General features: G+C 40.1%; 2 protein-coding genes, 2 non-coding genes and 1 pseudogene across 31 annotated transcripts; 3 read left to right on the forward strand and 2 right to left on the reverse strand.

Moving 5' to 3' along the window:
• The first annotated feature begins 8,132 nt into the window (after nt 1-8,132).
• PKD2 (polycystin 2, transient receptor potential cation channel) lies at nt 8,133-66,897 on the forward strand. Of its 2 annotated transcripts, none has more exons than XM_086406369.1 (15): nt 8,133-8,832; nt 17,829-17,942; nt 37,561-37,694; nt 39,357-39,607; nt 43,727-43,951; nt 46,900-47,128; nt 49,484-49,651; nt 52,147-52,328; nt 53,470-53,590; nt 56,723-56,821; nt 59,265-59,386; nt 59,640-59,757; nt 61,083-61,246; nt 64,206-64,353; nt 64,699-66,897. In XM_086406369.1, the coding sequence occupies exons 1-15, from the start codon at nt 8,232-8,234 to the stop codon at nt 64,933-64,935; spliced, it is 2,913 nt and encodes a 970-aa protein (XP_086262495.1). In that variant the 5' UTR covers nt 8,133-8,231; the 3' UTR covers nt 64,936-66,897. The 2 variants fall into 2 exon arrangements, with proteins under 2 accessions (XP_086262495.1, XP_086262496.1); XM_086406370.1 differs by having other exon boundaries at nt 61,086-61,246.
• A 10,322-nt stretch (nt 66,898-77,219) lies between these two features.
• On the reverse strand, nt 77,220-214,993 carry ABCG2 (ATP binding cassette subfamily G member 2 (JR blood group)). 27 transcript variants are annotated; one of them, XM_086406380.1, is made up of 18 exons: nt 214,794-214,993; nt 213,387-213,498; nt 195,209-195,366; nt 122,774-122,992; nt 114,577-114,636; nt 113,593-113,707; nt 112,628-112,780; nt 109,846-110,003; nt 102,140-102,291; nt 100,007-100,111; nt 98,628-98,878; nt 92,915-92,997; nt 87,992-88,081; nt 86,400-86,524; nt 85,023-85,177; nt 80,787-80,876; nt 79,873-79,955; nt 77,220-77,431 (listed from the first exon to the last, which is right to left on the reverse strand). In XM_086406380.1, the coding sequence occupies exons 4-18, from the start codon at nt 122,980-122,982 to the stop codon at nt 77,284-77,286; spliced, it is 1,977 nt and encodes a 658-aa protein (XP_086262506.1). In that variant the 5' UTR covers nt 122,983-122,992; nt 195,209-195,366; nt 213,387-213,498; nt 214,794-214,993; the 3' UTR covers nt 77,220-77,283. The 27 variants fall into 27 exon arrangements, with proteins under 27 accessions (XP_086262506.1, XP_086262511.1, XP_086262501.1 ...); XM_086406385.1 differs by lacking the exons at nt 195,209-195,366; nt 214,794-214,993 and adding exons at nt 121,703-121,759; nt 214,115-214,377; XM_086406375.1 differs by lacking the exon at nt 214,794-214,993 and adding an exon at nt 214,115-214,377.
• TRNAS-GGA (transfer RNA serine (anticodon GGA)) lies at nt 145,564-145,635 on the forward strand. The gene has a single exon. It is a non-coding gene; the product is annotated as a tRNA-Ser (tRNA).
• On the reverse strand, nt 153,930-154,932 carry LOC147370941 (U2 small nuclear ribonucleoprotein A' pseudogene; annotated as a pseudogene).
• On the forward strand, nt 188,479-188,585 carry LOC147370942 (U6 spliceosomal RNA). The gene has a single exon (XR_015166312.1). It is a non-coding gene; the product is annotated as a U6 spliceosomal RNA (small nuclear RNA).
• Nucleotides 214,994-216,238: the final 1,245 nt, after the last annotated feature.

The raw sequence follows: 216,238 nt of genomic DNA on the forward strand, positions 1-216,238 counted from the left end.
CTAATGCTCTGAGATAAACTGATGAGCAGCAGCCCTTTATGGATTAGACCAACGTAGGGCCTGAGAGTGTCATTCAGTAAAATTAAAATATTAAAATTTACAACTTCAAAAGATCTTATATAGCCAGTGAAGGAGAATGTGAGGGTAGCTATCATAACCAAACCAGGAGGGAATTAGTAAAGGTTAAACACCTGAGTCAAAGGAACAGGACAGATCACCTAGAAATAAACTCATGCATATGTAGCCCATTTTCAGTAATGGTGCAAAGGTGATTTAATAGAGAAAGGATAGTCTTTTTGCTAACAGTGCTGGAACAATTGCATATCCATATGCAAAAAACAGAAACAAACCCACCCTCCATACCTCACATCATATACAAAAATTATCTCAAAATGGATCATATGCCAAAATGTAAACCGTGAAATTATAAAACTTCTAGAAGAAATATAGGAGAAAATGTTCATGGCCTTAAGTGAAGCAAAGATTTTTAAAATATAATATCAAAGTTTCACAATCCACAGAAAAAAGTTATAAATTGGACTCTAACAAAATTATGAAGTGATGCTACTAAAAATACTATAAGAATTAAAGATATTTTTAAAAGGCCCTTTGGAAATTACAGCAAAGATTTCAAAGATATTAAAAAAGAAAAGTAGGGTTCAGCATCCTTTCAAATCTCTAACCTCTTAACCCTTGCAGAGTGGCCTAGCCTACTAGCCATCCTGTATGCCCTACTTACCGATTTAGCTCAGACTATCAATTGTTCATATAGCATCTTACCCATATCATTACCACAACCCTTACCAGTCTGTATGATCTACTTCTATTCAAATCTATTAACTAGAACCATTTCAAGTGCAAGGGACAGAAACTCTAACCAAAAAATAATCAAAAAAGAAAGTACTGGTTATTAAAGCCCAGGAATAGATCTAATTTCAGTGAGGCTTTCACGGGCTCAAAAGATGTCATGAGAACCTGGTAATTCTCCACCTCCTAGGACCCACCCAACACACAATCAATCAGAATCCCTAGGAGCTAGACTCCAGACCCTTAAATAGCAACCAGAATAAAAACATCAACAACAACAGCAAAAGCCTTTTACATAGCACTCATTGAATAATTGCTTTACCTGTGTATAGCTTGTCCTTGCAAGCTAATTACAAGTGTTGTAGGCAAGGACAATTTCTTTTGCACTCTAATGACATATAAAATTATACTAGATGGATATAAAGCATATATTCTGGCAAGTCTGATAAATCTGGGAAAGCTGTAAACATCATCCGTGTTGGCATCGAAAGGCTCTGGAAAAAAATCTGACATCCTTTTGGAAACCGAACTAGTGAAAACAGAGCTATATTCAAAATTTTTGAACAACTACACCCAAATTGTAATAGTGAAGAAGTTTAAAATGGTAAAGAGAAAAGCTTCACATGATATTCCAAAGAGCTCTATTATTGATCCTATATTATTGAAAATTCTTTTGACTGTGGATAAAGACATATATATATATATATATATGCATCTGACAAAACTGAAATATAGTAAATTATAAAAATGTATTTTACAAAGTTCTTGAATAGCATGGCCACCCAAACATTATCACCAGTTCAATTTTGGTAATCTTCCAGTCTTTACATTATATATTTTTATGTATATATATTGTTGGCTTCTGTTTTTCCCCTGGCATAAACATTTTGGCTGCCAACTTGTCTAGACTTACATCCTTACAACTCCAAATCTAGTGGGAAGAAAAGCTTTTCTTTTCCAAGAGCTCGAAAAAAAATTATGATGTCCTGATTTCCATTGGACAGAACCATCTCCCATGCCTGTTCTTAAATATCATTCACAGGTGTCAAGCGGACGATATACTCTGGTTGGCCAAGCCTGAGACCCACATCCACCACTTAGGAGCTTAGTGATGGTGTCAGCCACATCTGAGGAGCTCATGGACTCAGAATGGGAGAGAGGGTGCCTCCCCAGGAAAATCTGATTACTGCTATAATAAGAAAGGGAACTGGCTGCTAGGCTGCTAAACTACAAATGAGCCAGGGTCTCTGCTCCCCAGGGATTACATTCCTAATTGGAAAAACTACTGTGTTAACAGATAGTTTGAATATAAGGTGGTAAATGTTGTAATAAAGGTTTGCAAGATAGAGACACAAGTAAATTCAAACAGCAAGGCCAAGATTGTGGCTAAAGAAGTTTCCAAAAGGAGATGATGCCTGACTAGATTCTTAAGTCTTTACCAGGTTAGAAGAGGGCTTGGGAGTGATGTAAAGATGTTTGTTTTTAGGGGGAGGGAGGTGGGAGGGAGGTTCAAGAGGGAGGGGACTTATGTATGCCTATGGCTGATTCATGATGATGTATGGCAGAAACCATTACAATTTTGTAATTATCCTCCAATTAAAAATAAAATAAAAAAATTTTAAATGTTTGTTTTGTCTTTTTATTGAGGTATTATTGGTTTACAATATTATATTATTGTCAGGTATAAGTGGCATCCTTGACTGAGAAGACTTGATCCCCTTGAAGGCAGGAATCATACCTTATCTTTGCCTCCCCAGAATTCCACATGGAGCCTGATGACTAATCTGTGTTTGATGCATTTATTAACATTCCCTCATTACGTCTTCAACAAAAACTCTGCAGTAATCTGTAAGGTTGATATTTAATCTCATTATTCAAAGTCAGAAACAGGGAGAGATTAGATCATCAAAATCACAGTGCCAACCAACAGTGGTGCCATGGTAACCCCCCCCAGAGGCAGGGACACATCCAAACCAAACTACAGACATGAAGAAGAGTACCACAAATCCAAGCCTTGCGTTAACAGAGCAGTAAAGTGAGAAATTAAATAAAGCAAACATTTTAGTATGCTTGGCAGTTCTTATAAAGCCCCAAACACCAAATTTTCTCCTAATGATTTCAGATGTCAAGTGATAAAAACTTATTTTAAAATGTTCTTGAATAAATAAGGACTGAAGAAAAAAATTGAGAGGGAAATATGTTTGTTTGGGTGAGTTGCTAAGCAACCCCACACATGCCAGAGACTCCTTTTGGATTTCCTTCTGAAGGTGGAATCTGTGGGACCAACCGTACTTTGGCTTGGGTCTGTTTCATTGGTTCACACTGGAAAATTAAAACAAAACAGGAAACAAACAAGCAATTCTAATAGTTCTGAAGTCAGAGGTGTGGAGAATACTAAGTATTAATTAAGCTGGACTATTTTGAAAGTTGCCTTTCAGATGGCTTCTGAGTGTCCTCGGTGGCACTAACACTAATAGGTGAGGTTTTATAAGTGTGTCCCCAGAAGAATCAACCACACAGATGAAATAAAACCAAGTTGCATTCAGGCTACATTATCTATTCCACACAGCGTTTTAGGTCCTATAGATGCCTGAAATTTGTAATATGGCAATAGAACGTAGCAACCAGAAGAAGAAAAATATGAGTTGTGCATCTCATTTAATTTAATAAGGGATAACTTCTTAGAAAAACAGAGTTTTACAATGGGTACTAAAGGAAGAAATTCTGTGAGAAAAGAAATTTACAACCTCAAGGCCTGCTTGAGCAAAAGCTAGGGAGCTCTGAAGGGGCAAAACATGGCAAGGTAAAAGCAGAAAGAAAATACTGGTAAGCCGGAAAGAATAAATAAATATTTGAGCAGGAAATGTATTTGACAGCTGGGGAAAGGTTTATAAAGACTAAGATAGAAATTAGTACTGAAATTCCTGGAATGTAAGATTTAAAGATGCTATGGATCAAATACTATCCAAGTTACACTACACAAATATTGCTGTACATTTTAAATAATCACATTTTTTTCAATGATTTGTGTTTCAAATTTCAAGTAAACACACACCTAAGTTTGAATTACGTATGTGTGGACACATTTTCAATCAATCTGCATTCTTTAGAGGACGGGGATATCATCTTAGAATATTTCAGATTATGTTTTAAATAACTGACACTGTAAAAGGGGGTGTATGTTATTATTATTAATTACAGAATAAAGTCTGTACTCCTTATCATGCGTCTAAGGCTTCCCGTGATTCAGTTTGCCTACCTGCCCCTCCCACGCCAGCCTGAGTGTTTCTCCTCTCATTTCTCCCATGTTGAAAATCTTCACTACTGACCTGATACTAAATTATATCCTCTTGTCTATTGTTATTTAGACTCAGTGTGTGTATCTCTCCAATGAGATTATAGCTCCGTGAAGGATCTGCCCAGATGGTATTTTGTTTTGTATATTCTAACTAAAATAATAATGTTATTTACTATGTATAGTTAACTCACAGAATTTGAACCCACAAATATTCTCCTCCTTATGTCTCTGGACTCTAGGCCTGCTAGCTGAAAATATTAATAGGAAGAGCAAACAAAAAATGAATAGGCAGAAACTTACTGTCTTCTAAACCTTGAATTCTGGAAAACCAAAATATCCTTGGGGGTCAAATATCACAAAACTGAAACCAGCATTTTGAGCTGGGAATATGATAGCTTCATGTGGGCATAAGCTATTCCAAGGGCCCTTGGAGCCCAGAGGAGAAATGGTGTTCTGCAAAATTTAAAAAGAGATCTACATGAGGAATTAGGGAGTCAGCAGTCTAGCTATGTGGCTAAAATGATTGTATTTGACTAGATTCATTCATTCCTCCAACCAATCTGCAGGGAATACAAGCTCTGTAAGGGTGGGACTTTTCACTGGTGTCATCGCTTGACTCTCTCCTGGTGTTGTGCCTGGCACCTATCAGATGCTCACTTAGTATTTGTTATGGAACCCTCTGTCCTGGTCATGGAGTGGCCATCGTCAAGAAGTTCACTGACTGGTTAGGACAAAGATTTCCCAACATGCAATTATCACAGATGAAAACATTTATCATGAACAAGCTATAAGAGTGCATAATGCTTACGCTTGAGCATTTACCCTGTGCCAGGCGGTGTTCCACATGCCCTTACATGTATAAATTCACCTAATCTTCGCAACAACCCTATGAGGTGAATACTATTATTATTTCCATATTCACAGACACAATAAGGTTAAGCCACATGCCCAAGGTCACAGCTAGGATGCAGCAGAGCAGGAACTGAAGCAGGGTTCATAATTAGCACACTGTAGGCACAAAGAATTAGTCAGACTTAAGGACCACTGATGTTTCTTCTAGACCTGGATTGCAGATGATGGTACCACTGGTGATAACAAACCATTAGAAATACCAGGGAAATGTTTCATGAAACCCTATCCATTTGGAACATATTGGGACTTCTCAAATGTAGGGTGCTACAGAATTCTTCAAGAAGATACAGAATTTTAGGCCTGAAATTCTGGAGCTTCTGAATCAATAAGGTTACAGTGGGGACGTAGAATCTGTATTTTTAACAAAGCATCACACCAATGTTAATAATCATATTTTAAAAAATACTATACTAGACCTATTTGGACATGATTTAGCAGTTCAACAACAAGACCTATTCTACAGTAGAACCCTTTGGTTGAGATTCTGCCCTCTTTTTTCAGGCCTGGCTCTCCTCTGGCGAGATGTCTGTTGGGATTTCTTTGACTACTTGACCTGATAATGCTCCGCTGGGGGCACTGACATCTTTAGAAGCTCCTCAGATGACAGGCATCACAACCCTTACCCAAGACAATTATTTCTGGTTTATTTATCTATCCTCTCTTGATGTAGCTCAGATGGTAAAGAATCTGCCTGCAATGCAGGAGACCTGGGTTCAATGCCTAGGTCAGGAAAGATCCCCTGGAAAAGGTAATGGCTACCCACTCCAGTATTCTTGCCTGAATAATTCCATGGACAGAGGATCCTGGTGGGCTACAGTCCATGGGGGTCACAAAGAGTCAGACATAATTAAGTGACTAACACACTTTTCTTGAGGGCAGGGGCTGTGTTATACTCTGCTCTACATGCTAGCTCCTAATTCAGCAAGAAATGTTTTCTAAAGGAATTGATGGGTGGCATGAGCCAGGCCAGTGATTCACATCCACCAGCCCTACCCTTGAGAACATCATAGTTAAGTGAAGGATATAGATACCTGCAGATAAACTGCAGGAATAGATGATGAAATGGCTGTGATTACCTAAATACAAGTAGCATTTGATGAGGGCACAGGGAACCAGCAAAATGTGCTGCATAGGTGGCTGTATGGGGTGGGAAACCATGCTAGACGAGTAGACTGGGAGCTTTAACGGGCTGAATTGTGTCCCCCTCAGAAATTCCTATGTTGAAGTCAAACACCCTCCCCTCCCCTACCAGAGCACCTCAGAATGTGACTGTATTGGAAATTGGGTCTTTTTGAAAGGTAATTAAGTAAAAAATGAGAGCATTAGAATGGGCCCTCATCCAGGAATTTGACTGGTGTCCTCATCAGTTCAGTTCAGTTCAGTTGCTCAGTCTATCCGACTTTTTGCGACCCCATGAATCGCAGCATGCCAGGCCTCCCTGTCCATCATCAACTCCCGGAGTTCACTCAGACTCATGTCCATCAAGTCAGTGATGTCATCCAACCATCTCATCCTCTGTCATCCTCTTCTCCTCCTGCCCCCAATCCCTCCCAGCATCAGAGTCTTTTCCAATGAGTCAGCTCTTCGCATGAGGTGGCCAAAGTACTGGAGTTTCAGCTTCAGCATCATTCCCTCCAAAGAAATCCCAGGGCTGATCTCCTTCAGAATGGACTGGTTGGATCTCCTTGCAGTCCAGGTAAGAAGAGGAAATTAGGACACAGATGCACACAGAGGTAAGGGCATGTGAAGACGCAGGGAGAAGATAGCCACCTACAAGCCAAGGAGAGAGGCCTCAGAAGAAACCAACCTTGTCAACACCCTGATCTGAGACTTCCAGCCTCTAGAACTGTGAGAAAATAAATGCTGTTTGAGACACCCAGTCTGTGGTACTTTGTTATGACAACCCTAGCAAAAAATATAGGAGCAGATTGTGAAAATTTACTAAGTCAAACTACAGAAATTAAATGCTATCCTTTAAGCTGTCAGAAGCCTCCATAGAGGTCTAAGCATCAATGTGACAGGAATAGGTTTGGTTCCAGAACATAATTTGGAAACAGTGGATATCAGGAAGTGGAGAAGGAAGGTGGAGTTGGCAGATCCATTGTTCCAATGAAGACTAAAACAAGCTCTAAGGGCCCTGGACAAAAATCATTGACAGTAGGAATGAGTATCAGAGGTCCTATCCGAGAGATATTTGTGGGGCAGAAGTAAGACAGTTTGGGGAAAATGAAGTGTAGGACAAGAGTAGGTAGATGAGGATAACATGAAGTGTAGTTTGGGGAGTTGAGGGATGCCTCAGATCTCAACCGGGGATACAGAAGGTGAAGCAGGCTTAGAGAAGAGGTGAAAAGATAATAAATAATAAATGTCGTTTGGGATGAATGAAGTTTGAGACAACTGCAGAGTGTCGAGCTGGATGTGTAGGATTCCACTAGTCACGGGTGGTGGGGTGGTGGGAAGGGATCTGCGGACCTCACGCGGAGCACCAGCCATTCAGAAGCCCCAGGACCATATCCTTGGGGTCCCCACAAAGTGTGGAGAGAGAAGCCAACCAAAGAGACCATCCAAAAAGCAGCATAATCGGGGCGAGGAGGGCCGCCCTCCAAAGGCCAAGGAAGTCAGCGCTAGGAGTTTGTCAGTATTGATAGTTTTCAGATGAAGGAAAGATTTTGCCCCTGGTGCAGACATCAGTTCAGGCTGGATCTCGTTTTTTCTCACTATCCCATAAAGTGGTTTACCTCTCTCCCCGCACTTTGGTCAATCGAGGTAGAAGTGACTGGCCGGTAACGGGGACCCAAGCATTATCTCAAGTCACGCAGGCAGTGACAGCTCCTGAAACCCTTTCCCTGCGGGCAGGCAAGGGGGCGGGTCAGCGACTCGCACCCCGCCCGCGCCCTTCCACCGGAATGGAATGTGGGCGCCCGCGCCCGGGCTCTGGCTGCACTTGGAACTCCGGCCCGGACGCCGCTCCCAGAGCGCGCCGCCTGCGGGGGCGGCTTCCTCGCGCCTCCCCCTGCAGCGCGCCGCGGCCGCTGGGCGAGGCGAGGCTAGCGGGAGGCGGGCCGAGGGGGCGGGAGAGGGACGCGGGACAGCGGGGAGGTCGGGGGCGGGGAGCAGGAGGCGGCGGGCCCAAGGAAGAAAGGAACATGGCTCCTGCGGCAGGCGGCGCCGAGGACGGCGCGCGGCGAGGGCGCCCCGGGCACCAGTGACCGTGATGGTGAACTCGAGCCGCGTGCAGCCGCAGCAGCCCGGGGACGCAAGGCGTTCGCCGGCCCCTCGAGCGCCGGGCCCCGGGCGGCTGATGGCGGGCGGCGCGATTGCCGGCGCCGGCCTCGCTGCCCCGGGCGGCCTCCGCGAGCAGAGGGGCCTGGAGATCGAGATGGAGCGCATCCGGCAGGCGGCCGCGCGGGATCCCCCGGCCGGAGCCTCGGCCTCCCCATCTCCTCCGCTCTCGTCGTGCTCGCGGCAGGCGTGGAGCCGCGACAACCCGGGCTTCGAGGCCGAGGAGGAAGAGGAGGAAGAGGAGGTCGAGGGAGAAGAAGGGGGAATGGTGGTGGAGATGGACGTAGAGTGGCGCCCCGGCAGCAGGAGGTCGGCCTCCTCCTCGGCCGTGAGCTCCGCGGGCGCCCGGGGCCGGGGGCTGGGGGGCTACCACGGTGCGGGCCATCCGAGCGGGAGGCGGCGTCAGCGAGAGGACCAGGGCCCGCCGAGTCCCAGCCCCGCCGGCGGCGGGGACCCGCTGCATCGCCACCTCCCCCTGGACGGGCAGCATCCCCGAGTGGCCTGGGCCGAGAGACTCGTTCGCGGGCTGCGAGGTAAGAGCGCGACCCTCAGCAGCTGATGCACAAACCAGAACTGCGGGTGCTGTCGGAGCCATTCCCGCTGAGGGCAGCTCTCCCGGGCTCCAGCTCGCATCCCCTTTGCGTCCCCGCCTCCCTTGGAAGCGTCTTCCCCACCTCTGCTAATTCTGCTCTATTTCCGGTACCTAGCGCGGAATTCCACGGCGCCCTTGTTGGTGCACATTTATTGGATACCTCCTTCTAAAAGAAGATCTGTCATCTTATGTTTGCCTTTGGAAATAAATGAAAGTCGTATTAGAGTAAAGAGGGTACATCTGAAGATTTTTTATCTTGTAGGGGGAAAAAATATTCTAAGACAGCTAATGGTGGTTGCAACTGCATATTTGCTAATTTCACTAAATAAAAACGAAAATTCTGTGCTAGCACCCATGGCCTTCCACTGGCCTGGATGCCCTGTTGCCCCTTATCCCGTTCTGGAAAGGGTAAGCAACAGTGTCCCGGTTGTGGGAGGAGTGTCATTGGGTAGTCACTGATGTTGTTTTGGTGATATCTGTGGTTGTTTAGGGGAGAGGGAGCTGTTGAGAACACTACGAATAGAATACAATGCTTAGGAAAACAGTTATTTGGCCATTTCTAATTCTAGGCATTTTTTCCCCCTAAACAGTTGCAAAGTAAATGTTAACATTGTTTGAAAAACTTGAAAGTATGTTTTTAAATAACTAAATTAATGTTCTTTGACATTCCAATGAAACAGTGAAGTCATCAGATACCAGCTGTGTGGAAATATGTCAGTTTGGTGCACCCAGCTCTCCAAAAGGCAGGAAAGGAATTTTCAAAACTTGCCAGTGCCTTTTAAGAGGACACAAATTTTCCAGGAGCAGATGGGATCCTGTTTTTGCAAAGTTTTGTCAGAGGCATCCTTGGAAAAGAGTTGCATTTGCTCTTACGATCCGAATGATTTTAATCTCTAGTTTTAAGAGTTTTTCCAGTCTCAGTCTTTTGAAATTCTCCCTTCCCTTCCGTTCCTGTCAGTTTTGAAAATCTTGCACAAAAAACTATCCAGGTATTTTCATAGCAACATGATTAATACCAAGTCAGGCTTGTACCTGAATCCCAGTTCTACCACACATTGACTGAATGACCTCTAGCAAACTGCTTAACCGCTCTGATCTCCAGTTTTTTAATTTTGTTTTAAAAAAGACATAATCATAATACTTAGCTCTTGACATGGGAAAATTAAATGAGATGAGACATAAAATATGTAGCAGGTCTGCCATGTTGTGAGTGCTTCGTAAGTAGAGATTAAGTCATGGATTCTAAAAGTACATTTTGGTGCTCTTACATAGTGATTATGCTAGTTTATTTGATTCAGGGCGTGGTGGGATCCAAAGATCCTTTTTAGTCACCTGTGTGAGAAGATTAGTGAAAAAACTCATTAATACTTTTTTAAGGTTCCAAATTGTATTCAAACAAAATTTATATTATTTTACTTTGTATTAATTGTGGTTTTTAAAATATTCACTGAAATGAGGGGTTTCTTATAAGTTAATAAGTAATGTAAAGTCATGATCCTTTTAACTCAGCTTAAGTATTTAATAACACATTTCATATTGTCTGAAAAAGCTCAATAATGGAATATAACTACGTGAAATATGTGAATGCATATGTAAGTTTATTTCTTTTAAAGAAAAGTTTCAGAAAATTTACAGTGAATAAAGTAATAGTAAAACTTCTGGTCCAACTTTATCAATGGTTGATAAGATCTCTTAATCTTATCAATTAGGAGAGTAGAATCATGAGAATCTTTTTTTATAGAAAATTTTAGAAATAAATTTTATTACTTTGTGAAGAAATATAATTGATATCCTTGTCACTTATTAAATAACCTTTGTTAGATAATTAGTAGTGCCTACTGTGAAAATAGACTGTGCTAGTTGCCACCAAAAAAAAAAAGAACTAAAATAATATATCACCATTTACCTATGGACGGAAACCCAGAAATGTGAAATGAGTAACCATGAATAAATTGTGATATTTTTTTCCCTCATAGGATATTGTTATTGTTGTTTAGTCGCTAAGTCATGTCTGACTCTTGTGATCCCATGGACTAGCCTGCCAGGCTCCTCTGTCCATGGATTTTCCCAGGCAAGAATACTGGAGTGGGTTGTCATTTCCTTCTCCAGGGGATCTTCCCAACCCAGGGATCACACCTGAGTCTCCTGCATTGGCAGGCAGATTCTTTACCACTGAGCTATCAGTGATCGAACCCCCGTCTTGGGATACAATGACAGAAATCTTTAGTGCATTATATAAGTAGTGCCCAGGGTCAGAAGTGGAGAAGGAAATGGCAACCCACTCCAGTGTTCTTGCCTGGAGAATCCCAGGGATGGGGGAGCCTGGTGGGCTGCCGTCTATGGGGTCGCACAGAGTCGGACACGACTGAAGCGACTTAGCAGCGGCAGCAGGGTCAGAAGAGAGAGAGTGACTTGGAATTTCTAAAGATAGGAGCCAAACTTAAGTTTGGCTTTTTCAGGCGCTTCCCTGGAGGTCTCACATCAGACTTCCTAGCCTTTGTTTGTCATTTATAAAATGGAAGAGTTGAACCTAATCTTCAAGTTCCCTTCTAGCTTCAGCATGTTGTTTAATGACACGAATCTGAGTGGGAAAACAAATGATCATTTCTCCTTGGACACTGAATAGATCTATTCTCTTAGCAGGAGTAAGATGGCAAAGAAGAAGTTTGAGGCCTGATTATGGAAAGCATTGTGTCTAACCAAGGAATTAAGAAATTACCTCTAAATACTAAGAAGCAGTTGAAAGTTTTTGAGCAGGAGCAGAACACGCCGAAAGGGAATATGAGTCAGGCCTCGTGCTGTGCAGGAGTGCTTACAGAGGGAGATAGGGAGGCAGGAGGACGAGGTAGGGGGCAGCCAGTGAAGGGGAGGTGATGATCTGGACCAGAGGCAAAAAAAGAAGGCTAAAAGATCGAAAGACTGCTCCAAGCTTAAAAGCATCTCCAACTCAATGATCTTGTTTACTTTTTTCTTAGCAAACACTTTTTAACACAGAGATAAAATTTGAGACTCTATATGAGTTATCAGATTTTCTGAATTTCCAAAGTTGAATGTGTTTTATGGATGTATCAATTTATTAAAGTCACTTTCTGTTTACTGTTTCAGACATACGTCATCACTGTCCATGTCCAGAACTTTTTCATCATCCCAAACAAGTCTGCCCATTAAATACTAACTCCCAGCTCCCCTTTTCTTCCCTGCCCTACAGCCTCTCTGTCTCGATGAATGTTCCTGTTCTGCTGCTGCTGCTGCTAAATCGCTTCAGTCGTGTCCAACTCTGTGCGACCCCATAGACGGCAGCCCACCAGGCTCCCCCGTCCCTGGGATTCTCTAGGCAAGAATTCTGGAGTGGGTTGCCATTTCCTCCTCCAATTTCCTGTTCTAGGTACCTCATATTAGTGGAATCATACAGTTATTGTCCTTTCACATCTGGCTTATTTCGCTTAGTATAATGTTTTTTAACATTTATCAATGTTGTAGCATGTATCTGAACTTCATTTGTTTTGATGACTGAATAGTATCCTCTTGTATGTATACAACACATTTTGTTTATCCATTCATCAGTTGGGAGAAGGCAACAGCACCCCACTCCAGTACTCTTGCCTGGAAAATCCCATGGACGGAGGAGCCTGCAGTCCTGTAGGCTGCAGTCCATGGGGTCACTAAGAGTCGGACACGACTGAGCGACTTCACTTTCACTTTTCACTTTCCTGCATTGGAGAAGGAAATGGCAACCCACTCCAGTGTCTTGCCTGGAGAATCCCAGGGACGGGGGAGCCTGGTGGGCTGCCGTCTATGGGGTCGCACAGAGTCGGACACAACTGAAGCGACTTAGCGGCAGCAGCAGCAACATTCGTCAGTTGATGAACATTTGGGTTGTTTCTACCTTTTGGCTATTATGACTTTCCCGGTATTTTTAATCCAACCCTCACTCCATAATTTCTTCCTTTTCCCCTTTTTATTTGCACTATAATTGTGAACAAATGAGACTTTGTATTTTCATTGTGAGGGGATTTTGTTTGAGGGAGGGCTGTTACTCTGTGAGGTATGATAAGACTCTGCTAGTAACAGAATTTGTGCAGTCAACAAACATTTATGGAGCATCTCCTCTGTGGTAGGTACTAGGGATACAGAGATGAATAATATAAGGTCCCAGTTCCCAAGGAGTTCATAGTAGGGGGACCACAGGTGTAAGTAAATAATTGCAGTGCCAGGTCCCAGATATGGCAGGTACCCAAAGAAGAGAGGACCAGTTAGTTCTATCTGGGGAGGTTAGAAGTAAAACTAGAGTAACATTTTGAAGAATTCAGTGAGGGGAGTTGGGAAGGGAAGAATAGCAGAAGTAAGACCAAGATGGCTGGTACCTCATTGGTATTAATACTTTTTCCTATAGACAGAGACAGTGAGGGCTTCAAGCAGGGGACTGATACAGTCACATGCCAATCTGAAGATGATTCTAGCAAAGATGTAGGGAATGGGGTGAGATGGAGAACAGGTTAGGAAAAGGTGACAAAGGCTGCAGCCAAGGATTGTGAGCTGGGATGGAAGAAAGCTAGATTAAAGAGAGGCAGAACCCATCAGAATTGTGGTCCAGCCCCATGTGAAGGTTATGAAAAGGGCCTATTCTAAAATGAAACCCGTGTTTCTGACTTGGTACCATTAACCCACCTATTTAGCCACAGGGAAAACAGTTTTCTAGATAAAGGAAAAAAGACAGAAATCTCAGTTTGGGGCATGTGAGTGTGAGTTGTCTGTGGAATATGCGTGTAATCTGTGACACATTCCTGTCTTCACCTCAGGAGGAGGCTGCCTAAGAATTGGAGGCTCAAAAGTCAGTATCATTTAAAGTAGCAACTGACTGTTCTATAGAAAATGGACCAATAATAAAAAGTCACTTCCCTTTCTGAAGGTGTCCAAGCAATTCAAATAACTATTAGAAAGGATTGTATTCATCTTTCTACGCAAGATCCACGTGTGTCCAAGCACAAAAAACGGGATTCTTTTATGACATGAATCCAATGAGAATTCAGTCGGGCTATTCACAGTAACTTCAAAGTCTGCATGGATTTGAGTCTTCACACCAACTTAGCATCAGAAGTAGGATGTCTCCCAGATTTGAACCTATTTCTGAAACCATAAATGGGCCTCTTCCAACCACTCTAAATGCTGTACACATATAAAATTTCTTATTCCCAGAGCAACCCCACGGAGAAGTACTCTTATCCCGTTTCCAAATGAGGAAGTGAAGGCTCATGGTTTGAAGTAAGGTCTCATAGCTCCTAAGGGCTGATGCTTCATTTAAACACAGCTCAGACTCCAGACGGAGAAGGCACGGGCAACCCACTCCAGTACTCTTGCCTGGAAAATCCCAGGGACGGAGGAGCCTGATGGGCTGCTGTCTATGGGGTCGCACAGAGTTGGACACGATTGAAGCAACTTAGCAGCAGCAGCAGACTCCAGACCCCCCACCACACCTTGTCATGATCAAGGAGTCCTGAGGAGGTTAATGCATTTCAGATGAGACAGAGTTAATGTGAGGCAAAAGATCCACACTGAATCTTTTTACCATAGAACTGAGAGATATATTAACAAGATGAGATGATACGATCACTGCAATTAGTTTCAAAATAATTGAGGAGGACTTCCTTGGCAGTCCAGTGGTTAAGGCTCAGTGCTTCCAATGAAAGGGGCTTCATCCCTAGTCAGGGAACTAAGAGCCCACATACCCTGTGGCATAACCAAAAAAAAAATACAAAGAAACAACAAAAAAAATTGAGTTGGTGAGGATTTTGAAGAATCAAGGTTGGTGTGGAGTTGATGGTAATTGTTAAAGCTGGGTGAGGGATACTTGAGGGTTCATTATGTCATTCTCGCTGTGATATTTTTTATAAATTGCAAAATAAAAAGGGCTTATAAGCATTTGGGCTTCCCTGATAGCTCAGTTGATAAAGAATATGCCTGCAATGCAGGAGACCCCGGTTCAATTCCTGGGTTAGGAAGATCCTCTGGCGAAGGGACAGGCTACCCTCTCCAGTATTCTTGGGCTTCCCTTATGGCTCAACTCGTAAAGAATCCACGTGTAATGCAGGAGACCTGGGTTTGACTCCTGGGTTGGGAAGATCCCCTGGAAAAGGGAAAGGCTACCCACTCCAGTATTCTGACCTGGAGAATTCCTTGGACTGTACAGTCCATGGGGTCTCAAATAGTCGGATACGACTGAGAGACTTTCACTTAGAAGCATTTGGATAAAAGAGTTGCAAAATGGAATTTTTAAAAAAAATTTTTTGGCTGCACCACACAGCCTTTGGGATCTTAGTTCTCCAACCAGGGATTGAACCCATGACCCTTGCATTGGAAGCCTGCAGGTTTTGTTTTTTTTTTTTTTAAGATTTTTTTTGTAGACCTTTTTTTTTTTTTTTTACATCTTTTATTGAATTTGTTACGATACTGCTTCCGTTTTATGTTTTTTGACTGCAAGGCAGGTGGGATCATAGCTCCCCGACCAGAGATCAAACCCACATCCCCTGCATTAGAAGGCAAAGTCCCAACCACTGGACCACCAGGGAAGCCCCATCAAAGTCAGTTATGTTGGAGACATTTTTGCTGTTTTGGATTATCCATCTCAGGACTCCCCCATATGCATATTAATAAGGAACACTATTTAGGTAATGTGCTCTGACTTTGGGCTCTGGCATTGACTAAGCACCTTCTTACACAGGAAGGAAATTGCATATTGTCCCCTGTCCTCTCAGATCACATCCTCCTAACAGATGGAGACACTTTATCTACAGAACGTGAGTACCTTTAGGTCCTCCCTCCACAGCTGGGACAATGGTGGGAAAAGACAAAAGTTACTTTTGAAGAATGCTGCCATTTTGGACTTGAACTCTACCCTTAACCATTCCTATTGTATCATTCTTGCTAAACATGGGAAACATGTTGGCTATAGGACAGCTATTTTTCCCATTTGTAGTTGCAGCCATTTCTTACCCATTAAGATGTGAGGGGGTCCCTATATCTGAAGACTGACCCTACATATATACACCCAATAGGGAAACTGTATGAAATTTTTATAGCAATACATATTTGAGGAGGTAGGTAGAATAATTTAGAAAAAGTAAATGCATAGAAATACATTTTTATAAAATATAAATAAAAGGGCTTCTTTTTGTTTGAAATGTTTCCTTCAAGGGCTAGAATTAAATTACTATCGACTATTGCAAATTTAGCTTAAAGAAAATTTGATAGGAGTTTGGTTTTTCTATTTATAGGTCAAGCAAAACCATTTGTAAATATTAAGAACTATGACTTTTCCTTAGTGCATAATTGTTTATAAACCATGGGAAAGAGTGAAATCACTGACCAAGTGAAGCAAGGCAGCCGTCTCTCCTGATGGTCAAGGGACTAGCAATTTCCACTTATGTGTATATTTTAGGCCTGGCCTCCAAAAGAAATACACCCAAAGAAATGGTGTGGTCGTGTCCAGGGCTACTGAGCCTAATATTTGGCTGCCTCTGTGTTATTCTGAGTTGTAATTTTCCATGTCATCTAAATTTGTAATAATTCTTTAATATGATAGAGTTTCAGCGAACAAACATTCTCTTGCTGCATTTCTTCTGAGTGAGTAATTCCCTGACAACTACCAGATCTTGGCAGAGCAAACCTGGTCATAAGTTATGCTCCACTTTTGGGGTGGTGAAACCCAGGACGCGTAACACAGTGTCTTTGAAGGCAGATGCTGATTTTTCCAAAAGAAATTTGGGAGAGAAAAAGAAAAGGAAATGAAATACCCCAATTTAGGATTGGAACTAATGTATGATTATAAGACTTAAAAAGTACATAAACACTAGAGATGAAGTCATTTCTTCCGAGTGCAAGACCATATACCATTCCCCCCCATTCTCTGTGGCTTGATTCTGGCGTCAGTGGCCGTGTGAGTTTCCATGAGGAAGGGGTTAAAGTCTGTGGACTCGAGTGTGAGGCAATTTGCCATTAACAGCCGAGTTAATCTAACAAAAAGGATTGAGAGGTTTGTCTTTTTTGGAAAATGCTAAGGCTCTTCCAAGTAACCAGTAATGTGACTTGACCACACTGTTCACTAGCGGGGGTTTGGACGGCCACCATGTCTGTCTGCTGGCTGCGTCCAAAACTGCGGGATCTCTCTCCAGCCAGCTCACCAAGGCTTATGTCATCTTTGCTCAGCTGGCCCAACACTTTTTCCATCTGCTAAAATATGGAGCACGGTTGCTGATTTTACTCTTTCTCCAAAGAGAGAGAGAGAAGGCGGATGAGTTGTTGCTTTTAATTTAAAAATCATATGCTAATTGAAATTTTAAAAATCTGTTTGGCTAAGCATATTTAGTGTAATCACTCAGCGTTGAATTTCTTAAAAGGCAAAAATGGGTACAGAGCAGAGATTTTATACCAGTGTGTTAGAATATTGATAGATGTTTCCACGATGAAGTGATGCTCCAACCAGGACTTCTTTTTATCAGAGGTGACCTAAAAGGTATCATTTACAATGTAGTTACTTAAGAGGATAATTAATTTAGTAGTATGATAATTCCTCCTGCATATAGGCAGAGCTGATATGTATGCACAATTATTTAACCTCCTCTCGTAGGCTGCCCAAATTTCCTCTTCTCTTTCTAATTTTTCACTAAGATATTTTCTAATGAGGTTGGGAGCTTAGACAGTGATCAGATTGTTGCCTTGTGTTTTGCACATCTTGTGGAGGTGAGACAGTGGAGACTGATGTATTCCCAAATTAAAGGTACTTCTACTAAAACCATTTCTCAGTTGTTTTTAGAGCATGCTAAAAAAAAAAGAAAAACAGGAGAGCCTCCCTTAAAGTATACTATTTTTATGTGTTTTTTTCTTTCACCATTCATGAGATTTTTGAAAAATAAAATGACATCTTTTATTATTATTTTAAAGGTCTCTGGGGAACAAGACTCATGGAGGAAAGCAGCACTGACCGAGAGAAATACCTTAAAAGTGTTTTACGGGAACTGGCCACATACCTCCTTTTTCTCATAGTCTTGTGCATCTGTAAGTAGAACATTTCCTTCCAATAGAGGAAAAGTTGAAAAGTTGCATATTTGCCCTGTCAAAATCATGACTAAAAGGACCTATGGATGCACCTAAATAGTTACTTCAGAAATTCTCTTCTCTGTTATTAATTCTAGTTTAGAATTTGGTAAAGTTCTCATCTCTCCTCAGATAAATGTTGATCAAAATTTGGCATTATCTGATCGGCCACTTTATTATCAGCTGTGACCATTTTCACTGTGACATGCACGGAGCAGACACCAAGACGCCCAGACATCAAGGAACCAAGTAAAGGGACTTTTGTGTTAGATGTTTTAGCAATAATTATAATGTCAGTATCACTACATCAGTTAGTGTAAAGTCTGTATAGGAATTAAGTAGAGTATGTAGTTTAACTTTCAGAAAATACATATAGTGTCACTTAATATTGCTTTTATGGCTCTATATATTTAAAAGTCCCCTTTTTCTGGATTTGGATGTGTTGTGTGAATGCCTTCATTCTCATTATTTCTTCAAATCTTCAGTAACTGTGGATTTTCACTCTGTAGGAAACTTACTGCAGACTCATCTCCTTCTTCTTTCAATACATACCCACATCCTCTGAGAACTGGGGAGGGATGCCTTAGCTAAAAAGCATGTCTTTGAAACCATGTGCCTCAAAATCCAGAAAGTCACGGGCAATGGATTACCTCTGAATCAAAGGATGATGATAGAGTGCTGTCCTGTCCCATCTGAAGCCCTTTATGAGAACAGAGAGGAAACAGGTTTATGACCAAAGGCCCTCCTAGTATATTCCTCAGGGAAAGGAGTTTGTTCTTACAGTGTGCACTAAGAAATGCTTAAAAACTGACACCACCCTTGGAAAGTATCCCCTTCTTTGTAAGTGGAGAGAGTTAGGATTTAATCAATGCTTTAATAATGCCATTCTTATTATATTAAAATTGACCACCTTGAATTTAACTGAGTGCTAAAAGCTTCCCTAAAAAATGTTTTTTTTAACTAGATTTATAAAAAGATGTGTAAGTTGAACATAAAAGATTAAGGAAACATTTAAGTTTTGATATTTGTAATTTTAAGAAATTAAATATTGATTTATTTAACATTCCCACACAGGTTTTTATTAATACTAGTAAGCTTTTAATGAGCTTTAACAGAGCATGACTTCTTACACTTTCTGAGACTTTGCCTATCCGCATGGGAACTTAAGGGGGAAAAAAAAGTTAGTTAAGCTAAAAATTGTATATGTATGAGGGGCTTCCCTGGTGGTTCAGTGTTAAAGAATCCCCCTGAAATGCAGGAGACACAGGTTAGATCCCTGGGTCAAGAAGATCCCCTAGAGAAGGAAATGGCTACCCACTCCAGTATTCTCACCTGGGACATCCCATGGACAGAGGAGTCTGGTGGGCTATAGTCCATGGGGTCACAAGAAAGGTGGACACGACTTAGCAACTAAACAACAACATATATGTCTGAACAACATCCATTTTCTTGCTTTTTTCTACCTAATTATCTGAACATTTCTGTTATTTGTTAAGGAAAAAATCTTTCATTACTTCTGAAAACATATGTTGTCTAGGCAGTGCTGAAAATCTACGAATGATCTATTCAGTTCTTTAAAGGTTATAAAGCAAGAGATGGGATATTTTGAACTTTTATGTTCTACGCAGTTAGATCTTAGAATAAATACTAAAGGCAAGTTTGCTTCCACTGTAGAAATGGTGCTTAAATATTAAACTATGTTGTTTTTGTCCAGCCACTCAGTCATGTCCAACTCTTTGCAACCCCATGGATTGCAGCATGCCAGGCTTGTCTGTCCTTCACCATCTCCCAGAGCTTGCTCAAACTCATGTCCATTGAGTCGGTGATGCCATCCAACCATCTTGTCCTCTATTGTCCCTTTCCCCTCCTGCCTTCAATCTTTCCCAGCATCAGGATCTTTTCTAATGTGTTGGTTCTTTGCATAAGGTGGCCAAAGTATTGGAGCTTCAGCTTGAACATCAGTCCTTCCAATGAATATTCAGGACTGATTTCCTTTAGGATTGACTGGTTTGATCTTGCAGTCCAAGGGACTCTCAAGAGTCTTCTCTAATAACACAGTTCAAAAGCATCAATTCTTTGGTACTCCGCTTTCTGTATGGTCCAACTCTCACATCCGTACATCACTACTGGAAAAACCATAGCTTTGGCTAAACAGACCTTTGTGAGCAAAGTAACATCTCTGCTTTTTAATATGCTGTCTAGGTTTGTTATAACTTTTCTTCCAAGGAACAAGTGTCTTTTAATTTCATGGCTGCAGTCACCATCATCAGTAATTTTGGAGCCCAAGAAAATAAAGTCTCTCACTGTTTTCATTGTTTCCCCATTTATTTGCCATGAAGTGATGGGACCAGAAGCCATGATCTTCATTTTTTGAATGTTGAGTTTTAAGCCAGGCTTTTCACTCCTCTTTCACCTTCAAGAGGCTCTTTAGTTCTTCTTCACTTTCTGCCATAAGGGTGGTATCATCTGCATATCTGAGGTTATTGATATTTCTACCAGCAATCTTGATTCCAGTTTGTGCTTCAACCAGCCCAGCATTTCACATGAGGTACTCTGCATATAAGTTAAATAAGCATGGTGACAGTATACAGCCTTGAGGTACTCCTTTCCCAATTTGGAACCAGTCTGTTGTTTCATGTCTGGTCTAACTATTGCTTCTTGACCAGCATACAGGTTTCTCATGAGGCCGGTAAGGTGCTCCGGTATTCCCATCTCTTTCAGAATTTTCCACAGTTTATTGTGATCCACACAGTCAAAGGCTTTGGCATAGTCAATAAAGCAGAATTAGATGTTTTTCTGGAATTGTCTTGTTTTTTCTATGATCCAACAGATATTGGCAGTTTGATCTCTGGTTCCTCTGCCTTTTCAAAATCCAGCTTGAATATCTGGGAATTCTCAGTTCATGTACGTTTGAAGCCTAGCTTGGATAATTTTGAGCATTATTTTACTAGCATGTGAAATGAGTGCAACTGTGAGGTAGTTTGAACATTCTTTGGCATTGCCCTTTTTCGGGATTGAAATGAAAACAGACCTTTTCCAGTCCTGTGGCCACTGCTGAGTTTTCCAAATTTGTTGGCATATTGAGTGCAGCACTTTAGCAGTGTCATCTTTTAGAATTTGAAACAGCTCAGCTGGAATTGCTTCATCTCCACTAGCTTTCGTCATGATGCTTCCTAAGGCCCACTTGACTTTACCTTCCAAGATATCTGGCTCTAGGTAAATGATCACAGTTCATTGTTATCTGGGTAATTAAGATCTTTTTTTGGTATAGCTCTTTTATTTATTCTTGCCACCTCTTCTTAATATCATCTGCTTCTGTTAGGTCCATACTGTTTCTGTCCTTTATTGTGCCCATCTTTGCATGAAATGTTTCCTTGGTATCTCTAATTTTCTTGAAGAGATCTCTAGTCTTTCCCATTCTGTTGTTTTCCTCTGTTTCTTTGCATTGTTCACTGAGGAAGGCTTTTTTATCTCTCCTTGCTGTTCTTTGGAACTCTGCATTCAAATGGATATATCTTTCCTTTTCTCCTTTGCCTTTTGCTTTTCTTCTTTTCTCAGCTGTTTGTAAGGCCTCCTCAGGCAACCATTTCGCTTTTTTGCATTTCTTTTTCTTGGGGATGGTTTTGATCACCGCCTCCTGTACAATGTCATGAACCTCCGTCCATAGTTCTTCAGGCACTCTATCAGATCTAATCCCTTGAATCTATGTGTCACTTCCACTGTATAATTGTAACGGATTTGCGTTATGTCATACCTGAATGGCCTGATGGTTTTCCCTACTCTCTCCAATTTAAGTATGAATTTAAGTAATTTAAGTAGTTCATGTCTGAGCTACAGTCTGCTCCCAGTCTTGTTTTTGCTGACTGTATAGAGCTTCTCCATCTTTGACTGCAAAGAATATAATCAATCTGATTTTGATATTGACAGTTCGGTGATCTCCATGTGTAGAGTCGTCTTTTGTGTTTTTGGAAGAGGATGTTTGCTATGACCAGTATGTTCTCCTGGCAAAACTCTGTTAGCCTTTGCCCTGCTTCATTTTGTACTCCAAGGCCAAACTTGCCTATTACTTTAGGTATCTCTTGACTTCCTACTGTGCATTTCAAATACTAAACTATAGTGGCCTTAAATTTCAACAGGTAGATTAGAATCATTATTATTACTGTTTTTTTCAACATGACACATATTCATACACATCTATTATGCAAAATACAAAAATTTGTATAAGTAAGTCTAAAATTTCAGCGTTCCCCCAAATTGCCTGAACATCAGAATCACTGAGAGAATCTTTTTTATAATTATAGCATGCCTAGATCTGCTAGGTCAAAGCCTTCCAGCTGTGGCTCAGAGAAGTGAGTTTTCAGATACACTGACAAGGTTTGGGAACTAGGCCAGATAAATAAACTAAATAGCTAGCTAGAGTTTTAGGGAACAACCTTGTCGTGTAACTAACTTGTCATTTCTTGTTTATTTTAGAATTTTTATGCTTTTTGTTCTTTTTCATACTCATCACATTTTTTTTGTTTTATCAGCTACCTTTTTTTTACATCAAAGTTTTATTTTCAGAATATTCTAGAATCTCTGGTAAGAGGGAATTTTGGCAGTCATGGATCAAGCCTCCTCTGAATGGTAAAATTCCCTCCTCTGCCTGGCAGCATCTTTCCCAAAAGGTCAGTCATCCTGCCTCTGACTGAGCAAGAGTTCCAGATTAAGGAATTGACTCCTTTGAAATAGTTCATTTCATTTTTCTATGGCTGTGTTGGAAAGTTCTTCCTTATGCTAAGCCAAAGTCCATCCTCATCTAACCTCCACTCTTAGTTCTTCTCTCCAAGCCCAGCTAACACCAAAGACTTTTTCCTTGTCTCTCCTCCAGCCCATCAGAAGTTTGGAGACAGACATTCGATCTCCTCCAAGTCTGCTCTAAGTTAAACCTTTCCAGTTCTGTTAACTATTGATCATGTGATTAGAGACATACTTTTAAACAACCCACGTGATAGAAATTTCCTGCAGTTTATCGTAGTCTTTGAACGTACAGCACGAGCCTCACCATGAAAGAGTGGAGACATGGGGCCATGGGCATTCTCATGCAAATACTACATTGCAGTCTGTGCATCCTGCCATTGCCTGACTCTTCGGATACATCATTCCTTAGTCTCTTCACCACAAACTATAAAGCACTGTGTCCCCTAGCTAGTATTTGAGTATTTTTCCTGGAATGTAGTGAAGGCCTTCCCTTTCAGCCCTGTTCAGTTTCAGCTCATTAGGATCTGTTCATTCCAATCTGTTGAAATTATCTTGGATCTAGATTCATCCATCTCGTGTATCAGTTAGCCCTCTCAGCTTTACAGCATCAACAGAGTTGATATTATCCAAGTCCTTATCCTAGTAAATTAATAAATCAAAAAGATTCGGTCTAAGAACATCAGTCCATTAGTCAAAGCTCTTTGGGTGGAGTTCACTGAATTATATTATCTTCTAGCTCAGACGGCTCATGAAATAAGATAAGAAAGATTTTTTCAAATGCTTACCTGAGTAACTCCACTGTTCTTCTGATCTGTCAGCTAGTCTATCAGCTGTTGACCAAATTAAAAAGCAAGTGAGGATAAGTAGGCATGATTTACTCCAGGCGGAGCCTTACTGGCTCCTAGTGATTGAGTTCTTTCCCTTTTGTTCAAAATCATCTTTTTAATTACCAGTTTTAAAATCTTACCAGCGATATCAATATCAAAAGACTACTAATAATATCCATCTCATTACTCTGTGGGTAAATAAGATAAGTACTTATCCTTGTGCCTTGCATATTAGAAGCCCTTTATATGAGGTAGATAGGATTCAAGAAGGCAGCCTAAATAGTAGGAAATGTGATTCTTTGGCATCACAGAGATCTAGGTTCAAATCCCACCACTTACACGCTAGGTGAACCTGAGCAAGTTATTTAACCTTTCTGAGCCTTCGTTTGCTCATCCGTAGAGTACTTATTTTGAAAGATTCTTATTTTAAAAGTGGCCATTAGGAGTAATACACAAAAAGTTCTAGGATGCTGTCATTTATTATATTAATAATAGTAAATAAGAGCAAAATTTGTCCCAAAGATTGTTGACAATGGCTGACTTCTCTCATCAGTAGGTTCTATAGAACTGTAGTTTCTAATTGATTGAACATTCATTTGGAGCAGTTAAGTGCCCATAAAGAGCTTATTTTCCACCTTGGCAGTGTTGGTTCTAGCCCTTATGGCTTTAAAATCAGTCTGATTAACCAAGAGGATAGGAATACCATGGAAATACCAAGTATTCCCACTTTCCCTGTCATTTAGATTTTATTCTTTCTTGAAACCTAAGACTCCTATGAATTGATCACCAAAGTACTTATATATATGCTGTTGTTCAGTCCCTAAGTTGTGTCTGACTCTTTGTGACCCAATGGATTGCATCCTGCCAGGCTTCCCTGTCTTTCATTATTTCCCAGAGTTTACTCAAGCTTATGTCCACTGAGTCAATAATACAATCTAATCACCTCATCCTCTGCCTCCCCCTTCTCCTTTTGCCTTCAATCTTTCCCAGCATTAGGGTCTTTTCCAATGAGTTGGCTCTTTGCATAAGGTGGCCAAGAATTGGAGCTTCACTTTAGCATCAGTCCTTCCAGTTGTTCAAATCTCCTGTGTTTAAACATAATAATAGAAATCACACGAGAAGTTGAGTCAACATCATAGAAATTAATAATTTCTATACATCAAAGGAACAGACAGAATTAAAAGGCAGAAAACAGTTGTAAAGAATACTTACAATAAATACGACAAAGGATTAACATTTTAACATGTTTACTATCCATCAGTCATTGAGAAAAACACTAAGATTACACTAAATATTTTACAGAATAGAAAATAAAACCTATTTTACAGAGTAGGAAGTATAAACAATTAATGTGGGAAAGTCTTTCATCTTAACTCTCTAGTAGCTAAAGAAGTAATGAAAATGGAGAGAGAAACAACATCATCATCATCCAGTTTGATATGTCCTAGGGCTTCCCAGGTGGTGCTAGTGGCGAAGAAGCTGCCTGCCAATGTAGGAAACATAATAGCCAAGGGTTTGATCCCTTGGTTGGGAAGATCCCCTGGAGGAGGACATGGCAATCCACTCCGGTATTCTTGAAAATTCCCCATGGACAGAGGAGCCTGGCAGGCTATAGTCCATAGCGTCGCAAAGAGTCGGACATAACAAGCCACAGCATGCACACATGCATGTCCTAGGACAGGAAAGGCCCTTTTAAGAAGAAACCTAGGAACCTCCATTCCTTTATCTTTGAAAGAAGGAGACTTTGCCTTATATTCTAAAAAAAGAAATAGTATCAAATCCACACATTGTACACCTTAAACTTACACTATTAGTATTTGTTAATTATATGTCAATTAAAAAGGGAATGAATGTTTTATTTACTTGTAAAAATCTTGTAAGCATGATAGTATACAGATCAGATCAGATCAGTCGCTCAGTTGTGTCCAACTCTTTGCGACCCCATGAATCACAGCACGCCAGGCCTCCCTATCCATTACCAACTCCCGGAGTTCACTCAGACTCACGTCCATTGAGTCAGTGATGCCATCCAGCCATCTCATCCTCTGTCGTCCCCTTCTCCTCCTGCCCCTAATCCCTCCCAGCATCAGAGTCTTTTCCAATGAGTCAACTCTTCGCATGAGGTGGTCAAAGTACTGGAATTTCAGCTTTAGCATCATTCCTTCCAAAGAAATCCCCGGGCTGATCTCCTTCAGAATGGACTGGTTAGATCTCCTTGCAGTCCAAGGGCCTCTCAAGAGTCTTCTCCAACACCACAGTTCAAAAGCATCAATTCTTTGGCGCTCAGCCTTCTTCACAGTCCAACTCTCACATCCATACATGACCACAGGAAAAACCATAGCCTTGACTACCTGGACCTTTGTTGGCAAAGTAATATCTCTGCTTTTCAATATGCTATCTAGGTTGGTCATAACTTTCCTTCCAAGGAGTAAGCGTCTTTTAATTTCATGGCTGCAGTCACCATCTGTAGTAATTTTGGAGCCCAGAAAAATAAAGTCTGACACTGTTTCCACTGTTTCCCCATCTATTTCCCATGAAGTGGTAGGACCGGATGCCATGATCTTCATTTTCTGAATGTTGAGCTTTAAGCCAACTTTTTCACTCTCCATTTTCACTTTCATCAAGAGGCTTTTGAGTTCCTCTTCACTGTCTGCCATAAAGGTGGTGTCATCTGCATATCTGAGGTTATTGAGATTTCTCCCGGCAATCTTGATTCCAGCTTGTGTTTCTTCCAGTCCAGCGTTTCTCATGATGTACTCTGCATATAAGTTAAATAAGCAGGGTGACAATATACAGCCTTGAGGTACTCCTTTTCCTATTTTGAACCAGTTTGTTGTTCCATGTCCAATTCTAACTGTTGCTTCCTGACCTGCATACAAATTTCTCAAGAGGCAGATCTGGTGGTCTGGTAGTCCCATCTCTTTCAGAATTTTCCACAGTTTATTGTGATCCACACAGTCAAAGGCTTTGGCATAGTCAATAAAGCAGAAATAGATGTTTTTCTGGAACTCTCTTGCTTTTTCCATGATCCAGCGGATGTTGGCAATTTGATCTCTGGTTCCTCTGCCTTTTCTAAAACCAGCTTGAACATCAGGAGAGAACCCATGCAGATTAATTGTTGACAACCAGGTCAGTGAAGTGGAAGTCAGTGGGTTAATCATCACACTGGCAGGAGCTAATTCCATTTCTGGTGAGAAGCATTCAGCTCCCCATGGAGGTCCCCATAGCAAACGTGCAGTTTTAAGTTCGCAGGCTCCCGTCTGTGGGAAGTAACTACTGAAGACCCACTGTGGCTGGAAAGCTGTTTGTCCTTTTTGGTAAACTAGACAAAAGCTACAACAGCAAGAAATGTATATCCATATATAAATATTACTTTAAGCATGGCCTTTACATGCATAGCTTTCTGTTTATTTCTTCGTGGTAACTTCTTTGTAAATATTACATATCCTTCTCTCTTGTTTATTTTTTAAAAAGCTATACTACTTAATACATGCATTCATTAAAGCACTTGCATTGATGACCTCTGTCCCTCAGAGATTTCCATCACAACTTGTTACTTACAAGTTCCTTTGAATATTAACCAAAACTGGATTAAAATAGTTGGGAGTTTTACTAACTTTAATTCACTCTTTTTAGTGACTAAATTTCACTAACTTTTTCTACAGCTTCACTCTACCTCCTGAAAGACCCTCACCCAGGTCACCAGGGAGCTCTTAATTGCCAAATTTTATGGGCTGCTTTTAGCCTTTCTCTCACATCTGGTCCCGTGGCATTTGGTACTCTAGAAACTTCCCGCTTTGGCTTCTGTGACTCCGTCTCTTTCTGTATTCCTCCTTGCTCTATTCATTTTCTTAATTTTTTCCTTCCCAGAATGTGTCTAGACAGAGGATTTTCTGTGACTGAGTCTTTGGCTTTCTCTTAAAGGGATCTTTCCACAGCTTCAAGTGGTCCTGTGTGCTGCCGCTCCCAAGTGCCTCTCAACCTTTCGTGTGAACTACAAACCTCATGCCGACTTTCACTGGACCCTCCCCTGCTGTATCTCACAGGCATCTCATCCTTAACATTCCTCAACCTGGACTCATTATCCTGCCCTTCCAAACATGCTTTGCTCACATTCTCTAACTAGATTAAAGTTAATTAGGTTACTTAATATTAATCTAATTGGATTAATAATGCCCAAACATGGGCATCATCCTAGATTCTTTCCCTCACTTTTCTCGTGAGATTGTTCCACATATTTCTTCCTCTATGGTGCTTTTCAAATCTGTCTTTTTTCATACATTGCTGTTATCCTTTTTAACCTTAATCATCTCTTTCCTCACTTATTCATTTATTGATTCAATGGACTGTTCAGTAATTTAATTAAAAACATATTAGCACTAGCTTTAGAGGTGGTAGTAAGTGATAAGAAAGACAATTGGGAAGAGGGTTTCCCTGCAGGGAAGGCCTCTCAGACCTGAAGCAAGAATGGGAGCCAGTCAGTTGAAGAAGGGACAGCAAGAGTGAATAGTATGAGGCAGCATAGGGTTCAGAACATTCTGGAAGCTGAGTGCAATGACTGGAGAGAGTGCCATCAGATGAGGATGGAAAGGTGGTCAAAGGTCAGGCCCTGCAGGTCCAGTGGGCTTTGGTAAGGGGAAACCAGGGTTTTGAGTAGCGGGCTGACAAGATATATTTAAATTTTAAGAAGATGGCCTTGAACATCATTGGACCACAGGCTGGACAGCACCCGATGTCTGGACTTTGAACTCCCAGGTACTGCCTCCAGACTTCCATCTCTGACCCAGATTAAACCAGACCATTCTTCCATCGAACATGCTATAACCACCTCACCTTCCAGATAAAGTCTGAATCTTTATGTAATAGATTTCACTGTATGGTCTTTGCTTACTTTTTCTAACCTTCTATTCCTTTTGAATATCTGGTACTTTCTGCTCAGTTCAGTTCAGTCACTCAGTCGTGTCTAACTCTTTGCGACCCCATGGACTGCAGCACCCATGGCCTCCCTGTTGTCCATCACCAATTCCCAGAGTTCACTCAAACTCATGTCCACTGAGTCAGTGATGACATCCAACCATCTCATCCTCTGTCGTCCCCTTCTCCTCCCGCCCTCAATCTTTCCCAGCATCAGGGAGTCTTTTCCAAAGAGTCAGCTCTTCACATCAGGTGGCCAAAGTATTGGAGTTGCAGCTTCAACATCACTCCTTCCAATGAACACCCAGGACTGATCTCCTTTAGGATGGACTGGTTGGATCTCCTTGCAGTCCAAGGGACTCTCAAGAGTCTTCTCCAGGACCACAGTTCAAAAGCATCAATTCTTCGGTGCTCAGCCTTCTTCACAGTCCAACTCTCACATCCATACATGAATACTGGAAAAACCATGGCCTTGACTAGACGGACTTTTGTTGTCAAGATAATGTCTCTGCTTTTTAATATGCTGTCTAGGTTGATCATAAGTTTTCTTCCAAGGAGTAAGCATCTTTTAATTTCATGGCTGCAATCACCATCTGCAGTGACTTTTGAGCCCAGAAAAATAAAGTCTGTCACTATTTCCACTGTTTCTCCATCTATTTGCCATGAAGTGTTGGGATTGGATGCCATGATCTTTGTTTTCTGAATGTTGAGCTTTAAGCCAACTTTTTCACTCTCCATTTTCACTTTCATCAAGAGGCTCTTTAGTTCCTCTTCACTTTCTGCCATAAGGGTGGTGTCATTGGCATTTCTGAGGTTATTGATATTTTTCCCAGCCATCTTGATTCCAGCTTGTGCTTCATCCAGCCCAGTGTTTCTCATGATGTACTCTGCATATAAGTTAAATAAGCAGGGTGACAATATACAGCCTTGATGTACTCCTTTTCCTATTTTGAACCAGTTTGTTGTTCCATGTCCAGTTCTAACTGTTGCTTCCTGACCTGCTTACAGATATTTGAAGAGGCAGGTCAGGTGGTCTGGTATCCCATCTCTTTCAGAATTTTCCACAGTTTATTGTGATCCACACAGTCAAAGGTTTGGCATAATCAATAAAGCAGAAATAGATGTTTTTCTGGAACTCTCTTGCCTTTTTCATGATCCAGTGGATGTTGACAACTTGATATCTGCTTCATCTGCCTTTTCTAAATCCAGCTTGAATATATGGAAGTTCACAGTTCATGTATTGCTAAAACCTGGCTTGGAGAATTTTCAGCATTACTTTACTAGTGTGTGAGATGAGTGCAACTGTGTGGTAGTTTGAGCATTCTTTGGCATTGCCTTTGTTAGAGATTGGAATGAAAACTGACCTTTTCCAGTCCTGTGGCCACTGCTGAGTTTTCCAAATTTGTTGGCCTATTGAGTGCAGCACTTTTACAGCATCATCTTCCAGGATTTGAAATAGCTCAACTAGAATTCCATCACCTCCACTAGCTTTGTTCTTAGTGATGCTCTATGTGCAGCAATCACGGGTGGAGGTTCATGACATTGTACAGGAGACAGGGATCAAGACCATCCCCATGGAAAAGAAATGCCAAAAAGCAAAATGGCTGTCTGAGAAGGCGTTACAAATAGCTATGAAAAGAAGAGAAGTGAAAAGCAAAGGAGAAAAGGAAAGATATAAGCATCTGAAATGCAGAGCGCCAAAGAATAGCAAGGAGAGATAAGAAAGACTTCCTCAGCGATCAATGCAAAGAAATAGAGGAAAACAACAGAATGGGAGAGACTAGAGATCTCTTCAAGAAAATTAGAGATACCAAGGGAACATTTCATGCAAAGATGTGCTCCATAAAGGACAGAAATGGTATGGACCTAACAGAAGCAGAAGATATTAAGAAGAGTTGGTAAGAATACACAGAATAACTGTACAAAAAAGATCTTTACGACCCAGATAATTATGATGGTGTGATCACTCACCTAGAGCCAGACATCCTGGAATGTGAAGTCAAGTGGGCCTTAGAAAGCATCACTACGAACAAAGCTAGTGGAGGTGATGGAATTCCAGTTGAGCTATTCCAAATCCTGAAAGATGATGCTGTGAAAGTGCCAGCAAATTTGGAAAACTCAGCAGTGGCCATGGAACTGGAAAAGGTCAGTTTTCACTCCAATCCCAAAGAAAGGCAATGCCAAAGAGTGCTCAAACTACCGCACAATTGCACTCATCTCACACACTAGTAAAGTAACGCTCAAAATTCTCCAAGCCAGGCTTCAGCAGTACGTGAACCGTGAACTTCCATATGTTCAAGTTGGTCTTAGAAAAGGCAGAAGAACCAGAGATCAAATTGCCAACATCCGCTGGATTATCGAAAAATAAGAGAGTTCCAGAAAATTCCGGGAGTTGGTGATGGACACGAAGGCCTGGCGTGCTGCGATTCATGGGGTCGCAGAGAGTCGGACACGACTGGGCAACTGAACTGAAACTATGGTGGAGGTAATGAAGATAATGATGAACTCCCTCAAAAGACCCCAGGTATGTACTGTTACAATCTGTGCCCCCAACCCTGCAGCAGGCCACCACTGACCCACGCCTTTGCCGGAGACTCCAGGACAGCCACAGGCAAGTCTCCTGTGGGGTCACTATTCCCTTCTCCTGGGTCCTTGGTACACAAGGTTCTGTTGTGCCTTCCAAGAGTCTATTTCCCAGTCCTGTGTAAGTTCTGGCAGCTCTATACTGGGGTTGATGGCGGCCTCCTCCAAGAGGATTTATGCCATACCAACACCCAGAGCCCCTGTCCCTGTGGCAGACCACTGCCGACCTGTACCTCCACAGGAGACACTCAAACCTAGTTCTGTCTCAGTCTCTGTGGGGCCCGTGGGTCCTGGTGCACACAATGTTTGTTTGAGCCCTTTGAGCGGCTCTGGCGGGAACAGGGTTTGATTCTAAACGTGAATTCGCCCCTCCTACCGTCTTGTTGGGGCTTCTCCTTTGCCCTTGGATATGGGGTATCTCCTCACAGCCACTCCAGTGCCTATGGTCTTACTGGGGTTTTTCTGACCTTGGACATGGGGTATCTCCTCATGGCTGAACCAGCAAAGTGCAGCGCCTGCTCCTGACCTTGGATGTGGGGGCGGGGGGTGGGGGGGCTTCTCTGGTACTTTAACCACATCAAACTACTTTACAAGTCTCAAAAGGGTTTGGACTGTGCTGTCCCCTTCCTGTTGGTCCATTTAGTTCCTCTTTATCCTTCAGGATCAGCTTGAGAGCCAGATCTCTGGAGAAGCCTTTATCAACCCTCCCCGAAGCGTGTGCCCCTCAGGGTGGATCTCAGACTAGTTCACACACCTCTCCCTCAGTGCCAGGAAGCAGCAAGGCAGCGGGAAGGTGCATCTCAGAAATGGCCCATCAGTGTTCCCACTCAATGTGCATGACTTTGCCCATTTTCATTTTCTCTCATGTTCATTAGTACTTCTTTTCCTTCACTGCCTGCTAAGTCGCTTCAGTCGTGTCTGACACTTTGCAACCCCAATGGACTGTAGCCCACTAGGCTCCTTTGTCCATGGGATTCTTCAGGCAAGAATACTGGAGCAAGTTACCATGTCCTACTCTAGGGGATCTTCCCAATGCGGAGATCAAACCCACATTTCTTATGTCAGGCAGATTCTTTACCACTGGTGCCACCTGCAAAAGCCCCTTTCCTTCAGTAATACAGAGCTTTTCTTAATATGACAACTGAAACTGTGCAAGCCTAAACTTTCTTTGATTTCTGTGTAGTACTCTGCATATGTAAGCACTTTTTAGTTTGTAGAGACCCTTCAAATATCTGTTGCTATTTAATTTCCGCCACATCCCTGTGAGGATACGGTACAATCAGAGCCAGCAGAGAAGTCACATTTCCTGTTAATCATGATGGCGTTACTCCCTCTGTGGTAGATGATCTGGAATACTGAGAGTAAGGCACATATACATTACATCTGGTATATTTATATTTGTGTGACCGTTTTTTATTTCCTCTTAGGCTGGCCCAAGAATTATTAAGAGAAAACATTTTAATTTCTACATGGTTGGCTTTTATCTCTATCTTTGTTCATCCTTTAAGAACATATTTCCACATTTATGGTTAAAAACTATTGTTTGGTTGGTTTGGGGAGGTCTCTTTGATGGGGGTTGTTTAGAGGTTTTTGTTTGCTTTGGGTTTTTTGGCTTTAAACAACAAAAATACTCTGGAGGATAGAAGCCTGAAATCAAGGTGCCTGCAGAACCAGGCTCCCTGTGAAACCTTCAGGGAGTTTTCCTTGCCCTTTCCTCACTTATGATGGTTTGCCTGCAGACTCTGGTATTCTTGGTGTGTATCTGTATTATGCTAATTCTCCGTCTTCACAGGCCTTCTCCCTGGGTCCTTCTTTGTTCACATGTCCATCTCCTTATAAGGACACCTGCCTGGTTGATCTTTAATTTCAAGGATTTGCAGGTGTTTTCTTTGTGGCCTAGAATATTCTTAAATGTTCCATGGAGATTCAAAAAAGAACGTGAGTGATCTCCTTTGACGCAGTATTAAGTGTGATATATATATATATATACGTTAGGAATTCTTCAGGCAAGAATACTGGAGTGGGTAGTCATTCCCTTTTCCAGGGGATCTGCCCAACCCAGGGATCAAACCCAGGTCTCCAACATTGCAGGCGGATTCTTTACTGTCTGAGCTCCAGGGAAGCCCATACATTAGGTTATCTATTCTATTAAAACCCCTACTATCCCTTGATCACTTTTATCTTTTTTTCTCTGTCAAAGTTTGAGAGAGATAAATTTAAGTTTCCAACTACTATTGTGGTTTTGGTAATTCCCTTCTATGTATCTTGATATTGTATCTTATGTATATTGATATTGTTATTCAGTGCATAAAAGTTCACTATAGTTAAATTATTGTCGAAAGTATCAATTATCAACATAAAATAATCTTTCACTTTAACTCAATACTCACCTTATAATCTCCGTATCAGATTATTGTACCATTTCACACCTTTTGTATATTTAATATATATTTTCTCACTCCTTAACTTTTTAATTCATTTTGAATGGGTCTGATAAAAATTCTAAAATATATTTAAAATTTTTAATTCATATTTAAGACTTTGTCATCTAGTAAATTTAACCTCTTCACATTTCATGCTTTTGTCCAATATTTCTCCCATCTTGTTTTTTTCTCTCTTTTTATGCTTTCCTGTTACTTTTCATTTTCTTTTCTTGTTGCTGTTGTTACACTGGAAATTTTCTCTTTGCTTTTTATTCCACTGATTTGGAGTTTATACAGTGCAATCCCCTTTATATAGTTTTTAGTATTTGAGCCAATATTGTTTCAACCATATTAAGAATAAAATGGTATTTATAACCTATTTTGAAATGCAGCCATGTTTTAAGAGAGCTTCAGTTAGTTTAAATGCTGATTATTTGGTGATACTGTGACAGTATTTTTTATTCTGGCTTATTTCTTAGAAAATTGAGAGTTAAGGACTAAATGGCAGAAAAGATGCATGCACACGGGGTATATATGTCTTCTTTACCTTGTATTTTTAAATATTTTCTTTCTTTTCTGAGCTTCATTTATGGTTGTTTCATGCTATAACTTTTTTTCTTTACAATTCAGTTCACTTAAAGAGCATATGTTACCTTCCAAGTGGGCTTTCCCTATCAGAGACTGAAAGGAGAAATGATGTAACAGTCTTACATTTCTGTTATATTTAACAGTATGCAAAATGTGTGTTAACATGCATTATTCCAGGTAGACTACACAAAAAGCCCTAGGTGTTACTATTCCTAATTTCTAGATAATAAAACTCAAGCTCAGTAAAGTTTAATACTTGTCCAAGATCCCAAGATACTGAAACCCACAATTAAGAACATAGAGGCTGACTTAAGGGTGAAGCAAATCTGAAAGTCAAACCCAAATCATTCTAACTCCAAATCCTAAATGTCCTTTAGCCACAGCGTAGGTAGACTAGTGGTCATGTATGGATGTGAGAGTTGGACTATAAAGAAAGCTGAGCGCCGAAAAATTGATGCTTTTGAACTGTGGTGTTGGAGAAGACTCTTGAGAGTCCCTTGGACTGCGAGGAGATCCAACCAGTCCATCCTAAAGGAGATTAGTCCTGGGTGTTCATTGGAAGGACTGATGCTAAAGCTGAAACTCCCAATACTTTGGCCACCTCATGGGAAGAGTTGACTCGTTGGAAAAGACCCTGATGCTGGGAGGGATTGGGGGCAGGAGGAGAAGGGGACGACAGCGGATGAGATGGCTGGATGGCATCACCGACTCCATGGATGTGAGTTTGAGTAAACTCTGGGAGTTGGTGATGGACAGGAAGGCCTGGCGTGCTGCGATTCATGGGGTCGCAAAGAGTCGGACACGACTGAGCGACTGAACTGAACTGAATTGAGGTAGACTTGTGAAGCTGACCCCTGGAGTGTGTGGAGTTGTCACTTGAAGATATCCCTTGGACCAGCCCACTGCCTGGCACAAGGGAGGGGCTGAGTTCCTATTTGCCGATTGAATATGTTAGAATCATCATCCCCTTCAATGCTAGGTGGCCTTGTGCCTCTGGATGTCCAGCAGGTGGCGCTGTGTAGCCAAGCGGCTGTATCACTTCCCTTTAGTGAAGCTATTAGAGTCCATACAGGTCCTGAGAATTTCAAAAGCAGTCTATTAAAAATAGAGGCCAGTAAAGGAGATACATTAAAAAATCAATGGCTAAATATATACATATCCATATACGTGTGTATATATATACACATCATATATATATATATGATATTTATAAATAAAAGCATTTAAATAGTTTGTTATAATTCTTTTTCAACAACCAGAAACCCACAGGTAAAAAATTTAAGCATGATCCACATTAACCAACCAATCCAAAGCAAATTGTGATTTCAAGTTAACTGAAAAAAAGTCAGTTTAATAATTGTTTAGTTGACTTTGGGGAGTCTCCACACCTCCTCTCGAGTGTGGTATCTGCTTTGGATCTGAAGGCCTTTGTAGAGTACGTTGTACTTTGTTCACCCCTGTGTGGGGACTGGTAGGCGGCGCGCCCCTTGGGGACACCATGAGCTGCTCTTCTTGAGGACAGAGATCACATGTTGCTCCTTTTCATGTACAACATCTTGTCCCATCAATGGGAGTGGATTAAAAGTCCAAACCTGTAACTGGTCCAATGTGGTTTTAAGAGGTGGCAAGCCATGTAACACTGAAAGAGGAGTATTCTTGTCCTAATTAGTGGGTCATAGGATGACATGGAGGGAGACTAAGGGGAGGGACTGGAAGATGTCCCTACCCTTCTTGATATAGCACACGAGCAATGTGGTTGCCTGTATTCATTGCTCCACTGACTGCTCGAGTTGGACTTGCAGACTCGTTCGTGTTCGGGTCACTATTGTCCACTCCTCTTTTAATTCTCTAGTATACTTGGGTGGGAAAGGGGACTAGGTGAGGGAAAGATTTTACTAAATACCATTTAAACCCCAAATCACTTACTATGAGGTTTTAAAATGCATTTTATGCTGTCCTGAAGATTATTACAGAATCAACTAAGTATTCACCACTTCCTGAGTGTTGAGAACTGTGGTCAAAAGATATATAAAACCTCTGTGATCAAAAGAAAGATAAGAAGTATTTCCTTCTTGAAGTATATAGGCATGCTTAGGTATTATACCTGTAGTCATTAGAGTTCAGCACAAGACACCACTCATTAAAGTGTTGAGATTTTTAATAGATTTGTTGTAGCGGTTTGGTTAGGGAGGAAGAGTCACCATTACTAGACTCTTAAGTGTCAACCATTATACTGGATAAATTTTAGTAATTTTTTTTTTAAGTACCAAAAACTCCCATGAGATAACTCATTATCTCCATCTTATAGAAGAGGAAACTGAGGCTTAGAAAATTTAAGCCTCTTGTACAGGTTACAAGCAACTTGTACAGGTCACAGACCTGATTTGTATAGGTCAGATTCAAATCCTAATCTCCTGTGACCTACTCAGACTATGATCTCCTCTCCTTTCTCCAAGACCACTCAGAATGGGCTGGTAAGATTGACAAGTCTCCACGGCAGAGCTGTAGCTTGAGTTTAGAGTGTGCCATACAAGATCTTGGAGAAGGAAATAGCAACCCACTCCAGTGTTCTTGCCTGGAGAATCCCAGGGACGGAGGAGCCTGGTAGGCTGCAGTCCATGGGGTCGCACGGAGTTGGACACAACTGAAGCGACTTGGCATACAAGATCTGGTGGGTGGGTGGGAGGTAGATGTGTCTGTGTTAGTCAGCATCCCAGAAGGAATGAGTTGGGAGATGCAAGTGGTAATTAAAGTTTAACAGAGGGGCTGTTTACAGAGGTGTGGCAAGGTTACAAGAATCAGCAAGGGGACATGAGGTGCTGGGAAGGATTCCCACCTCCAGGCCTGAAGGGACAGGAGAGGGAATGGTATGGCATGAGGCCAGTCTGACTGGAAAAGAGATGCCCCCAGCAGCTGTGGCCACAGTTAGAGGGTCCTGCCAAACTGCATCCAGGTAGTGAGGGAGAGGGCAGAGGGGGAAACCCAACTCCTGGGCCCCCAGATCTCCTGTCCTGCCTCCTATTGACTGAATGCAGGGGAGCCCAGTGGTGCAGTCTGTAAGGGTCAGCTGTGAGGTGCAGAGAATGAGAATTGATCTGAGAATAAAGTGAGATTGGCCTGCCCATCCTATTGTGGAGAGAGTGAGCAGCAGCCCACAGCAGGTGGATGAGAAGCCCCAGGTGGCCTCTGCTGGGGGCATCAGACTCACTGGTGTGGATAGTGTTGCGGGAGGTGGTGGGAAGTGAAGTTGAAGGGCACATTGGAAGTCCCAAGCATCAAGATCAGAGACGCCTGATCTTAATCTGATATTCAGTAGTAAGCCAATTCTGTTTCACATAAGCCAATGTTAATTTGTTTATTTTATAAGCCAGAGAACTGGGGAGGAGCCCTGGAAGAATGATAGAGGGAAGGAAGGCAGGATGGCTGTCTGCGTGTCTACTGAGATGGTGTGAGCGAGTGTGCCGGGTCCTTTGCACACTTCATTTGGCTTGTTCTGTCTTCCAGTGACCTATGGGATGATGAGCTCCAGTGTGTACTACTACACCCGGATCATGTCACAACTCTTCCTGGACACCCCAGTGTCCAAAATGGAGAAAACTAACTTTAAAACTCTTTCTTCAATGGAAGACTTCTGGAAGGTATTTGCAAATGACCTCTTTATCATTGAAAATTGTTCATTTGGCTTCATAAATTCAATTCAATAGTGTCTACAGATCTTGCTGTGCACTTAACACTGGGTGAGATGCTGTAAGTTATGGTGAGTTGTTAGCACTCCTGTTGAGAACCTTGCATGTACCTTATCTCATACCTTACCTTATTTAACCCCCATTGTAACTGAATAAGGTAAGTACAAAAATCATGTCCCAGATTGTAAATGAAGAAACTGACATGCAGAGTGCTTACATGTGGCTAAGAAGTAAGAAGAATGGACTTCTCTCTGGTGTGACAGAGACTTCCTCATCCTAGGTTGTCATTCATTCAGTCATTCATGATGCAGTAAATATCTGTTGAGTATCTCCTAGGATATAAGGCCCATGAGGGCAGAATTTGATTGTTTTGTCTGTTTTACTTCTGTTTTTGTCTCTTTTGTTGATGGTGGCTTGTACCCCAGAATAGGGATTCATGTGCTTAGTACAAGGCAGGCGTATTCTTTCAAAGATCTCTAATGTAAAATTCAACCCAGCCCCTCCCCAAATTGTCACAAATTCCAACATTAACATTAGAGGATAAGCAATAAGCGATATCATAGGAAAAATATTAAACTGATATCAAAGTTATATCCAGAATCTAAGAATATGGGAAGGGAATTTGGAGAGAAAATGCTTGTTTCCTCCTGGGGAAATACTTTCTAACATTCTTCTTATACTCTGGCGTCACAGCTGTTGATTTAAAGATAGAGGAAGTGGATCACAAGAACCAGAGTACACTAAATAATGCCTAAAAATTCTTGGAATCAAAAACCACATATATAAATCTTCCCCATTTCAATAAAGCAAAGCATTTCATCTCAGTTGACCCTCTGATAAAGATAAGACACTGGGAAATAACTCAGTGTGACAAAAGTGAGTTTGTCATCCCTAGAGGCAAACTAAGATGTCTCACATATACACAGTTCTGTGATGATGCGTGCAAACTCTAAAAACAGAGAGGAGGAAGAAGGGGTGGGGGCTAGAGGGTTCACAATATGACGGAAAACTCCAGACAACGTAAAGATCCACCAGATAGCAGACTGGTAATCAAAGCAATAGTCTTTTATCTCTGCAATGATAATGAACCATGATTACTATGTGGGATGCTATTTTAATAAGGGAAAGTGAAATTGATCATGGTTATAGATTTATGCAAATGACACCACCCCCCCCCACCCCCAGCCTTTAGAACTAGGGTAAAAAAAATCCAAGTTACTATTTATGAAGTGCCCACTTTGTGCCAGGTATAGCAACCACACAAAAGACAGATATTACAGGGACTTCCCTGGTAGTCCAGTGGTTGGGACTCCACTGCAGGGTGTGCAAGTCCGATCCCTGGTTGAGGAACTAAGATCCCACATGCCACGTGATGTGGCCAAAAAATAAAATTAAAAAAAAGATAGATATTACAGACGCTCAAGTCCTCGCAGCTATATATTAAATGGTGGACCATGAGTGGAGCAAGGTCCAGTTCCTCTGACAGCAAAGCCCACCCTTGTCACTCTGCCCTGTTCACAGAGGTGTCAAACTGTGGGTCACACAAGCATTCCAGGAAGAAACAAGGCCGCCTCTGAGCTTGGAGCTTTTCAAAAATGTTGCCTTTGCTTTCAGTTCACAGAAGGCGCCTTGTTGGATGGGCTCTACTGGAAGACGCAGCCCAGCAACAGAACGGAAGCCGACAACCGAAGCTTCATCTACTATGAGAACCTCCTGTTAGGGGTACCACGTATACGGCAACTCAGAGTCAGAAATGGATCCTGTTCCATCCCCCTGGACTTGAGAGATGAGATTAAAGAGTGCTATGATGTGTACTCCGTCAGCAGTGAAGACCGGGCTCCGTTCGGTCCTAGAAATGGAACGGCGTAAGTGTCTGTGGCTTGTGGACCTGGGCCCTGGCTTCTCATGGACGTTCATTCCGTCATTTTCTGACCCCTTCACCAAGGAGAATTTGCCTTTAATGCTTATATTTAAGGCTGCGGCCAAACTTTGGCTTCTCAAGTTTTCTCTACTTTTAACATGCTTCAGCTTCCACATATATATTTTTCAAAAGGCTTAATTATTGACCCCATCCCCACAGGCACAAAGCTACCTGGGCCTTCAGAGGTTTCTTTTAAGATGCCTGGATCCTGTGTTTATAGATCCAGTGCCATGGTTCGCTAGGTTGTTTCTAGGAAGGGAAAAGATCTCTTCCCCAGGAAGCTAAAAATAGGAATTAGCAAAGAAAGCACCTCTCTGATACAACAAAAGACCCCTGCTGGGGGCAGGGAAGAGTGTGAACTTGGAATCTTCCTCCATTGAGTCTGAGATCTCTCTCCTTATTCAGTGTTTTTCAGATGACTTTAAAATAAAATCTTATTTTGGCAAAGGCAAAAAAAAAAAAATTTCTTTTGATACAGAAATTCTTTTTTATTAGCTGTTAGAAATAAATTTGTGTTCCAAGTACAATTATTTTAAGTGTATGATAAGTTTTTGAGGCAGTTTTTCTGTCTGGTTTAAAACCTGTCCTCAAATGTGTGTTTATGTTTTTGAGTACATATCTACATTGTGTTTATTTGCAGGGATTTTTTAGTGTTCTTTGATAACCATACTTAAAACATCTTGTGTATCAAGGGAGGGCAGTCATTATTTCTAGAATTATTATAAAAAGTGAGAAGAGCTCTCAGGCTGTCCCAAGGTGGATCTCTTGGGTCATGGGCCCTGGGTAAGTCACTATGGGTAGAATTTTCTTCTAAGCTTTATTAAACTCTTTTTGGGTTTCTCTAGATCCCTTTGTTGGGAACTAAGATCCCAGAATCCATATTAGTTGACACACTTGAGGGCAAACACCTTTTCTGTAACCAGGTTCCTTGTCATTCATCCAGTGCACACCCTCTTTAATGCCTCGGCCTGTAGGAAACAAACTTACTACACATCAGATTTGGAGTAAAGGGACTGAATCCTCAAAACACAATTTTTCCAGGTTGTGAAAAATGATTTTGTTCTCTAATGCTCCGTTTTCTAGTTCTTGCAAAGTATAAGCATGTGTTTAAACTGTGGCTCCTTATCTCATATTTTTATTTATTTATTTTTTCTTATCTCATATTTTATTTCATGTCTTGATAAGAGAGATGTATGCAGCCTCTACTCCGTGCCAGGTGTTATTTAAAAAGTGAATTCATGCATTATCTCCTCTACTTTTCACAGAACAACTTTGAAATAGGTGTCAGTTCCACTTTATAGACGAAAAGATGGAGGCTCACTTATCCAAAGCATTTCCGCTAGTAAATGGAACCATGCTAGGATTTAACCAGCTTGACTCCAAAGCGTTTCTTCTGTGATACCACATTGCTTCTTCCATATTAATTATGTTACTCTGGTGGTTGCTGTTGCCCTGAGCTTCCTGTCAGAATTCAAGCTTCTTGATGGCAGGAACTCTGTTTTGTTCAACCAGTATATTTCCAAAGCTTTGAACAGTACCAAGAACATCCAAAATGTTCAGTAAATACATGTTGGATACACAATGAATTAGTGATTTTCCATGCAGGGTTGGCTATGAAGGGGTCCTTCCTGTGTGTATTTCTAAACCATCCCTGATCCTGCCAGAATCTGAGTTATTCCCATTTCGCCTTCCCTTCATCACCATACTTCTTGAAAGAAGAGTCTTCACTGCTTCTTCCTTTTCGTTACCATTGATTCACACCTTAACGCTTAAGCCTTTGCTTTTGCCATCTCTCTCAGAAGCTACTGCTGGGCTTGTTCTATTTGCCGATCCACTGATCCATTGCCAGCCTAATCCTCATCAACCCCTCTGCAGGATACAGTCTTGTTGGTTGCTTGTTCTTTTGACTTTGGTGAGTGATAGTGAAATAGAGTTCCTCTTAATTCTACAACTCCCTTCCTCTCTCTTATTTCCAGGTTCTATATTCAGATCTCTATCTTTTCTTTCTTTATACTCTCTCCTTTGGTATTCAGATGGCTCCCATTCTCTTCTCTGTTTGATGATTCACTGTTTCTTCAACAAATATACTGAGTGTTAACATGTGCCAGGCATGTTCCCAGTGAATTCTCCCTTTTCTAGAAATGCCCTTGGTGCTGGCTGGAGTGAAGAAGCAATGTTCTGTCACTGCTAACATTCGAGTGATAGAGGATGAGTCTGCATGCTACCTGTAGCTCCCGTCATTCAAAATGCCCCAAACTGAACTCATCACTTTCTTGTTGGATCTGAACTCCCTCCTGTACACGGCACCACCATCTTTGAATTGCCCAAAAAGAGACTCAAGGCATTTTTCAGAGGTCTCCTCTCACTTGCCCCAACTTCCAAATCAGTGCCAGGTTCTGTTGACAGTCACTGCCATGGCCGTGTCAGTTCTCCCTTTTCCTTCCCATCTCACTGCTCTAGTTCAGGCCTCGTCGCCTCTTGATTCTTGTAGGGACAGCTGACTCAGCTGTGTTGGGGTCCGCGGGACCACCCCCAGGTTCAACAAGTTGCTCGAAGAGCTCCCTAGATTCAGCATATACTCACAGCTACGGTTTATTGCAATGAAAGGGTATATGCAAAAGCAGAGAAAGGGACAGGCACGTGGGGCAGAGTCTGGAGGAAACCAGGTGCAGTTTGCAAAGGTCCTCTCCCAGCGGAGTTGCAGGGACATGCTTCCTTCCTCCAGTAACACACTGACAACTCATAGGAAATGTTGTCTGTTCAAGATGCTCATCAGACACTTGGTGCCTGCCCTGTTTTACTGGGTGCTGGTCACATACGCAGGCTCTGCCTGGCATATCCTCAAATCCCAGACTCCCAGAAGCAAAGCAGACATGCAGTATAAGCCACCTTGTTTGTATAGAAGCCTAGGTACCTCAAGCCACTGTTTCTGGCCAGAGAAAGTGTTTTATCAGTGTAGGGAGCTATTTACCACCTAAATTCCATATAGCAACTGAGGACCAACCTTGCAAGCAGGGCTTTTTAAGAAACGGTGGTCTAAGACCCGCTATGTTGACTCTTTTCTGCCTGTGAATTCTCTGTTCCTCACCACGTCAGGCTTGTCCACAGCCACCAAAGTAACCCTGTTCTATGCCTCCCAGAAACCTTCACTTCGGTGACCCTGTGAGGCCTGCCCCTCACTGCCTGACCACAGTCTATCTTTCAGCCTTCTCTTCTTCATCATATGGGAGCCAAACCAAACTACTGGCAGATACCTTGTACTTCCTTGGCTCTGCAAGGCTCGGGCTTAAAAATACCATCCCCATCTCCCTGTGTAAGTCTGAATCCTGCTTACCTTCCACAGCCTATGTTCAACATGTTTTCTTCCCAAATCCTTCTCTGATTCACATTTCTCTTCATCACTGAAGCTTCAAAGACTAGCTTCCCTCAGATTGGTCCAAGCAATCTCTCTGTGCTTCTTCTTTGGTTCTTATTATTTGCTACCTTGTATCTTCATGGTTTAATTACAGCTTATAAATTTCGGAGAGAAAGGATCTTGGTTCATCGTTCTATCCTCATTAATGCCAAAGGATCATCTGCTTCCCAAGAGCCTCTATAAATGTCTGTGGATTAAATTCCCGATGCTCTGTGGAGTCTCTCTTAGTTCAGTTGCTGCCAGTGGCACTTGATGAATTTGTACCTGTTTTGGCTGGAATTTTTGGGAGGCCTCAAGTCATCTAGTCCCAAAGTTACCCTGGGAAGGCAACCATATCAGCTGAGGACTAATAGAATAGACCTCTGAATACAGACACTTCTGGGGTAGGTTTCTGACTTTACTGTAAAAAGATTTGAGACAGAACTGACCTCACTAAGCCTCAGGGCCCTTATTCCTAGAAGGGGGATAATAGCTGTTTGAGAATTATGTAAGAAAATGCAAAGCACTGTGGAAAGCACATTACCCAGCTTGATGAGACTTGCATTTATTTTTTATCAGTACCTATTCTATCTTATCAGGAACCAGTTGTCTCTGTAATTGCTCCAAGTGTTCCATTGATTTTACCTGTTTGTTTTGTTTTTTAATTAGTTGGATCTACACAAGTGAAAAAGACTTGAATGGGAGTAGCCACTGGGGAATGATTGCAACTTATAGTGGAGCTGGTTATTACCTGGATTTGTCAAGAACGAGAGAGGAAACAGCCGCTCAGGTTGCTAACCTCAAGAAAAATGTCTGGCTGGACCGAGGAACCAGGGCAATTTTTATTGACTTTTCAGTGTACAACGCCAACATTAACCTGTTCTGCGTGATCAGGTGTGTATGAAGAGCACTCATTCCTTCCGGTTCTGTGTATTTGTAAAAACATCCTAGTCTGGATTTTAAGCCAGAAAACCATTGCCTGCAGTTGTCTGCATGAGGATGAAAACCAAAAGCTTATTGGGATGGGGACATTTAGGGGAAAGGAGTTAGGTTCCCTGAATATTGCAAGTTAGGAAGAACCTTAAGTCTGGTCCAAGTTTATCCCAAAGCTGGAACTTTCTCAGATAAAGCACTGTGTTTTGCTAGCGTTTATCCTTTCCCATTATGAAAATGCTCTGTTACCAAGGAGCCCTGGCATCAAAGCTTGTCTCACTTTCCTGAGTTTCTCAGTCTCATACGATGCCCCGCTACCAGAATACAAGCACAGTAGTCAGGGGCTGTGCCTGGGTTGAGCAGGATACCTAGGTATCTGCTCACACTTAAAAAGATTTACCAAAGACACATAAAGTTCCTTCTACCGATTCTGTAATGTCGCCATCGTGACCACTCTGCTAATAGTGAGGAAACTAACAGAAGATCTCACTGGCTTGTTTGGGCCTCTCATTCATCCATTCATTCAACAAACCTTTATTAGACACTTAGTATACGCCAGGCACTGTTCAAATCTTTTGGCATGCATCAGTGAACAGAATAAATTTCCCTGTCCTTGTAGAGCTCACATTCAATCAGGAGGAGATAATAAATGATAAACAATAAACCAAAGAAACAAATAGCACGTTAGAGGGCAGTGTGCTATAAAAAAGCAGAACTCTGGAGATTCAGCATCCACCCACTTTAATCCTCCTTGTGAACATGGTGCAACATCCAAACACTGCCAGCGTGAATTACTTGCACATATGTTTGTGCTGTCCGTGTTGTGTGCTCGATCGCTCAGTCGTGTCCGACTCTTGTGACCCCACCAGGCTCCTCTGTCCTTGGAATTTTCCAGGCAAGAATACTGGAGCAGGTTGCCATTTCCTACTTGAGGGGATCTTCCCAACCCAGGGATTGACCCACATCTCTTGAGTCTCCTGCCTTGGGAGGCAGATTCTTTACCACTGCGCCATCTGGGAAGCCCTGCACATATGTTTACCCACCAAATAATAAGGATAAATTGTTGTAGTAGCTTTATTTTTGAGACTAAACTCAAACTCTACATTATATAGCCAAGTGGATTTTCCCAGTCTTTGTATCTAACAACTTTTATCACGTTAAATCACATTGTGATTTACATCAAATCAAGTAATAGATATTACTAGAAATGAACTAAAATTTGCTACAGTTATTATTGAACATCTAATGATTCTAGTGAGAACAGAAAGAGGATAAACACAAGCAAGCAACTCTGATTGACATTTAAGGAAGTAACATATATATGGAAGGTTTAAATGAATATGTCTCACTTCCTTCCCACACTTCAAGAGTGAATCTTATCAAGGCAGTTGCTTCATTTTTCTGCCTCATTGTTGCCTCAGTATCTGGAGGGGTTGACCATGCAGAACCAGAACGGGCAGAGAGATGACTCAGCACACAGAGGCCACTTCCTGCCCTTGCGAGTTTACACTGAGGCTGTCACAAGGCTCTTCATTTCAGTATTGCTCTCTGGTTTGTGGTTCTCACTCCTACTCTCTAGCACATCAAATAGGAAGGAAATAGGATACTGATACTATGAAGGAAGGAAAATGTTTCACACTGCTTTGACCAATTCTAATTTGCTGTAGTCCCTGCGTGTACTTGAGTGTTGCTCATGCTTGAACCTTAGATACTCAGGTTCTAGAGGTCCTGTCCTGTCCATTCTGTAGTGGGAGAGAGAGTTATGCCTAATAGCTGACTTTAGGTCTTTTAAAAGGTCTTTTTTTTTTTTGATATCTTGGTTATTATAGAACATGCTGAAAGGAACAAAGGAACATGGGTGTGCGGATACCTCAAGTTAAGGATCTAGAGAGTCTATTTCTAGTGTAAAGGGAAATTATACCATTAAGTGAATCATTTAACCTTCTCACTGTGACACCTGCAAAGGTGAATTTGGCAAGAAGCATCTTCATTTCAATTATGATAAAGCACTAAAGACCAGTGCTTTCAGTGTGAGTGTAAAAACATATGTTACTCTTTCGGACAATCAGACATTTACTAAGCACCAATTCACTATAAGGTTCTGGGAAGTTCCAATAGCAGAAAGGTTTTCCTAAGCAAATATTCAATGCTGATTCACCAAATGCATGAATGAGAAACTCGGTCCCTTTCTTTATCTGTATACAAAACAGACATCCTACTTCTCAGCAGGGCCATAGGTGTTTTGAATGATGACACAAACTTCTTATGTTCTTCATGGCCCATTTGAATGACTTACATTTAATAGAAGTCTGAGAAAGGCTTGTTTGATTAATTTCTGCATTTAAAAAACAATTATACAGCATTCTGAGTAGTATGACTACCAGAAAAGTAAATGGGAGACTGAGGAGAAATAATCTCTTTGGGAGGATTTGGGAAGACAAGATTTGTTCTTCTTGTGACATGGAATTCTACAAGGAGGGGGTTAGTGGCTGTGATAAGAACATTTTGTCACTTGTTTGGAGTGACTTGTGGTGGTCATCCCAAACTAGGATGGCTAGGGCTTCCCAGGTGATGCTAGTGATAAAGATCCCACCTGCCTATGCAGGAGATGTAAGAGTTGCAGGTTTGATCCCTGGGTTGGGAAGATCCCTTGGAGTAGGAAATGGCAACCCACACCAGTATTCTTGCCTGGAAAATCCCATGGACAAAGGAGCCTGGCGGGCTACAGTCCATGGGGTTGCAAAGAGACACGATTGAGCGCACACACACAATTGGGGTGACTTGTGGTTGCAGTTTTATTACCTTCTAGTGTAGGAACAGAGTAGATGACTGCATCATACATTCTTCCCTGACTGCATCCATGTGTTGTTTTTGATGTTATTGTTTTAATTGTTCTTATTACAATGCAGGTTACTGATCGAATTCCCAGCAACAGGAGGTGTGATCCCATCTTGGCAATTTCAGCCTGTAAAGCTGATCCGCTATGTTACAACTTTTGATTTCTTCCTGGCAGCCTGTGAGATTATCTTTTGTTTCTTTATCCTTTACTATGTGGTGGAAGAGATATTGGAAATTCGCATTCACAAGCTACACTATTTCAGGAGTTTCTGGAATTGTCTGGATGTTGTGATCATTGTGGTAGGTTGGAGAACAACACCAAATCTCCTCTCTGTTATAGAAGCGTGTTAGAGTCTCTGCTGTCCTGACTTTTGTGGGTCTTTATCTTCCTGAAGGAGAATCTAAAATTCTCCTCTGTGATAACAGCTTCAATGTTCCTAATTGTCTCATTTAGCATGAGTAACCCTTCTGCCTATGACGTGAAGAGGCATTTACAATAGGCTGTCCTTTGGCCACACTAATAATAAGAATAGCTTATTGATTCATATTTGGCTTTGGCATGCCGTATGAGATGTGGGAGAGATTATAATGTTTTGCTTATTCTGTTTTGGTAGTGGTGTAATAGGTACATTTGCAAAATCCTACACATCATAGAATTTTAAATATTTGGATAAAAATAAATACAAACAGAGTTCTAACACTTTCTTGTCACTTGCGTTGACATCATGGAATTTGAGGCTAGTTTTTTGGCTCAGCAGCCACAGAATTTTGCAAATATTTTCTTGGAAACTGGCTTCCCTATGCTATTGTTGTTATTTTTTTTAACTCAGTACTGACAAGACAACAATTCAGACAATGTGCTTTTATAAGTACAGGAAACAGTTACTGGAACCCTACTTCTCCTTTGAAACCTTTTCTGACCCTGTAGAAATAGGGCATGCTTTCTGTGAAGCTTATATCAAAAAAAGAAAATTCTTCTGTAGATAGAGATGAGAATCTCAAAACTCAGAGTCACATAATGACCCAAACTCTCATAAATTCTCTTTCTTCTCTTTTCTCTCTCATTCTCTATTTTGAAGGAAGAGTCTCAAGGAAATTCAGTGTCTTTCTATGATATGATGTTGATGGCCTTCCCTGGTGATTCAGCTAATAAAGAATCCGCCTGCGTTGCAGGAGACCTGGGTTCAATCCCTGGGTTGGGAAGATCCCCTGGAGAAGGGAACGGCTACCCACTCCAGTATTCTGGCCTGGAGAATTCCATGGACTGTATAGTCCATGGGGTCGCAAAGAGTCGGACATGACTAAGAGACTTTCACTTCACTTTACTTCTGTCTTTTTATAAACATTTGCCCTGGGCAGAGCTAAAACAAAGGGTACCTAGTTAGAGTTGGTAAAACTTATTTTTAGATTCAGTCAGTCAGTCTATGCAGAATACACTTATCAGTGTATTCCAAAAAGCTCAAAGGAAATATTCCTACCACCAGTGCAAAAAATACTAGGTGCAAAAAATACTAGGTTAAGACTGGGACTCCTTTACAGAGAAGAAAAGGAAGGTGGTGAGGTGGTCTTTTTCATCTGTGGTTGGCAGCCAGTCAGGTCTTGACTCTGATAATCACCAAGACAGCCATCCCAGCAAGGGCTGATGAAGTGGTCTGTGACCATGAGAAGAGAGAGAGAATGAACAGCAAAGGTCACAGCACTTGCCGCAGCCCAACTGCCATGGATTCAGGATCTACGTGAGGGCCAAACATTTATGGTTGGCCCTTAGCACTTTCCACACATACACGTCCATCCAGAGGTGATGAATGCAAGTAGGGCCCAGTATTCCCCTCAAACCTGGTTTATAGCCCAGAACCAAAGCGGATATGAAGAGTTGTATGGTCGTGAGTTAAAGGGCAGAAACAGGCAAGGGGGCCCTCTGGGCTACATCCTCCCACTGCAAGCCTTCTCAAGCCCTCTGTGCCCATCAGTCCCACCATCTAAGACCAAGCTCCTTCTTTCTTCTCACGAGCACTCCTTCTAATATGTCTCGATTTACCCTTCACCTGTGTTGTGTGATGTCAGCTTCTTCGAAGGTTTTTGTACTATTTGTCTTTGTGTGTTTATTTGCTCTTGAACCAGAGTATAATTTTCTTGAGGACAAAGTTGGTACTTCTTACTTCCATTTGTTCCTCTTGATCCCTACCACAGTGCTGTAGGTGCAGATATCCATGTATTTGTTGAATAAAGGAAAGGATAGATGGCTAGAGAGTGAGGAAATAGCCCCACAAATGAAAACAGAGAGTGAGATGAGGCCTGAGAAAGCAGAAGCGTAAGTGATTTAAAGGAAGGTGGCAGAAAAAAACAGAAGGCGTTCCTGTGTGATTTGTTTTGTAATAAAGTGACATCTCGGGTGTGTGCACATACACGTGTTCTCACTGAAATTCTGTTTCTAACTAAGGAAGCGCAAGTAGTGTATTGTTTCACTTTTTATGGCAGTGCTTACCGCTTTCTCTCTGGGTGTGTGAGTGACTTTTATGAATGCCATTGGGTGAATAGAGTGGTGAGCCCTAGAACTAATACACTGGTGAAGGAAAATAAACTAGTGATTTTAAGGTGAGCTATAGATTTCTAGAACACTGTAATAAAATCTTTATTTAATCTTTTGTTTTCCAGCTATCAGTGGTCGCTATAGGAATTAACATATACAGAACATCAAATGTGGAAGCTCTGCTACAGTTTCTAGAAGATCAAAATACTTTCCCCAACTTCGAGAATCTGGCATACTGGCAAACACAGTTCAACAACATAGCTGCTGTCATAGTGTTTTTTGTCTGGATTAAGGTAATTTATAAATTTCACGTTCAGATTTTTAATATTTTTTCTTCTTTTTGTTAGTGTGAGTCACAGAAAGTGTTGAAGGACCTGAATTTGCTTCTGTGGCCAAATTGAAGTAGCCAAAGCTGCTCCATGTATTATGACTGAAACAAACGAGCAGGACTCTCATGATCCTTTATCTTCACTGTTGAATGAGGCTCCTGGTTTCTTGCACTCTTGCAAGAACTGTATTTGTAGGTTTTGTTTAATAAATGTATTAAGAGCCCTTTTCAGTGTGTCTGCTGGCCTAGGGCACCTGGCTATACAGAGACAGAGACAGGTTCGAATTTTACCTGATGTGGGGTGACCAGGTGAAGGAAAAGGAACTAAGAAAGGGGAAGGATGGGGAAATGGAGGGGAGAGAGACTGCATTGGAAATGTTCTCTGGAAACAATGCCTCCTTTCCAGGTGGAGGTCTTAGGGAAGCTTTACCTAGAATTGAGGTTGGACAGACACCTCCTCCAAGTAGTGCCTTCAGGACTCATTTCCTTCTTCTCCTAAAGCATCACATGCATTTCCTTGTATGTGAAAGCGTGAGTCATGTCATATACAATAAGCCTCAATTCTGGAGATGCAGGAAATTTTAGTTCTTAGACAGCTGCCAGACTGTCACCAGTTAAGTTTTGTGATTGTGCCATCCAGATAGTAACTGCTATTAGTCACAAGTGACTAGATTTTAATTTAAAATTTAAAGTTGTATTGAAGAGCACCTTTATAGAGGGGACTTTGCAACAGTTACTTATTTTTTGGAATGGTATTCATAGCTAGAAGGCCTGAGATTTATCAGGGGGTTTAGACCTTGTTCTGAGTCTCTCATGCCATTTTTTCATTTACATATTTGTTCAAGAGAAACTATCACTAACATACCAAGCCATTATCACAAACTGTAATAATAATCACAATCTCATAGAAATACTGCTGGGAGCTGTATTAAGTAATGTTACAACAACCATCAAAAATGTCTTGTTATGGCCAGAAACAGTTTATAAGAGGTCTTTAAGTAAAATGCTAGATATTTTCTTTCAGTATGTGCCTCAGGCTAAGTGTTTAATTTAGTGCTTCACCTGTGAATATTTCGCTCCCAAGACCATGGGAACCATTAAGTTCTTTAAGGCAGGGATCAGAACTCTCCTTCTGATGGATGTCTCCATGTCCTTCCACCAGGGCTCCTAGCTAGAACTGTGTGGGATTCGTGCCCTCTGGGCTGGAGCTGCCCACTTTGGGCCGCGTCCTCAATGCCTCGTCTACACAAATGCACAACGTGGCTGTGCAGTCAGAGCCTGGTGCAGATGCTTACTCTGTACCCTGGCCAATGCCTGGCACACAGCTGATGCCCATTAAATAACAGTTACTAATATTCAATAAGTATTTTCTGGAGTTTTTTTAACTAGTGTTTTTTTTTAGGTTAACTCTTTTTGTTTTTGTTGGACTATGGTTAATTTACAGTGTGTTAGTTTCAAATGTGTTGCAAAGTGATTCAGTTATATATATATTCAGATTCTTTTCCACTATTCCTAGAGAAGGGAACACTGCCCACTCCAGTACTCTGGCCTGGAGAATTCCATGGACAGAGGAGCCTTGCAGGCTGCAGGCCATGAGGTTACAAAGAGTTAGACACGACTGAGCAACTTCCACTTTTCCTTCATAGGTCATTGCAAAATATTGAGTGTCACTCCCTGTGCCTTACCTAGCTAGTTTTCATTTGTGCGTTTTTTCCCTTTTATTTTAGTCTTTCTAGGGGAAAAATATCAATGATCATTTTAATTATAATTAAACTTGTTTTCTCTGTGTTTTAACCAACGTGTGAAATATAAGTGACATGAGGGCAGGGGCTTTCTTCTGTTCACTGGTATATTCCCAGCTCCAAGAACAATGCCTGGTATATGGTAGTCCCTCAACAAATGGTTGCTGGATTTGAAAAAAAAACCAAAACACATCTTTTTTGTCTCTCTCTTTTTTTGTTGTAAAATATACGTAAAAAGTCTACCATTTTAACTACTTTTAAGTGTATAATTCAGTGGTATTAAGTATCTTCACAGTGTTGTGAACCATCACCACCCTGCATTTCCAGAACTTTCTCATCATGCACGCTGCAACCTTTTTATCCGTTCAACACTAACTCCCCATTTCCCTCTATCCACTCAACACTAATTGTTTCTCGTTTTCTGCAGCTCCTGGGAACCTCTGTTCTCCTTTCTGTCTCTATGAATTTCCCTACTCTAGGTACCTCATATAAGTAGAATCATGTAATATTTGTCTTTTTGTGTGTGGCTTATTTCACTTAGCACAGTGTTTTCAAAGTTCATTCATGTTGTAGCATGCATCAAAATTTCATTCCTTTTTAGGGCCGAATAATGATCCGTTGCATGTATATACCACATTCATCTGTGGTATATTTTGTGGTAATGGGTAATGTGGTATATTACCCATTCATCTGTGTATATTTCCCCTCTCTTTTGCAGCTCTTCAAATTTATCAACTTTAACAGGACCATGAGTCAGCTCTCTACAACCATGTCTCGGTGTGCCAAAGACCTCTTTGGCTTTGCAATTATGTTCTTCATTATTTTCTTAGCATATGCTCAGTTGGCATACCTTGTCTTTGGCACTCAAGTTGATGACTTCAGTACTTTCCAAGAGTGTATGTAAGTATATATGAAATTAAGAAGACAAATTTAATCAGAGAAAACACTGCCTTCTCAAGGTTAAAGAAACCTTCACGGTGGCTGTGTAACTACCAAATATTTAAAAGTAGTGGTTTAAAATGAGAATTAATTCTCTTTTCAAAAACATTAACCCACCAATGCAATTATGATAATAATTTCTGAAATGCTAATGTTTAAAATAGAGCCTAAAAATACCATAGTAAGATATAGAATAACAGTTATCATAAACCAGCTCTGTCCCAAAGAATGAGGTCTTCTCAACACTAAATGCAAATGGTAGCATTTAAGACACAATTTGGCTCTATTTTTATACCTGTCAAATATTGTTGCCATACATTTAAACTTCAGCTTATTTTCTAAGAAAAAAAAAGCTATTTCTAATATTCAAGGAGAAGCACAAACCAATACAGGAATTTTCAGGTTTTGTCCCCAAATTCATAAACATAATATTAGAAATAGGTAAAGTAGCCAGTATCAGACTTCCATGGCCTGTACAAAGAAGTTAGTTAGGAAAGATGATGGTCATGATAATAGAAGTTAATAGGGCTTTGTGTACAAGAATGCCTAAATAATGGCACTGTTTCATGAAAGTTGGGAATGGAAACAATTTTACTGATTAAGACCCAGCATCTGGCAACACACAGCTGTTCTTGACCCTACTTTAAGTGCATTGAGAATATTGGATCTTCAAACACGTACAATTTTGGCTGTCCTTCAAAAATCTTTTTTTCTTAAGAGATTTTAAATTCATATGCAGGGTGACCATTGTGAAGATTTAGAGTTATCATCTTTTACCTAGATTATATATTAAATTCTTATAGTCAATTGCTTTATAAGTCATCTAATAATAATTATTACGTTTTCTTTTTAACCAAATGAAAATAACATATTTTGCATGAAAGCATATTATTTTTATTCTAGAAGGCTTTTAATTGCTCATATAAGTAGCAAGAGTTTTCCCAAGGGGTTGACAATTTTCTGTTATTTGGCAGCTTTCCACATTGATTTTTAAAAAAGGTTCAAAAGTATGAAATTATCTTTTGAGCAATGTTATGTCAAAAGAATGCTGGACACTCTTTGTTTTTGTATTGTGGTGTTGTGTTTTGTTTTGTTTTTATAGCTTCACTCAATTCCGTATCATTTTGGGTGATATCAACTTCGCAGAGATTGAGGAAGCTAATCGAGTTTTGGGACCAATTTATTTCACTACATTTGTGTTCTTTATGTTCTTCATTCTTTTGGTATGTACACTTTTGTTTATAGTGAGGTGATTTAAACTTCATAAATCACCATCATAAATCATCATCTCTTCTTTTCTTTCACACTTTATTCTCTATCAGTTTTTTAAAGACCTGGGAAGTAGAAAAAAGTAAATATTAGAAAACATGTTTTGTTTTATTTCTCATTCATTCACAGTTTTAAGTCTTTACCAAATATCTTTTCCATGATCTTTCATCTATATATATGTACTCAATTAAAAAAAAAGTAAATCAAGTGCAGATTTATAGTTACCTAAAATAGTGCTTTGCCTAAGAAGTAGAATATGCTTACACACTTCTTTTTTTTAACACAAATGTCAGCACTTTCATGATCACTTGCTTGCATGACTTTTCATTTCTCTCCTTCTTCTTTTCTTTTTTAAAAATAGAAAATGACAGAGCAAGCCAGATGCAGGGTACCAGGAGTGACCTTTGAGTGAATTGTTGCTTGTCGAGGTCAAGATAGGTTGTTTTAACTTATTCATGTTTCATATACCTAGAGACTGCATGCAAAGAATATTTCAAATTTTAATTTAAAACTAAATCTCACAATGAATGGGAGTTGTTTTAAATTTTATTTTCAAAAATATTCCTCTTATTCTCTTGGTTTGGTACAAATTCAGGTTTTTAGCATTTTGGCCTTTAATTAAGTGTTTTTGAACGGCATTTTGTTCTTCACCTTAGCATTTAAACATTTATTTGTCCACTCCACTAAGTATTAAGTTAGCTTAACCTGGGCTGTGGGTATTTTTCATTTTAAACACTATCACTTAAGATTTTCCTTATATTAACTATATCTTAAGAAAAAACAATGTTTCCATTTTTTGATTTTGTAAAGATCCTTTGTATAAAGTTCATTAATTCAGTTGAGGAGCTCCAGAGTTGGTCCAGTTATTTACTGGTCAAGTATATGGTGTTTACTGATTGAAAATTAGATGTACTTTAATTGGACTGAAGGAATCAGGAATAGCACTTACATCTTGCTCTCTGTACGTATCATGATTAGTTTTAAACTTAAGCCCCTTAAAAGTTTGTTTCCTGTAATATATCAAAGAAAAAAATAGAAAAGTAAGCCTTTGTCACTCTCTTACATTAGTAATATTTTGAATTCTGAAGCATCTGAATCCCAGAGTCTCTACTAAGAGAACAGAAGTCAGGAATTAAGAGTTCTGCGGCAGACCCTTTAGTTGACTTCAGGCCACTAAGTTTTCTCTGTACATCAGTCTGCCAGAGAGAGACATGATCATGGCAATTGGAAATGCTCAAATGCGGACATATTTGAATGTTGGCTTCTAACAGGCAGTGCCTCCTAAATTGTTCAGTCATTTTATCAGATCAATGCCTGGAACATGAAAAGCTCTTAGTTTTTGTCTTTATACTGAGATATTTATTTGTACTACTTCACAAAAAGGAATTGTTCTCCCTGTACCCTCCAGAGAGAGGGGAGGCTACTGTCAATACCAGTCTTTTTTTTTAATTCCCTGTAAATGGCAAGCCAAGGGCAGGGCTGATCACCATTCTGAGATGACTGCCAAGTGTTAATCTATTGCCCTCACTTAAGAAACCACAGTGGTGTGAGCTGGAGCAAAAGCCCCTCCATCAACAAGGAAAGACCTCCTATTCAAAGTCCGCCCCTCAATCAAGTGACACAGAATGGAAAGGCCATGAACTTCCTCTCCCACACCTTCAAGAACCATTCTAGCCACTTTCCATTTTTTAAAATCTCTTCAGAAGACGCACACTATAATCCATTTCAACTGACATTTGCAGGCATTAGTTATTGATCATTTGGAAAAGAGACATAAAACATTAGATGCCTGTGTGGGAAGAATGAAGGTGGGTTACAGTCCACTGACTGCAGCTGTCTGCCCTTATTATTGAGCATTAAGCCACAAACTTCTGTGTATTTCATATTCTGTTCTCATTTCTGATACAGAATCCTAAATGATATTCCTCCTTATTTCATAGAGATTTAGTAGCTCATTAAAATAATGGAGCTCTGATTTGTTTCTTCATCAGTCATCAATAAATATTTTTGGAGCCACCACATTTCAGGCAATATACTGGGTACTGGGAATGCAAGTAGTAAGGAAAATAGATACCAACCCCTCTCTTCCGACGATTCTGTGGACTTGTATGGAAAACAGACATAATACACCACTGTATAGTCACAAACCATAGTTACATGCTAAAAAGGAAAACCAAAGGAAGAACACGTTAAAGAAGGACCTTATCAGTTAGGTGTGATGCTTTGAGAAAATCCACTGGAAACAGGCATTGGAAATGCAAGTCATTATAGTGGGGGAGAGAAAAGTCAGGAAAATGGACTAACCACTACTGAATGATAATAATAGCTGTAAATAATGGAGCACCTGCCATCTGTTAATTCTGTCCTAAGTCCTTTACATAGATGAGCTTATTAATCCTTACCACAGGTCTGTAGTGGAGATACTACTATTTCTCCCATTCTATAAATGCAAAGACAAATCAATTTTAGAATGAAGAATGGAAAAATGAATATAGTCTTGGCAGCGTCAAGGTAGAAACCCAGGTTTGCTTGCCTTCAAAGTCTGTGTCTTTTCCACTGAGCTTTTCTTGACTTATGTTTTCTGCTAGGCCTACCATCTTTCTATTTGTGGAGGTCTTTTTAACTGCTTAAAATATGTTCTGCAAACCTCAACTATTATAACAGTATTTGAAATAAGCATAGACTCCACTTGTCTGGCTTGACTACTGAAGTTTGAGAACCTATTTAGAGTTCTACACCTCTAATAATTTATGTCAAGTGAAAAATGTACAGAACATAGATAAGCAAAAGTAATAAAATACCCCACCATTCCTAGGTAAATACATTAATATTTTATTGTATTTCATTCTTGTCTCTTTTTGAAAAATATTGCATTTGTAAGTAAGAATATATATTGCATTTTTATTTGCCATAACAAAGGAAAAACCAATTTTCCCAAAGAATTTGGTAGCAAAACTATTAATTGATGACTTCTTGAAACAGATTGTTTTTAAAAAAAGGTCAAATGTGTCAAATTTTAGATTGATGTTTACAAAATATATATAGGTTTCTTCTTTAATCTCTAAATTTCTTTGATTTACAAACAGAATATGTTTTTGGCCATCATCAATGATACTTACTCTGAAGTTAAATCTGATTTGGCCCAGCAGAAAGCTGAGATGGAACTCTCGGATCTTATCAGAAAGGTATGACAAGCCCTAATTCTCAGAATCATTTTATTTTCTACATGAAATAAACGTTGTTTCAGCCAGATTGCCAGATCAACATGATCCACTGACACCATTTAAAATAAAGAGTAGGTGGTTTGTTCCAGGAATAAGTTACATGTTCTCTATGTTGGAAATAGGGATAGATACACTGCTATCTTGGATTTAAATTCTGGGAATCCTTTAATGCCCTAGAATTGAATTCTCAATAATCTCTTGCCTCTTAACAGCTTAGCTGCTGGGTTCATCCTCTTTATTTATTTTGACACCTTCTCTAGTCAGCTCTCACTTTTAGATCCAGAGTTCAGAATAAACGGGAAGAGAAGATTATATAAAGACATTTCCCCTTCTTCTATCTTAATTTTGATTTTTTAAAAAAGAAAAGTTTTAGAGGCAAATATTTTGTTGTTCACACTTTACCCTTGACCTTCCAGGGAAGTTTTTAAATAGTCAAAGGAAGAAGTCCTTGGATCAAGTACACAGCCTAAGGTCCTGAGAACTTTCACCTATGTACCTTCTCAGGAAGTGTTTAATTGTTAAATGGAAGGGCAGGACAGGAAAGCTGGGCAACTTTGTTCTTCTCCATGTGACTTCTTTACTTGATTTGAAGTATAAAACTTTAGCAACAACAAATAACTACATCTGAAGTACACAGCTTGTTGCCAGTCATCATCCTGCTGGATACAGTGGTTCCTTGACCATAATATTTTTCTGTTTGGTTCAAACCACAGGACAATGTTGTCTGTGAATCATGTTGAAACAGAGAACTTCCGCTTTGTAAAACAAAGACCCCTGGACAAGACCTAACATTTGTGTTATCCTGAATTTTACATAACAGTTGATTATATTCCAGCAAATCCCCAGGGTAATTACAAGCAGTCTTTACTTTGCTCTTTGGGTATGATGTGCACAATTTCAGTGATTTCAGTTAAATAACACCAGCCTTTCAGCACAGTTCAAATTTCAGTTATTGCAATATACTGACTGAGAAGTCGCATACAGTACAGACTTCACTTTCAGTTATCACAGTATATTTCAGTTATCATAGCATGTTAACTGTGAATAATAGCAGAAAGGACAAACTTCACTACCAGCTCTGTAAGTCATTACATAAATAACAAATGTGCCTCATCATCAGTGACTCATAATGTCACTTCTTTCAGAGTCAAAGGTTGGTCCCTGAGCATCTGCTAATCAGTTTATGCACAAAGTTTATAGTCATATTGCCTCCTTATCTCCCAGTGATAAACCCATGTGACATTTTATAAATATGCATAATTAAAGGAGAGAATAGGCCAGCAAAGAAGAAAGTACAGCAAAGAAACAAAGAATGATAACACTGGAAGTGAAATTAAAAACATTGGATTTTTAGAAGAAATACATAGCTGGCCATTGCTACGTTGACATTTGTTGACAATTGTTGACATTGCTACCTCTCAAGAGCTTGAGAGCAGCCAGAAGGACTAGTGAAGGCATGTTTATCAACATAAATGAAGAAAGAGATTGTGACAAATAGGATGAAGATGTCTTGATGCTGGCAACTAATTTCACATTAAAGGGACTCTCAGAGATATTTCACGACTTCGGAAGTGCAAGGGATAAGATATTGGAAGCTGATCCAGGTTAAGAAAGGGTTATAACTCATCAAGACGTAGAAAAGATGCTCACTTAATAGTGTATGCTGTATAGTAACAAGAAGAAGGCAATGATTGTTTGGAATACTCTGAATAAGTTTTTTACAAAGAAATAAAACTTCAATGTTTCTATTGTTTAAAATGTCAGTGTACTAACATAATCATTTTACTCTTTTTTAAATTTCCTCATAGATTTGTAGCCTACACCGAGGGAGTTTTTAATGTTTTAACAAAAATTTCAAAGGTCACAAAACAGTTATAATTTTTCCTGTTGATTAGTTAACATTGCTTCACACAGTTGTACTGTCTCGTACAGCCCCGCGCTGTTGTGTATAGCAAGGACTGCGGTGTATAGTGAAAAATCCTCATCTCCTTGTCATTGAAGTGTTTGTACACCCATGAAAGGAAATTATCAACTGTAAGATAATATAGAAAATAATTAATCTATGACTCAGGTTTCTTAGTTTTCTTAAGAAATATTGCACATTCCTACATACTCTGAGGCAGACAGCTGAGGAATGTACTGACTTTCGTCCTGTACACTGAACTTGAATACAAACCAAAAGATCCCTAGTTCTTCTTCATTTACTGAAAGACCTGACTCCTCCCACACGAGCGTCATGGAAAACTCGGGATGCATTTGTCAGTCATCCCACCCGCACCTGTTTTGTGGTCCATTTGTGTGAGATACTGTTCTGGTCACTGAGTTTACAGTAGTTACCACTGTAATTGAAAGGCAGAACAAATGAAAAAGGAGGATAAACTAAAACAGTCTTTCTTTCCGGCAGGGTTACCATAAAGCCTTGATCAAACTAAAACTGAAGAAAAATACTGTGGATGACATTTCAGAGAGTCTGCGGCAAGGGGGAGGCAAGTTAAACTTTGATGAACTTCGGCAAGATCTCAAAGGGTAAGAATCTCAATTTGCCCGTGCTGGGAAAGTCCTTATGTAAAGATAAATCCTTAGTGCTAAGTCTCCTTCTAGCTCGAGTGCTCATAGAGACACGTTTGTTTCAGAGGTGAGTGTCTTTCTGGAATGTATTCTAAGAGGAGGACGGCCCTGACTCAGCAGTTTCTCCTTTCCTCCCACATGTCAGAGTGTCTGTGTTTGGGATGGATCGTGTGCATGGATGAGTTCATCTGTAACCTCTCCCTAATTTCAGGAAAGGCCATACTGATGCAGAGATTGAGGCAATATTCACAAAATATGACCAGGATGGAGACCAGGAACTGACTGAACATGAGCACCAGCAGATGCGAGACGACTTGGAAAAAGAGAGGGTGGGTCTGGTTTAGGAGAACATGATTGGTTCAACACCTGCAATATTTCAAACAGCTTATTAAGTAGTGGGTTATTGGGAGCATATGTGTCTCTCTCTCTTTCCCTCTGTCTTTCCATTGATGTAGTAGTACCCTGCCTACTCCAAAAAGGATATATAACACCATAATATATTGAAATGTATTGTTTGCATAAATGTAGAAAAATAGAGTGAAGCAGAACAAAACTGAGATATAAAGGCAAACCTGAATGAAACTAAAAAACGCACTTCACAAAAAAATATACTTTTTTTATTTTTATTTTTTAATTTATTTTTAATTGGATGATAATTACTTTATAATGTTGGTTTCTGCTGTACAGAAACATGAATCAGCCATAAGCATGCATATACCCTCTCCTTCCTGAACCTCGCTCCTGCTACCCACATCCCACCCGTCTAGGCTGTCACAGAGCACCAGGTTGAGCTCCCTGTCATGCCTAATAAGATTGAGCAGCAGATTTAGCCCTAAGCTTTCTAGTAACCCATTTGAGGAAGACTTTGAGTAGTTATATACTTCACAGTGTCCATGAGAATGGGGAAAAAAGATTTCTCAGAAGAGATAAATTTAGTTGTTCTTAATTTATCATGTATAATGAAATAAAACTAACTACTGCCTTCCATTTGAATATTTACTATGAAACTGTTAAAAATAAGCTTACATGAGCTTTTATAATCAGAAAAAATAATTTAAAGTTTTAACATTAACTTTAAAAATAGTTAAACAAACCCCAGAAAATCCATGCTAATTGAAATACAGAGAATGCAAATGAATGTTACACAAAAGTTAGTTCCTATGAGGAGACAGTATAGAACAGTGGTTTTGAAATGCTGCTCCACAAGACAATGCCCATAAGTGGAAAAACTTCACCAGTCATAGTGAAATATGAGCAAGAAGACAATGAATAATATTTTCACATGGCTGTATTTAGTCAAAATTCTTACTCTGAGATGGTATCCTTCCTTACTTCATAGCTATTACACATGTTCACTTTTATGAAAAGGTGAAAACATATTTCTTCATTTACTTTTTTCTCTGCTTTTCTGTATTTTTACTGTTCTTTCTTGTCCAGACAAGGAGTTAGCAACTTCTTGCTGGTCATTAAAATCTATTTTGAACATTTGCCAATACGTGAAACTGAAAAGTGTGAGGATCACAGTCTGGTGTTAACCTCACAGGAATCCTAGGTGAATGGCACACAACCCTTTCCCATTTGTCCCGGTCCTCCATGAAGCTTCTGTGGGGCCCCGGGGTTCCCACCCGTCACTCAGTGATCCCGTGTTCTTCAGGAGGACCTGGACTTGGATCACAGCTCTTTACCACGACCCATGAGCAGCCGAAGTTTCCCTCGAAGCCTGGATGACTCTGAAGAGGAAGATGATGACGACAGTGGGCATAGCTCCAGAAGGAGGGGCAGCATCTCCAGTGGGGTTTCTTATGAAGAGTTTCAAGTGTAAGTATTGAGGAAATGATAATTCGAGTTGACAAGGGGCTTCCCATGTGGCTTAGCTGGTAAAGAATCTACCTGCAATGTGGGATACCTGGGTTTGATCCCTGGGTTAGGAAGATCCTCTGGAGGAGGGCATGGCTACACACTCCAGTATTCTGGCCTGGAGAATTCCATGGACTATATAGTCTGTGGGGTCACAAAGAGTCAGACACAACTGAGCGACTTTCACTCACTCATTCACTTGAGTTGACAAGAGTCAAAATGACACTAACTAGCTTTTCCCACCTCTCTCATTTTGGTCTTTTCCATAACTAATTGTCAGTTCTTTTTAATAAATATTATTGGTGTTCTTTTCTCCTTATGAAAGTAATTTGTTTATTATAGGAATTTTTTATTTCATTTCTTATTCTTTCCAACTCCAGAATTTCTATTTAGTTCCTTTTAACAATTTCTCTTCTTCCTTGATTGATATTTTCTATTTGATGAGGTGGTGTCATCACACTGCCCTTTATTTTTTATTTTTCTACATGACTTAGTTTAGCTCTTTGGATATATTTATAAGAGCTATGTGGACTGTTTTGTCTACTGAGTCTATCTGGGCCCTCTCAAAGGCAGTTTCTGTTGCCTGCTTTTCTCCCTCCTGTGTTTGGGTCACATTTTCATGTTTCTTTGTGTGTCTCATAATTTTTTTTTGAAAACCGGAGATGTTAAACAATATTAAAAATACTTATAAATTCCCCTTCCCCTCAGAGCTTGTTTTTGTTGTCATTTGTGTATTTGTTTTTTAGTGACGTCTGTTTCCCCCACATTGTGAACCTCCAGTGTCACTTCTCAGAGGTCACAGCCCGGACCACGCACACAGTTATCCTGGGGAGACAGGACTTGCAGGTCTTCCCCTGGGCTCTCTGTTAAGCCTTCTGCCTCTGTTGATACTGCATCTGCCTCTTCAGTTCTCATAATTGTTGGCTGATTGGTCTGTGATTTTCATCAGTGCCTTGGGATACAAATTGCTCCACACTCTGATCCAGTGAAATTCAGGTGCCTTCTCAGGGGGAGTTTTTGAAGCCAGTCTCTGGCTGACTTCTCTCTCCTGGTTCTCTCTGGTAAACTAGCTGGTAAATGGTTTAACTTGATGATCTCATGAAGTGACCAGCCTCCTCTTAACTGCTTATCACCACAATCTCCATTGTTTTCAAGAACACTCTTAGGCTTGAATTTCTGCAAAGTTTGTTCCAAATAAAGCCAGTTCACTTAGGGAAGCTTTGGAGCTCTGTTCTGTGGCCTGACTGTCCTTCCAGGCAAAACCTTGGTGTCACTGTTCCAGAGCTAGTGGGCCATTTCTCTCACAGTGACACCCCTGTTTCATGAGCCTTCGGTGTTCTCAGCTTGCCTTTCCAGGCATGGAAAAATCTACCCTCCAGCTGGAAGTTGAGTGGAAGAAAAAAATCCCGTCTCTTCAGCCATTCTTGTCTGAATTAGAGTCTCTGCAGTGTAGATTTGGAGGTGGAGGTACAAGGATGAGAAATACTGACAGCCTGACCCTTTCTGGGAAATAAGTATAGCCCTCCAGTAGGAGCTGACAGGAGAGGGCTAAGTGTTCTTTGCTGACCCACCCCTGGAGGTGGTAAAGAATCCCCTTGCTGATTCAGGAGATGCAGAAGACACAAGTTCAATCCCTGAGTCAGGAAAATCCCCTGGAGGAGGGCATGGCAACCCACTCCAGTATTCTTGCCTGGAAAATTCCATGGACAGAGGAGCTTGGTGGAGTACAGTCCATGGGGTCATAAAGAGTTGGACACAACTGAGTGAGCACACATATGCCCCTAGAAGATCTCTGTCACACAGAGCTAGGGAGCAGGAGAGAGAGAGCAGATTGTAGTTCAGATATTACTTAAAAAAAAAAAAAAAAAAGCTTCTTATTGTATGCCCTTGAGAAAATTTCCAGAAATTTTTTAAAAATTAATAATTTTCAACAGTTATGGTTGTTTCAATGGGGAGAGGTCCTCCAGGGCCCTCATGTTACCATTCCAAAAGTTTTGTCTCCTTTTTTAAAAGTATTTATATAACATTGTGTTTATTCAAAAAAATGGGATCATAAGTGAGCATAATGTTTTCTAACTGCTTTATTTACATTATAAATAATGTCATTCTATTTCATGATTAGAATGTAAACATCATTCTATTGCATGAAACATTCTGTCACAGTATAATTTCTGGTGTCTTCGAATTTTATTGTGTAAAGAAACAAGAATATATTTAAGCAATTTTCTATTAATTTTTAACAATTTTAATGACCTACTATTACTAAGCAGAACCCCAGAGAATATCCTTGTAGTCAAAAATTACACATATACTTATTTCCTTTAAAACTTCTCAAAGGACAGCCTGGATGGGAAGAGAGTTTCAGGGAGAATAGATACATGTATATGTATGGCTGAATCCCTTTGCTGTTCACCTGAAACTATCACAACATTGTTAATTGCCTATTGTTGTTTAGTCGCTAAGTCGTATTGGACTTTTTTTGTGATCCCATGGACTATAACCCACCAGGCTCCTCCGTCCATGGGATTTCCCAGGCAAGAATACTGAAGTGGGTTGCCATTTCCTTCTCTAGGGGATCTTCCAGACCCAGGGATCGAACCCTTTTCTCCAACATTGGCAGTTCCCCCAATATAAAATAAAAAATTAAAAAAAAAAATGGTATGTCTGAAAGATAGATAGGCATACCTTTTATGGTAGACATACTTCTGATAAAATCTTGACTCGCAAAAGAACTGTGCCAGTTGGCATTCCTACCAGCAATGTATGAAAAATCTCTAAAGTTCTAGACTATTTAGAAAGTGTTTTAGATTATAATATTGTTTAAGGAAAAAATCTTAGCATTTCCATTTGATAAGACAACTGGGCTGAAAAGTCAACAACACAAGATGTTTTTGTCCCTCTCAACTGTGGTTTCCTACAGCCTAGTGAGACGAGTGGACCGAATGGAGCACTCCATCGGCAGCATTGTGTCCAAGATTGATGCTGTGATAGTGAAGCTTGAGATTATGGAGCGGGCCAAACTGAAGAGAAGGGAGGTGCTGGGAAGGCTGCTGGATGGAGTGGCTGAGGTTAGTGGTCATCTGAAACAGAAACACCCTGATTTTATAAAATATCAAGGTCATAGTTTAAGTAACCCTTAATCTAAGAGGATGTTTTTCCCCATACGTGCAAATCAGTGCAGATAAAATGGTAATCCAGAGCTGTTGCTTTCTTAATACTCTTCACACTGATGATACTGCCCTCAAAAAAAAAAAAAATTGCTCCAGTGATTCTGAGAATTGTTGTTAAGACTGGTATTGTTCTAGCCTTACCTAAGTGGAATTATTGGATCCCCAGATTTCCGAAGGCAATTCCTAAATTCATGAATATACATCAGTCCACCTCAACACCTTGTTTTCTTTTTCCTTCATTAGGATGAAAGGCTGGGTCGTGACAATGAAATCCACAGGGACCAGATGGAACGGCTTGTGCGAGAAGAGTTGGAACGCTGGGAGTCTGATGATGCAGCTTCCCAAATAAGTCATGGTTTAGGCACACCCTTAGGACTAAATGGTCAGCCACGCCCCAGGAGCTCTCGCCCTTCTTCCTCCCAATCTACAGAAGGAATGGAAGGTGGAGGTGGAAACGGGAGTGCCAATATTCATGTGTAGGATGTGTTCTTAATAGGTGAGAAGGTGCCTGTTCTGAGTTGCCATAACAAGTACACTATTTATGTGCCCTGACCACCATATGATGCTGGTCTTTGTGACCAATCATTAATTCTTCTGCACTTTAATTTATTTTAAATAAACTTTGCCCATGATCAAAGAAGATGTTTCTTTTTCTCATATAAGAAATTCAGATGTAAATATTGAGTACAGAAAAAAATTCTTTGTAAAGTATATTGAGTGGTGTGCCCACTTGTTACCATGACTGAGTCTCCTCAGTTGACAATGAAGTAGCCTTTTAAAGCTAGAACTGTCAAAAGGCTTCTGAGTTTTATTTCCAATCACGAAAATCAGTATTGTCATTTTTGCTAAGTGTGTGAAGGAAAATAGGGGCATTCCTTTCCACTCAGGCTTAGCTCATAGGCTTAATGCATAGCTTTCTTTTAAGAAAGGAGGCTTCTATTTTAACTACCTTCCTGGGGTACACTTTTCTAAAAGATGAATTGGAAAAGAATCCCAAACCATAGAATGGGTATGTAGTCATTATGCTAGAATTTGTATGAATGGTTATGATAAATGTTGAACACTATGTTTTTTTGTTATTTTATATCTAATGCCTGTGGGACTAACCATTTCACTTACTTTTTACTTTATTTTCACTCTCATTTGAAATGAGCTGCATGAAACCATCAAAGATCAATTGTGAGTTAAATGTCATTTCTCCCAATAACATAGGAGAATTGGAAAGAGCCAAATCACTAAATTTGATGTTTTCCTTAAAATTAGTTTAGTATAAAGATTTATCTGTATAGTCTTTTGCTCATGTGGCTGAACTTATTTGCAACTAATCTAGGAAGATAAACTTACTAAAATTTTTAGGATGTATCAAAAGTTTTGATTCAGCAAATATGTTCATTTTAAACGAAATATTAAGAAATTTGGAAATTCGTATAAAATATTATAAAACTAAGACTTGAGTTTTAGACTGTTTTAAGAATACAGAACTCAAATACTCTTGATCCTGCATTTCAAAATTAGAATTTATAACCTAAGTGGGATTCATTTTAATGAAAAAGAGTTTTGGTTATTGAAAGTTCAACCATCATCAGAAGGTATCAGCCAAAGTTTGAGTTTGCAGGGGTTTTAATCACCTCTTTTTTTCATTAGGAGAGGGGCTCACCAAATTTATGGGGAAGAAATCTATTTCTTAACAAAAACTAAAAATCTTATTTTTCAAAACTGTTATGTATGCTGACCTTTTGAGAGCTAATGAGACAATCAAGAGAGAATGCACTGGTGAATAATTCTCACTTGGAGAATAGCAGAGAGACCTGTTTCTCATACTATAGCTTAAATTCACATAGTTGCTTATTTAACTGGTAGACTTTGTCAGTCAAGTTTTCAAAGAAAACATGAGCAAAAAAACCTTTTTAAGCTGTCTTCTACAGAAGCGATACAGATTGCATTTCTTTAACAGTTATTTCTTATTGCTCGTCTCCATCTTTGCTTTCCTTTGAATATTTTTTTTGAATAAAGTTCTTTATTATTAGGTACTAAAATTTGCATTCCAGGGATATTGGGTGTACGTATTTATGTATGTGTACCATGTTGTTACATGTAAACAAGCTTCAATTTGAAGTGCAGCTATTATGTGGTATCCATGTGTATTGACCATGTGCCATATACCAGTTATGGTCACTAGAAAGTCTTTTTATGATACTTACTATTATTTTGTGTTTTCATTTCACCTGTAAAAATTTGCAGAGTTCTTTCTTTTTACCCATATGTTACATTTTTTTCTTCTTTAGTCATGAAGAATTCCCACCTCGTCCCTCCCCTATCATCTTCCTCTTTATATTGGTACCATTAAGAAACTGTTACATATGTAAGTCTCAATAATTGGGAATTTCATTAATGTGTAATACTGAGCACTTTACTTCTTAATAAAGACTTGATATAATAGCAGATATAAGAGTTGGTCTGTTTCTTAGTAGAAGCAGTTGGGTGATTTGTTTTCTGTTATGAGACTAACAGTAAAAGCTCAAACCTTGAAAAAGGTATCTTTTAATGTTCAAAAACAACAATGGACACATTACTTTTTCTGTAGGATGTACCTCTAGTAAATTATTCTAATGATTACATAGTATTTCCTAGTGTACAGCCACCACATTGTACTTAACCATTCTGATTGGCTCCAATATTTCTGCTGTTTCAAAATCTTTGTTCATAATTCCCTTGCTGACTTTTCATTCTTTCCTCAGTGGGTACATGAAAAGAGTTGGACTGTTGAGTCCCTGGCACATATTTAATTTTACCCAGGACTGTCAGGTTGCTCTCCAGAATAAATGCAGCCGTCTACAATTTCACTGCTGCTGCTGCTGCTGCTAAGTCGCGTCAGTCGTGTCTGACTCTGTGCGACCCCATAGACGGCACCCAGCAGGCTCCTCCATCCCTGGGATTCTCCAGGCAAGAACACTGGAGTGGGTTGCCATTTCCTTCTCCATACAATTTCACTACATGCATCAAAGTACCAGCTCTACCCACACCCTTACCAGCATTGATACCGTCCAGCTTCCCAAAATCTTTGTAATGGAATGGTTTTGAAATAAGGTCTTATTCTATTTGGCATTTCTCTGATTCTTAGTAAGACTGAACACTGCCTTATATAGTTGTTCAACATTTGGATTTCCCTTTTTGTAAATTCCCTGTTCACATCTTTAAAATAGTAGACTTTGATCTAACAGGAAACAGGTGTGTTTTTGTTCGGTACCCATTTTTCCATTGAGTCATGATCTTTTTTGTTGATTAGCATAAGTTCCTCAATGTGGCTTAATTATTAATCCTTTATTGGTTTTGGACTCTTAATATCTCTCATCTGACTAATAATTGTTTCGAGGTTTCCTTAGTTTTCATGTAGTGATACTTGTCACTTATTTGTTAGTTGCTCAGTCATGTCCAACTCTTTGTAATCCCATAGACTGTAGCCCACCAGGCTCCTATGTCCATGGAATTCTCCAGGCAAGAATACTGGAGTGGGTTGTCATTCCCTTCTTCAAGAGATCTTCCCGACCCAGGGATCGAACCCAGGTCTCCCGCACTCAGGCAGATTCTTTACCATCTAAGCCACCAGGGAAGTTACTTATCACTACATGTAGTGATATCCATCAAAAAAATTTTTTTTGCTTTATTGTGTTTGGGGATTTTAAAGAGACCTTTGTAAGGTCACAAACTTATTAAACTTATAGTTTTATTTTCACATTTAATAAATCTTAAAGAGTAACTTCGCATAAGGTCCATAGGAATTCTTTACCATATAATTGAGCCAGTTTGTCAACACGCTAATAAATAAGTCCTTTTCCTCATTATTTCATGGCATCACTGATATATTTCAGGTCATGTTAATATACATGTGTCTATCTTTTAATCCTTTAAACTGATCTATGAATGTTCCTGTACAGTAATTTTTATTACTGAGTTTGTAGTGTGTCTTCCTTCATATGTGCTAAGGTTTTCATGTATATTCTCCTCTTTGGCCCTCATTTTATCAACTAGGCTATTTTCATCAACAGTTATTTTTCCATATAAATGTTAGACAGAGTTTGATGGGTTTCTAGGCATGTGAGTTGGGGAGGAGGAAAGAGAGGAAAAAAGTCCTGCTTAAATTTAATTGGAATTGCACTGAACTTATTGATTTGTTTGGGGAGAATTGGCCTCTTTATAGCATCAGAAACATAACTCCTAGTTTTTATTTATTTGGCTGTTGCAAGTCTTAGATGTGGCATGTGAACTCGCATTTGCAGCATGTAGGATCTAGTTCCCTGACCAGGGATAGAGCCTGGGTCCCCTGCTTGGGAGCACAGAGTCTTGGCCACTGGACCACCAGGCAAGTCCTGATGTAACTCTTCATTTATTCAGAACTTCCTTAATTCCCTCTAAGTGTTTCTTTAAATTTCTTAAAGATTTTATGCATTCTTTAATGATTTTATTGCTACCATAAACAGTATCTTATCTTCCATTAAATTTTCAAGTTTGTTAATGATGAGATAAAGGAAAATTGCTACTTTTTTACAAAATAATCTTACATATGACCACTATATCTACTACTGCAGGCAGGAATCCCTCAGAAGAAATGGAGTAGCCATCATGGTCAACAAAAGAGTCTGAAATGCAGTACTTGGATGCAATCTCAAAAACGACAGAATGATCTCTGTTCGTTTCCAAGGCAAACCATTCAATATCACAGTAATCCAAGTCTATGCCCCAACCAGTAACACTGAAGAAGCTGAAGTTGAACGGTTCTATGAAGACCTACAAGACCTTTTAGAACTAACACCCAAAAAAGATATCCTTTTCATTATAGGGGAGTGGAATGAAAAAGTAGGAAGTCAAGAAACACCTGGAGTAACAGGCAAATTTGGCCTTGGAATATGGAATGAAGCAGGGCAAAGACTAATAGAGTTTTGCCCAAAAAATGCACTGGTCATAACAAACACCCTCTTCCAACAACACAAGAGAAGACTCTATACATGGACATCACCAGATGGTCAACACCGAAATCAGATTGATTATATTCTTTGCAGCCAAAGATGGAGAAGCTTTATACAGTCAGCAAAAACAAAACCAGGAGCTGACTGTGGCTCAGACCATGAACTCCTTATTGCCAAATTCAGACTGAAATTGAAGAAAGTAGGGAAAACCACTAGACCATTCAGGTATGACCTAAATCAAATCCCTTATGATTATACAGTGGAAGTGAGAAATAGATTTAAGGGCCTCGATCTGATAGATAGAGTGCCTGATGAACTATGGAATGAGGTTCGTGACATTGTACAGGAGACAGGGATCAAGATCATTCCCATGGAAAAGAAATGCAAAAAAGCAAAATGGCTGTCTGGGGAGGCCTTGCAAATAGCTGTGAAAAGAAGAGAAGCGAAAAGCAAAGGAGAAAAGGAAAGATATAAACAACTGAATGCCGAGTTCCAAAGAATAGCAAGAAGAGATAAGAAAGCCTTCAGCAATCAATGCAAAGAAATAAGAGGAAAACAACAGAATGGGAAAGACTAGGGATCTCTTCAAGAAAAACAGATACCAAACGAACATTTCATGCAATGATGAGCTCGATAAAGGACAGAAATGGTATGGACCTAACAGAAGCAGAAGATATCAAGAAGAGGTGGCAAGAATACACAGAAGAACTGTACAAAAAAGATCTTCATGACCCAGATAATCACGATGGTGTGATCACTCATCTAGAGCCAGACATCCTGGAATGTGAAGTCAAGTGGGCCTTAGAAAGCATTACTATGAACAAAGCTAGTGGAGGTGATGGAATTCCAGTTGAGCTATTCCAAATCCTGAAAGATGATGCTGTGAAAGTGCTGCACTCAATATGCCAGCAAATTTGGAAAACTCAGCAGTGGCCATGGGACTGGAAAAGGTCAGTTTTCATTCCAATCCCAAAGAAAGGCAATGCCAAAGAATGCTCACACTACCGCACAATTGCACTCATCTCACACACTAGTAAAGTAATGCTCGCTCAAAATTCTCCAAGCCAGGCTTCAGCAATATGTGAACCATGAACTTCCAGATGTTCAAGCTGGTTTTAGAAAAGGCAGAGGAACCAGAGATCAAATTGCCAACATCCGCTGGATCACAGAAAAAGCAAGAAGAGTTCCAGAAAAACATCTATTTCTGCTTTATTGACTATGCCAAAGCCTTTGACTGTGTGGATCACAATAAACTATGGAAAATTCTGAAAGAGATGGGAATACCAGACCACCTGATCTGCCTCTTGAGAAATTTATATGCAGGTCAGGAAGCAACACTTAGAATTGGACATGGAACAACAGACTGGTTCCAAATAGGAAAAGGAGTTCATCAAGGCTGTATATTGTCACCCTGTTTATTTAACTTATATGCAGAGTACATCATGAGAAACACTGGACTGGAAGAAGCACAAGCTGGAATCAAGATTGCCAGGAGAAATATCAATAACCTCAGATATGCAGACACCACCCTTATGGCAGAAAGTGAAGAGGAACTCAAAAGCCTCTTGATGAAAATGAAAGTGGAGAGTGAAAAAGTTGGCTTAAAGCTCAACATTGAGAAAATGAGGATCATGGCATCTGGTCCCATCACTTCATGGGAAATAGATGGGGAAACAGTGGAAACAGTGTCAGATTTTATTTTTCTGGGCTCGCTCCAAAATCACTGCAGATGGTGACTGCAAGAATGAAATTAAAAGACGCTTACTCCTTGGAAGGAAAGTTATGACCAACCTAGATAGCATATTCAAAAGCAGAGACATTACTTTGCCAACAAAGGTCCAGCTAGTCAAGGCTATGGTTTTTCCTGTGGTCATGTATGGATGTGAGAGTTGGACTGTGAAGAAGGCTGAGTGCTGAAGAATTGATGCTTTTGAACTGTGGTGTTGGAGAAGACTCTTGAGAGTCCCTTGGACTGCAAGGAGATCCAACCAGTCCATTCAGAAGGAGATCAGCCCTGGGATTTCTTTGGAAGGAATGATGCTAAAGCTGAAACTCCAGTACTTTGGCCACCTCATGCGAAGAGTTGACTCATTGGAAAAGACTCTGATGCTGGGAGGGAATGGGGGCAAGAGGAGAAGGGGACGACAGAGGATGAGATGGCTGGATGGCATCACTGAGTCAATGGATGTGAGTCTGAGTGAACTCCGGAAGTTGGTGATGGACAGGGAGGCCTGGCGTGCTGCGATTCATGGGGTCGCAAAGAGTCTGACACAACTGAGTGACTGAACTGAACTGAACTGAAAATGTATTGAGCACATCCTATGCGCCAGGTACTTGTAGTAACTTCACATGTATTACTTTAATCTTCACACTTCTATGGAGGTAGATGCTATGAGTATCCCTATTTCATTAATCAAGTCCACAGACCTGATAAATGGAGCAAGGGCAAAGGGGGAAGTAGTGGAAAATTTTGCATAAGTAACTGTAAAGATAAACAGTTTTGCACATGTTTGGCTTCTGCACGTGTTTGCAAAAGTGACACCCGCCCCACAGTTTGGGCACCGGTACTATTGTAGTATGTGCCAAATCTCAGCAAGGAAATATTACTCATCTGTCACAAATTACTAGGCTAGTCACAGTTGCTGAAACTCAAGTTTCCTCATCCGCAAAATGAAGTCAGAACAGCTTGAGATTTTCTTAACAGTGTACAGCCAAGCCCAAAGTCCTTAAATCATTCCCTTTAATCACTCAGATGATGCCTCAGCTTTACTGCTTGGAAAGGGGGGCAAACCGAGAGGCCACTTCCTCACTGGACTAGAGCAGTACTCATGATCAGAAACCCATGCCCGCTGTTTTGTGGGGTTTCCAGGTAAAAGAATGATTCTGCAGGTTAAGAAGGTTTCAAGATCCAGTGATGATAGTGAGCTCATTTAGTTCTAAATGTGATTCTGATACTTAGGTGGATACAAGATAGATGGCTTAGAGCACAGACATTACACAGTGATTATTGCATCAAGATCAAATCATCACAAATGTAGATTAAATGGTCTTAACTCTTTATTCAGAGAAGGCAATGGCAACCCACTCCAGTACTCTTGCCTGGAAAATTCCATGGACAGAGGAGCCTGGTAGGCTGCAGTCCATGGGGTCGCTAAGAGTCGGACACGACTGAGTGACTTCACTTTCACTTTTCACTTTCATGCATTGGAGAAGGAAATGGCAACCCACTCCAGTGTTCTTGCCTGGAGAATCCCAGGGATGGGGGAGCCTGATGGACTTCCGTCTATGGGGTCACACAGAGTCGGACACTACTGAAGCAACTTAGCAGCAGCAACTCCTTATTACAGCCTTCAGTATTTCCCAAAAAATCACCTGGAATTTCCAGGTCCACTCTTCAGAGATTCTAAGTCAACAGGGGAAAAAAACAATAGTTCTTCCTTCCTTTTTTCCTTTCTTACATAAGCATCTCAGATGATCTTGATTCTTATCAGGCAAGCTTACGAAACCCCACCCTGCTGCTGCTGCTGCTGCATCTCTTCAGTCGTGTGCGACGCTATAGACGGCAGCCCACCAGGCTCCTCTGTCCTTGGGATTCTCCAGGCAAGAATACTGGAATGGGTTGCTATTTCTTTCTCCAATGCATCCATCATGTTAAGTCGCTTCAGTCGTGTCCAACTCTGTGCAACCCCATAAACGGCAGCCCACCACACCAGACTCCTCTGTCCACAGGATTCTCTAGGCAAGAATATTGGAGAACCCAGTATTCCCCTGTTGTTTTGTTTTTTTTTTTTTGCTTTTATCCTAAGTAACAGCAAAAAAAAAAAAAAAAAAAAAGGAGAAAATGTCTATAAAATGGGTTACTTTGATTTAGAATATAAGTATTTTATGTTCATATTGCTCAGTGGCGACAAAAGGTTACAATCACCATGTGAGTCAACCACTTTTTAAAAAGTGTGTATATAGAGACAGAAGGCCAGGAGGTACATTAAGTTGGTAGCCACGTTTGGCTGAGTTCCAGGTATTTTTCCTTTGGACTCTTTAGTCCACTGAGGATAAACACATATCCTTGAGAGTGAGGTGAGGATACTGAGTTTCTCCTGCACTGTTGTTTTTTTTTTTGAAAAGCTGCTCAGTTGTGTCCGACTCTTTGTGATCCTATGGACTGTACAGTCCATGGAATTCTCCAGGCCAGAATACTGGAGTGGGTAGCCGTTCCCTTCTCCAGGGGATCGTCCCAACCCAGGGATTGAATCCTGGTCTCCCACATTGCAGGTGGATTCTTTGGCAGCTGAGCCACCAGGGAAGCCCAAGAATACTGGAGTGGGTAGCCTATTCCTTCTCCAGCAGATCTTCCCAACCCAGGAATCAAATCTGGGTCTCCTGCATTGCAGGCAGATTCTTTACCAGCTGAGCTACCAGGGAAGCTGCTGCAACTATTCAGGTTAGCTTAACGAATTCCTATGAATGGAATAGATATCCTTTGAATTAGTCTTTTTTAAAATTAGTCTTAAATCCTCAGGCAGAGAAGGCAATGGCAACCCACTCCAGTACTCTTGCCTGGAAAATCCCATGGACGGAGGATCCTAGTGGGATGCAGTCTATGGGGTCGCACAGAGTTGGACACGACTGAAGCGACTTAGCAGCAGCAGCAGCAGCAGGAAATCCTCAGAAATAAATAAATGTTGGCTATTATTTTTACTCCTTCAGTTGCTCTGTGGGGCTTTCAAAGAAGAGTGCAAGACGACTTGCTCTGGAAGGTTCTGTGGCATCTTCGATGTTGTTATAAAAAAGGATGGAAGGAAGGAGGCTATTCATGAGTTTAACAACCTGGTGGCTTTTATTTTAAATGAAAGTAATTTATTTATCCTTTTCATTATCAACTAGTTCTTCTGACATGCAAGAAAATAAAATCAAAATTCAAAAGAATATAGACATATTCTGAAATAAATCTCTGTAAAAATTTTTTTATTTTCTACTTTATAAGACTTGCCCTTTCACTTACATTTTTAAAAAGTATTTATTTGACTGCATTGGGTCTTAGTTGCAGCCTGAGGGATTTTAATGGTGTGCAGCTTGCTGGTTTGTGGGATCTTAGTTCCCTGACAAGGGGTTGAACCCACATCCCCTTCATTGGAAGGTGGATTCTTACCCACTGGTCTACCAGGGAAGTCCTATACTTTTTAAAATGTTCCTCAACTTAAAAATGGTTAAGATGGTAAATTTTATGTGTTTCTTACCATAATAATTTTAAAAAGAAAAAAGATAATTATACAAAAGGAGGGTAAGTAGGACAAGATATATTTAAATTCTTACTACTTTTAGAAGTAGGTATTAATATTTTGGCTTTACTATCTCTTTTGTTAAGTATATTTTGTATATAAATATGTATTTCTCTCTGTACACAGAGAACTGTGTAATATGTTTCTTCCTGTGTAAGGAAGAGAGAACTGTGAGTAAGCCAGGGTTATGTAAAAAGAAAGAACTATACCAAGAAGAGGAAAAAACTCACTAACCCTATCAGTTCAGTTCAGTCACTCAGTCGTGTCCCACTCCTTGCGAACCCATGGACTGCAGCATGCCAGGCTTCCCTGTCCATCACCAACTCCCAGAGCTTGCTCAAACTCATATCCATGGCGTCAGTGATGCCATCCAACCATCTCAACCTCTGTTGCCCCCTTCTCCTCCCAACTTCAATCTTTCCCAATCAGGGTCTTTTCTAATGAGTCAGTTCTTCACATCAGGTGGCCAAAGTATTGGAGCTTCAGCTTCAGCATCAGTCCTTCCAATGAATATTCAGGACTGATTTTCTTTAGGATTGACTGTTTTGATCTCTTTGCACCCCAAGGGACTTTCAACAGTCTTCTCCAACACCACAGTTCAAAAGCATCAATTCTTTGGCACTCGGCTTTTTTTATAGTCCAACTCACATCCGTACAAAACTACTGGAAAAACCATAGCTTTGACTAGATGAATCTTTGTCAGCGGTCCTATAGTCACAAAATAATCAGGTAAAAAGGGGGTGTGATGATGTACTACAAGATGATGTATTAATCCAATGTCATAAAACAAGAAAAAATGTTCTTTAAAGTCCAAAGATGAAACTATAATGCTATGCCCCTGGATTGATGTTGCAGCAACATGGCAGGGCACCCACTGACACAAAATGATATTCCAAGATGACCGGTCATAGCAGGTCTACACAGTTTCCTCAGTTCACTTACTTCCTCCAATACTGAAAAGTATTTACTTTTAAAAAGGGAATAAATTAAACAGAATATCCTGAACTGCATGCTAGAACAATTAAAGAATACTGATGGAAAAGTAGTGAAATCCGAATAAAGTGTATAGTTTAAAAGTAATGTATCAATGTTAATTTCTTAGTTTTGACATGTATCATGGTACACAAAATGTTAACATTAAAGGAAGCTGGGCAAAAGATATACAGGAACTTTTTGCATGATTTTTGCAACTTTTCTATAAAACTAAAATAATTACAAAATGAATAGCTTATATTAATAACCTATTCCTTTAATAAGGAAGTGGGGGGCTTAATTAAGGATATATTTATACACACAGAAACACAAAACTGAGCTGTAGTGATAATCTGATAGTAGCAACAGACAGGAGTGCACAAGTGTCATTTCAAAAATAATCCAGAGAGAAAGGAGAAGTAGTCTTGGGAGAGAAGCCCAAGGGGGGCTTCTGTGCACTAATAATGTTCTATTTCTTGATATGGATTAATGGTTGTACAGCTGTGCTCCTTTTATAATTCACTGGACAGTACCTTTTCTTATAAAAAATGTTTAAAACACTCCCCTATTACTGGTAAATGTTAGAATAAAGAGAAGATGTGTAAATATATGAGGTGTATATGTAGGAAAGTAAAAAAACCTGTATAGAGCCAGTTATAACAGTTCTTCTATCATAAGTCTAAAATTGTCAGAGCTGGGAAAGATCATGGGAATTACCAAATCCTGCCGTGGACAGTTCTTTACACAGGTAATCCCGGCGATTACAATGCAGTAGGGCTCAAAGGACCCTGAAATCTGTGTTGGAGCAAAATTCCTCAAGAGATTATGAGGCACACCAAGATTACAGACTACTGAACTCAAGAAGGGTAAGTCGCCAGAATCCTGGCCCTCTACACCTGGGGTCCAAAACCCAGCTAAGACTCTTGAGATACTCTAATTCCACTAGAGGGAAACCTCAGTAAATTCAAATAACCTTAAAAAGCTTATCAAACTGCTTTCTATTAGAAAGGCTTTTTTATCTATATATGACACTGTGTTTTTCCAGCATGGTTTGGATTTCATACTTCTACTACAGCATCAATATATTTGTTATTTATTATTTATAAGATAATAGAGGACATAGGTTTATATTGAATTATATATATATTGAATTGAAATAATATTGAAATATTATAATATAATATTGAAACTGGAGGGCAACTAAACTGCCTATTCATTTTAAAGGGAAGGATACCAATACCAGATATATTAGTAACTTGACACAAGTTTCTAGAACTCATTTCTTTTTCAGTCAATAAATTAAAGTAGATTTCTCTCCTATGGTTACCATCTGACAAGATGAACTAATATGTAGTACATATCACTAGTTTATGACTTGGGTTTTTTCAAGTATAATTTAGTTCATTGTGATTTCTATAAATGTTTCTGTTGAAAATAATTCTTGCTGAACAACAGTAAGAGGCAAGTGAAAAGAAGACAACCAAAAATAATAAAACACATTGGCATAATGTAAGTAAATAAAAAGATGAAAACAACCAAAAAAACTTCATTGGATATGAAAATCAAAAAGTCCCTTTTTAATTGGGGGTAAATAACTGAAATTAAAGAGGAATTTAAGAAAATTTTTTAAGGAATAACAATTTCAGGTAGGCAATTGTAAGGAAGATAACAATCATGCATGCCAAGGCTACGTGATTCTTCCACAGGCCCCAAGGTGAGATATCGATGCCCTGGTTTGTCAGAAATTCTTCGCCAGTACATCTGAAATTCAACAGAAAAAGAATATAACTTCATTTTTAGCATCTGTCAAATTTTACTCAATATATTCACTGTTCCTTAAAGAAACCTACAGGTTACCAAGTCTTAAATTACCATCCCTTCATTTATAACAGAAAACAGTTTTAGAGGGTTTTTGTGGTGTGTGTATGTGTATGTGGTTTTAGCTTTATCGTTCTATTCTATTGGGATATAACAGGGGTTTATAGGTCAGTCATATGCATCATAAAAATATACAGAAAACAGTCATTGAGTGCTTATAATTCTGTTAGATACTATGAAGCAACCTGCTTATAATAGTTTGTGGATGTATATGTTTAGTTGCTAAGTCATGTCTGACTCTTTGCAACCCCATGGACTGTAGTCCCCCAGGCTCCTCTATCCATGGGACTTCCCAGGCAAGAATACTGGAGTGGGTTGCCATTTCTTTCTCCAGGGGATCTTCCTGACCCAAGGATAAAACCTGCATCTCTTGTGTCTCCTGAATTGGCGGGCGAATTCTTTACCAGTGTGCCACCTGGGAAGCTCTCATATAATAGTTTAATTAATCCCTAAAACAACCCAAATTTAAAAGATGAGGAGACTAAAGTTTAAGGAACTTTGTCAACTTCACAGATTCACACTTTGAATCAAGTTGGTAGTCTCCCCAAATAGGTTGGTTTCCAAGTCTGTGATGCTGCCTCTCTTCAAAGGACAGAAACATTTATCAAGTAATTTTTCACAAATGCCTGATGGGGAAAGTCTTAGCTTTAGCAGATGATACTGAAGGCACTTACAAAGATGACCAAAGCTGTTTATAGGGCTCATTACTCACAAATCAGCCATACCAAAAAAAAAAAAAAACACAGGCTGAGAGTTCTAAAACTAGGGGAATAGGTGAATAGAGGTCTCCTACCAGAGTCACACTCTGTCAGCTCTTACACCAAGACTGGAATGAGCATCACAGAGGCTCGGCTCTAAGACATTACCAGCAGGTCAGATTATCAGGTATGCCTTAGTGGGAGCTGGAACAGAGCAGAATAGGATGGAGTAGCCCTGATTAGTGGGGTTCAGGATGGGGAATACATGTACACCCGTGGCGGATTCATGTTGATGTATGACAAAACCAATACAATATCGTAAAGTAATTAGCCTTCAATTAAAATAAATAAATTTAAATTTAAAAAAAAATAAAAGAAAAGCAGCTGGTATTAAAAATATCTGGCACAACCATAATTATTACCTGATTCCATTTTTCTGCTACTCTTGGAATTTAGCAGATTGAAAAAAAAAATGTTATACTCATATCAAAAGAAAGGGAGTAGGCAGGATAAGGAAAGCTTCTCTTCATAGAGGTTTTCTGGCAATACTTCTAAATAGCAATTTGTCCTATTATTAAGAATTACTTCTAACCCACTTGAATATTCATGAGATTTAGGATACCAGCATTCTCTTTTCTCTCATTAATTAATATATCAAAATCAAACCATTAACAACAATCATCAAAAGGAAATGTTACTTAACTTTAAAATAATGCCTTTATTTCTATTAAAATCTGTTTTTCTTATTATACTGAAAAAATGAGATTCCCTTCTCAAGCTTACTGAAATATATGTTCCTTTCTTTAGAGGAAACATCCTTCAGTAGGGAGAATTCCAAGTCAGTCAAAAAAAAAAAAAGGTTGTGCAGACTTTGATTCCATGTTGTCTCCTGGATACAGGAGGAAGAGGCAAGAGCCAGACTGGGGCAGGAAAATGTTCCCTCCCACTCCTAATGCCGTTTTAGCTCTTACTACTAGCCATGGGTTGGGTTTCCCTGGTGGCTCAGATGGTAAAGAATCCACATGCAATGCAGGAAACCTGGGTTTGATCCCTGGGTCAGAAAGATCCTCTGGAGAAGTGAATGGCTACCCACTCCAGTATTCTTGCCTAGAGAATTCCATGGACAGAGAAACCTGGCAGGCTACAGTCCATGGGATCACAAAGAGTCAGACACGACTGAGCAACTAACTCTTTCACCCTGGCCATGGGTTGAGCTCACAAGAATCCTAAATTCATGGGTCTATACACTTCATATAATCCATACAGTTCCAGTACTGTTAAGGCTTGATAAAAATACCAAAGCAGCTCTCATTTCAAACTCAAATGTTCTGAAAAATAGAAATCCAAACCCACAATCCAAACTGCAAAAGGATCTTTTAAAAGACCCCAAACAAATAAGTAACACATAAGAAATGGTTCTCCAAGTAAAATACAATTTTGACCTAAATAGAATACCCAGGAGTTGTAGAGCACTTTCTCATGCATTAGTGAATAACTCACTTTATAAATGAGAATACTCAGACTCAGAGAAGTCAGTGTCTGTGAAAGGATTCCTCAGCCCAGTAGTATTTCTGTATCATACCACAACAGTAAGCAAAGCCACTGTGACACTGAACGCAAACTTACATGGCATAGCTACAGGTATTGTTTGTTGTTACATTGAGTCCTGGGCAGAAGTTTTGTCCCAAAAATTCATTATGCTGCAAAGCCTATAACATAAGTGGGAGCAGGATAAAGAAAATAGTTTTAAATGTCAAAAGGTTTCCAAAGAATTATTACAATTATGTCCACTAAGTTTAATCTCTGTTGTTATCTCTAAAAACAAAGTTTCACATTCACAGTCTTTGTCATACCAAAGCAACTAAAATTATTTTTCCTGGCAATCAAGAGGCCTAGGGTTGGGATTTGGGGCTCTGATACAAAAACCAAGAAGAGAGATCTCTGGCTATATTATTCCATAGCTCTTTCCTTCTTTTCTCCCCATTTTTATAACCCCATAGTACTATAATTAAAATGATACAGTGATACTCAATGACTATTGTTAATTTATAGTAACAATCTTTGTATTTTTCTTGTTTGTTCTCATCAAAATCAGTTATAATTCTTAGGAGTTAGAAATTTAATTTTACTATATTAAGGCACATTTTTCTCTGGAGTTGATTAGCTTTCTAAAGTCAATAGTAGCTGTGAGTATGACATGGTTTTTATTCTAATTTCCCTTTCAATTTAAAATACGTATTCTAGGCCTTCATCTTCTCATTAATTTCTTTGATGAACTGAAACACTGTATTTTTTTATATCAATTAGTCAATCTTTGTCCATAACTATGAGTTATCTCCCAATCCTTCAGCTCCCTCAGACAACAAGGTGACTAGAGAAATCCCAGGTGATTATCAACTTGACCCAAGGCTTAATAGGAAACTCTCCTTCATTGTCCTAAAACTTGCACAGCTCATGGCCAAGGACATGAGAGGCTTTATTCTGGCTGTTTCCAGCATGGGGACGATGAACCAGCACGGTGACAGATAAGGAGAACATACCGCATAGCCGTATCGAGGAATGCTCAAGTATTGAAGCCATGACAACCAAGGCACAACGGTTTTGAGATTTACCAACAGCCCTGAAAATATCTACAAAAAACAAATACCAAGAATCAGATCTGGTGCCGTCTAGCAAATAGCCCTTTTAAGTCCCTGACAGTCTCGTGAATACTGCTAAGGACAACTCTTCTTTGAAATTCTTTCCACTACTCTGAAGACTTACCCTATCCTCTTTGTATGTGTATATCTCTCTGGAGCTGAGGCTGTTTAGGGATCTAAATATATTTATAATATACATTTTATTTAATTGGGAGATTTCTAATTGTTGAGGCTTTTACTTTCTCTGTAACTGCACACATTGGAAAGTGAATAGTACTGATTTGCAATGATACAACCAACTATATATTCCCACCAATAAACACACCTGAATGTATCCTGAGCACCTCACGCCCCGATTTCTGTAACACAGTAATATTTGTTATTTACAAGGGTTTACATTCTATCTCTGTATGACTTTAGGAATAATTTTGGGTAGTGTTCACATGCTTAAAATAACCCAAAGGCTGGAACTGGTATACAGCATAATGCGGTAAAGCACAGCATAAAATATGGTCAATTCCTTCATTTAAAGCTGCAAAAAGGAGCATTACAATGAAGATTCCAGAAATGACCGCTTCAGCAAGAGATGGGTACATGAGAAAATCTTCACATAAAACACTTTCTAACCGGCACAAGGTATGCTGAGATGGACATAACAATGACAATGTTCCTGGTGTGACCACATAGCTTTGAACTTGACCTAACTAAGTGCTTAATGCATAACACACAATACCTGGGTGAAATATAGTCTTATGACTAGTTTCTAAAGTTTTATATATAATACAAATCCTTAAATAATAACAAATCAAAGTAATATATAAAATAAAACATTTTCATTTTGAAGAACACCTTATGTATTATATTACACTATAGAAAACATATATAATGTTGCCCATTTTCTCAATAATGGTTAGACTGGCAGTTTTCAAACTCAATAATGGAAGAATTAAACTTTGGCAAGAGTTTGTGCTAATACCTACCTTGTAAAGACATGTACTGCTACTCCACCAGATATGGCATGTGTATGAAGTAAAGAGGCTACACGTTTCTGTTTATTTGATGTTTGTGGCGGAAAGTAGTAACTGGTTCCTTTCATCTACTCATTCATCTTTGTGTGTGCAAAATGTAGGGCCATGTAAGGTTAGGATTAAGTAACTATATTCAAAAGGTAAAGAGAAATATATTGATATAAAGAAATGTCAGGAACCCAGAAAGGAGAGGTCCTAGTACTGGAATTTTTCAGTATTTTTAAAACACTCCTTTTCAAAATATAGGAGGGGCCCAAGACAGACCCATGCACATGTTGCTCTATTTTCATGGAACTTAGGTTTCCCCCTGGAGAGCAGTAGATCCAACTAAACCATCTCAGCTGCCAATTAAACAAGCCAGCACTTCTCTCCCACCAGCAGGAAAGTCAGACAATGGACCTGTCATTTTAACAGTTTTTTAAAATTTTAAAACTAAAAATTTTTTGGGTTTTCAAACTTTCAATTTATTGAGCTTTGATGGTATATCACCAAGAGGCCTCTTTTTAAAGCTCATCAGTAACAATACATTGACTAAGGTTCTAATAACTGTATTAGACCAGTAGCAAAACTAGCTGGGTGAGATCAAGAAAAAGCTGATACATTCTCTAATCAGATCAGATCACTCGCTCAGTGGTATCCGACTCTTTGCGACTCCATGAATAGCGGCACGCCAGGCCTCCCTGTCCATCACCAACTCCCAGAGTTCACTCAGACTCACGTCCATTGAGTCAGTGATGCTATCCAGCCATCTCATCCTCTGTCATCCCCTTCTCCTCCTGCCCCCAATCCCTCCCAGCATCAGAGTCTTTTCCAATGAGTCAACTCTTCGCATGAGGTGGCCAAAGTACTGGAGTTTCAGCTTTAGCATCATTCCTTCCAAAGAAATCCCAGGGCTGATCTTCAGAATGGACTGGTTGGATCTCCTTGCAGTCCAAGGGACTCTCAAGAGTCTTCTCCGACACCACAGTTCAAAAGCATCAATTCTTTGGTGCTCAGCCTTCTTCACAGTCCAACTCTCACATCCGTACATGACCACTGGAAAAACCATAGCCTTGACTAGACGGACCTTTGTTGGCAAAGTAATATCTCTGCTTTTGAATATGCTATCTAGGTTGGTCATAACTTTCCTTCCAAGGAGTAAGCGTCTTTTAATTTTATGGCTGCAGTCACCATCTGCAGTGATTTTGGAGCCCAGAAAAATAAAGTCTGACACTGTTTCCACTGTTTCCCCATCTATTTCCCATGAAGTGATGGGACCGGATGCCATGATCTTCGTTTTCTGAATGTTGAGCTTTAAGCCAACTTTTTCAATCTCCACTTTCACTTTCATCAAGAGGCTTTTGAGTTCCTCTTCACTGTCTGCCATAAGGGTGGTGGCATCTGCATATCTGAGGTTATTGATATTTCTCTCGGCAATCTTGATTCCAGTTTGTGTTTCTTCCAGTCCAGCATTTCTCATGATGTACTCTGCATATAAGTTAAATAAGCAGGGTGACAATATACAGCCTTGATGAACTCCTTTTCCTATTTGGAACCAGTCTGCTGTTCCATGTCCAGTTCTAACTTTTGCTTCCTGACCTGCATACAAATTTCTCAAGAGGCAGATCTGGTGGTCTGGTATTCCCATCTCTTTCAGAATTTCCCACAGTTTATTGTGATCCACACAGTCAAAAGCTTTGGCATAGTCAATAAAGCAGAAATAGATGTTTTTCTGGAACTCTCTTGCTTTTTCTGTGATCCAGCGGATGTTGGCAATTTGATCTCTGGTTCCTCTGCCTTTTCTAAAACCAGCTTGAACATCTGGAAGTTCACGGTTCACATATTGCTGAAGCCTGGCTTGGAGAATTTTGAGCGAGCATTACTTTACTAGTGTGTGAGATGAGTGCAATTGTGTGGTAGTTTGAGCATTCTTTGGCATTGCCTTTCTTTGGGATTGGAATGAAAACTGCCTTTTTCCAGTCCTGTGGCCACTGCTGAGTTTTCCAAATGTGCTGGCATATTGAGTACAGCACTTTCACAGCATCATCTTTCAGGATTTGAAATAGCTCAACTGGAATTCCATCACCTCCACTAGCTTTGTTCATAGTGATGCTTTCTAAGGCCCATTTGGCTTCACATTCCAGGATGTCTGGCTCTAGGTCAGTGATCACATTATTGTGATTATCTGGGTCGTGAAGATCTTTTTTGTACAGTTCTTTTGTGTATTCTTGCCATCTCTTCTTAGTATCTTCTGCTTCTGTTAGGTCCATACCATTTCTGTCCTTTATTGAGCTCATCTTTGCATGAAATGTTCCTTCGGTATTTCTGATTTTAGACCTAACACCCAAAAAAGATGTCCTTTTCATTATAGGGGACTGGAATGAAAAAGTAGCAAGTCAAGAAACACCTGGAGAAACAGGCAAATTTGGCCTTGGAATACGGAATGAAGCAGGGCAAAGACTAATAGAGTTTTGCCAAGAAAATGCACTGGTCATAACAAACACCCTCTTCCAACAACACAAGAGAAGACTCTATACATGGACATCACCAGATGGGTCAACACCGAAATCAGACTGATTATATTCTTTGCAGCCAAAGATGGAGAAGCTCTATACAGTCAGCAAAAACAAGACCAGGAGCTGACTGTGGCTCAGACCATGAGCTCCTTATTGCCAAATTCAGACTGAAATTGAAGAAAGTAGGGAAAACCACTAGACCATTCAGGTATGACCTAAATCAAATCCCTTATGATTATACAGTGGAAGTGAGAAATAGATTTAAGGGCCTAGATCTGATAGATAGAGTGCCTGATGAACTATGGGATGAGGTTCGTGACACTGTACAGGAGACAGGGATCAAGACCATCCCCATGGAAAAGAAATGCAAAAAAGCAAAATGGCTGTCTGGGGAGGCCTTACAAATAGCTATGAAAAGAAGAGAAGCGAAAAGCAAAGGAGAAAAGGAAAGATATAAACATTCTCTAATAATATAAGCTATATTTCAATATACAGCCTCCTTAAAGCAGAGTCTGATGTACAGAATCCTCAAGCAGATCTTACAGGATAGGCAAGTTTGGGGGTAGGAATAAGGGGAAATTATAATGCCTCAGAGAAGCACAGTTTGTACTTACCATCATAAACACAAAAGAGATGGTCATGAGCAGAGTTGCTATAGATACCACACTCTGACCTGCTGCTATAGCCAGTGCCATGGAACTAGCTGAATAAGCCACCATCATCAGGGTAAGCATCATGATGAAGAAGGCCTCCACCTTTGGCTTCAGTCCTTAGGGAACAAAGAGGGGGTTAATCCAACACTGTCTATCAGGGACTGTTTATTATGCAAAAAACACTGTAATACTTTGAGATACTACTATCACAGTGAAAAAATTCATCCTTCATCCAACCACCCAATATAACCATACAAAGTTATATGCAATTTTATTTTTTATGCTCACTGTATAAGCACTTTTCCATGTAATGCTCTTGCTTCTTTATTTGTAATTATTAACAGTTTTTGAGTGCCTGAGATGGAAAGCTGTAGACAACTAGCCAGAATTCTACTGCTTTCTCTTCTAAGAAGGAAACTTGCCAAGAGCACATTCATTTTACCTAGACATCACATTACTCACTCTTTGCTATAAAACCATTAGTGAAGATAACTGGTAAGGTCAGGATTATATGACCACTCAGTGGTTTTAAAATCTGGGGGAGTGGGTCCATAATCCAAGTCTCCCAAGACAAATCACCCTATAACTCTGGGATTGAGGATGTGGTTAAACAAGCTTCATAAAACTGCTTTATAAACTAAAATGGGCTAATACTATGGGTCAAACAAGAATCTGAAGACTTCAGAACAGCCATAAGAACACCAGATAGGAATTTAAGAATCTAGGTTCTATGCCTGATTCTTTATGATACACCCTCTTATTTGTAAAACAGAAGTTTAAACTCAATCAGTAGTGGCTTGTCAAAAAAGAAATATTTTTGGAGTGTGTATATATCTGTGTGTGTGGGCACCTGTGTATGTGAGAAATAAAAGAGAATTCTGATATAATGAGCCTGGGGTATAGACTAAACAAAATGTACAAATCAATCTTTCTATATCTATCAAACAAATATTTTATTACCAGTAAGCCCCATAAGTCACTATCTTCATTATCTTTATATATTCATACACAAAAATAAAAATATAAATAGGTAAGTAATAAATATCCCAGCTCCAGCTCCTCCTACATAGTGTAAAGTAGTTTTAGGAATTATTTCCATGTTTGTTGTATATAACACGCAGTATGTCTACATATAGTTTTATAAACAGTTTTAAAAGTTACTTTGGAGAAAGCCTTGACAAAAATCTCCTCGGAGAACAGTTATTTCAGAGCATGCATAAAGAACAGATGCTTCCTAATCTCAGGACTTGATTTATAGTTTTGAGAACCAAAGCATGTTTACAGAAAGTCCCCTCCCATCCAAGACTAAAGACATACATCTTTTGTCTTATTGCTTACCTAACAAGAAGTATGTTATACAAGTAAATATAATACTTGGTAACATCCTCATGGGGAGTAAATCAGATAACAGTTTTCCAAAGAAGTAAGATGACACTCTATAGTATCCACTGATATATTCATGTCTAGAAACAAAAATTCACATCATACATCCTACATTAGTTTAAGACCAGGAGATTAAACCATTTGCTATACAGATGTCCTCCCTGCTATACAGATGGGATTGGTAAAGAATCCGCCTGCAATGCAGGAGACCGGGTTCAATTCCTGGGTCAGGAAGATCCACTGGAGAAGGGACAGGCTATGTACTCCAGTATTCTCGGGCTTCCCTTGTGGCTCAGCTGGTGAAGAATCTGCCTGCAATGCGGGACACCTGGATTCTATCCCTGGGTTGGGAAGATCCCCTGGAGAAGGGAAAGGCTACCTACTCCAGTATCCTGGCCTGGAGAATTCCATGGTCTGTATAGTCCACGGGGTCGCAGAGTCGTACACAACTGAGTGACTTTCACTTTCATACAGAGTTCCACTGCTACCAGAGGTCTAACAGCTACCGTGTCCCCATCTTTGAGGTTAGCCCACCACCCTTCTTCCCGGTCAGCATCAGGCACGTCTCACGTGTGTGCCTCCCCTGGGATATTATCCCCCAAGGCTCTGTGCAATGACCCCTCTTGTCATTGCAGAACTCCCTCCGAATGCTGGCCAGTTGGCCTCTGAACACCCACTCTGGGGGAACAGGTCCTGCATCACCTCCCTTTCTCCTGACCCTGGCTCTCTTTGAAGGCCAGCCTGCCAGGAGCTCATTTCAGTGGTTCCTTTCTCCCTGCTTCTAACTATGAAGAAGGTGCTGTTGCTGTTCTCTAAGCCTCAAATGCAGCTTTAGGCCACTCATCTCTTTTACTTCTTCCCCTCTCATGATAAAAAAAGAAAATGACACTTCTTTCCATGATCATGCCTGCCAGCCACAGTGCCTGCCAACCTGTCAATGAACAATTCTCTTTTCACCCCTCTTAGATTCTAGATCCCTCCTTTTCCTGAGATCTTCCTCCTGTAATTCCAAACTATTCCACCAAGATCTTCATTCTTTCCCTCTCTAATGATTCCTTTCCTCAACATGTAAATACACAAATCTCTTCCAACTATGAAAAACAGAAGAAACAAAACAGCTTACATTTTTTAAGGCTGCTCTCTGGCTCCTTCATTCCCCCTTCCACTGAAGACTTGGTCTGTATTCTTGGTCACCTTTACCTCCTCACCTTGAATATACTGTTCAACACACTACCTTCTCTCTACCAAGTCCCTCAAACTTTTCTTGTGACAGTCATCACAACTTCTTATTTGCTGAAAATAAAAGATCCTTTTCAGCCTCTTATTGCTTGCTTTCTCTGCAGCATGTAGATTTGTGGACGGTGCCCTAATCTTGAAACTCCTTTCTCCCTTTTGTATCAGGCCCCACATGCTCATGGTTTTCCTCCCAGACTCTGGCTGCTCTTTCTCAGTCGACACTGGTAACCCCCAGGAACCAAGCCATGGCCCAGTTTTGGATGTGACCAGTCTGACCAGCAGCCCCGTTCCTGAAACAGAGACCTACTCACATAAACAGCTTTTTCTCCACCACCAGGAGCTCCACGGCTGACACACTGCTGAAACACTGGTTGGTCGTCAGGAAGAAGAGCACCCCAGCTCTGTGATGTGAGAAAGGGAACAAAAGCCAAAGCACTGCGGTCAATTAAACATTCTCAGGTCATTTTTCTTCCTGCAAAATTCTTTCCCCAAATGATATCTTAACACATTAAACACACAACCGTTCTGGCTAAAACAGAGAGGGAAGCATGAGCCCCTCAGGTCACTCCCATACCCCTGCGTCTCCATAGTGGTACCCTTGGGACTCCACATAGCACAGTCTGAAATTCACAACCAAGTTTGCTGTAGATTGAACTGCATCCTCCCCAGGTCCTATGCTGAAGCTGGAATTCTCAGTGTGATGGCATTTACAGATGGTGACACTGGGAGCTGGTTGGGTTTAGATGAGGTCATGAGGGTAGGGGCCTCACTATGGATTAGTGCCCGTAGAAGAAAAGGAAGAGACATCAGAGCTCTCCTTCTCTGCCATGCAGGAACATAGCAAGAAGGCGGCAAATAAGAAGAGTATCCTCTTCAGAACCCGATCATACTGGCAACCTTATCTCTAGAACTGCGAGAAATGAATTTCCGTGGTTTAAGCCACCAGGTCTGTGGGTCTTTGCACCAGGGCTTCCCAGGTGGTGGTAGTGGTAAAGAACCTGCCTGCCAATGCAGGAGACATAAGAGACATAGGTTTGATCCCTGGGTCGGGAAGATCCCCTGGAGGAGGGCATGGCAACCCACTTCAGTATTCATGCCTGGAGAATCCCTGGGACAGAGGAGCCTGGCAACTAGAGTCCATAGGGTCGCACAGAGTCAAACACAACTCAAGCAACTTAGCAAGAACACACAGTCTGTGGCAGTCAAGCCGACGATTACTTATTCCATAAAAATACTATCAGCTTGGATTTTCACTAACGCCAATTATAGTTCTTAAAGTATGAACAGAGAAACAGTGAGACAAATAAAGTCTGCAAAGGTTAAAAACCTCTATCAGCCACTTTTTAAAAAGTCAAGTAATGAAAAAACGAAGATAAGGCAAAGTGAAAGCCAGTGGAGGGAAACACTGACCAACACCTGATCACACATCCACTGCACAACCACCAGCACAGCCTTGATACTCTCCTTGACCACCCCCTCCTAATGGGGTCTCTTTCTAATGAGCTCAAAACAGAAAACAAAAAAGAATGCTCGTACAGAAAAAATTAGTTTGTGTACCTGGGAGAAAAAGAAGACTATTAATGCTTCTCTCTCAGTAAAATAATAGAAGTTTAAAAAGGAAAGTACTCAGTTAATCCACGCTTGGACAGATACATGAATTTTATGAAAGCATGCCACTACTCCTGAAACACTGCTGAGCTTTCCTTCCTAACCAAGTGATTTAATTGACATTGAGAATGTGAGTTGAAACTAAAAGAGATGCGGTGGCACATCATTTAAATGATACAAGAGAATTTTTAAAAAGGTAAACCCAAGTGTATAACCTTCTTAAAAAAAAGAGTCTGCAGACAGTCAGTAATTGTTTTCGACACTTTCGCCTTCCAAAATAATGAACTTAGGGAATAAGTTGTTTTAAAGTAAATGTTTATACAATAAAGAAATGAGAAATAGCCAGGCCTACAACACAAGCAACTATGCTACTTGTGAAGCTAAGTGTGCTACTTGCTGTACACAAATAAGCCTAACATCACTGTGAAAGGTGATTTCAGAAAGGGGGACATGGCACTCTTCAGCTCATTTGTTAAGTGTTACATCTAATAACACAATAATGTTCACAATGATTTTAAGCTAGCACATAATGAAATTTCTTCTAAATCACAGGACAATTTATTTTATACTAAGTAATTTTATTGTTTGGAGAAGGCAATGGCACCCCACTCCAGTACTCTTGCCTGGAAAATCCCATGGATGGAGGAGCCTGGTAGGCTGCAGTCCATGGGGTCGCTAAGAGTCAGACACGACTGAGTAACTTCACTTTGACTTTTCACTTTCATGCATTGGAGAAGGAAACGGCAACCCACTGCAGTGTTCTTGCCTAGAGAATCCCAGGGATGGGGGAGCCTGGTGGGCTGCCGTCTCTGGGGTCGCACAGAGTCAGACACGACTGAGGCGACTTAGCAGCAGCAGCGATTTTATTGTTAAAGAATTTAATGTATTCCAGTTCTTTCCAAGGTGGCAATTCATGTCTGTAATATCTATCTATTGATTCAAATATTCTTAAAGTAACTTTTCCCTTAATTAATTATGATTTGTTTAGCTATCTCCACAGCTCTGTAAGGTAGTTGTTAGGTCACAGAGCTCATATTCTATACATGATTATACAGGTTAAGAAAAAGAACACAGAGAACATTTTTCTGGAATAATTCACTCCCCAAAAGGAGAACCAAACCACAGTGGCCTCCAGGGCAACTTCAAATGATAAAAAGTGGCAGTAAGCTTAGGTCAAAGATACAAATTAAAATAGCTCCAATGCTCTATTTTTCCAGAAAACATTTGACAAAACAGTTAAGGATCTTCTATATTTCTGGATTCTTTTACCAAGAGCTTTAATATCCAGATTTCTTAAATTCTACTTGAGGACAGGATTCCCAATATTCTTTTTCCAAATGCTTCCCACTACACAACACAAAAGCCCCACAGGCTCTAGATCCCTGTGATTACAGGAATCTGTGCTTTGTGCTTCACAAAAACACAGCATCTACAAAGGGTACACACTGCCTATTACTAACAAGTTTCCAAACAGGTCAGAGAAGAGCCCATCCTTCAGGAAAGATAAAAAGAAAAACAATGACTCTGATAACTCTGGAAAAAAAGAAAATGAAACTCCAATAGTTATCTCATGATCTGCTGCCACATAAGAGATATTTTACTTTACCTGAGGCACTGACTTTTATGCTTGTTCTTTCTTAACAGTCATCCTTTCCCAAATATCAAAACAGATTCAACTTAAGCTACTGCAACTTTGCCTACTAGTGAAATGGGGATAAAACCATCCAAACTTCTGGCTGGAAGGGTAACCTGAGGATCCCAGATATAAAGCCCAGAGGACAATGCCTGGCCCAAAACAGCTCTCAAAACACAAAGCCAAGGAGAACTCTACAGTCTTCCACTCTGCTCAGCTCCTTTATTCAGACTATGCTGCTAAGTCACTTCAGTCGTGTCCGACCCTGTGCGACCCCAGAGACGGCAGCCCACCAGACTCCGCCGTCCCTGGGATTCTCCAGGCAAGAAGTCTCATCAGGAAATGTAGCTTTAACAGCTGTTGTAACCAAAACCAGGTAAGGTAGTACTAACCCAACAACAGAAAGAACTTGAGTCCCAACCACCACCCAATGTCAAACAAATCAAAAATCAAAAAGAAATTAACTCACATGAAACAAAAGGAAAAAAAAAAACAGATAAACTGGACTATGTCAAATTTTAAACTTTTGTGCATCAAAGGACACAACAACTGAAAGAAAAGACAACCCAGAGAATGGCAGAAAATATGTGCAAATTTATATCTGTTAATGGTTCATATCTAGTATATACAAAGAATTTTACAGCTCAACAATTTTTAAAAGCCCAATTAAAAAGATGGTAAAAGAACTTCAATAGGGCTTCCCTGGTGGCTCAGTGGTAAAGAATTGGTCTGCTAATGCAGGAGACACAGGTTCTATCCCTGGTCTGGGAAGATCCAACATACTGTGGAGTAACTAAGCCCATGCACCACAATTACTGAATCTGTGCTCTCGAGCCCAGGAGCCACAACTACTGAAGCCCAAGTGCCCTAAAGCCCATGATCCACGATAAGAGAAGCCATTGCACCAAGAAACTCATACATCGCAACTAGAGTAACCCCACTTGCCGCAACTAGAGAAAAACCCATGCAGCAATGAAGACCCAGAAGGGCCAAAAATAAGTAAATAAATAAACAAAATTTTAAAAAAGAACTTCAACAGACGTTCTTCCACATGGTCAAGGCACATGTGAAAAGATGCTCAACAGTACAATAATCATTAGGGAAATGCAAATCAAAACCACAGTGAAATACCATCTCCCACTAATGAAAACAAAACAAAAAATTAAGTGTTGGTGAGGTTGGGAAAAAACTACAAGCCTGAGCACTACTGGTAGAAATGCAAAATGGTACAGCTGCTATAGAAGAGAGGATGGCAGCTCCTCAAAAAATTAATGGAATTACCAAATGATCCAATAATCTCACTTCTGGGTGTATATCCAAAAGAATTTAAAGCAGAGACTCAAACAGATATTTACTTGAATATCCACATTCATAACAGCATTAATCACAAAAGCCAAAAGGCAGAAACAACCAGTACCCATGGTCAGATAAATCAATACACAAAATATGGTATATCCATACAATGGATATTATTCAGTCTTTAAAAAGAAATTCTGACACATGCCACAACATGGATAAACCTTGAAGATACTATACTAAAGACAATAAGCCAGTCACCAAAGGAAAAATACTCTAAGATTCCAATTATATGAGATACCTAGAATACTCAAATCTAGAGACAAAATGTATAACAGTGGTTTCCAGGGGTTGGGGGAAAATAAGGAGTGGGAGTTGTTGTTCAGTTTGGGAAAATGAAAAAGTTCTAGCACTGGATGGTGGGGATGGTTGCACAATAATGTAATTAATGCCACTGAAGTGTACACTTAAAATTGGTTAACAGGGTAAATTTTATGTTCTGCCTAGTTTAGCACGATACATATATATATATGTTATATAAGAATATGAAAACTCTCATTCAGCTTTCAGTTCACTGACTTGTCCTATGCCTCAGTGTACCCTGTGCTTGTTTCAAATTCAAATTCTTAATGTAATTTCATAAACTTGAAAGAAAAGTAACCACACACTCTCAAAATCAAGACCCAGATTTACTCACCTGTTCTGGATTCCTGCAGGATCATTTTTTAGATCATAGAAAATGGCACCTATAACCAGTCCCAGGAAGACTGTCACAATTAACTTTTCAAAAAGAAAAAAGAATTTCAATTAAAGGTAAAAACTTAACACACCCTTTATTATTAAAATATATCTGGCTACTTAATCAAATCTCTCCACTGATACAGATATTTTAAATGGCTTGAACACAGTCCTCAGGAAAATATAAAATGTACATGTTACTAGACTGCTTTTTGAGTTAAAGTAAAAATAACTTATTCATGTGCTCAGGAGACTGACAGGAAGACAAAGCAGAAAAGCTAAGATTCCCAGCATTTTAGTGGGCACTGCCAGTTCATGGTCCAGTTCAGGCTCTGGGGCCTGGGAACGACACGCAGTGAAGCAGAACAATGCAAGCACCCAGAAAAGTAGTTTGGGGGCAAAATAAAGCCCAACTGGCTAAGAGTTCTGGCCTAAACTCTCAACCTTTGTGCTAATGAAGATGCATAGTGTGATATTTCAAGAGGTTCCAATAAAAACAGGATATCCTTACTCTTAACATGAAAAACCAAATGAAAATAAATAAAAATTTTAAAGTACACTTAAAAAAATTCTAACAATGAAATTTTACACAATAAGGAAGTAGGGGTGAGCTGAGTCCTCTATCCGACCTGGGGAGTCCACGCCTACAATGGAAAAGTGCAGTGTCACTGTCACCAAAGCATTCGGCCAGCTCTTGCTGAGGCACCGAGTGCTTCCATTACCCACCCTCCTGTCACTGCTCCTCCAGCAGCCTCAGCCCAGAGGGTCTACCACCAACAGCTGGACTAAGCTGCCAAGTCTTCGCCATTCTTACCCACCTTTGCTGACTCCTAAGAGTGTTTGATGACTCCTAAGAAACTTCTAAATGTTCAAGCTGGTTTTAGAAAAGGCAGAGGAACCAGAGATCAAATTGCCAACATCCGCTGGATCACAGAAAAAGCAAGAGAGTTCCAGAAAAACATCTATTTCTGCTTTATTGACTATGCCAAAGCCTTTGACTATGTGGATCACAATAGACTGTGGGAAATTCTGAAAGAGATGGGAATACCAGACCAGCTGACGTGCCTCTTGAGAAACCTATATGCAGGTCAGGAAGCAACAGTTAGAACTGGACATGGAACAACAGACTGGTTCCAAATAGGAAAAGGAGTACATCAAGGCTGTATATTGTCACTGTGCTTATTTAACTTATATGCAGAGTACATCATGAGAAATGCTGGACTGGAAGAAACACAAGCTGGAATCAAGATTGCCGGGAGAAATATCAATAACCTCAGATATGCAGATGACACCACCCTTATGGCGGAAAGTGAAGAGGAACTAAAAAGCCGCTTGATGAAAGTGAAAGAGGAGAATGAAAAAGTTGGCTTAAGCTCAACATTCAGAAAACAAAGATCATGGCATCTGGTCCCATCACTTCATGGGAAATAGATGGGGAAACAGTGGAAACAGTGTCAGACTTTATTTTGGGGGCTCCAAAATCACTGCAGATGGTGATTGCAGCCATGAAATTAAAAGACGCTTACTCCTTGGAAGGAAAGTTATGACCAACCTAGATAGCATATTGAAAAGCAGAGACATTACTTTGCCAACAAAGGTCCATCTAGTCAAGGCTACGATTTTTCCAGTGGTCATGTATGGATGTGAGAGTTGGACTGTGAAGAAGGCTGAGAGCCAAAGAATTGATGCTTTTGAACTGTGGTTTTGGAGAAGACTCTTGAGAGTCCCTTGGACTGCAAGGACATCCAACCAGTCCATCCTAAAGGAGACCAGTCCTGGGTGTTCACTGGAAGGACTGATGCTGAGGCTGAAACTCCAATACTTTGGCCACCTCATGCGAAGAGCTGACTCACTGGAAAAGACCCTGATGCTGGGAGGGACTGGGGGTAGGAGGAAAAGGGGACAACAGAGGATGAGATGGCTGGATGTCATCACCAACTCGATGTACATGAGTTTGGATCAATTCTGGGAGCTGGTGATGGACAGGGAGGCCAGGCATACTGCGATTCATGGGGTCGCAAAGAATCAGACACGACTGAGCGACTGAACTGAACTGAACTGAAGAAGACTGGATAAACATCACTTTTGTGTTTAAGATTTTTAAGGTTGATAAAATGTCTCTTAAAGATATTTTTATAAACAAAGATTTAGGGTTATGTTATAACTTATATAAGGAAATTATATTTATTATACTTTTAATTAAATTTTATTAAATGTATAAATATGGTATAAGAGATGATCATCCAAAGAAAACAAAATATCCTACCATATACCTTGGAATCTTCAGAGTTAGAAAAAAACCCCAGCACTACAACAGTGCAATGGTATCAAAGCTTGTAGTAACTTGTCAAGAGACTTTTGGCAAGAGGCAAACAAAACTGGAAAACAAGATCATGATCTGTGAAGACTAGCTTGTGAAGACCAGAGTCTGGAAAAAATATGATTTAAGATGTACTTAAAAACTTCCTTGCTAAAAAACCACAGTCAGAAATTTGAAAAAAAAAAAATTTTACTACCCTGGCTTATCTTAATTACCTTCAAAATTTACTATACTTCATGTCAACAGATCAACTCCCAAAATAAATAATGATGATCCCATTAGCATGTGTGCATGCACATGTATACTAATCCATACTTTCACACTGTAAAACTCCAAGAATATTCAGACTTTTAAAAGCGGGCACTCTACATGCTTTGCTTCTTTTGCATTCAAACTTAATAACATATTAACAGACTGTCAGTTTTAGCATAAAGATGTTTCCTAAAGGTTTCAAAGCGCTAAAAGTATTTTCAAGGAAAGTTTTCAAACACTGACAAAGTGATTAAGCTCATAATTTTAGCATGCTTTTACAAGATGTGTCTATGTTATTCCTTTTTCCATTAAGCAAAAGAAAACAAACAGGAAGACTAAACCTTGCTCATTGGAGCAAAGAGACTCTATCCTATGAGTTCTGTGCAGCTGGAGTCTCTTGAACAGAAGGGGGAAAAAAAGGAAATTTCCTAAATATGTAATTCTAATTTTGTTCAATTGTATTTAGCAACATTTTTCAAGATGAATTCTAAGGGATGTTTATGGCTGTTGCTGAAAAAATTAATCCATAGTCAAATGTTAAATGTGCTATTAGAAACTATGACTCTCCCAGAGACATGATAGTATTTTTCCAATTGATTTGACCAGGAAAACTTTGGGACATTAAATGAATATTAAATCTTATATAGAAAATCCATTCATTCCAATACCTTCCAAAGACAACCTTTGGTTAAATGCATTACCAAAAGCAAAGTCTAGCTCATGTAAATGACTAGTTCAAAAGTAACTATTGCTATAAGACTATCCACACGAGATTTATCAACAGGAAGCCATAAAATAGTTTAATAGCTCCACATTCAAACACTTAGAGAAGTAAAAGACAGACTCCCAAGATTAAAAAACCCTAAACAGAAGTCAGCAAGCTATGGCCCTAGGCTTATTTCTGTTCAGTCCATGAGCTAAAAATGGTTTGTGGGTTTCTTGGACCATTTTTTTAATTGCAAAAAATACATATGTATTTCTTGTCATGTGAAATTCATATACAATTAATATTTCAGTGTCCATGAAAAAAGCTTTATTGGAACAGAGTCACGTTTATTTTTTAAATGTATTTATGGCTACTTCCTTCCTAAAATGGCAGGGTTGACTATCTGAGACCAAGACCATGTGACCCACAAATCTTACAGTATTTACTCTTTGATCTTTTACAAAATTGGTTTGCCTATTTCTGGCTTAAGCTAACTTTCCAGGACTGACTCATCTGAAAAAAAGAGTTTCCTCCCACAGGCAGATGCTCAGGGAAAAACAAGATTCTGTCCTTGTTCTGTGAGATTATCACTGCTGTGAACATTGTTGGGATTCCTGTGGCAGAGTTGAGTTCACTGAGGAGGAAAGCACCTGAATATACAACCTGGAGACACTAGGCCTGCCTGGAGCTGGAATCTGAAGAAAGCCCAGCACCAAAAGATGCATAAACCTGGTGTACTATTAAAAATAGCCCCACATTCTAATCACCCCTACCCAGAACTACCACATAGGGTCATTTCCTGGTATTAGCAGGGGGATCCCCTTGGATACCAAAATCTACAGATGTTCAAGCCCCTCATATAAAATGGAGTCATACAGTCAGCCCTCCACATCTGTGAGTTCCTCCAACCTCAGTAGGTGCAGAACTTGCAGATACTGAGGGCCGACCATATGTGACTTGGACAAGATATTTAGAAACCACTTTCAGAAGCAAGTGAAATTTCTTTTCCAAATAAAAAAATCTAATACATAAATCACACTAAAGAATCAACACTCATATCATTTTACTGTTGAACAATGGATAATGAGGTTGACATTATTCACAGAAGTTGTTCCCAAATAACATCAAATCTACTAAAAGAATTAAAAAGTATCCTTGACTGAAAGTACATAAAACTGTTCATGTTCTGACAAATGCCAAATAACAAGTTAAAAGTGTCTGGATTAATGAGCAATATGTCTTGAAGGATATAGGCTCTCGAAATTAATACTTAAAAGGCAACAGTACCACAGTATGAAAATGATGCATGTATAGTAAGAAATCAGTGATATTTCATTAGAGCCAACAACACACCATCTTTCAGTACTCAGTAGAAATTCAGTGAAAATAAAATCAGCTACTCCCAAAATAACTGGTTAAATTGACTTCCTTAGAAAGGATGAAAAAAATGAGGGTTTTGGATGACAGAGGGCTTAAGAATAACAGAAAAATCATAAAGGAGTAATCATCAACAACTATCAATGAAGTCAGGCAAAAGAGAAAAAGGAACATTAACTCAACTTAATTAAGAGAAGGTCAGTCTGACAGTGAAGAGTCTTATTGAACAGAATTCCAGTCTGATTACTACCTTCGTGTTAACTGCACGTTGTTTTAGGTATCTAGTGCTCTCCTAAGATCAGAACCCCTAAATGAGGAAGGCTGATTAGAAGGGACAGCATCTGTAAACAGGCTCTTCAAGAAAACAGTGAGAGGCCCTATTGCTTTCAGGGGCATTCGGCAACACCAAGCTGAAGGTGTCCCTGGCCACCTGATGTAAGATGCAAACCAACCAACCTCTTTCCTTTCTTTCCCTCTTCCCTTCCTTTCTCATTTCCTTTCTCTATTTCTCTGCTTAAACTCTCTTCCCAGCCCCCTTTACCATCTGACATGCTATTTATTTCTATATGAATTTATCATTTGTCTCTCCTCATAAGAAAGCTCCCCAAGAGCAGAGATTTTATTTTTGTTCATGGCTATATACAAGCTCTAAAATGCAGCACATAATCAATAAGAACTTATCGAATGCATCAGGAAATGAACATGTGCAGCCATTAAAAAACCACAAATGTGGTCAAACATTTTCTTTACTTAACAAGTTTTGGAAAAAAAAATTTTTTTTTACAAAGATTATCCATTACAGCTTGTATGAACCAAAACAATTCTGAGTGGGTGATCAAAAAAAAAAAAAACCCACTAAAAAATAAGTCTTTCTAAAAGTAAAAACCTAATTAGGTTTTGCTTATTTCTATACCCTAAATGGAATGGGGATAAATAAATATAGCGTGGGCAGAAGATAAGCATAATGTCCCCCAAATGAGTATTTTACAGCATAATTAGAAGACTCCGGTAGGTTACCTGAGCTATAGAAGCCTGGGGATTACCCAGTAAATTTTTGAATGAACGCCTGGAAATCCATTTGAGCTGATGACAGAAGGAGGTGGCATAAGTGACCTCCTTGTAGGATGAAAGCTTCTTCCTTCTCTGATCCCCTGAGAATTTATCTAATTCAACTTTTGTTTCCTTGAAGAAGGAGGAGTTGACATAAAACTCAGCTAATTTTTCTATGAGTGGAGTATCTTTTTTGGAAGGCTCTTCAGTCTCGTTAGCTGTGGAATAAAAGCAGATAAAAAGGAAACATTATTTAAAAAATAACAGCAGATTTAATCCATTTTTCTACAACCCCTTTCTTAGATTTTACTCTAGCACCTTCATTCTAAAGCTCGAGTATAAAAAAATTATGGGTTCTTTCACTGATTTACAAGGTAAGAAAACAAACTAAATTGGCCTCCCTCCATAAACTTACAGATACAGCAAATTCACTGATCTTTTCCTAATTTTAATATTTGGACCCTAAATCTTTCAAAATAGACTTCTCACAATTTGGAGTTATAATTCCTAAAAAAGCCAAACAAAACACCTGGTCCTTGCTTTTTACAATGAATAAATGCATAAATTGCCAAGTTTCTTATTTCAAAACACTACACAGTTGGCCCTCTGAATTCGCAGACATGGAACCCAGGGATATAGAGAGCCTATAGAGGGATTGAGCATCCTTGGATTCTGGTATCTACAGGGCATGGGGGGAAGGGGTTCTGAAACCAATCCTCCATGGAAACCAAGGGACCACTCTGTAAACAATGGGCACTTCTTTTAAAATGGGAACTCTTGTTAGAACTGACATTGTCCTATCAATGCTCATTTACAGATTAAATAAATAGCACTCTCACAGATGAAAAAAATCTGTGTTGACTGATGTTATTAGATTGAACGTGTGTGTCCCCAAAATTCATATGCCGAAACCCAATCCCCAGTGTGATGGTATTTGAATGGAACAACTTTGAGGGATGATTAGGTCATGAGGCTGGAGCCCTCAGGAGGTGGGATTAGTGCCCTTATGAAAGAGGCCCCAGAGAGCTCGACTCCCACAACGTGAAGAAGCTATAATATGGTGGCCCATGTATGAACCGGGAAGCAGGTCCTCAACAGACACTGAATCTGCTGGCACCTTGATCCTGGACTTGCTGTCTCCAGAACTGAGAGAAGAAAATGTCTATTATTTAAACCATTTGGTCTATGGTATTTTTGTTGCAGCAGCCAAACAAGCTAGTACAACCCATATCAGAGGACAGCACTAATATAAATTCAAACAGCCATGGTTTAATAAGCTACCACATTGCTAAACTTTAGCCAACTCAGTTAGAAAATAATCTGTGATTCTCAACAGATTTGCTTACCTTCATCACCTATGTCTTCTCTATTTAACACCACAGCAGAAGAATCTCCATTAATGATGTCCAGGAAGAAGTCTGCAGGGTTATTATAGGGCTCACAGTGGAAACCTGCAAAAGAAGGTAACTCAGGTACACAAAAATTGATAGTTCTGGTAAATAAAGACTGTTTTAGAGAGTGAGGGAGGTGCTGCTAGGGAAGACAGAATCTAGTAATTTCTCTCTCATTTTTCTTCTCTCTTCTCCCCTCATTAATTTATATTTTCTTTTTATATATTTAATCACACAATATTTCAACAGTTTTCTGACTTCGCAAAACAACATACTCCAAACCAACCTTGGACTATTAGAAAGTCTTACATTAGAGCTTGGTCCCGACCCATCATAATTCATGAGACCTGAAATAGCTAGCAATATGCTCTGGTGCTTATCAGAACTTCTTCAAAAATCTAGACATGGGTCTAAAAAAAAACACACATTGAAAAGCCATGGAAAGACTAACGTTCTTTAAAGAAAGGCAACAAGCAAAGCCAGCTAGGCACAGAAGGACTGTGTTTGGGAGAGGCCCGGGGCATGTTCTGCTCTTCAAGTTCACTAAGAGACTGCTAGAATGCTAGTACCCACTTCAGCAATGATTATTTCTGCCCCTACTAAATTCAGGTCCAAATGGTTATTTATTATGCTATTATAATTCCAATATAGAGAACAAATCACCAGAACAGCATTCTCAAGAGAATGTAGCTGGGACAGCACAGGTGAATGCTTACCTTGACCTCTCCTGGCACTGTAACAGGGAAGAACAAATCTGACTCCATACTGGATCTATTTCTTTTACTTTAACCTTTGTATTCTATTGCTTTTGCTACAAGTTAAGAATGTTGCCTGTAGCCTGAAATATATGGGATAGCTCATTCTCCAGGGTCGGATCTCTAAAGGTGTAACACTTTTCCATTCATATAGAGATAAAAAGTTCCAGAACAAAGAATAACATTTGTCTTGTTGGAGGTTTATAGGAACACCATGACCAGACCCACACAGACAGATGCAAGAACAAAGGATTCCAACACCAACAAGTTTGCAGCAATCAACCACACCCCCTTTCCTTTTAGTATAAAAGAAGCCTGATTTATAACATGGGTAAGATGGTTCTTTGGGATGCTAGCCCATCATCTTCTTGATCTGCTTGCTTTCTAAATAAAGTCGCTATTCCTTGACCCAGCAAATTATCTCTTGATTTACTGGCCTGTTGTGCAGCAAGCAGTATGAGCTTAGACTCAGTAACAACCTGATCATCTGAACTCAGCTTTGCCTATAGTCTAACCCTTAGGTTCATCTCCCCCAAACTCTAGACCCATGTAGACTTAATTTTAAATGACAGAGATTAAACAAAGACATTTTAAAATATGGCTGGCAAATATTGTACACTATATTTGAAGTCATGGAGCATCATCTATAATCATATCCAAGTACCTCTAAAACAAAGTAGACTGCATGAGTCATTTAAAAATTATATATTTCCATTTTAAATAGAATCAGGCAGTCCAGAACCATCAGAAATGTTGGCCCACTGAAGTCAGACTTATGACTATCCATTGTATTGACAGGTAAGTTGCATACATGCTAAATCCACAACCTAATATCACTAGAAAATTAAATATAATAGCATCTCCATTAACCCTCACCAAGGAAAACCAATATCCCATGTAAGGGAAGAACATGATAAACCTTAATCTGTATTAGCTAAGAAGACAAATAACTTAGGGACATTAGATCTTTCCAAAAATATCCATCTAACAGAAAACTGGCCATGAAGTCAATATATTTATTGAACTGTTAGGGGAAGGTCACCAGAACTGAGGACAGATATAGCCCCATTAGAAATACACACACACACACAAAAACATATGTGTGCACGTGCATGTACTCAAACAGGACAAAAAAGAGACATCAATAACAAACTGGCACTGCAAAGTAAAAAAAAAATTCTAACACCAAACTAACCGAAGATGTTTCGGAGCAGTGGAAACTGTGATATATGTATATCTACTCAAAGATCAAACAGTGCTCCAAGTGACTCCTTTGTTCTCCTTTAGGATACTATTAATGAAGGATCTTACAGCACAAAAAAGGCAACCATACCAATGGCTCCAAAGTAACCCAAGGCCTCCTGAGCAGGCCCATGGAACATTAGTCTTCCTGAGGCCAACAAGGTGAGGCTATCAAACAACTTGAAGATGGAATAACGAGGCTGATGAATGGAGAAGATGATTGTCCGTCCTTGTTTAGACATCCTAAATTAATAGTGAGAAGATAACAATGAGTCATTAAACATCTGAAACTTACATTTCTTGGTAACATACTTTATTACTCCTGCCTTTAGATCATTTATTCCTCATTCAACTTGATTTTCTCTTACCAACTTCTCATCTCATATAATCTATCTGATAATTAAGGAACCTAAACTCAATGTTTTCATGAAACTGGGGTTTCTAAAGTGTTTTCCATGGGCAATCTAGAATCAATCAGAATATTAATTAAAAATGTATATTCCTGGACAGTCTACTCAGACCTGCTGGGTCCAGGGAAGCATATTTTAACAAGCAGCCAGGTAATTTGTAAGTACACTCAAGTTTGAAAACTTATTATGAACTAAATCTTAAAACAATGGTCATATGCCCCATCCTTATTGATCATTTATTTAAGTCTTCTGGCTCTTTCAGAACTAGTTTTCAATTCTCTGCCTTAATAATACAATTAACATTACTGAGTACTGACTATATCTTTTTTTTTTTTCCTTACAATAACTTTATAAATCTTGATTTTTAATTTACAATATTGTTTTGGTTTTGCCACACATCAACATGCATCCGCCACGGGTGTACATGTGTTCCCCATCCTGAACCCCCCTCCCACCTCCCTCTCCATACCATCCCTCTGGGTCATCCCAGTGCACCAGCCCCAAGCTTCCTATATCCTGCATCGAACCTGGACTGGCAATTCGTTTCTTACATGATATTATACATGTTTTAATGCCATTCTCCCAAATCATCCCCCCATGCCTCTCCCACAGAGTTCAAAAGACTGTTCTATACATCTGTGTCTCTTTTGCTGTCTCGCATACAGGGTTGTCATTACCATCTTTCTAAATTCTATATATATGCGTTAGTATACTGTATTGGTGTTTTTCTTTCTGGCTTACTTAACTCTGTATAATAGGCTCCAGTTTCATCCACCTCATTAGAACTGATTCAAATGCATTCTTTTTAATGGCTGAGTAATACTCCATTGTGTATATGTACCACAGCTTTCTTATCCATTCATCTGCTGATGGACATCTAGGTTGCTTCCATGCTTTGTTTTTATAGATGACCTCATCTAAATTCTCACAATATTGTTACAAAACAGTACCAATAATTTTACCTTTATATAACAGATAAGACTCAGAGAACTAAGCAATGGCTCAAAACATCACAGTTAGAAGGGGCAGGCTGGGATTTGATCCCTGATCTAATACCATGGACAAAAGATAGTAACTCCTATCTTCATACAGGAGCTACTACTTATGGATAGAAGAAAGAAAAGCCAAAATCACCACTTAAAAACTATTACTGAAAACAATAAACTACTATTATTACTAGCAGTATGAGAAGAATCACATCAATTTAAACATTTTCTGAGTACTATATGCTAGCCATGGATACAAGTTTGTTCTACCTCAAAAAGACCAATCGTTTTGATACAAGGAGGAATAAAAGTAGCTGAAGGTGCCTTGTAAGCCTAATAGGAGACTATAACCCATCTGAAGCTGATGTAAGTAGTGTATCAAAGGGACTGACAGGGAGAGAAGGTGGAGGAAGACAGCAAACAAAATGTGCCATAACACGATCTACTTCAAAAACTGCAAGTACTTCAGTGTCATTGCAGAGCTGAGGTGTATGTGCAGAGGCAGGGACTGGAGACTGCAGAAAAGACAGCAACGAAAACCAGGCCCATGATGAATCCTGTCACTCAGAGTTGGCTCATTAGGCAGTAGACAGTTAAGGAGCCAGTAAAGGATTGGAAGCAGGGAGGTGGACTGGTGTGAGAACTCTGTTCTCCATGTGTGGTCTGAGGTATCAGTATTAGTATCCCCTATTAGAAATGGAGAACCTTGGCCTCCCATTCAGAGATCTAGAATAAGAATCTGCATTTTAATAAGACCCCAAGTGATTAGTATACACAGTGGAACTCTAGACAAATGAGGTTAAAGCTCTCCAATGTGAGGAAAGATGTGTGTGAGCTAACTAGTCCAAAACATAATGAAGCATAACACAGTATGATATTCTATGTTAAGTCATCATTGCAAAAAAAAAAAAAAGCAAAATGGCTGTCTGAGGAGGCCTTACAAATAGCTGTGAAAAGAAGAGAAGCAAAAGCAAAGGAGAAAAGGAAAGATATACCCATTTGAATGCAGAGTTCCAAAGAATAGCAAGGAGAGATAAGAAAGCCTTCCTCAGTGATCAGTGCAAAGAAATAGAGGAAACAATAGAATGGGAAAGACTAGAGATCTCTTCAACAAAATTAGAGATACCAAGGGATATTTCATGCAAAGATGGGCTTAATAAAGGACAGAAACGGTACAGACCTAACAGAAGCAGAAGATATTCAGAATAGGTGGCAAGAACACACAGAAGAACTGTACAAAAAAGATCTTCACGACCCAGATAATCATGATGGTGTGATCACTCACCTAGAGCCAGACATCCTGGAATGTGAAGTCAAGTTGGCCTTAGAAAGCATCACTACAAATAAAACTGGTGGACGTGATGGAATTCCAGTTGAGCTATTCCAAATCCTGAAAGATGATGCTGTGAAAGTGCTGCACTCAATATGCCAGCAAATTTGGAAAACTCAGCAGTGGCCATGGAACTGGAAAAGGTCAGTTTTCATTCCAATCCCAAAGAAAGGCAATGGCAAAGAATGCTCAAACTACCGCACAATTGCACTCATCTCACACGCTAGTAAAGTAATGCTCAAAATTCTCCAAGCCAGGCTTCAACAATATTTGAACTGTGAACTTCCAGATGTTCAAGCTGGTTTTAGAAAAGGCAGAGGAACCAGAGATCAAATTGCCAACATCCGCTGGATCACAGAAAAAGCAAGAGAGTTCCAGAAAAACATCTATTTCTGCTTTATTGACTATGTCAAAGCCTTTGACTGTGTGGATCACAAAAAACTGTGGAAACTTCTGAACGAGATGGGAGTACCAGACCACCTGACCTGCCTTTTGAGAAACCTATATGCAGGTCAGGAAGCAACAGTTAGAACTGGACATGGAACAACAGACTGGTTCCAAACAAGAAAAGGAATAAATCAAGGCTGTATACTGTCACTGTGCTTATTTAACTTATATGCAGAATACATCATGAGAAACGCTGGGCTGGAAGAAGCACAAGCTGGAATCAAGATTGCCAGGAGAAATAGCAATAATCTCAGATATGCAGATGACACCACCCCTATGGCAGAAAGTGAAGAACTAAAGAGCCTCTTGATGAAAGTGAAAGAGGAGAGTGAAAATGTTGGCTTAAAACTCAACATTCAGAAAACAATGGGATCCAGTCCCATCACCTCATGGCAAATAGATGGGGAAACAGTGGAAACAGTGGCTGACTTTATTTTTTGGGGCTCCAAAAATCACTGCAGATGATGACTGCAGCCATGAAATTAAAAGACGCCTACTCCTCAGAAGAAAAGTTATAACCAACCTAGACAGCACATTAAAAAGCAGAGACATTACTTTGCCAACAAAGATCTGTCCAGTCAAGGCTATGGTTTTTCCAGTAGTCATGTATGGATGTGACAGTTGGACTACAAAGAAGGATGAGCGCCAAAGAATTGATGCTTTTGAACTGTGGTGCTGGAGAAGACTCTTGAGAGTCCCTTGGACTGCAAGGAGATCCAACTAGTCCATCCTAAAGGAAATCAGTCCTGAATGTTCATTGGAAGGACTGATGTTGAAGCTGAAACTCCAATACTTTGGCCACCTCATGAGAAGAGCTGACTCATTTGAAAAGACCCTGATGCTGGGAAAGATTGAAGGTGGGAGGAGAAGTGGATGACAGAGGATGAGATGGTTGGATGGCATTACCAACTCAATGGGCATGAGTTTGAGTAAACTCTGGTTGTTGGTGATGGACAGGGAGGCCTGGCGAGCTGCAGTCCATGAGGTCGCAAAGAGTTGCGACTGAGCGACTGAACTGAAGTCATCATTCTCTAATGAACACTGTTAATATAATTAATTACAGATAATAAAAATATCATGGATGTATTCTCTAACTGAACCTGAATCCCAGACCTGTTACTTGACATCAATTGATACCTCAAACTTAAAATGTCTAAAATCTTAGACATTTCCATCTTCCCGTTTCTTCTTATTCTAGCATAGGGGCTTGCTTACAAGGGCATGGACATCAGAAGAAGCAAGGTAGGGTTTTCCCTGGTAGTTCAGTGGTTAAGAATAGCATGCCAAAGCAGGGGACATTGAGCTCGATCCCTGCTCCAGAAAGACCCCACATGCCGAGAGGCACCTAAGCCCATCTGCCACAATTACTGAACTGGTGCTCTAGAGCCCATACTCCACAATGAGAAGCCACTTCAATGAGAAGCCTGTGCACCGCAACAAAGAGCAGCCACCACTTGCTGCAACTAGAGAAATTCCCCATGTACAAGAACAAAAAAAAGGTAATGATATGGAGGGCATGCCGTATAAAGATGGTGTATCCAACAGCTTTTTAAAAATGGGGAGTAGCAGTAATTGTCCCAGAGGTGGTGAGCATAGGAAACCACCAGAGTGACCGGGAAACTGATTAAATTGAACAGTTAAGTTAGTTTACTGAGGAAGAAAGGAAACATACTGAGATAATGGGAGCCAAGTTTCTCATTGTCTGAAAAGTCATTTAAAAACATGGAAAGGCAGAAGGCTAAAAAGAGCACTCAAGTGTTAGATCAGGATTGGAAATAATATAAATCCGCTTAAAAAAAATATGTACACACTAATAGCGCAATAGTTACAAATATGCTTCTACATGTAAGTTCTATTCAAATTATTACACACATACATATAACATATTTATAGTAAATATATTTCCAAATAAAATATACATATGTATTTCTATGTTATATCTACATACATACACATACACATTTCCTAGGTCTGTCTGTTAAGTAGGTCTAGAAGCAATGACAGTCCCATAGCAGTGAGCACACCAAGTAATCAGATCTTGGTTTTTAAATCATAGCTAAACTGGGAGGAACCAGGACTCCATTAAGAAACATCTGATACAGAAAAAGTACAAGATGAGCCTGGAACATCTCATAAGGTAAAGAAATGCTGACCATAAGGTAAAGAAATGCTGACCATAAGGTAAAGAAATGCTTAAAGAATGACAGGGACATGTAAAAATGACACAAAAGGCAGACTGAGGGGGCTCCCACTGGCCAAATCAGGGTGAATTTTGTCATGAAAATAAGTAAGAATAACAGATTATAACCCATTTAATAAAAGGAGAAAATGAGTAAACATATGAACAGAGAAGGAAGAAAGTTTCTTTACAGTAAAAGACCAATGAATACATGCTGAATGAATGATGTAAAAAGAAAATCACCACTTGGTTACCCTCATACTCATAGCTGATAGAGGCAATTGTGAATATAGCTAAAACTGGTGCATGGAAGATTTTATGAGGAACAGGATACTGGCCTAATATCTGATTATCTCCCCTAATAAAATACTAATCAATTACAAAGAGAAAATAGTTATTTCATAGCATATAAAGCCAGCAGATACCAACATGACCAGCTGATGAAGGTGAACATCACCCATGATGGGAGAAGTCAAAATCACACAGCCTGATGTTATCACTGAGAATACAGCATCATTTCTGCAGCATCCCTGCCAAGAATTCATGGCATGAGTCTGATCATGAGGAAACACTGGATGGATACACCTTGAGGGTCGCGCTATGAAATGTACTCTCAAATATGTGTGAGGATGTGAGAGGCAGGGAAAGAATAAAGAACTGTTCAGGATTAGAAAAGACCCCCCCCCAAAAAAAAAGGGTTTCTGGAGATAATCCTGAGCCAGAAAGGGAAAAAAGAGACACTTCTGGGGCAGCTGGGGAAGTCTGACTTGAGCTCATGGACTGGATGGTGACAATATCATCAGTGCTGTGGACTCTGTGGCTGGGAAGTGTGTAAGGTGGTAAGGTAGTACTTGGTACTACTCTTGTAACTGTTCTGGAAGGGTGAAGCTTTTTAAAACAGATGTCCAAAACTTCTGAAGTATATCCTATAACCATGGTTCTCCTCCCATCTTCTTTGTAAAAGTAAATGACATTCTTTTTTTTTAATGAATTTATTTTTACTTGAATATTGCTTTACAATATTGTGTTGGTGTCTACCAAACATCAACATGACCCAGTCATAGGTATACCTGTGTCCCCTCCCTTTAAACCTCCCTCTCCATCACACCCCTCTAGGTTGTTACCGAGCCCCAGTTTGAGTTCCCTGAATCATAGAGCAAATTCCCATTGTCTGCCTAGTTTACACATGGCAGTGTATATGTTTCCATGTTACTCTCTTCATACATCCCACCCTCTCCTTCCTTCTCCCTCTGTAAATGACATTCTTTACTCCATTCTTCCATTTTTCAGGCCCCAAACCTCAGAAGTTATTCTCTCAATAATCACACCCTACATCCAGTTCTAAGCTAATCCTGTTGACTCTATTTGGAAAACAGATAGAACCCACCTACTTCTCCCCCTCTCCCCACTACCATCCTAGTCAAAGCTGGCATCATACCTCAACTGTGCTAATACAGACAGCCTCCTGACTGGATTCCTCCCACTCACCCCTGACCAATTATACAGGCTTTGCTCTACATAACTGCTGGTCCTCAGTTCTACAACTATCTGAAAGCTTGCCACATCACCTAGACATTAAAAGCCATAGTTCTTAGAGTGATCTATAGTCTATATAATCTGCCAACCACTCAATCCCATCTCATGTCCTTTTCTAACTGTTATGAACTGAATCGTGTGTCCTCAAAATTCATGTTGAGGTCCTGACCCCTAGCACCCCAGAATATAACTGTATTTGGAGAGAGGCTCTTTACTATAAAGAGGCAGTTATGATAAATAAGGTCATATGAGTGTCATCATTCAATCAGGACCAGTGTCCTCATAAGAAGAGGAGATCAGGACATGGATACACAGAGGGAAAATGAAGTAAAAACACAGAGAGAAGACAGCTATCTACAAGCTGAGGGAGAGGGACCTCAGAATAAACAGTTCTGCTGAATGCCTGATCTTGGACATCTAGACTCCAAAAATGTGAAGAACTAAATTTCTACGTTAAGCCATCCAGTTTGTTATACTACGCTAAGGCACCCTGAGCAAAGTAATCAATAAGTAACACCCACCCCCCTCCACAGCTTACTGGGTTCCAAACACAGGAGGCACACTCTGCCTCAGGGCCACTGGCTGTCCCTTCCACTAGAACTCTCTACTCTCATATATCCAGGTCTTGTTCACTTGCTCCCAGCTCAAGACCTCATTGAGGTCTTCCCTGATCATTCTATATATAACACAGCATCTCTATTCCACCATAGCCATATTTTGCTACACTCTCAGCCCACCTCATTTTTCATGAAACACTTACATTTGTTAACTGACTTTCCCTGCAACCAAGGAAGACATTTCTGTCTGTTGTGCTTACTGATGAATCCCTTGCACCAAGAAAAATACCTGGTATGTAGCAGGTGACCACGCAGTAGATAACTGAAAGAATAATATTCTCATGGCATTTACCTCTTCAGGAGCAAAAGGACAGCATTTGCTGTGCTTGAATCTAAGCCAGTTGTGGGCTCATCCAGGAACAAGATGGATGGATCAGTAATAAGCTCCATTGCAATACTAGTCCTTTTTCTTTCTCCTCCAGACACACCACGGATAAACTGAGTTCCAACCTAAAACACAAATGTCATTATTAACAATAACATCCTCTGCCACTATCATTTGTTGAGCTCCTAAAATGTTCCACCCCTAAAAGAGTTACTTCATCACATCATCCTTGTTTTCTCAGAATAGCAAATAAATGACGATATGGGAGAAGAGGCAGGCTTCTCTTTAACTTGAAGAGTAAACTGAGGTCCAGGTCAGAACTGGTAAGATATGAAACCTATGCTTTATATGTTTCTTATCAAGCCAAACATTTAGTTTTAAGACAGTTAAGCTAGAACACTAAAAGATTTGGTCTGAAATTACAGACCAAAAAGGGAGATGAAGATAGGAGCAGAGAAGTTGAAAGCATCTATAATTGTTAGTCTTCTTATAGCCTTCTGATACCCCCACCCCATCCCCAATAAAGTCATCAGTGTGGCTTGGTAGCTAGGAAAGTTCACCTCCTATTATACCACATTAGCACCTCTTACATCAAACTGAGCCCTCCTGTACCTTAACTTACTAAGGAAGTCCTGACTCATTCTACAGGGCAACTGGATGAGTAGACTATTCTATAGGGCTATTCTACATGGGAAGGTAGACTTTTCTACAGGGCAATTGGCCGGGTCTTTTCAACCAGTCAGTGTTACTGTGTGGTGGGGGACCAGGAAGGTTTTGGGGGAGAAAGGAAGTAGGAAATAATTCTTATATTAATAGTCATCAATATCCTTCTGTAAAAGATGTGGAGCCAGCATGACTAAGCTCAGGAAACAGAGTATACAGGTTAGATCTAAAGGAATAGATTCAATATGAAGTCAGGTTCAATCATATTATCACTTCAATTCTTATGAGTCTTCAAAAAGATAATAATCAAGTGCTACTCATGATTGGATCCTCTAACAACTGACCTGTAACAGACATTTTGGAGAAAAATGAGGAAATGTGAATGAATGTGGCTTATAGTCCATACAGGATAGCCCATTCTCCAGGATCTAACCTTTAAAGGTCAGAATGATTAGACTTTTCCATTCATACAGAGATAGAAAGTTGCATAACAGAGAATAACATTTGTCTTATTAGAGGTTTATAGGAACATTGTGATCAGATCCACATGAACAGCTGCAAGAACAAAAGATTCTGACATTAAGAAGTTTGCAACAACCAATCACACCCTCTTCCTCTCTTATTATAAAATAAGTCTAATTCTAATTTGGGTAAGATAGCTGTTTAGGGCATTCATCCACTATCTTCTCAGTCTGCTGACTTTTCAAATAAAGTCACTTTTCTTTGACCCAACAATTCATCTCTCAATTTACTGGTCTGTCACATGGTGAGCTATACAAACTTGGACTCAGTAACAACTAAGTAATCAGACTATTCTCTCTACATTTGTCATGCTTAAAATTTCATAAAAACTCAAAACATTAAGTGAAGTATTTCAATTAATTAGATAAATAAATTCTAAGTCAACAAACTGTTTCAGCTTATTTTCCTTGGAAATCCATGCAAGGAATGGGTAATGACTGCCTATTGGTAGAGAACTTTTACTTAAAGGTAAAGAATGGTAAATACTTTATTGGAAAGACAATATCAAATAGACAGAGCTAATACAAAGGAAATCCAATCACTCTCAAAATGAATTTAGTGGAATATGGTGGCATCTCAGAGTTATTTTTCCAAAAAAAATACAGCAAAATATACTTTACATTAAATAATGTCAGAAAGTACCATCTGAAACAGCAGCCAGCAAAATATCCCCATTCTTTGTTACCTCTACCACAAGGGGACTAAACTAGAGCCATCACAAGCTGAAAAACTCATCTTCACCAAAAGATACAGATGTTTTCCAGAAAATCTTTTTATACCTAGTCATCAACCATAAAGGTTACTCATTTATCTCAATTCTCCTTTCCAAACTTGCATAACTCACAAAAGGAGTTACTTTACTCTCCTGCCTACAGCTGTTATATCTAAAGCCTAAAATAGACCAGCGTGTAACAGTCTGTAAGTAGATACTGGGAGAAGAAAGGGAGAGGGGAAGTGAGGGAGGGAGGAATGGGAGACAAAAATGTCAAAAGAAAGACTTCAGAAAAACAAGTTGGAAGCTACACAAACTACAAATAAATCCCTAGTTTGACTGAATATAATTTTGGAAGCCAACTGACAGCAAAGTGAAACACACTGAATCCTTGAATTTTCGTCATTTATGAATTCCAGAAATATAATTCTCAAAAGCAATGGAAGAAAGCCTCATGGAAGAACAGAAGAAGAAGAACTACAAGAGGAAAAGAAAACAGGAAGAAGGAAAGTTAGCGGGAAGACACTGAATGAGACGCGACAACCAACCAACCGGAGGTGGGATAGGATCAAGAGCTGCAGTCACAGAAAGGGTCACCTGCTCACAGCAAAGAACACTTCCACATACTAGAACACATTGCCACACTTGCTGCCCAAGAGTTAATCACCTTCAGTTTTTTTTAACCTGTTAACTTCCATCTTCATGTTAGGTAACCAGTCACTTTTCTCGTGGCTTCAGAAAGCAGCCACTCTTGACCATACATATTATAGAAAATCTCTGAGTAAGTCATACTATCCACACAGGTGAGGTCCTATTTGCTGACTATGATATTATCAGTTTTTTCCACATTACCTTGGAATCTGCCACTTTATCCAGACCTAACTCTTGAATAACCTTGTTAATCCGTTCATTTTTTTCGTAACTTGTCATAGTTGTTGGAAGCCGAAGGGCTGCTGAGAACTGTAAGTTTTCTCTCACTGTCAGAGTTCCCATCACAACATCATCCTTAAAGAAAAATGGCATTTTAACAAGATATATCAGGTCTTTTCTAATACCATCACTCTGTAGTATATCTAACTTATCCACAAAAATAAGATACCCAAGTTCTAGCTAATAATGAACTTGTGTGTGTTGTGTGCTCAGTCATGTCCCACTCTTTGCAATTCTATGGACTGTAGCCTGCCAGGGTCCTCTGTCCATGGGATACGCCAGGCAAAAATACTGGAGTGGGTTGCCATTCTCCTCTCCAGGGAATCTTCCTGACCCAGGAATGGAACCCACATCTTTTGCATCTCCTGCATTGGCAGGTGGATTGTTTACCACTGTGCCACCTGGGAAGCCCCAATAACGAACTTGCAATTAAACAAATTACAATAATTCCATGTTCAGACAGCTACATAGCCTGATGGATTAATTTTCATTTCTAACCTGTATACCAAGAGAGAACACAGGTCATTATGATTATTACTGGCAGACATTTATAGAATGCTTTACACAAGGATTATATAACACTGTTCTGAGCTAGGGGAAGGAGAGAGGTGAGGGTAAGGCAAAAAAAGTAAAATAGTAATGTATTTTAGAAATGATGTGATAATAAGTGTTGATACTACTGCCCTTACAAGGGTCATATTCCAGACTTTCTTTTCATTTAATACGATTCTGAATCTTACAGGATATTATGAAAAGCGGGTATAAAGAAAAGTTGTTTCTATGATTATGTCATATAGTCAATTGGAAGCACACTCAACTATCAGCCAAGGCACTTGCCCATATGAAAAATCAGAAGAAATCTAATAGGTAAAGTCACAAATACTTACTTGTACCACATAACCTGAGTTACATTTAAAATTGGCAGGTCGAGGTGCTCCATTGATCAAAACATCTCCAGATAATCCATGTGGATCCTTCCTTGCAGCTAAGATATCTAACAACCTATAAAAAGACATACGTTATTGCTTTTTCCCCCCCCAAATCAGGCTTTACCTCTTAGCTAATTTGAATCCAAATTAACAGATCAAGAAATTACATGGTTTAACTAAAATTATATACATATATTGTAAATCTTACCTTCTTTTTAAAAATTATATGCTATAATAAAGCCCCAAAATATGAAAGTAAAGCTCTCTTACCTGATCCAGCACAGACCACCCAAACTGCCCCCTTGGTTGTCTGACCTTGGGGGTCTCCAGGCAGGCAATGTGATCCTTTGCTTAAGATATAAGCCTTCACTATGCCATTGGCTCCTCTCCCCACTTTCAATTTTATCCCCTTCCTTTTCCACTCCATAGCTCAAGTCATAGCTGACAGCTGTATGTCAATCACCTTATCGAGTCTTGTTAGTGTCCTATTAGTAAAGCTGACCTAATAAGACTTCCTCAGGACACAATCACAAGCCAGCACAACTGCACCTTATCCGTAGCAACCAATACCAAACCAGACATGCAGAAAATGTGCAACAAACAGACACCTGCTCATACGAAAGTGTTCTTTAAAAGCACCTTAAAACTGGGGGTGGGGAATAGGTGAAGGAGATTTGAGAGGTACAAACCTCCAGTCATAAAATAAATAAGCCACAGGGATGTAACACACAATATAAGGAATAGGGTCAATAATACTGTAGTAACTTTATACGGGGACAGACGGCCTGACTTATGATGGTGATCATTTGATGAATGCAAATGTCAAATCTCTATATTTGACACATGAAACTAACATAATATTTATGTTGACTATAATTCAGTTTTTTAAAAACCACACATGAAAACTACAAAGAAAAAGCTTACTTATACTGTTATACTCACGAAGATTTGCCTCCACCTGTGGGTCCCAGAATGGCATTGAGGCCAGGTTTCATGACTCCACTGTAAATGCAGAAATATATCCAGTTACTGACCCAGTTTAAAGCCAGTTCTATACTTTAGGGTTTGTATTTAATACACTCAATGAAGGTTGATAAAATGATAGGAAAAAAAGCACAAATCAACTCTTAAAGGAAAGAGAAACTGAATTGTTGAGTAATAAAAATCTAGCAAACAACAAAGAATATTAATCACTAGTCAGGACTTAGAATAAAAATGACTTGGGCTCCTCTAAACTCCTTTCACTTATTCTTTACACCATTTAAATATTTTTAGAAAAGGACACAAGAACTTTCAAAGTTCCCTGACGTAACAGATGTTGGTGAAGCGTCTCTGTTACACTTACTCTCCTTTCACAGTGTAAAATAAAGTGCATAATAAGTCCTAAGTGACGCTTGACGATCATTATCTTCACATCATGTGACTCACTACCTTGTCAAGTTCTACACAATTAATGTCAGTGGATTCCTAGAATCATCAGTAGTAGTGTCCTCATTGCTCAAATCTAGTCAGACAAAGAAGCAGTAAACCTGCAATGAAATTCAATGGCTGGAATAAAGCACCTCAAGGGGGTTAAAAAGAAAATATCACCAGTTCTAAACCCTTACAAAATTCTTAATCAAATTAGAAAAGTAAAATATATACCCTCAAGATATATCATTTTCTTTCTTGTAAAGTATAAGTAGAAATTTATTTATTTTTTTTTTAACACTAAAAAACCATTCACTTTTATTAATTAATATACATTAATTTTACACAGATGGAATAAAACCTTTTACAACTGTTGTTTGATCCTTGATTAAAAGACAGATTACAAGCTTCTAAAAACTTTCCTGTTTCTCTGATGAAATGATCTGTGAATGTGATTTATATCATTTACAAAATGGAGGCTAATTTAGTAAACATAGATGGACATTTATTATATTAATATGACTTTTCCAGAAAGAGTTTTCTATACTTACATCAGGTAGCAGAGAAGGTGTCCTTGCTTCAAGCCTGCCAGGTAATATGCATGATTTCTCTATGTTGATGTTATAAAAATACCTTAGATTTTAATGAACAACCCTTGTTTTATGCTTAAAAAGCAAGAGACATAATTACTGAAAACTTAGAGCAAACTTCCGTCTTACTTTGAATTATTCCCTGAACACTTACATCATGGTGACAACACAGATGTTTGACATCAGTGACAAATACCTCCATTTAGAGGTTTGGTGTGCATATAACATTACTATGTTCTTAATCTTATAAACTGGAGAATAAATATAAATGATTCCCACCTAATATAGAAGGGCTTCTCTTACAATTGAGGCAACAACCATCAGAAACAGAAGTTCATATATACAGTAGAAACAAATCACAGCATAGTAACTTGAGAGTTGAATTACATTCGTTTTGGTTCCTTAATGATCTCAAATAACATTAATATAAACAAGGATACATGAATAATAATTATACCTCTGCAAATATCCACCCCTTCATCTTGTGATCCATACTAACATATCAATTTTGTACATGTTTTAATTATGGCATACTTGCTACAGTGTTTCTGTTTAGAGTAATTCAACAAAAGTGGTACTAATGAAAAAAAAAAAAAAGAAATTTATACTTATTTCTTAGTTTAGAAGTGGTGGGACGAGATACATATATATATATATATATATGTATATATATTTTCTGGTGGCTCAAATGGTAAAGAATCTGCCTGCAATGCGGGAGACCTGGATTCGATCCCTGGGTTGGGAAGATCCCCTGGAGAAGATATAGGCTACCCACTCCAGTATTCTTGGGCTTTCCTGGTGGCTCAGATGATAAAGAATCTGCCTGCAATGTGGGAGATCTGGGTTTGATCCCTGAGTTGGCAAGATCCCCTGGAGGAGGGCATGGCAACCCACTCCAGTATTCTTGCCTGGAGAATCCCCATCCCCATGCCCCACTGTAGCATGGCAGCTACAGTCCACGAGGTCGCAAAGAGTTAGACACAACTGAGTGACTAAGCACAGCATCTGTGTGTGTGTGTGTGTGTATATATATATATAACTATACTGATTTGTGTTGATATATGGCAGAGACCACCACAACATCGTAAAGCAACTATCCTCCAATTTTAATAAATGGTGGATGCCACTTCCTATAGTAGATACCCTTTAAGGATATACAGAGATGGTGTTCACACAGCATGTTCCAAACAGACAAGGCAGATGTTTGAGGGTAGTCAATATTCAGACAGAAAGCAGGAGGGAGGAAAAAATTAAGGTAGTGTTGACGGTTCTGAGTCACAAGAAGAGGATGAATATTTTGGTTTTTATCCTAGAGGTTGCCAGTAGAATGGTTAAAGAGGATGAATGGGAGAAAGAAGAATTAAGGGCAAGGCCTCCACAGTTATAAAGGCATGATGAAATAAGAGGCCTGTGAAGCCCTTTCACAACTCTGATGACTAAGGCCAATCTCTCTTTGAAACTGGTAGGCAAGTCAAAATTTATTCCACAGAGAAAATGGCATCTATTCCAAGTGGAAGTTCCAAAACCAAAGGGTATTCCATTCACACATATTTTCACAGAAACAAATTATTTGATTACACAAGTGTTGTGAGCGATAAACTTTACAATGTGCCTCAGTGCTTCCAATCAAGAGGACCTCAGCATTTATTGACTTTTGAGCTTGCAACGTCAAAACTGTGAAATGGCTGGTACTAGGATGACAAGTATGTTTCACTTTGCTCATCAGCTGAAACACTGGCAAATAAATGAGTTAGGTAAACCAGGAACAAACTGTAAAACAGAAAAATCTCTTATTTTTTCAGTGACCTTTCCCCACAGATGTAAAAGACATACTAATGGTTGAGTGAACTTTCAAGATGCATTTATCAATAGCTCTTAATGTACCCGATATAAGCTTGTTATTCATTAAGACATCATTGTTAGGACTTCCCTGGTGGCCCAGTGGCTAAGACCCTATGTTCTCAATGCAAGGGGCAGTTCAATTCCTGATCAGGGAACTAGATCCCACATGCTGCAACTAAGATCAGTGAAGCCAAATAAATAAATTAAAAAAGAAAAAGATTTAATTGTCAGAAAATCTTTCCAGGTTTTAAAAATATCTCCTCAAATTAAGATCAAGCAATCTGAAATAATTAATTCTGAACTGAATACAAACATTCTAAGAGAGAATTTTACAGGTTCTTGGAGACAACAATAGCAGACAATCACAACTGCAACAGTTCCAGTGTGGAGCAGTGGCTAATTCTCCCTTCATTCATTCAACACAGTTATCCAGTGTCTACTGTGTATAACAAGATACTCTTCTAGGACACAGGTCAAAGTTGAGAATCAATGTCCTAGTCTGAGTGGAATTTACATTCTAGTACAGCTGGTCACTTGTCTTCTGCTTCCATAAATTAAGTGTTACTGGAACAGAGCTACATTCATTCATGTACATGTTATCTATAGCTGCTTTCATGCTACAACAACGGAGATGAGTAGTTGCAACACAGATGGATGGCCCATAAAGTAGTCTATGGTCTATATTTCCCTTGTTTCCCCACCCTGCCCTCTGCCCTACTGTCATCCCTCAAAACCAATTCCCCACCCTTAGGTACTGCTTTACAGCATTTATATGCAGGAAAGTTCCCCTCTTTATACCGTAAAACTTTGCCAACAAGAATTATGTCACCTTGTCCTATCCCCCACCCCCAAAGCATGTAGCACAGTGGTTTACAATGGGTAGACCACCTAAATACTGATACATGAAATGAAACCTAGCTAAAAGATTCACATCACATGTATTACTTTTTAGTGGATAATGGGTTAATCCTTTGGTCTTGGGTTGTAGTCAATGCCATTCCCACTGCCTGGAACATGACCTTTCTCCATCCTCTACCCACACACACACACACACACTCACACATAAGTGTGCACATATACAATTTTCACCTTTTCTCTCTCCACACCTCCAAACCTCTGATTTAGGGTTAGTGATATCCACAGTGTCTTCTAACCCTTCTATTACAGTAGAATGACACAGTGAGGTACGCTAGTTGTCTGAGTCCCCCATCAGAATAAAAGGTTTCTGAGGACAGAGGACACATCTGTCACTAGCATCTTGCACAATGTCAAGTACCTAGTAGATATTGGACATTTGTTGAATAAATGAGTCTCCACATTTCCATAAATGACAATTACTTATAGGAAAATCAAAAGAAATATTTTCAATAAAAACTAATGTCAAGAAATAGGAAAGGGACTTCCCTGATAGTCCAGAGGCTAAGAATCTGCTTCGCAATGCAAGGGACGTGGGTTCAATCCCTGGTCAAGGAACCAAGATCCCACATGCTGCAGAGCAACTAAGCCCACACAACTAGAAAGCCTGCACATCACAATGAAAGATCCTGCATGACACAACTAAGACCCAATACAGTCAAATAAATAAATATTTTTTTAAAAAGAAGTAGGAAAAGTTTATGAAAAATAGGTTTTGTCTGATTGGGAAAAAACTTAGTTATATTCCCTATTTGTTATTTGATGTTCAAATATATCAGTCATTTCTATTAGACTTCCACTTCCCTTCTCAGTAGGAAGGTGATGAAAGAGGGAAGATGTACAGCAATGCCAGTATCCAAGAACATAGGCTGCAAAGGGAGGTGGGAGGAAGAGGGGCAACAGGTGAAGGTGCAGGAGTCTCCTTATACTGAAGAATAAGAATATTGATTGAGTAAACCAATAGGTAACTCAAAGACAATGAGAACCAGGCTTGTCACATTCTGAAATGATGTTTCACAAACATGGATATGTGGAAAGAACATTGGAGTATTAGATAAAAATTGGAGAACGTAATAATGAGAAGTCATGGGTTTTAATCTACATACAAAGATATAGAAAGTTTTAGATATATGTATAAGTACACATGTGCATATACTGAAACATACATATGTTCCCTGGGTCTGTCCACTAAGAAGTCTAAAAGCTATAAGAAGTCTAAACCCTAATAGCAATAAACATTCCAAGCACCCAGATCTTGGTGTATAATTATTTCCATTCTCCACAAAAAGGAACATCAGCTGCTTCCAGGTCTGACACAGGTTAAGTACACAATGAGTCTGAAACCTCTTGCTATCCAACAAAATATTCAAAGAATGAGAATATGTCAAAAGAATGAGTTAAAAAAATACAGAGCCTACCATGAAAGTTTCTCACTGACCAAATTAGGAACAATAAGAGTATCAAGACAAATAATGACAATAGTGCACTACTATTGCTGCTGCTAAGTCGCTTCAGTTGTGTCCGACTCTCTGTGACCCCAAAGACGGCAGCCCACCAGGCTCCCCTGTCCCTGGGATTCTCCAGGCAAGAACACTGGAGTGGGTTGCCATTTCCTTCTCCAATGCATGAAAGTGGAAAGTGAAAGTGAAGTCGCTCAGTAGTGTCCGACCCTCAGTGACCCCATGGACTGCAGCCTTCCAGGCTCCTCCATCCATGGGATTTTCCAGGCAAGAGAACTGGAGTGGGGTACCATTGCCTTCTCCGAGTGCACTACTATTGAATGCTATTGAATAAAATACAAATCTATGGGTCTATATTTATACAAATACAAATATAAGAGATGGTGAATGAAGTTCTTCCTTTTACTAGAATGCAAACTAATATATATAGAAGAGATGGATGAAAACAGAAAGTCACATTTTGGTAAATATAGAATAATTAACTACCAAAGCAGATTGTTCCTGCTGATACAGGCAGGGGCCATCAATGGGGGCTAGAGCTGGTGGGTTGAAGTTTAATGAGAAATAGAATTTTGGAATAATGTCACAGTATCTCTCTCGTAAAATTTGTCAATTACAAAGGGGAAAATGGTGACATATGGTAAAGAAGGCTGGGAGACATTAACATAATCAGATGACCAAGATTAAGGGACGGGACAGGAATAAACCAGCTTGGATGAGACTGAAGAGACATGATGTGGTTGGTGGCCAGTCAACCATGTGAAGAGTATGGTTTACCAAGGCTCCATAAGAACCATCACTGCATTCATTATGAAGCTACACTTCCCCTGAGCTTATTATAGACAATGACCTGTGTTTATCTAAGAGAGGGTCACTATTTCTAGAAAATATACACTGGAGGAGTTAGGAATACTGGAGCATCATACAGACCACTGGCTCTCAAGTGGTTTAGAAAAATATTAGTGACAATGGGTAGATAAAGAAACAAAGTGATGAACAAATGCAGTGAAATATTTACAGCTGGGAATCTGGGTGAGAGGGCTATATTCCACAAGGTTTAAACTTGAAATGATCTCACAATAAATTATTAATTTAAAAAATTCCCAAATAGTATAATGGATTTCCCTGAACATAAGATAGCCACACAGCCATTGGAATGGATCACTTTTTCTAGAAATCTTCAGCTTTGGTGAGAAAAAAGTTCAGCTGCTGGGTATGGAGAAAAACTAAGCAGGAAGATTTTTACAAGGAAGTAAAATCTCATCTTTTTGAATTCATATAGTCAGATTTTATTTTAGCATCTTCTCCCCCAGAGGGAAATGAGAGTCTATATTGATTCTACAGGTGAGATTATAAAATGTCCAAAGGAAAAACAAAAAATCAAGATCCTCATCAGCTTTTCTGGAACACAGTTACTATTTTGAATGCTGATGGTGCTATCAAACATGAATCAAATATGAGATAAATCAGAGCACCCTTTTCCACATCCCAGAAACTCTACTTAGTTGAAGCCAGCAGATAGGGAGAACATAAAAGACACTACTGCCTAAACCAGTAGTGTGAGCAAGCAAGAAAAAAACAAAAACAACCTTGTATCCTTTTAACTGTAAAATTTGAAATGATTACAAGATTTGACTGAGTTTTTATGAACCTAGGAATGCATGTAAGGATGAACTCATCTGTTGCTAAAATGCACACCACTGAACCATAAAAACATTATGAAGGCTTGAGCAGATGATGCTTTTAGTATATCAAGTTACTAATTTACTACCTTTAAAGCATAAGCAAGGTAAATGTACCCTGGAGCAGTGTATATTTTACCAACCTGTACATATTCAAATCATTTGTTACCTTCCACTTATCAGCACAAAATCTGAAGTGACCAGCTTTTTTCTTGATTATTATGCTCTACCAAAAAAGAAAAAGTAAGCTTTACAGAAAGGTCAGTCAACGCTAGTCTAGATATGGAACAGAAGATAAAAGCTTTTCATCAATTATTCCTCTCCCGATACACAGAGTTTCTCAACATAAGAAGGTGGTATAATCTGTGTTATTGCATAGAGAAAAATTTATTGCCTTCTGGCAACCTAATCAATTTTAGATCCCTCATGTTTTTTCCCAACCCACATCCCTGAATTCTCTCCCCTATTTGTCATTTTCTAGCCCTCTGGAAGCAGTCAGCTGCCAGTAATAGAAAAGACCACAGTCGCATATAACGCACTAAGAAAACATGAGAAGCATCTGATTCCATACAGGTTTGTAGCCGTACCTGGCCAAAGGGTTCTTAATAAACCATTCCTCCAGTCTTAGAAAGCCAGAAAAAGCTGTTTGCTTTATCTAGGAATAATTATTCCCCTATTAAACAAAAAATTAACAAAACACATAGGCTGTGCTATCTAAGCAAACCCAGATGCACTTTCCACTCCACAGAGAGGAAGAATCCAGCTCATATTTTCTAGAATTCAGAAAAACAGTAAAACCCTAAAGGCTATGATATATGAAAAAGATATCTTGGGACCCAGTAGATACTAAGTGCTCATTTTCTTCCTACTCTATTGCCCACTTTGCCACCATTTAATGCATTAGTTGCTGGATGAAGAGAATGAAGAATCAAAGTTTTGTATTAACTTGGATTCTAAACTATAATTAAATATTAATTTGGATCCTAAATTCTCTTATCACTTTGGACTTCAACTGCATAACCTAAGCTAAGTATAGTTTCTATCTTAGACTTAGTTTATAGTCTTATATTTATATATACTTAACATGTGATCCAACCCTTTCACTGCTAGTTTAGTCAAATGAAATGAAAGCATGTGTCTATATATCTGTATAGACTCGCACACCTTTATGTGCAATAAGCAAAACCTGCCAAAATCTGCATGTCAATGAACCTACTTAAATAAAAGTTCAAGCACATACTTGATATTTGCTAGTATTTCTTTCTCAATTGTTTTCCGACAAAGTAGAAAGCCAGTCTTCACTTTTACTCGATAGCAGATGTTATGAAAACTTAACACAGCTCCTTCAGTTAATGTCTGCAGGTCCTTAGAGGTTGTCTCTGGAATGCCGTTGAGCTTTTTTGACATTGGGATAGAAACCTCGTAACTATTGGAAGACATTTTGAGCATTTCCGCCTTCCTGTGGAGGGAAAAGCAACAATAAGTTGATAGTCCAGGTAAATGAGACTGTAAACAGTAGTTAACAATACATTTAAAACTGCTTTGGTACAAACTTCCAGTTATAAAATAAATAAGACCTGGGGATATAATGTGTGGCACAGTAACTATAGGTAATAATACTGTATTGTATATTTGAAAGTGGCCAAGAGAGATCTTAAAAGTCCTCACCATAAGAAGAAAAAAATGTGTGACTTTTGTGTGTGATGGATATTAACTAGGTTTATTTTGGTGATCACTTCACAAAATATACAAATATTATGTCATTATGTTGTACACCTGAAACTAATGTTATTATGTCAATTATTTCAATTTGTTAAAAATTTTAGAGATCAAAAAAAGTTTAATGTAAAATGCCTTATTGGTCATTTTATATTGATAACATGTTTAAGTAAAAATAGTTTGGCTATATTTAATACAATTAAATGTATTTTTAAAATTTTAAAACAAGTCCATTTTAAACTTCAATGCAATAAGCAGCTCCATTTCCAATGAATAGGCCATATCACAACAACAATAACAAGCTTGGAACCTACATTAGGGAGGCAGACACAACTCTGAATATATAAACTCCAATTAGATGTCAATTAAACATCTAACAAGTAAATAGGGAGAGTATGAAAATTACTCAAAACTCATGAAACAGCAAAAGATAAATGGGAGTTAGAGCTGACTTAAAAAATATATTATTAATATGACTCAAGATCAGGGACAGGCTACATGATCACCATCACTCCATTCTTATTTGAGTGTATGACATAGATATTACAAAAAGGGGGGTGGCCAAGCAGTCAGTGACAAGAGACATTTCTTTGAATTTAAAGCTCCTGACTTTACATCTCTGGTTGCTATGTTCCTTTAATCAACTAAGAAGACAAACTCCAAAATTGTTTGGAATGATAAACTCATTTTCTTAATTGGCAACATATAAATTCTAGGAAGGTTTAGAATTATGTATAAAAAATGATTGAGAAGATCAAACCAAGAGTTAAGTAGTTAAAGAATTTAAAACAACAAGTGAGTATTAAATTTATAAATGAAGTTTAAAATATTTCATTTAACAAGTTAGAAAAGGCCCCTTTATAAGGATTTAGAGTAGGATCTTAAGGTGAACTTAACAGCTTGTGCAATAGCTTTGAAAAATGAAACTTCCATAAACTTGGTTTTAATTCTTAAAAATCAAAGTAATCAATGAAGAACTTTCTCTCTGGCTACTGTAGAGTAGCTTGTCCAAACCAATCATCCTCCTAAGGTCAACTGTAGAAGCAGACAAAATACAAGATGCAGCTCTTTGAAGAATGTTTTCTGATGGGTGTAACCAAAGCAGCCAGGACTTAAGTATCTAAAATTCTGGAAAAGAGAAAAGATGAAGCATTCCATGCCCAGCATTCTTGAGGCAAATTACACATACATGGGGCAAAACCCAGAAAAACCAGGCAGAAAGAAGCTGCTCAAAAGCTGAATGAATATATTTAAGTAGCATCTCATTAATAGGCGGAGAAGGCACTGGCCACCCACTCCAGTACTCTTGCCTGGAAACTCCCATGGACGGAGGAGCCTGGTAGGCTGCAGTCCATGGGATCACTAAGAGTCAGAAACGACTGAGCGACTTCACTTTCACTTTCCACTTTCATGCATTGGAGAAGGAAATGGCAGCCCACTCCAGTGTTCTTGCCTGGAGAATCCCAGGGATGGAGGAGCCTGGTGGGCTGCTGTCTATGGGGTTGCAGAGTCAGACACAACTGACATGACTTAGCAGCAGTAGCAGCTCATTAACAGGGAGACAAAGTTTGGAGCTGTGAGTTTACCAGTTTAAAACACCAAGTTTTTGAGATCGTACCAGTAGGGCTATGACCTGGAAATATGAGCAACCTAGAAGCAGACCAGCCTTTACTCAAGCAATGTGATCCACTCATATTTTGCTAAAAGAAATTTAAATCTATTCCAAAGTCATCATCATCCAAATTTTCAATCAAAAATTACCAAGCACGCCAGAAAATAAGACCTAATGTTCCAAAACAAGAAAATAGAAGTAGACCCATAAGTATTGCACGTTGGAGTCATCAGACATCTGCGTTAAAATAACTGAGTAATATGTCTAAGAAAATAAATGAAAAGATAGGCTATCACCAAAGAACTAATCAATAGTTTTTAAAAAATCAGTAGATGAGTTTAATAGCAGTTTAGATACAGACTGGGAAAGAATTAGTGAACTGACAGACTTCCATGTAGAAAACATCCAGATTGAAGAGTGTATGAAAATTATCAGCATGGAAAAGAAACAAAAAACTTCAGACTGAAGAGAATGAAGAAGTAGCTTTTTTTTTTAACTACATAAAAGAGCTAAGAAACATATGAAATGTGATGAAAAAGATCTGGCATACATGTAACTGGAGACCTGAAAAAGAGAAAATAAAAATGAAGCAGAATCAGTGTTTGAAGAAATATTGGCCAAGCATTTTCCAAAACTGAAGGTATCAAGCCACAGACTGAAGGAACTCCAGGAACACCAAGACAGGATATGCATAAGAAAACCACACACACCTGAGCATATCATAGTAGAACTTCCCCCAAATCAAAATAATCTGTAATTCTTCCTATAGCCGGAAACTGCTCTATTGTTATCACATTTAAAACATATTCCACTTTGGAAACTGCAAAAGTAGGAAACCACTTATAGACTGGCACCCAGGAAATTAAAAGAGCCTAGTTTTAATCTGTGAGCACAATGAATGGTAATAACTAGCTCAAGCCCTACTCTCTGAAAGCAGTGAAAGAGAAGGCTCAAGGTACAAATAACTATAGAGACCTTGCATATTGACTTTGTAAACTTCTTAAGCCATCCCCCATGTCTTCAAAAGCCAAACTATACTAGCCTGACACAAGCAATTGCTTCTCTTGCCATTCCCCATTTGATGTTCAGGCTCCAAGGACACTTTCTAACACTCTCCCAAGGCTGTGTGTGTGTGTGTAAGGACACTTTCTAACAATCTCCCAAGGCTCTGTGTGTGTGTGTGTGTGTGTGTGTGTGTGTGTGGTCAGTCTGTCCAACTCTTTGCGACCCATGGAATGTAGCCTGCCAGGCTCCTCTGCCCATAGAATTTTCCAGTCAAGAATACCAAAGTGGGTTGTCATTTCCTATTCCACAAGGCTCATTAAGAGAATCAAATAACATCCCACCTAAATTTAAATAGGCCATTAGCTCAAGACAAACATTAATACAAAATCTTTGTGAGATTTTCTGTTAATAAAAGGCACCAACTGGAACTATAGTACCCAAGAAAGATCATCCATACCCATCCATCCATCCAAGATAGAGAACAGATAAATACAATCACAATTCTAGAAGTATGTGCATACTGAGTTCGTCTTCACTGTGATAGGATTAAGTTAGTAATTCACATTGCTAGGAGGTGCTTAGGAATAGGAGATGCTTAGTACAGGGTCTTAGTAATTCATGTGTCACAAATCAAGAGATGAGCAGGCATAACTGAAATACACCATCCAGCTGAAGCACATTATACCAAAAACCAAACTTATTTCTAACACCAATATGAAACAATATATTACTCTAAGATGAAACAAAAAACTTATAGGAATGATAACAAAATTTTAAAAACACACATCTCAGCACCATATTAACCTCAAGTACTCAAGTCTCCAGTTTATACAGTATCCTGGGTATACTGTATACAGTATACTGGGTTTATCCAGATACTGGGTTTATCCCAGTATCCTGGGTTTTTAGAGGAATCACTGAAAGTAACTGTCTCTAAGTAAACATTAATCTTTCCCTACAGATATATATATATACACCACATCTAGATTTCCCTATGACAAAAATCAACTTCCCCCCTTGTTGCTGCTTCCTTGCTTCCAGTTTAGTTCAGCTTCCAGAGCATGTGCTAAATCGTTTTCTGAATCTGAGACCCACTTCAAAGACTTTAAAAATAAAAGCAGCATCCAAATGGCTTCATACAACTCGCCTGAACCAGCCTGCCCTGTTAACTGGCCTGATTATCTTTTCACCAGCTGGAACAGTCTTCCATACATGACTGAGCGGCTTTGAATAATGAGATTCTTTCCCCCTTTCCAGCTATCTCTTTTCTACCTGTGTCTACCTTTGTCACCTTTCCTCTCTTCTTCTTGTTTTCTAACTAATGAGGTACATTTTTACTTTTTTGGAAAGTCTTCTTCCATAGACACTGGTATATCTATTATAAGAATGATAACTTGCATTAAAAATACCACTTTTGAATGGACTTTTAGACTCAGTGGGAGAAGGCAAGAGTGGGATGATTTAAGAGAATAGCATTGAAGCAAGTACATTACCATATGTAAAACAGATGACCAGTGCAAGTTCAACGCATGAAGCCAGGAACCCAAAGCCAGTGCTCTGGGACAACCCAGAGGGATAGGGTGGGGAGGGAGGTGGGAGGAGGGATCAGGATGGGGGCGACACATATACCTGTAGCCGATTCAGGTTGATATATGAAAAAAGCCATCATAATACTATAAAGTAATTATCCTCCAATTAAAATAAATTAGTTAATTGAAAAAAAAAAAGCCAAAATAGGCCTGCTGCCTTTGAAGCCCACACACTCAACCATATATAATTCTGCTCCCTATTGCAGAATTCAATAATATAGGACTCGCTTAAAAAAAAAATACCATTTTTCTCTATCTTACTCTTTATCATACTCTTAATCAGACAGTCTACTATAAACAGAGTACATAAGTCAATAGAAATTGCACACAGGTAATAAAAGTAGAGTTCAGTTCTAAAGTCCTCAGCCAGACAGCTGTCCATAGCTGTAAATATTGCACCTGCTGGTAGAAGCCAGAGCAGCCTCAGGTCAAGAGTTCAGGCCTTCTTACTTTTTTTTCCCCTAGGGATAATAATAGCAAAAGTGACACTCTGCCTCATAGCCAAGAGGACATGCTGGGTAAACACACCTTCTTCAGCTATTTACTGTGATGCCCAGACCTCGCTACCCTGACAAGGAATTAGGCTTCTTGGGTCACTGTCAGGTGACTGCTACAAAACTTATGAACAAACAGAAATAGAAGCAGGATAGTTTTGAACATTGTTAGAAAAGGAACTCAAAATCTGAGTTGTAACTTCCACAATAAATCCCTGAAGTTTAAAGAGTCCTCTATCCATCAATGGGTTTTCACATCATCTCTGATCTAACAGTTCCACCCTGGAGCAAACATCCAGTGTTGACATCGGCACTGCAGCATTGGAGTCAGAGGGCTGATGTCTTCAGGTCAAGGAAACGATCTGGCACTCAAGGCCCCCACAGCGCTGCAGCAGAGTGATCTGGGGAGGGCGGCACAAAGAACGAGGTCAGACAGACAGACAGGAAGAAATACCATTGCGGAAGGTCTGTATAGTCCAAGAGAAGCCGCTGAGGCCGTTCAAGCAGGAAAGGCTCATGATCTTAACTGTGTTTTTTAAAAATCACTCTAGCTGCTACTGTGAGACAAGTGTGGAAGCAAGGGCGTTAGGAGGCTACTGCAGAAAAACAGTGAGACACGCTAACAGTGAGACACAGGAATGGGCCTGGTAATGAAAACTTTTTTCTCCCCTCCTCTATAGCTAAGAGAAGGATTTATCAAGGACTGAGTGCTGAGGATATGTTTAAAATAGTGGCGATTAGGGAGCACCAGCTAAGAGATATATAACTTGACAAGATAAAAATTACCAACTCCCTGGAATTCCCTGATGGTACAGTGGTTAGGACTTTGTGCTTCCACTGCAGGAGGCATGGATTCAATCCCTGGTTAGGGAATTAAGATCCTTCATGCTTAGCAGCACAGGCCCCCGCACGCCCCCCCCCCCCCCCCGCCACACACACAAAATAAAATTACCAATTCCCTTCATTCTCACAAGTTACACAACCACTGATCTTATAGATGGTAATCTGGTTTCTTATGTGTAAAAAGGCTGTAAATAAGGCCCAAGAAGTGATTCTCTTGAGTTCAAGATAATCAGAGGTCAGATGGAAAAGTGCCTGTGCTCCTTTCCATGTTCTTTATTAATACGCATAGGGATAATAAAATAGTGCTGTCCACCAGACACATATGGCTGCTACTCAGCACTTGAAATATAGCTGGTGAATATTTTATGTTATTTAACTTACTCACTTATACTTAAATAGCCACACGTGGTTAATAGTTACCATATAGGACAACACAGGTCTAAAGTGTTTACTTTTTAAAAATGTATTTTCTCATTCTTGGGTTACTTTATAAACAGTCAATTTTATAACCCCATAAAAGACACATATACTTGAACACTATGAGGACACCCCAAGCACTCCCATATTCATCCTGCATCAAAAAAAAAAAAAAAAAAAAACTTGCTATATGCTATTATCAAATTCATTCTTAGATTTCAAAATATCATAAAACTATACTATATTTATAGCTCAGTCAGTAAAGACTCTGCCTGCAATGCAGGAGACCTGGGTTCGATTCCTGGGTTGGGAAGATCCCCTAGAGAAGGAAATGGCAACCCACTCCAGTGTTATTGCCCGGAGAATCCCATGGACAGAGGAGCCTGGCAGGCTACAGTCCATGGGGTCTCAAGAGTTGGACACGACTTAGTGACTGAAGAGAGAGAAACAGATATTATATTTATTTCAAAAATAGGACAGTGCTATATGTTTCAGGTTAAGAATAACAAATCTATAAAATGATCATATATACAATGGCTGAAAAAAGGCAATGCTTCCATTATTTTAGAACTGTCTTTTGAACAATAGCTAAATTGAATTAAATCACTTTCCTCAAGTAAAACAAACAAGATGAATCCCTGAAGTATCTGGTCCCCAAACAGAATTCACATTTTATCAAAACATTTTTTACTACTGAGTGCAGGAAGGGGACCCCCTTATAGGGCCCAAGAGTGAGCTCTTGTCTAACACTAAGAAATGAATGGTCCAAGGAGATACACGAACTGACAAAGCAAAAGACTTTATTAGAGAGGGGTGCCTCAGCGGAGAGCAGCAGGGGAAGGGAACCCAGGAGAACTGCTCCACCACATGGCTCAGAGTCTCCGCGTTTATGGTAATGGGGTTGGTTTCCAGGTTGTCTCTGGCCAATCATTCTGACTCAGGGTCCTCCCTGGTGGCGCATACATCTCTCAGCCAAGATGGATTTCAGCGAGAAGGATTCTGGGAGGTTGGTAGGATATATTGACTCCTCCCTTCTCCTTTTGGCCCCTCCTGAACTCTTTCCTGAAGGTGAAGTGGAGAGTGAAAAAGTTGGCTTAAAGCTCAACATTCAGAAAACGAAGATCATGGCATCCGGTCCCATCACTTCATGGGAAATAGACAGGGAAACAGTGGAAACAGTGTCAGACTTTATTTTTCTGGGCTCCAAAATCACTGCAGATGGTGACTGCAGCCATGAAATTAAAAGGAAAGTTATGACCAACCTAGATAGCATATTCAAAAGCAGAGACATTACTTTGCCAACAAAGGTTCGTCTAGTCAAGGCTATGGTTTTTCCAGTGGTCATGTATGGATGTGAGAGTTGGACTGTGAAGAAGGCTGAGCGCCGAAGAACTGATGCTTTTGAACTGTGGTGTTGGAGAAGACTCTTGAGAGTCCCTTGGACTACAAGGAGATCCAACCAGTCCATTCTGAAGGAGATCAGCCCTGGGATTTCTTTGGAAGGAATGATGCTAAAGCTGAAACTCCAGTACTTTGGCCACCTCATGCGAAGAGTTGACTCATTGGAAAAGACTCTGATGCTGGGAGGGATTGGGGGCAAGAGGAGAAGGGGACGACAGAGGATGAGATGGCTGGACGGCATCACTGATTCGATGGACATGAGTCTGAGTGAACTCCGGGAGTTGGTGATGGACAGAGAGGCCTGGCGTGCTGCAATTCATGGGGTCGCAAAGAGTCGGACACGACTGAGCGACTGATCTGATCTGAACTCTTTCCTGTTACTTTTTGGAGGTAGTACCTCCTTCTTTACCAGGATCTCCTATTGTGAGACAACTCAGGCAAGCAATTATTATCATGCCCGGCCAAAGTGGGCAATTAATGGTTCCCTAACAATAACATAAATTTCATAGCATTTTCATGGTAAATTTCAGACTACTTTATTCCGAATTTCAAATACTGAAGGTGGGCTGATGAAAGAAAAATAATAAATTTAAATGAACTATAGACCTTCCAGCCACCCTCCAAAGCTTTCTAATAATAGTCAAAAAGCTTTATCTAACAATGTATGACCAGTATTTGGATCACAGCTCATCAAGCAAATTATCATTAAAATGTTTTTTCTAGCCCTAGCTCACAGTGCAGGAACATTCTTCTCATGCCCTTTTGGCCTTCAGCTATCTCCCAAATTATAAGTAAAATCATGATATTTTAAAGTTATCTCCTTTGGACTTTATTGCAAACCTGCCATTTCAGAAAGCCATATATGCATTTGCAAACTAAAAATTTGCCCACATGTCTGTTGTAAGAGCAGGGACCTAATGTCCATCAATTTTGTATCCTTTAAGTAAAGTGAAGTCGGTCAGTTGTGTCCGACTCTTTGCGACCTCATGGACTGTAGCCTACCAGGCTCCTCCCTCCATGGGATTCTCCAGGCAAGAGTACTAGAGTGGGTTGCCATTTCCTTCTCCAGGGGATCTTCCCGACCCAGGTATCGAACTCGGGTCTACTGCATTCCAGGCAGACGCTTTAACCTCTGAGCCACCAGGGAAGCCCTTGTATCCTTTGGGGTCACTCATATCATATTCTCAATTATTCCCGCTGAATGAAAGACTAAATTACAATATGCCACACCCCTGTATTAAGCAAAGTAGCTTCATAAAGATATTGTGAGCACAAACAAGAGGAAGTCACTAACCACCCTATTTAGAGAGGTCATCTACAGAAGTTAAATTCTGCCAGGATTAGTAAACTATATGTACAAATTAGAAAGGACACAAATACCACCAAAGATTTCACCTGGACCTTGTGGAAGGTAAGGACAAAACTTAATGAATACCCCCTAAAAACTCACTGTATTAACCCAGGTGGAGTTGAGAGAAAATATAATTATCCTGTTTCAAAGCAGAATTTCCAGCCAGGAATGTCCTTCCCTACCCCTTTGCCTAGAGCTTCAAAATTACTTGAGGGATTAAGACCAGATTCATCTCTCAGGGAATACATGGCTTGGGGCAGGGCGGGTGGGGGTGGGGGTCACAGTGGTTAGAAGTGGCCTACTAAAGGAAACTAACCAGTTATATAGGAAGGAAAGAAGAGAAAAGAAAGTTGACCTAGTAAAGGAAAGCAAAATCATTAAACTGAAAGAGATTGCTTTGGGAAATGCATGCTGTTTGAGAAATGGAGTACTTCCTGCCATATCAGTAAACAATGAGGTCACAGTCACCAGTGATCCCAGCCCTCCAGGGCACCCAGGAAGGAGAAGAACACCAGCAAGATCTGGCAGCCTTCAGGCTGCAGCCACTCCCTATGGGGAGCCCAGGAGAACTCAGGATGTGAAAAACCACAAGATACTGGCCCCAGATAGCTGAGATACATAGGAAAGGAAAGACTTCAGTGAGCTCAGAGGCTTGCATCTTGCCATATACAGAAAAGTGCTAAATTCCTTAACTTGAATTCACAAAAATACTTTTGATGTTCAGACTACCTGTCCTTCGTTGCCAAGGTCTATATAACCTGACTCCTCCACCCTGCCTCCTCAGAGCAGTTCTCTCAAGGCTACTTGAAATGTTGCCTCCCGGTCCTGAAGTCCTAAAAATTCCCACCAAATGCAGCATAACCCTCAACTTTTAGGTTGTGACTTTTTTTAGTTGGTAAGTTCATTATATTAAAGTTCAGCTTTGGGGAAAGGGCAGTAAGAAAATTAGGCTGGAGAGGCAGCAAAGCTCATCAGAGAGTGACGTATGCCCTGTAGGGAGCTAAGACTTGACTTTGGAAGCTCCACAGGTCCCCTCAGCCATCTCCTCCCTCATTCTACAGATCCCCGTCCTTCCTGCACTGAGGAGATACGCAGTAAGACCAGTGAGGGATCCACGGAGAATTGGTGACTTATGGCTCAGATGGTAAAGACCCGGGTTTGATCCCTGTGTTAGGAAAATCCCCTAGTAAAGGAAATGACAACCCACTCTGATAGTCTTGTCTGGAGAATCCCACGGACAGAGGAGCCTGGTGGGCTACAGTACACGGGGTCACAAAGAGTCGGGCACAACTGAGTGACTAACACACACAAAACACAGAGGATAAAGGAATAGATAACAAACACGAGGGGGAATGTTTTGGTACATATAACATTCCTTCCAACATAACACCAACTCTACTCATGGTTCAGCCTAATCTCTGTTTTTTGTCATGTTTATTCAAAACGTGTCAATAGTAAACAGTGTTGTAGACCATCAAACATCCTCTTTAAGTACAGTTTTTGGACTTTGAAGATGTATACAGACATGTAATCATGAAAAGTAGGACAAAGACCATTTCTATCATCCCAAAGAAATTCCCTCTCCCACCCCAGCCCATGACAACCATAGATCTGTTTCCTGTCCCTTTTTTAATTTAATCTTTAAAAAAAAATTTTTTATTATTACTATTTTTTTACTTTTTGGCCGCACCCTGAGACATCTGGGTTCTTAGTTCCCTGACCAGGGATTGAACTCACACCCCCTACATTAGAAGGCAGAGTTTTAATCACTTGACCACCAGGGAGGTCCCTCCATTTAATCCTAATCCTCTCTTTAAATAGATACAAGTATACCTAATGCAACTATAACTGACCGTTGAAACCTGGCAGGACCCTGTGTGGCCCTCTTGCATACAAAAGTCTCTCTGTATCCCATTTCTTGTTTGTAGGGAAAAAATTTCAGTTTCTCAGACCTTCCCTGAGTTTCAAAGGGCAGATTCAAATGGTTGCTAATTAGAAGAGTGAAGGAATGCAGAAACCAAGGAAAGGCAGTCAAGAAACTATAGGACAGCCAAGGAGCAGGGTCCTGGTTCCCCCTTAAGGGATATACATTACAATATCTTTGAGTTTTTCTATAGGAATTAAGGCCCCCACCAGGATGGACAACAGTAACTTCAGGCTGAGCACAAGATTTCTGAAACACCACCATGCTAACTCATCACCAACCAATCAGAAGTCACACACCCTGCAGCCCTCACCCCAAATTTTGCCTATAAAAACACTTCCCTGAAAACCATCAGAGAGTTCACATCTTTTGAATACAGCCACCCATTCTCTTTCCTTGGTCCTTGCAATAAACCTTTCTCTGTTCCAAACTCCAGTGTTTCAGCTTGGCCTTACTGTGTGTCGAGCATATGAACTTGCGTTTGGCCATACCTTGAACAAACAGATTTGAACTGTGCAGGTCCACTTATATTGTGGATTTCTTTTCAATAAATATATTGGGAGATTTTTTTTTTCAAGATTTGCAACAATTTGAAAAAATTTGAAATATTGAAAAAAACCAAGAAAGTTAGATATGTCATCAATGATAAAATATATGTAGATATGCATATAACATATAAAATATGTGTTAAGTGTTGGAGGAGTCAAAAGTTATAATGGATTTTTGACTGCATGGGGGTATGTCCCTAACTCCTATTCCTTTTTCCTTTTGATGAAAAACGTCAGAGTCAGCAGTGCTAAAGAGAAAAAAATAAAAGTGAAGGAGGAAATGAAGTCAGGGAAGGCCTTCCCAGTGAGGTCTTTGAGCAGAAACCTGAGGGTGGCTCTCTGGAGTTGTGATGCCAAGATCAAGTGCTAGCCTGAGGAAGAGCATGACCAAGGGGACTGAAGCAGAGGGAGGGAGAGCATAGGATATGAAGTCAGAGGTTCAGGTCAATTCTGGCAGTGTCCATACCTCAGGCCACTGCAAGAACTTTGCTTGGCTTCTCGGTGGAGGAATAACATAATCTAATTATGTTTTAAAAGATCACTCTGACTTGGGGGTGGGGGTGGGGGTGCTGGAGACAGGAGCAGAGCAGGGAGACTACATAGAGGCTACTGTAGTCATTCAAGAGCCAAGATGTGGACACTGTCCTACCTATGACAGCTAGGTCCTGCACTACGGGCATATTCTTTACCATCTGAACCACCAGGGAAGCCTCTTAAATACAACACTAGACACAAAACAAGCACTCTGAAACTATATGTAAAAACATTATCTGGTTTCTAAGGAAGAGTGTATTCAGATATATATCTTAGGATGCCGGTTACCCTTGGTGTGCAGCCTTTATCCACAAGAGAGTGGGACTGGTAGAGCAAGGAAGATCCAGCATTCCAACAAGCAAAAGGCACCTATTCCCACAGCAAGGTCACAGCCAATGGGAGTTTTATAATGACTCTCTACTGTTTGCCCCATTTCAAAGCAATCTCACTCTCAACCTCCCCCAAATCTGCCCAATTAAGGGAAAACAAGGGCAAGTATAGTAATGGTCCAGCTTCAGGTCCATGGAAACTCATTTACATTTTATATTCATTTTACATTTACATTCACACTCATTTACATTTAAGAGGAAACTGACAGACGTGGACGTGGACAGGGAACGTTGCCTGCCATTCTAGTAAACAAAGAATGTTGCCTCTTATTCCAGTAAACAAGGATCAAGCCATTAGCCACTGCAGTCGCATTCCCCAAACCCCCCAGGTACAGCTGAGGAGAAATTAGGATAGAGAAAAAAAGGAAGCATTGTGTGTTCTGGGCACTGGCCCTAGATAAGTTAAGATGCATATCTAAGGAATAATTACAACGAGCCCAGAGTCTTGTATCTTCTCATACAGAAAAGCACTAAAATCATTAACTAGTAATGTCTATTTTTTGTGACTATCAGTTATCTTTGATGTTTGACTACATGGTTTGGTTTTTCCTGTTGTTGTTTTTCGTTTCAGCAAAATCTCCTAAATATCCTGGCTACTCCCTTATTCTTTTGTCTTTGGAGCAGTTCCTCAGAGGGATCTGAGAGGCTGTCTCCTGAACCACAGTCCTCAGTAAGATCCTCAAATAAAACTTAACTTGCAACTTTTAGGTTATGCGTTTTTCTTCAGTCGACCGCTTTAGTTAGCAACAAAGGGACCCAGAGCAGACTTCTCTCCCTCACCCGAACGCTACAAGAATCTGGAGCCTTGGTACCAGCAAAGACCTCTTGTGCCTAGCCACCTCCTCAGAGTCCATATGAATTTAGGTAAGTCTCTTCTGGGTCCTGGATCTCCACTATTGGCTGATTATCCTTAGTTTAATTTGGTGGTGAATAAAATCCTCGCTGGAGGAGATTTTCCTTGAACTTAATTTCAAGAAGAGGTACCTGGGTTATCCCAGATGAACTGACAATGGAAAGATTTTGCTCAGTTGAAAACTGGATTACCACAGTTGAGAGACGCTGGGAAGACTTTATTATGTATGTACAGAATTTATTCCTACAAGTACCTGCTTTGTTGGGAATTAAAGGAAATCTCACCTTAAAAAGGACCAAATGTGGGTTCTTTTAACACTCCAAAGTTAATTTTTGTGCGCATGTGTGCAGCTAGAAAAAGCCAGCTTGATAAAACATATTCTCGGAATTCTGACCTTAAAAGAACAAAAAACTTTTCAAAGGAGGAACTAGCATTTCTCCCACTGTGTCTTTGAGATATAAATGTTTTACCTGATCTTAAGACTTTTTTTTCCTCCCTGTGTTATGAGAGCTCTGACAATGGCCAGACAATGGAGATTAAAATTGAAGAAACTTCTAAACTGGGAAATTTTTAGAGAACTCTCACTATTAACAGCTGGATTACTGGCACCTATGAAAAGACCAAAGTAGAAAGTGGATACAAAAAAATATAATGGCTAACCTTAATAACTCCCTTAGTTTAAACGAACAAAGAGCAACAACAAAAAAGTTTGGGAAACTAAATTTGTGGTCAATTTCCCCTCAACGGGTCTTACAGATGCTAATAAAAGCATTAGATTGTTAAGTTAGGTTGATTAACAGGAATAAGAAAAAACTGCAGAGAAAGTCTAGAGACATCTTCCCAACAAGGTAGAAATTTTAAAGAGACTTGTTCCAAAACAGTAAAAATCTTTAGATGGTTAAGAAATGGGATAAATAAACCAATAAATAAATGTATCAAAACAAACATTTTGATACAATGCTAAGGTTGGATGGCCAAAGGGACTCCCTATCGGTCCCCATCATTAAAGAACCCCAAACAAGTCCACTCTATTTACCCCAGTTTGGGCTTCCCTGGTGGCTCAGACAGTAAAGAATCTGCCTATGATGCAGGAGACCTGGGTTCGATCCCTGGGTTAGGAAGATACCCTGGAGGAGGGCCTGGCAACCCACTCCAGTATTCTGGCCTGGAGAATCCCCCATGGCCAGAGGAGCCTGGTGGGCTACACTCCATGGGGTCGCAAAGAGTCAGACACACTGAGCAAAATTAAGCACAGCAAAACATATACATATTTAAAAGGCTGCTAGAAAATTCAATTGCTTGGGGCAACAGTTAGGCCAATTAATCAAGTTAAATATCAACGAAAGGCCTGAGTCCCTTGGCTCAACCCCTCGGCTGGGAAACCCAAAGCCTTTTATATAAAGATAGATAACGTGCTCAGGGAGATAAAAAGAAACGTTTCTGGGACTCTGTGTAAGACCAAGACAGGTTGATGGGGACTTAATGGAGGTTAAAATTACAGATATAAGAGCTGAGAGAATTGAGATGAATGTTTATAAAAGTTGGTATGTTTAAATGGGCTTTATATAAGATGGTTAAATCTCTTCTGCCAATTATATTATGGAATAAACTTAGGTCTCCCTTGCCTGGTGTAAGATAGGGCTTATAAATCTGCCCCTCAGGCAACATTGATTAAACACACTAAGGAAAATCAATAGGGTTACCTGAGCCCACACAATATGAAATAAAACTGGGGGCTAATATTCAGGAGTTAATAAAAATAATGAAGACTTTTAGCCCCTAGAGTGAACTGCTCTGGGTTTAATTTGTATACTCAAAAAAGAGGGCCTTTATTGAATAGCTTGTGCAAAGTTTGGAAAGCAGGATAAACTGAACCCTAAAGTTCTAGAACATATAACTCTTGATTTTCACTGTAGTTGGAAATCTTTTTACTGATATACAGAAGCAAATAAAGAAAATGTAGTTGGGCAAATCAATCTTTCAGTACCATATAGGTGGCAGACCAGTTCTCTGAGGAATTAAAAGCAACTGTCTTGTCTTACAAATCTCTACATATCAGAAACATAAGTACATCCCACAAGGACCTAAGACTGAGCTTATGAATTAGCTCAATCAGGTAGAACCTGCACCAAAAAAAAAAAGAAAGAGAGAAAGAGAGAGAAACAGGCTTTCCTGAACTCAAACTGCTAGAAAGCATCCCTCATCATATCTAATTCACAGCCTCCTTCAGGATTTATCAAGGACAAATACAAACTTTAAAATATTCTTCACAAACAGTGAAAAGCTTTAGTCATCTGAGCAAATATATTTAACTTATTCAAATTGTTATTTATAAACTAGTAAATTTATAATGCAATAACTGATACATAACTAAGTTTTCAAATGAAGCTATGAGGTCTCTAGTTATGTCTTTTTATATTTCTATGTGTACATTATACATATGATATGTTCCTAACTCCAGATAATATTATCAAAATTACACATATAAAAAAGCTATATTTAACTGATGTAAAAGTTCAGTTCATTTGCTTAGTCGTGTCTGACTCTTTGCAACCCCATGGACCGCAGCATGCCAGGCCTCCCTGTCCATCACCAACTTCCGTAGTTTAGCCAAACTCATGTCCATTGAGTCCATGATGCCATCCAACCATCTCATCCTCTGTCGTCCACTTCTCCTCCCACCTTCAATCTTTCCCAGCATCAGGGGGTCTTTTCCAACAAGTCAGCTCTTCGCATCAGGTGGCCAAAGTATTGGAGTTTCAGCTTTAGCATCAGTCCTTCCAATGAACACCCAGGACTGATCTCCTTTAGGATGGACTGGTTGGAACTCTTGCAGTCCAAGGGACTCTCAAGAGTCTTCTCCAACACCATAGTTCAAAAGCATCAATTCCTCTGTGATCAGCTTTCTTTATAGTCCAACTTTCATATCCATACACGACTACTGGAAAAACCATAGCCTTGACTAGACGGACCTTTGTTGACAAAGTAATCACTTACAAATTGATATTTTTAAAATATAATAAAAAACTAGCCTGCAAATTGCCTGGTAGTCCAGTGGTTAGGACTCTACGTGCTCACTGACAAGGGGCCTAGGATGATCCCTGGTCAGCAAATTAAGATCCCACATGCTGCAGGGCTTGGCCAAAAAATTAAAAATAAAAAATCTTGAAAAAAAAATTTTTTTTAATTAAGTTACTTAAAAGAAAGCCAACCCAAATAAATTTCAAGTTCTTGTGATCTGGGAAATAGTCAATATTATACTAATAATCAGTTTTGCCTCTTGAGAAATGTGTATGCAGGTCAGGAAACAACAGTTAGAACTGGACATGGAACAACAGACTGGTTTCAAATAGAAAAAGGAGTACGTCAAAGCTGTACATTGTCACCCTGCTTATTTAACTTATGTGCAGAGTACATCATGAGAAATGTTGGGCTGGAAGAAGCACAAGCTGGGATCAAGATTGCCGGGAGAAATATCAATAATCTCAGATATGCAGATGACACCACCCTTATGGCAGAAAGCGAAGAGGAACTCAAAAGCCTCTTGATGAAGGTGAAAGAGGAGAGTGAAATAGTTGACTTAAAACTTAACATTCAGAAAACAAAGATCATGGCATCTGGTCCCATCACTTCATGGGAAATAGATGGGGAAACAGTGGAAACAGTGTCAGGCTTTCTTTTTTGGGGCTCCAAAATCACTGCAGATGGTGACTGCAGCCATGAAATTAAAAGATGCTTACTCCTTGGAAGGAAAGTTATGATCAACCTAGATAGCATATTGAAAAGCAAAGACATTACTTTGCTAACAAAGGTCCATCTAGTCAAGGCTATAGTTTTTCCAGTGGTCATGTATGGATGTGAGAGTTGGACTGTGAAGAAAGCTGAGTGCCGAAGAATTGATGGTTTTGAACTACAGTGTTGGAGAAGACTCTTGAGAGTCCCTTGGACTGCAAGGAGATCCAACCAGTCCATTCTGAAGGAGATCAGCCCTGGGATTTCTTTGGAAGGAATGATGCTAAAGCTGAAACTCCAGTACTTTGGCCACCTCATGTGAAGAGTTGACTCACTGGAAAAGACTCTGATGCTGGGAGGGATTGGGGGCAGGAGGAGAAGGGGACGACAGAGGATGAGATGGCTGGATGGCATGACTGACTCGATGGACATGAGTCTGAGTGAACTCCGGGAGTTGGTGATGGACAGGGAGGCCTGGCGTGCTGCGATTCATGGGGTCACAAAGAGTCAGACACGACTGAGCGACCGAATTGAACTGAACTGAATCAGTTTTAAAGTTTAAATTTGTTGGTTTAATGAATACAGACCATTCTTACTTTTATTGCACCTAGGTTTACCAAAAGTTAAATAGGTCATACTATCTCTGTTATAAAATTTTCAAAAAAAAAAATCTTGAAATGATGGCTTATTTTGTGTAATGTCTCAGTTTTCATGGTAATCTAAACATAACTATAATTCAACAGATATAAACAGAGTAACAATTTTGAGGTAAATTCTTTAAGAATAATTATGTCTTACGGTTTGTCTACTTAAAAATAATTTCTCCAGATTTTAGATGACTTAATATTTATAGTTTTGCTAAATTAAATGAAATGATGGAAATTATGAAATATCTGCTGCTGCTGCTGCTAAGTTGCTTCAATCGTGTCCGACTATGTGACCCCACAGACAGCAGCCCACCAGGCTCCTCCATCCCTGGGATTCTCCAGGCAAGAACACTGGAGTGGGTTGCCATTTCCTTCTCCAGTGCATGCATGCATGCTAAGTTGCTTCAGTTGTGTCCGACTCTGTGCAACCTCATGGACAGCAGCCCACCAGGCTCCTCTGTCCATGGGATTCTCTAAGCAAGAATACTGGAGTGGGTTGCCATGTTCTTTTCCGTTTAAATATCTAGATCATTCCCAAATAAAATAAGATACTGAAACATTAATTACTCAACATAGGCTGCCTTTTTACAGAGAAGATATTTAGGTCTACTAATAAAAATATCACATTGAAAAATTTTCATTAAAAAACCACACATTTTTTAGAAATCATAAACAGTATTTGTGATTTTGACAATCTACAGAATAATAATTGAAAAACAGTTTATAATTGCATACTTCTTAGTTTTCACTAGAAATTGAGGTTTTTAAAAAGTTAGAATTCTGGTTAATGTATGTAATTGAGACAACTAAAATTGGTAAGGAAAACATCTTGCATGAAAGGAAAAAAGGTATAAGAAATGAAAATACAATTTGTTGAGGGAAAAGAAAGTAATTTTATCCTAGAGAGAGAGAAAGGAAAAGCATAGGACAAAACCTATCAGTAAAAAGAAAGTTAAAGAAGGTTTGTGGAAATGGAACTCTTAGAAAAGACTTCTGTACGTGGTCCGGACTGTCTTAGATTAAAATAAAGTTTAACTGAGTAAATTTCAATGTTAAAAGTAAGCTGGCATGATTAACATAAATTAGATATGAAATTAAACTGAATCTTTTTAACCAGTGAACCAATAAACACACACTAAATTATACCTAAAATATAGAAAAAGGGTCCAAATTTTCTGGATATTAAAGGGTCCTCTGAGCCCACTAAGAGTCAAGAGAAACGAAAATCTTGCCTAAAACCTTTCTTTTCAGAATGAGAAAGTAGGCTCAAAGACTTACCCAGAAGTCTTTTTTGTGTGGGGAAGTAGAGGCCAGGATCTCACAATTCATTTAAAGACATTTTGCATTTCTGAAAGATATGATCTATGCATATCTCCCCTTCACATACATTCAGTAAGTAACAAGCTAATTTCTTATCAGAGCCTGAGTAAATAAAAATTAATGTGTTTATTCTATTTGTTTTATAAACACTTACAGGTCTTCATTTGAGAAAAACTGGGAACTTTTAAAATTCTAGCCCTTCCAATTGTATTTCTTTCCCATAAGAGACTGAATGCAAATTGGCAACTATGGTCTCTAGAGTCTTTGAAATTTAAGGCATTACTCCTCCTATAGAGATGCATTTGCTAGGTCACAAATCTATGAAACTTAAAAAGTTCAAAGCAACTTCAGTAACACACCTAGTACCCAGATCTTGGTTTCTGATAATAACAGCCTCTAAAACAAGGAACCAGAGTGCCTTGGAAAAATGGTTGATGCAAGGGTCGGGGCATGGAAAATAGAAAAATCAGCCTGGAGCATTTCATGATACCAGAAAGCAAGGAAATGCTTTTTCAAAAGGGAGGATGGGGAGGCGGTACATCAAAAGGGCACAGGGGCCAACCTGAAAGAAGAGCTCCCAGTGGCCAATGGTGGAACCATTTGATCAGCAATTAAATAATGACTGTATTCAATTATAACCTATACAATAAAATAAATATCCATGAGTCTATATTCATACAGTTGAATAAAAAAATGAAGGAACAGCTCTTCCTTATAAAATTCTCATTAATAAAGAGAAGTAATGAGAAACAATCTTTAAATCACTGTTAGAACAACACAGTACCATGTGCATCCAGTTCCACCGATGGACTAAAACTAGTGAATAAGGACTTAAGGAGAAACAGGATATTTGCAAGGCCCAAGTTTCTCTCCCATGATATATATTAAATACAAAGGGAAAAAATGATAACCATCAGGGACCTGACAAACAGCTCTTAACCAAAGTTTACATCAGTTTACATCAGTAATAAGACATCATGTACCCCTGATATGATGCACTGGGATTACTTCTAGTGAAAGTGAAGTTGCTCAGTCCTGTCTGACTCTTTGCCACCCCATGGACAGTAGCCTGCCAGGCTTCTCCATCCATGGGATTTTCCAGGCAAGAATACTGGAGTGGGTTGCCATTTCCTTCTCCAATTTCTTCCTAAAATGCATAACTTCAATCTAATCATGAGAAAATATCCAGTATTAATTGCAAGACATTCTACAAAATAACTGAACAGTATTCATTATAAGTGTCAAGGTCAGGAAAAACAATAGAAGGTTGAAGAGCTGTCATAGTTTGAAGGAAATTAAGGATATACAAAAATCAAATGCAATGTGAGCTCTGAGGCTGGATCCTGAATAGAAAAAAAGATAGTGGAAAGCTGATGAAATCCAAATAAGTTTATAGTTTAAACAGTGGTACTATAGCTACATAAGATGTTATAGGACTCTCTGTACCATTTTCTACAACATTTAAGTAAGTCTAAAAATGATTTCAAAATTAAAAATTAAAAAAAAATAACCCCAATATTTTTCAATGTTTATAATGCTAGTGTAATATTAGACTTAAACTGCCATCTTTGTTCTTTAAAACTTCCTTATCAAGACCGATGCAACCCAGCCACAGCTGTATATATTTGGAAAAGCATTGTTTTATAATGACTAATGCACCAAAGATCTCTTTTTCTAGTTTCTCATATTATAGAGGGAGAGAATAGCAATTTTATTTTTGTTGAAAAATTTAAACCACTTGAATTTACTTCTGGGTAAGGAGTACTTCTAGGAGGCTAGATAGAACACATCTCACTGGGGGAGAGGGCAGGTATATATCTAAGTATGAAATCAGAACACAAGGAATAGCTTGTAGCTCGAGGAAAGAGCTAATCAGCACATACACTATAGCAATGTAATGAGTCACCTGGCCCTAGGTTGCTAGTAATAGCTGGGTATAAAACAACATTGCACATGTCAAATGGATTATACTCATAGCTTAGATTCCAGAGGAAGCAGTGAATGGTCTGGCATGATAATAACAGTACTATTAGATTGAAGAGATAACTGAAATGATACTATTGGGTTTTAACTACAGTTAGCCTACTACTTTAGGTTTCTGAAGTACATATGTTTACTTGGGGTAACTATTAGTATCATATGAGATATTCTAGAAAGACATATAACAGTCTCCCTATGTTATGAAAAGGAGAAATGGATCAGAAAGATTCTAAATCAAAGTAGATGGTTTGCAGAATCCTTTATTGTAGGATCAGGTAAGAATACTAAGAATTCTCAGCATACCTAACACTACTATTCTGGCAATTTCTACTAACTCATATTCTACTTCTGGACTCCTTAAATAAAATCAGACCTCTCTTGCTCAAATTCCTATATTCTTTAGTCCCACGAAGAAACTGGTCCACAAAGATGAAGAGATTTCACGGCACAGTGACTAGACCCAAGTTAGGTAGGTCTGGGCCTCCCTGTTCTCACAGGCTCTTTTCACTGTCCCTGCATGCCTTTACAATGAACTGAGCTGCTCTGTGAACATGGAAAGAAAATGTGAAACAAATGACCAGGCTGTTTAAAAAAAAAAAAAAGAAAGGGTTGGTGATCTTTAATAAAGTACTTTGTCCCAGCAATAAATAACCCTGTACAATTCTCTGCCTCCTCCTCTGTAAGTACGAAACTCCAATACTTCCCTGAAAGGCTTGGTGTGACCAAAAAATGAGAATAAATATAAAAACCACCTGCAGACAGCAAGCATTCACCAGTTAATGGCCATTTCCGTTTATTAATTCTGAAGACCTGCTCATCTTATCTTTGTTGTTGCTGTTCAGTCACAGTCATGTCCAAGTCTTTGTGACCCCATGGGCTGCAACCCACCAGGCTTCCTGGTCCTTCACTGTCTCCAAGAACTTGCTCAAACTCACATTCACTGAATCGATGATGCCATCCAGCCATCTCATCTGTCACCCCCTTCTCCTGCCCTCAATCTTTCCCAGCATCAGGGTCTTTTCCAATGAGTTCGTTCTTCACATCAGGTGGCCAAAGTACTGGAGAAAAATGTGGATGGAAAATATAGCTACTGCTTCAGCTTCTCAAAATTTTTTAAATTTCAATTCTGTTCAGTTGCTCAGTCATGTCTGACTCTTTGTGATCCAATGGACTGTAGCACATCAGTCTTCCTTGTCCATCACCAACTCCCAGAGCTTGCTCAAACTCTTGTCCATCGAGATGGTGATGCCATCCAACCATCTCATCCTCTGTCGTCCCCTTCTCCTGCTGCCTTCAATCTTTCCCAGCATCAGGGTTTTTTTCAGTGAGTCGGTTCTTCACATCAGGTGGCCAAAGAATTGGAACTTCAGCTTCGGCATCAGTCCTTCCAATGAACATGCAGGGTTGATTTCCTTTAGGATTGACTGGTTGGATCTCCTTGCAGTCCAAGGGACTCTCAAGAATCTTCTCCAACACCACAGTTTGAAAGCATCAATTCTTCAGCGCTCATCCTTCTTTATGGTCCAACTCTCATATGGCATTCCAAAATAATATGGGATGGTGGAGGAAAAGTTGTAAAATGAAATACTTTATTTTCCCTTTCTAAGGATCCTGTGGTCCCTGTACCTTTTGCATCCCTTCTTTTCACTCCTCTAGGGTGAAGTCCAGGGCTTCCCTGGTGGCTCAGAGGTTAAAGCGTCTGCCTGGAATGCAGGAGACCCGGGTTCAATCCCTGGGTTGGGAAGATCCCCTGGAGAAGGAAATGGCAACCCACTCCAGTACTCTTGCCTGGAGAATCCCATGGAGGGAGGAACCTGATAGGCTACAGTCCATGGGGTCACAAAGAGTCAGACACAACTGAGTGACTTCACTTCACTTCACTTCACTTCACTTCAGGGTGAAGTCAGGGTGTGGTCAGCGTAGAACTGCCCATGCAGCAGGACCAGAAGAGAAGAGACAGGTCTCCTGTGCAAAACATCTGAAGTTTGGGTACCCCTCAGGCAATCTTTCCTTTTTCCTTGTAAGACACTCAGCTCAAGTGTTTTCAGAGGGAGCTAACAGGGCTTGCTGCTTTCTAGAAACTTTCGTTTTTATGCTTCCAGGTAAGAACTTAAATCCTGTTAAATGACAGAGAACTACCTACTGCTACCTCCATCTAAGCAGTAATTCCCAGCCAACCATTGCTCTAAAGAGTAACAGGCCTTTTCAGCTGCAAAGGGACTGAGCTAGTAATCAGCATTTTCAATGGAGTTTTAAGATTTCATTCTACCCTTCTTGCCAAAAACAAAACTTCTTCACTGGAATTGGGATGTGGGCAGCACTTCTGCTTCACCCACACCCACCCACCTCATTTTAAACAACAGAACACCACTAACTTTCATTGTTACGATTCTCTGAATATTTTACTTATTTCTATAAACAAGCTAAGTATGTGGCTCAAAAATTAGATGTCCACTTTCTAATGGTCTCCTTGTGAAGCAGAACACTGGTTTCCAAAAAACTACAGAGATTAAGGGATTATGGTGAGAAGGAGGAGTGAGTGTTAACTGGTTTTTAGGGGCGAGAATGATGAAAATGTGAAGACTGCAGAGACTGTACACTTTAAATAGGCATGAACTGTATGATATGTGAATTAGATCTCATAAACTAATGTTGGGGGAAAAAAAAACACTATAAAGCCAAATTCATCTAGATACTCCATCATTATTGGTTCACATTCTGAACTCAGAACTGATTTTTTAAAAGGATAAACTTTAGCTTACTGTAGACCTATACGGGCTTCCCTGGTAGCTCAGCTGGTAAAGAATCCACCTGCAATGCAGGAGACCCTGGTTGATTCCTGGGTCGGAATAGGGTTCCCAGAGAAGGGATAGGTTACCCACTCCGGTATTCTTGGGCTTCTCTGGTGGTTCAGACGGTAAAGAATCCAACTGCAAAGAGGGAGACATTGGTTTGATCCTGGGTTGGGAAGACCCCCTGGAGGAGGGCATGGAAACCCACTCAGGTATTCTTGCCTGAAGAATCTCCAAGGACAGAAGAGCCTGGCAGCCTACAGTCCATGAGGTCGCAAAGAGTCAGACACGACTGAGCGACTAAGCACAGCATAGCACAGACCTATATACCCTGTATCAAGGATGATCATTCAGGTTCTTTAAGTTTCACTAAAAGACCCTCAACCTTAACCTCTAACCCCAGTAAGCAACATAGAATAAAACTTCTCACTTGATATAACCTTCAACTGACACCAAACTTCTGTCAGAAATGCCTGAGAGAAACAGTATCTGAAAACATGAGGTCTACCTACCCCTCTATAAAATCCAGATTTATTCCCAAACTATCAAACCACAGCATGTGGGACCATAGAGGCTTAGCATCCTACGAGTGTTTCTCATAATACTTACGGTAAGGAGAATGACAACTACAGCAAGCAGTCCTAGAAAATGCACGACCGCATGTACTATGGGTGGGCACCCAGGAGACTCTTCTAGCGCTATACTTCAGTCTCATCTGCAGCCTTCTGTGATATTAGACATTTCTCTCAGAAGTAGGTGCCAGGAAAAGCTTCTCTAAGGAGCTCATGTATATTTCCCGCCTTTGTCCTCACTGAATTGTGTGACTGATTGGTCCATTTTTATTCTAGCTTCCCAGATAGAACTTTAATTTGCTGTCTACATACATTCAAATGTACTCCCCCACAGTGACTCTTTTCTTGGTGCATTTCTCTTTCCATTTGTAATACTTAGGCTTGCCTCAAAAGCTCATGAACACTTAACACAAATAAATGTAGAAATTGATTTTGGTAAGTGTATTTTAATATCATTTTGATGCAACAGCACCTCAGGGGGCTCTAGCTAAATGTTCAGGGTCCAGAACAAAGATGACCAATGAACATTTGTTACTATAAATCTGTTTTTTTTCCTGAAAGTGGAATGAGCTTTTATATTTCTACCACTGAGTGAGAAAATGAAACAAAGCAACATTATGGGTATTTTTTTTAACTGTTTGCTAGATTTACAATCTAACTTTTTTGGTTATGTATTTTTCTGTATTCTAACTTTAGTAGCATTTTTAACAAGTATTTTTAATAAGCTGGTTAATTTTTTGAAGTTAATCATTGAGCCAACTATCCACAGAAAAATTACAAAAGGCAGCTCAATAATGCTTTAGCACACCAACCAAAGTTGTGGACAAACTTTATGTCCCAGGGAGAAGAAATGGGCATAGAATATATCGGTTAATCCCTTTAAAGGTACCAATATTAACAAGTTTCTCTGCTACCTCCATATTCAATAACTTTTTATCTATCCAATATCATACATTTGGGGAAAGGGAAGAGTTTTACCAACCGGCTAACACACACTGCTGCTGCTGCTGCTAAGTCGCTTCAGTCGTGTCCGACTCTGTGTGACCCCATGCTACCAGACACGAAATCGGTTGCACCAAGGAGCTGTTTTCTGGAGGCGGGGTGGAGGTCCAAATTTAGGGGAGTCTAAATTTTCAGTCTGTTTCATACTCACTTTCAAATAAAACTGAGAGGGAATAATTAAAACCTAGTCATTTCAATTGTACAGTTTTCTATTGCCTACCAAATGCACACACAATAGCCACGGACCTTTTATGCCACGTATTCCAAACGGTTTTCACAACTTACTCACAGTTAGCGGTTCAGTTTTAACCGAGGGCTTCAATCTCAGGAGCTGTTGTGCTCAGAGGCAGAGCACTAACAATCATTTATATAAAACGCTGAGTCAGCTGGACCTTCCAAATATACCCTACGGAAGCATCTCCTACTTAACAATGACATCAGGCATCCGTACAGTGCTTCCTAAATGGTGAAAAGCTTTTACAAAAACTCTCTGGCTCCTTTCCTCCTTCCAGCGTCTCCCCAGTCCCTATCAGACCGCCGGAAACTCCCTCTAGCGTCTCGCTCGCTCGGGATTCGCCCGGTAACGGCGTGGGATTCAGGACACAACCCGCGCTGGAGGCAAAGCCCGGCCGGGGGCGACTTTCCCCGACCGACGCCCACGACCCCCGGCGGCAGCCCACCCACCGCGCCCACGCGCCCCCCTAGCACCCCGCACTCACCGGCGCAGCGGCTGACCTGGGAAGGCACTGGCCCCGGGTTACCGTCACGTCGGAGAGAGCGGGCGGCGAGCCGGCGGTCGAGGGCCGACGAGCGAGCGCAGGCAGCACCGACTTCAGCCTCACTTCGCAAGCTTTAGACTGCTGACAGGGACAGCGCCCGGCAGCGGCCCCACCCTCACGCCCCTGTTCCCTCAGGGTCGATGCCCGAGGGCCCGTGAAAGGCGTGGCGCTGCCTGCCTGGCTGCGATAAGCGCCCGGCGTCTGGGCTGAGAGCACGCAAGTGTCATTAGAGGACCCAGCCAGGTACTGGACCTGACCGTCACCCGGCCGCCGGGAAGAGGTCAGGGAAATGACTATATCCCTGGGCTTGCGGCGACAACGCTACAAATCCTGCTTCCCGGGCTGGTATGAAATAGACAGTGGGGAGTACCCCTGGAGACCAACCACAAAATGCTACCCGGGGGGATCAATACCTGGTCTGACCTGGGCGGATTTGGCCACTGCCAGTGTCCCACGCCCCTAAATACCCGGGGACCCTGGCACCGAGGTTTTTTCCTGTCACACACATTGTCCACCCCCGGGGCAAGTAGGCGGTCTCTAATGAATGAGCTTCTGAGAAATAAGGTCCCTGCTTCCCAGGGCCAATAAAATCAGGAACTGAATCTAAGGGTGTCCGGAGGGGGAAACAAAACTTTTTGAATGAAAATATTCAATGAATAGTTTAAATATGTTCCTCACAATCCTGTGATACATGCATCTATTCAATACTCCGATCGTGTAGAAAAGCTGTAAGAGTGTGCAGATTCAGGAAAAGAGTACATAACCTCTTCCTAATGCTTTCTCAAGCGGATCATTGCCATCAAATTCTGTTCGAAAATTTAAGATTGAAGCCAGCATTTCATAATTGCATTGCATTATAGAAATGAGTCGTTTTAAGTTCTAAGTTAACATTTTACTTTGGGCTAAGCTTCACAGGTGGCTCAGTGGTAAAGAATTTGCCTGCTGCTGCTGCTGCTCTTAGTAGTAAAGAATCCACCTGCAAGCAGGAGGCACAGGTTTGATCCCTGGGTCAGAAAGAGCCCCTGGTGAAGGAAATAGCAACCCACTCAGTCTTCTTGCTGGAGAATCCCATGGACAGAGGAGCCTGGCTGGCTATAGTCCATGGAGTCAGAAAGAGTCAGACACGACTTAGTAACTGAACAAAACCAACTATTTTCAAATGCCCTGTTTTCTCATTTAGTGTTTGGGTATTTTAGGTAATAGAATATTAGGGAGGGAGGAACCTAAAGACTACCTTCCTAATTTTAAGATGACCCACCTGGTCCAAATGAGGCCATCTTGCACAAGGTCAAAAGTTAGGAGGATAAATGGGTGACTCAGTTTCTCAGACCACTGCCCTCTGCTCACCCTCTTTGAACAGAATAACTGCCCAGTATTTATAGTGCCTGGTTATTGGGACAACTACTGAATGTGTTCTCTTTTTTCTTTGACCCCACAGTACCCACTGTTTCAGCCAATGAAGATCTTAGCTCCGGGCAGGGATCAAACCAATGCTTCCTGCAGTGGGAGCACGGAGTCTTAACCACTAAACAATTAGGGAAGTCCCTAGATGTGTTCTTAATCTAACACTTTTTCATTTCCATGTAACTAAGCTTTTTGTCCCTCTCTTATGACATATCAAGAAATAGATGAAAGTCATCTATACCCACCAGCCACATACCATCTGCTTTTAGTCTCTTTCTCTGCATACATATTTTCTTAAAAAACAAAAATGGGCTTGTATACAGAGTACGGGGATGGACATCATTATCTCTGGAGTCAGATAGTCTGTGTCTGAATTCTGGCTCTCTCAAACCCTGGAGACCTGAACTAGTTCCTTAGCCTTTAAGTAGTTATCGGTAATCAGGGGAAAGGGTCTCTCAGGATAGTTACATTAAATGAGACAATGTGTATAAAGCACTGATAATGTATGTAATGTCATTAGATAGCACTTAATAGATGCTGGGGCTTCCTAGGTAGCTCAGTGATAAAGAATCTGCTGGCCAATGCAGGAGTCCATCCTAAAGGAAATCAGTCCTGAGTGTCCATTGGAAGGACTGATGTTGAAGCTGAAACTCCAATACTTCGGCCACCTAATACGAAGAGCTGACTCGTTTGAAAAGACCCTGTTGCTGGGAAAGATTGAAGGAGGGAGGAGAAGGGGACGACAGAGGATGGGATGGTTGGATGGCATCACCAACTCAATGGACATGAGTTTGAGTAAACTCCGGGAGTTGGTGATGGACAGGGAGGCCTGGAGTGCTGCAGTCCATGGGGTTGCAAAGAGTCGGACACGACTGAGCGACTGAACTGAATGCAGGAGAGGCAAGAGACCAAGGTTCAATCCCTGGTTCAGCAAGCTCCCCTGGAGTAGGAAACAGGAACCCATGCCAGTACTCTTGCCTAGAAAATTCTATGAACAGAGAAGCCTGGTGGGCTTTGTGGAGAGTCAGACACAACTGAGCGTGCACACACACTAGATGGTAGCTATTACTATTAATATTTTGTAAAACTGCTATTTTGCAACATGGTTCCCTGTCATTCAAAATCTTTCTACAACTTTATATTTAATGGGCACATGGTATTCAGTGTTTGTTATGTACTTTAACCAATCTTCCTATTATTCACAAAATATCTTTATAAGCTCTGTCATTACACACACACTCAGGTAAATTCCAGACAGGGAATTGCTGAGGCAAAAGGTATGCTCATTTAAAAGTTTTTAATACATATAGCTAAATTTCCCACAAAAAGTTGGTCCCAGATTCAGTCTCCCAACAATTTAAGAGTGCTTTGTGCTCAGTCCCATTTGCCTCTGCCCTTGAAGTCATAGTCATGTTTTACATGCCTTACAGTCAAATCATAGACTTATCAAAGTCAGGATTTCCCAACTGAAAGCTATGAGGTCAACTGGAGTTCACACCTTTGATACACATATCATTGTTGTTCAGTAGCTAAGCCGTATCTGACTCCTTGCATCCCTATGCAACTACAGCACATCAGGCTTCCCAGTCTTTCACTATCTCCTGGAGTTTGCCCAAACTCATGTCTCAGTCGGTGCTGCCATCCAGCCATCTCATCCTCTGTCTCCCCCTTCTCCTCCTGCCCTCAATCTTTCCCAGCATCAGACTATTGGAAAAACCATAGCTTTGACTATATGGACCTTTGTTCACAAAGTGATATCTCTGCTTTTTAATATGCTGTCTAGGTTTGTCATAGCTTTTCTTCCAAGGAGCACATTTCTTTTAATTTCATGGCTGCAGTCACCATTCACAATGATTTTGGAGCCCAAGAAAATAAAATCTGTCACGGTTTACATTTTTTCCCAATCTATTTGCCACGAAGTGATGGTACTGGATACCATGATCTTAGTTTTTTGAATTTTAAATTTTAAGCCAGCTTTTTCACTCTCCTCTTTCACCTTCATCAAGAGGCTCTTTAATTCCTCTTTGCTTTTGGCCATTAGAGTGGTATCATTGGCGATCTTAAATGAGCACTAGAAGGGCCTAGGTATCACCATGCGTTTCTGTAGGCAGTGCACATAGGCATAGCTAGATGTTTCAGAAAAAATGCCTTCAGGAAGGAAGCCAATGGTCTTATTCATAAAATCACTTGAGCCACCCTTTTGAAAACTCTAAAAATAACTGGAAGATTTTGCAGTGGGGGCAGGGAGGGAGCCTAATACTCCTTTCCAATCGTCACACCAGTGAAGGGTGTTTGCTTGTATGGCTTTCACAGGGGTATCAGTGCTTGATGGAATGTCAGCAACAGATGAGTTGATATCAACTTAATGTTGATAAATGTAATGTTGATAAACTTTATTAATAAAGTTAATAAATTAACTTAATGTTGACAAAGTATAAAGGGTATGATTTATTATACAGAATGGCAAGAAAGTAAAAATCAAAAACAAAGTCTTCTCATTAAAGGAACAAGCTTCCTGGGCCTATAATGCCATCAATCAGGCAACCCTATTATCAAAGCTCTTATATGGACCTATTAGAAGCTCTCTTCATCCTTCTCATAGAATTCTTAATATCCTCCAAACCTCTCCCAGCCCCCTTGAGCTCTCTCTGTCTGCTTGCCTGGCTACCAATTGCAAGGAAGTGATAAGGACTTGGCCCATTCCTTATGTGTTCTCTAAGTGGTGAACACAATTCCCCCTTAGCAAATTCAGGTGTCAGCTCAGTTCAGTCGCTCAGTCCTGTCCGACTCTTAATTACCCCATGGACTGCAACATACCAGGCCTCCCTGTCTACCACCAACTCCTGGAATTTACTCAAATTCATATCCATTGAGTCAGTGATGCCATCCAACCATATCATCCTCTGTCATCCCCTTCTCCTCCCACCTTCAATCTTTCCCAGCATCAGGGTCTTCTCAAATGAGTCAGTTCTTCACATCAGGTAGCCAAGGTATTGGAGTTTCAGCTTCAACATCAGTCCTTCCAATGAACATTCAGGACTGATTTCCTTTAGGATGGACTGGTTGGATCTCCTTGAAGTCCAAGGGACTCTCAAGAGTCTTCTCCAACACCACAGTTCAAAAGCATCAATTCTTAAGCACTCAGCTTTCTATAAAGAAAATAACTCTCACATCTATACATGACTACTGGAAAATAGACGGATCTTTGTTGGCAAAGTGATGTCTCTGCTTTTTTTTTTTTTTCTTGCAAAGCCCTGGGGCCTGGCTGTCTTTAATGATGTTTGTGAGCCTTCATGAAGAAAAAAATGCAGCCCATATCGCAAATTCTAACAACCAGTAGCAGCACACAGATAATCTAAGTTTTATTATGAATTTAAAAATCTAAACATTTCAAGAGGACTGTGAAGCCTGCCCACAGAGCCGCCCTGCTGCATTTCCAACTCTCCATATCCATACCTCACTGCACACGCCCCAGTGACGCACAACCCGCAGCATAGCGAGTGTCCTTTATTTGTACTACTGGTAGAAAACTGGGTTTTAGATTTCAAAATCTGTATTACAAAATTACAAGCAGCAGTTTTGAGCATTTCAACAATGTTGATGAACTCTACTTTGCTGACACAAGGCAGGACCTGTCCGAGGTGGACTGTTACACGTCCTGAGGTGCTGAGGCCGCCCTGCTCAGGACCCATTTGCAACGGTGTCTTCTTCCATCTCCTCTTCACCATCATCAGTGGGGCCTGCTCTGCGTTCTCTGCCAGGTGTCTGACCGGACTGCAGCAAGCCCTTCAGCCGCTCCACTTCAGCCAAAGTTGACGCATTTGCTATAGCATTCTTGATGGCTTCCACGTCCCCTGGGGATGGCCCACCTTTCTTTTTGTCAGTCGGCAAACCAGCACCTGGATTGAAAGTTTTGCTCCTGGCAATATCCTTTGCAAGTTGTGCACCCCGTTTGCCCTTGAACATTTTCTCTGCTTCCTGACGCTCTTTTAGTTTCACTTTTTGGAAATCCAGTACTCTGACTTGTGGAACTTTATAAATCACATAGAGTCTATAATGCTTCTTATTGGTTACAGGGTTCCTTAGAATACTCAGATAAATCAGTGACTTGAGAGATGCCAGAGGGTCCAGATCACCCAGTTCCACAAGACTGTTATTGGTGAGAATGAGTTCTGTCAGACAAGGCAGAGCCTGATCAAGCCCCTCACCTATACGGCATATTCTATTGTTGTTCACTAATAATGTTTTTAGTCTTCTCAACAAAGGAAAACCATCCAGTTTCCTGATTTCATTGTTGGAAAAATCAATGGCATCAAATTGGTCTAAGGTGGCACCGAGATTTTCAATGACAGGAATTTTATACCCCCGCAGGTCCAGCTCTCGGTCCCGCACCGCGTTAGTGTGCTGCGCCGCCTGCTCGATCAGCTCCGCAGTCAGCTTCACCATCCTGCAGCCTCCTGCCCGCCGCTCCTCCTGCTTATGTCTCTGCTTTTTAATACACAGTCTAGGTTGGTCATAATATTTCTTCCAAGGAGTAAGCATCTTTTAATTTCATGGCTGCAGTCACCATCTGCAGTAATTTTGGAGCCCACAAAAAATAAAGTCTGCCGCTGTTTCCACTGTTTCCCCATCTATTAGCCATGAAGTGATGGGACTGGATGCCATGATCTTAATTTTCTGAATGCTGAGCTTTAAGCCATCTTTTTCACTCTCCTCCTTCACTTTCATTAAGAGGCTCTTTAGTTCTTCACTTTCTGCCATAAGGGTGGTGTCATCTGCATATCTGAGGTTATTGATATTTCTCCCAGCAATCCTGATTTCAGCTTGTGCTTCATCCAGCCCAGCATTTCTCATGATGTACTCTGCATATAAGTTAAATAAGCAGGGTGACAATATACAGTCTTGACATACTCCTTTTCCTATTTGGAACCAGTCTGTTGTTCCATGTCCAGTTCTAACTGTTGCTTCCTGACCTGCATACAGATTTCTCAAGAGGCAGGTCAGGTGGTCTGGTATTCCCATCTCTTTCAGAATTTTCCACAGTTTATTGTGATCCACACAGTCAAAGGCTTTGGCATAGTCAATAAAGCAGATGTTTTTCTCAGAGAAGGCAATGGCAACCCACTCCAGTATTCTTGCCTGGAAAATCCCAGGGACAGAGGAGCCTGGCAGGCTGCAGTCCATGGGATCGCGAAGAGTCGGACACAACTGAGCGACTTCACTTTCACTTTTCACTTTCATGCATTGGAGAAGGAAATGGCAACCCACTCCAGTGTTCTCACCTGGAGAATCCCAGGGATGGCGGAGCCTGGTGGGCTGCCGTCTATGGGGTTGCACAGAGTCGGACACGATTGAAGCGACTTAGCAGCAGCAGCAGCAGCAGCAGCAGTTTTTCTGGAACTCTCTTGCTTTTTCGATGATCCAATGGATGTTGGGCAATTTGATCTCTGGTTTCTCTGCCTTTTCTAAAACTAGCTTGAACATCTGGAAGTTCACAGTTGACGTACTGTTGAAGCCTGGCTTGGAGAATTTTGAGCATTACTTTACTAGCGTGTGAGATGTCAGGTGTCAGGCAGGGCTTATTATAGCCCTGGGGGCATTTGGGAATATAATATCTGTATTGGCTTCCAGTATATTTATTTTCACTACTACTTAAGTTGAAGCAAATAAAAACCAGTGCAAGAGGCTGTATGCACCATGACCCCCACCATGGCTCTGCTTATCAGCTACCAGGGGCCTTCGATCAATTCAGTGAGAGAACAGTTAGTCTCTAAATAGAAACAGGGTATAAACAACACTTTCCAAAAGTCTCACTATAAAAGAAAGGTGAGAGAAAGCAGTATATCTAAAGCCTATCTTGGGGCTCTGAGAAAATATTTCTTGTTTGGTTTAAATTAGGCCAGAATAGGTGTACATGCCAAGAAGACAAGCCATAAAGAGGAAAAGGTGGTTAATCAGGTAACTTAGAAAACAGAATGGATCTAGAATTCAGAGGAATTAGAAAAGAAAAGCAAATATTATATATTTTTTAAGTTGTGACCAAAGGGAAGGGAGTCAAGATGTGTAGATAAATGTTTTAATTAGGGAAAAGAGAGAAAATTGAAAGAAATATCTTTGCTTCTTTCCCTAAACGCCTACTTGTCTTTCTTAAAAGTCCTTTGTTTTCCCATAGAATCCCTTTCTCCCCATCCCACTTTCCCCTATTAAACTGGTCTATAAACCCCAGGACCTTATCTTTTTTCCTTTAATCTGTTGCAATTAACTTTCAGCTCATCCCCCCCCACCACTAGACCTAAATTGTAGACAAAAAGTTTTTCTTCCAAGGGACCTAAAGAGAGATTGCCGAGCACCAAGACCCCTAAGACTGGATTCTATAAATGTGGTGACATCAGAGTTACAAATGGACATGGCTTTCCCAATCACAGAGAAGTAAAGCTAGAGCAGGTTAGAAGGCTGAATAAATTTGAGGATGTGGTTTTGCTAGGTGGGTAAGGCAACAGAAAAATGGAGCAAGAGTTTGAGCAGGTTAAGTGATTCATCACAGAAAAGTGAAGGCAGGAAGACAGAGGTGGTGAGGGGACCTAAATTAGGGTCACTTGGAGGCTGAAGAGCTGAAACCAGAGGGTGAAGTCACTGAATATAATAATATTATATTATTAGCAATAATATTAGCATATAATATAATATTAGCAATCCAGGCTTGACAAGGTCCCATGATTTGAACATGACAGTTGAATTACGGAAATGGAAGAAAGGTATATCTGTCTTCTAGTGCTGAGTAAGAACCTGGCATCGGTTTAGCATCTTAAAGCAATACTCATTTATTATTTCACTGGAGGTCAGGAATCTAGGTGGGCTAGGCTGGGCTCTGCTTAGGCTATCATGCATTCAATCCAGTCGGTCAGCTGGATTCTTATCCGAAGACTTCCATCTGAAGAATCTGCTAAGGACCAATTGTTGGCAGAATCCATTTCTTTGTAGTTTTAGGACTGAGGTCTGTGTTTCCTTGCTGACAGTCAACCATCTTCTTCAGGCTGCCCACATTCCTTCTCATGTGACTCCTCATCTCAAAGCACATCCTCAAACTTCTCTCGGATTTTATATCCCTCTTTTTAAAGGGCTTGTGTGATTACATCAGGCCCATCTAGATAATTTCACTATTTTGGGGTGAATTCATTTGGAACTTCAGTCACAACTTCAGAATTCCTCAGAGCAGTTCCCAGATGGGGATTTTTAGAATTCTGCCTACACTGAAGGTTACGTTGAGATCAAAGAACACAAAAGCTAGGGTGATGGCTTGGTCATCTAAATAAACACAGATTCTGCCAAGGTAGTGACCATCTTGGAAAGAAGAGAAATATCAAAAACCAATTATCAATGTCTTTTATGGGTATGGAGAAAAGAGGCTGGCATTAATACAGAGAGACAGCATAATGGGGGGGGAAAGGGGAGTGGTGAGAGAGCAGGGTGTGGTGGAGGTGTTGAGGCCAGATGTGAAGCCAGATCACCTTGATTCTAATAATTTTCTTTATGTAGCAGACAAGAGACCAAATAATTCATTTGGTTGTAAAGTTCACAGAGGTAGTCAAGCCCTAAAAAATAAGCATAGTAGAGGGGGAAATGTATATAATTAGGTACAGATAATTAATCTGCAGAGTTAGAAAGTGGGGCAGAAGATGTAACATTTGTCCTTGAAAAATAGACTGAAAGTTTAAACATTGACAGTTCACCAAACTAAATTGCACATATCTATAAAGTCTTTAAACTTTTTAATTGAAGTATAATACACATATAGAAAATGTACAGAAAATCTAAGTAAACAGCTTGATGTATATTTACAAAGTAAACACACTTGTATATCTGTTACTCAGATCAAATGTATGCATATATATATTTGTATGTGTATTTGTTATATGTCAATTATATTTCAATAAAAATAAACAAGCCAAAAAAAAAAAAAACCAAATAAACAAAACTCATACATAGTGATAAAAGTGAGATGAGTAGTTATCTTTGGAGGGGACAATAACTAGGGTAGAACATAATGGAAACTTCTGGGATATTGAGAATAAACAAATATAAAAATATATATACACATATATATAGACAGAGAGAGAAAGAGGTTAGGGTGGCAGATATACAGGTATGTTCACTTTTTAAATATACACCAAATCGTTTACTTAAGATTTTCTTTGCTTTTTCTGTATGTATGTTATACTGCAATTTAAAAGTTTACTTAAACAAAAGACTTTATGAACACGTGATATGGGGAAAAGAAAGATGAGGAGATGCTAGATTAAAACAAGTTGATTAAGTAGGTTTCATCATTGCAGAACACGTATACAGCATTTGTTCATGGAAGCTCTTCACCAAAAAGTAGCTCAATCACTGTATTCTCAGAAACATACTAACAAAAATGTAAGAGAATCTTCTGGGGCCAAATGTGGAGGCCCTAAGGCCAAACCAAGAGTGCAGATTTATCTTGAGAGTGAGAAACCATTGAAAGTTTAGTGTAGAGGGATGACACTGTCAAAGTGGTGTTTAGGAAGAGTAATCTGTTTACGTATAGGATGGATGGCGGATGTGGGAAAGCAGTGAACAGTCTGGGAATGAAAAAAATAGACTGAACTAGAGTTTTATGGTGGAAAAAAATTTGTGAGGAAAGAAACACCATAAAGGAAGAATTTACAGTCCTGGTAACAGATAAAACATTGAATGGGAGAGACAAAGAAGCTGGAACGTCTTGTGGGTCATTAAAGGGAATTACGAAAGTAGAAAGTATGTCTCCCACCTCAGTGTATTTCCTAAACGTTGCCTTGCTCAGAGCCTTGAACACAACAGATACTTGATAAATATTTATTGACTGAATAATAAAAGTGAGTTTATCTTATGTAATTCAGGGGCTTATCCACCCTGACCTGAATGTTGTAAAAGTGGAGAAGGGTTTATTGAGACTGACCTTTTTCATATGATACCTTACTGACTACTATAACATTTTATTGCCTGTAGAGACAAGAATTCATTCGTGGGAGCAACTGAAGTTAAAGTGTAATGAGCATTAAATGACACATCATTCATTATATAATGCCTTAGACTTTTTTCATTTCTGGCTGTCATGCCATCTATTATAACAGATGATGTCAACAGAGCCAAAGCTTATAACTTCATCCAGAATGAGATTTTAGTCTTCTCCATGTCATCACCCATATTAGAGCAAGAAATATACATTAATTATTCTATTTTATAACAAAGTCAACAGCCAGTCTAGATGTACCCAAGGTTCATCTCACCTCTACAGCTTTTGCTATTTGACCCTTGGGTGCCTCAATTTCTTTACTTCAAATTAAGGGTGATAATACCTATGTCACGGGGTTGAATAAAGACAATAAAATTATGTATATTTGGAAAATATAAGGTAGCCTCAATCTTTCCCCAGTACCAATAGTAGTGGCTAATGTTTATTGAGTACTTGGTACTTGCCAGGCAGTGTTCTAAGTGCCTTTAGGTTTTGTGCAGTTTTTTCTAAATCTCATTTGATCTTCACAACAATGCCTTTAGGTGGGTTCTGTTAAAATTTTTATCTTGAAGATGAAACTGAAGCATAGTGGGATTATGCAAAAACTGCTATAAGATTTCTTTGGAGAGAGAATGTAAAATAAATTTGTTCACCCTTCAATATCCTGCTCAGTCACAATGGATCAAAATAAAAGAAGAAAAACAAGAAAATCCAGGCAGTTGCAAAACCAAGATGAATATCTCCATGAAAGAAATCCAAAGTGGTGAGAATTACCAAGCTTGTGGGTTGAAGGTCTTGAGTCCAGGAACAGGTAATGGTGGTAAGGAGTTTGGCTCAATAAAGGGGACTCCACTGACAAAAAGTTGGGGACCAGAACCAGGCTCTCTGCTTGAAGCCCAGGCAGGGATGAGGCTGCCCACTTATAAAAGGGTGGAGTGGGACTTCCCTGGTGGTGCAAAAACTCAGTGCCAATGCAGGGGGTCCAGGTTTGATCCCTGATTGGGGAACTAGATCCCACATGCCACCACTAAAGATCCTGCATGCCTCAATGAAGACTGAAGATCCCATGTGCTGCAACTAGGACCGTCGCAGCCAAATAAAAGTATATTTTAAAAAATACACTAGTATTAAAAATAAATAAGAGTGTAGATAGTGGGAGAAAGTGATGTGTGGTATGGATGGAAATGCTGAGGCAGAGACACACCACCTGATGGTGAAGCCCCTCAGCCCATCATGTCTCCCTGGGGCCTCTAGGGGCCTCTGTGCCTCCATAAAGCAGGGTGGGCGGGGGCAGGCAGTGGACCCTGAGAGCCACTGGAGTGTGGACCTCTGACTGTGATGTGCCTGGTCTCACCTGTTGCTTCTGAGAAGGTCTCTAACACTGCTGGATGAACTGTGGCACCTCCACGGTCTTCTGTTCACTAACAGACTGTTCCTCAACAAAAGTGTGAAATTCAAGCTACAATCCCGGCCTTACCCAACCTCAGTAATTTGTAAGACTGATAATGAAATAAATCATGTTAATCCCAAAATTTAAAAAAAAAGTACAACTAAGTACATGTCCGACTCTTTGAGACCCCATGGACTGTAGCCCACCAGGCTCCTCTGTTCATGGGCTTTCCCAGGCAAGAATACTGGGGTGGGTTGCTCTTTATTTCCATTAATCTTTCTTTTAACTATCCATTTGAATCCAGGAACTCTGCTCAGTGTTATGTGGCAGCCTGGATGGGATTTCAGTAAGTTTTTTTTTAATTTCTAAGAGTAATATTTTGTTCTTCTTCAAATTGCCCTAATCATTAGTCTCCTATTTTTGCTCATGTTTTCAAAGTCCTTTTTTAATCTAAAAGCATTTCAAGCAGACTTATTTTTTTAGTTTACTTATGATAGTTAATTATAAAAGTTGAACTCTCTATGGTTCTGGGTTTGCTGTCTATGGCTTGCTTGATTTTTGGTTTATACTTTTTACTATGAGCTTTTTGTTAACTGTCTCCAGGAATTCTTTGAGGCCTGCTTGGGGGTATGCTCATCTGGAAAAGTCTATTTTTACTTCTCTCAGGCACCTGGGGATAGTACCTAACCTGCTACTCTTTAAATTATAGGCTTGTGTTTTTGGATCAGGCAAAATATGTGGACTGAGTCCCAAACTATGTGACATCTAGCCAGAAGAAAAAGTTCTCAAAGAAAATGTTGTTGGTTTTTTTTTTAACTTCCATTCATAGCCCAGTCCAGCACGGAAACGTGTTCTTATGGTTCACCTTGAGTTTGCCCGTTGTGAGGGTATGCCTCTCTTAGATGTAGGTACTATGCTTCCCTTCTACGTGACTTCAGGCTTTGTTTCTGTCCCTTCTGTGCAATGCAGTTCAGAGTGTCAATAAAGAATACTGTAGGCCTCAGAGTATCCAAGGCTCTAAAATTTAGTTTACCTGCCTAGTCTGTACTCCATTCTGATCTTAGTGGGAATCATCCAGTCAATTAAGAGTGGTTTCAATATTTTCAACAACGACCTACTATATATACATGGAACTCTGCTCAGTGTTATGTGGCAGCCTGGATGGGAAGGGAGTTTGGGGGAGAATGGATACATGTACATATATGGCTGAGTCCTTTCACTGTTTACCTGAAGCTATCACTATATTGTTAATTGGCTATACCTCAATGGAAAATAAAAAGTTTAAGTTAAAAAATAAGAGTGGTTTTAATATTTTATCAAGCATTTTTAGATATTATGTAGCTGAGTAGTTTCAGGGCCTCTTAACTCTGCAATATTGCTGAAACTAGAAATTCTCAAATGTATCTGTCATCTTTTTCACTTTTTCTTACCACTGTAGTGGCTCAGACAGTAAAGAATCTGCCTGCAATGTAGGAGACCCAGGTTCAGTCCCTGGGTTGGGAAGATCCCCTGCAGAAGGGAATGGCTACCAACTCCAGTATTCTTGCCTGGAGAATTCCATGGACAGAGGAGCCTGGAAGTCTACAGTCTCAAAGAGTAGGACATGACTGAATGATTAACACACACATACACAGAAATTTCCAAGCATTTCACAAGTAGAAAGAATAGTATGATGAATGACTATATGCTAATCTCAACTGGTAGTCAATTTTCATTTCACTGATACTCCTCTTTTTTCCCCCTTTCCCACAGATTACTTTGAAACAAATTTCAGACAACAAATAATTTTATTTCATAAATATTTTCTTTCATGTCTGAAGATGTGGATCTTAGTAATTTTCATTTTATCTCAAATATTCATCTTTCACCAACTTAAAAAAATAATTTATTTATTTATTTATTTATTTTTGGCTGTGCTGGGCCTTCCTTGATGCCTGGTCTTTTCCTCTAGTTGTAGCAAGTGGGGGCTACTCTCTAGCTGCAGTACATGGACTTCTCATTGCCACAGCTTCTCTTGTCGCAGAGCACAGGCTCTGTGGCACACGGGCTTCTATAACTGAAGCACCTGAGCTCAGTAGTTGCGGCTCCCAGGCTCTGGAGCACAGGCTCAATTGTTGTGGTGCGTAGGCTTAGTTACTCTGTGGCATGTGGGATCTTCCCAGATCAGGGATCAAACCCATGTCTCCTGCTTTGGCAGGTGGGCTGCCAATTGATCCTGATGGGCTATAGTCCATAGAGTTGCAAAAGAGTTGGACAAAACTTAGCAACTTCAACAACAATATTCAACATGGTACTGGAAGTTGTAGCTAAAGCAAATTAGGCAAGAAAAGGAGAGGTGACCAGACTTGAAGGAAATAAAATAATTTCTGTTAATAGGTGACATTATTTTTTATGAAGAAAATGCTAAAGATCTCACACAAAAAAACTTAGAGCTAATAAATTCATCAAAGCTTCAGCATACAAAGTCAATACATAAAAATCAGTGGATTTTCTATACTCTAGCAATGAACAATCTGAAAAGGAAATTAAGAAAACAATTGCATTTATAACAGCTTCAAAAAGAATAAAATAAATTTAACCAACAAACTGAAAGACTTGTACACTGTAAACTACAAGACAATACAATAATTTAAATACAAGACAATACAATAAATTAAAGAAAACATAAATGAATGGAAAGACATCATGTATTCATGGATTGGAGATTTAAGATTGTTAAAATGACAATACTACCCAAAATGATCCACAGATTGAATGCAATTACTCTCTAAATTCCAGTGTGTTTTTGCAGAAATAGAAAAATTCATCCTAAAATTCACATGAATCTCAAAGAATCCCAAATACCCAAAGTAATCTTGAAAATGAAGAACAAAGTGGAGTTCTCACACTTTCTGATTTCAAAAATTGCTGGAGAGTAACTTCATGGGAAATAGATGGGGAAACAGTGGAAACAGTGTCAGACTTTATTTTTGGGGGCTCCAAAATCACTGCAGATGGTGACAGCAGCCATGAAATTAAAAGACACTTACTCCTTGGAAGGAAAGTTATGACCAACCTACATAGCATATTCAAAAGCAGAGACATTACTTTGCCAACAAAGGTCCAGCTAGTCAAGGTTATGGTTTTTCCTGTGGTCATGTATGGATGTGAGAGTTGGACTGTGAAGAAGGCTGAGCACCGAAGAATTGATGCTTTTGAACTGTGGTGTTGGAGAAGACTCTTGAGAGTCCCTTGGACTGCAAGGAGATCCAACCAGTCCATTCTGAAGGAGATCAGCCCTGGGATTTCTTTGGAGGGAATGATGCTGAAGCTGAAACTCCAGTACTTTGGCCACCTCATGCGAAGAGTTGACTCATTGGAAAAGACTCTGATGCTGGGAGGGATTGGGGGCAGGAGGAGAGAGATGGCTGGATGGCATCGCTGACTCAATGGACGTGAGTCTGGTTGAACTCTGGGAGTTAGTGATGGACAGGGAGGCCTGGAGTGCTGCGATTCATGGGGTCGCAAAGAGTCGGACACGACTGAGCGACTGAACTGAACGTCAGCATCATGGCAGTGTAAGATGCTTTATTTCTCCCCCTCAATTTCCAACTAGTAAGACATCCATAACTTGCCTCTGCTCAAACTACCAGGATGCTGCAGAGACCCACACATCTGTATATCTGAAGGTGGGTGGTTTGGAACACACAGAGGAGGTGGAACTAGGGTAACAGTGGCGGCAGTGCCTACAACCCCCGCTTCTCTTCTGAAATGGCTAAGCCTGCAGTCCCAGAGAGCCAGGCAGCAGCCGTGGAGGCAGTGCATATGGCTTCCTGGTCATGGCAGAACCAGGCAGCAGTAGTGGCAGGGCCCATGACTCCAGTCCTTCAAGCCATGGTGGTGCCCGTGACCCTCATCCCCCTGCCCATGGTGGTGCCTACAAACCTGACAACCCCAGCTGTGGTGGAGGCACCTGTCTGACCCCAGCTTCTCCCACCCACCCCTCCTGCTGAGACTAACCAAGTGACCCCAGACACAGCGGGGCACCCATCATCCCAGTTCCCCTGGCAGCAATGACAGTGATAGCAATAGCACCAACATCAGCAGGGCACCAATGAGCCCAGAGGCACAAGCAGGGACCACGGAGGGCACCTGTGACACCTCTGGCAAAGGCAGTGAAGAGTGGAAAGTGCCAATTCTCAAATATTGTCAGAGGCAGCTCAGCAAGAAAAGTTGAAAACTTGTGCTATAGCACCATCTACTAAAAAACAGAAGAAAGACCTCTAATTATCAATCTGTTGAATTGTTAGAATCTAAGTAAACAAAACTTCATCTAAATTAGAAAGGGGTTTGCTACTTCAAACCAGGGGCTTTCCAGAGGTTAAAGCATCTGCCTACAATGCGGGAGACGGGGGTTCAATCCTTGGGTTGGGAAGATCTCCTGGAGAAGGAAATGGCAACCCACTTCAGTATTCTTGCCTGGAAAATCCCATGGACAGAAGAGCCTGGTAGGCTACAGTCCATGGGGTCACAAAGAGTCAGACACGACTGAGCGACTTTCTTTCTTTCTTTCTTTTCTTTCTTGTTACTTTAAATGCACCAGCAGAGAAACAACTCATCAAACACTGTGAAAAAACCCAGTCACACAGTATCACAAAAAGAAAATGACCAAACTTGAAGTCAAGGAAGATTGTGATCCAAATGACAAAGAATTAAAAATAGCCATCATGAAAAACTCAACGGGCATGAGAAAGCTCAGAAGGCAGTTTAGTGAGCCTAGGAATAAAAGTAAGGAACGAACCAATACTTTACCAAAGAGATTGAAACTTTAAAAAAGGACCAAACAAACTGCTGAGCTAAAGAGCTCAATAAATGAGATGGAGAATGCATTAGAAGTATTGGGAAATTCCATTTTCTCACAAAGAAGAGAAAATTAGTGAGCTCAGAGATAGAAATCTAGAAGTGATTTAAGCAGAAGGGGAGAAAGAACCAAGATCTTAAGAAATTGAAGAAACTCTATCCAACTCCATTAGAGAAGGCAACATAAAGAAAATGGGTATCCCAGGAGAAGAGAGAGAAAATGGAGCAGAAAGCTTATTTAAAGAAATAGTAGCTGAGAATGTCCCAAAGATGGGGAAGGAACTGGACATACAAGTCTACCAAGTTAACAGAATACCTAATTATCTTGATGCAAAAGAATCTTCTCCAAGACAGAATTTAATAATAAAGAAAGAATTTTAAAGATAGCTATTCCCTGGTGGCTCAGTTGGTGAAGAATCTGCCTGCAGTGCAGGAGACCTGGATTCAATCCCTGGGGTCAGGAAGATCCCCTGGAAATGTGAACAGCAACCCACTCCAGTATTCTTGCCTAGAGAATTCCATGGACAGAGGAACCTGGTGGCTACTGTCCATGGGGTTGCAGAGTCAGATACGACCAAGTGACTAACACACACACAGGGGACAAAAGATAGTAACCTACAAAGATACCCCCATTAAGCTATCCCAGAAGAAACTATAGAGCAAGAGAAGGTGGAGTGATATATTTAAAATATTGACAGATAAAAATTATCACCCAATGTGGAGAAAAGGGAAGCTTTGCTTTGCACACTGTTGGTGAGAATGTAAATTGGTGCAGCTTCTGTGGAAAACAGTACAAAGGTTTATCAAAAAACTGAAAATAGAACTACTTTATGACCCAATAATTCCACTCCTGGGTATACTCACCCCTCCCCTCCAAAGAAAACCAAAAACATTAATTCAAAAAAATTCATGAACTCCAATGTTCACAGCAGCAATATTTACAATTGCCAAGATATGGAAGCAACCTAAGTGTCCATCAAAAGATGAATGGATAAAGAAGATGTGGTATATGTATTCAGTGGAAAACTACACAGTCATAAAAATAAACTTGCCATTTGCAACAACATGAGTGGATCTATAGGGTGTTATGCTAAGTGAAATAAATTAGATGGAATATTCTCATGTATATGTGTAATCTAAAAAACAAACACAAAAATGAAAAAAGACTCATAGACTCAGAGAACAAAGGGTGGTTGCCAGAATGGAGGGTGGGGGAAGAAATAGATGGAGGAGATTGACAGGTACAGATATCAGGTTATAAAATAAATAAGCCATGGGGATGTAATATACAGTATATATAGTTAACAATACAGTATATATAGTTAACAATACAGTATATAAAGTTAACAATATTGTAATAATTTTGAATGAGAGATGGTTATTAGACTTATCATGGCAATCATTTCATAATATATGCAAATGTCAAGTCACTATATAGTACACCTAAAACTAAATAATATTGTATACCAATTATATTTCAATTTTAAAAAACGGTGTTGAGAAAACTAAATCCATGTGCAAAAGAATGAATATGGAAACTTTCTTTACACCACAGACAGAAAACTAACGAGACGGATAAAAGAACTAAACCTGAGAGCTAAAACTATAAAACTTTAGGAAGAAGCATAGGAGAAAATCATTCTAAGAATAGATTTGGCAATGATTTCTTCAATATGACACTTGCTTACTTTACAGTACGCTTTCCCTCCTTGGCCTATGACCACTACATGCCAATAGCAACCCTCAGACATATGACCACCAAAAAGGGTAGCAGACATCTCTAAACATCGTCTCAGAGAGGGCCGGGGGATGCACTGCTCTCACTTGAAACCACTGCAAGACTGAAAAAAGATTTGTGTGATGTTAATAGCATATTTTCAGAGTTGGAAGAGAAATCTTCATCTAGTGGGGTATCTTTTTAGACAACTATCCTTAACATAGAAAGTTAAACTGGCTAACTGACCCTTTGGGAACTTCATTTATTTAAAAATTCTTTTTTAATATAAGAATTATGCATCTCGTTTCAAGTGATTCAAACGATTCAGAAGTTTTAAAAAATCAGTGAAAAAAAAATTTCACATCTGTTCATGGGATTTCCCAGGCAAAAAGACTGGCTGCTGCTGCTGCTGCTGCTAAGTCGCTTCAATCGTGTCCGACTCTGTGCGACCCCATAGACGGCAGCCCACCAGGCTCTGCTGTCCCTGGGATTCTCCAGGCAAGAACACTGGAGTGGGTTGCCATTTCCTTCTCCAGGGGATCTTCCCAACCCAGGGATTGGACCCAGGGATTGAACCCACTTCTCCCGCTTGGCAGGTGGATTCTTTGTCATTGAGCCACCTGGGAAGCCTTTGCTGAACAGAAGTGACAAAAGCAGGCATCTTTGTCTCATTCCTAATTTTAGGGAAAAGGCTTTGTCTTTCACCATTGAGTAAGATGTTAGCTATGGGTTTTTCATATATGGCCCTTAGGTTAAGGAAGTATCCTTCTACTTCTAGTTTGAGGTTTCTTTTTTTTTTTAATCATAAAAGGTACTGAATTTTGTCAAATGCTTTTTCTGCATCAATTAAGATGATCATGTAATTTCTTCCCTTCATTATGTTAATATGGTGTATTACATTGATTTTCCTATGTTGAACCATCCTCATATTCCAGGGTTAAATCCTACCTGGTCATGGCATATAATCCATTTAATATGGTGCTCAATTAAACTTGTGAGTATTATATTGAGAACTTTTGCATCTATATTCACAAGGGATAGTGATTTAGTTTTCTTTAGAGTGTCTCTGTGTGGCTTTAGTATCAGGGGGCTGTTGATCTCACAGATGAATTAGGAAGATTCAGGTTTTTTTGGAAGAGTTAGTTATTTAAATATTTGGCAGAATCTACCTGTCAAGCCATTTTGTCCATTGCTTTTCTTTGTTCGGGAGGTTTTTAATTACTGATTCAATCTCCTTCCTAGTTATAGGTCTGTTCAGATTTTCTATTTCTTCATGAGTTGGTTTTGGCAGATTGTATTTTTCTAGCAATGTGTCCACCTTACCTAGGTTACCCAATTTGTTGACAAACAATTCTTCATAGTATCCTTTTATATTATTTTTATTTCTATAAAATTTATAGTAATGACCCCACTTTCATTTCTGCTTTTAGTGGTTTCTGTTTTTCCTTAGTCAATATAGTTAAAGCTTTATTGATCTTTCCAAAAAAACAACTTTTTTTTTCATGGTATTTTTATACTCAAAAATATACCTACTTATAAAATATGTTAGAGGACTTACTCCATAATTTTATAACTGCTACTTATGTATTTTCTTTATAAGAGTGAGAATTAATTTTTAAGGTTAGTTTCTAGCTTTAAATAGGTACTCAATAAATTCAGTGTTAAATGAATGAATAAGTTTAAAGAGGTAAACAAAAAGAAATATACATAAATCACAAATGCAAATGAGGCATGGCATAGTTTGAGGTAAATGTACAAAGTTAACCCTCAAATACTGAACACAATACAATTCCCTTATCAGCATGAATTTTTTTTCTCTGTTAGTATTTACAACAGTCATTGAGGTGAATTTCTATTTTTAAAGCCTGGTTTCTACAGAGTTTAGAGTTCTTCCTTACTCTTCTTTGATGCTTAACCTGTTGTTTATTATGAGCCAGCAAATAAATCCCTAATCTTATCAGGAAACATTGATTTTTTTGTACTCCTGCCTTAACTGAACTTCTGACTCCTGGTGTTTTGGTTTGTCCTCAAATCCAGCTGTGCCTCCAGTGCTCCATAAAACCTTTCATACAGCATTGCAATTAAGTCATTCAAACATGTAGGAGTTTATTTACAGAATTAGAAGTGTTAATTCTGCTTAAGTTTTAGGTCCTTTCCAACTCCATCAGTCCGGGATTCTGCTAAAAATGAGATACTCAGCTTGCTGAGTTTAAATGCCACTCAACACTTCCTAGCAATAGGTTGCAAATTATGGTATAATAATCCTAGAACACCAAGAAGAGGCTTTAGGACTTCACAAACCTTTTATTTAAATATTGTTTTTAAACCATTTTTGCCATTCAGTTCAGTCAGTTCAGTTCAGTTGCTCAGTCGTGTTTTGACTCTGTGACCCCATGAACCGCAGCACGCCAGGCCTCCCTGTCCATCACCAACTCCTGGAGTTCACTCAAACCCATGTCCATTGAGTCGGTGATGCCATCCAACCATCTCATCCTCTGTTGTCCCCTTTTCCTCCTGCCCTCAGTCTTTCCCAGCATCAGAGTCTTTTCAAATGAGTCAGTTCTTCGCATCAGATGGCCAAAGTATTGGAGTTTCAGATGACACCACCCTTATGGCAGCAAGTGAAGAAGAACTAAAGAGCCTCTTGATAAAAGTACAAGAGGAGAGTGAAAAAGTTGGCTTAAAACTCAACATTCAGAAAACTAAGATCATGGCATCCAGTCCCATCACTTCATGGCAAATAGATGGGGAAACAGGGGAAACAGTGGCTGACTTTATTTTTCTGGGCTCCAAAATCACTGCAGATGGTGATTGCAGCCAGGAAGTTAAAAGACGCTTACTCCTTGGAAGGAAAGTTATGACCAACCTAGACTGCATATTAAAAAGCAGAGACATTACTTTGTCAACAAAGGTCCATCTAGTCAAGGCTATGGTTTTTCCAGTGGTCATGTATGGATGTGAGAGACTATAAAGAAAGCTGAGCGCTGAAGAATTGATGCTTTTGAACTGTGATGTTGGAGAAACTCTTGAGAATCCCTTGGACTGCAAGGAGATCAGTCCTGGGTGTTCATTGGTAGGACTGATGTTGAAGCTGAAACTCCAGTACTTTGGCCACCAAAAAAAAAAAAAGAACAGATGAGTCACAGACTGAGAGAAAATATTTGCAAACTGTATATCTCATAACAACCTCTACGATTGAGGTTGTTAATCCTCAATGATTCCCCCTGCATCATAAATAATATTTATACATTTTGGTTTCATTCTGTAAATGAAATTAAACACAAATATTACCTATGCCTTTTAAAAAATGTTGGGAGTAGAGGAACAATTTGTATTCAAAATATATAAAGAATCCTCACAACTCAATACCATTCAGTTCAGTTCAGTTCAGTTCATTAGCTCAGTCATGTCCAACTCTTTGCGACCCCATGAATCGCAATAACCCCATGATTTGCCCTGGCAGCACACCAGGCCTCCCTGTCCATCACCAACTCCCAGAGTTTACTCAAACTCATGTCCATCGAGTCGGTGATTCCATCCAGCCATCTCATCCTCTGCCGTCCCCTTCTCCTCCTGCCCCCAATCCCTCCCAGCATCAGAGTCTTTTCCAATGAGTCAGCTCTTCGCATGAGGTGGCCAAAGTACTGGAGTTTCAGCTTTAGCATCATTCCTTCCAAAGAACACCCAGGGCTGAGCTCCTTCAGAATGGATTGGTTGGATCTTCTTGCAGTCCAAGGGACTCTCAAGAGTCTTCTCCAACACCACAGTTCAAAAGCATCAGTTCTTCGGCACTCAGCTTTCTTCACAGTCCAACTCTTGCATCCATACATGACCACTGGAAAAACCATAGCCTTGACTAGACGTACCTTTGTTGGCCAAGTAATGTCTCTGCTTTTTAATATGCTTAGGTTGTTGCAAAAGTAACTGTGGTTTTGCACTGTTGAAATTTGCTGTTTGAAATTGGAATACATTCTTAAATAAATGTGGTTATGTTATATGTCATTTTAATGCACATTTCTCACTTTATGTTTTTTCCTAATGATTTATTACTTGCTGTTTATTTTATATTTATTTTGGACTAGGGAAAAGACGTTAGACAAAAAGTAAATTCAAGCAATTTTCTTACTCAAGTTCAAAATGGGTCGTAAAGCAGTAAAGACAACTTGCAACACCAACAAGGCATTTGGCCCAGGAACTCCTAAGGAACGCACAGGGCAGAGGTAGTTTAAGAAGATCTGCAAAGGAGACGAGGGCTTGAAGATGATGAGCATGGTGACCAGCCACTGGAAGCTGACAACAACCAACAGAGGATCATCACAGACTGGTGCTACAGAAGGAGCAGGGGCTACTCTCTAGGTGCATTAGTTGTGGCGCCTGGGCTCTAGAGCACAGGCTCAGTAGTTGCGGTGAGTGGGCTTAGTTGCTCTGCGGTTGCTGTTTCAGCAGCAGGGTCAGCCAGAGAACTACGTGAGCTCCACTCCTGTCTTGCCCGCACAGCTTGCAGGGTGACCTCATTTGCTAGTCAAGGAAGAAGTCTCTATAGTCTCACGGGCTTTTGCCCAAACCCATCCTTTGTATCACTTCTTTCCTTCTGTAACATACCTTAGTACATTATGATGTAACTGACTGTCCCTTGTCACTACTTTATCAATAAGGTCAGCTACCCTACCCCAGGGCCTGTTTCACACCTGCTTAGTCCACCTGGTATATCTCACCTGTATCTGTTTCAAAAGAGCATTGTCACCTTATCAACTCAAGAAAAAAAGGAAGTTTTAAATCCCATGGAGTCAATCTGTCAAAAGCAGGTGGGGGGAAGTCCTGTATAGTGTTACTACTTTTACTGAGAGATAAACAACTTTTACTGAGGCCAACTTTTACAGCAGTTTTGTAGAAACTGCAAGTGTTCTGTCAGAAACAAAGATAAGAGTTTGTGAAAGAGAGTTCTTTGATTACACACTGTGTATAGTGAACCTGCTTACTTAATGTCAAGTATCGTATCTAGCAAGCATGCCTTCAAATTTGTTGGGAATTGTAAGTCTTCCCTCTGGCAGGCATCCAAAGCCACAGAGAATGTCATCTGCAACTTGCCAGTCAACAAGAAAGCGTTGGGCTTCCCGGGTGGCTCAGTGGTAAAGAATCTGCCTGCCAATGCAGGAGACACGGATTCTATCCCTGGTCCGGGAAGATCCCACATGCCACGGAGCAACTGAGCCCGTGCACCACAGCTACTGAGCCTGTGCTCTACAGCTCATGTGCCACAACCACTGAAGCCCGCGGGCCTAGAGCCTATGCTCTGCAACAAGAAAAGCCACCATAATGAGAAGCCCACACACTGCAATTAGAAAGTAGCTCCTACTTGCCACAACTTGAGAAAAGCCCTTGCAGCAACAAAGACCCAGCACAGCCAAAAAAACAAAACAGCATTATGTAGTGAAAACTCTGGACATCAGAAGAATTGTCCTCTGATACATATGAACATTCCAGTTCGACATATAACACAATTCAGTCCCAGTTATGCATTATTACACAGTACTTACAATGAATCAGCTCACAGGCCTCTCAACAACAAAATCACTTTTAATTTTTATCTTTGACTACAAGTTCTACAGTTATGTTCAGACACTGTTTACAGGAACACAGATCATGGATATTTTTACACAGGCATTAAGACACCAGCTCTCAGACCATCTACTCCTCTCAGGTAAAGAGGGGAAGGAAGCAGAGAGGGTAAAACTGGCACCAGTAAGCATAAGTTTGTTGCGAGCTTTTTGAGGTAATAGAAAAGTTCTAAAATTAGATCAGTAATGGTTACACAACTCTATAAATTTATGAAAATTCACTGAATTGTACAATTAACATGTGTGGTATCCAAATTTCAATAAAGCAGTTTTAGAGCAGTTTAAAGCCAATCAACAACAACAATATGCTCATTTTATATATTTATTATTATATATAGTATATTATATACATTACATATATATTACATATATTTTTGTGTATATATATATCTGTTGTTGTTCAGTCACTAAGTTACCGACTCTATGACCCCATGGACTGCAGCACCCCAGGTGCCTCTGTCCTCCACTATCTCCCACAGTTTGCTCAAACTCATGTCCATTGGGTCGGTGATGCTATATAACCATTTCATCCTCTGTTGCCCCTTCTCCTCCTGCCTTCAATCTTTTTAGCATCAGGATCTTTTCCAATGAGTCAGCTCCTCGCATCAGATGGCCAAAGTATTGGAGTTTCAGCTTCAGCATCAGTCCTTCCAATGAATATTCAGGGTTTATTTCCTTTAGGATTGACTAGTTTTGATCTCCTTGCAGTTCAAGGGACTCTCAAGTGTCTTCTCTAGCACCACAGTTTGAAAACATATATGTGTATTTATCTATTCATTTAAGACACTTAAGAAATTGTATAAAAACACACTTCCTGTGCCTTCTCATGTACTATCTACCACACTGGAAGCCTATGTGTTAACTTGTGTCATTTTTATATGTATCTCAGAATAAATTTTCCCTTTTCATCTCTGTTTAATCAGAGAAAATCATAAAATTGTAAGATGAACAAAACTTCAAAACCTGAAGCCATTTCTGACTACTAGTCTCTGAATCAGATTTTTCTCAATACTGCACAACCCAATTTAGAAATAAATTTATTTCAGAGACTTTCTACAACTATAAAAAATTACACAACATCTCTGTGCTCATCAAAAATACTGCTTATACTAACTTCCTAATAAGTAAATATATAAATTTTAACATTTAAAAATACATTTTTAAAATATTGAAGTTGTGCATCCATTCTTAATTTTAAAAAATGTTTCTATTGCTAAAACAAACAAAAAGGAGCTAAACTCTCCTGGGCCACAGGTGGCACAAAAAGATCAAGCTTAACTACAGTTTTACTAGTATGGTGATTAGAAATAAGTTTAAAAGAATACTTTATTATTGTCCTCTGAGGCTCCCATGAAGGTAGATGAGATTTTACTTAGACAACAAAGTTTTGGGATTTTTTTTTTTTCTGACATCAAAGTTTTAACTTCAAAAAACATTAAAAAATAAAAAACTCAGGTTTCCATTTCTTCCTTTACCCAACATTTCTTAGAAACCTGGAATGCTCTTTCCTGCTTCCTCTTTCCTCTGGGCTGAAATTCAAACAGGACTGGCATTCCTAATAGCTATCACTATCATGGACAGTGAGATGACTCAGAATAGAAACCACAGATAGCAAAGTAAAAAGATAGAAGGAATGTGAGTTCCTGAAACCAGGAAATTGGTATACTGTCTCTGGAATGCTTACCTCTGGATTTTTTGAACATGAGAGACAAACATCTACATAATCAGAGAAAATCATAAAATTGTAAGATGAATGAGACAATATAACGACTGTTTTATACCACAGTCATACAACTAAACTCAAAAGAGCACACTGAGATCAGAATGGTGCTACAGAGGGAGCAATAGGCCCAAAGCCCTCAGACTGGAAGTGCTTGGCATCTCCATGGACCAGCAAGGTAAACAGGCTAGGGCATCTGTAATGGGAAAGAGAATGTTAGGAGACAGGGTGACGGCTGATGGGGAGGCAGATGGTGTAGGGCCTAGTGGCTCACTGGGTCTTTGAGCTTTTATTTAAATGTAGAAAACCAGTGGAGTGTTTCAAGAAGAAAAGTGACTTGTTTGATTTATATTTTTAAAGAATTTCTTTGTAGAAAATAGACAGATGTCAATGCATTAAATCCTCATGGTAGGTACATAACTATTTATTACAGTATGCTCATATTTTTATGTGTGCTGTGCTCAGTCACTTCAGTTGTGTCCGACTCTTTGTGAACCTGTGGACTGCAGCCCACCAGGCTCCTATGTCCATGGGATTCTCCAGGAGAGAATACCGGAGTGGGTTGCCATGCCTTCCTCCAGGGGATCTTCCCGACCCAGGGATAGAACTGGCGCATCCTTATCTCCTTCATTGCAGGCGGATTCTTTACCACTGAACCACCAGGGAAGCCCATTTATTACAATATGCTCTATATTTTTATTTGTTTAAAATATTCTACTACTGATTTTAAAAATAAAAGTCAACTACTTTCCTGGCAAAAAAGGAGGGGTTTATCTGGGTGTAGCAGAGAATTACAATTTGGGACAAACAACTCATGGCAGAAACCATAGGCAAGCCCAATGAACAAAGGAAAGAAACATTACTTTAAAAAAGAAACATGGAGAAAAGAGGGGATGTTGCAAGAGGTTGTTTTGAATCAAAGTCCCTTGGAGAAAAGTGAGAGTTCAGAGTGATGATGGTTTCTCACTGACTGAGTTGCTAGGAAGTGGATTTCCTCTAGGAGGCATGATACACATCTTTTCCTGGAGATGCTATGTATACTTTTTCCTTTTGGAGACTATAAATGATGAGTTTTTGTTAATGCTTCCATTGGCATTTCTTCCTGTAATGGATGTGGAGTTGTCCTGCATGAAAGCTCTCCCTTCTGGCCTCCCAGCTTCATTTTTAGTGTCAGTCAGTTCAGCCACTCAGTTATGTCCGACTCTTTGTGACCCCATGGACTGCAACACGCCAGGCCTCCCTGTCTACCACCAACTCCTGGAATTTACTCAAATTCATGTCCATTGAGTCAGTGATGCCATCCAACCATCTTATCCTCTGTCATCCCCTTCTCCTCCGACCTTCAATCTTTCCCAGCATCAGGGTCTTTACCGATGAGTCAGCTCTTCGCATCAGGTGGCCAAAGTATTGGAGTTTCAGCTTCAGTGTCAGTCCTTCCAATGAATATTCAGCTGATTTCCTTTAGGATGGACAGGTTGGATCTCCTTGCAGTCCAAAGGACTCTCACGAGTCTCCTCCAACACCACAGTTCAAAACCATCAATTCTCAGGCACTCAGCTTTCTTTATATTCCAACTCTCACAACCATACATGACTACTGGAAAAACCTCATTTTAGCGAGGTTTTACTTATTAATTTTCATACCAGGTTATACAATTTCATGGAAAGCTTCGCACAGTCACCTTTATTAACTTGCCAAAGCTAAAGAGGAACCACTGATAACTAGTATTAGAGTAACCTGTCAGAAAAACTAATGTGTTAACACAAGGGTTTGTTCTATTAATAAATAGAAACTAAAACTGGTCTAAGATAGTGTATGGAGGCCTCAGAGAATACTACGTTCAAATTCTGTCTCTGGATTTTATTAATTGTGTGGATGAGCTTGAATAAATCATTTAACCTTCCTAATCTACCAAAGTGTAATCATCTTTATCTCTGAAGATTTTGTGAGGATGAAGTTTTTAGCCAATTTTCTGGCATAGAAGAATCATGTTCTATGATAAATGATAAATCACATCTTCTATGATTTATCACCTTCTATGATTGCCAGGAGAAATACCAATAACCTCAGATATGCAGATGACACCACCCTTATGGCAGAAAGTGAAGAGGAACTAAAAAGCTTCTTGATGAAAGGGAAAGAGGAGAGTGAAAAAGTTGGCTTAAAGCTCAACATTCAGAAAACGAAGATCATGGCATCCAATCCCATCACTTCATGGCAAATAGATGGGGAAACAGTGGCTGACTTTATTTTTCTGGGCTCCAAAATCACTGCAAATGGTGATTGCAGCCATGAAATTAAAAGATGCTTACTCCTTGGAAGGAAAGTTATGACCAACCTAGACTGCATATTAAAAAGCAGAGACATTACTTTGCCAACAAAGGTCCATCTAGTCAAGGCTATGGTTTTTCCAGTGGTCATGTATGGATGTGAGAGTTGGACTGTGAAGAAAGCTGAGCGTCGAAGAATTGATGCTTTTGAAATGTGGTGCTGAAGAAGGCTCTTGAGAGTCCCTTGGACTGCAAGGAGATCCAACCAGTCCATCCTAAAGGAGAGCAGTCCTGGGTGTTCACTGGAAGGACTGATGCTAAGGCTGAAACTCCAGTACTTTGGCCACCTCATGCAAAGAGTTGACTCATTGGAAAAGACCCTGGGAGGGATTGGGGGCAGGAGGAGAAGGGGACGACAGAGGATGAGATGGCTGGATGGCATCACCGACTCGATGCACATGAGTTTGGATGAACTCCGGGAGTTGGTGATGGACAGGGAGGCCTGGTATGCTGCGATTCATGGGGTTGCAAAGAGTCAGACATGACTGAGCGACTGAACTGAACTGATGATAAATGATAAGCCATGTCTTTATCGTTACTAGTCACAATTATTAGAGTTTGAGAATATTTAACTACATTTTCAACGTTAGAGCAGGGCAACATGAAACACCCAGTTCCTAAAGATGTTTTCCTCTGTCATAGGTTGAGACAGCTGACACAAGCATTTTCCATTACTTGGATGAAACATCTCTCAAGCGTATACACTTATCTTTACTCTCATACCCAGAAGTGACTGTATAGGTGACCTGAGTACTTCTGTCATAGGAAGGAGTGTCCCTTAAGAGAATCAATTAATTATCATTCTGATTCAAGCTGATCACCTCAGCTTCTTGAGTTTAACTGTCATGAATCAGCAACTATGAGTTCCAACCTAGCATAAGTACACAGTGAAAAGATCCAATTTCTGAGCCTGCAAAGTGAAGCCAGCATCTTAACTAAGTTGTTCTTACCTCAGTACAGTTTAGTACTGGGGTCTAGGGCAGGCTACCACAGAATATGCCTCAATGGCATGATGATTACACTGAATTAAAGTTCCATGAAAAACAGCTGGTGGGAAAAAATATTTTAAAAAACCTCAGACCTTCCTCTTTCTCCCTTCAGTGGGAAATGAATCTCCTCCATGAACGTTCCCTCCCTATACCAGGAAAATAGAAAGCAGTCTTGTCAAGAGAGTTGGGGAATTTGAGGCTAAGTTATTTCTTCATTAATCTGATACCCCATGCATAAACCCAATTGTTTTGTTAAATCTTTGCAAATAGTTATTTCTTGGTCTTTATATATCAACAGCCTGCTTCAGTTGCTTTAGGCGGTCCCATTTCTAGAGACCTTCATGCATACAAATTAAATTGTTTTATTCTCTTGTTAATCTGTCTTGTGTCAATTCAGTTATTAGACCAGTAAAAAGAGCTCAAGAAATTTCCCCTTCCCCAATACTACCAAGTACTAATTATTGCTGCTTGAGCATCAATTAATCATTTGGTAACCAATTCAGACATAGAAACACATCAAAAAAAAATGTGTTTGCCATCACTGTTGAGGACAGAAATTGGCATTTAAAACCATTCATCACAAACCACAAGAAGCTCAGAGAACACCAGGGAGAATAAATGTCAAGTAAACTACACCTGGACATGTCATATTCAAACTGCAGAAAATCAAAGACAAAGAAAACAATCTTGAAAGAGGCCATAGGAAAAGAGCATCTTACTAAAGAACTCTTAAAACTCAATACTAAGACAACAAACTTGTAATGCAGGAGATGCAGGTTTGATCCCTAAGTCAGGAAGATTCCCTGAAGAAGGTCATAGCAACCCACTCCAGTATTCTTGCCTGGGAAATCCCATGGACAGAGGAGCCTGGCAGGCTATAGTCCATGGAGTTGCAAAAGAGTCAGAGATAACAGCAACAACAACAACAAAACAACAACAACAACAACAACAACAACAAAGAGAACAAACCACATTAAAAAATGGACCAAACACCTGAACAAACATCTCACCAAAGAGGATATATACACAGGCAGCAAATAAGCATATGAAGAGATGTTCTACATCATGTCATTATGGAAGTGCAAATTAAAACAAGAATGAGATACCGTTACACACCTATTAAAAAGGCCAAACTCCAGCACATTCTCTAGCAGTCCAGTGGTTGGGACTCAGCTCTTTCACTGCCAGGGACTGGTTTCAATCCCTGGTCAGGGAACTAAGATCCTGCTCACATCAGGTGGCCAAAAAAAAAAAAAAAAAGTCAAACTCTAAAACAATATCAAATGCTGTACAGGAACTTTCATTCATTGCTGGTGGAAATTCACACTGATACAGCCACTTTAGAAGACTGTCACAGTTTCTTATAAAATTAAACATACCCTTACCACCAGATCTAGCAATCACATTCCTCAGTATTTACCCAAATGAGCTGAAAAGTTAAGTCCTCACCAAAACTCGAACACAGATGATTAGAGCAGCTGTAGTTATTAACTGTCAAAACCTGGAAGCAACCAAGATATCCTTCAATTGGTTAACGGATAAATAAACTGTGGTACAACTGGACAATGAAATATTATTCAGTGTCAAAAAGAAAGGAGCTATCAAACCATGAAAAGACAAGGAGGAAACTTCAATGCATATTACTAAGTCAAAGAAGCCACTATGTAAAGGCTACATACTGTATGATTCCAACTACATGACACTCAGGGAAAGGTAAAAGTATGCAGACAGTAAAAAGTCAGTGGTTGCCAGGTGCAGTGAGACAGGGAAGAATGTGGAGCACAGAGGATTTTTAGGGCAGGGCAACCTTTCTGTGTGACCCTACAGTGATGGCTGCATTTGTCAGAGTCTATGGACACATAAAATGTCCACCACCAAGAGTAAACCCTAATGTAAACGATGGACTTGGGGAGACGATGAATCCGTGTAGGTTCACTGATTGGAACAAATGAACCACTCTGGTGGGGGCTATTGATAATGGAGGAGAGTACGTTTGGGGTAGTGAGCAGAGGATATATGGAAAATCTGTCTATCTTCCATTCAATTTTGCTGTGAACCTACAACTGTTTTCTTTTTTTTTAATATATTAAAAAATTAGGGGAAAAATTACTTTGAAAGTTGTGACTACATAGGTAAAACCATAACACATATCCAGTATTGATAGCTCATGGTGAACGATGACGGATTCACGATCTCCAAAGATGATTTAGCTTTGGGACCAGGGACCGGGCTTGATCACTCAAGAGCATTGTGTAGCAGAGTTTTATTAAAGTGAAAAAGGGACAGAGAAAGCTTCTGACACAGACATCAAAAGGGTGATGGAGAGTGCCCCACTTGCTAGTCTTAGAAAAGGGAGTTATATACTTTTTCAATAAATCAAAAGAATGTTTCAAGGTTGTAAAGATCTTACTAGACCCACTCCCACAATTTACATTTTAAGATGACAGGATTAGAACTAACAATAGAAAGATCTTACCAGACCCACTCCCATAATACACATTTTAAGATAAAGATTAGTCAGAAGGTTCTTGTTAAGGAGAAATATGTCTTTTGAGCATGATACATTGTTATATTGACTAAGACATATAGAAAAAAACATTTGCCCTTTTCTCCTTGAGAGTCCCAGACCCTTTTCTCCTCCTCCCAGACTTCTTATCAACCTGCCTAGGAACTGACTCTCAGTATTCTAATAAATATTCTAAAAAACTGTTGTCTTAAAAGATAGCAACAATATGAAAGAATGAAGAATTCCTTTAAGTTCAAAAAGCTTTAAATTTAGACCAAAATAACAATTACATTAAGGTCTCTCTCTCCCACAATTTTTTTTTTTAAAAAAGCCTTTTTTTTAAAAAGCCTTTTCCAGTCAATGCTTAACCTAGGGTAAATTGTAGACTTCAGTCAGCAATCAGAAGAATTAGCTAATATATAACCTAAATGCAGGGACATGATAACAACTCATTTTAAAGTTACCTAATCAACTACGATTCATGGTCAGGGCAAGGAGTCAACCTCTGCAGAAATCTCCAGTTCCAGGTCAGGCTACCTTACTAGCTTAGTGTTAAGAGTGATATAGTTTCCTTAGTGTTAAAGCATCTTTTATTCTAGGAAGGATTGGGAGTAATCACAGAAATGTTTAAGATAATCAGATCTATGTTAATACTTTGATATTAAAGAATTTTTGTGTCTTGTTTATACATAAAAAAAGAAATTTTATATATTTACATTATTTAATAGAATTTGACCCATTAGAGTATAAGATCAATCTTGTCTGTCCAATTTCAAGTATGTAATTAAATAAGTGATTTAGGCTTTTGATTTAAAGTTGAAATCCTACTGTTTGTAGAAAATAATAGGATATTTAAAAGAACTACAGTTTATTGTATTTATAATTTCAATTATTTGCTTCATATGCATTATTTGAGCAATTGGGAAAACTTAGTTTGTTAAATTAGAAAATAGAAGTAACACAGCAGGTCTGAGTCTGCTATCCTTAGAAAGGCCTGCTCTCAAGATTGGCCCTTGGTTGGGATTTGGAAGTTAAGTCACCGAGTATTCTCATGCAACAGTTAACTGATAAGGATGGTTCACTTTGCCTAAACTGGTTGTGCAAGCAATATGGTTTATGCAGAATGCCTGCTCACCTTCTGGGAGTATGGAATTCTGGTTCATGCTAGGCAGAGCATGAATGCCTACATACTCAGCTCCCAAGAAAAACCTTGGGCTCTAGTTTTTCCCTAGTGGTTTCCCCAGGCCAAAATACTGCACACCAGAACAAGGACCTACTGCACAGCATGGGGAACTCTACTCAATACTCTGAAATAACCTACCTGGGAAAAAAATCTTAAAATGAATGGATTATATGTATATGAGTAACTGAATCATTTTGCCACACACATAAAACTAATGAAACATTGTAAATAAACTATACTCCAAAATAAAATTAACATTTAAAAAATACTGCACACATGTTGCAGAGTTTCTATTGCTGGGGGAACAGCATGTACTGTGTGACCCCTTGTGAGAGCAGAAAAGCATAAGAGAGCTTATAGATGGCGTCCTCCAGACTCGGCCTTTGTCTTTCCCTTACTATCTGTGTATCTTTACTATGTTCCTGTAATAAATCTTAGCTATGAGTAGACCTATACATTGAGTTCTATAAATCCTTCCAGTGAATCTGAAGGTGACGGTAGTCTAGGGGTCTCCCAACACACTAGAGAAATTGAATATTTTTCCTCCACATACAAAGTATTTGGAAGTGTTAAATTAACTAAGTTTATAAATTAGATCAAACACCATTGAAAGATCTATTAGAAGTAAATAATAAAATCTGCTAGACTTATAAATAGAGCAAGAGCATTGGTAAATTGAATTTATAGACTTAAGGAAAACTAGAGGTTTGAATTTACAACTTTGATCGCCAAATATTAATTTCTAAAACTCGAGTAAACTTTTGAAGAGGTCTTTCAGCCCCTCTCCCCAAAAGTCCCTTGAGGGGATCAAAATAGTTCATATTTAGTATATCTCATCAGCCCATAGCAGGCTGCTTGTCCTGGTCTCAGTGGAAGAAGAGCATTTGTTCAAATCAACCACAGTTTCATGTCACTTAGATTCCGGTTAAAAAGGAGCCTAGGATCCAGCCTTGTTTATACCACTTACTAGTTAACCACATTACACCACCTCACTTACAGAATCTGCTTCTAATGGTGATATTAAAATACAACTTTTATAAAAGCACCAGTAGGTAGGGAGTCCAACTGGCCTCATGTAATAGCTGGTAACTCCATGGTGTTAAAGACCCAGGATAAGTTAATAAAAATTATCCTTTTAATATACTTTAAAACCTTTGACAGATTTCCCCATTGGGTGATGAAGAGTGTGGCAGGAGTCTCCACTAGAGCATCATGCCTGACACTGCTAGAGTCCATGGGGTTGCAAAGAGTCAGACATGACTGAGTGACTAAGCACAGCACGGCAGTAAACACAGTAAATACTAATAAATGAATGAAGGAGCTAATGATTTAGTTGAGGGGACAAGATAAAAGCATCCCAAAGTGAAGTGATAATATGAGACAGTGCTTCTGAAGACATACAAGAGAAAGTAAGTGAAAAGTGGCCAAATTAATGGAAGTGAGATTAAGCATTAAGATCTCAAAGTAAGAGATGGCTGCAGGCTACAGGGGTCAGAAAAGCTTCACGGAGGCAGCTTGTCTTAAAAAATCTTGGCCTTGAAAAATACATTAGATTTGAAGATGTAAGAATGGGGAAAGGTCTGAGAAGTAAGAGTGTGCCAAAAGATGAAAGTGAGATGATAAGAAAATAACAGAGATGATAGTGAGATGCAAGTTAACTCTCTCGCACTGCAGCCCAGATCTTTAAAAAAGAGGAGAGGGAAGGACTTCTCTGGTGGTCCAGTGGCTAAGACTCCATGCTCCCAAGGCAGGTGGCTCGAGTTCCATCCCTGGTCAAGGAACTGAAAGCCACATGCCACAATTAAGGCCTCTCGCAGCCAAATAAATAAATGTTTTTTAAAAAGAAGAGTGGGGAACAGCCTCTAAGCCCCAGGTTGTGATGCCATGTTTCTCAGGCTCAGAAATTTGGACTTGATTCTTTCCACAGGGAGAACAATGAATGGTTTTTCAACAGTAATGATAGGTGAAATAGTTTGGTGGCTCTGGAATAAAGATTATACTAGGGATAAGGTGTAGGAGGGTTTAGGTTGGATTAAAGGAGTGAGCATTGTTGGCAGAGAATACAGTAGCTAGAAAACAGCCCAAAAATAAAGTAATAAAGGGCTAAACTCAGTCATATTTCTTAAGCATTGTAAAGGAAGAAGTGATGGGATAGATGATCACATCCAAAGGAAAGATAAGAGTATGTTTGTGAAAGTGAAGGAGGGGAGTAAATTTTCAGAATCAAGTATGTATCTGTGCATTGTTTATATTTTCATATTTTCTTTTTATACCAAATGAGTTGGAATTAGCATGTATATCAGAAGGTAGTGTGAAAAGAAAAGTTTAGACCCCTACTTTTCCAAGAGAGAAAAGAACATTTGCAACTCAAAATGTAATTGGAATGCATGCCCAAAAGGTTTAATGTTTATGTATTTTAATATTAGAATCTTGGTTTTGCCAAACAAAGCTCAGAGAGAGTCAAGCAACTCATATCTAGAGGGATAATGCACACAGCGATAAACTGGTATATTGCAATCTGCTGAGGTCTCGGGAAGATTTTTCAAGACTTTGTAGAAAAGAGCCCAAGACACAAACAACTTTGGTGATTGTGTTTCAGGAAAGGGGACAGGCTGTCTGGTTCTCTGCCAGTGCAAGTTGAAGGAAATAGATTTGGGGGCCATTTCCTAATGTGTCCCAACTGGTAGACGTGCTTCAGGAAAGGGTGAAGAGCCCCTGGCCAAAGAGGAAGCACCTTTAAGAAAACAAAGCCAAAACAAAGAACTGGCAGCACTCTTAAGAAGCTGAGTAGCACTGTTTAGGCCAGCCTGGCCTTCCTGTTCCATGGAATCACAAACATATTCTGTATTTAACTGACAAATTTTATAGCAGCTTAAGATCTGGATTTCAAGCTTATTTCCATATAGCACCAACTACTCTTAAAATTATGAAATCAAATATTCCTATCAGCATCCTAATCCTTTAAAACCATGCAATTATTCATTCTATTATGGAGAGAATAAAAAGTTTTTCACCAAAAGCAAACAAAGTCCTCTATTCCTTCAAAATACTGTCAATCACCCCCTTAATTTGTAGGCAGCAGAACAAATACAATAAAATGTCACTTTCTTGTTCTGCCAAAGAGGCCAACAGATCCAGAACCTAAAAGGTACTGAAGATGTAACAAAACTACTGCAGACTCATGATACATGTGGCAACTGTGGCTGAACAACTTCATGCTCACACTGCTGATTCCTGACCATCTATAGCAAAATCATCCTTTGTACCCAAATGGTACACTGAGAAATATAATCAATACCTGTTATTCTTGCAGCAGAGGACTGGCTTGCTTGAATTCTTTCTAGGTAGAGTATGTTGGGCCTTTCAGAAACAAACAATCCTTTCCTACTTGAAGAGAAGAAAATGATAGAAAAATAGAAGCTCTGCAAAGTGATTAAGGAAATATGTAATTATCTTTATTCAGTTATATTCTCTTTTCAGGAACAGAAATTCTTTTGGTCTAGCGGCTGCTTTAGGGCTTTCTGGCCCCAAAACAAAGTATTTCTTGGTAATCTATAAAGATTCCCAAGTGGTACCATGATAAAGAATCTGCCTGCCAGTACAGGAGGTGCAAGAGATGTGGGTTCGAACCCTGGGTCAGGAAGATACCCTGGAGAAGGAAATGGCAACCTACCTCAATATTCTTCCTTGGAAAATCTGATGGACAGAGGAGCCTGGAGGGCTAAAGTCCAAGGGTTCCAAGAGTTGGACACGACTTTGAGAGTAAAACAACAACAATTTCACTTTTGGGGATCTAACGTAAATGGTACTACGTCTTTAATGTTCACCGCTAGTATATAGGAAAGTGGTTGACTTTTGTATATTAACATTGTTCTGCAGCCTTGCTATATCATTTACTAGTTCTAGTTTTTATTGTGTTGTTGTTGTTGTTGCTATTGCTTATTTGTTTGGATTTTCTACATAGACAATTATGTGATTTGCAACCCAAAACTGTTTTATCCCTTCCTAAATGCCATGACTTCTTGTCTTATTGCATCGCTAGGACTTCCAGTGTGATCTTGAAAGTGTGAGAGAGATCATCCTTGCCTTGCTCCTGATCTTAGTGAGAAAGCTCTTTTCTTACCAGAAGTATGAAGTTGACTGTAGGCTTTTTGTAGATTTCTTTACCAAGTTGAGGGAGTCCTCCTCTATTCCTGGTTTGACAAGAGTCCTTAATCATGAATCCATACTGCATTTTAGCAATTTTTTTTATCATCTTTTGATATGATCACAAATTTTTTTTTCCTGTGGCCTGTCAATGTGACAGATTACAAAAATTCAGTTCAAATGTTGAACCAGCCCTGCATACCTGAAATGGAGGCCATATTGTGTGCAATTTTGAATGAATAATCCCAAGAGAATGCACTTGTCATGGTAAACACCCTCTTCCAAAACACAAGAGATGACTCTACACATGGAAATCACCAGACGGTCAATACCAAAATCAGACTGATTATATTCTTTGCAGCTGAAGATGGAGAACCTCTATACAATGAGCAAAAACAAAACCAGGAGCTGACTGTGGCTCAGATCATGAGTTACTTATTGCAAAATTCAGACTTAAATTGAAGAAAGTAGGGAAAACCACTGAGCCATTCAGGTATGACCTAAATCAAATCCCTTATGTACATACACTGGAGATGATGAATAGATTCAAGGGATTAGATCTGGTAGACAGAGGGACACGGAGAACTGAAGAACTATGGACAGAACTATGGACATTGTACAGGAGGCAGTGATCAAGACCATCCCCAAGAAAAACAAATGCAAAAAGGCAAAATGGTAGTCTGACAAGGCCTTACAAATAGCTGTGAAAAGAAGAGAAGTGAAAGGAAAAGGAGAAAATGAAAGATATATTCATCTGATCGCAGAGTTCCAAAGAGTAGCAAGGAGAGATAAGAAAGCCTTCCTAAGCAATCAATGCAAAGAAATCGAGGAAAACAATAGAATGGGAAAGACTAGAGATCTCTTCAGGAAAATCAAAGATACCAAGGGAACATTTCATGCAAAGATGGGCTCAATAAAGGACAGAAATGGTATGGACCTAACAGAAGTAGAAGATATTAAGAAGAGGTGGTAAGAATACACAGAAGAACTATACATAAAAGATCTTCACGACCCAGATAATCACGATGGTGTGATCACTCACCTAGAGCCAGACATCTTGGAATGTGAAGTCAAGTGGGCCTTAGAAAGCATCACTATGAACAAAGCTAGTGGAGGTGATGAAATTCCAGTTGAGCTATTTCAAATCCTGAAAGATGATGCTGTGAAAGTGCTGCACTCAATATGCCAGCAAATTTGGAAAACTCATCAGTGGCCACAGGACTGGAAAAGGTCAGTTTTCATTCCAATCCCCAAAAAAGGCAATGCCAAATAATGCTCAAACTACCACACAATTGCACTCATCTTACACACTAGCAAAGCAATGCTCAAAATTCTCCAAGCCAGGCTTCAACAGTACATAAACCGAGAACTTCCAGATGTTCGAGCTGGATTTAGAAAAGGCAGAGGAACCAGAGATCAAATTGCCAACATCTGTCTAGTTGGATCATAGAAAAAGCAAGACAGTTCCAGAAAAACATCTATTTCTTCTTTATTGGCTATTCTAAAGCCTTTGACTGTATGGATCACAACAAATTGTGGAACATTCTTAAAGAGATGGGAATACTAGACCACCTCACCTGCCTCCTGAGAAATCTGTATGCAGGTCAGGAAGCAACAGAACTGGACATGGAACAACAGACTGGTTCCAAATTGGGAAAGGTGTACGTCAAGGCTGTATATTGTCACCCTGGCTTACTTAACTTATATGTAGAGTACTTCAAGTAAAATACTGGGCTGGATGAAGCACAAGCTGGAATCAATATTGCTGGGAGAAATATCAATAACCTCAGATATGCAGATGACACCACCTTTATAGCAGAAAGCAAAGAAGAACTAAAAAGCCTCTTGAAGAAAGTAAAAGAGGAGAGTGGAAATGGTTGGCTTATAGCTCAACATTCAAAAAACTAAGATCATGCATCCAGTCCCATCATTTCATGGTAGATAGATGAAACAATATACTTTATTTTGAGGGGCTTGAAAATCACTGCAGCTGGTGACAGCAGCCATGAAATTAAAAGAAACTTACTCCTTGGAAGGAAAGTTATGACCAACCTAGACAGCATATTAAAAAGCAGAGACATTACTTTGCCAACAAAGGTCTGTCTAGTCAAAGCTTTGGTTTTTCCAGTAGTCATGTACAGATGTCAGAGTTGGACTATAAAGAAAGCTGAGCGCTGAAGAATTGATGCTTTTGAACTGTGGTGTTGGAGGAGACTCCTGAGAGTCCCTTGGACTGCAAGATCAAACCAGTCCATCCTAAAGGAGATCAGTCCTGAATATTCATTGGAAGGACTGATGTTAAAGCTGAAACTGCAATACTTTGGCCACCTGATGCAAAGAACTGACTCATTGGAAAAGACCCTAATGCTGGAAAAGACTGAAGGTGGGAGGAGAAGGGGACAACAGAGGATAAGATAGTTGGATGGCATCACTGACTCAATGGACATGAGTTTGAGCAAACTCCAGGAGTTGGTGATGGACAGGGAGGCCTGGAGTGCTGCAGTCCATGGGGTCGCAAAGAGTCGGACACGACTGAGCAACTGAACTGAACTGAACTGAACACAGAGTAAGAATCAGTCCTGCAGTGCTTGCTTCAGCAGCACATATACTAAAACTGGAACGATACAGAGAAGATTTGCATGGCCCCTGCACAAGGATGACACGCAAATTCGTGAAGCGTTCCATATTTTTTGGACTCTGTTGCAGAGGAGAGGGTGGGAAGATTTGGGAGAATGGCATTGAAACATGCATAATATCATGTATGAAACGAGTTGCCAGTCCAGGTTCGATGCACGATACTGGATGCTTGGGGCTAGTGCACTGGGACGACCCAGAGGGATGGTATGGAGAGGGAGGAGGGAGGAGGGTTCAGGATGGGGAACACATGTATACCTGTGGCGGATTCATTTTGATATTTGGCAAAACTAATACAATTTGTAAAGTTTAAAAAAAAAAAAAAAAAAGAATCAGTCCTACAAAAGTGCCCCAGTTCACCAGCTGCAAGTCCCAGGTTTCCAGCTACAAATCAGGTGTTCCCACCATTCCCTCCTCAAGTGTGATAATTTGTTAGAACAACTCACAGAAATTGGGAAAACGGTTTACTTACTGGTGTATTATAAAGGATACAACTCAGGAACAGCCAAATAGAAGAGATCCATAGGGCCAAGACAGAAGAAGCAGCGTAGAGTTTCATGCAGTCTCTGGCTGCACCCCCACGTCTCAGCCCCTTGATGTGTATACCAATCCAGAAACTCTCCGAACTCTCCCTTAAATTAGGGGGTTTTAGGGAAGTTCCGTTACGTAGGCATGATCGATTAAATCAATTGTCAACAGTTACTGATTAACCCAACTTTCAGCCTTCTATCCTCCTGGAGGTTGAGACTGAAAGTTCAACTCTGTAATCCCATGGTTGGTTTCTCAGGCAACTACCCTCATCCTCAAATTCTCTGGTGGCTAGCTAGTATAAGCTGATAGTATGTTTTCAAGAGCGACATAAAAAAATCAGTAAGAAATACATATTTGGTCTTTGCCCTTGGTTCCCGACACAGCTTCTAAAACTCTTTACTTTTTTAAGTTTTTGGCTATACTGCGTGGTGCATGGGATCTTAATTCCCTGACAAGTGTCCTCTGCATTCGAAGTATCGAGTCTTAACCACTGGACCACCACCAGGGAAGTCCCCTAGAACTCTTGTAATTTATTCAGTGATAAGACTCATAGGAGCTTCTTTTGTTATTCACCACAATCTCCTTCCAACCATACTTTGAATTTATGCTAATAACAGGACTCTTTTAATTTTCTGCATAAGTGAGATGATGGATACTGACTAAACTTATTGTGATAATCACTTCATGATGTACAACCAAATCATTATGCTGTATACTTCAAACTTACACAGTGCTAAGTTATATCAATTGTATCTCAATAAAACTAGAAGGAAAAAAAAAAAGCCATTTTCAAAACCTATTTTTTCACATCCTCAGCATGTAAGTCATGTTCAAAAGAATAAAACAAGTATATAAATAATTAATATATAGTATAGAAGATAAGAGATATGCAGAAAAGAACTGTGAGAATTTAGAGAACACTTTGGACCACTTTCAAATAATTGAGATAATTTTGGATAAAACAATTCTCTTACTTGAGGGTATAATCAAACTAAGATCACACTAAGGAGAAAAATAGGATAGGCAATAAAGATAATTAGGGAAGTAGGGTACAGGGGAAAGCCTTTCTTGATCTTTGCTTCAAGATAAAAGCAAGTTTGGTCACTTTTCTTTCTAATCTATTAGTGTGTCATAAGCATTTGTAGTGATTTTGAGAATAAGAGCCCTTAGTGTAGAGCTACCCCGTAATTAAATTGGTCATGCTCATATTGTGCAGGGCTTTTGTCCCAGTTTGCATAGGAAAAGTCCCTGTTTATACATATGGCTCCAAGTAATTATTAATTGCACCCCTTCTTCAATGAATATTCATTGGAAGGACTGATGCTGAAACTAAAGCTCCATTAAAGGCCACCTAATGTGAAGAGCCAACTTCATTTAAAAAAAAAAAGACCCTGATGCTGGGAAAGACTGAAGGCAAAAGCAGAAGGCGACGAGAGGTTGAGATAGTTAGCATCACCAACTCAATGGACATGAATTCAAGCAAACTCTGGAACATAGTGAAGGTTGGAGGAGCCTACCCTACTGTAGTCCATGGGGTTGCAGAGTCGGATTTAGCAACAGAACAACAAAAAGCTTTAGATAGGGTATTCCCAGGTGGCTCAGTGGTAAAGAATCCGCTTGCCAATGCAGGAGACACAGGAGATGCAGGTTCTATCCCTGGATCAGGAAGATCCCCTGAGTAGGAAATGGCAGCCCACTCCAGTATTCTTGCCTGAAGAATCCCCATGGACAGGAGCCTGGCAGGCTACAGTCCATGGGGTTGCAAAGTGTCTGACACGACTGAACAACAGAGCACGCACGCAGCTTTAGATGAAGGAAAAAAGTGATCTTTTGCTAGACTCTGGTGCCCTCTTGTGATTAAAGCATAAAAAGTCACTACAGAAGCAAAAGTGCTTTCCTAGAGGTTACGATGGAAAATTTCACATTCTGATCTTGTTTATTTTGAGAGAAGAAACCACTGCAAAATGTGAACATCCCAGAGTGGATCATCTACTCACTTCTTCCAAATCTCAGCTTTGAGTTTCAGGTCACCAGACTTCATCACTGGCTACTTTCCATGGCTGCTGCTATCTTTGGACTCTGTGACCTCTTTTCCCATTTATCAGTAACTGAGACACTATTGCTGTCTCTAACAAACACTACTTCTATTTTACCTCTCAGTGAATTCAGTATACACATAGGTGATTTTCCCAGCATGCTGATCTCCACCTACCTTGAACTTCTCTAGAGACACTAGAGACATTTGTTTACTCTTCTCCAAGAACGTTAATGGTATTTATGTAGTTGGTCTACCTACTATGTTTCAGGCACAGGCTTCCCAGTTGGCTCAGTGGTAAGAACTCGCCTGCCAATGCAGGAGACATGGGTTCAATCCCTGGTCAGAAAGATCCCCTAGAGAAGGAATTGGTAGTCAACTCCAGTATTCTTGCCTGCACCCATGGACAGAGGAGCCTGGCAGGCTACAGTCCACGGAGTCACAAAAGAGTCGGATACGACTTAGCGACTAAACACCAACAAGGCATGTTTTAGGCACAACGTTAGATATTGAGGATAGGACAGTGAATGAAACAGAACCCTGGTCTTGGAAGAAGACAGATAATAAACAGTAACTCAATCTAGATAGTCTAGTATGTTAGAGGTGAGAAGTCCTGGAGAGAGGCACATGGGGAAGGAAGCAGTAGTCTAGAAGGCAAAGGAAGGTTTTGCAATTTTAAATAGACCAGAGGAAAACATTTAGGCAAAGGGAATGGAGGCAGGAGTATGTCTAGCATGTGAGAGAAGCACCTAGGCAGCCAGTGTGGATGGAGGAATTATTTCTCTCAGTGGTCCCCACAGCCACACGTTCTGGCTCTGTATTACTGGCTGCTGGTTTAAGGCATGTACCCAATGCTGTGGGTTTCCCTGGTGGCTCAGTCAGGAAAGAATCTGCCTGCAATGTGGAAGAACTGGGTTTGATCCCTAGGTTGGGAAGATCCCTGGAGAAGGGAATGGCTACCCACTCCAGTATTCTTGCCTGGAAAATCCCATGGACAGAGGAGCCTGGTGGGCTACAGTCCATGGGGTCACCAAGAGTCAGACACAACTTAGCAACTGAACAACAAGAACAGCAGCCACTTAGGGAAGTGAAAACTTTATTATTAGCTCACACTTTCTTCTATGCTGCCGTGGCTACTTTGTATATTGACCCATTGATGGGATACCTGGAGAAGGAGGCTTCCTGACATTTACTAATACATCCTCTTGATCATCTGATTTTTTTTTTACACCCCCCACCATTGGAGCTTTCCAGGTGGCGCTAGTGGGAAAGAACCTTCCTGCCAATGCAAGAGATGTAAGAGGTGAGGGTTTGATCCCTGGGTCAGGAAGATCTGCTGGAGAAGGAAATGGTAACCCACTCCAGTATTCTTGTCTGGGAAATCCCACAGACAGAGGATCTGGTGAGCTACAGTTCATGGGGTCAAAAAGAGTCGGACATTCTTAGGCATATATTCAGACAAAACTATAATCTAAAAAGAAACATGCACCCCTAGCAGCACTATTCACAATAGCCAAGACATGGAAACAACCTAAATGTCCAGATGAAGACATAAAGAAGATGTGGTACACATATACCATGGACTACTACTCAACCATAAAAAAGAATGAAATAATGTCATCTGCAGCTACATAGATGAACCTAGAGATTATTATACTAAGTGAAATAAGTCAGAAAGAGAAAGACAAACACCATATGATATCACATACGTGGAATCTAAACCAGAAATGTGTTATTTCAAGATACTGACTGAAGCTATGCCTGTAGTCTCAAAGCATGCTCTCTGGTTGGTAGCGTTAAAATCACCTGGCAGCTTTTAGGTATGTGAATTCTTAGGCCTAGTCCTAGATCTACTGAATCAGATCTCTCAAGTTAGGACCCAGAAATCTGAGTTTTAGCAAACTCCCCAGGTAATTTTCAGTCAAAATAAAGTTTAGAGGCCCTCCTCTAAAATGTTTACCCCTGGGAACTAAAGGTTTTAATGGATATAAAGGTTGTGACAAACACACTAAAAATTTTGACAAAACAAGTAGAAAAAGGACTCTTTTTAAGGCACAAAGGTTTCAAATTTTGACAGGGAAAGCCAATGAACTCTAGTAGAGAACAATAAGGGCTGTCATAGGTCTTAAGGGGATGCTTGGGAAGATGAAGAAAAGTACAGGATAAACCTGAACTCAGAGCAAACAAGCGAGTTTAATTTCAATACATCCACTAACCGGCTGTGTGCCTCCTCACAAATCGCTTAACAAGAACTTCATTTTCCTCCATGACAGGTAAAAACAAAAATCCCCTTGACATGACATATCCCCATGATAGTTGTGAAAAATCAAGCAAGGTAAAGTATGTGACCATGCTTTGTATGGAAGGATAGCGTAGTGATCATTTCATTTTCTGCAGTATCTCTTTACAAAAGAGTATAGGCATTTTCCCTCTACTGAGGGAATGGATAGGACTTTTGAGTCACCTACAATGACTTAAGAGAACCCTACTTTCTTTAGTGAAGGTTGCAGGAGATACACAGCCAGAATGAAAGCTTGGAAAGACAGGGAAGTGGCCTCACTGGAGAGAATGGGGCTAACGTGCTGACAGATGCTAGTAGGAATATATGTTTCTGAACTCTGAATATATGTTATAGGTTGTATGTCTCTGAACTCATTTGTAGCTTTACAATTTCTCCCCCCAATAAAAGTTCATGAAAACCTAGCTTAGGCTGATGTTCAACCCCATGTACTTCTTACTGCCTACAAGTGGTTTCCCATTATATGGGCTGTTTACAGTAGCTACTGTTCTGATTGGTCAGAACAGTAGCCATATAGGTTGTTAAACTTGTATGTAACTCCTCTGTTATACTCCATAATAGAAAGGAAAGTTATCTGAAGCTTATTTCAAACAGAAGCAATTCCCCTCTGTCTGAGATAGTTTAAATGGATTCATACTGGGCCTCACCAGGTCTGTTCATGCCACTGACCTTTGATTCCACTGACTATCCTTGACTCGATGACAAATAGTTTCAGCATGTACTTTAAAACAACACAAATTTTAATTTGCCTATTCTATCTTAAGCACATTTCTCTAGCTGAGGAAGACGCAAGCTACCACTCTAGAAAAACTCCCATGCATGTCGGAAAAAGAATCCTATTTTCAGGCTGGGGTTTCTTTTATTCATTTTGCAAACTTGACTTCCACGGCCATCACTTTCCTTTCTTTCCCTGTTTTTCTCCCACTACTGTTTTCTACCCTCAGCAAGGCACACTTCCTATTATTTATTTTTTTCCTTCTTGGCTTGGCACTTTTGGATTAAAAGCAACTTTCAGATAAACACGTACCATTTAGGGCAGGGAGCTATTCAATTTAAAGAGGAACACTCTCACAAGATGATAAAACATATCAATTATATTCCTTGCTCAAATTGACTTTAAATCATATCATAGATGTATATGCCTCACAACCTTAACCTCCAAATGGGAGGAGGAAGACATCAGTTATTTTTCTAGATGCATAATTTTCAATCGAAGCTGAAATATTCAAGTGACCACTAGTTATCCCAGTTAAGGCATGATATGACTACTATTCCCCAAACTGCAAAAATATTTCTGGCTCTGCTCAAAGTGGTCCATGCAATCTAAGGAGCAGACCAACATTCTGTCTCACTTGGGGTGACATGGCTTACCATATCTAGGAACTATTTAACACAACCCCCCAAACTCTGAGCTAGTCCATCAAAGCAAGTCAATCTGGGCACTAACAGTGTCTCATTTTCCTTCCAGGCGCTCTACACAAATCATGTGCTCAGCCAGACACCTTGATTCTGCCAACATCTCCCAACTGCTTGCCCTACAGAGCAATAAACCTAGAAGGTTTTAAGCCATTATTACTCTGTTTCATGGGCCAGCAGCACTGAGGTCATCTGGGCACTTCTCAGAAATGCAGAATCTCAAGCCACCCTAGATCCACTGAATTCTGCTGCTTTTAAACAAGATCTTCAGGTTCATATGCACATTCAAGTTTAAGAAGTACCATTTTTAAATGACACACTCGTTAAAGAACATACAGAAAAAGAATCAAGACTCTCCACTCAGTACGAACATTTGAAAAACAAAAACAGACAACTCACCTCAGTTATGATCTGTGATGTTGGAAGGAAAACAGCCCAAACCTCTGTAGAGAGGCAGTGGGGATACAGAGAAGATTTCGACTCTTGTCGGCTTTCTCATAGAAACTTCAAGCAAGAGCTGCATCTATTAACAGTCCAGGAGCTTCCCTTCCTGCCAGCTTTCAAGGCACAAGAGAAAGTATCAGAGAGGAACCTTATCAGCCCCCTGCAACTACCAGAAAGACTGAGGCTTTCCAAACAAGCTAGTCTTGGGAAAATGTCCAGTTCTCATATCTAATTGACTTCCTTTTTTCTCCACTGTTAGCTGGTTATTAACCACAGTTCCTTCTCCATCACTCGGATTCAAACTGACAACCTAATGCTTCTAACCAGTCTGAGATCTTTTTCTGGTATTCCTGGCAAGGAGATGGGAAAAGGAAAAATTCACGTGTCAGAGATATACTTTTTGTGCAATAGAATCCCGACGACAGCATCTCTGACACTAACGGCAACTTTAATAAGGACTAATTAAAGCAATTTGAGCAAACAGTTTTCTTCTGTGTAAACTTCCTGTCTTCTGCTACCTCTGACATAATGTGGTCTCCTTTTACAAGCTCTGCCTTCTAGCAAAAGTGTGCAAGCAGGAAGATAACACTAATTCAGAAAGGAAGTGAAAGAAACCAAGCACAGACAGTGTTAGGTTGCATTGCAAAAGCCCACTAGGGATTTGAAGAGAGAAGTTTTATTTGGAACACACCATCCTTCTAATGTTCTCTTTCCTAACCCAGAAGTATAATAGGAAGTTAAGGCTGTATTAAGCAGGCATTTCATATTCTGAAAACATGAAGCATGTCAAGTGACAAAATATGACATATACTAAGAGCTTCTGGCTCCATTCTTTACCAGCCATGACAAGTTTTTATTTTCTATTTTTAATCCAAGCCTTCTCAATATAAACCTGTGGTAACAATAATGCATTCCTTAGAGTTGACATAACAATATAAAGAGATCCCTGAAATGCTGATTACTAAATCAACCTTGCCAGAAGTCCTCTTTGGAATCAAGTGCTAATTTTCCTCTCTGTGGTGCATACCTAAGCACAGGTCAGGCAGTCAATGGATTGCCGATCGTGGATAATGGATCCTTACTCCCTACTGATAAAGACCCATGGTCAACTCAGTTAAGGTGACTGAGTGAACTCATAGCAAGTAGAAATGTCAAAGTGTTAGTCACTCAGTTGTGTCTGACTCTTTGCAACCCCATGGACTGTAGCCTGCCAGGCTCCTCTGTCCATGGGATTTCCTAGGCAAGGATACTGGAGTGGGTTGCCATTCCCTTCTCCAGGGGATCTTCCTGACCCAGGGATCGAACCTGGGTCTCCTGCATTGTAGTTGGATTCTTTAACACCTGAGCCACGAGGGAGGCAAAGCTCAGAATAATTGGGCTCAAACTCTCATAATTGCCATTTGTTCCAGAACAACAAACATTACATAAGTCCTTGATGAAGAAGTAAATGAAGCCATTGTTTCCATTAAGGTAAGTCTAAATGATTCTAATTTAAGAAACATTGCTTTTCTGAGAGAAGGTAACACAAATTTAATTTTTAAGTTTCCTCCCGTGTTTCATGCAACACGTAATTTTATGTTATTAAATGTAATATTAAGACAATAGTAATTCAACATGGAAAGGAAAGAAGCAACGAGGCAAATTAGAACTTAAATATTCCAGAATTTTTGCTGGGAAAATGCCATGGACAGAGGAGCCTGGTGGGCTACAGACCATGGGGTCACAAAGAGTCAGACACGACCAAGCAACTGAGCACACACACACACAAACACATACACACACACACACACACACATTTACCAATAAAGGTATGGTTAAACAAAATGTAGCATATGTGTACAATAGACTATTATGTAATAGTTAAAAAGGAATGAAATAGAAATATGTGTACTATCATGACAAAGAAAGGTCTCCAAGACACGTCAATTATAAAAACCAAGTTGCTAATTAACACAAGAATATTGATCTTGGAGGAAGAGCAGTGAGTGGTCCTGAAGAGAGATCTTAGTTCCCTGCCCAAGAATTGAACCTGGGTAACCTGGATGAAAACTAGGAATCCTAGCCATTAGATTGCCAGGGGCTAGAGGCTAGAAGCAAAATGGCCCTGTGGTTTTCCCTCATTTGAAAGCAAGACTGTTTCAAGAAGGCAAAAGCTGTAAAAACACATGCAAAGTTTATTATTAGAGATACAACACAATGTATGGGAAAGCACACTGAAAAATTGTTAATTTATGTCAAAAGCAGGGCAGAGATACACATCCAGAGAGAAAGGGTCCGGGCATCCTCTCTCATGAGGAGTGCAGGAAGTCAGAAACTAGGCAGAGATACACACCCGGAGAGGAGGGCAGGCATCCTGAGCGAAGAGAAGCACAGTAAGAAGGTGCTGCAAATCCCTTATATAGGGCGGTCCTTCCGGGTCTTTGTATATATTTAACCAATCATCTTGTTTCTCTCTTCACATCTGATTGGTCCTAGGACCCTCTCCAAGAGAGTCCTTGCGGAGCACAATATTTTTCTAAGATAGATCCCACTGCAGAGGCCTATGGATGCATGTCCACACTGATGGGGTGGGGACCCCTCCCTTTTTAGACCCCCAAGAAGCCTTCCTGTACATGTATAGACAGGGAAGTCTTCCTTGACCTCAGGAGAGGGCACCTTATCTCTTTACTTTAGCAGAGCTCAGCTTTTGCCACTAGCTTTGTCCTTGAAGTGTCTGGGTAAGAACAAAGCTTGAATTTTACTCTGCTTGACAAACACCTGATATCTGGCCCTGTGTGTGTGCTCACTCGGTTGTGGCTAACTCTTTGTCACCTCACGGACAACAGCCTGCCAGGCTCCTCTTTCCATGGGCTTTCCTAGGCAAGAATACTGGAATGGGCTGCCATTTCCTTCTCCAGGGGATCTTCCTGACCCAGGGATTGAATCCACGTGTCCTGCGTCTCCTGCATTGCAGGTGGGTTCTTTACCACTGCACCACCTGGGAAACTGTCCCACCCAGAGGTCCCCTGTCTCCTACCTCCCCAGTGAATATAAGTTCACTGGGCTTCCCTGGTGGCTCAGCTGGTAAAGAATCCGCCTGCAATGCAGGAGACCTGGGTTCAGTCCCTGGGTTGGGAAGATCCCCTGGAGAAGGGAATGGCTACCCACTCCAGTATTCTGGCCTGGAGAATTCCATGGACTGTATATTCCATGGGGTCGCAAAGAGTCAGACACAACTGAGTGACCTTATTTTTTTATGTTAAAATGCACACATGTAGACAGAGACACACACACATATCCTCACAAAACAAAATTGTGTATTTCTATTTGTACCCATCTATGCATGTAATCATGGAGAAAAGCCTTTAGAAAGATATGACCCCAAATGGCAGCAATGTCTGGGAAGTACAGGTTTAGGAAGTGGAGATACTGTTTTGAAAATACATATCTCTATTGTTCAAATACTTCTCACAGTGTATTCGTCTATTTTCCTATTTCTCTTAAGAGTAAAAGCCAAACACCTTTACAATATGTATCTTCCACCCCTACTCTGACGTTCCCCTTTACTAATTGTAATATAGCGAGACATATCTCCGTTATAGCTCAAATATACACACACTGACCCACTTCCTGGCCAGTGCCCTAGCTGCTCTGGGCAATTCTTCCCCTATTCATCTATTTAGCTCATTCTTTCACTTCCTTCAAGTTTTTCCTCAAATGGTAACTTCTCATGAGGACTACCCTGACCAACTAAAAATTGCAATTCCTCCTACTAGCATTCTTGATCTGCCATATCTTATTTTTGTTACTAGCACTTATTACCTTCTAACATATTATGTAATTTCCTTACTTATTATATCTGTATTTCTGATTCCATTAGAATATAAGCTCTATGGGGGTATGAATGTTTATTGCTTTGTTCATTGACAGAGCCTTAGTTCCTAGGATTGTACCTAGTATACCAGTAGGAACTTGATAAAATAGATTAATCAATTCACAAATTGTCACAAAAATATATTTGTGTATTTTTAAAATAAAAGATATCCACCAATCCACAAACAAAAAGTCAGAACAAAATGTTTAAGGACTCACTGGGTTCTGTGAAATAAGATTTGAACATCTTTGGTTTAAAGTTATTAAATAAGATAAAATATACGGGAAGGCAGCTTTTTGAATGGAATCCCTTCTATTGACTTGGGCACACTATCTAACAATGCATATTATCTTGTCCTGGATCACCTATTTTCCAAGCAACTGGGAATAAGCTAATCATTCCTAGGAACTTCTGTGAAATCCCTAGCTATTTCTTTACAAAGGCAAAGAACCGCTGACTATCCCTTATTTCTTATAAAGGAAGCATTGTGTCCAGGTGAAGAGGTGTAGTAAAAATCCTATCTAATTCTTGGAGGCCTCCTTTATCTTTCACAAATACGTATATCCCTTAAATGTACATAGAGTTTAATTCCCAATTTTGTTTGAGTAGATACTGAACACTTTGGAATAGGAAAAGTGAGAAAGGTTTCAAACAGCCAGCCTCATCCTCTAACTCAAAGAACAATGAAGTCCTTCAACTAGAGAAGACTTTTTTCTAATCAGAATCCATGGCATGGAATAGGGAGGAAGCTAATCCAAATTATCGAGGTGGGGAGTTCAAGAAGATGGTCCCCAGGCAAATATTTTTGCAGTCTTGTTTTTCCCTGGACTTTAACCATTCCTCAGTGCTCTGAGAGGCTGTAACAGACAGCAGTGCTTAGGTCAGTTATTTGAAAATGGTGGAAGGACCTTTGATATTATGCAAAACTTGTTTCGTTTTCCAACCTGTGTTGGTTTATGATGGAGTCTTCAGAATTCTCCAGAATCCATCCATGCAAATTTATGATGATCTATTCCTTTGTTCCAGGGTATGGAAAAGTTGCTCCAAATTTTCTTTAAGGTTTAGAAGCAAACTCAAGACAGTATTGTTTATAGAGTCAAAAATCCTATGCTGCATACTTTTATTATCAAGACTGTCAATGACTACTATGTACAAGTACCTCAGAACTCATAGTTTGTGTTTCTCACTGCCGGGAGCCGGCATATTGCATATTGAGTGCATATTGCATATTGAGTGCAGCACTTTTCAGGATCTGGAATAGCTCAACTGGAATTCTATCACTGCAGGTAGCCAGCGTGAGGAACTCCACCCATGACAAAGGTCATGAGGAAGGAGGCTTGGCATACGCAAAGGCGGGATCAAGCCTCAGGAGTCTCCCTGGAAATTCTTGAGCAATCTACCCCCAAAACCAGAGTCTGCCTACTTTCTGCTTTGTGCTTTCACCTACACCTCTGACTTTACGGGGGGCTGTCCCCCACTACCTCTCTGAAAAAAGTTAGCTTACAGCTCCAGTTAATAATTCCTGGGTGTGACAGTGTTTAACCTACAAACTCCTTTGGAAATCCTCTAGCCTGCCTGAATAGGTTTTTCCGGCCTCATGTGATTGTTCGGAGCCTCCCAACTGTGAGAGGCAGGAGATGTCCTAAACTGTCTAAACACAGATTCTTTTGAGTAGTTAAAAGATTGATTCGAAATTGTATTGGTGAAGGGATTTTCACTTGTTGGGCCAATGTTTGCTGCTAAGTTTCCATATCCCTTACCTGCTGTGTCCCTGGCAGTGTATTGATTAATATAATTGGTGTAAATAGTAGCTTTAATGTTTGTAACCTGGGACCCTTGAGTTAATTCTTTTTCTTGTTATAGCCCACCACACCTTTGCTCTGTAGGAATGCAACTTTATCTAATGCTTTTGGAGGGTGGCTCCTGACCAATCACCTTTAGAGAAAAATAAGTTTTCTGAAGAAAAGGTCTTAAAATGTTAACAGGCCTCCGGGCCAGAAGATGATGCAAATCACCTAACTTTTGCATATGCTAAGTTTGCAGGAAGAAAGCCTGGCTTGCTGCCTGACTCTACCCCTTCCCCCATTATCCTCTGTGCATAACTTAAGGTATAAAAACTACTTTGAAAAATAAAGTGTGGGCCTTGTTCACCGAAACTTGGTCTCACCATGTCGTTCTTTCTCTTACCTTCTGGCTGAATTATTCAGCCTCTTTTCTACGCTGAATTTCCTCACTGAGCTATCCTTATCTCAGCCTCTTTTCTCCACTGAATTTTCCTACTGAGCTATCCTCATTCTATTACTCTTTATATCCTTAATTAACGTTTAATTAAGCAATTGTTTCCTGATCTTCGCCTACGCCGTCTCTCCTTCGAATACCCTGGTTCAGCCGGGGCTGGTCCCCGGCAGGTGGCGCCCGAAACAGGGACTTTCGAAGGTAAGCTCCCCAAAGCAATCAGAGCCATCAGCCCTATTGCTCCCCGTTCTCGGAACAACTGGGTGACCAGCCCTCTTGTTCCCCCACGGAGCAGTTTGGGTCACCAGCCCTACTGCTCCTCCCTCGGAACAGTTTGGGCCATCAGCCTACTGTTCCTCCCCCGGGACAATCTGGGTCACCAGCCCTATTGTTCTTCCAGGGTTCGGGACGGCTAGGACCCCACTCAAGGGTGCCGCGGACCCCCCTGTAGGATAGACAGGGCGAGAGGAGTGGGAAGTGTTGAAAGTGTTAAAAGAGTTAGACTTAGAGAGAGAAAACGGTTTCTGAAGTTAAAAGGCCAAAGAAGAGCCTGATCTTTTAAAAGCTAAAAGCTTTATCTTCTATTATACTTAATTTTCTGACATGGGTAACACTGAAACTAAGAATGGCAACTCTTTACACAAGTAATCTTGAAACTGTTAAAGAGGCTACTGTTAATTTAGATACTTGGGTGAAGGTAAAAAACAACTAAAACTTATCCTATAAATATGATTAAAAATGTTCTGGACCCTCGTCATGAGGCTGTGGGATAGTCTATGGGAGAGGCTATAGCGGTGGATGGTAGTGGGTCTCCACCTTCTGCGCAGATCATATTTTCTGCCATTGACGAAGAAAAGGAGGGAGACTGTGCTCTACCTTCGGAGGAAGGAGAGGGCTTACAGGACGCTGCGGCCGGGCGCCCTGGCGAGCCCCCTCCCCCTCTACACAAACCTTTAAAAATTTATCCAACAATTTCTGATTTAAGGTGACTACTCCACCTCCGCTTGCACCTCCCAGGGCCTAAGAATTCCCCAGTTTACATCCAAAGTCTCCCAGAGCATTGCCTAAAGCTGAAAAAGATAAAAAAGATTTCTTTTAAACAAAGGAGCTTTTTTTAAAAAAAAATACACAATATACAGAGCCTGCTCCTTGAAGAAAACCCCCTCAGGGGGGCCTCACCCAAGCAAAAATAAATAAATAAATAAAAAGAGAAAAAAAAAAAAAGTAAAAAAAAAAAAGAAAAAATAGAGAAAGATCTAAAGATAGAGAAAAAGCTAAAGAGTGAAAAGGAGGAACAGAGAAGGAAGGAATCAGGGAATGCAGCAAGATTGAGAAAGGAAGAAAGGAAGTTAGAAAAAGAGATACAGAGAGAAAGAGAGGGAGGAGGGAAGAAAAAGAGAGAAAGAGGGTAAAGGGAAAGAAACGAAGGAAAGAGAAGGGTAGCGAAAAATGAAGGGGGAGAAAAAAGTGAGAAAAGCAGGAAGAGAGGAAGAGAGAGACTGTAAGAGACGCTGTGACCAGGTGCCCTGGCGAGCTCCCCCTCCCCCCCACCCCCTCTGCGCAAACCTTAAAAAAAAAAAAACAACTTATCCACCACTTTCTGATTTAAGGCCATTGCTGCCGCCTCCGTTTGCGCCTTCCAGGGCCCAAGAGTTCCCCACTTTGCCCCCAAAGCCTCTCAAAGTGTTGCCTAAGCCTGAGGAAGATAAGAAGGTTTTTGAACAGTGGAGATTTTAAAACAGACTGCGTGCACAATATGCAGTGCTCCTTCACCCAGGCTAAGAAAAAAGCGGACGGTAAAGGGATATAGCAACAATATTAACCCCTGATATGCCGGTTGCTCCGATTCCAAGGGGAGTGGCTGGCCCCTCTTCTTGAGGGCATTATAGGACTTGTGCTAGGGTGTAGCTCGCTTTCTTTTCAAGAAATTTCGGTGGTATATGGTGTGGTAGATTCTGATTATATTGGAGAAATTATAGTTTTGATCTCGCCGCTTACCAAAACTGTGCAAATTAATAAAGGTCAAAGAATAACACAGTTTTTGCTTTTACCTTATCAGGCAGGAAAAAACTTGACTTCTCAAGCTAAGAGCCACAGAGTATTTAGATCTAGTGATCTAGCCTTTTGGGTGCAGGAAAGTACAGCTCCAAGGCCTTTAAAAGATCTTTTAATTCAAGAAAATAAACTGTCAGGGCTATTAGACACAGGAACAGACGTCTCTTAACATTGCTGGGGAAGACTGACCCAGCTCCTGGCCAACACATACTACTGAAAATGAGTTGAGATTAGAAAAAGTGATATGCGGGTTGGGAATGCTGTAGAGAAAAAGGTGAGGGAGAGTTTAAAACCTTGAAGAGTAGTGAGTTCCCCGTTGCTGGAAGTATTCAAGCAAATATTAGATGGTTGCTTGTCATCTAAAAAGCTATAGACCAGATTTAGGTTACAAAACGATAACTGGAGAAGCTTATAAACATGTTGTGCAACACCTCTTTACTTGCTTCTCATATTTAGGTCTGCCAAAACTTTTAAAAACTGGTAATGCCCCTTTGAGGCTGCGGAGAGATTGTTTACTAACTTTAAATGATTTCCAAAAATTATTAGGGGACATTAATTGGATATGCCCACATTTAAAACTGACTACTGCAGATTTAAAGCCTTTGTTTAATTGCTTAAAAAGTGACCCTAATTCCAGTTCTAAGTTGACTAGTGAGACAGAGTTGGCTCTTGTTAAAGTAGATGAGACTTTAAATGATCAGTTAATTAGGATTAATATTACCAAAAGATGAGATTAAATTATTCTTGCCATAAAACATACACCTACAGGGTGATTGTGACAAAAAGGCCCATTGGTTCCATCTACCAGTGACCCCAAGAAAAATAGTTTTATCTTATCCCAACTTGGTGGCACAATTAATTATAAAAAGAGGAAAAAAGAAGTGTAGAACTTTTTAGAAAAGAAGTAGCAAATATAATAATTTCACTCAATAAGGATCAACTGCAAGTCTTTTACAAAGTAGTGATGATTGGCAAGTTGCCCTGATAGATTTCAGGGGTCAGATTTTGTTTCACTTGCCCTCAAGCCCCCACAGTAGTTAAAAGCTCAAAAATGTTAGATTGGCAGTTTGAGGATACCTGTGGAACTTTCCAACCCTATGTAGTTCCTACGCTGCCCTTTACCCTATGGGGGAGAGACGTGCTGTCTCAAATAGGAGATACTCAGAGAAGGGTTTTCTCAATTTCTTAGTTATCAACAGGAGGTACAATTAACAATACTTTATATATTGTTATAAATATGTAATATAAATATATTTGCCTAATTACAGTTTGCCTAATTAGATATGGGTATAAATAAAATATAATAAAGGTATACCTAATTCTATTTATAGATCTATACTTAATTTGTATATAAATTAGTATGTATACTATATATGCATATTGCAGTAATATAATGTGTGTGGCTGATATTAATTGGTATGGATTGATGTGCTGTGATGATATATGTTCTGTATACTGTATAATTATATATGTGTGACATGTATTGTTTCAGTACATTGGTTTGTGTTGGTTGGTATTAGCTGTGTACGTGTTGTATTGCTGTAATATATATTAATTAACATTAATTATAAAGATTAATTCAAGTATATTATGTCAATAAGTCTATACTTGTTGCCATATATACATACATTTTGCATTTAGGTATATCTGTATATCAAAATGAGATAAGGAGGTTATACATTTATTATTTAAATTTATAGAGACCTAAACTAAACATTAGACCTAAATTAACATATCTCTAAATTTACATTGTTAAAATGTAAATTTTAAAAATTAAATTGACAACTGCTTGATAATTCCTTTGCCGTAAAACCCCCATAGGTGTAATTGGGGTGGCCAGACAAAAAATTGGTTTTATAGCAAAACGGCCCCCTAGAGTGGGTCCATCTTCCCACTCAAACTAAAAATGTAGTGGCTTCTTATCCGGGATTGATAGATACTTTGATATTAAAGGAAAAAAGCGGAACATTGAATTATTTGGTAAAGAGCCATCAGAAATTGTAATTCCATATAATAAGGAACAACTTGATGCTCTTCTAATGTTTGAAAATTGGCAGATTGCTATAGGAAACTATTTTGGTCAAAATTTTTGCATCATTTACCTTCACATGTTTTGCTGAATTTTATATCCAGACATCCAGTTATTTTTCCTGTCAGATGTAAACAATCTCCTATTCTAAATGCTCAGATAGTTTTTACTGATGGGTCAGCAAACGGTAAAGCCTCCATAGTTACTAAAAATCACCAAAAGGTTTTAAAAACACAGGAAACTTCAGCTCAAAGCGCTGAAATAGCAGTCATAGAGGCTTTTGCTATGTTTGCAGATGAGGAATTTAACCTTTATTCTGATTCTCAGTATATTGTCGGGTTGTTTCCACATATTAAAACTGCGGTTTTGTCTGAAAATAAAACTACCATATTTAATTTATTAACTAAATTACAGCAACAAATTTGGAAAAGAAATAAAATATTTTTCATTGGACACATTCGGGCTCATTCCGGATTGCCCGGCCCTTAAAATGCCTTTAATGATTTGGCTGACTTGTTAACCTGAAATACAGTGGCTACTGTGATTGAGGAGGCCAGAGCCTCTCACTTACTTTATCATCAATATGCTACTGCCTTAAGATATCAATTCCAAATTCCCAGAGAGACTGCTCGAGAGATAGTTCGTTCTTGCTTATATTGCCCCACTGTTTATAATAGTCTACCTATGGGAGTTAATACTCGCGGTCTCAAACCTAACGTACTCTGACAAATGGATGTAACTCATGTCTCTTCATTTGGAAAACTGTCCTTTGTTCTTTAACTGTAGACACCTTTTCTCATGTTATTATTGCAACTGCTCATACAGGGGAAGCAATTAAAGATGTAATACAACATCTCTTTACTTGTTTTTCATATTTGAGCCTGCTAAAAGCTCTGAAAACTGACAATGCTCCTGCGTCTAAGTCTTTTCAGGAATTTTGTATAAAGTTTCAAATTAAACATAATACTGTCATCCCTTATAATCCCCAGGGACAGGCCATTGTTGAAAGAGCGCATCAAACATTAAAAATCCAAATTCAAAAACTAAAAGAAGGGGAGTTTAAGTATAGTTCTCCCCATCAAATCTTGCAACATGCTCTTTTCGTAATAAATATTCTAAATACTGATCTGGCTGGAACTACTGCAATGCTTCGTCATTGGTGCCTGGAGCAATTAAATGCAAAACCATTAGTCAAATGGAAGGACCTCCTCTCAGGACAATGGAAGGGTCCTGACCCATTATTAACTAGCGGTAGAGGATGTGCTTGTATTTTTCCACAGGATGCAGATTCTCCAATTTAGATCCAGGACAGGTTGATTCGCCATGTTGCAGACCCCCAGACATCCAGTTCCCCCATTGCTTCGATCACAAAAGAGGAGCCCGCCTGAAGGGGAGGCAAGATAAACATCGAGATCCCGGCGGGACCGACAGGGCTGCTGCAGCGCGAACTCCAACCAGAAAATAATTCTACTTACTCTGTTTTGGCTTGTCTACCCTCTCCTTATGTTTTTCTCTTTACCAATGATTCTGGAAAACTTAATGTACATGTGACTTTCACTGGTGGACCCAATGTAGTGACTTGTGAACAATGCGTGCTCTCATCTTGTTTAAACCCTCAATATAATGTTTGCTCCTTTATAGTGTTACAATGTCCACCTTATCTTATGATGTAACCACTTATTGATATGTTAACTATAGTCTTGCTATGTTACAACAACTACAAGATTTAATGTGATCACGACGATTTGTGGGCTTTACTTATTTTAGGAATATCAACTTTAATAGCAGCAATTACTTCTGTTACTGTGGCAGCAATATCATTGACTCAACAAGTGCATACTGCCCAATATGTTGATACCATGTCTAAAAATGTTTCTTTAACTCTAGCAACACAGAAAGTTATAGATAGAAAATTGGAGATGAGAGTAGAGGCCTTAGAAGAGGCAATAATGCATATTGGGACTGAGTTACAGGCTTTAAAAGTGAAAATGGCTCTGTCTTGCCACTCTGATTACCGGTGGATATGCGTGACATCTTTAAAGGTAAACGAGACAGATTATGAAGGGGAAAAAATCAAAAATCGTATCTCAGGTGTTTGGAACAGCTCTGACATTGGCCTGGACTTAGGGAAAGTTCATAATCAAATACAGGCCCTGGAACACTGTCGACTGGATTTTACCACCGCTGGAGCAGCTAATGACTTTTTTCTCACCTTCTCTAACTTTATTTCTGGAAAAAACATTCTGTCTAATATCTTTAGTTCTAGTTTTGCTTCTCATAATCATTCTTCCTTGTATTGTCAGGATTCTTCGGCAGAACATTCAAAAGCTCGCGACTGAGCTGCATCTGGCTGTTTTAAGAAATAAAAAAGGGGGAGATGCCGGGAGCCGGCATATTGCATATTGAGTGCATATTGCATATTGAGTGCAGCACTTTTCAGGATCTGGAATAGCTCAACTGGAATTCTATCACTGCAGGTAGCCAGCGTGAGGAACTCCACCCATGACAAAGGTCATGAGGAAGGAGGCTTGGCATACGCAAAGGCGGGATCAAGCCTCAGGAGTCTCCCTGGAAATTCTTGAGCAATCTACCCCCAAAACCAGAGTCTGCCTACTTTCTGCTTTGTGCTTTCACCTACACCTCTGACTTTACGGGGGGCTGTCCCCCACTACCTCTCTGAAAAAAGTTAGCTTACAGCTCCAGTTAATAATTCCTGGGTGTGACAGTGTTTAACCTACAAACTCCTTTGGAAATCCTCTAGCCTGCCTGAATAGGTTTTTCCGGCCTCATGTGATTGTTCGGAGCCTCCCAACTGTGAGAGGCAGGAGATGTCCTAAACTGTCTAAACACAGATTCTTTTGAGTAGTTAAAAGATTGATTAGAAATTGTATTGGTGAAGGGATTTTCACTTGTTGGGCCAATGTTTGCTGCTAAGTTTCCATATCCCTTACCTGCTGTGTCCCTGGCAGTGTATTGATTAATATAATTGGTGTAAATAGTAGCTTTAATGTTTGTAACCTGGGACCCTTGAGTTAATTCTTTTTCTTGTTATAGCCCACCACACCTTTGCTCTGTAGGAATGCAACTTTATCTAATGCTTTTGGAGGGTGGCTCCTGACCAATCACCTTTAGAGAAAAATAAGTTTTCTGAAGAAAAGGTCTTAAAATGTTAACAGGCCTCCGGGCCAGAAGATGATGCAAATCACCTAACTTTTGCATATGCTAAGTTTGCAGGAAGAAAGCCTGGCTTGCTGCCTGACTCTACCCCTTCCCCCATTATCCTCTGTGCATAACTTAAGGTATAAAAACTACTTTGAAAAATAAAGTGTGGGCCTTGTTCACCGAAACTTGGTCTCACCATGTCGTTCTTTCTCTTACCTTCTGGCTGAATTATTCAGCCTCTTTTCTACGCTGAATTTCCTCACTGAGCTATCCTTATCTCAGCCTCTTTTCTCCACTGAATTTTCCTACTGAGCTATCCTCATTCTATTACTCTTTATATCCTTAATTAACGTTTAATTAAGCAATTGTTTCCTGATCTTCGCCTACGCCGTCTCTCCTTCGAATACCCTGGTTCAGCCGGGGCTGGTCCTCGGCATCTCACTTTGCAATTATAAGGTCCTCCAGAGTTAAAGACCACATCTTAGGTTTTGTAGTCCCACAGTATGGTGCTGTTCACATGGTAATCATTTAACTGAGACTTACAGTCATAATTATAAACCATACGATAATATAAACAGAGGCTATGAACATTACTTAAAATCACTCTTGTGGCAGAACTTTGAAACACCAAATCTGCTTCCATGGTGCTTTAAAAAATTTTAAAGCCAAACACCACAGCAGAAAAGCAGTAATTCTGACAGATTTTTCTTGTAAATTCTTCATACATGTTTTTTATGTACTGAACCGGCAGCACAAGAAACTCTAGGAGAGAAGAGGGACTCAAATCAACGCAATCATTTTTACTGAACCAACCAACCCCACCTCTCTTTATTGCCTCCCATGTTGGTATGGTTGTTAATAAATATTTAGAGTTTAAGAAATCTAGGTACAATAGTTTATGACTGGTGCCTTGATCACCTCTATAAAGAGAGACTCTCAAGAGGGAAGCACTGCCTGATGACTCAAAAACTGAAGATTTAGACAACAAATGCAGCAAATTTTATATATTTACATAATTACACATGTGTATGTTTGTATATATCTATGAAGTAGAGAAGGCAAGGGAAAGTGTCATAAAGGAAGGATATATTTAAAGAGTAAAAAAATCAGAATCAATCAATGTGCCCCATGAGAGAGGAATGTGACAAACTGCGGTATATGAACCACAGTCATAAAAATTAATAACAACCGTATGGTCTACACTGATCATGGCATATGGGAGGAAAAATGTTTGCTCTGCCCTCTTAGGTTTCCTCCCTGGGGACCTCTGAATTAAGCTGACAAAAGACAAAAGGAGGAAAAAAGGGCTTATTCATACGGAAATAGCTAGTAGCTCACTGGTTAAAGATAGAAGCTTATGTACCTAACTTAGTAGGGGAAGAAAGGAAATGCAGAAAAATCTTCTATGGAAAGAACAAGTGAGTTTCTGTAGGAAAGACAAATGGATTTTTAGGAGAATAAACTGGAGATAAAGTTTGATATAATATTTGTTTGTGAAAATGCAAGTGGTCTTTTCTGTCTTCATGGCCATGAAACTCCCAGAGAGATTTACAGTATATTTACTTTTATCTCTCTCCTAGGAATAAGCCCATCCTGAAGAGGGAATTTATGACAGCCTCGTTTCTCAAAAGTTTCTGCTTTTTAATAAGATAAGGGAAATGCTGAGAAGGCTTCTTTCTGTATCTGTTGATTCTTAATTGCATTCAGCTCAAATTAATCCTCATGCCAAAGTGGCATATTGGGGAAGGACGTATCCTGACCCTTTCAGTATAAAGTTATATTAAGTGAAGAAAATCAGAGCTAAATTAGCATGAACGTATTCACTGATTTTCAAATACAAAAAAAGTATGCATAAGTACGGCAGAGATGAGAAATCAGTTTGGGGAAAAGAAAATAGTGTTTTAATAGTCATTATTAACTTTCTTATTCTATAAGCTTACTGAAGTTCATAGCCGTCAGTAATTTTTTTAAGTGAGTGAGGAAAAACTATGAGAATGTTAAGAAGAAATTGGCACTTTCCTGGCCATCTGGTGGTTAAGATCCTGTGCTTCCACTGCATAGGGAGAGGAATGCATCCCTGGTCAGGGAACTAACATTCCTCATATGGCCAAAGGAAAAAAAAAAAAAAGAAGAATTTGGTTAGGGAGAGAGATAGTAAAAAAGAAAAAAGCAGAAAGGTAGTGAGAGGGAAAAAAGCACAGAAGTGGACCGAGAAAAAACAGAGATGTTTTATGCCACAGTGAAAGGCAAAATGACACCTAGAGAAATAGGAAATAGTGGCAGAAAATGGGATACAAATTACTTCATAGGTTGTGTATTAACTATTTAATGTCTCTCAACAACCCATGTGGTATAATCATCCCCATTTTACAAATGACAAAACTGAGTCATCTGTTAAATAACTGGGCCAAATAACTGCTCAGTTTTTCAGGTAAGGAGGTCAGGATTCAGGAAACTCCAGACTGGACCATTTTGCTTTGACCCCTCTTACGCAGACAAGCCAACATTTCAGAAGATAAGTTTCCATCATCCTCTGAAATAGTAACAACTGATTCAGCAACTTAACATAGATCTTGGTGACATCTAAAATAGTTTTTTGCCTTTACTTTGATAAGTTTATTTTCAAAGTAAATATTTATTTTCCCCCAGATTCTAAAGCCTTCCATCTTTGGAGAAATGACAGTGCCTTTCCCTCTCATCTACACCCCTATGGTAGAGCACATTTATTCATTTCTTCCTTCATTCAGCAAGCTGAGTGCCCGCTGTGGCAGGTCTGCAACAGGTGCTGTGTGTGTGCATGACTGAGTAAAACCACATAGGCCCTGTCCTCAAAAACTGCACAGTGACCTACGGGTATACACTCAGTCACTTCAGTCATGTCTGACTCTTTTGTGACCATATGGACTGTAGCCCGCCAGGATCCTCTGTCCATCGGATTCTCCAGGCAGGAATACTGGAGTGGGTTGCCATGCCCTCCTCCAGGGGATCTTCCCAACTCAGGGATCGAACCCCCCTCTCTTGTGTCTCCTGCATTGCAGGAGTCTTTACCCGCTGAGCCACTGGGGAAGCCCCATGGGGTACAGCTTGGAACAATTTCTGGATTAACACCTAATAAACTGTGTGACCTTGAAAATAAGAGGTTTACTATTAGAAAACCAAATTCTACTGTTCTCTGACTTTCCAGATTGAAACCTTGAGGCAGGGATTCTCTTCAATGAACTTGGTTTTAGGCTTTGGCAGTAGACAAGCTTCTCATTATGTTTTATTGTCGTTCAGTCGCTAAGTCATGTCTGACTCTGTGACCCATTAACTGCAGCACTCCAGGCTTCCCTGTCCTTCATTATCTCCCGGAGTTTGTTCAAACTCATGTCCATTAAGTTGGTGATGTCATCCAGCCATCTCATCCTCTGCCACACCTTCCTCCTCTTACCCTCATCAAAGTGATGTCTCTGCTTTTGAATATATTGTCTAGATTTGCCATCGTTTTTCTTCCAAGGAGCAAGTGCCTTTAATTTCATGACTGCTGTCATCATATGCAGTGATTTTGGAGCCCAAGAAAATAAAATCTGTCACTGTTTCCACTTTTTCCCCATCAATCTGCCATGAAGTGATGGAACCAGATTCAATGATCTTTGTTTGTTTGTTTTTGATCTTAGTTTTCTGAATGTTGAGTTTTAAGCCAGCTTTTTCACTCTCCTCTTTCACCCTCATCAAGAGGCTTTTTAGTTCCTATGTTTAGCATCAGGGAAATATCACAGTGTAAAGATGTTTCAGGACCTACAAAAACCCTTAGACTTGGATATTCTTACATTATCATTGTTTCTTACTTCAAGTACCACTGTCGTACTTCCTCAGCCGTGCCATCCTAGCTTGCTAGAACTGACTGAATAAGATCTTCATACAATGGTGCTGGGCCCACCTGCCCACTTTGGTTGTAATTTTAGAAACCTTAAGGCTTCATTTCTTAGTAACACAGTGCATTTTTATTCTTTCCATGATTCATCATTTTGGAAGGGTGTACACTCAAGCACTAAGATAAGGTTCAGGAATGAGATAATAACTTCTCTATTTTAAGCATGTCATTCATGCATTCCAAACTTTACCAAATGCCTACTGTGCTGTTAGGATTATTTAGGAAAGAGACCTAGCCCCTGCCCTCAAAGAATTCACCCTAATGGTGAAGAAAGGGAAGGAAACAAAGAGTTCTGACACAGGGTAACAGGTGTTAGAATAGAAGTAAATATTGGATGGCAGAGGACTAAATGGAAGGGACATTTAGACTGAAAGAATGGCAGAATAAAACATCCGATGGGACATGACATCTGAACTTGAAGTTTACCTGGGAAAGAAGTGGGATTGTGTTACAGGGAGAGAGAAGAACGTACACAGGCTGGGATAAAGTTCAAGAAGGAAAGTTAGAAAAAATGACAAGGGAGTAGAGGCAGGGAACAGACCAGGAAGGAAGGTTTGTTTTTTTTTTTTTTTTTTTTTTATGCAATGCTAAAGTGTTTTACATTATCTGGGAGGTGAGATTGAAAGAATGTAAACATGTGTGTGTGGTGATCAGCATGTGGAGAATGGACAGAGGGAGCCTGACACATTTCCCGATTATTCCTCCTGGCTTTCAATGAACAACTTCAGCATTCTCAGTTCCTTCTGAAATATTTTCCCACCTAATTCTTAATATATAAGTGCTTATTAACCTTACCTGACTTCTGTTGTGGAAAAATTTGCAGTAATAGGGCTGTGTTTTAATCCCTAGCTGCACCCTTAGGCTGTAACTTTTTGTATTTTGTTACCTGCAGGAGTTTAGGCCTGTGCAGAAGTCCTATCAAACAAGCCATGGGTTGGAACTGAGACTCTCATAGGGTGGAGGCGGCTTCCCAGGTGGTGCGGTGGTAAAGAATCCACCTGCCAATGCAAGAGACGCAGGAGATGAGGGTTCTATCCCTAGGCTGGAAGATCCCCTGGAGAAGGAAATGGCAACCCATGCCAGTATCCTTGCCTGGAAAATTCCATGGGCAGAGAACCCTGGTAGGCTACAATCCATGGGGTGTTAAAGAGTCAGAGGCGACTGAGGACACACACACACACACACACACACACACACGGCAGAGGCAGCTGTTCCCTCCATTTGCCTGTCACACTCTGGGGAAGTATCTCCTCTCTCCAAAGTCAAAAGTGTGTGTATTATCTAGAAATGGCCATGCCAGCTGACACAATCTCTCAAAACCAGCTCCTCCCATTATACAGTTAGAGAGCTGATCCTTCCTTTAGTATAGACTTTGGTCTCTGACTAGCTAAGGAATGGTTCTCTTCAGGATCCTGCCATCCAAACAGCAAAAATGTGTCAGTTTGGACACACATAGCCACTCATGCCCACCATTTAAGCAAGAGCTAGGAACAGGGCAGTTCCTGGGGATGAGGATTTGTCTGAAACCTCAGACAAGTCCTTTCATCTCTTCAGTATTATCTGCAAAGACAGTTAATACATAGCAGTTGCTGTGTTGTGCTGCCCAGAACATACCTCCAGGACCGAGGAACTACAGGGTCTCGCTGGTTGCGGGGACACTATCAGGGGCATAGCTCTCATCCCGCACTCCTCTCCAGCTATTTTCCCGGGCAGATGAGCGCTTCCCCGCCGCCACCAGCCCCATCCTCTTTCCAAACAGTCGGCCCCCCGGCAGTCGCTGGAGGATGTCGGGGTGCAGAGGCCAGTTCCGCCAAGCCCACCCGGGGCGCACAGAGAAAAGAAAGCCGGCAGGAGGCGGGACCAGCGAGCGCCTCCGCGCGCGATTCTCTCAGCTTTGGTATTTAGGCTACGTTCTCTGTCAATCCGGGGAGATTGACACCGCGGGGCGGGGAGAGGAGAGGAGAAAAGGACTTAGGGTGGATGGAAACCGAGAAGAAACAAAGCGGAAAAGGAGGACCGGAAGGGCAGCTAGCTGTTCGGACCGTTTTCTGGCGCAGGTCCGGGGCTCCGCCAGGCCCTCCCGAGGCGCAGCCGCTAGACCAGTGGAGCGGGGGCCGGAGGGGCGCCGGGCCGGGGATACAGGGGCTCCGGGCGGGGGATGGAGGGGCGCGGGGCGGGGGTTACAGGGTCTGGGCGCAGCCTCTCGCCCCCTTCCTGAGAGTGAGCAGAGCGCCCCACACCGCTATTCTCCTCCCTGCCTCTGAAGCCAGGATGCGAGCTGCTCCGGGTGTACCTGGTTGGGGAATCCGAGGCAGCAGCCTTAGTCACCACCTGGGGCCAGGCACCACCCACAGTGCTACTTGTTCAGTGCTGGAAGGCCTTGAGATGCAGTGAATGGGCGCCCTACTTTTTCCCGTGCTCTGCATTAACTTGCCGCGTTTGCTTTGAAAGTATTTCCCCTCCGGATACGGCGGGGGTAGGACCTGTACAGCTGCACAGGACCCAGCTGGTGACTCAGATGGTAAAGAATCTGCCTACAATGCGAGAGACCTAGGTTCAGTCCCTGGGTGGGGAAGATTCCCTGGCGGAGGGTATGGCAACCCACTCCAGTATTCTTGCTTGAAGAATCCCTTGGACAGAGGAGCCTGAAAGGCTATAGCCCATGGGATTGCAGAGTCGGACACGACTGAGCGACCAACACTGTCACGAAATATGTAACCAGTCCTGCCTTTGGTCGCTTGCCTCCTAGTCACCTGGTCCTTGAAAGAATCTACCCTTAATTTGTGAACAAGGTTCAGTGACTTCACTGGTTAGATTTCTGTTGGCTCCAAACATTTTTGCTTCACCTGTCTAGGTCAACACTGATGTCCTTCTGGAAATGTTGAGGAATCCTGAGTTGCAAAACACACCTCAGGGGACACTCAAGACTGGAATACAGTTTATTATGCCAGCAGGTCCAAGGGGAATCAGTTCCCAACAAGGACCCTGATGTTTTTGAGAGGCCCAGTTTTACACACACACACACACACACACACACGTGACTGGTTACATGTTAACAATCTTTTTGTTGTATATGATTGAGTTTTACAAGTAGGTGCTAGGAGAACAAACAATTAAGGTTAACGGGGGAGGTGGGGCCGGGAGGGGGGAACAATTATTATACATCAAGGGAGGATGTCTCCATGATTAATCTAACAGGGGCAGCCTGACCACAACTACAATCTCCGTTTGCCATCTGTAGGGAGTGAAGTCTCCAGGAGACCTGGTTTTCACTAGCAACTGTTTCCTCACTCTTAAGCAGGGTTCCGGCCCAGTTCACATCCTGTCTTTAAGATGGATGACAGGCTTCAAGATGGAGTCTCTCCTGCTTTCCTCACACTGGCCCCAACAGTATAACTCACTTTCCTCTCTTCCTTGTCTCCTGACCAAGTTCTAGGGAGATCAGCCACTAATCCTGCTAGTCACACTACCCTAGTGTCATTTACAGACACATATAGTAGGTTCTCAAAAAATGCTTGTCATTGGTAAACTGACTTATTGGACTTCCATAAGTGATCATCTAAACCCTGCAGTTTAAAGCATTATTCTGTGCATTCACTCATTTGCTCCCCAGTCATACTCCTTTGGCTTGGACATAATTTAGTTCTCTACCCTAGTCTTAGGTGACAAATGCTCAGTTACTGTCTCTATTATGTTCATTCATCCACTTCAGTTTCTGGATCATGTCCTGATGACTTT

This window comes from Bos grunniens, chromosome 6, assembly GCF_055505025.1.
Source record: "Bos grunniens cultivar Pamir isolate PY7600 chromosome 6, Bosgru_T2T1.0, whole genome shotgun sequence".
Taxonomy (NCBI): Eukaryota; Metazoa; Chordata; class Mammalia; order Artiodactyla; family Bovidae; genus Bos; species Bos grunniens.

Excerpts from the sequence above, each read along its gene's own strand:
- PKD2 (XM_086406369.1), top strand. The coding sequence starts at position 8,232 with ATGGTGAACTCGAGCCGCGTGCAGCCGCAGCAGCCCGGGGACGCAAGG. Across the intron at positions 43,952-46,899 it reads AACCTGTTCTGCGTGATCAG|GTTACTGATCGAATTCCCAG; the intron begins GTGTGTATGAAG and ends ATTACAATGCAG. Across the intron at positions 49,652-52,146 it reads TGTTTTTTGTCTGGATTAAG|CTCTTCAAATTTATCAACTT; the intron begins GTAATTTATAAA and ends TCTCTTTTGCAG.
- ABCG2 (XM_086406382.1), bottom strand. The coding sequence starts at position 122,982 with ATGCTCAAAATGTCTTCCAATAGTTACGAGGTTTCTATCCCAATGTCA. Across the intron at positions 114,637-122,773 it reads GAAATACTAGCAAATATCAA|TGGAGTCATGAAACCTGGCC; the intron begins GTATGTGCTTGA and ends CTGCATTTACAG. Across the intron at positions 77,432-79,872 it reads AATACCTGTAGCTATGCCAT|ATGTACTGGCGAAGAATTTC; the intron begins GTAAGTTTGCGT and ends GTTGAATTTCAG.